The 288358-nt window shown below is 40.0% G+C and overlaps 2 protein-coding genes across 4 annotated transcripts; one reads left to right on the top strand and one right to left on the bottom strand.

Annotated features, from left to right (window-relative positions):
* The first annotated feature begins 26586 nt into the window (after positions 1-26586).
* Positions 26587-58974, top strand: psmb7 (proteasome (prosome, macropain) subunit, beta type, 7). The gene is made up of 8 exons (XM_002938748.4): positions 26587-26728; positions 28854-28947; positions 30431-30528; positions 31313-31453; positions 39702-39817; positions 47664-47722; positions 57954-58105; positions 58750-58974. The coding sequence occupies exons 1-8, from the start codon at positions 26667-26669 to the stop codon at positions 58859-58861; spliced, it is 834 nt and encodes a 277-aa protein (XP_002938794.1). The 5' UTR covers positions 26587-26666; the 3' UTR covers positions 58862-58974.
* A 1271-nt stretch (positions 58975-60245) lies between these two features.
* On the bottom strand, positions 60246-195944 carry nek6 (NIMA-related kinase 6). Of its 3 annotated transcripts, XM_012953020.3 has the most exons (12): positions 195834-195944; positions 162870-163006; positions 151685-151934; positions 110483-110599; positions 98073-98213; positions 90437-90499; positions 83551-83661; positions 82361-82469; positions 77571-77678; positions 71405-71499; positions 66398-66511; positions 60252-61361 (listed from the first exon to the last, which is right to left on the bottom strand). In XM_012953020.3, exons 4-12 carry the CDS (start codon positions 110561-110563, stop codon positions 61251-61253), a joined length of 933 nt encoding a protein of 310 aa, XP_012808474.1. In that variant the 5' UTR covers positions 110564-110599; positions 151685-151934; positions 162870-163006; positions 195834-195944; the 3' UTR covers positions 60252-61250. The 3 variants fall into 3 exon arrangements, with proteins under 3 accessions (NP_001006700.1, XP_012808474.1, XP_012808475.1); NM_001006699.1 differs by lacking the exon at positions 162870-163006 and having other exon boundaries at positions 60246-61361; positions 195834-195883; XM_012953021.3 differs by lacking the exons at positions 151685-151934; positions 162870-163006; positions 195834-195944 and adding an exon at positions 117836-118079.
* Positions 195945-288358: the final 92414 nt, after the last annotated feature.

Consider the following 288358-nt stretch of genomic DNA (forward strand, 5'->3'; position numbering starts at 1 on the left):
AAAAGTAGATTTACTGTTATAGCACATAATATATGATACACAGCTTATTGACATTATATTTAATTGATGGTATACATTGACTCATTGACTCAAGGGATGAAAACATAATTTTGCCTCTTTATAGGTCCCTGGTAAGGCCTCACCTTGAGTATGCAGTGCAGTTTTGGGCTCCAGTCCTTAAGAAGGATATTAATGAGCTGGAGAGAGTGCAGAGACTGCAACTAAACTGGTAAAGGGGATGGGAGATTTAAGCTATGAGGTTAGACTGTCAGGGTTGGGGTTGTTTTCTCTGGAAAAGAGGCGCTTGCGAAGGGACATGATTACTCTGTACAAGTACATTAGAGGGGATTATAGGCAGTTGGGGGATGTTCTTTTTTCCCATAAAAACAATCAACGCACCAGAGGCCCCCCCCTTTAGATTAGAGGAACGGAACTTCCATTTGAAGCAGCGTAGGTGGTTTTTCACGGTGAGGGCAGTGAGGTTGGGGAATGCCCTTCCTAGTGATGTGGTAATGGCTGATTCTGTTAATGCCTATAAGAGGGGCCTGGATGAGTTCTTGAACAAGCAGAATATCCAAGGCTATTGTGATACTAATATCTACAGTTAGTATTAGTGGTTGTATTTATAGTTTATGTATGTGAGTGTATAGATTGGTAGGTGTGGGTTGTGTGTGCTGGGTTTACTTGGATGGGTTGAACTTGATGGTCTTTTTTCAACCCTATGTAACTATGTGTGTGTGATCAGTTAACAGGAAACCCTTTATCTACAGAGTTCAGAATTACGGGAAGGCCATATCCTACAGACTCCATTTTAATCAAATAATTCAAAAAATTTTCCCTGTAATAATAAAACAGTACCTTTTATTTGATCCCAACTAAGATATAATTAATCCTGTTGGAGACAAAGCAATCCTACTGAGTTTATTTAATGTTTAAATTACTTTTGAGGAGATTTTCATCAGTTTTTGTGGGTTAGAATTTTTCTGATCTTGTCATGCAACACCATGAGATTTTGTAGGATCCCACAAAATCTGATCCGCACAGCTGTAATGTAAAGACAGATCAGATAAAGTCAGACGGTGTTTTGTTCCAAATTATGGAAAGACCACTTATCCGGAAAACCCCAGGTCCCGAGCATTCTGAATTACAGGCCTACTATACCTGTAGCAAGTTCAGGAGATGGTTATTTAGATTCAGAGTGGAATTACAGAAAATGCAAAAGCAAGAAGCACTCTGGATTCTGCTGGCAATCAGAAATTCAATCCCTGACAGAGGACAAAGTCATAATGTAACTTTGACACATTGCTGCATTTCAGAGAGGCAAAGACAATTTAGAACAGGGCAACTTGGGCAGACGTGTAAGGGCTCTTATACATGGGTATATTTGTAATGAATTAAAAATGCATGCTGAGAATGTAAAAATGAATATATTGCCTTTATATACAGGTATGGGACCTGTTATCCAGAATATTTGGGACCTGCGGTTTTCCGGATAAGGGATCTTTCCGTAATTTGGATCTCCATAACTTAAGTCTGTTAAAAATCATTTCAACATTGAATAAACCCAATAGGCTTGTTTTGCCTCCAATAAGGATTAATTATATCTTAGTTGGGATCAATTACAAGGTACTGTTTTATTACTACAGAGAAAAAGGAAATACTTTTAAAAAAATTAGAGTTATTTGCTTATAATGGAGTCTATGGGAGATGGCCTTTCTGTATTTCGGAACTTTCTGGATAACAGGTTTCCGGATAAGGGATCTCATACCCGTATAAACATTTTTAAACCCAATTAAGTACACTTTTGTCTGTTCCAAAAACAACCCTCTTTTATTATCTTCTGAACTTGCATTAGAAGCAAAAAAGTATAGCATCTTGTGTTGATAACAGAACTCGGTGAAACTTGACTGCAATAAAACTCAATTCTGAACCAACAGGAGTAGTGATGGGCGAAAAGTTTCGGCAGGCATGGATTCGTCCAAAAATTGTCAACAAAATAATAGCCGCGGGCGACAAAATAATAGCCGCGGACGACAAAACAATAGCTGCGTGACAAAATAATAGCGCGGGCGACGAAACAATAGCCGCGCGACAAAATAATAGCGCGGGCGACGAAACAATTGGCGTGCGACAAAATAATAGCCGCAGGCGATGAAACAATAGCCGCGCGACAAAATAATAGCCGCGGGCGATGAAACAATAGCCGCGTGACAAAATAATAGCCGCGGGCGACGAAACAATAGCCGCCCGACAAAATAATAACCGCGGGCGACGAAACAATAGCCGCACGACATAATAATAGCCGCAGGCGACGAAACAATAGCCGCGCGACAAAATAATAGCCGCGGGCGACATTTTTTTTGTCGCACGGCATTTTCGCCGTTTCGCGGATCTTTTGAAAGATTCGCGAATTTTTCGCCGAAGCGAAACGGAACAGATTCGCTCATCACTAAACAGGAGTTCAAAAAGGAAGAATATAATATCAATTAATTAGCTGTTGCATTTACATGTGCTTAAATCTGTGTCTCAAAGGCCCATCATGTGTAAGATCCAAAGGATCCTGGGCCCAGGATGTAGAAAGGATTGACTGAAGCACTGACTGTTAAGCAATTTCATGAAAAATTTCTTATAGGGGACCAAAAAATATTTGCTGTGAATCTTTTGTAACTTCTATTTACTCCAGTGCCCTGGGGTAAAAACACTTTGATCAAGTGAAGGGCTCTAAACAGGGGCTCATTTACAACTGCAAGTGCAATTTTGTGGATGCAAATCACCATTTTTTTACCCATACTGCAACGTTTCCCCACCATAATTCCAGCATAATTGCTGTCTACTGCACTTGGAACCAATGCATCAAAGGAATGCAATTGCATGGTAGCAAATTGGATGCAGCCCCTTACACATGATTGTATCTGCAGGCAAACAGGACACAGTTAACCCTGCCTGAGATATTAGTGTGTGATTGTTTTGTGTATAAAATATGGTGGGCAGAACAAAGGATTTTGGTTGAACTATTTGATGCAGTGTTTTATTATTGTCAGGTAAGTGGGTCCTTTCCAAAGACTTTAATCTAGGAACCCTAAAAGTTGGAAAACCCCTCCCAAAAAATAGCACTGAATGGACTATATAAGTGCAAAAATATTCAGGGAGTACAAAAGAACTGTGTGTGGGGTTCAGCTGGAAAATCTGATCTAGGCACAAGGCAGCCCTGTCCTTACCAATTGCCATGGGGCAGGTTACCATCTTACCCCTTTTAAGGAGGACACTTATTGAATACGTATGCTGCAAGTTAGATGTGTGGAACACAGACAGTTCTGTACTTATGGGTTGAATGGAGAACAGAAACCTGCGGTAAAAAGTGCAAAAAATGTGTTGCACCCGCTTTTTGCACTTTGCATCATGCCTTGTAGTAGTAAATGACCCCTATAATGTGTTTGTGGCTTTTGCTGCTGAATGAAATTAGGGTATCTCCATGTCTATAATAATTATTTCAAAACTATTGTTGGGTAGAGGCAAGCAAACATTCTATCTATTCTTTTCTTAATTATATTTATTCCGCATAACAAGAGGAAGCAGTATGATAGCACTTATTGTAATAAAGTGCATATATGTAGCTAAACAAGCCTGTTTGCGTGAGTATCCCATGCTGAAATATTTAACTAATAACTTTAGAGTCAGAGATTATATAAACAATTAATGGCATATGGGTACATTGTTTAATTAGGAATCCATGCAGTCTCGAAACTGTAGCTAAAATGATATATTAACAATTATGAAAAAAGACAGATAACCGTATTTAGATTCCGACTGAAAAACGAACAATGTCTTTTTTTTTTGTCAAGTGTCTGTTTTTAATCTACAAGGAATTAATTTTTATAAGGTGGTGGGTGTTGACCTGGTCACTTTTATATAGCAATGTGATTAAGTCCCTCACAATGTAACTTTAAGCTGAATACAGAGGAAGGTGGAAAAAAAAATATAATGTCATAATATGGCATTTGTAGACATAGAAAATGAGGGAGCTTGTAGCTAGTGTTTTCTTGCTAAAGGCAATAGTTTAGTAGAGACCATTAAAGGCCTCTCATGGGATCTACCTAGTGGAATAATAGAATCTTTCTGACAATTCCTGTAAGAGCAAAGCTTGGCTGCTGACAGTTTAAACTACCAATGGAAAGCACAAGTTAGCAACACTGCAGTAGAAAGCTTCAGATCGGGCCACAGAAAGATGCGTTTTCAAAAGTATTCCTTTAACCAAAAATGCAGTTTTATGAAATAAAACATCTGTTCGGTATAAAAGGGCAATTATATAAAAGCAAACACAAGTGCTCATTGCAATATACAATATATGTTAGAAGACAGATAATTTGTAACTATTGACCTGCTGAAGCACACAGGTTTCGGGTAATGGTTTTTACACTAGGAATATGGCATCGGCCGACTTAAAATGGCTAATTGTCAGCTGAAACACACTGCCAACTCAACCCCCCCACCAGACAAATTCACCAGCTTATTACCCATGTGATTGCCCTGCCCCTTACACAACTATGAATTATGTAACATTATTTCTCTTCACAACTACAGTACAAATATATTAGACTGAGAGATATAGTCAGAGAGTAGAGGATCTTTTTTCATAGAAAAGAACAATAAAACTAGAGGCCACCTCTTTAGAGTAACTGAACTTTCATTAGAAGCAGCAAAGATGTTTCAAGGGCTGTGGAAAGTTGTGGAATGCCCTGCTGGGTGATGCTGTAATGGCTTGGATGATTTCTTGGACAAGCATAATATCTAATGCTATTGTGATATTAATATGTACAAGTCAGATCTTAAATCAACTTAAAGCAGTCCCTCTGGCATTTGCCAGAATCCACAGATTGCTAGTCTCAGGCCTGGTACAGGTATATTAATACAGGTATGGGATCCATTATCCGGAAACCCATTATCCAGAAAACTCCGAATTACAGGAAGGCAATCTCCTGTACATTCAATTTTAAGAAAATAATACAGAATTTTAAAAAATGTTCCCTTTTTTTCTCTTAAATAATAAAACAGTACCTTGTACATGATCCAAACAAGAATATAGCTAATTGGTGTTGGAGGCAATCTTATTGGGTTTATTTGCTGCTTATGTGAATTTAAACAGACATAAGGTATGGATGCCCAAATTACAGAAAGATCCCTTACCTGGAAAACCCCTGACCCCAAGCATTTTCAATAACATGTCCCATACCTGTATAGGTATGTGTATATATAATATTATCAGGTTTGTATATATACAGTATATATATAATATAGAAGTTAGGAACCACTGGCACTCACGTATAAATCACTAAAATTGCCTGGGTGCAGTCATCAAAACAGAAAACAGAAGTTGAACATTATTTTGTACATAAGACCTGTGAGAGCGGCTTCTTCATGTTCAACCTCTATATATATATATATATAAATATAAAGGCAGATTGAGGATTAATAAGTGAAAAAATGTCGGCACTCACAGGATTTTATTTGTTATTTTGACTCTACTTTAGAAATTCTGTGAGTGCCGACATTTTTTCACTTATATATAAATATATACTATATATATATATATATATATATATATATATATATATATATATATATATATATATATATATATATATATCTCACATGTGAATAAAGAGAAGTTGTTGATTGAATTGGTGTTTGAATTGCTGATCCCTTTTATACTGACTGTATTAGAGTGTGGATACATAGATTGATTGATATTGATTGAGATATATATCTTGATTAACTTTTGTTTTTTTTTTGCCAACCAAATTATAAACGTGACAGCTTCTCCAAAAGAGCAGATCTTTACATGTATACTTCTGTTGGCTCATTTAAACCATAGATTGTCTTAATATAAATAAAATATGACTAGCAACTTTACTGGCTAAGGCCAACACCACTACTCTCATATAGCTGTGAGTCTGTAAGAATATTGTAAACCTGCTGCACAGAATAAAGGTGACATCACCTAGTTAGGATCCGTAAAAATAAATGTTAGACAAGATAGCAAAACCCCTATAACCTGAAAAATATATCCTTGTAAATGGTGCTTAGTGATCATTTGAAACCTTTTTATTGCAGTAATATACTCCCTACATTTAGAAGTAACCTCAATAACTGTTTTACCTATTGAAAGAAATATATATTTTTTATAGTAGTTTTTTTAATACACGCTTCTATACGAGTTGCCAAAGCATTCTGTTTGCACTGCAATGATGACTGCATGTTAAGGGGTACTACAATTGTGTTTCTGTTACTGTTACATGTGTGGAGGGCAACTTAAGTACAATGGCAAAAGAATTAATATTCTGACATACAGCAATTAATGTAGTGATGTAAGGTATAAGTAGGATATAGTTTCTCCATTACATGCTACTAATTTAAAAGAAGGATACCTGGATATTTCATAATTTTATATATTTCTATGGCAAATAAACTGCAGTGTAAATACCTGAAAAACACATTTTGTGAAGCATGTCAAACAGAGTAATAGCTCATGAGAATTTGAGACATTTGAGGACTTATAATGAGTTAATAAATCTGTCAGTACATTAGACAGGCAGTGTCATGTCAGTTAATAATTGATGGCTTGCATTTCTTGTCCCTGTGTACATTTTCTTAGCTTCTCTTCTCCACATCATCTTATTTTCTCTGTCCCTCAGTCCTGTCTTGTTTGTTGTATGCTATTCTCTTTTTTTCCCCTTATTCTGTTTTAGTCACTCATAATCTTTGTTTTCCCCAAACGGCTCATTGTCACTTTGTTATTCTGCTAGCCAGAATGTAGCGTCTGCAAGGCTACGAGGCCAATCTGTCACTCAAATCCAAGGTTGCTGCACTGGGTATTTATAAAAGCTGTTATTTTCAGACTAATTCTTGCCATTGGGGGATGTGCTTCTCTGCTATTCTTAAATAATCTAGTTTACCCCTGTTAAGGGACATAAATGCTGCAAAAAGTAAATTACTTATAACAAGGCCAAAATGGGTATTTTCCTCACTTCCTTGATATAGAAGGGCCCTTGTTCAGAAAATATGCACAGTAAAAGGTACAGGATACATAATCCTGAAAGTTCCAAAATACAGGAATTCCATTCTCCTGTCTTGTTTAAACAAAAAGTCTTCAGGATTTAGACAATAATTCTGGACACTGAAGAGCCGTAGGCCATGCTCCAAATCTAATTTTCTAAGCTCTTGTTACATAGTTACATACGGTTTAAAAAAGTTCAACCCTTCCAAGTAAACCCAGCACACACAAACCATTACTGACCAATCTATCCACTCACATACAGACCCATACTGACCTATCTATCCACTCACATACAGACCCATACTGACCTATCTATCCACTCACATACAGACCCATACTGACCTATCTATCCACTCACATACAGACCCATACTGACCTATCTATCCACTCACATACAGACCCATACTGACCTATCTATCCACTCACATACAGACCCACACTGACCTATCTATCCACTCACATACAGACCCATACTGACCTATCTATCCACTCACATACAGACCCATACTGACCTATCTATCCACTCACATACAGACCCACACTGACCTATATATACACTCACATACAGACCCATACTGACCTATCTATCCACTCACATACAGACCCACACTGACCTATCTATCCACTCACATACAGACCCATACTGACCTATCTATGCACTCACATACAGACCCATACTGACCTATCGATACACTCACATACAGACCCATACTGACCTATCGATACACTCACATACAGACCCATACTGACCTATCTATGCACTCACATACAGACCCATACTGACCTATCTATGCACTCACATACAGACCCATACTGACCTATCTATCCACTCACATACAGACCCACACTGACCCATCTATCCACTCACATACAGACCCATACTGACCTATCTATCCACTCCCATACAGACCCATACTGACCTATCTATACACTCACATACAGACCCATACTGACCTATCTATACACTCGCATACAGACTCATACTGACCTATCTATACACTCACATACAGGCCCATACTGACCTTTCTATCTATGTTTCATTGATATATAAATCTCTGATTCAGGAAGCTTTGGTAAAAGATAGAGTGATAGAAGATAAATGGCAGAAATATTTGAATATAACCTTAAGGAAATGGAAGCAGATTTATATCTCTGTGCTCAATTGCTTCTAGATTGCAGGAAGCAAATTCTAAGTCATTGATACAATGGCATTATACACCTAAGTCACATGTTAAAAACAGTTAAGGATATTTGCTGGAGATAAGGGTTCATATACTGTAAGCACATATGGTTTTCATGCCCAAAAATTAAAATGTTTTGGAGTGAGGTATTCCATAAAATGAATAGGTTAAATCTACTATATTCACAAGTCGATCTGTACTTATAACTCTTCATAATTATACTATTACCCATAACTCGATAAGCAAACAGAAGGCTAAAGTTTTGATACCAAGAAGATGGAAATGAAAAATGGGACAGGTACCAAAGCCACCAAAGCACTTGGGAGCTCTGGATCAATATCTTATATTTCTTTGTTTTTTTGTGTCCTATTTTTATCTGAAAATGTAATAAAATAAAATATGTTCACAAAATATTATCAGCATAAAATATTTTTGCAGAAAGAACCTCAGTTTGAGGGAATTTCCATAGGGCTTCAGATGTTCTTATAGAATCCAATTTTCATACTTATTAAGTCTAAACAGTGTATTTTATTTCCATTACAAGGGCTCAGCTGATACATAGTGGTGCTTAAAAGCGAGGATTTGGTGAAATTCAGTGCACTATCCTCTGCACCTTTCCAAAATTCCCAGCCACAAAAAGGTTAAGACCCTGCATGAGAATTTTACGGTAGAAGAAGTGTATATCAGTCAAAGTGAGTAAGCCCAAGTGTGAATTTCACAGAAAAAATGTGTGACCATCTCACATCACTATAAACTGTATATGGAAGCGAGAGTTTTAGATTCCCAGTTCCACAGACTAAGAGGGTGTTATACATGTATCCATGTTATCCATGTAATCCATATATGAAGGGGAAATGCTTCTTGACTAAGTCCAAAAAATAACAGCTGAGTTAAGGGGTACATTTATAAGGTGGACATTTATAAATGCAGATATGATTGTAATACTATTTTAGTAGCTTAATATATACAATCAGCAGTTTTCATGCGAGGAGCCCCAACCCAAAGCCAATGTGGGGTCCAGATGGAACATCCATGATCAGGTCTGGACTGGAAGCCAAAACAGGACATAAATAAGTACACAGCAGCCCAAACAGCCCCCCACCAGCCCATAAATAATGACTGTCTATGGCATTTTCAGAATCCACAGATTACCAGTTCAGGTCTGCCCAAAAAACATCATTACCATATCTGATTTCTGCTGAACCACATCCCCATGTCTGTACTAGTACACAAATAATATTACCCCTAACAACAAAAAATAGTCACAATAAAAAAGTTCAAGTTAAATTTGTGTTCTCTGATATGTTACTACAATCACTGAATTAGAAGCACCCTAGACAATGGGTGTCATGTATTGGCTTCCATAGACAACCACCAAAAATATGAAAAAGAACCGGTCAAGTGGGGGCAAGCAACAGATTTGTTGGGTAAGGGTCCTAGCTAACGGAAGTGTGCCACTGTTTGCTTGAAGGACACGTAACCCTAAATTTTCCTCCCATGCAGGGGCGTATTTAGGTCTGGTGCTGTCCTAGGTACTGGACCTAAATACGCCCCTACATCAGTGCATTGCACGCACCAACATCACGAGCACACTGCGTGTGATGTCACTTCCCCCAAAGCCCACAACTCCCTACCCCCCAGCTTCGTCTGCGGATTTCCGGAGGCCGGGCATTTTTATTTTTTACATTAAAAAATGATTAAAAAAAAGATATGTGTCATAAAAGACACACGTTTAAATGTGTGGAGTGCGGAAAAAGACATATACATCATTTTATCCTTCCCTTTCACATCAACCAATGAGATCTGAAATCTCCCACATATATAAGGAGGTGCAGAGGCGGCCATCATAGTTGATAGTTTGAGTCAGTGCAAGTGGAAGTTGTGGATTTCAGTTCTACTGCTTTCCCTATTCTGCTTGCCTGCTCACCTTGAGACCCAAGGGCCCTTCTCAGGGCTACATGTGTCTGTCTGTATGTGCATCCCCTGTGGGTACGTTACTGCTGATTTTTTTCTTGCTGATTTTGATTTATTTTCTATTTTTTCATTTTTTGGGGTTTAGTTCCCCCAAATTTCAACCCCCCCTAATTTTAGGTAGGTGTGGGAGTATGAGGGGCCATGAGAGAGGGAGAAGGGGTGCAAAATGTTGCACAGCAACAGCTGCAACCACAGCAAGAGCAGTAGTATTTGGCTCCCCATTATTGTTTGATCCTGAAGTGGACATGGGTCTAGACATCCAGGAGGCAGACACGGATGGGGGTGCATTCCTGTTGGAGGAGAAGAAGGAGGAAATTGTGGCACAGCCAGTTGCAATAGGGGATGTTTTACAGGGTCCCCTAATGGCAAGGGCAGCAGGCTTCTGGTGTTGAGGCACAGGGCAGCATTCTGGATGAGGGTGCCACATATGATGTAGGGTCTGATTCAGGGGAGGATTTTAAAGATGACAGGGACAGACCCTGGGTGCCGGCTCAGGATTACAACAGCAGTTAAGAGGGGGAATTGTGTGGCGTTGATGATGATGAAGAGCCGGCCCCAGGGGTGTATTTACAGTTTGTGCTGCCCTAGGCACTGTTGACTGATGACGCCCCCCCCTACACCCTCTGTAGATATATAAATGAACGCAGTGGCAATTTCATGTGTAATACCCCCAAAACTCATAGCAGGCTGATGCAGTGGCAATATCACATATAATACCCTTCCCAGAATGTACACCATTAACCCTTACCATGTCTAATTAGCAACAACTGCCACTGTATTATCCTGAGTTCTGGAGGGTATTATACATGAAATTGTCACTATGTCAGCATGCTATCAGTTCAGCGGGAGAAACAGAGGAGAACCAGCCTAAACCCTAGTGGAGAAAGTGAACATACACGTCTGTCATCATTTTCAATTATGAAGCCAGGGGAAATCCACACACACACACTAAAAAAAAAAAAACCCTAGGCACTGGCCCTCAGGTGCCTTACAGTAGATACGACCCTGCCCAGCCCGCAGAGGCAGCAGACCTCTTCTTCTAGGGGGGACAGGCAGAGTGGCAACACTGCACCCTCATCCAGCGGTTGGAAATACAGCCTTTGGCTCCCCAGTCCACCAAGCCAGGCAAGGTGGTGGCCCGCACTTCACCAGTGTTGGCATTTTTTACATGCCAGTCTGAGGACAAGTCAATTGTGGTGTGCGAACTCTACTGGTACAAAATTCATAGGGGGCAGCCAGGGTCACAAATGGGAACTACAGCTTTAATTTCCCATATGAAACGTCATCTCAGGATAGCATGGGAGCAGCACCAAAATGCACCAAGGGCAAAGAGCAGTAGTGCTTCCTGTCCACCTCCTCCACCTATTCCTTAGGGAAGTGGTGCTAGCTTCCCATCTCCTTGTGCAATTGAAGAGGATTCACAGTAAATTCAGATCTGTATTGTTAGCATTGTTCAGGCCGACCATCTGAACATTTGGAACAGCAGTGAAGATCCTCTCCGCTTCCTATAGGCCAACCTATGGAAATTTTCCATCAGGACAAACAATTCTTGATCTACCAAATACCAGCATCTGTCTGTCACGATTTCCCATAAAGAACTACGGGAACTGAGGCGCCTAAAGCAAAGTTGTTTCAGGTGCAGTATGTGGTTTAAGTAGTGTGGAGCAGTGACAGGCAGTCACGGGGGAATCTGGCTGTTTAATCAGGATTTCAGCAGCAGTAAAAGCACCTCATGTTTCATCAGCCTCAGACTGCAAAATGCAGTGACAAAATGTGACACAAAGGCAACATGTTAAACACTAACAAAGCAGGAAGTATGCGAATTACTAAAAGCTCTCATGATGCAGATCTCTTACATTTAGGGGCAGATTTATTAACATTCTCAATTTTATGGTTTTAGAGTTTTTTGAAACCATGATTAAACTCATTTCCACAAAACCCACACATTTCTATCCATTTATTAAAAGATCTGATTCAAAAAGCAGGAATGAAAAAAGATGCAGAAAAAACTTGACTTTTTTTATTTAATTGCAAGTGTCAAAAAACACAAAAACCTCTAAAACCACGAAGCAAAGAAAGATCTTCCATTTGTAAAAAGGACATAGGCCGTTGACTTCTCCATGATATCGACAGCATTTAGATGGTGTATTTTTTGCCGCAGTTTTGTAGCGTGAAAAATTGCAAATAAAATTGTGTATATTTTCACAACAAAATTGTATTTTGGCGGGGGAAAAAAATTAATTGTGAAAAAGAAAAAAATAGAACGTTAGTAAATGCCCCCAGGTGTCTGAGCAGCAGAGTATTCTACATTAAAGATATTTTGATTGTTTTTCTTTCAGACTGTATAGACTGAGGCCCAAAATAAATCACCACCTTCCCCCCCTTCTATATGTTGAACAATTGAAGCAGTGACAAACCCTCCCTTACTTGCAAGGCAGCTCAGCAGTCATATGAACCAATGCTACTTGCCATATCTTTTATTAACAGATTAACATCCCCACCAAGTCCTATGATCATGATCATTGCTAGCAGTTGCAGTTTTGTTCAGCAAAGATGCACTTTACAGAAAAAGGGACAAGTATCAGCAATGAAGCAAACAACTGAACATATTTATGTGGTCTGCCAGATTTTGCCTAGCTTCTGTTAGCTCTGTAAGGACATTTTTAGTCTTTCTGTTTTGGACCTGGTAATATCAAATAATACTGAACTCATCTCTGTCATTTGTGTGGGTGAGCATTTAGGGAACAGTAATCCTAACATGGTCTCCTTTGAGATAATGCTGCAAAGACAGCTCTTTAAGGGATTAACTAAAACACAAAATTTTAGTGCAGACTTTGCCAGTATAAGGGCATCTTTGCAATATTCAACTGGGAAAGACTTTTCACATGGTTAAACACTGAAGGAAATCGTATGTATGTATGTATATCTTTATTTATAAAGTGCTACTTATGTACACAGCACTGTACAGTAGAACAATAAATGAATATAACATTTATAATATTATTAAAATATTAGGTAAATACGAAGTATGATAATAAATACAATTAAATACAAGGTACAGTTGCAATCAAGGAGACAACAGTATGGATGCCCTGTAGAGCTTACAATCTAAATGGGGGAATATTTTTAAAATGTTTCTTAACAAGTGTACAGGTCATTATATTCCCCTTGTAAGCCAGGAAAAACATCACAAAGCCAAACCTTTATGGCTGGATAAAAGTGTTGAGGTTGGGAAAAAACAAAAATGCGGGTTTAACCCTTTAAGTGCCAGCAGAATTTCACATTTCAGTTCCACTCAGTGCCAGACATTTTTTGAACATTTTGTGCTCTCTCATTTTAGGGGCATTTACTGGGGTTGGGGGTTGGTTTAGGTAGGTAAACTATATATCCATTGTGTATATGATTACTAAAGAATCTGGCATTTAGAGACCCCAAAAGGAAGTTAATGCATACAAACTTCTCCAACGATCACTTCAGCTGCTGAAGTGGTAAAGTCATAAAAAGCAAGTTCTCTGTTTAAACTCAAATTAAAGGAGAACTATACCCCCAGGCACAAAAAGCAGCCTTAACTATCATTGCCTAGACCCCCCTCACCTCTCCCAGTTATTAGCCAGATGTTGGCCAGGTATGCTGCTGCGCTACTCTGCATTTTTAGCTAAGATAGGGACAGAGTTTAAACTTAAAAACTATGCGAAAAGGGAGAGATGGGGGGGCGGTCTAGGCAATGATAGTTAAGGGTGCTTTTTGTGCCTGGGAGAATAGTTCTCCTTTAAGCAGAGAAATCCCTGTGCTGTATAATTGAGGTGCTTTCTTTGCAAGGAGTTGGGACACATTTGCCAAAAGGCAAATTAAGACTGCGGAAAATACTTGCACCCCTAGCACCTGATGTGCAACAGCTTGCCCTACTATGACCATCTCAGCAGGCCCCTTGAAGAACTCTTCATTGGAGAACTCCAAGGTGGTTGTTATACAACCCACCATCGCGACTTCCAAACCTCCCCTTTCTTCACTGAAGTTATCTAAGTCTGCACCCTGCCTTACAACTGCAGCAAAGGAGAAGAGGGGAAAGAATTTCACCACATCCCCCAGTGGCACAGCTGTTCCTACCACACACCAACCTACCCCTGTGGGTGTGGGGGCTCAAGTTTGTAACACCTTTTGGGATACCTGGTACCTGAGGAATGGGTACCAGTAGTCAATGACGAAGAACCCCCATCCAAGGGCAAAAAGAACAGCGAAACATCATGTAGTTCTCATGTAGTGACATTGTCTAGCCCAACTTTTATACTCAACCAGTGCCCGACCATATACTCTCAACTCCAGATTCAGGGAAAAATAATGAGGTTATGCAGCACCTGCCTCCAACACATTTGGAGGTTCTGCACATTGAGTATAAAGGGAAGCTGGAGGTGGAGAATATTGGAATAATCCCCATACTGGAATCTGCAGCTAAGACTGCATTGGAGAATGCTGGGACTAGTGTAGTGGATATGAAGGATAGCATGGCAGACCCTGTGAGGTCTGCTGTCCATGTGGAGGTCTCTCCTCCCTTACCTCCCACTGACCCCAATATTATTGCCATCCAGGATGCCCAGGAGGCAGTACAAAGGGCAGAGGCTGGCTATCGAGCCTTTAAAGCTCCTCCTGTTGTTGAGAGCTGATTCCATCTGCTGCCCCAGACACCTCTGAAGATGTTGCGGGTGAAACGGAAAGAGTACCTGAACCATTGCAGGGTCTCCAAATGAAGGGTGCTTCTGACCCACTCCTGCAACATCATGTGCAGCACATACAATCTTATTAATAGGCAAGCCCCAACTACTGGACCAGAGAGAACGCGGTTCTTTAAAAGTTTGTCAACATACATGGAGACAATTGATGCTGGTCAGTCAGCACTGCAGGAACTCATTGCCCACTTCTCCTTGGTTAAAAACTGGAGAGAGCAGCACCGAGACACAAATACCTTCCCTATGTTGGGGTGAGAGATAGGATAGGATATATATATATTGACCCATCTCATGTCACGAGCCAGGTGCAGTGCCATTAGGTTGGCTCCATTCTCAGAACACAACTGTGCCTCTGTGATAGTGGAAGATGCACCATCTTTTCCCAAAGCTGCTTATTGGAACTTTAATAACAGCTTATTGGAGGATGAGGGGTTTGCAAAATTGGTCCGGGAAACATGAATGGACTGGAGGGGTTTTCAGGATGAATTTGCCACATTGAGTCACTGGTGGTCACAAGGTTCACTTAAAACTTGTGTCAAGAGTATACCAAGGGTGTGAGCAGGCAGCGCAATGTGGAAACCGAGGCATTGAATGAGGAGGTGCTTGATCTTGACCAAAGCTGTTGGGCTCTGAAGACCAAACCATGCAGCGTGAATACTTAGAAAAGAAGGAACATTGAACATCAACAGGTTCGTGAACATTCTAAATATGAACATTATGGGCCTACTGATGCCTTATATGCATAGATTTACTAAACTATGGGCCCGATTCACTAAAGTCCGAAATAAGGAGTGCTATTTATAGCATGCGTTAAAAATCTTATCACTTCTTATTTTTCGCTCGATACACTAAAAGGACACTTGTCATAATTAAGAAGCGATGTTCTTGGCGTTATTTATCTTGCAACGACATATTTTCAAGCAATATATTATGCAGCGCACAACATATTACGCAGCACACGATATTTTACACAGAACGCAAAATTTTCAGAAGTCTTCAGAAAGTAATGGTTACGTGGGTAATATATTGCGCTCTGCGTAAAATATCGCACGCTGCGTAATATGTTGTGCGCTGCGTAATATATTGCTTGAAAATATGTTGTCTCAAGATAAATAACGCCAAGAACATCGCTTCTTAATTATGACAAGTGTCCTTTTAGTGAATCGAGCGAAAAATAAGAAGTGATAAGATTTTATCTTTATTTCGGACTTTAGTGAATCGGGCCCTATGTGGTGTACAGAGGCACCCAAATGAAAAAACGCATATGAATTTTAACGCCTGATGCTCTGGCCTCTGCAATATAAGCACCCGGTATGTGTATTATGTGCCATAAGACCCCCTAACAGTACAGAGACCCAAGAAAACCATATACTGTATTTTATGAAAGTACACATTCTGACGAAACAAAAATGGGTAAATACATTAGAAATCCAGGAGTCTGCCTTTTTCAGCAGGGCCGAATCCATGGTCCTGGCAGAACTGAATCCTTAAAATCACTTAATTTTTTGTCACTTAAACACGGAAGTTAAACTTTTTTCATAGCATGCACAGTGCGCGGCATTCTTTAAAAGAGAACTAAACCCAAAAAATGAATATGGCTAGACATGCCATATTTTATATTATAAACTGACTGCACTGCCTTAAAGTTTCAGCATCTCTATAGTAGTAATGATATAGGTCATTACAGTTGTCACAGGAGCTCCCCATCTTGGATTCTGTCCCCCTCATCCCCCGGAACTTTCCATGACAGTGCTCAGTGTGGAAGCTTAGGGGTTGTTGCAAATTATCAAGCAGAAAATGAATGTTGTCTGTCAATTAAGCTGATACTACAGGGCAAATTATTCAATTCTGTTGCAAATGCACTGGTTTTAGAGCTATCATGTAACGTGAATCTGAATGAATTACAGGAAAAGGTGATGTACCGTACTAGCCAGTCAAAATGTTTCAGGGTAACCCTTTTGAAAAAAAAAAATAACAAAAGTGGTATAAAAGTGATACCTTTATTGGCTAACTTAGATAACCATAGCAAGCTTGCAGAACATTATAGTTACTTTTTCAAGCTGATTACAATGAAGCTGTGGTGCTCTCTGATATATATACAACATTCAGCTCATAGATCAAATAACCAGAAAAAAGGAATATCTATCTGCGTGGAAGGTATTAACAAAGTCATATAAAAGGGAGCCTGCAAGGGACAAACAGATAAGGTACAGGATAACGTGGATAAAAGTGGCTTGAAATAAATTAGGGTAGAGCTGGCCATATACGCACCGATAATATCGTACGAAACCTCGTAAGTCGGCGAGTCAACCAATATCGCAGGAGGCTGCTGATATCGGTCGACTTGCCGATCGGGCGGGTTAAAAGATTTTGATCGGGCGCCATAGAAGGCGCCTGAGCAAAATCTGCCTTCAGGGCTGAATCGGCAGAAGGAGGTAGAAATCCTATTGTTTCTACCTCCTTATCTGCCGTTTCAGCCCTGAATGGTGTGTGGCGGATCTGACGATGTTTCGCGGATTGAACGATCTTTCGTGCGACCATCGGTCGAAAATAGCCATGTGTGTGGCCACCTTAAGTTACTGAAGTGTAAAGTAAAACGAGTTCCATGTGATTAACTGGCCCAGTGTCTCTACAGATGTTGGTATTTCTGGCTTGGTGTAGGCAGTTCTTAATCTATATAATTTGCCATAAATCCAAGGCCCAACTCTCTGGAGCCCCTTCTCCAGAGAGTTGAAAGTTTTCATTAATTTGTACTCCCATACCTTCCTTTCATTGTCTGTTTTAAAGTTTCCCTTAAGGACCAAGAGGGCTGTTAAAATGGTATCCTACTGGTGTGTGTCCATTTTTTTTATTTGTTATAGTAAAGCGGTGCTGTGTATTTCTTTTTCTCAGACTTTGACCAGTCTCTCCTATATACAGTCCTCCTGTTGGGCATCTAGTGCTGTATTCCTCTAATGTGTCTGGAATCTGTATTTTGTCCGAATTACAGATGTGTGGGCAGGTTTTGCTTTGCTTTCTGCCACAGGGATAAGTTCCATTTTTGTTGGGTTGCATTAAAGCACTTCTTGTTATTAGTCTTTTTAGGTTTGGGAGCTGCCTGAATGCCAGAAGTGGTGGGTCTGGGAATATGTTTTGGAGCCTCTCATCCTTATCAAGTGTACACTGTAGATCCTTGGCTATTTTTCTCAGGAGTTCGATTTGTTTCTGTCACGAAGCGCTCCCTACCTGGTGTGCGGCGGCGTCCTCCTTCTCAGCGCGGCGGATCCAAGATGGCGGCGCCCAGGACTCCACGTGGGCGCAAGGACGCCGGCGCGATGACGTCACGCGCTATGGCGCCAAATTCAAACTTAAAAGGACGCCAGAGACCCAGGTTCAATGCCCGAGTATAGCTCAATATACCTATTGTGTTCCTGGGTCTCTATTTGTCTCATCTGCTTTCCTGTTGCTGTTTAATTGCCTGTTCCTGACCTTGAACCTTGCTGCCTGCCTTAAGTGACCTTTGCCTGAACCTGACCTCGCTATTGGATTACCCTGCATCTGTACTTCGCTCGGACTTGCTGGAAGCGGCCTTCCTCCTTGATCCTGACTTCACCCTTCCCGTGGGTGCCGGAGGCCCCCGCTGACATTATACTCGGGCCATGGATCCCGAGGAAGCGGTACCGGACGTCGGAAGAGCCCTTCGCGGGCTGGCGTCCCGTATGGAGGCGTATGAATCCCAGCAAGTCTGAATTGGGCAAGTACTTGATTCCATTTTGTCCCGTTTGCCCACTACTCCCGCTGTCGCGGAAATTCCTCCTGCTGTGGTGGTTCCTCTGCCAGCGATGTCGCCAGCTCGTGAGCCACGAATACCTCCTCCGCGCTACAGTGGCAATCCGCAGGCCTGCAGGGGATTCGTGACTCAATGCCAGATTCAGTTTGAGTTCCAACCTTCCCAATTCTCCTGTGAGCGAGTGAATGTGGGCTACGTTATGTCTCGTCTGGAGGGCAAACCACTGGAATGGGCAACTTCTCTCTGGGAGAGTCAGTCACCCCTGACATTTGATGTGAAGGAATTTCTACAGATGTTCAGAACCATCTTTGATGCCCCTGGTCGGGTCGCTACTGCCTCTTCACTCCTGCTGCAAATCCGCCAGGGCAGTCTCGGTGCCAGTGAGTATGCCATAGACTTTAGAACCCTCATGGCGGAAACTTCCTGGAATGAGGAGGCTTATAAGGCAGTCTTCTACCAAGGCCTATCGTCCCGTCTGAAGGATGACCTGGTATCCAGAGATCTACCTGACTCCCTTGAAGATTTGATTGCTCTCGCTATTAAGGTGGACACTCGCCTTAAAGAACATCAGGCTGATAAAGAGCGGAGTAAAAAGTCTCATCCAGTCCTGGCTCCACGCTTCCAGAACCCTATGATACCCCCGTCTTCTCCGCAGTTTACCACTTCCCCTTCGGAGGAACCCATGCAACTTGGGAAGGCTCGACTATCTGAAGAGAAGCTTCGGAGACACCTTTCCGGCCTATGTCTGTACTGCGGCGGACAATCCCACTTAGCGGTTTCCTGCCCTGTCAAGCTGGGGAATACTCCTGCTTCAAGTAAGACTGTTGTTTCTTTTGCTGGTAGTATTGTTCCTAAGTCAGCGGAACAATCTCACCAATTTCATGTTCCTGTGCAGATCCGGTTGTCCTCCCAGGCAATTCCAGTCTCAGCCTTCCTTGATTCCGGAGCTGCAGGAAACTTTATGGACTTGGCATTCGCAAAAAAGGTTGGCATTTCCCTCTTTCCAATGACTCCTCCTATTCGGGTCTTCGCCATCGATGACAGACCTCTCTCCACGGACACCATCACTTTAACCACCGGTGAACTATCTGTCCAGATTGGAGCACTACATCTGGAAAAGATGTCATTCCTGATCATTCCATGTCCTTCGTCTTCTGTTGTGCTGGGGTTGCCATGGCTACGACTCCATAACCCCTCCATTGACTGGTCATCGGGTCAAATCTCCCATTGGAGTCAGTACTGCCAAAGACATTGTTTAATTCCTCAGCCACTCCAGCGGGTTACAGTCTCCTCTGCGAGTCTTTCAGCTCTGCCCTCCGTCTACAGGGACTTCTCTGATGTTTTTTGTAAAAAGTCAGCAGAGTTTCTTCCCCCGCATCGGCGGTATGACTGCCCTATTGATCTCCTTCCTGGAACCATGCCACCCCGTGGGCGGACCTATCCATTATCCCCTGCAGAGATGGCTGCCATGAAGGAGTATATCTCTGAGAATCTCCAGCGTGAATTTATCTGTCCTTCTACCTCCCCAGCAGGAGCTGGCTTCTTTTTTGTCGAAAAGAAGGACGGTGGACTCCGCCCCTGTATTGACTACCGGGGTCTCAATAAAATAACTTATTTCTGAACTTTTTGACCAACTTAAAGGGGCCAAGATTTTCTCTAAGTTGGATCTCCGCGGGGCCTATAATCTCATCAGGATCCGAGAGGGCGATGAGTGGAAGACGGCTTTCAATACCCATGATGGGCATTACGAGTACCTCGTGATGCCCTTCGGCCTCTGAAACGCTCCAGCCGTCTTCCAAGAGTTCGTTAACGATATTTTTCGGGACCTCCTGGGGAAGTCTGTTGTCGTGTACCTGGATGACATCCTTATCTTCTCTCAAGATTTGGAGACCCATCGCTCCCAAGTCAAAGAAGCCCTTTCTCGCCTTAGAGAAAATTCTCTTTTCGCCAAGTTGGAGAAATGCACTTTTGAAGTACCAAAGATCTCCTTCTTGGGCTACATTATCTCGTCTAGGGGCTTCGAAATGGATCCTGCCAAGGTATCTGCTATCCAGAAGTGGCCACTTCCCCAGAGTACTAAAGCAATCCAGAGGTTTATAGGATTTGCGAACTATTACCGCCAATTCATTAAAGGCTTTTCTTCCCGCATTTCTCCTATCCTTTCCCTCATCCGCAAAGGAGGGAGACCCAATTGTTGGCCTCCTGTGGCCCTTGAAGCCTTCCAGTCCCTGAAGGATGCCTTCATTTCGGCCTCTGTTCTTCGACACCCAGAGCCTCACCTACCCTACTTTATTGAAGTCGACGCTTCTGATGTAGGAGCAGGTGCTATCCTTTCCCAGAGACATTCTGCAGATGGTAAGCTCCATCCATGTGCATACTTCTCCAAGAAGTTTTCCTCCGCCGAGCAGAATTACGACATTGGGAATCGTGAACTCCTGGCTGTCAAACTCGCTCTCGAGGAATGGCGACACCAGCATCTCATCCGGTCACGATCTACACTGATCATAAGAACCTAGAATTTCTACAGTCTCTCAAGAGACAGAATCCCCGTCAGGCGAGGTGGTCGCTTTTCTTCTCCCGTTTCAATTTTGTCCTGACGTATCGTCCTGGGACCAAGAATCGAAAGGCAGACGCCCTGTCTCGAAGTTTCTCCCCAGAAGATCGTCTACCTATAGAGCAAGAGCCTATCATTCCTCCTTCCAGGATCATTGCCTCTGTATTGCCCCAATTCGCTGAACAAATTTTGCTAAGCCAGTCTGCCGCTCCTCCGGATACTCCCATAGGAATGGCATTTGTACCTCCCGAGTTACGCCTTCCCATTCTCCAGCAGACTCATAGCTCCAAACAAGCTGGCCACCCTGGTTCGGAAAAGACTCTTGAGCTTCTTCGACGTCTAGTTTGGTGGCCGACCATCCGCAAGGATGTCCGAGACTTTGTCGCAGCTTGTACAGTATGTGCCACCACTAAAGCCAGCCACTCTCGACCCTGCGGTCTTCTGCATCCATTGCCAATACCCTCTCGCCCATGGACGCATTTGGGTATGGACTTTATTGTGGAGTTGCCGCCCTCCTGTGGTAACACTGTCATTTGGGTAGTGATAGACCGCTTCAGCAAGATGGCACACTTCATACCCTTGAGGAAGCTCCCCTCGGCTGTAGAACTGGCTCATCTCTTCGTACAGCATATCTTTCGTTTACATGGTTTCCCTGTGGAAATTGTCTCCGATAGAGGGTCTCAGTTTGTTTCCAGATTTTGACGCTCCTTGTGCAAGTCTCTGGGAGTATCTCTTCAGTTCTCCTCGGCCTATCACCCTCAGACCAATGGGGCAGCAGAGCGTGTAAACCAAGCTCTTGAACAATGCCTGCGAAACCATGTTTCCCTTTGCCAAGACGACTGGTTGGATTTACTCCCGTGGGCGGAATTCGCTCACAACAATGCCAGTCACTCCTCCACTGGAAGATCTCCTTTCTTGTCGGTGTATGGTCAACATCCTTTGGCCTTCCCTCAAGATTTTCTCCTCTCCGAAGTCCCCGCTGCAGATGATCTGGTGGCTCACATGTCTGTTATCTGGGCTGCCACCAAGTCTAATTTGGAGAAAAGTTCCCTGGTACACAAGACCTTCACTGATCGTCGGAGAAAGCCTTCCCCTCCATACAAGGTTGGTGAAAGAGTCTGGCTTTCTTCCAGGAACATCCGCTTGAAGGTACCATCTCCGAAACTGGGTCCAAAGTTCCTGGGTCCCTTCTCCATCTCTGAGGTAATCAATCCCGTGGCAGTCCGGCTACAACTTCCCCCAGAGATGCGGATTCCTAACGTGTTCCACGTTTCCTTGTTGAAACCAGTAGTGCTCAATCACTTCTCCTCTGCTCAGTCCCCTCCTTCTGCCGTCCTCGTGGATGGTCAGCAAGAGTACGAAGTTGAGAAAATTCTAGATTCTAGGCTCTCCAGGGGATCACTCCAGTACCTCGTCCAATGGAAGGGATTCGGCCCTGAGGAATGCTCCTGGGAGAAAGATTCTGATGTACATGCTCCTCGTCTTGTGAAGGCGTTCCATGGTCAATTCCCTCAGAAGCCTAGGCCTGGTGGTCCAGTGGCCCCCCGTGGGGGGGGGGGGTACTGTCACGAAGCGCTCCCTACCTGGTGTGCGGCGGCGTCCTCCTTCTCAGCGCGGCGGATCCAAGATGGCGGCGCCCAGGACTCCACGTGGGCGCAAGGACGCCGGCGCGATGACGTCACGCGCTATGGCGCCTAATTCAAACTTAAAAGGACGCCAGAGACCCAGGTTCAATGCCCGAGTATAGCTCAATATACCTATTGTGTTCCTGGGTCTCTATTTGTCTCATCTGCTTTCCTGTTGCTGTTTAATTGCCTGTTCCTGACCTTGAACCTTGCTGCCTGCCTTAAGTGACCTTTGCCTGAACCTGACCTCGCTATTGGATTACCCTGCATCTGTACTTCGCTCGGACTCGCTGGAAGCGGCCTTCCTCCTTGATCCTGACTTCACCCTTCCCGTGGGTGCTGGAGGCCCCCGCTGACAGTTTCTGTCTTTTGTTTGTATTGTAGAAGTCGACTTCTGGGAATCCTGGTGGCTGTATGGATGTATTGATCCAAAATCCTTGGGTTGTAGCCCCTGTTAATGAAGTCTGCTTTCAGTGTTTTTAGGTGGTGGTCCCTTTCAGTAGCGTCAGAACATATTATTATTATTAACATTTATTTATAAAGCACCAACATATTCCGCCCTGCCGACAAGAAGAAAGGGTTTAGACACAAGGTGTGGGAATGGGCAAGAGTTGTGAGAGGTGTGGCACAGGGTATTGCTTTTAGCAGCACACTGAGGTTATGTTAAACTAGATTAGGGTAAGCTTCTCTAAATAAATGCATTTTTAGAGATCGCTTGAAGGCAGAGAGATTGGGAGAAAGTCTGATAGATTGTGGGAGTGAATTCCAGAGAAGGGGGGCAGCCCTTGCAAAGTCTTGAATGTGAGTGTGTGAGGAGGGAATGATAGAGGAGTTGAGGAGCAGGTCAGTAGAGGAGCGTAACAAGCGGGGTGGACGTTATCTAGAGATAAGTTCAGAGATGTAGGGTGGGGCAGCAGTATTTATTATGGGCTGAAGAGGGGACAGTCTTTGGAGGGGAAGGCCAATTAATAGGGAGTTACAGTGGTCTAGGCGAGATATTATAAGAGAGTGAATAAGAATTTTGGCAGCATCTTGGGTGATAAATGATTGCATTTTGGAAATATTTCTTAGGTGAAAGTGACATGATTTGATAAGTCACTGGATATGAGGAGTGAAGGACAGGGCAGAATCAAGGATAACCCCAAGGTTACCTTTATACATACCTCGGGAACAATGTGGGTGTTGGATGGGGGAAAGAGAACCAATTCAGTCTTAGAGAGGTTTAATTTAAGGTAACGTTTGGACATCCAAGTGGAGATAGCGGACAGGCAGGAAGAGACACGAGTTAGAAGCTTTGGGTTGAGATTAGGAGAGGAAAGATAGATCTGAGTATCATCAGCATAGAGGTGGTACTGATTAATTTGCCAAGTGTGGAGGTATAGAAAATAGTAAGGGGCCCAGGACAGAGCCTTGAGGAACCCCGACAGAAAGTTAAGGGAGAAGACTATGCTCCATTGTAAGAGACACTGAAGGATTGATCTGAGAGATAAGATGAAAACCAGGATAAGGCAGTGTCACAAATGCCAAGAGAGCGGAGAGACTGGAGGAGAAGAGGGTGATCCACAGTGTCAAAAGCAGCCGAGAGATCGAGAAGTACTAGTAGCGAGTAGTGTGTTTTGGCTGTAGCCGATAGGAGGTCATTTCTTAGTCAGGTTAGAGCAGTTTCTGAGGAGTGTTGTTGTCTAAAACCAGATTGTAGGGTATCCAGGAGGTTATTGTCAGAGAGGAATAGCGTCACTCGGTTATAAACTAGGCGCTTGAGTAATTTGGAGATGAATAGGAGCAGAAAAAAAAGTTTTGAGACTTCCTCTTCAGTCACTGTGGAGAAGGACCCAAGAAGAGACTGGGTAGCGGATTAGGTTGTGCAATGTCCCTTCGGATGGTGACAATTTTATTTTTAAAGTGCTCTGCAATAACTTGAGCAGTGACTGAAGCACATGGAGGTGGTGGAGAAGGGGACAACAGAGAGTTAAAGGCAGAGAAGAGTTGTGCAGGTTTTTTAGAGAGGGAGTTAATGAGTACAGTGAAGTAGGTTTGTTTAGCTTGGTGGAGGGTGGTATTATAGGAGAGCAGAGCAGATTTGTAGCTGCACAAATCTGATTCCGACTTCGATTTGCGCTAGCGGCGCTCAAGTGTATGTGACGTGTACGTTTTGGAGGGATTTTATATAAGCCTGGCTGTAGATGATGGAGTGTTTGGTGTGGTCAGGGTGAAAGCTATCATACATTAGATATGATGGTTTATCCGTTGGCTTTTGATATATGGTGGTTTGTAAACTATTTTCCCTGATATGAATGGTTGTATCTAGAAAGTGAATGTAAGTAGAGGAGTAGTTCAGTTTTAAATTGATAGTTGGGCGAAAGTCATGAAATTGCTTGTGAAACTGAATGAGTTCTTGTTCAGTACCTGTCCAGATTATAAATATGTCATCTATGTAACAGAGGTACGGCAGAGGCTTGGTGTTACAGGTGGAGAGAAAGTCCTCTTCTAGTTTAGCCATGAAAAGATTGGCATATTGGGGTGCAAAGTGTGTGGCTGAATGAATAACCAATCAGCTTTTTGCTGTTACATTTATACTCTATTTATGCAGTATATTTTGAGTTGGTCCCTAAGCTCAGTAACTGACAGCAGCACAGAATATGTGTAGGGAAGCAGCAGAAAAGAAGATGGGGGGCTACTGGGGCATCTTTGGAGGCACAGATCTTCCCTACTAAAGGGTTGTGGTAGCCTTGGGCTGGTACAGAAACCCAAAACATAATGTACAACATTTCTGCCCTACTTCTTTAGTTAGGCTTTAGTTCTCCTTTAACCCTTCCGTATCCTAATTTACATATGTAAGTTCCCCACCTCTGCTCACTGCCTAGGGGCTGGAGGCAGGCCCGGATTTGTGGCAAGGCCACAAAGGCCCGGGCCTAGGGTGGCACAATTTTAGGGGCAGCGTGCCGCCCCACAGCACGAAAATTTTTCTCCCATACGGAGCAATGGGGTGAGTTTAAAATTGCACCTGCGTGAATGCGCGCAGGGTGGGGGGGGGGTCTGTCGCAAACGCACATGCACAGGGAGAGGGGGGACGGCGGTGAATGGGGGCGCACTGATAAGAAATCTGGCGCTGGCTGGAGGGAGCACTTTAAAACTAAACTGGTAAACTTAGAGGCAGGAACTCACAAAAGTACAGTTATGGCAGACAGTGGGTATGCTTCCCACAGACACAGGGCCTACATCTTTTATATGCATATAAAACAGTTACATGTTTTTCTAGCAATCCCACTTTTTTTCTGGATTTTAAATTAATAAATGGACCAATTTGGTGTCAATAACACCAAAAACACAGATACTGTCATCTTATTTATCATAAAATATCTGTAATCCAAATTCATGAAAAAGGCAGCTCTTGGCAATTTTATGTTCTTTTTACACCCCATTCTACTTTCTTTCTCTAGTTTTTAACTTTATTCCATTTTTGTGTAGGGGCCCACCAAGTCTACCAGTTAGAACTTTACGTTGCCTCATAAACACAGCAATTCTACAAACTAGTTTTCTTCCAGGGTTCGTTCTACTTGGGAAAAACTATAATTTGTATAATGTGTACTCTTTTATTATGTTTATGTGAAATTGACTCCACTAAACAAGGGAGAGCCCCAACCAGCCCTACAACAACACATTTGTGGCGATTCACAAAACTTTTTTTTGACAGTACGACGTAGTTAAGAAACCGGAAGTTGTCATTGCCGAGGCTCCTGCTCAGACTCCGGCGCCGGAAGCGGCATTTTTCTGAACTGGGAAATATGGCGACAGTGACTGTGCGTTCTGCTCCGCTCGGAGGTTTTGATTTCAGCAACTGCAGGAGGTGAGCTTGGAAGCGGGGAAGAAGAATTACGGGAGTAAATATAGTGATGCAGTTGTAGGGTATTGACGTGGCGATATAAGAATGGAAGTGCGGTGTTAGAGGGAGAGGGATTTAGCAATGGCTGCGGGAACGAGTTACTTAATAGGCGCATAAAGAGAATAGCGTTGTAGGGTAAAGCCTTAATAATGTCAGTAACTTGTATCTGTCATTCTAACTTCCTGGAATGTGTAGAATTAGTGAGTTGTATTCAGGGTAACAATGCCTGCCATAGGGGGAAAGGGTCAGTGTTACTGTCTGGCCATCATGGATGCTGGTACCTTTACTTCTTTCCAACTAAGGTAAAAAAAAAAAATTGCCATCAGACTATATGCAGGGACCATGCATAGCTCTAAGAGACACTAAGGGGCATATTTATTATGCTGTGCAAAATGAATTCGCTGAAAAAACGGAGTAAAAAGCCGATTTTACGCCATTTTTACATGGCGAAGCATGGCGAATTTTCTCGCCGTTTTTTAAACAGCATAATAAATATGCCCCTAAATAAATGTTTGGTGGTGTTGGACTGGCCTGCCTGGGTACTGGCTGTTTTCCCGGGGGGTGCTGGCCTTTGTGGGCCATTTGCATTTTTTTGGAACACAGAGAATTAACTCTTTTCTACCTTTTCCAGGTTCTGCTTATGTTTTCATTTATTCGTGAGGTGGCCATAGACGTAGCGATTTTCGATCTTCATGCAACAAAGATCGTTCTCACCCTCCACTGACGTTCAGAGCTGAATCGTCCCATATGGATGTAGAAACAATAGGAATTCTACCTTCCCCTGCTGATTCAGCCCTGAAGGTAGATTTTGATCAGGCGCCTTCAATGGCGCCCGAGCAAAATCTTTTAAAGGAAAGGCTAAGTCACTTGGGGGTGTTAGGCAGGTTGCACAGTAGAGTGAAAAGCCGACTTCTCTGTTAAAGTTCGGCTTTTTCACTCTACTGCGCATGCGCGCGCAAGCGAACAGGAAGGAGGAAGCGCTACAGGTACCCCGGGCTTGTGCTGTTCTCTCTGAGCAGGGGCACCAGTCCAGGGTAAAAGGTTGGCGATTTAAGTCACTTGGGGGTGCCTAACATTTTGGCACCTCCAAGTGACTTTGCCTTTCCTTCTCCTTTAACCCGGCCGATCGTCGAGTCGACCGTTATCCGCAGCCTTTTGCAATATCGACCGCCATACGCGCACCGAATATTTTACGAAACCTCATCGGTTCATGCCAGCTTTAGGAGTCAGAAAGATAGGAAAGAGTTTGTTTAGGAGTTTATGATGAGGTCAGGGAATTGAATAAGACCAAATGTATTGCCACTGATGAACAGGAGAATCCAGTGAGCCAGTTAATTATACAGAGCTGGCAGGGGGAGTTTTTCTAAATAATTTGCACAGTGTAAATTGGAGAGCGAGAGTTAATAGATTCCTCAAACAATGAAATAGACTGAGTGGTAAACAGCATAGGGATGTCTGTCTCTTTGTCTGTGCTATCCTCTACAGTCTATCTCCACTGTATTGCTATGCGCCCTTACACAGATCTTACTAGCGGTAATGCAAGAGTACAGCTGCCACATCGAATTCGTTTTGAATGTCTTCTTGAAAGCAGCCACTCTGCTTTCTTTGATATCGCTATTTATAAAATATTTCCCATAGTCTTAAGTAAACTGGCATCTAGTAGGCAAAACAGTGCCTTCAGCGTGAAATTAATGTTAATTTTCAACTATGTATTTCTTAAAGAAAAAGGAAAGGCTAAGTCACTTGGGGGTGCCAAAATGTTAGGCCCCCCCCAGTTACTTTAATTGCTTACCTTTTACCCCGGGCTGGTGCCCCTGTTAAGAGAAAACCGCACCAGCTCGGGGTACCTGCAGTGAGCGTCCCCTCTTCGCGTGCTTGCACATGTGTAGTAGAGGGGCATGCTGAACTTTAACAAAGAAGTCGGCTTTTCTTGTTAAATTGGTAAAATCGTTATTGTAGTCGAGTTTGCTGCATGCAGTGTATATGTCTGTAAAGGTTTTCATTCATCCAAGCCCAGTTTCTTTAGACTTATCACTGTAGCATATGTAAAACTAAGTATTAAAGGGTTCAACATTTCTTCTTTTTACAGAAATACCCTCTTGACCAATGAATTTACTCAGAAAGGGCACAAGCTACCCGCAGCTCGCAAAACAGGGACCACAATTGCTGGAATAGTGTTTAAGGTATAATTTTGATTTTTGGGTCTCTGGATAATACAACTATACCTACAATATCACAACGGTGATTAACTGCTTGCACCATTGGCCAGTGTTATGTTTAAAGGCATACATATAATGTATTTTATATTCCTGGAATTGTATGTGCTTAGTGTTGGTGACCATAGATTCATTTTGCTTGTTGACTGTGTAGTGTATATCTGCTTGTAGGCTAGCTAACAATGGGGGCTTTATAAAGTGTATGTAGGGTTGGATATAACTGAGAAGAGCTTTTTTTAGCCAGCTTGCAGAGAGCCTGATTTGCCCATTAATGAGATGAGGTTTCTAGTTTATAAAACTCAAGATTAAAGGTATGGTGCCATTTCCCTAATTAAAAACAACTAAAAGCAGAAAAGGAGCAGGTTGCTACACTAATATATGATGCTCCATAAATTAAAGTACAATCCAAAGTGCAATGCTTTATTTAATAGCACAGGCTTTAAGTATGTGTGCAAATATTAAAGGAGAAGGAAAGGCTAAGTCACTTGGGGGTGCCAAAATGTTAAGCACCCCCAAGTGACTTAGATCGCTTCCCTTGTACCCTGGGCTGGTGCCCCTGTTAGGAGAAAAAAGCACCAGCCCAGGGTACCTGTAGAAAGCGCTTCCTCCTTCCTCTCTCTTCTCCGGGCGAAATCCGTCGGCCGGCACATGCGCAGTAGAGTAAAAAGCCGACTTTGTTTTTTAAGTTCGTCTTTTCACTCTACTGCGCATGCGCGCGGCGCTACAGGAAGGAGGAAGCGATCGCTGCTACCCCGGGCTGGTGCTGTTCTCTCCGTACAGGGGCACCAGCCCGGGGTATGAGGTGAGCGATCTAAGTCACTTGGGGTTGCCTAACATTTTGGCACCCCCAAGTGACTTAGCCTTTCCTTCTCCTTTAATGTACACATAGATTATAGAATACAGGTATAGGACCCATTATCCAGAATGCTCGGGGCCAAAGGTATTCCGGATAAGGGGTCTTTTCGTAATTTGGATCTCCATACCTTAAGTCTACTAAAGAATCAATAAAACGTTAATTAAACCCAATAGGATTGTTTCGCATCCAATAAGGATTATTTATATCTTAGTTGGGATCAATTTCAAGGTACTGTTTTATTACTACAGAGAAACAGGAAAAAAAGTTTTAAAATTCTGAATTATTTGATTAAAATGGAGCCTATGGGAGACGGGCATTCCTTAATTTGGAGCTTTCTGGATAAGGGATCCCATACCTGTACCAAAAATAATGTACAAGCTTTAAGTAAACTGGTGTCATAGTGCTGAAACAGAAAATAGAAAAGTCAAGCAATTTTGCAATAAAGGTGGAATAAGTTCTGACAGGATTTCTCGTTTATTTATTTTTATTCACTGATCCTTAATGCTTGCTTGTGATTTTTTTTCTAATCTGTCCTACATAATTGAAGGCTAGAGGTAAAGTATGTCTTTGTTTATTTTTCTGTTATATTGCTAGGATGGAGTTATACTTGGAGCTGACACAAGAGCAACAGAAGGAATGATTGTTGCTGATAAGAACTGCTCAAAGATCCACTATATAGCTCCAAATGTCTAGTAAGTAAATCCCTGTGGTATCATACTTCTTAGCTTGTAAAGCTACACCGGCTGAGAGAGGCTGCTGACTTCAGTCTGTACCTTATTGGCCCATGTTCCAGAATGCAAAATGACAACTGGACTAACCAATATAATTGAAAAATGGACAGATATACCTCGAACATGTGAAATAAGAGGTAATTGTTCCACATTGTCTTAAAATTTGAACAGTACCGAGTTACACTACAGTTGACTACAAAATAACAAACCCAACAAAAAATTGTCACCAACAATGAATATGCAAATTAGGGTTCATTGTTTTGTGGAGGGTGTGTTATGCACAAAATCCAAAAATTACTGATTTATTGCATCTCAAATTTTGAATGTATTATGAAAGTGGCATCCATTGGTTCTTAAAAACCTCCAATCTTACTGTTTGTGCCTAATCACACATTGAGGAGTTATTTTGGCATTATATGAGTTATAATTACTTATTTGTCATTGCCTAAATTACATACATGTTTGTAGTGTCCAGAGAGATTTTTAATATAATTTATGATTTGGCCTTGTTTTAGTCATCCTCCCACAAAGCTTTATTCAGTAGTCGCTGGTCAGTTGGCGCATCTATGTAGATTTGTTGTCCTACAAGTGGATCGTTTTGAAACCATTTCTAAATGGCTAACATGGTAATTTAATATATCATTTTAGTTAAAGAATGACTGAATGATGGAAAGTGGTTTGAAGTTGAAAAAAAAAATAAGCATGTTAATGCTTAATTACATATTGTATGTTTTACTTTTTACAGTTGCTGTGGTGCTGGGACTGCAGCTGATACAGAAATGACAACGCAGATGATCTCTTCCAACATGGAGCTACATTCTCTGTCCACGGGACGTTTATCCAGGGTAGCAACTGCCAACCGAATGCTGAAGCAGATGCTATTTAGGTATTGCAGGGTAGAAAGCATTTTATGGAAATACTAATTAAATGGATAATGTCATATATATTTTTGCATAACCCTTTATGCAGGCTTAAAGGTGAAGCCAGTGGTTGGTACAGTATATTGTCGGCTGTTAAGAGTAATGCCTGTTGTTAAGAAAACCACTTTAAATTAACTTTTTCTCTTTTTCGGGACCCAGAGTCCAATATACATGCACATATTAAGCACCTCCCCTTGATCCACTGCTTGATAGTCAATATGTTTGTAAACATTAAAGCACGGGTAGAAGCAGGGAGCTGTGCCCTTGGGAATATACCACTGGCTGCTTGCCAGAGACTGAGAAGTGCTATCATTTACATGCATCAAATCAACTTTGTAGAATCATATGGTGTAGTTCATTTTAAACAGACAAGCACAACAGGCAGTTTCCTGGGTCACTGATGATGTGTAGGACTCCCATGAGACCAAGGTGTCATTGTTGAGATTGAAATCAAACAGATTGTGCTACCCTTATGCAAGTCTTTCTGCATTAAGTTCTCCTCTTGCCACACATAGAATGAAGGGGGGGGGGGTTGTTGAGCTAGAGTTTAATGGAAAACCTAGTAACAGTAGACAGAGCAGTGGGGTCATGGTGGAGGAGTGAGGGGCAACCATACAGTTTACCAGCTAAGGAGCTTTCACTGTTACAAAGGAAACAGCCTAATGTTAACCTTAGATCTAACTCTCTGTTACCTCATGTAGATATTAGAAGGAGAAGTAGTAATCTCCACTGCATGCTGGCTAATGCGCGGAGCTTGTCAGGTAAATTAGGGGAGCTGGAGGCAATTGCATGTAATGAAAATTAGGATTTAATTGGTATCACTGAGACCTGGTGGGATGAAACATGACTGGGCTGTGAATTTAAATGATTACACCCTTTTTAGGTGCGACAGAGGGATTAAAAAGGGTGGAGGGGTTTGCCTTTATGTAAAGTCAGATTTAAAGCCACATGCTAAAGAAATTACCAGGGACAGCAAAAGGGAGGGTATGGAATCCCGTTTGATAGAGATTTCAGCAGGGCTAAAGGTTACAAAGAAAATTATCATTGGTGTATGCTATAACCCAACCTGTATAGGTGAGGAGGATGTGGCCCAGCTACTATGGTCAAGTTGTTATTATGGGGGACTTTAATTATCCATACATTGAGTGGACTAAGGGGATGAGAAATGGTATCAGGAAAAGCTAGTAGGTTTGTAAATATGCTAAATGATAATGTTTTATTTGAGGCATGATTCTCTTTTGGATCTGGTGATATCTAATAATACTGAACTCCTCTATAACATTTGTGTGGGTGAGCAATTAGGGAACAGTGATCATAACATGGTCTCCTTTGAGATAATGCTGCAGAGACAGCTCTATAAGGAAGTAACTAAAACGCTGAATTTTAAGTGTGCAGACTTTGCCAGTATAAGGGCATCTCTGCAATGTGTCAACTGAAGGTTTTTCACAGGGTTAAACACAGGGAAAATGGGATATCTTTAAAACATTGCTTTGCAAGTATACAGGTCCGTATATTCCCTTTGTAAACAAGGGGAAAGGCATCGCAAAGCAAAACCTATATAGTTGAATAAAAGTGTTGTGTCAAGGTTAACTAGGATGGCAGAAACTTTCACCAGGTACAAGGAAGCAAATAAAGCATCAAAAAAGCTATCAGGCAAGCTAAAATAGAGATGGAAGGGTTATTGAAGCTAGGAGTAAAAGAAATCCAAAATTAATCAAGAACAGCTGGGGCCCTTATTATCACAGGGGGGGTCAGTTGGTTGATGAGAACAGGGAAAAAAACGAAATTGTGAACGTATTTTTCATCTGTTTGTGCAAAATTGAATAACCGGCATCACATCTGAAAGGTTTTAATGCCAGTATTTAAAACATTAACTATTGGCATTTGGCGACTGTGGATTGCTTACACATTTCTCTTTCCCTAAGGGCTTATAGTCATGAGTATTTCTTTCTGCGTTTCCATGTGGTGTATTCCTCTGCGTTCCACTGAAGGAAAGCACAGGAAGGAACGCATCCTGTTCCTCATAATGTAAGCAGCATGCTCATGTTATTTTTACAGGTATGGGACCTGTTATCCAGAATTCTTAGGACCTGGAGTTTTCCGGATAATGGACATTTCCATAATTTGGGCCTTCATACCTTAAGTCTACTAAAAAATCATTTTACATTAATTAAACCCAATAGGATAGTTTTACCTCCAATATGGATTAATTAATCATTTTTTAACATTAGAATGATTTAGTTATAATGGAGTCTATGGGAGATGGCTTTCCTTTAATTTGGAACTTTCTGGAAAACGGGTTTTCACGTATAGTGGATCCCATACCTGTAGTAAGATTGGAAGCAGTCTAATAAACCAGGTATATTAAGGCTATTTTTGACAACTATTAGGCATTCACTACCTTTGTATATTCTTATCAGTGTGGTTTTTGAGTTATTTAGATCATCAGTTCTCCAGTTTGAAAATATAAAAATTTAAGACTAGCTGAAAAGTTGGTAAGCATGAGACCTATAAAGCAGTAAAGGTGTAGTTCATCTTTAGAAAATTAATTAGTCTATTATATAATGTCCTGTTCTTTGCAATTCTTCAGCTGACCATTCTATTAATTTCTATGCATGCTGCAGGCTGTGTTGGTAATTTTTTGGTGGTACTGGTATAGGATCCATTATCTAGAATGCTCGGGACCAAGGGTTTTCCAGATAAGGGGTCTTTCTGTAATTTAGATCTTCATACCTTAAGTCTACAAAAAAATCAATAACAAATTAAACCCAACAGGATTGTTTTGCATCCAGTAAGGATCAAATACAAGAAACTGTTTTATTTTTATAGAGAAAAAGGAAATCAATTTTAAAAATCTGAATTATTTGATTAAAATGAAGTCTATGGGAGACGGGCTTTCCGTAATTCAGAGCTTTCTGGATAATGGATCCCATACCCGTATAGGAACTGCTGATTTATTATGGTCTGGTTTTAATAGAACTGTATGGTGCAGATCTTAGGGGCATTTATGGTTTGGAAGACAGTCTGCCTTTTTTTTCATTTTGTACACTTCCTTCCTTATCTAAGGAACCGCTGCAGATCTAGGTGTTTTAGAGCAGGGAGATCTGTGGCTAATTCCATGTATACAGCGCTGCCAGCTTTTGACTGTGCCGTGTTCATGAGGGGAGTGCAGAGGGGCAAATAAATGCTCCTGCTTGCCCCCTAATTTGCACATCATTGGAACCTTGTACTTATGCTTTCCCTATTGCAGTTTGTAAGGACACTTGTGCTGCACTGGAGTGCAACCAGTTCTGGAAAAGAAGTGCTCCCTAAATAAGCACTAAGGGGCGCTCCTGCACTTCTTTCTCAGAGCTAAGTAAATGATCCCTTTTGTCTTAGGTTAATGCCACACGTAGATTACTAAGCGTATTCTCTGCAAGCCGAAAAACACTTGCAGAGAATACGCTCCTACCTGTGCCTGCACCCAGAAGCATTGTATGTGCTCGGTTCCAGACACATGTTTGTGATATCCTCCGAAAGTGTTACAGTTTTTGGCAGATATCTGGTACAGCTGCCTGCACCCAAGCGTATTCAATGCTATCGGGGGCAGGCACATGTAGGAGGATTTCCAAGTGTACGTAGCGTATTCTCTGCAAACATTTTTTGCCTTGCTGAGAATTCGCTACTTGTGTTATTAACCTTAAGCTCCCTTTGCATTTCTTCAGTATTTTGTTTATACTATAATTGCATACTGCATGCTATAGGTTACTTACCATCTGGCCATGCATCTAAATTGGTCACTAATAGAACAATGTAGCATAAGGCCTGGTCAAACTAGATCAGAACAGCATTGATTAGAATAGCACTTGTTGTTGCCTCCTCATCCAAGGATCACAGCAATTCTGTCCAGCTTTTGTAGATGTAGTATAGGCACAACAGCAGCCATAAACGTTCCTATATTGGGTGCCAAATTGGCAATTTATTGGCACTCGTTTAAAGTGAGATCAGTGGCCTTTCGAAAATGTTTATCTGATTGGAGCTCTGTCTCACATGGCCCATAAACTATTATTATTATTGATATATCAGGAAGGTTAAAAAAAAAATCACCACCGTGATGGCTATATTGGGCAAAGTTCTACTCGTTTATAGACCCTAGTGATCTTTTAGGGCAGTGCTGTCCAACTTCTGTGGTGCAGAGGGCCGTAATTTCTCTAGCATACATAGTGGAGGGCCACTAATGGAAGCCAGTTTTGACCACTCACTTTTTAAACTGCACCCATTTCAAACCACACCCATGTTATCACAAGAGCTTTTGAGACCATGCTAACATTAATAATGGTAGCGCAGCAAAAAACCTAATGGTTGGTGCTCACTGCAGGGATATCAACAATCATTCATATGTGAAAGAATTATATTATGTCATATTAAGATACACCCTTAAATCCAAATGCCGCCGCCTCCTCCTCTGTGGATAGCACAGCAACCCCTAGCACATACATACATGCCTTAGGGACCATATAATGACTTTTTCCAAATGCTAACAAACTCCCAGAACAAACCCCTGCCAGGTTCACTTCCCACAGGTAGCATAGTGCAGGCTGAGTATGGCACACACAGGCAGTACTCTGCCTGCCCTATGCTGCCTGTGTGTGCTATATTCTGCCTGCACTTAGCTGCCTATGTGTGCCATGCTCTGTCTGCCCTATGCTGCCTGTGTGTCCCATACGCACAGGCAGCATAGGGCAGGCAGTACATACATACAGTATGCACATGCGTGTGATTGTAAAATTGGGGGAAGTTCCACTGCTGCAAAGTTACACGAACACGCGTGAGTAGATTGAAAAGCCGAAGTTTAACAAAAAAGTTGGCTTTTCATTCTGCTGCGCATGCACCGGCCCAGAGATTTTGCCGACAGAAGGAAACACTCGCTGCAGCTACCCCAGGCTGGTGCGGTTTTCTCCTATCAGGGGCACCAGCCCGGGGTAAAAGGTAAGAGATTAAATTCATTGAGGGTTGCCTAACATTTTGGCACCCCCAGGTGACTTAGCCTTTTCTTCTCCTTTAAATTAACTTTTATTATGATGTAGGCATATTCTGAGAAAATTTTCAATTGGTCTAAATTGTTTGATTTGTATAGTTTGTGCATTATTTAGCTGTTTGTTCAGCATTTCTCCAGTTTGAAATTTTAGCAGCTATCTGGTTGCCTTGTCTTATGCACCCTAGCAACCACGCAGTGGATTCAACGAGAGATGGGAATATGAGTAGGAGAGCGCCTGCATAAAAAATATATGTAATAGGAAGTTACAATAACAATAAAACTGTAGCCTCACAAAGAAATAGTTTTTGGCTGCTGGGGTTAGTGAACCCTGTTTGAAAGCTGGCAAGAGGCAGAACAGGAAAGCAAAGGGAATTCAAAATCTATAACATATACACATTGAAGACCAATTGCAACGTTGCTAGGAATTGGGTATTGTATTCTATAATAAAAGTGAAGGTAAAAGTAAATAATCCCTTTAAAGGGGAAAGAAAGGTAAGCTTTATCAAAAAAGGTCTATGTAAATACAGCCATAAGCACTCGCAGAAAAGCTGCACTGAGTTCTCTATCAAAAGAAACACAGGATTTCTTGTCTTTTGTATATACATAGACCTTTCTGATAAAGCTTACTTAGTTTTTATTTTTCTCCTTTACAATATCCCATGGTGTGGGTGATATGATCTGGGAGAGTCATTCATTAGCAGGGAGGTAATAGTGGTTAACAAAAAACGCACGTCCTTAAAGTTCAGTCGTTCCTATCTAGTTTGCATCTGTTACATACACTCTTGATTGAAAGCTTGTATTAAAGAAAACCAATGGCTAGCTTACCTCTTCTAATAGTTTTCAAACCAGATAAAAAAAAAAACTTTGGGGGCAGTTGATTTTAACACTTGAAACCAAATGTTGCATCACACATTACCTAAGTACAGGTATAGGACCTGTTATCCTGAAACTTGTTATGCAGAAAGCTCCAAATAACGGGAAGGCCATCTCCCATAGACTCCATTTGAATCAAATATTTCCAATTTTTTAATATGAAGTCTCTGTAAAACAAGTACATTGGTAATTGATCCCAAATAAGATATAATTTAATCCTTATTTGAAACAAAACAATACTTTTTTAGCAGGCTTAAGCCATGTTGACCAAATAAAGACCTCTTATTCAAGCATTCTGGATAACAGGTCCCACACCTGTACAATTTTTATATAAGCATTTTTCATAGTACCAAGCATATTTACTCAGTGTATTAAAGGTGTAGAAGATGGAAGCCCTGATTATGATTTCCTTAGTCCCCATACTAAGCGTACATTGGATAAAAATGTAGCTCTATGATATTAACGCAGCAAGCCACACATACCATGATGCTTTCATATACATGCTCTTTTCAAAGAGAGGTAACAAATCTTTAATAAACCAGTGCTTAGTGTTCTCTACTTCAACAATATTTGTTTCTGTTACTGTAAATGTGAATGGTGAGCCTTTAAGATTATACTAAAAAAAAAAAATGACAGAGAAATGTAAAAAGGGCACGTATATAACATTCCATAGCACCAAGGTATATTGACCATGGTCTGGGAACCTGTTTTTCCCATCCATAAGGTATATAAACCACAGCCAGGGAGTGTGGTTCTAGACTCCACAGTGGTATACATTCCAGTGTCATGTGTTTCTATAACCCTTGGGCAGATATGTGACAACATTTGGGAGGCGTGGCTTAACACAGACATATATAAACTATAGTCTTGAAAACTTTCTTTAGCAGCAATTGTATTAAAGTACTATGCATAATTTTCTGGGAATCCTATATTTTCCCTAAAAATCGTATGATTCTCTGCTGTCTAAGGAGCCAATAAGAGTAAAAAAAAAAAAAAAAAAAAGTATCATACCCTCGGAATTGGGTCTTAGTACAGGTATGGGACCTGTTATCCAGAATGCTTGGGGCCTGGGGTTTTCCGGATAAAGGGATCTTTCTGTGATTTGGATCTCCATTACTTAAATTGCTAAAAATCATTTAAATATTGAATAAACCCAATAGGATTGTTTTGCCTCCAATAAGGATTAATTACATCTTAGTTGCGATCTAGTACAAGGTACTGTTTAATCATCACAGAGAAAAAGGAAATAATATTTTAAAATTAGAATTATTTGCTTATAATGGAATTCGGAACTTTCTGGATAACTGGTTTCCGGATAAGGGGTCCTATACCTGTGTTGTCATTCTGTATATAAGATACTTGTGCATAGGGTTTAATTACATTACATTAATAGTGTTCAGCTTTTCTCCTACACTAGCTACTAAGGATGATGGGAGTTATAGTTTGATAATAGCTAAAAGACTGCAAGCTGAGCTTGCCACCCCCTTCGCAGTTACATGCGGCAGTAGCTTCCGAAGTGTTCAAAGGGAGCTGAAATGCAAGCCATGCGTATTCTTTTTAGTGACAACCCCTAACATTTCTATTTTCCTGGCGTCTGTCTTATCATCAGCTGTTGTTCCAAAGCTCCACTTTGCTGGAATTTAGTAGCATTGTCTGTATTTGAGATTGAATTGCTTCTCATTGTGTTCATTTGTCTGACAAGGCAAAGTAAGCAGGGGGAAAGGCTCTGCATGGCAGCTCCAGCATGAAATATTTATATGCAGTGTAACAGAGGAGCAGTTTAATTCTGCAAGGAATGTTCAGCCGCTCTAGGCAGGCACCACACATCTCCGCTTGAAACAGATGAGTGTACATCATTTTAAAGATATAAGGAAGGGAGATCAGGGGATTTGCCTCTGGCTTAGTGTCAAATATCCAACTTTCGCAATTCACTTCCTTTGGATACTTTGTTTTTAGTGAGTTTGAAAGAGTGTCAAGCAGAAAAGTGCTTTGTACTATTTAAATTATGAGATTAAGACAAAGCTGCTATCTCGTTTAGTTGAATCCGCTGTTGGGAGATCAACCCTTTTGCTGCCACAAGTGCAAGCTGCACTATACTAAGACATATTCATGTAAGTTTTACAGTGTATAAGGTGTCCACAGTTGGAATAGTTTACAGATGCAAAATATGTAGGTCATAACTGAGGTTGTTTGGGGTTTAAGATTCGTTTTATTCTATTTAGAATATTTCATAGGAAGCGAGCCCACTTTAAAGTCAACAGTAGAATTCAACATAAGAAATGTCTGTTGTTGCAGCATCTGAAAATATTGTATTTTGCTTGTAGGTATCAAGGTTATATTGGTGCTGCGCTGGTACTGGGTGGAGTGGACTGTACTGGGCCCCATCTGTACAGCATTTACCCTCATGGATCCACTGACAAGCTTCCCTACGTTACTATGGGTGAGTAACATTCTTCCCCGCTTTAAAGACAATTCTTTTTATACATATTATATTGCTGGCTTCTATTAGGCATAGGCATAATTGCAAAATTATTGAATTTTTTTTTTTAGACCTTCTTTAGTAGAGAAGGTACACTGATGCCCCCACAACGCTACTTATAAGTTAAATAAGCAAGACAGGCAGCCGATATTTATTATAATGTGACTACTAGGGTCCAAAGATAGTAATCCCGCCAGTCCAATGTTTTACTGAGTGAATTATATTTACTTGATAAATAATCACCCTTTTCACTCTTTCATACATTTTTCTGTTGCAGTATTTTAACAAAGATCAATCCATGTCTTTATATTTGATATCAAAGTATGTGCTTACCAGTTTGCCAGTCATTGATTGACAGTGGGTACAATAACTTTGGATTTTGCAAAAGGTGTACACCCCCTTTAATTTTGTAAGTTAGTTAGCCTGTTCTATTTTGGCTCTTACACCTTAGTTTGTTAATCATGTAATTAAGGGAATCAAAAAGTTCTCTTGCCTGCCTAGTTCTTCTGATGGTAATGAGTTGACGATTCATTAAACTGCAGTTTTAATTTTGTATCAATTATTATTTCTATGTTATCTGTATATTTTATTTATGCATCTTTCTACTGTACACTTTTTAATAACTTTATTATTAAAATGTGGAGCATTATTATTTTAACTTTTTACATTTGCCTCGCATGTGCTGTTTTTTATGTCCACTAGATGGCACCACTACATAATAAATAGTTACCATTCTGTTTACAACATGTAATATGTTAAATACATTAGAGATCTACACATTTGTACCTGCCTACCCACAACCTGTACTGTAACCGCCATAAAACACAATTGATTTCATCATAAACATGGGAAATACATGGTCTGAGAATACATTTTTACCATTTTCATGTGACCAATGTGAGACATGTTCATCAAAAACACACTAATTCGGTATATTATGCTGCAGAATCTACAATAAGTTCTATTGGTATTCTATCTGGTATTATTATTTGTATTATATCATTAAGTCTGTGGATGAATAGCAAGCAATATCTAATAGTAGTTTGGTGCTTGATTACTGACAATACTGAAGTATTGCAGCTTGGTATTAGGCTTTTTGGTTGCCGACTGAATTTTAGTAAGTGACGTGTACGCTATGGGTCTTTTAATATAGGACACCTGCTACTTTAAAGTACAGGTATGGGATCTATTATCTAGAATGTTTGGGACCTGGGATTTTTCAGATAAGGTATCTTTCTGTGCTTTGAATCTACATTCCTTAAGTCTACTAAAAAATTATTTCAACATGAAATAAACCCAATATTTTCCACCAATAATGATCATTTAGATCTTAGCTGGTATCAAATACAAGGTACTGTTTTATTATTACAGGGAAAAAAATAATTTTTAAAAATTTGAGTATATGCTTATAATGGAGTCTATAGAGGATGGCCTTCCCATCATTTGGAGCTTTCTGTAACTGGTTTGCACATAACAGATCCCATACCTGTATATGTCTGCCAGTAGGTAATTTGACATAGGGAGATGTAAGAATAAATTTTTAGTAATTTTTATAGTAATTTACTGGTTATTCTTATGCAAAGAGACTAATAGATTATATTGACAGTACATGTACTAAACTTTTATATTTATAAATGTAACGCTTCCTTTTGAAAAACATAAACAGAGGTCTCTCTTTACTCCTACATATATTTTCTGTAACACGGTGTTGTTTAAACAGATAATTAGGCTGTTTGGGTATAGTGAAATTGCAGTGTAAGGCTCTGAAATGATGGAATGATGTGTGGCATTGTATAATATGCTGAAGTCTGCAAGGTGTCTTGTCATTAATGAGCAAGATTTCCTAATTAGTTTTCTGGGCTTTATTTATTTATTTATTTTTACCCACAGTGGTTTTCTAAAATGCATATTTTTTATATTGAAAGTATTTATAGTAGTTTCTACCATATCTGAAGAAGATTTGTTTTAGCAACACAGGTGTGTCTAGAGTCACTTTAAAGATAAATTTACAGGTAGGGGACCTGTTACCCAAAATGCTCAGGACTTTGGGTTTTCCAGATAAGGGGTCTTTCGGTGATTTTGATCTCCATACTTTGTCTACTAAAAAATCATTTAAATCTCAAATAAATCCAATAGAATTGTTTTGCCCGCAATAAGGATTAATTATATCTTAGTTGGGATCAGTTATAAGGTGCTGTTTTATTACTGCAGAGAAAAAGGTTTGAAGTTGGTTTAACTGAACGAGGAAGAGACAAATGATGCATTTGGCTGAGACAAAGCAGGTTCTGCAGCCAGGATTTAACGGAGACTCTGTAGAAGCTAGGGAAACCCAAGGAGGCATTAAAACATCCATTTCTTAACATTATACAAGTAGAAAACATGTCAAGGTTTTTTTTAGCTCTTTTAGGCATTTAATCTAAGAGAAATAAGTAACCATTGAAGAGACAGAGTCAGAGAAGAGGTAGAATAGTGGGATGGACAGATGTGTAGGGGCATCTCTAAAGGACTGCAATTAAGAGACTGCAATTAACTCAAGGTGTGTGTTCCCACACACATTAGTGTTTCTAAGGTGCAGTTTAAGTTTCTGGTTTGCAGCTATGTTGAAAACACCACCAATAGGTGCATCAAAATTCAACATACCAACAGTACTTCATTCAAATTGTGGAATATACCTCTAGGCCATACACATATTAATGGGCCATTCTTGCATTATGTACTGCCATATTAAGCTTAGGGTGTTCGGATCTAAAAACTTTTTAAGATGATTTTGAAATAAGACAAGTGTCTACAAAGGTAAACCTTTATTCTAATGTCCAGGTGACACAAGGAAAGGCATTAGTTTTGTGACATTAATCATCGTTAACTGATGATATGCTACAAAGGTCAGTACCAGCAATGTTGCCTCTGTGTTTCTTGGTTCTCTTCACATTAATGGAAAAGATGCATGGTCTCAGAGCAGCCATGGCCACTGGCCTTGTTCCCATTGGCAGTGGGTCTGGGTCTGCACGTGTACTAATCTAAAGAATATGCCTCCATACATGGCATGCTATGATGACCTACCCTGTATTGAACCATAATCTATACCTTGTCGAAATCCATTTTCCTTATATTCCTAATGCCCTTCTGTTTCCTCTTGCCAAAAAGACCATAATTGCTTTGTAAATAGTTAGTGGGCTCTGCAAAATATGCAATAATAAACTGTGATACAAATGAAACTTTATTTTATTGAAGTTCTTGTCCCTTAAAAAGGTAGCCAATGTAGATCTTATTTTCATCACAACGGATTCCAGCCGAAGCCAGACTGCCGCTGTAAGCCCTGTACATAAATTGTACATAATTGATGGTTAGGCTTGCCATATTTCAAAGGGATGTGCCCCTTCAGAGTCACCCAGGAAATGAATAGTGAGTGAGCGGGTCTCGCAAAAACAGTTTTGTACGTTATTATGAAATAATAACTGACACCGGAGTCCATTTGCTGATAGAAAGCTTTCTTATTTCTCACAAGGGGTTTAAGAGATACTCCATGCTTACTCAGGAGTGAAAGCATCAAATTAAACTGTTTGTGCTGACAAAGAGGAAATTTGGATTTCCGCAAACGAGGCAAGATTGTGTGATTGCTCTGCCTGTCTGTGTGCACTCACTGCCCAGGCCTCGTAATGAAATGCATGCATATAATTAAAGACACTTGAAGTGTGCAGCTTGGCGAGATGTGTGCCGTCAGTCTCCAGCGGCCGCTGGCTTTCCCTGGACACGGCGTGTGTTTTTATATTCATAAATCAGCTCCTCATGCATTGGCAGCACAGGTCCCATAGAGGAGAAGAGGTGCACCGGGAGAACAGGCCTCACGGCCAAGAACAGGATTGAAAAATGATCCTAACTGATGGGGGCTCCCCAGATTTACTGCTGGAAGGAGCAGCAAATTAAATAGCAATGAGAGTGCGTGAAAAAGCACCCCTCTCTGCAGATCTGACACAGACAGATGAGAAGGTTCATGGAGAGTGACTCCACCTTGTACTGCGACTAAGAGGTCCCGCTGCTGCTACAGAGAGGCTACTATCTGCCCTGGTCTTTTGTCAGAATTACAAGAATCCATCCTTTGTTTAACCCCAGTGAGTCAGAAGGTTAAAGCTCCAGCGAAAAGATCATACTAGTCTGGCCAATGTGACCCTTATGGCACTGTTATTTAAAAAATGTGCCTTTCTTATAATTGCATTGCTTTACAGCAACAGTCCCCTGACTGGAGCCCTTTACTGCACATAAATCTATCTATCAATCTCTTGCTGTAATCTGGCTAGTAGTTCTGCCATGGCGCTTAGTTAAAGCTCACTGTGGGCCAACTTGGTGTCCAAATAAGACTGCACCATCAGAGAAACACTTTCATACCACAGGCAGCTTTCAGAGAGGTTGCTCTTCATACAGTTTCCTAATTATTGTACATTTTATTCAGACTAAATGTAACTTCATAAGGATTTAATGCAGACCAAACACAGGCAGGTGTTATGGATGGATCAACCCTTGTGGCAGTAATCTGAATATAATCTGCCTGGTATAGAGTGTCTGCTTCCCCTCGGTATGAAAGTAGCACATCTACCAGGACAACAAGGGCAATTCACCATGGGTAGACTGGAGAGACAATACACTCGCCAAATGGAGTTATATGGAGTGTGACTATGAATTTAAAGTTAGAATGATATTATGACTTACATTAACATTGCATAATGGTATTTTGCCCTTAGCTCAAGTAGAAGTAAAGGAAAAGTGAATGGTAGTAATATATTTAAAAATATGACACTGCTGTAAAGTGAATAGCAGGTGAAATAGTGGAAAATGCACAAGTCATAAAGTGCCAGTGATGGCTGCCTTTATTTGGGGGGCCTGGGGGCAGGGGTTTGCAGAGCTTCATTATTTTTATCCCGTGGCCCTTCAGCTGTTGGTGAACTTGCGTGGCTGAAAGATGAGCAACCTTGTCAACATACTTGGCTTCCCTTCCTGAAGCAAGTAAGAGCCTTCTGCTGGATGAACTAAAAATTAGGCAGGACTTATTTGGACAAAAGGAGGAATTTAAAGACATTGGTATGAAAACACTGTAAGGAGCAATACAACATTGCCAGGTGCTATCAGAAAATAACCTCTACTTCGTTAGATACTGCTGGAATTGGGTGTTGGGGTGGGAGAACTTTGTATTGTTCAGTGCTATGTACCTGTACTACTCTTTCAGAACCAAGCTAAATCTACTGTATGAGAGTTCCAGCCAATTCCATATTTGTGTGTCGTAGAGCTGAGCAATTGATTTGTGAGTCAAAAATCTTTCACCCACACCAACCCTTATCAGTCCTCACGCAACAAAAGACTGTCCTGGCCCTCAGTGCTTCAGGAATATTCATCCCTTTGCCCAACCTGCCTATGTCTGATATAGCCAAAGGGGGTGAGAAGGGAGCACATATATAATTAAAGTGACACACATAAAAGATTGGGAAAGGGCAGGGAAGTTTGGAGAGGGCTAGTCCACTGCAGAGGCAATCAGTTGGCCAGTCCTCGGCTGACCCTCACACCACTAGTGTGCAATTTCCATAGTAAATATATTGCATTCAGTTGTCCAGACATGTGGCTTTGTGTCTAGCCAAACAAAATCTGATCCCTTATTAGAATCTGAATCCTGCAAAAAGTGCTAGTGTTTAAATCCTGAACCAAATCCTTATTATCTACACAAACCATATTTTGCACAGCAATCCTTATACAGGAGACCTGCTATAGACAGACCTCACCAGCTAAGGAGGCTTATTGCTTCTGACTTGGTCATCTTTTTGAGGCACTTCATATTCTGAAATCATCTCTCCTTATAAAATAAAATCTAGGGTTGTGCTTTATAGCTTCCCCACACATAAACAAATTGTCATCATAGTCCAGATGGCAAACAAAGAGTTAACGGTGAGATTTTTTTTTTTATTTTATTTTATTACTTTCTATGTAAAAATAAATTCTGAAGCAAAATACATTTAAATCCCAAAGGTCTCCCTCACTCGGCCCAGAATAACTAACACTCCCTATAATGGACTCTCATTGCCCAGTGCCTGTAAGACAAGCCATCGCCTGGTACCCAGTTAAAACCTGCCCCGGCCTTATCAGTGATGTATGAGCTTCTGTAAGGGTAACCGCTGCGATATCCTGTAACAGCAGTATCTGTCATTCATTGGGATTACCACGCTCATTGATTTGTGTCTGTAAATCCGCAGTTCCTACCCTTTAAATTTGATCTCTAATTGGGCCTCCTTAAATGGTTCAGACCCGGCTAGTGTGTATATCCTCACAGCGCTGTCACCGGCAGCATCTCTCCTTCCATTATACATTCCGCAGATTTGATGGAATCAGCAGGACTCCTCATTTGAAACAGTTTAATCGCCTCCTCTATCCTCCCGTTAAACCATTGAGGTGGTCAAGCGATGTACACAAATCATATTTAATGGAAAATATAGCTCTCTCTGTGACCCAGCTAAATAGATAGAGCTATGCAAAACAAGTTAAAAAGTAATAAATGCCAAAGGGATCTTTTAATTGGAATAAAAAATTAGACCCAACTTTATTTTCTGGCGCGTGCAGCTGCATTCCGGTTCATTGTCAAGGGTGTCTACACATGATTCCTTTTTATTATCCTCCCTTTTTTTCCTAAAGGATTAACATGACAAGCTGGAAATTTTTGATTGTCTCCAGCACAAAAGTAGTTCAGCACAAGCTGCTTTAAATGCACTGCTCTAATCCAGCATGGAAAAGTAGTGCCGATTTTTGAATAATCCTGTATATTAGTGGCTCTCAATCTGTTGGGTTGGCACGTAGTGGGCACAAAGTAGGGGCTAGTGGGCGCTAACCTGTCACTTTGGGTGAAATTTGAAGGTACTTATTTGTTCTCAAATACTGATCTGATGGAAACCCAGCTTGAGAGGCAATTAGGGACTTATTTACTGCCCTGTATATATGTAGATATCTTTAACCTTGTTAGGAGCCACAGCAGGCCCTGGCCAAATATTTGAATCCCAGAAAGGGGGCCTTGAACCAAAAAGCATTGCTGTAGATAGAATTTGGTGGATTTTGTTCTAATTACAGTGGCAGTTCCTTTTTAAGATGGATGACTCTTAGTAAGCGGTGCATTATAGGTCACCCACTAAATATCTGTGAGCATGTCATGGCGAGTTCTGAAGGGTAACACAACTGTGAATCAGAGTTTCATTGCTCCTGACTTATGGTCAGAAGCCTGTGCTGAAATAAGGCTTTCGCTGAGTAAAAGACTTATATTACAGGCATGGTAACCTTTAAACTCGGAACCCATTATCCAGAATGCTCCAAATTACTCCATATGCTCCGTTATAAGCAAATAAATCTAATTTTTAAAAATGATTTCCTTTTTCTCAGTAATAATAAAGCAGCACCTTGTACTTGATAGTAACTAAGCTGCATGAATCCATATTGGGGGCAAAACAATCCAGTTGGGTTTGTTTCATGTTTAAATGGTTTGTAGCAAATGTTAAGGTATGGTGATCTGAATTACGGAAAGATTCCCCAGGTCCTAAGCATCCCGGATAATAGATCCTATGCATGTATTAGAAAATTAGTTGCCTGTATCTCTGAGGTCCAATATATATATATTTTTTTTGTTTTTTTTAACATAAAATGACAGAACAAATCTGAGTACTGGTAGTCAACTCTTATTAAACAAAACATTAAAAAATGTTGGATAAGGGTTTCTGGTATAAAATGTTACCCAACGATTACTGTGAGTGGAAACTGTTAGTAATGGGTGTATGTTTGTTTGCAGGCTCTGGTTCGCTGGCTGCCATGGCTGTTTTTGAGGATCGCTACAAACCTGACATGGAGGTACGTAGATTGTTGAACCAGTTTAGCTCTTTGGGGATAGATGTCTTGCTGTTCTGTGGTAGCAATGTTGTTAAACTATGCCTTTTAAGGGACAGTATACACCTAATTACACCTTTACTAAAAATTAGCACAAACAAACCTCTCCCTTCTCTAAAGCTGGCCATACACGTGGCGATCTGACGATGTTTCGTGCGACCATCGGTCGCACGAAACATCGTCAGATCCGCCACACACCATTCAGGGCTGAATCGGCAGGTAAGGAGGTAGAAACAATAGGATTTCTACCTCCTTCTGCCGATTCAGCGCTGAAGGGAGATTTTGGTCAGGCGCCTTCTATGGCGCCCGATCAAAATTTTCAAACTGGTCCGTTCGGCGAGTCGGCCGATATCAGCAGCTTCCTGCGATATCGGTCAACTCGCCGACGTACCATACACGCACCGAATATCGTACGAAACAAGGTTTCGTACGATATTATCGGTGCATGTATGGCCACCTTAAGCAAAGCCTTTGAGCAGATCATTATCAGGGGTTTCTCAGTGGCCTGGTAATTACTTTTATCAGCTCATTTGAAGTTGTTTGGGTCCAGAGGTGCCAGGAGGTACTAAAGGGAAACTGCTTTCCTATTCTTTTTAGTACCAGAAATAACAGAGATTGTAGATATTTCCTTATTAAAACAACAGACATAATGTGTGTTCAGCACAAGCCCAATTCATTCAGCTCATTTTTAAAAGCAATTTATGCTGTCCCTTTAAAAAAGAGTGTTGTTGACTAATGAATAGTACAGAGGAACTTGTATTATCTGGCTGTAAGACGGGCGGTGGTAAAAGTGACATTGTGCATCTGCCTTACAGAGACCCAGTTTATATCGACAACATAAATTAGCAGTCGTATGAGCAATAGCTACTGCTCAGCTTCCCATCATGAAGACAAGCTGTCATGCATACTATTTGCAATCAATACGGCTCAATACTTGAATTCATCCTCCTGAAAAGGTTGCAGTGGGACAGGCTACTAATGGTTGGTGGTAGCTGGAAGAAGTTTTCCGGACACGCATTTTTGGGCTATTTACCTATTGTAGCTGCCATTGAGCCGTGCTTCAATGAGCCTCTTGTATAAGTCATTCGGCGCGCTGCTGTGGGCAATCCGTTACAATTTGCTTTTGCATTGACAGCCAGATGGGGAAACCCAGAGCAATGGGAGCTCACTGACTGAGCTCCAGGTTGATAATGTGGTTGGTTTACAAATCTGTTTTATAAATAGGGGGAGGGAAAGCCAACAATCCCATGCGATGCCCTGCAGAACAGTAGGCATGGGGCCTTGACTGCTTGCTATTTATACAGCACAATTTTAAAGAAACACTATCTTCCCATGTTCTCATTGCTCTTTTAAAGGATCCAATGTTTTAAAAACCACAGATATTTCTGACTAACGTCTTAATCTTGATGGAACTTTAAAGACTTAATATTAAATGTGCAGATTTTTGGAATTTGAGGAAAACAGGTAATTTGTTGTACACTTCACCATTCGCCTTTTAGGTGGTTTACTCCTGTTAAACAGTAGTTTGAGAACAGCGTTCTTCTGGGGGAAAAAATAGATTTTCCTTCCTAAAACAAAAATCTAAAGCAAAGGTGTCTTCTTTTTCTGGCTAAATAATGCCAATTTGTGTATCTAAAGGGCTAGAGGTTTGTTCAGAGTGCATGCCTGATCAATGGTGCTCCGTATAGAAAGAGTGCAGGGGGAATTCTTCTCCACCCACCGTGCAACAGTACCCAGCAATATTACCTTGCTTTATATTATATGTGAACATTTACCTATGTATTGCACTGACCACAATACAATCATAATTAAGGGACTGTTCACCTTGAAATTAACTTTATTCTACATGGACCCAGCAGCCAGGCAGTAGTTTGTATGACAAACTGGAAGACAGACAGTACGATATACATAGCGACATACTTTACACAGGCTAACTTTAAAGCCTACATTATGCTTAACGTATATTAAAATGGCAGTTTACCATATTATTGTGTGTGTAATTATTTCAAGTACAGGTATGGGCAGGCAGGCACTCTTGTGTTTTAGCTTTTCTCAAGCCTATGAGTCCTTGTGTATCTTGATCCCTTAGTTATGATGGCTGGCTTCTAATGTTACTTCAATGTGTTCTGTTGGATAAGACTGTACTTACTTTTCTTAATGGGGGATTTGGTGGGGTGTATTTTGACAATGAGCAGGGTAATGAATAATGAGTAAGTAGACAACAGAATGTATAAGTATACATTATTCTGTTGTATCTATACATATATGTGGATGGATTGTTTTTTTTTCCCCCTTAGCCTTTCAGAGAAAATAGATTTGAGTATATCTGTAGCCCAAGGGTTAATTCCTATTTTACTTGAGTAGGCTGCTTCCTCTGACTGATTACATGGTAGCTGCGCTAGTTGTCTATCTATTATTGACCCTTTAGCCAGTTGTTTTCCATCTTTCCTGTTGGTACTATTGGATAATTGTAGGATTGATTGGGTAGTTGATGACCCAATATCTCTACATGGGGCCTCTGGCAATAATACAGTGCTATGCTAAGTTGTAGGGAGATGTTCCTTTCTTGACTAGCCTAGCACAGTGATTTGGTCAGCAGACAGACACAGCCTATGCAGGAAGTCTTTTGATTGGATAGGGATTTAAGCCCTAGGCCAGCACTCTTGCCGAAGTTTTTGAACTGTGCAGCAGCTGACAGAGAAAGAAAAGCTTTAAAATCCTTATTTTCTCCTACATTACTGTGCTTTGTGCACATTTAATTTTTTTTACATCTTGGACAAATATGGTTGATTAGATCCTGTCTCCAAAAGAGTAGGGTTTGGCTTCACATCTTGTAACCAATGTGGTTGTAAGTCGAGATATCAATGGGGGCTTGATATGCATTCAACTTTTAGTGCACCTTGAACCCAAAACCCAAGAAATGTAAACCTAATACACGTGTACATTGCAAGATGGATTGAGATACATTGAGAGCAGTGTTATTGTATTTCCCATGCTCCCAGACCACCTACCCCCTATTAATTAACCTTCCCTGGGACCCACTGTCCCATTAAACAGGCACAGACCAGTGGTTGTCTTTATATACACTATAAGCTGGGAAGTCATTAAAGCCACAATAATTATAAGAAAAGGAATGAACTCTGCTGTGTAGCTTTGTTTGCATCCAGCCAATACTTGCCCCTTGTTTTGTCTCTATGATGCCTTCTTCTGGCCTCAGCATTAAAGGCAACTGACAGGCTCGTTCTGATGGAACCCACCACAAAACTCAAGCTTGCATGCCAGACATGGCTGTCACGCATCAGCATTGGCTAGAATATTAATATGGATTGCCTTAATTAAACGTCGCTTCTCTGACACCCTTGAAATTGATTGAGGCTAATTAAAGTGCAGCAAATCTGATTCATGTGCAGTTTGATATGTTTGGAAAGACGTGTATAGTGGAATCCTTCCCAGTTCCTGCTTCCCACCATGTAACTTGGTACAGGTTTGCTTGCCTCCATGAACTTGGTACCTGAGCAAACAGATGCAGGCTTATTTGCATTTAGTTGTTATGCGCAGGGTGACCAAGGAGGCACATCGGCGCCGCCGCATGCAGGAGAATAAACCCCCTTGAAGATTATGGTTCATTAAAACGGGGAGAAGATTAATATTTTCCCTGTCAAGATCAATACGGCTTCTCCTGCACTAATTGTCACAAAAGCGCACGGCGGCGAGTGAAGGATGGCAGCGTGTGCGGGACTAGATCACAAGGACGCTATTCAAAGGAAGCCCGTCCTGCACCCCCTGGTATCGACTTGCAAATTAGCAGCTGGATTCTAATTAAACAAGCCTAATGAAAGCAGGATTTGAATACTGCAGAAGAATAAAGAAAGACAATTCTTTCTCTTGCCCTCAGTTATGCTATATTCAGGGGCCGGGCAGCACCGCTTGCATTACATATGTGCTATTAGCATTTCAGCCTATTTGGCAGCATCCAAGGCAAAGCACAAGGCTCGCATAGGCACTTGGGCTGCATTACATTTCAGCTTATCTCGCTGGCTCCGGATCAGATCACTTTAGATTTCCAGTCCTTGGGCCCGAACAGTTTAGTGCAGATGTCTTAATAGAACCCTGAGAGTGCTTCCTTCTGCCAATCCACCGGGCAAACAATGAATATTTTATATTGCTTGCGTTATAAATATTTAGGAAGGGATGCTGTCTAGTGCCCAGGTCTGTGGCTAAAATGCTGCTGGCCGGGTTCCATGTTGCCTACTATTGGCAAGTTGTATACAACTGACTATTCTATTCATTCTAAGGTGCTCTGGCCAAAGAGTTAGGTTTGTTTCCAACATGGCAGGGCATCTTTTGGAACAGGTCCACTAATTTCTACCCTGTTTCCCCCATTGCCATCCCTCTCTCCTGCCTTGGATTTGGAGCCGAGAGCTGCCAAACACAGAGAGGAGGAAATCTGGGGTGGCAGCTGCTGTGCCCTACAGTTACATCGCAATACTTTGAAGACGTTTCAACTTAAAGGAGCTACGTGGCTGATGGCTTAGCCAATTTCTGCCGTTGTGGCAGCTCTGGATTTATTCCTTTTGAAGATGAGCTGCTTTAGCCTCTGCACTGTGTGTGTGTGTGTGTGTGTGTGTATATACACACATATATATTATATATATGTATGTATGTATATAGATAGAGAGCTGTGGGGAGAAAATATATATTCAATCCTTTTATTTTATACATATATATAATTTTCTCCCCATAGCTTTAGCCCATCTCGTATGTAAGTAGCACATACTTTGTCAATGCCAAGTGTGACAAGCCTTCCTCCAGATAGGCCCAGCCCAGTAGTCTTCGCTGCAATGATAGATGGCGAAGAGCACAAGTGCCACTTTCCCAGACTGATTTATGGAGTCGTATTTCCCCGAGAAGCGAGTGGTGGGCCTCTGGAGGAACACTTATAGATTGCCAAAGACCGGAGCTGCTTCACTTCTGAAGGCCCCGTAGTCGTTTAAAAGCTCTGATGCTGCGCAGCTGACATCCGCTGCCGAGCTGGAATCATTTGTCTTGTGGGCAGCTATAGATCTAACCCCAGCAAAGTCTCCCAGGCCGGCCTGTGCGCTGATTTACATGCTCAAATCCACACGCTTTTTTTTTGGCTTTCTTTAAAATTGTCACCGGAGGCCCCCGCTGCCTTCCTTTAACTCGGAGTAACCGTTTCATCCCTGGAACCGGTTCCGCGCATCACGCTGTGTAGCTTTAGCCTTTTGGGAACTTTCTCGTTTATTTATGTTGGCCGCGGCACGCTGGTTGGCATAAATGAATGGTTAATGTCTGCACCGCTAACCTGAATTTACATCCCTTTTTAATAAGAAAGATAAAGTGCTGATTAATTCAGTATAGAACTCAATTGCAAAGTGAGCGCCTCTCTGTAGGGATCCGCCACCCTGCAGACAACAGATGCTGAATTTATACTACAGCCTCTTCCTCTCGTCTATGAAATATTAACATCTTTTATTGCACGTGTGAGGTGCAATCAGTGAATAGGAGATCTGCCACTGTGTGGCATGTGATATTCATTCTCCGTGCTTACACAGTGGTATAGCCATCGGGTATACCCATCAAATAGCACTGCTTTCTCTCACCGTCCAACTCCGCCTCTCCAAATGCCATTAAACTACAACTCTCAACATCCAGCCAGCCTTAAAAGCTGCAGGAAGAATGCTAGGAGTTATAGATGTGATGGCCAGAGGGTTGCCATACATAGGGATATGTGCGTATAAAGGGTTGGTGTTTATATGCAGAAGGACATTGAACCCTGAATTGGCACTGCTGGTTGTGAAATAAAGAAAAGATCCTGTGATCCTGTGATGCAATGCGACTGTAACACCCAATGAGAGTGAGCAGGGCAGTGCTGACAGCAGATCATTATACAGATAAATATATCCCCATTTCTGTGTCATTCTTAGCAATTCCTCTGCTGCTTACCTTAAGCTAAATACCCCCTATGCACTGCAGCTGTCTGCATTATGTAGCATTAAAAGCCCACTCCTATATCTGTGTGTGTTTGTATGTGTGTGTGTGTGTATACACCAACACACCCAGACAGTGTAATAGCGTGCTATCATTTACTGCAGTGCAGTACAATACATTGGGAGAAAGATGGTCCAGTGCTCTAAAATGAATCAAGACAAGGGGTGGTAGAGCCCTGCGTATGATTGGATAAGCAGTTCAGGGAGGGAATTCCACAACTTCACAGCCTTGTTTCATGTTAAAGGACAAGTCAACTTAAATGACGGTATTGTATCTAGTAACCCTTTCCTACTTGGAATCAACTGCCAGCAGCAATGTGCTGGTGCCTCTCAAGGTCTCAACCTCCATCTTGGATTTGGTTCTTTTACATCCTTTGCCACAGTGATCAGTAAAGTGGGTGTGCTTCATGTAGGCAGGCTTATCCTAGTCAGTGGTGACTAGTGGGCCAGTCACATGACCAGCATCTTCCTCCATTGTTTCCTCCATTCCCAGAGTTGCTGTCAACATATGAAGTCTGATGGTGCTGAGGGGTCCATTCACCCAGGGTCGGACTGGCCCCCTCCCGAACGCTCCTCCCCTGATGCGTCAAATTTACACGCTCGAAGGAGGACGTCAGGTGGGGGGCCTTGGGGGGGGGCGGGTTATGGGACGCCCCTGGCTGGGGGCACCTGCAGGGCCCCTGGGACAGGAGCCCCGGTGGCCCCTTCACCCGCCAGTCCGACCCTGCGTTCACCCATGTATTTTTATACTTTCAGCTTCACTGGATTAATAAAGTGCAGTACTGGCATTGAGTAGTGGCATTTTGCTTAAGGATTTTTGGCCTGTTGTATAGAATATGCTTCATTATGGTCCCCTTATTAATTTACACAGTGACCATACTACCCCTTCTGCCTCTTCTTCTATATAAATAATCCTAACTAAAAGTGGCCACGCACAGGCAGATTTGGGCCCTTCAGACCAATTTGGCAGCTTAATCTGTCCATGTGTGGGGACCTACCTGACCGATATGTGGCCGAAAATTGGACAGATGTCGATTGGGCAGTTTAATTTTCCAGTCAGATTGAGGACTGCAGCCTTGCTCTGTTTTAGGCCCAAACGATCAGATCAGTCTAATATATCCCACCATAGGGGATGTTTTCTCCTATATGCCCACCTGCTTTAGAAACCTCGCCAAACAAACAGATCTTACAGTGTATGGGCAGCTTTACAGTAAGAAAAGAGGTATCTGAATAAGCGAGGGGGTGGCAACAAGTCCGTCATAGGCACAGTTGTGCCCAGCAATGCCTAAGCACACTTGGCCAGCCTTTCTTTATAACTGTGATCCTCATTTCTCTTTTATTAACTTAGTGGCTCTTCGCTTGACTCTTCCTGTATGTATATTGTTTTTTGGCACTGGGGACCAAATTGGCACTGCATATTCTATATGGGGGCTGAAGGCAACAGCACACAGGCTATTGATAGCTCAAGGGGCAGGGGCAAAACCCTCAAAATAGCCCTTCCTTTATACATTTGTATGGTGCTTGTCATGCTAGCTGCCACTGTTCTGGTGCAAGCGAGGGCACCCACACAAGGCAATTACCTTACACGTCAAAAGGGGCATATATGGGTTTTTTGTGCACTGCCTGAATTGCCCCATGTCATTGCCCATACTATTGCTTTTTAAAATGAAAGAATTACCCTCCATATGCAAAAATCAGTAGTACTTTAAATCTTGTTGGCTTGTCCTTCTGCTGCCCCTGGCATTGCTTGCTGCATGTGTATATATATCTTATTTATATATATATATATATATATATACCTGCAGGGATGCTTTTAATGTTCCTAACTCTGGTCAGTAGAAAGGTGTATTTGGCGAGGCTTATACATGCAACATATCATGGAAAGCCCTGGTGTATAACGATCTGTATGAAAGTATCCAAAAAAGCCAGTGTGAAATGAATCACAGCCCCTTTGTATTGTAATGGCCGTAGCCTCTGACTCTGTGCATCCCCTTGTGGAAAGGTAATTGTCCTTGGATAGTATGCAAGCTGATGCACAGCTGAAAGTGGTCATTTGGCAAACAGGAGCCATTTATTATCTGCCTGAAAGAGAGCGAGTGACAAGCACAGGGCGCGCTTATAATTACCAGTCTTCAGGCAGCTAAAAGCAGCTTGATTTTCTTATTGCACAAAGCCCGAGTGAAACCTTGGCTTTCTTAGCGGCTGGAATAATAATACATTACAATGTGTGCAGGCTGGTAGGGAAACAAGGGGTGCACTGTCACCCTGGGAGCTAATTGCTTAGGAAACATTGGACTCTTGTTATTAAATCTGGTTAAACAGCACCCAAATAGTCCCAAGCAGGATACCTCTAGTTCCCACATATTTTAAATTCTGGATACAGAACAAAACCACCGTATCTCCCTTTTCTGCAGGCAAAATGACAAAAGCCCCATGCAAGCAATGCATCAGCGCTGAACCAAATTGCTACTCTCCCGACAGCAGACTTAAAGCTAAGATTTAATGCCGCATCCCCCCCCCCCACCCGCCATCAAGCAGGCCTCGACAGTTTAAAGCTCATTCTCTAAATCTCTGCAGACTTTATGGCCAGCCGAGGGCCCATATAAAGTTTAATAGCATTACGGCACATAAATCATCTTTTAAAGATGCGGCTAGCAGCTCGGATATTAAATGCAGACAATTGTGCGCGTTATAAATAATTTATCAAACGCCGTTCCAGATTGCCCATCCGAGCTGACTTGTTTATTCTCGCCCCTTCCTGGTGTATTCCTCAGACAGTTCTAGAGAGAACCATTACTGGTCAGTTTAATGAACTCTGGGGCTCCGTCGGGCCACCGTGCTCCTCGCGCTGCAGCTGCGGTGACCGATCTGGACCCCTCGCCTGCCTTTTCCAAGTGCTGGCTATTTGTCATCTGCTGGTAAATGGCTGTGCACATTGGCACCAAGGGACGCATTGTGTGATACAGCGATAGAAGCAAACAGATAGCTCTATAAAGGGCTGCTTGTCATAGCCGACTCGTCTTACCGTACATCACTCTTATTGTAATCTCATTTAAGAAGCAGCACGGGCCCAAGGGTAACATATTCCCAGGTACTTTGGACTTTGCAGCTGTAAACTACTCGCAGGCCCAGTTATTGGCTCCAAAACTTTTTTCCTTTAATTACACACGCGGTGCCTGCCAGCAGAATGCAAGTAATGGCTCTGTGCTGGGAAATGATTATGGTACTGATATCTGAGCGGCTATATATAAAGTATATGCATGTGGAACCGTGTGGCAGCAGCTATGAATCCCTGCTAGCAAACACATTGCCATGATCCTTATTCCGCTAATTGAGTATTCATGTCCTATGCCACACTGATAAGCTGGATTAAAGATAAAAAAAAAGGTTGTGCAGTTGGCTAAATATAAGTTTAATCAAGAGAAAAAAAGGCATTTTTAGGCAAGCCAAAATGGCTCCTAAAATCTTAACACCATGAGCATGTGTAGAAAGGCTGTTCCAGAAAGCTCTCCTAAGTACACCGGATCTCCAGAGTTGGGACATAAGTCAGTCTTTCTCCATAATGTGGCTCCTTTTTGCTTCTAATGTAGTACAGTCAGATGGCTGTGCCCCAGGCACACACCAATAGAATGGCAGGAATGTCAGTGTTGGTGCTTCTCTATTGCCTGATAAATGGCAGGAAGTCAGGTGCCTACTTCAACTTGGCATGGATGGACCTCCCTCGTATAAACACACATAGTATCTAGTCCTGGGTATCTAGATTATAGGAACATAAATTGTGTAGTCTTTGGATCAGTTTAAACTGCCTGGTTTTGGCTGCCTTGTGCCTTCGCCATGGAGCCAGCTTTATCGGGATGCAGGACATGCTTAGGCATTTACTTCCTGCCATTGCTGACTGGGGGCACCTGTGTCTGGGGTTGTAGCACAAGTAAAACTCACTCTGCCGCCAAGCTCTGATCGTGTCCTGAAGTTGGACAAACTCTTTGGCTATCATTGGAAAATGTGACTTAAAGCAAGTAAAATGGCCCACAAGTATTCCAGGTGCGCCTTCTTTCCCAGAGAAACCAACCCCAACCCTGACAGTCTGAATTACAAGCCCCATTACAGACCAAAGGGTAAACCCGCTTGTCAACCCACACATCATTAATCCCCTTATTAACCTCCTTTTTGTTTTGTGATTACAGGAAGAAGAAGCCAAGCAGCTGGTACGCGATGCCATCGCCGCTGGGATCTTTAATGACCTGGGCTCCGGCAGCAACATTGATCTATGCGTAATAACAAAAAATAAGGTGGATTATATCCGTCCCCACGAGTTGGCCAACAAGAAAGGCGTGAGGTAAGGGATTGTCAGATTCAGTGAATGGCCCAACACCTTCTTGGGGATTTCTGAAGATTTTTAGTTTATCATCTGTGGCCTCGGTGCACTGAATATGGGGCTTAGGTATTCGTTATTATTATTGATCCTTCTGATTTAGGCCCTTTATAGAGCTGCCACCTTTAGTTTATTGGCAGTCTGGACAAGGGGCCGGGTGGAGACATCAGGGGACGGGAGTTGTTGTGGCGATTGGTCGATGGCCACGTCATTCAAGGAGAGTCCTGTCCAGATTTCCTTATTTGGAAAACCCGGCAGACCGTTTTGACCTGAACAGCCTGGCCGGAAACCATGCTCTGGTTCTTATTCCTGCTATCAGGAATTCTCTCACTTTATTACATCTGAGACAAAGGGCAATTATATAGTACTGGAGTTTTCTTCTGCCCCGCAATCCCTGAATAAGTCCTACAGATATCTCCGTTCTAGTCATTGCTATATATTGTAGCTATGGACATTAACTAAAAGAGCCATATTATACACAGGGCCAGCAGGTCCTATGTAAGTGCCCCTTTCTTAGAGCAAGCAGAGACAGCAGCAGGGCCACTGGATAGACAACTGGGGTAGAACTAATACCTTCACTAAAGCAAATGCATTTGATCTTTTAATAGGACAGGAAATTATAAATACAAGAAAGGTACCACGGGGATTCTGTCGGAGAAGATTACCAACTTCAACTTGGATGTGATGGAAGAATCCGTGCAAACTATGGATATTTCCTAAGTCTCTTAAGTAAATGTATTGGCATCTTTTTGCATCCCGTGTTAGCCCACATTATCATGTTAAGCATTTTCTGCGTTATCTTATGATCCATTAAAAAAAACAAAACTTAAAAATGGCTCCTGGTTTCTTTCTGTATTTTTCCCTTCAGTTTTCAGAGCACCCATTCATCTGTGAACCTGATACAGCTCCAGTGCCTATAAAACATGTCTATGTTCAACTCAACACATTCAGAGAAACGTGCGCCGCTTCCACTGCAGCCTCCTTTATAGAGCATAGACATGTTGGTTCCACTTAGTGTTGTAACGTGCACTCCCACCTTCCTCCTCCCAATATTGGATACAACTCTTTCAACCATACGTGTCACTGGGATTTGTTGTACTAATCCAGCACATAAGTGGGACAAGCAAATGCAGAACCTGGGGAAGAACCCGCAGCCTGTGATCCTTCCTGATGCTATTTGCCATCCTTCCCAATAAATATGTTAGAGGTGGTTCACCTTCAGGTTAACTTTTGGTATGTTATAGAATGGCCTATTTTTAGCAATGTCTAAATTGGTCTTCATTTTTTTGTAGTTTTTTAATTTTTTGCCCTTCCACATTTGCAACTTTCAAATGGAAGTCCCTGACCCCAGAAGCCAAACAACTATTGCTCTGTCAGCCAACACTTTTGTTATTGTTTCTTTTTATTACTCATCTCCCTCTTTAGTCCCTCTTCTATTCTTATTCGTTTTTTTTTCTTCAAACCACTGCCTGGTTGCTATGTTAAGCTGGACCCTAGCAACCAGATAGTTGCTGAAATTCCAAACTTAAAAGCTACTGAACAGAAAGCTACATTTTCAAAAAGCCGCAAATAAGAATTAAATGAAGACCAGTTGCAAATTCTCAGAATAGCACTCTGAAAGTTAATCTAAAGGCGAACGACCCTTTTATATATCGGGATCAATATGGGTGAACTAACCCTTTAAAGACTGAGTGAGCGACATGAGTATCTGGTAAGGAAGTGATTAGCCCAGTGGTGGGCAAGTTAACAAGTCACAGCCTGGCATTTATACTGCAGCAAGTTCTCCATGTTCTTAACTTATCCCTGAGCCCAGTGTTGGTATGGAAACCCCATGTTTAAGGGCAACATGTGCAAAAAATACCCCCCCCCCCTCCCATATAAACCATTATACAGGAACATGTGCTATGTTTATAGTAAAAGGTCAGTTTTTTTTGCTTTAAAATCTCCATGAGTAAGTAATATGCGCCGATGAACTGATGGCTTGTCACTTGTCCCTGTAGAAATCCGTGACATGTATATAGCTGTCACATCGGCTCGCTGTCGTAAAAATAGCTCATCCTCAGTCTACAAGTTACTTGAAACTTCCATCAAAGGAAACTAAACGTTAAAATATGGAGAAATCATTTATTTGCAAAGAATTTTTTTTTTTTTCAAAAGCAACCACAAAGAACACTTTATTTTTTTTCCGAGACAGCTGCGTTAAAAACATACGAAGCAGATACTGTAACAGCAAGTCTGAATATAATGTTAGAGCGACTCTCCAGCGCTCCCAATGGCGCCGCAGCCTCCTGTACTAGAAACAGTTCTGTTCATCCTTCACATTTGCTAAGTATTCACAGTTCGAATGAAAAGGTAGGGTATTCACGCTGCACAGAAGATAACGCTGCATTTGCTTTATTGCAGTCAGACACAATCCATTCTGAAAGTATTCCTTTGCTTGCAGCTAGAAGCGAGTCTCTCCTAAATACAGCCGGTGCCATTGTGACTTTGCCACGGTACGGCCAGAATTTCCTTATATAAAAGAATCTCCCTCCCTAGTGAGGTGAGCACTGTTCTCTTCGCTGTTCATCTTCCCTTTTAAACAAACAAAAAAATATAAAAATTTCCAAAGTTCAACTTATTTTTTTTTTCTTAAACATTGACAAACACATTGAACAATAATAAACATGTTATTCCATAAATGATTGGCACATCGAGAGAGAAAGGAAAGCAATTGATCCGATGCGTTTCCTTTGCGCTATTATAACACAGTAAACTAAGGACATACAAACACAAGTTCACCAGAGGAATTATTTCAATATTCACATTAGAATTCTATTTCGGATGCTGTAAGGCACCGTGTTTCATTCTGCTCTAGTCTACATTACACACAGCTTGTTTCAGAGAATCTACAACTTGTAACATGACATCTAAAATCAGTTTTAAATGCGTTGCCTCCTGGAGTTGTGGCCTTGGCGCCTGGACCACGAGCCTGGTTTACACAATACTAGGCGCGGTTATCAAATGACTTGGGCTCTTCCCAAAGCTCCATTGGCCTCTACTTCTCGGAAGAGACGTAATCAAGTGAGGCGGGGCTGCCTGGGCTTCATCAGGGTCCGTCCTCGCATCTTCATGTGCTGGAGGTCCACACGTGCATCTGTTTTGCTATCTGGTGAACGTAGCCAATGTCTGGCCTTTGGTCTGGGTCTGGGTAAATACACATGCTGACCAACTCTCGTAGCTGCAAGAAATAGAGATGCATTCTGTTTAGCTGTTTGGGAAAGGCTTTCATACAATATATGTGAGCAAGGCCTCACACGTACCAGGAGAGGAAGAGAAAAGTCACCCACATACCCTACCCTAGAAATGACTGCAAAAAATGATTATTACTGCCAACATAAAGCTTAGGCCTTCTTATACTGAGGGATCTCGGGAGGCCTATTGTTGGGGTTGTCCAACAGTCTCTCTATGCTTTGGCTCGTCACCAATTTAGCATGGCACAACAAGATTTCCTCTTAGCTGTGTGCTTGGGGGACATGTGGTACCAACAAACACGATGCACATTACTGCAGTGGCCTCAAGTCTGATACAACTGTCACTGAGTTCTTCTATACAAGTATGGCTAGTAGTTCTCATTCTCTTTAATAGAAATGATCTGTTGCCAAATCCTACCGGGACACTGGTGTCCCATATATTTTGGGGTATGGGTGAAATCTTGATCACTAACCCGTACCAACTGTTGTTCTTCGCTAGTATAATTTCCCGGCAGTATGCGGTTATGTTCCATTTAGTACAGAAAGAAAGGATACATTACATTTACTATATAGTGTGTCACTACTTGGGATAAAAGGCTTTGGGACAAGTGGTGGTGCGTTATGGCTACAAGGGATAGTACCAAAGCCAAAATATGCAGAATCTGCAGAGTTACAAACATCCTTCTAGAAACAGAGAGAATAAGTGGGATTGATGCCCTTTCATATCTTCCATTTAATTGGTACAGAGAGTAATGAGGAGTGGGTGATGAATCTTGATAGTGTATTTGACTTTTTTAGACACAAAGTATTAAACTCTACTAAAACTTTATGAAAGGCTTGGCTTCAGTGTGCTGGTGCTGTAATGGCTCAGTCTAACTATTCAGTGTGAGGCCTAATGTAAGTTTCCCCCACAGATGTATGCTTAATATAAGTATATACTAGGGAATTCCTTGTGTCCTATCTCCCCCTATTATAGCCATGGGCAGCAATATGGAAGCACCAACACATTAGCAGAGGATAATCCCACCCATGTACTCTTGCCATAGAGAAGCCATTGCTTTTACCTCCACCAAATCTTTCTGGCACAGTGGCTAGCCCGGGAATAGGCCGTATGGACTGCTTCCAGGGAATAAAAGAGCCTACATTTGTACCAGGTCTAGTCACCTAAAGCAACTAATGAACTGTTTGCAGAAATCGTTTTGCAGAAAATTTAGCAAAACGCTCTAAAGTCAGCGAGGCAACATTTTTTACACCAGGGATCCCCAACCTTTTATACCAGTGAGCCACATTTAAATGGAAAAAGTGTTGGGGAGCAACACAAGCATGAAAAAACTTCCAGGGTGCCAATAAGAGCTATAATTGGCTAAATAATAGCCCCTATGGGCACTGGCAGCCTACAGAAGGCTGTTTGGCATTATACCTGTTTTTTATCCAACTAAAACTTGCCCCCAACCCAGAAATTTCAAAATAAGCACCTGCTTTGGGGCCACTGAGAGCAACATCCAAGGGGTTGGGGAGCAACATGTTGCCCCTGAGCCACTGGTTGGGGATCACTGCTTTACGTCATAAAATTGAGGCAAAAAAATTTGCTCATCGCTATTTATTATTTTTTATGAATAATAAACTAATTTTCTATATTAAAAAGGTTGTTCCCAATCTGGTTGCTAGGGTCCAATTTAACCGAGCAACCAGGCAGTGGGTTGAAAAAAAGACAGAAGCATAAATAAGAGGAGAGCCTCACTGAGCAATTGTTTTTTGGCTGCAGGGGTCAGTGGCTCCCATTAGAAAGCTGGAGAAGGAGGCAAATAATTAAAAAATAATATCTAAAAAATGAAGTTCAATTGAAAAGTTGCTGAGAATAGGCCATTCTATAACACTAAAAGTTGGACCTGAAGATGAACCGCCACTTTCATTTTATCCCGCAGCGACACTTGCCATTCCTGGGTTATATATCCTATAATCTAACTCCATACCACCCAGGTTATTTATCATTCAATCATTTACTGCCCTAAAATACACTTCCCAAAAAGCCGCTGGAAAAGCTGTTCTGATCCTTCTCCCCCAACCCCCCAGAATCACTGGAATCCTTATGATTTAATTGCTCGGCTGCAGATAGAAGCCCAATAATAGGGAATTGATTGTTTTGCAGCTAGAAAAGCAATTTTCAAGTTGCTACACTGGTTTAAAACAGGGGAAGCATTTAATATTTTATCACACATAATGAAGCCGATCAGCGCCCGTGAAACAGAATTAGCGGTGCAGTGAGCGAGGAGTGAAAGAGCAATGTTAGTCTGGATCTTTATTGGGTTACACAAGATCAAGGCCCGGGGGAATTACCGAGCTGATCAGTAAGACACCGAGCTTCAGCTCTGCACTCCCAGGGGGACATTCAGCAGGGAGAAAAGAAGAACACAACAAGCAAACATGATCAATGGCGAGGCATTTGTGGTGCGCGGGAGGAAGGGAAAGAATAGGCGCATAATGTGTCCCCGTATCCCTCGAGTCCCTTACAAAACCTGCCTTGGCTGCTGAGCTGACACTGCCAGTAACTTGATAATTGATTCCAATATTGATTCATCTTTTGACAGAAACAGAAACCTTGGCTGGCCAAAGGCCACGCAGGCAGTTGTTAGTCTGTGCTGGATGGGCTAAGGGCTGAGCTGGATGGGCTGAGTGGCTCCAAGCCATTACTGGAACCTGCATGGGCCAGCATAGGGATAATGTTGCTATGAACATGGTGTCTAACTAATCGCACAACTGGCTGGTTTATTAACTGTCGTGCAATTACTGGTGTGTTGTATGTGGGGGAAAATGCTGGGTTGATGGAGTGGCCCCAATACCAAAGCCAGTAATGGAGGGTCTAACAACATAATTAACATTAATAATATCTTTAAAAAATACATGCTTGTACCTTAAAGCAGCCATTCCTGTGTCAAATGCTGCATAGCCACCTTTCTATTGTTCCCATTCATACCCATCTCATCTGGCCATGCATCATACACTGGCAGATATGGCACACTGGCAGCTACTGGCAATTGGGACTGGCAGGCTGGTACACAGGGTCAAACTGGCCTATTCATATACCAGGAAAAACTGCAGTGCCCTGCTAGCTTCCCCTAGCCAATACCACTGCCTGCTCCACTACTTTATTTGCTGTAAAAATTAAAGATGGCTGTGCATTCCACAGTGGAATGCACGCCCATCTTTCATTTTTATCAGCAAAATAGTGCAGTGGAGCAAGAACAGTGGTTACTGGGGGCATGTGGGGAATGGCGGTGACTGGGTGGTGGGCCCTTGAGCCGGGTACCCACACGTATCAATATTATCAGTATTGTATGGCCAGCTTTATATTTGGGACACTTCCTATCCCCTTACCAAGTCTTACCATGAAGCACAAGCAGCACAAATTGGCTTAAAAGAACAACCTGGAGGATGGTCTATTTCTGTCTCATGTAACAGTTAAGGTGGGCACTCATGGCAAGATCCGATTGTCTGCCAAGTTCAGCAAGCGAGTGGATTTTGCTTGATTTAACCACCGTTGTGCCACTAAAGAGACTGTCCTTATTTGTTTTCTAACCTGTATAATAGATATTTAAAAAGAATTGGTCAGGTAGACCATCATAAGGGGCCCATAGATAGGCTAATACGCTGCTGACTTGGTCTGCATAGTGCCCCAGCAACTGCCTACCTGAACAGGTTGTGATTCAAATTAAGCCCTGGTATTGCAAGTACACAGAGGCCCAAAGAGGCCCCCCAGCAGCCCAATAAACAGTGACTGTCTGTGGCTTCTTACAGCAGCCCCTCTGGCATTTGTCAGAACCCACAGATTGCCAGTCTGGGCCTGCTGCTGAATGAAAGGAGTTCATGCAGTGTTGGACTGGCCCACAGGGATACCAGGGAAACTCCTGGTGGGCCCAGGTGTCAGTAGGCCCTCTTGCCTCTTACCATTTGGTCTAATTTATGGTCATTCAATATTTCTCTATGGGAACAAAGAGACTAAAAATAAAGAAAAATAGATTATTGTATGTAAAGATAAAAGACTAGGAAAATATAAATGTTGAGTGAGGAGTGGATGAAAATTAGTTTGGAGAGTGGGCCCACAGTCTAAGGTTTCTGGTGGGCCCCTGGCATCCCAGTCCGACACTGAGTATCTGTATTAGGCTCCACCTTGTATAAAGCAGAGATGATGGTACTCTGCAGCCAGTGTCTAAGAACAGACAATGTACTATTTGAGCTGGCAGAAGCAGCCTGTACAGACAGATACACCAGAGCCAAAGGGCTTGCCCCGCGCGCTCCCATTCTAGCACTCGGCTAATAGTGTATGCACACCATCTGGCGCCTGGCTCTGCCCGAGCTGGTGCTTTGGAGCCTTAAACTCTCCTTCGCACCCTGAATTGTATCACTGTACGTACATGTGCTCTTTAGCACTGCCAGAGGGAGGTGGACAGACACTAATTGTACCGACAGGAAACACATCTGTCAGCTTACACTAATTCCTCCCACCAGCAGGCAAACGCCGAGCCGTGTGCTACAGGAGCGTGAAATACACAAACGGCAGCGGCAGCTTCCTATTGGCAGGATTATGCCCAGAGTCTGTGTGCCGGCCCGCGGAATACTGCAGCCGCTGTATGGGGACATTCCACATCTGGGCCGCAAATCACTGCTGCTAATCTAAATGCTGCATCAATAGGGTTACTAGAGATTCTGGAATAAGTATAAAGTAAATAAGTGTTTGCTATATATATATATATATATATATATATATATATATATATATATATATATATATATATAGCCATATAGATCTAGATTGTAAGTTCTACGGGGCAGGGACCTCCATCCTTATTGTGTCTTTTTGACTCAACTTATTGCAACTGTACCTTGTATTTATTGTTATACTTTGTATTTATCTATTATTATCTTAATAACCCCCTGTTTGTATTAATGTATTCTACTGTACAGCACTGCGTACATAAGTAGCGCTTTATAAATAAAGATATACATACATATACTGAGCGCTTACCTTCTCCGAGTAGTGTTCTTTGGGCAGAGGGGGGTAGTCGCACTGCTCAATCTTCTGACACAGGGAAAACAAGCTCATTTTGTCTCCATAGAAAGGACTCTGTAAAGCTGCCATCTGCAAAGAATGCAAATATATCAATGTTCTTAGCATCAGTTAAATATAATGGGTAGGGATACTGACTTGTCCCCTTGAACCAAACACAAACACTCTATGGTCTGGGATTCAAGAGGAGCATATCATATGAGCAAACCTACAAGAGAACTGGGGTGTTCAAATATGAAGTGGTTTTACTGGGCAAGGATATTGACATCAGTGGATCACTTGCCAAATGAACCACAGCCAATGCTTCCCGAATGTTGATTGTGAGCTCCTAGCCAATAAAGCAGACTGAAAAGACTTTGTGCCAAAGGCTAAGGAGGTATGATTGCTCCTGGTGTAGTAACCTATGGCAACAAATCTGTTGGTCGCCATGGGTTACTAGACCTGGGCAAACACTGCACCTTTTCATCCATTACCCTGAAATACTACCCTTGCAGCCCATAAGCAAGGATACTTAGAAAGCAACCCCTGCGCTTGCAGCAGGCTGATGGGTGCCAAATGGGATACTCAGTGTCAGGGCACTATTCCCAGCACTGATGGGTGAAGATTAAAATACATTTTTAAAAAAAATATATAAATAATCTCCTTGGGTTCCCTGACACTAAACATTCAGATGAGAAATAACAAGCACATTCTATGCACTACTGCTAAACAGAAAGACAGGCACACAAGGCCTGAATATTTATTTGCCCGCGAGCGCTCCACTGACGTTTCTATTAGCGGTGAATAGCTGAAGGAGTTAATATCGCCTTCAGGTTTAGTAAGCAAGAGGCAGCATTTTTTCCCCCCTCTGCGTTCGACCCCTCATTGTGTTGCCAGCTGCTTATTAAACCATTATGTGATTGGAGAGCTCCTTGTCACTGTCCTTCACTGTCACCCCACCCCAGCGCTGAGCCGCTCTCCGGCCCCCGTCCTAATGAGCTTATACTGGGTAATTGTTGGTATTATCCTGTTTTGCTGCAAGGAGCGTGTGCTGCTTGGCTTCTTCTGGGGGCCCCTTTCCTTGGCTGATGTTTAATGCTGCTTGTTAGGATTTTAATAAGGGATTATTTGATAATTAATCTGCCCTTACGTCCTCAGGTTAGAGATTCTGCTCATTACTATGCGCTGTGACAGGGATCCAATGCGGAGCGGCCGTCCTTTCATGACAGACATTAAACCCCCATTGTGAGGGAAGGCAAGAGAAACAAGTAGGATTTCTTTATAGCTACTGCCATAACAAACTCACTGTTAACCCCTACATGGCTGCTGCCTGTTACTGCAATGTTATATATATAGTTACAGCTCCTGGCACCACCTGAGTGCAGGCCCAGACGGGCAATCTGTGGGTTCTGGCAAATGCCATAGGTGCTGCTGTAAGATGCCATAGACAGTCACTATTTATTGGGCCAGTGGGGGCTGTTTGGGCCTCTGTGTACTGCCAGGGCCTATTTTGAACCCAGCCCAGACTTGCCTGAGCCCCTGTACCAATAGTAGGGGCACCCCAGAAAGCTCTTGCTCTCAGTATAAGTTTCTGAATTCTTCATAAGCTTTTGGGGGTGTCAGTAAAACTAGGGAGGCACCAAATCCAAGATTCGGTTCGGGATTTGGCCAAGATTCAGGCTTTTTTTCGGATTCGGCCAAATCAGAATCCAAAAAATTATGTGACTTTTTGTCACGTAAACATGGAAGTTGAAAATGTAACCCTTCTAAAATCTAACTAGCACATGCTAATTTGGATTTGGTTCCGTATTCGGCTGAATCCTTTACAAAGGATTTGGGGGTTCGGGCAAATCCAAAAAAGTGGATTCAGTGCATCCATAAGTGAAAAAGATGCAAAACTAGAGAAATGCATCATGGGAAAATGGCTCTCTGCTATTCCATAGTAACATAGTAGGAGAGGCTGAAAAAAAAAACATGCTTCCACTAAGTAATGGATTCCCATGGCTGCGTGTAGAATGAGCAATATCTCCTGATGCGCTTCAGTTGGGGGAGAATCACACAAGTCACAAATGCTCCTTATACCATTGCCATTGATACAACTGAACACGGTGACCTGAACCTCAACGGGAGGGGGAAGACTCACCAATTCTTTGTGAAATAAGTGACAATTTGGAGCATGGCGAGGAGACTGCAGGCGCTGGTGTGCGTCCCTAATAAGTGCGGTGCTGGGTTTTGACATTATGATTAGAACAATTACTGCTGCTCGGGCAGATACCTTTATGTGAATGCGTCCGGCACAGACACGGCAGGTTTAGGGCAACTGCAAATTGCTGTAGATTTGTGCAGAAATTGCCAAGGAACGGCATTGCTTGTAGGGAAAGGTAAAAAACCGGAGGGGGAACGCTTATTTTTATCTACTTCTAATTTATCCAGATGACAGAGTCCCCCAAACAGGGGAGAGAACAATAAGTACTCGGGGAGATTTACAATCATTTCCTGCTATTGAAGGGAGAATATAGAATGATGGGCAGTGGGGTGAATTCACTTATACACTTTCTCTGGTTGGCAGTGCAGCGATAGCCCAAAGGCCCATGGCATCTAAGGGGTTAATCCTGTTACTGCCAGAGGGGTCAGCAGAACTGCATGCTTATGTACAAACACAGGGCTAAGCGTTACTCTTGTATCGGCTGTATTTTTGTTTATGTTATGTACATCCATTTATTATACAGCACTGCACAATAGGTTGGCGCTTTATAAATATGTGATCATAATAATCAGGTCTTTCGTTTTCTGACTTGTAAAAGACCGTTCTAAGCTAATTGCTAATTGGTTGTTATTGGCAACGGCCCTTCGTCCAAGTGCATCATACCAGCAGGTTCGTGTGGCAAATCCACATTACTACATATACTACTGGCTACTGACGTATGAATCTCATTTCAATATAGCAATTAATCCAGTCCTGGGATCCTGTTTGAGCATATTCTAAGGGACCATGGCAGTCTAAAGAACCAATGTGCCAGCACCCTAAACATTTAAGGGCCGTAATGGCAGATGGGGAGACAAATCTCCCTTGTCGCGGGCGACTAATCTCCCCGAAATGCCATCCCACTGGCGAGAATGTAAATCGCCGGTGGGATGGCATATGTGGTGCTGCAACGCGGGCGACTAATCTCCCTGTCTGCCACGGCCCTAAGGGGTTGTTCACCTTTGAATTAACTTTAAGAATGCTGTTAAGATAATATGCAATTGGTCTTCATTTTTATTATCTGTAGTTTTTTTAATTAATAAGCTTTTTGTTCAGCATCTCTCCAGTTTGGAATTTCAGCAGATATATGGTTGCTAGGGTCTTGTTTACCTTATTAAAGTTTGCAGAAAGACAAACCCTGGACTGTAGGGAAGCTGCCCAAAATTTCATTCCAAGCTGCCTAGGTGATTCTAATTGTGTGTTACTGCATTTCTCTTCCAAATGTTACACTCTAACCAACACACAACTTGTTTCACTGTGTGTCTCACAACTTAGGGTACAGCTTCTTACACTCCCCCAAAGCAGAGCATAGCGTATCCCAGTCTGGAGGTCACTGACCTTGACATTAGGAACTGGTAAAAGCAAATAAAGCCACTAACAAGGAGATCATATACTATATAGTATATGCTATAAACTCAAGTCATATGGCTTAAGGGAGCCAGCATACCTAGAGGTCAAAGATGGTTCTGCTGCCATGGATTGACTTGCAAAGACATTGGCTGGGAACCAATCATGAAATTCATTTATGCCACTATTATTATGTTATCATCAGACTGACTGTACACAAATTATTGTGTGAGCCAACCCAACCAACAGTTTCAAACCAGCAAACAACCAGAATTCTTGGTACAAGGATGTCTATTCTGATAATTTCATGGACACATCATGAAAATTGTAAGAAAACCTCACATCTGACAATTTCTGTATATGACCACACACAGAACTCCTATCCTATCCCAGAACTATTGTGTCTAGTATTGTTATCAAAATGATGCCATACCGTAGCACAGAGTGAGTGTGGAAACTGGAACAAAAGGTGCAAACTGAGCACACTAACAATGGGTCATTTACAACCTGAAGGTGCAATGTGCAAGTGCAATTGTGGACGCAGTCAGGGTCAGACTGGGCCGGCGGGAGACCAGAAAAAACATGGTGGGCCCTGCCGACCCAGGCCCGACTAGCTTCAAGTTTTACAAAAGTCTATGCGTTAAAGGCTGGGGTGGGGGGCCCCTAAGGTGGCAGCTCCAGTGGGCTCTGGACACTCCAGTCTAACACTGGATGCAGTTGCCATGTTTTTTTAACTGCAATGCCACGTTGCCGGGGGGGTTATGCTTAATGCACCAAATTCACACAGTTGCACTTTGACGCGCATCGAACACAAAGTCCGGTTGCCATTAAAATAACATATGCATCAGACTCTCACAAGTGCGCTGTGTCTTTTTAACCCTGGAGCAACTGCAATTTCCAGAGCAAGTGGTCGCACTAGGGTTCCGCTGCATCAATAAGCACACTGCGCTTAATTTAAAAAAGAGAGCGCAGCAGTGAATAAACCAGCTTACCTTTTAACAAAGGCACTACATTCATTTTTTGAAGCCAAGGTAAAAATAAAGCAGAGCAGCTGGCTGACATGGCAGCACAGTTCCTGATACTGGGAGAATTTCTTGTGGAGGTCAAAGGGCACACCCTGGCCTCACTAAGTGCTTATCATGGGATGCCGGGGCCAGCAGGGGAACAGGGGTCGCACTGCACAGTTGCTGTTTGGGGTTCACACGGGGGCAGCACAATGCAGCTCAGAGCAGATCCCCAGTGTCTCAAATAGTTACTATTTTCAGTCAGAAATGTACAAGTTTTATATGCTGAATGTAACACAAGGGTTGCGGTGTTCTGCCAGGACTGACTTGCAATACCCGACTTACTAGAGGGAAGTTACAGCACAACCAAAGAAGAGCAACAATACTCACTTCATACAGCAGACACCCTAAGGACCAGATATCGGACTTGAAGTTGTAGCCATTTTCATGGATTCTTTCTGGGGACATGTAATATGGTGTTCCCACTGCAAAATGAAAAGGAACAGTATTCAGTTAATATTTCCCCCTTTTTGACAAGAGGTCATTCAGTTAGGCTTATGTGGTAAAGATAGTAAATAGATTCACAGACACTATCAGAACTTCCAGATATAAATATACATTTATTTACACAGATACAGATTGAAAGGAAACCATTTAAATCTATCCCCGACTCGTACAAACCATTTCTCAACTGAGTCGCGCAACTCCTCCCTCATCTGTTTCCATTGTAAAGTGATGGATTCTGGGACATGAAGTCTTTCTGCTTTCTATAGTGTGGTGTACAGATTTCATGAAAAGCAGCAGGATCGTTTTTATATAAAGGCACCTAAGGGCCCGGCCTAGTTGGGGGGGGGGGGGGGGGGGGGGGGGGGCTTGTACCTATATGATAAATTACATTTTTTTTAAGACCTTAACACAGCACTATAAACCAGCCAGAGGTAATAACAGAACAATAACAGATGACTTTGGCACACAGCCTGTGATTTAACCAAGCCACCCTGATTAAAATTCAACCCAGTAACCCATAGCAACCCATCATATTTTTTATTTCATTACTTGTAGCTGGCTGAACAATGTTGATCACTGATTGGTAGCCAAGAGCTACTGCTCAAGTTCAAATGTGCTTATTGTTAGTAAATGAGCCCCTATGTGACCTAAAACACAGCTGGCCATACACAATAGGAGATACATGAAGAGCACAGACAACATCCATAGCCCAATATAGTCCTTGGTTGAACTGACTGATCTACCCAATCCACCTCTAATCCAGTGAGCCTAAAAATGGATCATTATCCCAATTTCCTCCTACAGCAGCAGCCAATAAAGCAATGTGTATAACCCATTTTTTGGATCACAAAGCTAAATCTCCAACTCAATCAGAGAAAAACATTTTAAAAATTATCTAAATGAGTCTCAATCAGATATGAATCAGGGAGGGCACTAATTGTCTACCAACTTCGTAAACAGTGACCAGTGTCTGGTGGGCACCATCATTACCCACCACTAGATATACCACCAATAGTAACATCTGGTTATTTTATACAACTGTGCTACACCGGGGGTAAAAAGACTGATATACATTTTCTCATGTTTTCTCATAAGGAAAATATATGTAAAACATGGCAAAAAAATAAAATGTCACTGCTTTGATGTCAAATCTAATGAATGCAGGGTCCAGTGTTTTGTTTATTTATTTTTTTTTAAACAACCTTTCTAGCACAGAGTGTTTTCTTGCCCTTTAATCAGCACAAAGTTCAGCTAAGGGCAGAGCCAGAAAAAAAACATGAAAAAGAAGATGGGTTATGAGGCCGACTGATAATCTAATGGTGAGGTCTTTGTGTATATTAGGAACCCTGGTGCATGTGTGCCTGTCTGTGCCGGCTACTGTATAAAGCAGGTGGATTTCTCATCTGCTAAAGGAATTCCACTCAGACAGACAGCGCACAGAAACAGATGCACTGTCTCAGCAGCTACAAAGCACTTTGACCAGGGTAAAAAACAAATCATATTTTCCCTATCGACTGCAGAGCGAATAATGGAAAAGGGACATGGGGAAGAACAAAAATACAATGTGAGGATATGAGGAGACAGTCTGAAACAGTCTGAGTCAATGCCCTTTTTTATACAAGACAGCACTTTACTACAGCAAATAAAGTGCTGTCTTGTATAAAAAAGGGCATTGACTCAAGGGATGAAATCATAATTTTGCCTCTTTATAGGTCCCTGGTAAGGCCTCACCTTGAGTATGCAGTGCAGTTTTGGGCTCCAGTCCTTAAGAAGGATATTAATGAGCGGGAGAGAGTGCAGAGACTGCAACTAAACTGGTAAAGGGGATGGAAGATTTAAACTATGAGGTGAGACTGTCAGGGTTGGGGTTGTTTTCTCTGGAAAAGAGGCGCTTGCGAGGGGACATGATTACTCTGTACAAGTACATTAGAGGGGATTATAGGCAGTTGGGGGATGTTCTTTTTTCCCATAAAAACAATCAGCGCACCACAGGTCACCCCTTTAGATTAGAGGAACGGAGCTTCCATTTGAAGCAGCGTAGGTGGTTTTTCACGGTGAGGGCAGTGAGGTTGTGGAATGCCCTTCCTAGTGATGGGGTAATGGCAGATTCTGTTAATGCCTTTAAGAGGGGCCTGGATGAGTTCTTGATCAATCAGAATATCCAAGGCTATTGTGATACTAATATCTACAGTTAGTACTAGTGGTTGTATTTATAGTTTATGTATGCGAGTGTATAGATTGGTAGGTGTGGGTTGTGGGTGCTGGGTTTACTTGGATGGGTTGAACTTGATGGACACTGGTCTTTTTTCAACCCTATGTAACTATGTAACTATGTAAGGAAGGTTTTGGTGAGCTTTGAGCTAAAATGGACGCACTGGGGTGCAAGTATTGACAAAAGTAGTGGGGCTTTGTCGGTGTACTGAGCACTATTGTGTGTGCCCTGCTGCTACAGACAAACTGTGTGCAAGTGTTCCTAGTGACGCTGGGGGCTCTGCAGGGCCAAACATCGTGTTTGGACACATTGCACCCAGCTGCAGAGGCCACGGTGGGGTTTATGGCATAACTAGACCCTGTGACTGCTAGTGGGCTCAGGAGATATAGGGGGGCTAGTGGGGCACTGATAAAAGAGTCTTCTTTACGAAGCTTAGGGGAAACTCAAATGATTTTACTGTAGGGCCCAGTACATTTTAGTTTTGCCATTGCCCCAGGGGGAAGCTGTAGAGTAGCTCACAATAGCCACATCCCCAGCACTGACATAGCTACTTAATTAAGACAGATATCATGATGCTTTGGATCAAGTCCTTATGGCAATTTACAGGTGAACCCAATGTCCACCTTTAAAGAAAAGCACTTTTCCCCAAGGTAACTAATGGCATGTATGAGATCCATGTCCGACCATGAACAACCAAAAAGCTCAATAACTTGCTTAAAGTGCTTGGCTCAGAGAAGCATTCTGAGAATATTTACTTTAATTTCTCCTGAGGATTTGTCTCCTTTAATCATCTCAACCTAAGATACATTTTCATTACAGGAAAGATGCCCATCTTTCATATACTGCTTGCACTTGGTACCTCCTGCCTCAACATAATCCATCATCTTTGGCCTTGGGTTAAAGGCCACAAAGGGTCACTAACATGATAAATCGAAACAGTTATGCCCTGCCATTTGTGGGTAAAAAGTGAAAATACAAGAGTGATTGGGGGGTAAAGCTTTGGGAAGAGTATTATGAAAGACCTCAAGTTGCAGCTGGCGCTACACAGCAAGTGCTAAATGCAAAGAACAGCATAAAGTCATGCTGTGTGTTAGTGGTATAGTGTGTGTGTGTTAGTGGTATAGTATTGTGTTCATTTAAACACTGAATGGGCTGCTTGTTCAGTATGTATGTGATGCACCTATGGGGGCTACACATAAAGCCAAATCAATGTAAGCCAGCATTGCCCTGGATTCTAGCTCCGGTGCATATAAACCTATATGGAGCTGACACTACATGGCCCCACAACACCATATTCTGTAGAGTTGCCATGGAAACCAGAAAGCAGGTTTTCCCATTCGGGGTGCATAGAGACAATACAGGGTAAGCGCATGCCTTCACACAACAACATTAACAGCAACAACACAATTTACATGCAACTAATTAGCAACTTGTTTCTTTTTTTTGTTGTTTTTTTTTTTTAAAGATCTTATTTTGAACATGTTGCTGTTATCCAGAAAGTTACGAATTACGGAAAGGCCATCTCCCATGGACTCCATTCTAATAAAATAATTCACATTTTTAAAAATGATTCCCTTTTCTCTGTAATAATAAAACAGTACCTGTACTTGATCCCAACTAAGATATAATTACCCCTTATTGGGGGCAGAACAGCCCTATTGGGTTTATTTAATGGTTAAATGATTCCCTTTTCTCTGTAATAATAAAACAGTACCTGTACTTGATCCCAACTAAGATATAATTACCCCTTATTGGGGCAGAACAGCCCTATTGGGTTTATTTAATGGTTAAATGATTCCCTTTTCTCTGTAATAATAAAACAGTACCTGTACTTGATCCCAACTAAGATATAATTACCCCTTATTGGGGCAGAACAATCCTATTGGGTTTATTTCACGTTTAAACGATTTCCTTTTTCTCTGTAATAATAAAACAGTACCTGTACTTGATCCCAACTAAGATATAATTAATCCTTATTGGGGCCAAAGCAATCTGATTGGGTTTAATTACTGTTTATATAATTTTTTAAGTAGACTTAAGGTAGAAGATCCCTATACGGAAAACCCCAGGTCCCAAGCATTCTGGATAATGGGTCCCATACCTGTATCTAAATATAAAGAGATAAGGGAAGGGGGGGTCCTAAACAAATGCACTCTGTAAGAAGGACATGAAATCAGTCTAATTATCTCTGTATCGCTAAGAGGATAAATGCAGAAAGTAAAAGACAATCCTTGCCCATAAATAGCAATTTCCTTCATTAATTTCAAGGTATGGGTCACAAGAGATTAATTGATACACATTACAGCATCTTTACTCCCATGGATCGTAGTTAGCCTCTTCTGCGCCCTTCAGTCTCTGCTTGTGGTGCCTGCATTGCCTTGTGTAATCTGCATACGAGCACAGCGCCTCGTGGAACCCCAATGCTTGTTCATTAATATAATAAGTGAAGCTGTCACACTGCATCTCCTCACTAAGTGGACACAATCAGATTTTGGGCTCATTCCAGCCGACGTGATGTTAATAGGGAATGAAGTGCCTTACTTTTTCAAAATAGCCGTTCAAGCCTGTGCTGGCATGCATATACTATATATGTATTACGTATAGCCAGCTGGAATTGCACAATGCAGGGGTCATGTGTGTATTGTTAGATGTACTATTTATGGAGATCAAAAAAGTTATTTAACAAAGCCGATGTTTCATTGGGATTCACAATTATACAAAAAAAAAGGTTAAACAACCATGTAACAAATCGGCAAAAAAACATTTTTCCGTAATAATTGCACAGGCGGCAGAATAATGAAGTATATTTCCCTAAGCAATAAATGTTGGGGTGCTACAGCTGGATGATGAAGACTGAACCCCATTTCTGATGGAAATGCCACAGCAGGAAGAGTCAGCTTTGTAATATGAACAGAGAGGTAATGGCAAGCACACGTAAAAGTTTTTTGAAAGGGGACCTGTCACCCTAAAGAATAATTCCAAATCCTTTTGTATCATGCTAGTAGAGCCAAATAAACTTTATTTACACTATATAAAATATTGATTTTCTTTTTTCTTCAGTCTTGAAATTACACAATCACAGCAAGCAGGCATTTTGTGTACACTGTTATAAAGAAAGCTTAGTTTTACCCCAATATCTTGTACATTTGCTATCAAGGTTATATCTAGGAAGTGCTGAATGGAAAATGAAAGCAATTGCAATTGAAAAATCTGAGCTGTCAATCCTATATTGCCAGCCCCGCCTCTATGCCTTCGGCATAGAGGCGGGGCAGGCAATATAGGATTGATAGCTCAGATTTTTAAATACATTTACATAGTTACATAGTTACATAGGGTTGAAAAAAGACCAGTGTCCATCAAGTTCAACCCATCCAAGTAAACCCAGCACACACAACCCACACCTACCAATCTATACACTCACATACATAAACTATAAATACAACCACTAGTACTAACTGTAGATATTAGTATCACAATAGCCTTGGATATTCTGATTGATTTATAACAGGTATGGATGATTCAATTGATAATGTGGGTTTCATGTTTACTTTCCAAAGGACTTTTATTTTACAGCTTTTTATGTGTGGGTGACAGGTCCTCTTTAGGCGTATGGCATCAGTTTAAAGATGTTTCTAGACTGAAAATGCAACGGTTTAATAACACTAGTGGTATTGTTGCTATGCTGCCTAGAGATAATAAAGCATATGGATATGTTGATCTATATGCTGGAAATCTGGAACAATATATTCATATTATATCAGGTGTTCTCCTCTGTTGTAGAGAAAAACATTTGTTCTGACTTTCTAGGACGCTTGGTAGTAACAGAAAGATACTTACCCAAGGAATGTGCCGCGGTGGTTTTGGAGCTGAAGAATCGCCCTAGCCCAAGGTCTCCCAGTTTCACCACCCCTGTGGCTGTTATAAACACGTTAGCAGGCTTAATGTCTGTGAATAAAATAAAGGAGAAAAATTATTGACACTCAATTAAACGACTTTTAATGTTTGCTGGTACAAATCCCCTTAGAAATACAATGCCCGGTGTATGGCACGATGACTGAGGAATTCTGGGAGTTGTAGCCAGGGCCGCCATCACAAACTTCGGGATCTCGCACAAATTATTTAAACAGGGCCCCCCATGAAGCACACAGTACCAAACACAGCTGATGTTATTCTATAATAAGCAGTATATATATATATATATATATATATATATATATATATATATATAAAGAGTTCCACTGATTAATGTGCGAATAAGTCTTTCAGTTTATAGGGGGTCAGTGGAGTTTGCCCTCAGTTTAACCCCTTCCCACCTACCTGCCCCCTAACGCTGTCATTACCCAATATAAAAGTTACATACGTTTTTGCATAAGTTACATGAACTGCGTACGTTTAGGGGCCCAATAACTAGTGAATAGTAGTTCATAAAAATAATGAAATAATGAAAAAAGTCAGTACTGGGGGGGGTCAGTGGAGTAAGTTTCTTTGAAAGTAACGTATGTTTTTGTATAAGTTACATAATGTGAGGCCCAATAACCAGTCATTACCCTGCTGCAAAGTTCATGTAGAAGACGCTGATTCAGTAAACAGATCCCGATATAAACGGCTGATGTTACTCCATAATAAGCAGTTCATAGAAATAGTTAAAATGAATAATAAGTCAGTCAGTTCATTGGGGGCAGTGAAATTTACCTTACGTTTTTTTTAATTCATTGGGGGTCAGTGGAGTTTGTCCCTGCAAAGCTTCTCTGCATTGTCTTTTGCTTGATACGCAAGTTTTTAGGCAAGTTACATCGTTTTCTAAACAGTTTTTCTGGAAGTTATGTAAATTGAGTAAGTTTTGGAGTAATTGTATACGTAATTTTGTGATTTGCAGAACTTTCACAATGTGACCATTTGAATTTTTGGGATTTCTAACAATTATTAACTCTAGGAAACTCAAGTCCAAAAAATTTTTTATTTTTTAATGATTTTGCCCCTTAGGGGCCCATTTACTTACTCACGAACGGGCCGAATGCGTCCGATTGCGTTTTTTTCGTAATGATCGGTATTTTGCGATTTTTTCGGAAAATTATCGCGACTTTTTCATTACCAATACGATTTTTGCGGAAAAACGCAAGTTTTTCGTAGCCATTCCGAAAGTTGTGATTTTTTCGTAGCGTTAAAACTTGCGCAAAAAGTTGTGATTTTTTCGTAGTGTTAAAACTTGCGCAAAACGTCGCACCTTTTAAGTTTTAACGCTACGAAAAAAGCGCAACTTTTCACGCAAGTTTTAACGCTACGAAAAAATCGCAACTTTCGGAATGGCTACGAAAAACTCGCGTTTTTTCGCGCAAATCGTATTGGTAACGAAAAAGTCGCGATAATTTCCGAAAAGTCGTAAAGGCGCCAAAAAAATCGCAAAAAATACGAAAAAGTCGCAAAATGTTCGTTTTCCAATCGGAATTTTTCCAATTCGGTCGGAATTCGTGTCTTAGTAAATCAGCCCCTTAGTGTTTAGGCAAACCCTTTAAGTCAGTGCTGTGGTGCCGAGGGCCGGACCTCTAGCATACAGAGTGGAGGGCTGCTAATGGAAGCCAATTTTGACCACTCCCCTTTTTTTTTTAAAGCGCACTCAAACCACACCCATGTTATCACAAGAGCTTTTAAGACCATGCCCACATTTATGGTGGTAGTGCAGGCAGCATAGGGCAGGCAGAGTAAGACATATAGGCAACATAGGGCAAGAAGGGTATGGCACACACAGGCAGCATAAGGCAGGCAGAGTAAGGCACACACTGGCAGTACTCTGCCTACACTATGCTGCCTGTGTGTGCCATAATCTACCTGCCCTACCCTGCCTGTGTGTGCCATACTCTGCCTGCCCTATGCTGCTGTGTGTGCCATACTCAGCCTGCCATACCCTGCCTGTGTGTGCCATATTCTGCCTGCCCTATACTGCCTGTGTGTGCCATACTCAGCCTGCCCTATGCTGCCCGTGTGTGCCATACTCTGCCTGCCCTATGCTGCCTGTGTGTGCCATACTCTGCCTGCCCTATGCTGCCTGTGTGTGCCATAGTCAGCCTGCCCTATGCTGCCTGTGTGTGCCATGCTCTGTCTGCTCTATGTTGCCTGTGTGTGCCATACACACAGGCAGCATAGGGCAGGCAGTACATACAGTGACACAATGCTGGCACTGATCTTACAGTCTGTCTGAGGTGTGAACAGGAGAACAATGTGGGGCTTACAGTCTGAGCCTGAGGGGTGAACAATGCAGAAACTAAAAGGTGTGAACAACACAGGGGTTTCCTTGTTTAAACAGTACCTTCCTATGTCTACCCCTAGCTCCAGCCCTACATTTAATGAATATGCAAATTAGGGTTCACATTAAGTCAAATGTTTTGTGGAGAATTTAACAATTAGTCAAATCTAAAAATGTTGTATTCCATGCATCTCTGGTTATGTGTATAAATGTTCCCACATAATGCATGTCTGCAAGGGCAATAACATGGCAAACAAATCCTACATAAGAGAATATTTTGTGCCTGAAGCTCTGTATTTCCACAGCTTAGTGAGTAAGCAGGTAAATCAGGTTATCACGGTAGATATCCCAGTGAGAAGCAAACATAACAGTAAATATCTGCAAATGGATATTACTTTTCAGGAAATCTGCAGGATGGCAAAACTGATTCAAAATAGATGGAGGTCTGCAAATCTGAACATTGCATATCTGAGGTCCATTGACATTCAGATGTCCTAATCTTTCCCTCTCACACAGCGCTGGACTTATATGAAGAGCTTGTAGTTTAACCAAAACAGAGCATATTCCCAGGAAGTTCCATGTCCCAGCGCCCCAAACGCTACATGCATCCCAACTCTGATCGATGTCTTTGTATTTCACCCTTCATTTCTGTGATGTGCAAAGACTTTAGAAAAGAATCAAAACACATCATCCTCTGACAGTTTCATCAGGCGCAATCATCAGAGGCATCAAAGGCCGGATAAAACAAGAAAAAAAAAATGTTCAGAGGTAACAGGATGAGCAGCAAGGAAAAAAGCTGCAGGGGAAAGAAAATATACGGAAAACAGGAGTTTGTTAACCCACTGAGGTGAGACAAGTAATGTCCTGAAGACTTTGGCTTCTACGGAGAATGCACAAACAGAAACAATCGCTGTGATTTCCCCCCATCACGCTATCATTCATTATTCTTGCAACTGAAATATAGTATCCGATATATAAAGATACTAACATTAAGGCATCTAAGTTGCCATAAATAACCAGATAAATGTTACATTGTCATACTTTAGGGTTAATGCCAGTCACAGACTAGCAATCTGTGCAGGGCCGTTTTAATAAATGGACCTTCTAGGATAACTCTTGCCAGAAGCATCCTACAGAGATGGCAGACACCTCATTTTATTCAACTGAAAAAGCTCTGTAGTATGGTTATTTAATTTCATTGTCTCTTTTGAGGCATCACCATTCTGTCATTTGTCTGCCCCCATGGTTGTTGGTCCCTAGTGGCACACCATGGGACCATGTCTACTTCAGTAAGCGCAGAGCATTTTTTTACTTCCTGCCTTATTATATTGAACTTTACAAGTTTAAGGGGTTATTCTATTACAAATTTATTGGTGCAGTGGGGGCCCACCAATGAAATTTTGCCCTGAGAAAACCGGTACCTTAAAGCAGCCCTGAATCTGCGGGTCCTGGCAAATGCAAGAGAGGCTGCTGAAAGATGCCTTAGACAGTCACTATTTGTTGGATTGGTGGGGGTTGTTTGGGCCTCTGTGTACTTGTAGTGCCAGGGCCTATTCTGAATCTTAGTTCCCAAAGGAAATGTTGAAAATGTCATGCCAGGGGCGTTCCTGCCATGACACAAGGTGAGAACCTTGCCTCAGGTGGCAGCGCCCCTGAGGTTTAAAAAAGGGAAAAAGCTGTACTTTCCCGTAATTTCCAGTTATTGAACCAGCTCTTCTAGTGCAGAGAGCGCAATTGCACTGTCTGTACTAGCAATGCTGCCCCACCCCAGACCCACTTTGTAGCCAGTAAGGTAAGCACTGTGGCGTGGGGGGGGACAGATTTGAAAGAGCTGCCTCAGGGTGGCTTAGGGGCTAGAATCGTCCCTGGGTCTTCCTACTTTCGGGTCAATGCCAGGCCTAGACTGGCAATCTGTAGGTTCTTGCAAATGCCAGAGAGGCTGCTAAAAGATGCCTTAGTCAACCAGTGGCTTGTGAGCAACATGTGGCTCATCAACCCCTTGGATGTTGTTCCCAGTGGCCTCAAAGCAAGTGCTTATTTTTGAATTTCTGGTAAGGAGGCAAATTTTGGTTCCATAAAAACCCAGTATAATTCCATATAGAGCCTTCTGTAGGCTGCCAGTCCACATAGGGGCTATTAAATAGCCAATTGTAGCTCTTATTGGCACCCCCAGGAACTTTATTCACGCTTGTGTTGCTCCCCAACACTTTTTACATTTAATTGTGGCTCACGTGTATAAAAGGTTGGGGATCCCTGCCTTAGACAGTCACTATTTGACAGCTGTCTGGCTGTCTGTGTACGGTGCCGGGACCTATTTTGGATCTCAGTCTGGGCCTGGTTAATGCTCCTTTAACTTTAGGTAAATGTTTACATGAGCTTGGCTTACCTCTGTGCATGATTCTACGGGAATGCATGTGTTCCACAGCGCTGCATAACTGCACAAAGTATTTCCACACTGTCCTCTCTGGAATTAACCTCTTCTGCTTTTTAAAGTACTGGAACAGAGACACAAAATGATATTTGGGTTGAGAAACAGAAAGCAAGAATAATGAAAGGATCCAGACAGGCACAAGTTAAGGTTAACAGCAAGATTACAGACAAAGCATGCGATTAAAGGTGGCCAACACATGCATGTATATCTGGCAGAAAATAGGCCAGATGTTGATCGGACAGGTTTAAAAATCCCATCAGGGTGAGAAGTGCATCAACGTGTTCATGTGGTTCTCATCCTGACCCCCTGCATCCCATCAATGTGATTCAAACGCCTGTCTCTCAACTCAAGGGGGAAATATTGGTGAAAGATTTGCACATTTGACAACCTCGTCAAAAATACGGACACCCCCATTTAATAGACTACAAACTCTTTGCTGCTCAAATGCAGGCTGGGTATTTTGCACACTATTTTGGAGTGAGTTTCTCCTTCAGATGTGAGTAACAAAACTAGGTCTGACATGTGGATTCTAATGAGCATCTAGTCTTAATTACCTTGCACAACATATTTAGCCCTCAGACCCACAAACTGGAACAAATGGAGCTTTAGCCTCAAGCAGATCCTCCTGTTCATTATTTTTATTTTAATAAAATAGTTGAGCAAAACTATCGTTAACTGCTTGCAGTATGTTCTATAATGTAATGATAGAAACAATTATGATTTTTGTTATTTATGCAAAAAAGTAAGGAGGTTAAAAATATGATCTGATCACTGGCTTGATGGCCAATAAGATAAGCCCAATTTGGCCTAGCACACGGGTAGCTAAATGGGGCAAAGATCCATTTGTTTGGCGAAGCTTTTTTATTTTTTCTAATATTTCTGAATTTATCAAAGTTTAGCTTTTCAATTGTTCATGCCTATTATCTATTAGCTTAGCCAAAAGGAACCATCTGAAGCTATGACCAATTTCTGCACAGCCAAAGACAGTTGTTTCCCAACTACAGTTATTTTATCCACAGCACTTTCCAAAATAAGTTAGCATATGATCTCCCACCTCCATAGATACACAAGGAATATTTGCACTTTGCTTCTTAAGTAGCTGTGTTTTTAGGTAACTTTGTCTGTAATGTGGTGACACTTCTTACTTTAATCATCTGGGAGAGGTCTCCGGCATCTGCAAGCTCCAGAACAATGTTCAACTCATTGTCTTCAATAAAGGAATCCAAATACTTGATCACATTTGGATGGTTCAGTTGCTGTCAACAAAAGATTATAAAAAAAAAAATTAATAAACAACACATTATTCTGTTAATAGACTTCAAGGGCTATGGCAAATAGAAACTACTGTCTGCCAGTGTTCGTAGAGAAACGGCCCATATTTTCCCACAATGTCCCATTCGTTTCAGTAAAACACATTGGCACCTATATTTATCACATTTCAATTTTTTTAAGAAAGAAAGAAGAAAACTTACTAAACTTACATGTGCGCTAATATTTTTAGTAAAAAACTTAAATCTAAAAAAAAACTTGATCGATTAAAACTTAAATAAAACTTGAATGTGCTGAATTCATATGCTGCTCATCATTATCAATTGGTCTACCACCTCCTAGACAAATTTTAAAAACCTGAATTGAAAAGAAATCGCTTACATTTTGAATTTAAGTTTTGGAAACTGTAATTCGAATTCAGGAGTTTAAGCACAAAGAAATTGAAATTTCAAAACAATTTTGAATGTTGATAAATCAGCATAATAAATAGCCACCACTTAGCTCATACCAATGCCACAGATATATAAAATATAACTAAAATAACAAACCTTCAGGGTTTCCTTAAAACAGGGGTCCCCAACACTCAGATGTAAAAAGACTTGGAGAGCAACAGAAGCGTCATGAAAGTTCATGGAGGTGCCAAATAAGGGCTGTGATTGGCTATTAGGTAGCCTCTATGCACACTATCAGCTTACAAGGGGCTTTATTTGGTAGTAAATCTTGTTTTTATTCAACGAAAACTTGCCCCCAAGTCAGGGATTCAAAAATAACTACCAGGTTTGGGGGTTCTGAGAGCAACATCCAAGGGGTTGGTGAGCAACATGTTGCCCCTGAGCCACTGGTTGGGGATCACTGCCTTAATAAATAACCACAAAAGCATTTGCAATTGTGACTAGGGGGGTCTCATCACACCCTTAAACAACATCAACTGAATTAAGCATTCCCCAGAAATTGGAAACCCCCAGCTAGGAACCTTTGTATCAGATATACTTGTTTTTTGGTTAACACAGAGGAGAAAACCATTAGGTATTTATATATAACCACACCATGGCAGGCCCCTAGTACTGACCAGTTATGGCCATGGGTACAGTCCTATCTGGACTTGGCTATGGTCAGCAATCATCTGGAAGAGCATATCAAGTGGAGAAAGATGGCACCCACCAACCCTGCTACACTATTCTGATTTTTTCTCAATAGTTTCTCAAATCGTGTCTTTGTGGAACAAAAAGAAAAAGAAAGTGCTGCTTTTGCCAAGTACACATAAAAACTATTGAATAAAGGGAAAAATAACATTTATAGGTATGGGACCCGTTATCCAGAATGCTTGGGACCTGGGGTTTTCCAGATAAGGGATCTTTCCATAATTTGGATCTCCATAACTTAAGTATGCTAAAAATCATTTAAATATTGAATAAACCCAATAGGATTGTTTTGCTTCCAATAAGGATTAATTATATCTTAGCTGGGATCAAGTACAGGTACTGTTTTATTATTACAGAGAAAAGGGAATCATTTAACCATTAAATAAACCCAATAGGGCTGTTCTGCCCCCAATAAGGGGTAATTATATCTTAGTTGGGATCAAGTACAGGTACTGTTTTATTATTATAGAGAAAAGGGAATCATTTAACCATTAAATAAACCCAATAGGGCTGTTCTGCCCCAATAAGGGGTAATTATATCTTAGTTGGGATCAAGTACAGGTACTGTTTTATTATTACAGAGAAAAGGGAATCATTTAACCATTAAATAAACCCAATAGGGCTGTTCTGCCCCCAATAAGGGGTAATTATATCTTAGTTGGGATCGAGTACAAGGTACTGTTTTATTATTACAGAGAAAAGGGAATCATTTAACCATTAAATAAACCCAATAGGGCTGTTCTGCCCCCAATAAGGGGTAATTATATCTTAGTTGGGATCGAGTACAGGTACTGTTTTATTATTACAGAGAAAAAGGAAATCATTTTTAAAAAATAGAATTATTTGCTTTAAATGGAGTCTATGGGAGATGGGCTTTCTGTAATTCAGAACTTTCTGGGTAATGGGTTTCCGGATAAGGGATCCCATACCTGTACAACATTCTTTCACAAAATAAGGTAAATAAATGCTAAGTCTAAGGCTAAGTAAATGCTATTATATTTATAAACAGCTACTGTAACAAACTCTTTTAAGCACTGCCTTTTCTACGGTGTTTGCAGGGACTTCTCTGGGAAAGCAAAAAAAAAAAAAACCATGATTAAAGGCAACTTTGTACATCAGGAAAAAAAAGAAAACTGCCTTTGTACGAACAAAAGGGAACCAGCATGGGACCTATCAATTACCAGGAGCTGGGCTGAGAGTATTGATTCGGCAAGTTATTACCTTTCCGGCATTAAGAGGAGATGCTGACAGACCCACCAAAGCTGCTTTCGCTCCCTCAAACGCATGCAGATTGTGTATGAAAAACATCAGACCTTAAACTATTGTGAGGCAAAGCCACAGAGAGGGCACTTTCCACCTGCACGGTTACAGCAAACTGCTGACCCCGTATCAAGGTAAATACTTTCTCGGGATCGCACTCAGAACTTTCATTAATGTTCCATTTGATTTGTTGAGCTGCTTGGAAGCTGACTCCTGTGTGCTCAGGGTTTGTATCAGACATAATTTATAAACGCGTACACATTAGAAAGGAATGCCCTACAGGCAGTGGAACGGATGCACTGGCTGCTCATTCACAACGCAATGTGACTGCTCAGACTGACTCACCAGATTTCAAGCTCTTTGATGCTGTGATTTGAGTGTTTAACCGGCATTTTTTCTCTCCGCAGGGAGCCGGGCTTTGAGCATACTTGCAAATTTCAAGTGCGAAATGTTTCAAAAATATATATATTCAGCAAAGCAATGCCCACAGGCCACAAAACGTCTTTCTGCAAGATCATTACCCAGGAAATATTAGGAAGATTTAGAGAAGTCTATTCTGTTATGTCAAATATGTTTGCAGCCAGACAGATTGGAGAAGTGTGCATGCTGGTAGGCACATCTCCTTTGGCGCTATTAGGGTTAAAAAAACACAGATTCGGGATAAAATGTTCTTATCCATTAGGGTACTGAGAACAATACAATCACAGAAATGTTCTATAAAGAAGGGAAAAATATCTTTCATTAAAACACCAAAAGGGACATTGCTGCCATTTGTGCACAACTGTATGTGGGAACTGATATCTAGACTTTTGTTGGTGCCAGCTGTTGACCAGAAAAAAACAAAATGCAATTTTCAGCAAGGGCACATAAAATTATTTATCAATTGAAAATGATCTATTAGAGCTAACTGCACCCACAACATGGTAAAATGTGACTGCAATCATTTGGCCACCCAGGCTAGTAATCTAATCACAAGGGAAGCCAAACAGACTTCTCTTGTAAGAAAGGAATATATTTGCTGCAATATTAAGTTGGCCTTTAGCCTGCTAAAGGGGAGATGGGTTGGTGGTTCAGCTTGTAGAGCTTTAGAAAGACTGACCTTGTTGGGCCCGTACATGTTAGCTACCTAACTTACTATGTTACCATTTAGGTTCATCCATTAACTGCAGGTTATGTAAAGAGTTCATGGGGTGGGAGTAAGGGAAGAGGAGACTCCATTTATATGCAGGGGTACTGAACAGCTTCACAACCTCATAAGGTTTTTAAGACTCTTAAATACCAGTGTTTTACTGCCACTAGGCATTTCATGTCCTTAGAGGGGTATTTAACCAGGAGGTGCCTCCATCATTTCCCTAGTGTGTGTCTCTACCAATCAGCCAGCAGCACAATTACAGCCATAGGTGGCTCTGCAAGGCACACAAAAGTACCAGTGCTAGATGATCTCCTATAAGATACAGACTGGAATAGCTAGATTTAGGGAGTTAGATGTAGCCAGTCTTGTTCTTCTAGTCCATCAGACCAATGTTATATGAACTGGAACTGAACATTGGTGCAAAATAAACTTAATAAACTATCTGATAAATTCAACACATAGAAAAACGAAGAATAAAAATTTGGTTCGGCTTTTTTCCATCAGACCTAAAAAAGATTTCTCATGTGTCACTTACATCTATTCTTCTACTACTCCTTAAACTATACTATTTCTGAAGCTCACTTCCGAACCAACCCCCCCCCCCCCCCCCCATCTCCTTGCCCAATGTGCTTTTCTTTCTGAACGCCATGTAAAGTTTTTATCTGAAGCTACCAGCAGGGAGAGCCTTCTGAGTGTCTCAGCGCTCACATATCACTCAACAGGTAAGATGGCATGAAGGGCGCTTTCTTGTGCCACAGATCTGTAGGGGAGCACTTTGAAGATCTCTTATAGGCAATTGAAAGAGGATGAAGCAGCAGGAAGCAATGGTAGGAAGCCTCCAGCGAGAAGTATTCATCTTCCAACTAGTACCTTCTCAAACAGCTTGAAATCTGCAGGATATATCTCAGGTTCTCTACACATGGGCCAGTCTATATCAGCTTAGGCATTTACTCAATCTGTTATGTGTGCATATATCCAATAAAGAATGTTTCTCTATTTTTATATGAAATACACACATTTTTCTTTCAGTTTAAAGAATAAGTAAACCTTTAAAATAAGTGAATATAAAATGAATGAAATTGCTGCTCTAAGCACTTCCACTTTTGCAATTTATAATCATTATTTTTTTTTCAAAGATATTAAGGGGAATGCATACTGTTAATATGAACAGCACCACCTGCTGGTCAGTGTCTGACTGTGACGTAGTCGAGGAAGTTGTCAGGTGAAGGAAATAGGGCTGCTCTGAAGTTCTTCTGATTAGGAAAAATGTACAAAAAGTCATATGAGGTTTCTTATGTTTTTTCTAACTAGAAGAACATCAGAGCAGACCTCTTTCTTTTGCCTGACAGATTTCCTCAACTACATCAAGGTCAGAAACTGATCAGCAGGTGGCGCTATTGTAACAAAATTCATTCATATTAACAATACATATTCCCCTTAAAAGCTTTGAATCTTGAAAAAAAAACAATGAATTAAAATTGCAAAAGTGATTAGAATAGCACTTTCATTGATTTTACAGCCATTAAAGGTTTACTTATCCTATAATGATTATTTTAAACAGCCTACATCCCTTTGAGAATCTGTCAGGGAAATTCAGTTACTGGAGGATTTCCCCAGGTTAAAAGATAAAAGTTTATTTGACACAAGCTGAATTTCCACTTAAGGGGGGAACAATTCTGAGGGTGAGCTCTGCCTATACAGATTTTTTTTTTATTACACCTATATAACAAGCTTCCATGTCACTAGGCCCTCTGCACTTCCAGGTCCTCTTCTACAGTAATACCCATGTATGAACGGATGAATACAGTTTGTCTTTCATGAAAAATAAATAGAAGATTAACCCTACAGAACTTATACAACCCTGCAGTGATTTCAAAGAGTATATAGCATAAGGCAATGATCCCAACCAGTGGCTCGTGAGTAACATGTTGCTCCCCAACCCCTTGGATGTTGCTCCCAGTGGCCTCAAAGCAGGTGCTTATTTTTTAATTCCTGGCTTGGGGCAAGTTTTGGTTGCATAAAAAACAGATGTATTGCCAATCAGAGCCTCCTGTAGGCTGCCAGTCAATATAGGGCTAAGAAATAGCCAATTACAGCCCTTATTTGATACCCCAGGAACATGTTTTATGCTTGTGTTGCCCCCCAAGTCGTTTTACATTTGAATGTGGCTCACGGGGAAAAAAGGTTGGGGATCCCTGGCATAAGGTCTCATGCATGCTGGGTATTTTGGTGCAAGACTGATTTTGTTTGGTCATAATTAACCCAAAACCACCAATTTCTTTGGGGCAGTGCTCATTATTGCAGGAGAATTGGCTTACTGTCTGAATGAGCTTCAAAGATAACACTTGCCTGCCATGTTATCTGACCTAGCTGGGTCCCTTATATAACATAAAATACAATGTAAAAATGTAGCAGCCAGTGATTTTCTGCCCATCTAAATATTTATGCGAGTGTCACAGCGTGCTCTTTCTCAAGCATGCATGCCCCAGGATATTAAGGATAACAAAGTAAGCGGATTTGAAATACGAAACATACAAGGCAATGATACATGTGTTTTGGGGGAAAAAAAAGATGTACAGCTATGCTAAAAACAAAAGGCACCGGTTTCTGGAATACTGGTATATCTGAATTATGGACTCATTTTGGCTTGGTGGAATGCAAAAATTCATGATTAATTAGGGAACTGTTTGTGAGCAGGGATATGATATGCAGACAGCAATAATATGATGGTTTTCACTATCTGCTCTGTAATGCAAAACTCAAGACTTGCAGCACCATAAAGGGTCAGTGTTTGAGTGAAAACTCCTAATGTAGAGTATAGGAAGCATGACATGGACGTCAATGCAGATAGAGGCTAATCGACAGATCTGCTTTGGTTTGAAGGACACCAGTAATTAACTCAACAATGACAGTGCTCCTTTAGTTTGGAAACCCAAAGTAGTCTATAAATGCATAGGAACGATGCTAATCTATTAGCTGTACAAATAGATAGCTGGAGACAAGGGCTTAGTATCTCTGTCAGAATTTATTCTACATATTCTATCCAAATGTAAATGTGTTTATTTTGGCTCTTCACACACATCAAGGTCAGGCCACTTTGGCTGAAAATATTACCACATTGGCTAGCTAAATTTACCAGTGTGCTGCTGATAATACAATTTATATATTTATCTTTGACTCAAAAGCTGTTGTTCTACCAAACATACAGTTTTTATTTGGATACCTTACCTTTAAGAGATCAATTTCTTTAATACAGTCTTGTCTAGCTTTGGCATCCATCATTTCAAATATCTGTGTGAGGAAAAAAATAAAATTACAAACACACACAAAAAATAGTTATTATACTCGAACAGATTTTAATCTCAAACTGAATAAGAAAAAGAAGAAATGAAAAAAATGCTGTAAGAAAGGGTTTGAGACCAAAAAATGGGTCCCCCATGCTGTTTATGGCGGGTCTCCATAATCACAATGCATACAGTGATGTTTCTTCATACTATAAAAAACCATCATCCAGGTCAATATATACAGTCTAAATTAAGTTAGATCAACTTAGTGGCTTTAGATTTATCTCCATTAGATACTTTAGATTCTCTGGGCCAGAACCAGGGGTAGACAGAAGAAGCAAATCTTTGGGGGGTCTGGTAAGTAAGCAAGTGGATAAAGTATAAAGAACTGGACGAGTGTGGTGTTTAGTCATGGTTCTGCATAAAGTAGCTTTGGGCAATATTACTTGCAATAAATGAACACCAAATTAAGTTCAATCGTTTTTTTACTAACAATGTAAAATTGCTTCCCGGAATTCTAACATATAGCACAAAGATCGGCACTGGTTAGTAGACTACACACAAACTTGTACCTGCCAGAGAGGGGACCCTGTTTAATACACAGCATTACAGCTGGGAGCTAGCATGTATGGTATTTTTATTAGTTCAATTCTGTGCCCACTTAGGGCCGTGGCAGACAGGGAGATTAGTCGCCGCACAACAAATCTCCCTTGTCACAGGCGACTAATCTCCCCAAAATGCCATCCCACCGGCTAGAATGTAAATCGCCGGTGGGATGGCATACGTGGCGCCGAAATCGCTGAAGTTTCCTCTCAATGCAACTTCGTCGATTTTGGCAAATCGATGTGCCGCTTATGCCATCCCACCGCCGTTTTACATTCTAGCTGGTGGGATGGCATTTCGGCAACTAATCTCACGGCCCTTAAGTGCCTAAAAATGATAAGTATGATTAGTCTTTTCCAGCCATGAGAACCGCTTTTTTGATAAGCAAGTGGTTGTCTACTTTCTTCCCTATATGCAATTCTCACTCAGTGATCTGAAATGCCTTTGTTCTCACAAAGCCTAGTAATCTGTATACACAAGAAAAGTGGGAGGAGATAAGAGAAAAACATAAAAGCAGAAAAGAAAAGCACACATCTACACATCGCTAATTTATTGTGCATACATTAGGAAAATAGATTAAATGGAAATGTATATGATACTTTTACCTTTTCTTATCTTTACAGACTTCAGGAATTTAAACCAATAATTAGTGATTTTGATAATGAACACAGAAATCAACTCATTAACAGGCATGGGATTCGTTATCCAGAATGCTCCAAATTATGGGACAGCCATCTCCATAAAATCCATTTTAATCAATTCGTTTTACAAATGATTTCCTTTTTCTCTGTACGAAAAAAATCCCTTATTTGGAAGGCCGCAGGTCTCATACCTGTACTGACAGGAAGCCAAATTATTTAGGCCAGTGTAAAAAAAATGGCTCCTGATACCATCCAAGTGATGGCAGTCAGTGACCTCTATAGTATCCAACTCGTGTGTGCCGCAACAGGTGATTGCCAAGCCAGTGGCATACAGGAGTGGGTGATCAGAGGTGGTGTTGTTCTCGCTGTTGTAGAAAAGGACAAGTAGGACATAAGCCTTATAATCTGTTATGCAATTAGAAAAGGTGCCAATTTATTTATTTTTCTTTGCATTGACTCATTTTAATGTAAGTACAATTAGCATTACTTCTGCGGTGATGTATTAAGATACTTATGGGGGAATGTAATGTCTCTAACAGAAAAACTGGTCGCAATGGGACAAAATTTTAGCTTTTAGCTAATTTTCGGAACCCTTTGTATGTCTTGCGACAGTAGGTTTGCGATTGCAAACTTTTTAGTTTGCACAAGTGTGTAGTGTATGTAATAAAGCGTCTTAACCTATTTTTGCCTTACAATTCAAGGAGGTGTGAAATATTCTCATTGTTAAATATGTGTCAAATATTCTCAATGTAATAAATGTTTAGTAAACAGTATTACATTGTGAACAGCACTAAACATTCGCAAAAACACCGTTTTACACAGTGCTTACGATGTTTATTACAGTTCCCCACAGATACAAGAGATGCAAGTCACCAAGAACTACACATAGTACATTGTTTTGTTCTCCCAGCCTTGGGGTCACCCATGTTCTATGGCAATCTCATAATTAGTATTCATGAGCTGTCTACAGTTGGGTTGCTATCTAATGAGGTTGACCAGATTTTATGAAATTTCTCGGGGCAACCCCTGGATTCATAGGTTAGCTTGATTAAAGACACAGATGTGTTAGCCAGGGTGAGCCAGGCTTCAACTGCTGGGAGTCAGGAGCTCATCCATCTCATTATAACCAACTTTTTTGCATATAAAAAGAATAGTACTGATCAGTATTCTGATTCTATTTCATCAAGTAAACCTAGGAAAAAAATCCTGGAATGCATCAGTTAAGGCAAAAGCGCTCTAGGATTTGTAGTACTTAGCATCTGGCAGATATTCCCTTGTGAATTTTCTGTAGCTGTTACCCTATCTAGGGCAGTTTGGTGACGGAGATCGTGGATTTACATAGTTCAATTGCAGGTATGCAAACTGCATCTGGAAGACATTGGGCAGTTGGAAATATCTAAACTGTCATCATTTTCCCCAATTTTCTTAGTTTTGCACTTGGGTAAATGTTGAAAATTTGTTAATGAATCTTATGCCCTTTAATGTCCAGTAGTTTTGCAAATAGGATAACTGTGGATGGTTTAAGTTCTTCCATAACAGTAGATAATAAGGAAGAGAAGATAATCTGCTCCCCTGATACAGGTATGGGGACCCATTATCCAGAATGTTTGGGACCTGGGGTTTTCCGGATAAGGGGTCTTTCCGTAATTCGGATCTCCTACCTTAAGTCTGCAAATAAAATTATTTAAACAGTGATTAAACCCAATAGGACTGTTTTGGCTCCAATAAGGATTAATTATATCTTAGTTGGGATCAAGTACAAGGTACTGTTTTATTATTACAGAGAAAAGGGAATCATTTAACCATGAAATAAACCCAATAGGGCTGTTCTGCCCCCAATAAGGGGTAATTATATCTTAGTTGGGATCAAGTACAGGTACTGTTTTATTATTACAGAGAAAAAGGGAATCATTTTTAAAAATGTGAATTGTTTGATTTAAATGGAGTCTATGGGAGATGGCCTTTCCGTAATTCGGAACTTTCTGGATAATGGCTTTCCGGATAAGGGGTCCGATACCTGTAATTTGCAGAATGCTCTTCATTCATGAATGGATTTTGTTGCTGGGCAGCTTCTATAATTATCTATAATCTTAAGATTTACCTATAACTTATATTTTTCATTTCAGCAGTTTCATTTTTAGAGCCTTCTGGAAAATTTTCTGGCACTGGCGCTTTATAAAAAAATCATATCAGTGTTTCCATATATGTTTGACTGCTTTAGGGCCCCGGGAGCAGAGATTTCCAGGCGGGCAAAAAAGTGCCCTGTGTGACATCACCTTTAAATTAACTTTCTGAGACAATTTGCAATTGGTTTTTATTTTTTATTCTGTGTATGTTTGTTTGTTTTTTAATTATTTAACTTTTTGTATAGCAGCTCTCCAGTTTGGAATTGCAGCTCCTATCTGGTTACTAGGGTCTTGTTTACCTTGGCAATCTGGCAGTGGGTTTAATTAGAGACTGGAATATGAATAGAAATGGGAATGAATAGAAAGATAAATAATAAAATGGTAAGCTCAGTAGCAATATTTTTACCACGGTAAATGAGGTGTAGCAGAGGAAATGAGCAAATAATTGAAAAACTATAAAAAATTAAGACCAATTGCAAAGATGCTATGAATAGGATATTCCATTACATACTAAACATTAATGTAAACGCAAACCACCCCTATAAGCACCCCTCCATATAACTGGTAGTCTTTTCAATGCTTTATATTAATCACCTTTGTCCAGTCAAATATTTTGTACAGGTATGGGACCTGTTATCCATAATGCCTGGGACCTGGGGTATTCCGGATAAGGGATCTTTCTGTAATTTATTTATTATTTCCATAACTTAAGTCTGCTAAAAATCATTGAAATAAACCCTATAGGCTTGTTTTGCCCCCAATAAGGATCAACTATATGTTAGTTGGGATCAATTAAAAGGTACTATAACTACAGAGAAAAAGGAAATCATTTTTAAAAATTAGACTTATTTCCTTATAATGGAGTCTATGGGAGATGTCCTTTCCGCAATTCGGAACATTATGGATAACTGGCTTCCAGATAAGGGATCCCATACCTGTACTACTGGGTGCAGAGTTCTGTTCTGCAGCGCTTAACCATAGGGGGCTAACGATTTTGAAACACTGATAAATTGGAAACGTACTGAATTTTTTTGTATTTTTTACCGAGTAGTAAATGTTTAATGGCTCAGCATTAACATTAATAAACAGTAGTTCCAATCTCTTACTAAATTTAGTTAAAATTTCCTTTTAAATCATCCTTTCCTCTCCATTACACCACAGAATTTGCTTTCCCTAGTAATCTATTAATTTATATTATTTCTTCAATAAAGAAAAGTGCATAGACAGACAGCATTAAGCATAAGAATTGGCTCTTATTGACCAGACCCTCCCATACGGCAGCAGGAGCCATACACAATGTGGCCTTCTGTAAAACTGCCCTCACTATATAAAACGGATACGGTTTCCATTTAAATCATCCTTACACTTTGAAAAGCCACTTTATAAAAAGCTGATGGGAGTTCTGGTTTAAAAGCTGTCTGCAGGCTCCTGGTAAATGTGATCAGATTTTTACATGCATTACAGAGAGGTGAAAACAGCTTGTAAACTACTCATATGGGATTAGCAGATGGACTGTGGTCATCAAGAAGTACTTGGTAACAGCTCCATTTATTTGAAATGTTCGGTACAACTTATGGGGAAGAGGAAAAGAGGACTGACAGTCACATGTTTGTATCTTGTATTATTGTAATTATTTGCTTGCAAACAAGGCACCCTTTCCTTGCTTTTTTCTTTCCATGACCTTTCTTTGTCATTGTAATCTTTCTGTTTTAAAGCCAGAAATAATTTTTAGAAAAAATTTGGATTAAAATGGGAGTCTGTGAGAGATGACCTTCTCTTAGTTCAGATCATTTTGGATAACGGGTTTCTGGATAATGAATCCCATGCCTGGACTTTAAAATAATTCTGCACCATATCTAGAGAGCAAGTTTGGATTTGTTAATACATGTCATTTTTCTGGCAGTTCTTTAGGGATTACTTATATATACATAAAAAAATGTATATATATATATATTTAGTCAAATTGTGTGTCAGTACTGTATGCTAGGTCAAAACATGTAAATACATATATAATAAGGATCAGCACATCAGGTTGCATATCTTCTCTTTATTCACCGTGCAGTCCAACAATCTTGTGTGTATTATAATTAATTATGCACCACCTGTTGTAAAATATGAGGATATAATATAATATAATATATTAGAAGTCACCTTGGAGTTCCATGACCTGTATAAAAGCACCAAGCCTTCAACTGGTTCTTGTATGTGGTCATGAAACTCCTTGGTAACCTATAATATCCCTATTTTTTACAACAGGGGGTACATTATTCACTATATACATTTGTTTAGCTGTTCCCCATTCCCCCATTTTTACAAATATAAATAAGTGCAATTTTCAGTGTATGCTCCTCACTTCAGATACCTTGTGCCCCAGGTCAAATTAAGTTCAATAAATTACTCCACTTTGGAGTAATTTATTGAACCCCATAATTTAATGTCTCTATAAGAGAACACTGCCATAATATAAAGTGCTATAAGAAAAATGAGTAGCGGAGCACCACCAAGATAAAAAACAACCTTTTATTCCATATTGAGTAAAAGGCACAAGTACATCCCCAGAGGACCTAGCGCTTAACGCGTTTCGTGGCCTCCCGCCATTTCCTCAGAAGCACTTTTAAAATTTTGAATTATTTGATAAAAATGCAGTCTATGGGAGATGGCCTTCCTTAATTTGGAGCAGTCTGGATAACGGATTCCCTACCTGTAATACCAGGTACCTGGAACCTTGGCAGATTAAACTGATTTAAAAGCAATGCGCTTTTTTAGAATTTTAGGTTATGTATTCAAATTTTTTGGTACTAGGAATATTTGCACTACATCTTCTACATTTAGCACATTTCTAAATGACCGGCAACATATGCAAAAGTTGTGTATGAAGTGTAACTACCAAGATCCTACCATATCTAACAAAAGATGATTTGAAACCCCCTATTAAAACTGTTTAAAAATTGAACTCATCCATTGCAGGGATAAACTGCAAACATCCATAGATAATGTAAAGATCATTTCTAATGCAATACACATGCACTGATTCAGGAGGAGAATTACTATTAGGCAAAAGGAAAAATTACCCCAAAGTTATCCTGCCGGTTGAAGTTATGTTTAATGACCCGACTGGTTTAGGGACATGGCCACAGGGTGGATTAACAATGGGGCAGATGGAGCCTCTGCAGCTACAGGCCTCTGCAAAAGACCTCAACAGACCTTATTATGAAAATATTGTGCTTTTGTAATAAATGGTGTGGTTCTTGCAGCATTGTGTACAGAAAGTGTGCCTGTGCTAAAGTATGTAAATGTAGAAGCATTATGCATGACCCTATCCCTGCAGTGCAGATGGTGGTGTCCTCATATAATGTATTTTTGTTTTATCTTTTACATTTTCTACAAGAGAGGCCCATTATAATTCATAAATTCAGGCATAATGTGGCCATGAACAGAGCAAAGAGCAAGAAAACTAAAAACAAGCAAATTCCATTAAATTTGCTTGTATCATAAACAAAAAAAAGAATAATTGTATGTGACTTCAAAATAGTAAAGAATAAAGCCATTTATGAATAATAAGGCCTTGTTTAAAAGGTATTGCCTCATAAAGCCATGCAAGTATTGTATCATTTCTCATATATATATAAATATATACATGAATATTAAAACATACCCTTCATTTAGGAACAGGTTGAAGTTTATCCATGGATTCCTTGGAAAGCATGAATTGAAAATAAAGCAATAAGCATGGCCTGTGTTATTTGTATTGAATATTTGTGTCTCACATACACACATATATCTCACTATTAAACCTTATCTCTCTGTATATTTCCCTGCACAGTTGATTAGTCGCCACTGCCTGCATAATTCTTGCCAAGTTTATAGGGTCCACCACCCAAAACTAATTTTGCCTCTGACTAGAGGAGACCTGACTCCTGTAACATTATGTTTCAACTGCAATTTACAAACTTTAAACTATTATTTTTTGTTTTCAATTAGAAAGTTGCTTAAAATTACAGTTTCTTCCACTATTTTAGACTGTGTGCAGACACACGGAGCTAAATTTTGTTGCGGAAAATGCATTTTTCTGCCAAAATCCACTCTGTATATCTGAAGCCAGGCCAATGCAGTGCCTGTAAGTGCAGGCACAGGAGCAGACAGAGGTCAGTGGGATTGCGCGGCCTTGTGTGAGGATGGAAAAGGCCCAGTGTTTCCAAGCTTTAAGTACCTGAACTTTTTTCAGGGCCACAGGCTTTCTGTCCAAGTGGCAGGTGGCTCTGTAGACCTCACTGAATTGCCCCCGTCCGATCTTCTTCTCTATCTTGAAGTCTGCCAAATTGCACCGGTAGGGATAGGAAGTCATGTGTCTCTGTAAAAAAGAGAAATAAAACAATAAGTCCTGTATGTGAACTATGAATAGTTCCATGGACTTTTTAACCTGTTGCTAAATTATTACTCCCAGCTCTCTTCCAAAAGTCTGTCAGTGATAAGGCATGGCACTTATACTTGATACAGGGCAGCTGGTTTGGCACCCCTATTTCAGGCATATCCAAATGAAATATTTTGAAATGACATTTACACTGTGTATGCAAAGGTTTCCCCAGAATTCCAGCATAATAGCAGCCACGCACAAAACAGGTATGTACAGGTATTGGATCCATTATCCAGAATGCTCGGGACCAAGAGTATTCCGGATAAGGGGTCTTTTCGTAATTTGGATCTCCATAACTTAAGTCTAATTTAATTAAACCCAATATATATGTTTTGCCTCCAATAAGAATTATTTATATCTTAGTTGGGATCAAGTACAAGGTACTGTTTTATTATTACAGAGAAAAAGGAAATCAGTTTTAAAATTCTGAATTGTTTGATTAAAATGGAGTCTATGGGAGACAGGCTTTCTGTAATTCGGAGCTTTCTGGATAATGGGTTTCTGGATAAGGGATCCCATACCTGTGTTTGTATACAGTATCTATTAGTGAAGTGCGGGTTAACATAAAGTCAATTCGCACCCAACCCACCAGCTCCCAACCCACACCCAAACCTGACTGGCAATCCAGCTGTATTTATAGACCCGTGCCCACACGGTTTGGGGCAGTCATGTGCCTATAAATAGAGGCTACTGATGCAGAATCTGGGCACAGTAAGGTCATGGGCAGTAAGGGTGAAGGGAAGAGCTCAGCCCGAACCCGTCCGTGATCTGCAGATATTGTGTCAGTCAGCCTGAAACCGCCCCGACTCGTAGGTAAACCCACACATCACTAGTATTTATTTCTTTCAGTGCTTAGAACCAGCAGTACACAGAATAGCAAGGGGCAGACAGATAGTGCTTAAAGTAGCAATAATATTAAAAATTATTTTAAATTAAAAAAATATATATTTTATTTCATTACATTTTTGGGCTTATTAATACAGCTTTATCTAACAGAAAGAAACGTCAAAATAATAAAGATTGATGCCAGAGGAGCAGATGAACTGAAATAGAGGTGGTAATCATGAATAAGATTTAAAGCTGTAGAACCTTATCAGGCAGTGGGAAGAAGCATGAAGCAGACAGACATGATCAAGGCATGTAATGCCCTGTTATGGCAGCCTCTGTATGGAAGCATCGAATGCCTAAGACTCTTTAAGACCCACTGTTTCTTCCTAGTCATAGCAAGTACAACCCAAATCATGTTGCGATCATCATGACACATGTAAAGGACACAATCCTAACTGCATTTCTCATCTCCTATCAGTCATTCACACTTCCCAGCATTATTCTGCATGGAGGCTCTTCCATTCCAGCGTCATTGTTCGGCTGTTGTTTTTTTATCGAAGGTGCAACTATTTGCCATCCATCAGTGCAGAGTGAAGCTGACTAAAGCATCACCCTGGTCTACATCTATTCCCCTAATTGGTAGCGCAACCTACAGATTCTATCTTACTGTAAACCATATCTAAACTTGGTTCTAGCAATCAAAAGTCAGTAAGGTCTGCCTGACATGTCTGGAGGTCACATATAACTGACATGGTGATAAAGATCCTTATGACCAGTGACAATGCCCTGCTTCACCCGCAGGTCTGAAACAACACTGTTATCGCTCTTGGGTGAGGCACATCTGCTGGATGAAAATGTCTCTTCATAAATGAGCTTTCCACCTTAAGTGGTTTCTATTTGTACATGCCGTTTTTTCTTCTTGATTAGAAAGTTTAATGATAGCCAGTGTGTATGCTAAATAGAAACTGGTATTTATTCTTGCTGCTAATTAAATGTCCAGGATTGGCTAACCAAGATGGGCTCAAAGAACAATTCATATACACTTTAACACGTTTATTTTCGATGACATTTGCCAAAGCGATGGGTTGGAAATGTGTAGCGGTAGAGAACGACCGGTTTATGTGAGTTGTGTTAACCCTGTCGTGGACAGAGTGTGATGCAGCCCACGCTACCCACAGGTTAAGTCGTTGTTCGGATTGGGATCTTTAAGAACCTGGCTCATGCAATTAGAAATGTGGGTAATTAGCAGCTCTGGCCAAGAATAAAATGTCACAGTGTCACCGAGATCTTTCACTGCCCTCTAATGAGTGTAGTCATATATCTGCAGGGCTCTTTTCTTCTTCACAAGCCTGTTGCTAGTGACCTTCCATGGCAAACGAAGAGGGAAAAAATCCTCTTGCTGCTGAGGAATACACTGTGCAATCTAGCAGCCTTGCCAAGACCCCCATAAACTCAAAACTAGACCCTGCACTCAAACAACTAGCTAGAATTGGGCCTTTCAGATGCAAAGAATGCCCTCCTAATCACTGCAGCTTCATAATCTTATTTACTACAGTAACTAAGTAACAATGGCCATATCTGTGATAGGGGAGTGGGAGTGGTCTTCATTTTTTATTATTTGAAATTTTTGAATAATTTAGCTTTCTGTTCAGCTGCAATACAGGTTGCAATTTCAGCAGCTCTGTGGTTTCTAGGGCCCAATTAAACCTAGTAACCAGGCAGTGGCTTGTAAAAGGAACAGGAATATGAATAGAGGAGGGCCTTCAAAGAAAGATTTATAATTATTTATATAATAATGTAAATAGTAATAAAATGTCCACATATTTTCTATTGCCATGTCTGCTCCATGCACGTGCACAAATGGGACTTAATAATGGGCCACCCTCTGAGTGGAGAAACTAGAAAACCAATGAGTGTAATTACATAATCACTGTTTGCTGATGACACAAAACTCTGCAAACCAGTCAGTTCTATCCAGGATATGGCATCCTTGCAGCAGGACTTTGACAAACTGGCAATCTGGGCAGCTAAGTGGCAGATGAGATTTAATGTGGATAAATGTAAGGTCATGCACCTGGGATATAAAAATATGCAGCCACTTATACCCTTAATGGGACTGCACTAGGCAAATCCATAATGGAGAAGGACCTTGGAGTCCTTGTAGATAATAAACTTGGCTGTAGCAAGCAATGCCAGGCAGCAGCTGCAAGGGCAAACAAGGTTTTGAGCTGTATAAAAAGGGGTATAGATTCACGGGAGGAGGGGGTTATTCTTCCCCTTTACAGAGCGCTGGTAAGGCCCCATCTAGAATATGCTGTTCAGTTTTGGTCTCCAGTGCTCAAACGGGACATTATTGAGTTAGAGAGGGTCCAGAGAAGGGCAACTAAGCTGGTAAAGGGTATGGAAAGTCTCAGTTATGAAGAAAGACTGGCGAAGTTGGGGTTGTTTACACTGGAGAGGAGGTGCTTAAGAGGTGATATGATAACTATGTATAAATATATAAGGGGAACATATAATAATCTCTCTAATGTTTTATTTACCAGTAGGTCCAATTGACACAAAGCCACCCATTCCAATTAGAAAAAAGGGGATTCTGGTTTAAATATTTGTAAAGGATTTTTTACTGTGAGAGCTGTGAAGTTGTGGAATTCCCTCCCCGAATCAGTTGTACTGGCTGATACATTATATAGTTTCAAGAAGGGGTTGGATGGCTTTTTAGCAAGTGAGGGAATACAGGGGTAGGGGAGATAGCTCTCAGTACAAGTGAGGGGATACAGGGGTAGGGGAGATAGCTCTCAGTACAAGTGAGGGAATACAGGGGTAGGGGGGATAGCTCTCAGTACAAGTGAGGGAATACAGGGGTATGGGGGATAGCTCTCAGTACAAGTGAGGGAATACAGGGGTATGGGAGATAGCTCTCAGTACAAGTGAGGGAATACAGGAATATGGGAGATAGCTCTCAGAACAAGTTGATCCAGGGACTGGTCCGATTGCCATCTTCTGCAAATTAGAGAGGCTTTAAATGGGGTTTTTTGCCTTCCTCTGGGTCAACTAGCAGTTAGGCAGGTTATATATAAGCATTAAGGTTGAACTTGACTGACGTATGTCTTTTTTAAACCTAACTTACTATGTTACTATGTATATATAATGATGCAAATACAGAATTGCCCTACTAGTTGCTACAATCTACAGCAACAAGTGACAGATGCAATGGTTTCCATACATACAGTACATGTATTTAAATGAAATCTATTTACAGCCTATATAGAAGGGTTTAGCCTATTTTCCTTTCTTTCCCATGATTGTGGCTGTCTAGAAAATAAAATTTTTTACACTGAGCTCTTAAAGTTATAGCATGCACTGTCCTATTGGTTGCCTGAAAGAGGCAAATAAAACCTCACCCCTGCAGTATAAGGAAACACTTCCCTCCAATGGGCAAATAACTGTAAAATTTGCGTTAATTAAGCATTATACTTTTAAGAATCGTCATTGAAATAGGGAAGGACCCTAGCAAGACATTTAGTTCTGGTTTCAAAAGACAAGATTATCAAGTAAAATATCCCTAAAGTTGTTCTATAAAAGTCATAGTGTAATAGCTCAGATGCTGGGTTTATGTTATACAAATCACCAAGACCATAATGGGATCTTGTTGACATGGTGTACTCCTTTGTAGCTCAGGACTTCCTTTGGCCCTGGCCACTGATGTATACATTATAAAACTGGGTGTCACACAGACAGGCTGCTCAGTGCAGTTATCCCCGCTATGTTGGGTTTTGATGCTTGGTGATGACTGGACACCTCAGCTGATAAGCCTTGGCATGCTCCAAGTGTACAGCTGCACATTTACATATGCAATGACCTAGATTAGCATTCGCTATCACAACCCATCAGACCTAATTAAAGTAATGGAGCCTTCATACCCAGAGCTTCAAGTAGGAAAGGGGATGAGGAGCCGCACACAGGGCCAAGCATGCTCATGGCTTGTCAAGATATAACAAGCATCATTCTACTTGATTAAAACAAAAGAGTTTGCACATATTATTCTTGGCACAATGAGCCTTTTATGCAGAGGAGAAAAAAAAAACCCCAAGGGACAATGAAGAGCAGGAAGTAATTAGAACTAAGATATGAATGTATTTAGTAATTTTTAAGAATATATGCTAGTCTCCCTTCTTTAGGTAAGCATAAATAAAATCAACTGTAAAAGTGGACGGACTTGGTGGCACAGAAACATTTCCCTTTATTAATATATCTGATCTCTAATGGAGAACATCAATATGTTTGGATACTTAGCAAGCCTTTTTGTTCTGGAATCTTCATCTGAGAAAGTTTAAAACAGATTTAGTTAGAATTTGTTACCCAAATAATAACATTCTCAAGGCAATTTCAGTAAATCAGATACAGGATGAACATTTTGACTGGCTTTTTCTTTCTTCTTCCATAGCTCTGTAAGGAGTGCAGAATGTGGGTTTCCAAAGGCACAGAGTTGCGCTCTCTTCTATGGGATGCTACTTTATTTGCGGAGTTTAGAAACAAACCCAATTTGGATCTAAAGGTGGCATTAAATGCGAAATAACCACTACCTACTTGTAAATAACTTTATCTAATAGATAAATGGTCAGATATTGCCCAATGTTGCCATCCATATAAACAGCAGATATTAATCTGCTTATTTGCCCAATGACTAAAACAAGAGGGAGAGGAAGTTGTGTCCCCTTTCACTTACAAATCTGTCTTACATGCTCAGGGAGAAGGCATCTGCAGATCAGAGTTTTAGTCCTATGAAATGGTATTGGTATGTTAATGGATTAATGAGCCACCAAAATACAGAACTATAAGATCCGAGTTTGCATTTGCCTCTTCTGATTCCTGCATGCTTAGGCAAAGTGACCAATGACCTTGTTACTTGCAATCATGTGAACTCTTACCACTAGGGGGTGCTGCAGTTTAAGTAGTATATCCTGTTCATGGAGGGGAGTGAGCAGAGGGCAAATAAATGATTGTTTCCAATTGTACAACATTTAATCCCGACAAGGTGATAAATGAAACAGGGATTTATATTCCCTTTCAGAATGACAGAGTTGGAAGCCATCATGAAGCAAAACAAATTCAGGTACTGAGTTTATCTAGAAAATTGTATTTATTAGGGGAAAGCCATACAAATAAAACAGTCCTATTTTGGTATATTCTATAACACAGGTATTGCAAATAATCCACTAATCAATCAAGCAGCCTGTGCCTACATGAGAAATAAAAAAAAAGTAAATTTGTATTTTTTTCAATTAAAAAAGCCAGCCCTTTCCTGAAGCTATCTAATGTGTCTGCCAGTACAGCAGCTTCAGCTAGCCATTTCCACAATTTCACATTTGTTCCTATAAAAAATCCTTTTTGCACAGAAAAAGGCAAGAAGGCATGTGTTGCAATCAACACCCCTCTCAAGAATGGGAGTATTTATTATATATATATATATATATATGTATTTATTATATATATATATATATATATATATACACACACACACACACACACACACACACACACATACAATAACAATCATTTTTAAACAATTCTGGGTCAAAAAGTTCTTCATATTTTTCAACACTCCTACTGATTTCTTTGAAATGTTCTCTAATGATAATACATTGAGCCACCCCTGTCATTGTGACTGGAAATTAGTCAGATGTCAAGGTCTGGGCATATGAAACACTGTCATTGTCAGCTTTGCAAATGACTGAACTATGCCAATGTGTAGCACGGGGGAATTCATTTTCCCCTGAGCCTGCATGGGAGGGTTGCTGGCAGCGCATGAGTTAATGCTGTGGGGACAGTAGGAGAGCGGTCAGTTTTCCTTACTATAGAAAACAGCTGTTGCTAGGGTTGCTAGTGCTCTCTGCACTGGCGATGCGGCCCCTTCTGAACCCTCTCCGATGCTTACGTTGTAAGCACAGAGAGGGGGCGGCAGCAGCCCCAGCATACAGATTCAGTTATGTGGTCATATCCATTTATTTGTCATTAATGAATTAGCTGGTATAACATTATTGCGTTATAATAAATGCTGTGGCCTTCCTCCACTCGAGCTATATTGTCTTTATTGCATTTACAGCATACTGCTACCATGTGTGTAAGGAGCAAAAGGCATTTAAAGACTATTGGCAACCTGTACCACTCCAGGTTTTGCAGAACTACAACTCACACTACTGAGTTGTATAGAGGATGTTGTTTGGAAAGTTGCCTATCCCTGGAGTAGTATTATGCAATCCTGCCCTTCTCACCTGTTATTTGTGATATCCTACATTAAAACTCCAGCACAACCGGTCTTTTCACTGGCTTACATATTTACAATTTGCATCATAGCCCTCTGGCCACCTGTACGTGTTACAGCTTGAGAGTAACAGCTCTGCAAAGTCGTGCCTCCATTGTAAAGCTGTTCACATAAACAGTATCTGTACCCAGGAACATATATATGTAGATATGACCTGGTGTGGCATGGGGGTGTCAGCTGCTAGTATAACAGATCACTGGAAGCCGACAGTACTCTACGGATATCATCAAGAATGATATGGAGAAGAACAGAGCAAACTGGTTGATAGGGGGGGGTCATCTGACCTAAGCCCTCATTTGGATCACACTGGTCTATGCCATCACAGACTAATGGGAAATATATAGATGATAAGCACTATTTATAGTACAGGTATCGGACCCCTTTTCTGGAAACCCATTATCCAGAATGTTCCAAAATACAGAAAGGCCATCTCCCATAGATCCCATTGTAATCAAATAATTCACATTTTTAAATATTATTTCCTTTTTCTCTGTAATAATAAAACAGTACCTTGTACTTGATCCCAACTAAGATGAAATTAATCCTTATTGGAGCCTAAACAATCCTGATAAAGAAACATACACGGTGTATCTATGTATCAATCTATCTATCTATATATATATATATATATATATATATATATATATATATATATATATATATATATATATATACACACACACACACACGTCATGCTAACATTTACCTTTTTATACAAAGATTACATTAGTATACAAAGATTATTTTTACAGATCAAAATCACCAGTGGTGCATATAAAATAAAAGCACTCAGCCAATTAATGTGCTGAAATCTCATTAAAAAAATGTACTTGACAAAGTCATATACTTATGACCTAAAATCATAATTACCTTCACATTGCGCCTAGGTTTTTTCATTGTATGTTTTTATTTGAGAAACGCATGGCTACACTTTTGAGACAAACTGCCTCGTATGTCAATACTGGTGGGTGACATTTTTAGTCAAAATCCACCTTTTAGAAATGCCTGTCCCAATTGTGCACTGGACTGAGAAATATGTAGAAAGGAAACAACGGAATGCAAATTTCTACATGTAAATGTAAAAAACAAATGCCCAAATTTTACAGATCGCCAGCATGCAGTGGAATCTGTTGGCTGTTTGCAGTTTTATCCAATCTAGGCAATAGGGATCAGTAGAGACAAAGCTATAAACATGCTTTTTGTGGTGTCTGATCATTTGTGGTGTCTGATCACACGTGTGCTTTAGAGACAAAAATTGTCTTTTATATACATAAACAGATATGATGTCTGTTATCCAGAAACCCGTTATATAATACCTTGTACTTGATTCCAACTAAGATATAATTAATCCTTATTCGTGGGAAAACAATCCTATACAAATAATGCATATTTTTAAAAATGATTTCCTTTTTCTCTGGATCTAAGGTGGCCATAAACTGAAAGCTTAAAAAATTTGGCAAGGTCGACAAACAAGTGGCTCTTTCTCCAATATGATCACCTCGATATGGGCGATATCAGGTTGATCTAATTGTTCAGCCATTGGGCCAAACAATCGGGTAACATTTCTGGGATACAGGCCATTGGGACGAGGACCACTATCATCAATGTGCCAATGCATTCCTCATCCCAACAAGATTTTTAACCTGCCTATCATCTCGCAGATTATCGGGCAGATATCAGTTAAGTAGGCCTATCTGAGGGCCTCGTACACAGGTTGATAAACTGCCCAATCAGACCATCAGCAACTTTTATCAGCCCATATATGGCCACCTTTAGTACCTTAGAGCCCCAAGAGAACAGTTGATCTGAGGTATTGTACCCTCATAGTAGACGATGAGCCATGACATAGGTCAATATTAATATGATATGACAGATACATTTTGGTCCAAACAGATCTGACTCCTTATTGACTGATCAATGAATCCAAAAGATCACTATGAATCAATAAGTATTACAAATCATTACACATGATCATTAGTAAATCAGCTTTGGTGCTCCTTTATTCCATATTTTTGTCACAAGTTATAGCCTTATTGGGAAAAAGTCTGTACAAACACCAATGTGAACCATGGAGGTCTAGGAAAAAATCATATATCAATATTCCTCAGTCCAATGCACTAAAACCCTGCTTGTAAGTGGTGCCAAAGTACCCTAGACAGCCCAAACAATGGCATTTAGGTAAATGCTTATTCAGTATCCTAGATATTCCTTGGAGATCCAGCTTAAGGGCAGTTTAAAACATTTTTTCAAATTCATGCCAGTAAATCACTATTTGCTATGCTGTAAATCAGCACTACGTTCAGTGTACAGATAACATGGCTGGCCATGCAGCAAATTTGTAAATAGGGTGATCAAGCAGCAAGACGCAGTTAAGATCACTATTAACCCTTTTCAAACCTGTGACAAGATTTTTTCATTCATATTTAAGGAAGGTAATATGTAAAGGAGAGGAATAAGCAGTGCCCTCTGCCTGCTGTGTGTTAGAAGGTATATTCCTAGCTCTTTACTGAATGCAGCCCAGGAGACAGATACCTTCCGTGCAGAAAGTGTGTGCCTGGGCTAGAAAATCATTCTTAACACTAAATGCTTTTCTGAAGCAGAGTCTTCAATCTCAATTTTCTCCCTGCTTGAATGATCGATGGTGAATGCTAGGGGTCTCGGGGAAAGGTAAGGATCACAAGATTCATGCATCAGAAACTTTACTCTAAATTAGATGTAATCCCAGGCCAGCTTTCTGTGCTGCCCTTTCAACTACAAATGGGCAACTTAAAATCATTCCCTCTATTCAGTGTTTTATTTAAACCTTTCTCTACTTCAAATAGAAAAATACTTTCCCCTTGGCAAGCCAATGCATTTCACTACAAGGCACTGAGAGCTGAGATAGCCAGTCTGTTTCTCTCCTGCAACATCCTTAGCCAGTTATAGTTTATTGTCAGGTGAAGATGTAGGAGATTTTATTATACAGGTATGGGATCAGTTATCTGGAAAGCTGTTATCCAGAAAGCTCTGAATTGCAGGAAGGCCCTCTCCCATAGACCCTTATCTGGAAAACCCTAGGTCCTATACATCAGGAAGTCACTAATGCGTGTACATAGGTATGGGACCTGTTATACAGAATGCTCGGGACCTGGGGTTTTCCGGATAAAGGGTCTTTCCATAATTTAGATCTCCATACCTTATGTCTACTAAAAAATAATTTAAACATTAAATAAACCCAATAGGATTGTATTGCATCCAATAAGGATTAATTATATCTTAGTTGGGGTCAAGTACAAGCTACTGTTTCATTATTATAGAGAAAAAGCAAACCATTCTTAAAAATCTGAATTATCTGATTAAAATTGGGTCTATGGGAGATGACCTTCCAGTAATTCGGAACTTTCTGGATAATGAGTTTCCGGATAAGGGATCCCATACCTGTATTATACATAATAACACATCAAAAAAGATTCATAGCACTGATTTCGAACTGAAGCAAAAGATGACTCGGGATCCACCGTAGTTTTAGGATTAGCCACAAACCTTGCTTATAATATAAAACAGAAGCACAGTTGTCATTCAAAATCAAATGTATACTGTAAGTGAACATCAAAACACCAAATCATAGAAGAAAAGTTATAATTTACTATAAATCAAACAAAACTAAGGATTTTAATACAATTTGGCTGAAGCCAAAATGTCCACCAAACAAGCAGAATGCAGCAGATTCCGTGCCTCTGCTTTTAACCGAGCATTGACCACCTGTATAGAGCTCCAATTTTGCAGTTCATCATAGGCAACATTTCCTTAACATCCAATAAATGTGTAGGATTAGGATAAGGGGTAGTTCACCTCCAAATTAACTTATGTTATATAATGGGCTTTTTAGCAACTTTTCAATTGGTCTTCATTTTTTTAGTTTGAATTATATGCCCTTTTCTTTCAACTCTTTCCAGCTTTCAAATGGGGGTCACTGACCCCAGAAGCCAAAAAAACTATTGTTCTGTGAGGCTACAATTTTATTGTCTCACTCATACTTTTGCTTGGTTGCAAGGGTAATCTGAAACTAGCAACCAGATAGCTGCTAAAATTCCAAACAGGACAGCTGCTGAACAAAAAGCGAAATAATTAAAAAACTACCCATAATAAATGAAGACCAATTGAAAATTGTTTTCAGAATATCACTTTCTACGTCAGGGGTGGGCAAACTTTTTGGCTCAGGGGCCAACAGACGGGCCAGGGGTATGACAGATGGGCCGGGCCAGCGTTACGCCGTCTCTGCATGTCAGTCCAAGGGGCTGATTTACTAACCCACGAATCCGACCCGAATTGGAAAAGTTCCGACTTGAAAACGAACATTTTGCGACTTTTTCGTATGTTTTGCGATTTTTTCGGATTCTGTACGAATTTTTCGTTACCAATACGATTTTTGCGTAAAAACGCGAGTTTTTCGTATCCATTACGAAAGTTGCGTAAAAAGTTGCGCATTTTGCGTAGCGTTAAAACTTACGCGAAAAATGCGCAACTTTTCGCGTAAGTTTTAACGCTACGCAAAATGCGCAACTTTTTACGCAACTTTCGTAATGGATAGGAAAACTCGCGTTTTTACGCAAAAATCGTATTGGATCCGAAAAATTCGTAAAGAATCCGAAAAAATCGCAAAACATACGAAAAAATCGCAAAGTACTGATCATTACGAAAAAAACGCAATCGGACTCCATTCGACCCGTTCGTGGGTAAGTAAATCAGCCCCCAAGTCTCAAGTGATGAGACTTGTGGAGTCGGCAGGCCAGATTAAAAAGCCGAACGTGTCGGACGTGGCCCGTAGTGCTCTACATCATACTAAAAGTTAATTTAAAGGTGAACAACCCCTTTTTCCATGCATGTTCATTTGCTGTCCTAAATAGGTAGAAATAAATTGTGCCCAGTCAGTTAAATGGGGAAAGATGCTGTACTGAGTGTAAGATATAAGGGGAGGGATAAGGCCCAGGATCTACTTATTGTAGAAAACTCTCTTCCACCAAACTCCTCTCTTTAATTAAAAACTTTATTGCCATCAGGCTAACTTGGATCTTACTTGGCCGTCGTGCTGGTATTCCTGCCCCTGGACTTTGCACATAGGGCTGTTTTGGTCTTCTAGTCGATGCTGTCCTTCCATGGTAACATTCCAGTTTATATGTGCACTCTGATGCAGCTGGAAGACAATACAAATGTAATGGTTATCATCACAGGAATTCTGGTGTTCATTTTATTGTACATTACATTAGTACACTGTATTTCACTGTGTTTCATGATTTTCTTATAACTCAATATTTTATATTTCTATTATATTCTATTTTTATTTTATTATAATTTCTTTATTGTTCCAAACTTGCACCAAGTGTTCATTTTTAATCATATGGCTGCTACGTGTGCAGTCATTTACAATATTCCCGCCATAATTGGGGTGTGATAACTTCTTTACTTGATTCTGCTATATAAAACGATGATACCTTATCACATGTATAACACATCTTAAAATACTGTATGAATGCTGTCACATTTCTTTTCACTTATTACACATTACCCACGGTGCAAAAACTGTGTCACAAGCAAGTTCTATACTTTGACATCCGTCCATCCTTCTTTCTTCACTCTCCTACTCTGTTTATTCAATTCAGCACCCACCTTGCTATTTTGGTGTGATCAATAAGTTCCATAGGGGTGTGTTTGTGCGCGGGTGTTTTTATGCTTTAAAAACTTACAGGTTTCACCAGCAGCCAAATAATACAGATATGGAACAGCATGGATATCTGTCATGCCACAGTTATTTTATATTACAGGTATGGGATCTGTTACCCAGAAACCTGTTATCCAGAAAGCTCTGTATTATGGGAAGGCCATTTTTAGCAAATAATTCTGATTTTAGCAGACATTTAAGTGCTTTACAGACATTATGTATAATTCAAAAATGTGATGAAATAATCAGTAATGAATGAGGTGTCTTTAGACTTGATGAAATAAACTTTCTTTTGGAGCACTGCAAGTGGTTCTTCACAGTTAGGCCACCTTGCCGGGTGATCTTGTCGCTTTGTGATGACAGATTCTATTGGGTGGCTGGGATGACTTCTTGGACAAGCATAATATCAAAGGCTATTGTAATATTAAAATCTACAGTGTAAAATATGTACATGCGTGTAACATCTAGATGAACCAGGTATTATTTCAAGAGGTTGCTCTTGATAGATTATTAACTATGTAAACCACATGACTGTGCCTGAACATGCAGCACCTATAGCCTGATAGCGCCTCTCCAGTCCCAGTGTGTTTTAGATTTCATCCCCTTTATGTAATTGAGTTTGATTATAAACAAATTCATTTTCCACAAACTTTACTAAACTTTATACCCACAAAAAACTTTATCCATATAGCTTTTGTTGTTTAAGGGTCACAGAAAAAACAGTATATTACATGCCAACATCACTACCTTTCTAGAAAAAGTCTTGCGCATACATCTGATCTTATCTGACAATAAACAGCACTGTGTTATGTGGTGCATATGTTATAATGGCTTTCTAAGAAATTGGGCTGTACAGTTATCTTCATAAATCAGCAAACATTCCACTCAAGTGAATCCAGCCAGAAGGAAATTCTGTAAGCAAAACATTCCAGTCCATAAAAGCATTACCTACTGCCCAAAAGGTGCATAGTTACATGTAGTTGATTTGGGTTGAAAAAAAAAGACAAATCAGGAGGCCATTAAGTTTAAACCTTCCAAATGAACCCCAGTGCATACATATATATATACTGTCCTACTTAATGGTTCAAATCTGATCCATTTGTTGATAGAAATGCCAACAGCTAATGTAGCCATTGTTACAGACTTTAATAAAACTTTTGGAGCATGCCGAATGATGCTCCTGCTACTGAAAAGACGCATCCCCACAAGATGCTACCACCACTGGTTCACTGTGGGGATGTTCTAAAGCTGGCCATACAAGTGGCGATCTGGCGATGTTTCGTCATCGTCAGATGTGCCACACACCATTCAGGGCTGAATCGGCAGGTAAGGAGGTAGAAACAATAGGATTTCTACCTCCTTCTGCCGATTCAGCGCTGAAGGGAGATTTTGATCAGGCGCCTTCTATGGCGCCCGATCAAAATTTTCCAACTGGTCCGATCGGCGAGTCGGCCGATATCAGCAGCTTCCTGCGATATCGGTCGACTCGCCGACATACCATACACGCACCGAATATCGTACGAAACGAGGTTTCGTGCGATATTATCGGTGCGTGTATGGCCACCTTTAGGGTGTTTAGCAGAACAAGTTTTTTGCTACACATAGCTTTTTGCACGGAGACCAAAGAGTTCTTTAAATTTATTAGTACAATAAGCAAATTTAAAACAGGATTTTTTTTTTAACAATGGCTTCTGTCTAGTCAATTTTCCATAATGTATATTTTTGTAGAGTGTCCAGCTTACATTACCATGTGGGTGGTTCTCCATTGGCCTCTCAATTATTTCATTGAATATTATGCTTCTTTCCCATTCCTTGAACTGGGACTTAGTTCTCTAGGCAGATGTTGTGGTTGTGACATACAGTGTTTCTAAATGAGGGGTTTAATGGTGCGCCATGCCTATGATTAAGTGTGCTTGCACATGAAACGCGTCAGGCATCTGGATCTTAAGAAAATGAATGTGCTAGGTTTTATTGATATCTGGTGGCTGTCCGGTGCGCTTTTGAAGCTAATTTTTTGGTTGGATTTGGATTGCTCCCTTAGGCTATGGGTTCAGGGCTTATGACCATTCATCGACGGCGGTAAGTTTTTACTGCGTAATAATTTTTTGTGAATTGGCTGCGAACGCACAAGTGGCAGGCCCGGGGTTATTACACTCGGGCCACTACACGCTTTAGGTACCATTGGGGTTTCACTTAGTTCATTATCCTTATGTATTTACTTTAATATTATTCTTTATGTCAATTTAGAATTTAACTAATTATATAATTTGACTATTTGTTGGTCTTAGTTTGTATCAAATTTGAATAATGGTGCTCCAGGAGATGTTTAAAGTTTAAAATATTTTTTAGATAACCCAACCCAGATACTAGCCAAGAACAAAACTTCAATAGCCCTAAATCCTTAACTCAGCCAGCCCCAGAAGTGTTTTGAAGCATAGTTGAAGCATGCATAAGTAGGATAATAAAGTAAGGTGTTTTATTGCTTATCTAGCCTGAGCAAGACAACATTCTGTCTTCAGCAGTGAAGAATCACTCTTTTGGTGACATTTATGTAAGAATAATATCACTTTACAATCACAAAAAGCAGACTGTGTGCCAGCTTTCACACTCTGGAAGTAAAAATAAATGACTGTGTCATCCAAAGCAATTTCTTTCCTTATGATGAGCATTTTTTTTTTCTTAATTTTAGTCAATTGATTCTCTTGTAAAATGAGAACCTCCATTAGGGCTATAGTAAAACATGGGACTACAGTTGGGGATTAGAAAGGATTAAGCTTGTTTAGTTAGAGGCAGAAGCTTTCACACTTCCTGTCATTAATGTGAATTGGTTTAAACATTACTGGACAGACATGAAAAATTAGGTATTTTATTTATAATTGTCTATAGAGGTTTAGGTTTGGATTAGATGATAAGGGTAACTGTACTATACAGCTTCAGAGGTTCTGTGGGTTATTTGGGTGTTAACCAAAGATGGTCAAAAGTCATATGTTCTTCTGCAGATCTAAAGGTAGAGCCAAGAAAACTGATGAGCAACTGGGGGCTTAAATCTGGTTGGCTAAGTGATACCTTTACTAGTGATAAATGTTATAAATGCTGTTAAAATGTTCTGTAATAAATAATCAGCAGTCATATTTTCCACCCAGCTTGTCTCTATGTTAAATTCATCCAGTTTTTAGCCTCGTGAATTTTACACATAGGGGCACATTTACTAATCCACGAACGTCTGAAAGCGTTTTTTTCGTAATGACGTTGCTCTGTAAGTTCAGAATTTTTTTTATTTTCAAAAAATGCTCAGGCTTTTGTGGTCCTAAATCAATATTTAGGTATATTTATTTATATTCCCCTACAGCCCCTAGCACTTGCAGTCTAGGTTATAGAGTAGTACAACAGGAAAATAATAACGCCAGTTGCAAAGTTGCATTAGACTCATTGTTTAAGAAGATGCAACTAAGGTGTCCTTTTGGCCAGGTCTGATCAGGCACAATGTGATTTCCAAGGCCTTTGATCTATACAGTTGGGGAGAAGAGATGGGAATCCATTTTTATGGGATCTGATCACGCTGCATGACAACTAAATGAGATTTGATGATGCAGCTAACAGCTGCATACTTGCAATACAACCCCACACACACACATAGGCTGTTATTTTTTAACATTTCAGACTTTCTTGGCTCTTGTGGCACGAACAGAAAGCAGATGTAATTCCAGCATTTAAAGAGGAAATATGCTGTCAGCCTGGAAACCTTTACGTTTGGCCTCTACAAAGAGGAAGATATTAGATGGTTTGCTGATAGATCATATCCAGCATAGGCCTGAGTGAGCATCCAAAATTTGTCAAACAAATTGGAATTTTTTCTGTTAAGGTATAAAGTTAAAAAGTGGCATTGCTTAAGATAATTAGATCTAGTAAACTTTGCTTGTACAATGCCACCGCAATGACTGGTCTTTAGTGAGGTCTATTGATCTTGGGCATTTTCCATTTGAAATTGCTAGAACCACTGTTGAACAGGTTTACATAGATAATATGAAAAAGTATTGCTATAATTTAAAAAAATGGTGAGAGCTGGTGTAAGTATCTTTCAAGAACCTAAGAAAGCTGGTATATGATTGCTTCCTCAATACTAGTATTCAGTCCACAGCTGGAGGGTGCCAACAGCACACACATTATGCCTGCTGATGTGAACAGACAGCAGTCGGCACCCTCCAGGTAACAGAGGCTTGGATAGGGAGATAGATAGCTTTGCAGAGTTAAATAGGGTTATGAAATAAAAAGTTTTCTACTTATCACCTGCAGCAACCAGTTAGTTTACTGGACACTTTGACAAACATAGTACCGTTTACTAGACATAAGGGTATGAGAGGTAAGATTGCAAGCATGAACATCAAGCTTTAACCTTAGAACCAAATTTGCCTTTACAATACATTTGAACAACGAAGACAAAAACCAGAAAAGTTATGGTTTAATCTCTAGTATTATCAGTTTCGGTGTTAAAAAACACCTTGACAATTAAGTTTGACATTTTTATAAACTAAGGATGAGCTGGTTGAAAAAGAAGAACCCACAAGCAGCCATGCAATGTATATTTTGGACGAATGCACCCCAGCCATCATTTCCTTTAAATTCTTTTTGGCTTTGTTTGCAAAAATGTTCTTTTTGCACGCACAATACAGCATAGAGGAAACATGGTCAGCCAAGTCTGCTTTATTTATCTACAGAGGTCTTAAAATTGCCATACACACCCAGATTTAAATTTGTAATGTAGTGAATTTTCACAACCGAACCATCTAGGCATGTATGACAATATTTAGGGATAGGGAGATAGGAGGCACTTTTGACAGACATCCTGCAATCTGAAAAGTTAATCTACTAATGTCCCCTCTCAGTCGGAGGAATGAACATCAACAGACTATAAGGGGCCCAAACAAATGGACCAGTGCTAATTGGCCCTCCTCATGGACTAGCTTCAACTATGGCAAGATTGCAGTCAACTCTGCCAGTTTATGGCTACTTACCATCAAAACTAAAAGATCTTATTGTTGCGTGAATTTTTAACATAAATTCCTAAACTGAATAAAATAATGTTTGCATATATTTATATTTTATAGCAATTGTATGAATGCACCACAAATTTTAGTTAGCTTGTCAAAATGTAAACACATATTTAAACAGATTTGCAATGTATCTCTGGAAACAATGTTTTCCTAAATGTTTCAGATACTGAGTTGCTATGCATGTTTCTTTTGACATAACAACAAACCAAGCTAATCATGATATGTTAAACAAAGGCTTTCTGCTCTGAATTATTCCAAGATTTGGATACCTATACCAACTGAGAGTTCCTGGATCCGTTTCCTACAGGGAGTCCACTGGGTTTACCGAACAGTAATACATCATAAGGGAGATGGCCTTTCCGTAATTCGGAACTTTCTGGATAAGGGGTTTGCAGATAAGGGATCCCATACCTGTACTTTGATTTCCACTTGCAGAAGAATAGCATTTTGGTGTCTACAGATCCACCCCATGACTTGTTGAACTGCAGCTTCCACCTTTAGCGGGTGGATGTTGTATGATGATTGTAGGCCAGGTCCATAAAATCTCAAATAGCCCTCCTCTTAAAGCATGCAGTACTAAGTCAAGGCATTCAGAGGGAGCACAGCCTGCAAGCAATAAGCCTGGTCCATTGCTGAAAGATATCTCCTTCATGTGACATCGAGTAACATCCGGCTGACACCTTAGGGACAGCATGTCCGGCTCGGATGTGTCAGACACTCTAGTCTGAATTTTTTTGGCTAAATGCCCGCCCCCCCGTCTTAGAAGCCAAAAGTACAGAGGAGTCATTACACCGGCGGAGCAGATTATCACATCAATGTCTTTTGGTATGAATTCAGCAGTAGAATACACAATTCCCCAACCACTGATACTCCAGCTGTTGCTAAACTCCCAGGATCTTCAGGCAACTGCCTAAGTTCGACGATCTGCGTTAAAATAATATGTCTCCGATAAAGACATTGGATCATACCTGAATTACACAAACTTTAGGCTTTTGTTGTTTTTCTTAACAGCCAACATAATCAAATATTTCGCAATCCAAGACACACTGGAGTTCATATACCAAGGAGGTATAGTGCTTAAGTTGTAGAGGTTCTATATTTTCAAACAACCCATCATAATTATTACTTATTGTGCAGCATATCTGCACAAGCAATGCAATGCTATTTAGTATTTAACAGATTCATTATGAGCACTTAACCTAAAGAGGAGCAAAACAGCAGGTAATTAAATGGGAGCAAATGAGGAAAGCTGCACAGTGACACATTTTGTGCAGAGGATTCAGCACCCCCACTAACTTAGTTTTGTCATTGATTATTTTGTTGCAAACCTGTAACGTGCACCAAGCTGTAAGCAGAATGTCGCACCTTGTACCTTTCTGTGCAATTGTTCTAGTGTCATTACTTGAGCCGGAAGAAATCAAATATCTGATAAGATGTTGCAGGACCCCGTGCAAACACTATTTACATCACCAAATAACTACATAAGCCATAGCCTGCATGTTTGTGTCTTTTTTTATTTTTCATCTACTCTAAAAGCTCAGGCTCGATTTGGCCATTTTGATCAGTGTTTAGCTTCACTGCCCAAATCTGCTACACATTCCAAGCTATGACTCAGTTTTTCTTATTAGAAAAAGAATCAGACTTTAGTAAATTGCGGTACCTGCGTCCTTGCTGGCTGTCCGTATTAACAGAGTGCTGCTGCTGCTGCTGCTGCCTATCCCTCAGCCGTCTCAGACAGACACATGACTTGGAATTGCTTAAATGTAATTCATTCCCAAAGTAAACATGACACACGGCAAGCAATATCACCTTCCTTTATGAGCTGGAACTGGAACATGCAGACACAAGCAGCAGGATTCTGGACAGTGTGGGAACCAGCCATAGACCTCACTAGTTCACAACGAGGAGCCAAAGTGCCTGCACAGCATGTTATGCTCTCCTTACTTAAGATGCAACAATGCTGTTGTGATACCTGATACAGCTTACTAAATAATGCTCTGGAACCTGAAATTTTAACCCTGTGCTCACAAGATGTACTTTTGCTTTTGTAATAAAAATGTATGTAAGATGAGTGCTATAACCACTGGAATAAAGTTATTAATACATACATATTTACAACAATTAACTGTTTGGGGCAATCAACAGGCCCTAACACTTTTTTGTTGTTATTTGGCTGTTATTGTAACTTAACGTATTAGCGCTGACAGTGCATCTTTTGATCTCTTATATTATGTTTACAGATGCCTGGTGGGCATTTAAGAGGGATGGGATTTCCCAAATCATTTTAGCAGTACCTCCACCAATGGTATCAACACAAACCCTATTAAAAATCTTTTTAAAGGGACATTATACTGTATTTAGATCACAAGATTTTAAACAGTGCTGTAAAGGGGTCACAGCTACAGTGAAACCTCAATTTTACATACCATTATTCTAAGTTTTCCTTCACTTAACACAATTATTTTTATGGTCCTAGCAATATATAATGCATATGCATTTTTCCAGATTTTACACCATTTTTCCCCTGCTTCCCCATGCTACAGCAGATAGTCTGGACTCTAGTTTTGACCTAGAAACTGCATGTAAAAATTGAAAGACTGCCATCCCCCACCCCCAATAATAAGACAGCTTCTACATTTTTATATATAATTGTAAGTTCTCCAATGGAACACTTTCTCTTGGTAGCCTTACCTAACAAAAAGTTTACACTCCACCCCTTCCAAAAAGCCCATATTTTTCAACCTCTGAATATCCAGTTGTATTCAAACTACCTGTCAGCAGCAGGCATAGGGTGCATGAAGTTCAAGTTCAAAAACCAATGGAAACTGTAGAACAATCACACAAGCCACTGGTATAAGCAAAAAGAACAAACATCACCTCCTACTTTTGATTCCATTAATACAGGGTGTTGACATCCCTTGTTAAAAATGAGTCACAAAGTCTCCGAATCGGTCCAATACAAGAAAAAAATAAGACCATAGAATCCCTCCCAGCAAATAAAGTGTGCTGCCGGCATTTTGAGATCACTGTTTAGAAAAGGTCAGTTGCCACATCTATTACCCAAGAATGATTAGTCATAATGACTAATTTATGATTGCAGTGTGGAACACCAATGATACTCTGTAGGTTGGGGGAGAATGCAACCTATGAATTTAACCGTCTATGCAAAGAAAGCTTTTTCTACCCAAACTTTAAAGAAAGAAAAGCACACCTGAATTTTGTGTATAATTATATTTTATTAAAGGGGAACTATCGTGATTTGAAATCTGCTTAACTTGGCTCAGTATTGACAGGCAGCTTGTGTTCTGAGCAGAGAGGAGTAGGAGTGGTCCAGCCATTCTTGACTGACATCTAAACTTCACCCCCCACCTGGAGAAGAAGAAGGTCTAAAAAAAAAAATCACCCTAAGGCTTGTGCCACACAATGAGTATGGCGCATATTTTCAGCCAAACGCTTGCTGAGAATACGCACCATACGCTTGAAACTCCCCCTACCTGTGCCTTCACCCGAATGAATTGAATACGCTCGGGTGCAGGCACATGTAGACCAAACCCGCATAAAAGCGCAAGACTGAATTTTCTCGCGTTTTTATGTGGATATCGGCTACATGTGCCTGCACCCGAGCGTATTCAATTCATTCGGGTGCAGGCACAGGTAGGAGCGTATAGAGAGTATTTTTGCCAAGCACTTTTCGGCTTGTTGAAAATATGTGCCGTACACTACGTGTGGCATAAGCCTTACATTGTCTGAAACTTTCCGTCTCACTCACCTAAATCACTAACAAACATTATTTCTTGGTTACTGAGAAAAATATATAAGAAGCTATATATCACTTGCTTTTTCTTTGCAGGGCAGCAGCAATTGAGTTATTTAGCACAAAGGCTCAGCAATGTGAAACATACATGCCAAGTGATGTGGGAGTTAAACAATAACTTTAGGGCATTCACTTGCACATAAAACTACAATTTGCCTTTTGTATTACTTATAGATTAACTTTCTATAGCAAAAAGGTTACCCTCCGCCCCTTTCAAAAAGCCCATATTTCTCAACCTCTGAATATCCAGTTGCAATCCAACTACCTATCAGCAGCAGGCATAGGGTGCATGAAGTTCAAGTTCAAAAAACAATGGAAACCATAGAACAATCACACAAGCCACTGGTATAAGCAAAAAGTACATCATGCAATGGGTTGTAAACCATTATAATTTACTAGAAATTTTCTCTTGTTTTTTTGTTTCCAAGCTGGCAAATACCAAAGCTTAACCTGCCTCCCTGGCTGTAGACAGATGCACGTGCAAGTGAGTGCGCCTATGCTAGCACCGACGCACAAGCTTTCAGTGGCTATTGAGAAAGCAGAACTCCTGTTCCCCAAGTCATACCTTTCATCAGGTATGGTACCTAGGGATTGGAAGAAGGCGAATGTCATTCCCATATTTAAAAAGGGAGTAAGATCTCAGCCTGGCAATTATAGGCCTGTAAGTTTGACATCCGTGGTGGGCAAGTTATTTGAAGGCTTGTTAAGGGATCACATTCAAAATTATGTAGTGGAGAATGGCATTATGAGCAGTAATCAGCATGGCTTTATGAAGGACAGGTCATGTCAGACCAATTTAATTGCTTTTTATGATGAGGTAAGTAAGAAGCTGGACAGTGGGGATGCAGTAGATATAATCTATTTGGATTTTGCCAAAGCATTTGATACCGTTCCCCACAAACGACTGCTTTCTAAGCTAAGGTCTATTGGTCTTAGTGAAGTCGTTTGCACATGGATAGAAAACTGGCTACAGGATCGGGTACAGAGGGTGGTTGTTAATGGCACATTCTCTACTTGGAGTAAGGTTCTCAGTGGGGTCCCTCAGGGTCTGTACTGGGTCCACTTTTGTTTAATTTGTTCATAAATGACTTAGGGGAGGGTATTATGAGTAATGTATCAGTGTTTGCAGATGACACAAAACTCTGCAGACCAGTCAATTCTATCCAGGATGTGACATCCCTGCAGCAGGATCTTAACCAACTGGCAATCTGGGCAGCTAAGTGGCAGATGAGATTTAATGTGGTTAAATGTAAGGTCATGCACCAGGGATGTAAAAATATGCAAGCCCCGTATTCCCTTAATGGGACTGCACTAGGCAAATCCATAATGGAGAAGGACCTTGGAGTCCTTGTAGATAATAAACTTGGCTGTAGCAAGCAATGCCAGGCAGCAGCTGCAAGGGCAAACAAGGTTTTGAGCTGTATTAAAAGGGGTATAGATTCACGGGAGGAGGGGGTTATTCTTCCCCTTTACAGAGCGCTGGTAAGGCCCCATCTAGAATATGCTGTTCAGTTTTGGTCTCCAGTGCTCAAACGGGACATTATTGAGTTAGAGAGGGTCCAGAGAAGGGCAACTAAGCTGGTAAAGGGTATGGAAAGTCTCAGTTATGAAGAAAGACTGGCCAAGTTGGGTCTGTTTACACTGGAGAAGAGGCGCTTAAGAGGTGACATGATAACTATGTATAAATATATAAAGGGATCATATAATAACCTTTTTAATGTTTTATTTACCAGTAGGTCCTTCCAACGGACACGAGGGCACCCACTTCGTTTAGAAGAAGGGAGGTTCCATTTAAACATTCGGAAAGGATTTTTTACAGTGAGAGCTGTGAAGTTCTGGAATTCCCTCCCCGAATCAGTTGTGCTGGCTGATACATTATATAACTTTAAGAAGGGGCTGGATGGATTCTTAGCAAGTGAGGGAATACAGGGTTATGGGAGATAGCTCTTAGTACTAGTTGATCCAGGGACTGGTCCGATTGCCATCTTGGAGTCAGGAAGGAATTTTTTCCCCTCTGCGGCAAATTATAGAGGCTTCAGATGGGGTTTTTTGCCTTCCTCTGGATCAACTAGTAGTTAGGCAGGTTATATATAGGCATTATGGTTGAACTTGATGGACGTATGTCTTTTTTCAACCCAACTTACTATGTTACTATGTTACCTCCCTCCTCCGCCACCACGACCACAGGGTCTGCATCTTCTATAGTTATGCCACTGAATTATAGTGTTTGTGCAAAGGTGTCTCTTGTTTTGCCTATACACTGTCTGGCACAGTTCAGCCACTCCCCATGGCACATGGGCTGGGCACAAATCCCTGTAGCAGAGTAAGGGTGAAGACACACTGAGCTACTAGCAGCAGCTACTTGTCACGGCTACTAAACTCCAGAAAATAACTTGCCATACACAATACAGAGAATTGCTTGTGCTAAAACACACGTAAAGACAGTTATCAGTAAATGATTAGCATTGTCTATTTTAGTAGCCATGCCAAGTAGGTGCTACTTGTAGCTCTGTGTGTCTTCACCCTAAATGCTACGGACTGACTAGGTGGGACTGACGCAGCTGGCTAATAAAGAAGCCTAAAAGCCTGGCTAGTCTGTTTCTCAGTCAGAGCTCTCCTGTAGACTGAGAGGCATCTGTGAATCCAACATGTAAAATCACTGCAATTGATGTGTCACTGGTATGGAGGAAGTCTCTGTTATACACTCAGTTACACCTGTATGTGGCTACTGCAGTAGGATTTGTATCTGCGTGTGTAAATTGCAGGAGGGTGACTGGCAGCTGATTTAAGTCTGCTGGTGAGCAGCACAAACCCAAATGCTGAGTCTGAAGTGTATATAAAGGATATAAGTAATAAGCTGCTTTACTGTTATATGTACAAATGCAGCTTTATCAGCACCCAGCCCAGCCCGACTCCATTTCAGTATTTCCCTTTACACATGTTTGCTGCTGAGGGGTGTGGCCTCATGACATGCCACAGCAAATCAGCTTTCACTCTGCTCCGACACTCTTCGGCGTCACTGACACCGACCAGGAAGCCAGAGATTCTGGAGGGTAGGGAATAGGAGGCTGCTTTCATAATTAGCCATAACGTTGTAGTGGTGATTTTTTTTTTAAAGCTATTAATAATCAAAATGTGTGTCTCAATTTTATATTTTCCATATTATAAAAACATTTTTCATGACTGTTCCCCTTTAACCCATCTACGAAATTAGCATTTGGCAGGAAGTAACATTCATAGACAAGCAGATTTCCTTTGTAAATTTCACATCCTGTTCTATGAAGCAGGTGGCAGAGCCTAGGCTCTGGTTTTAAAGGAAAAGTAAATGTAGCCTGTGTCAAAGGGCCGTGTGTGGTCCCTTCTCTGGAGAGCATCCAGTAAACATGAGCGAGTATCAATTTAGTAGATTTCTAGAATTATGGCACACATCCAGTTTCAATTAGTGCTGACTAAACATGTGAGGATTGATGGAAAGTGAAAATGATGAAAACAGCAGCACTCCAGTTGTTTTGAAAAATGTGAATCTTTACTCAAGTGCCAATGGCATGGAAAGCGGGCACCCCTCACCCATGATTGTCAACCAGATTTAGATTCTGACCCGGACAGTCCAGTTTTTGGTAGGGCTTTCCATGTCAAAACTGCCTTCCCAGTTTTTCCTATTTGGATTATCGAAGATAATTTGGATTATCGAAGATTGATGTGGCCATTGGCCAATCGCCTTGTCATACCCCTGTTGATCCGATTGCATATATGATACAATGGGAGCAAATCAGGTGGAATTGTATAGGGACAAAAAAAGAAGGGTGCAGGTTGGGCGCAGGTCTAAAAAAAAGCAGACCCATGCAGGTCTCTAGCTTGAGACCTGTGATTACCGAAGCCAAAGGGTGTCTGCTCACTGTTCATTTGTACAGCAGGGAAAATAAGTATTAAACACGTCAACATTTTTCTTAGTAAATATATTTTTAATGGGGATACTGACATGAAATTTACACCAGATATCGGTAACAACCAAATAATCCACCCATACTAAGAAATCAAAACAATGAAGTCTTTAAATTAAGTGTAATGTGGAATGACACAGGGAGTATTGAACACATGGAAAAAAGAAGGTAAACAGGAGAGGCATGGAAAACCAAGAAACCTGCTGAAATCTGTCAGTATTTAGAAAGCAATCCTGACCCCTATCAGTGCAAATTAATATCAACTGATTTAGTCCTAATTGATGTCCTATAAAAAAGTTTTTTCAAGTTTTTTCATTCTCACAAAAGAAGCATCTTATGATGTGTAAAAGCAAAGAGCTCTCTCAAGACCTTTGCAACCTTTTTTTGCAAAACATACTGATGGCATTGGTTACAGATATATTTCTAAGCTGCTGAATGTTCCAGTGAATACTGTTGAATGGGACATAATCCAGAAGTGGAAAGAACATCATTTCACCCTAAACCGGCCACAATGTGCCTGGATTTGAACCAAGAACCCACTGCTTGCTGTGCTGTTTCCTTGCCTTTCATCTATTTGAGCGGACTGTGGGGTTCCTGGTTCACTTCAATAATATCCTTAGTTTTCCAGACAGGAATGATGGCTATAGGTGCTCTCTATTTACCCACACCTTTTCTAAATCTCCAATTATCCAGCCTATAAATCCCTACCTCCCAGTTCCTTCTACACCCATTATAGGTCTATCTAGCACAGTAGTTCCTGGATGTGCTTTCTGTTCTGTGTATTTGGTTCTGACCTATGCCTGTATCCTGACTTCGACCGAACTCTGCCTGGACTGACCCCTTTGCCTGTTTGACTTCTCTTCTGGATGCTGATTTTGAACAGCACTGCTGTTCTGGTTTTGACCCAGTCTGCCTGATTCTTCTAAGCTGTTCGGCCCTCATCCTGTGATCTGGTTCCCTTGGTTGCTCAGACATTTGCCTTGATCCTCTCACTTTAAGACCTGCCGGCACCCAAGTAGCGGAGGGCTTCACCCGAAGCTAAAGGTGGCTGTTATAGGCAGAATGTGAGCTGTGACCTTGGCAATTGTTCTGGGTTTTGGGTTACCTATCATGACACACAACCAGGTGCTCCTCGCAAGATTTCTGACAGAGGAGTCAAAAAATAATCAGGAGAGTTGTCCAAGAGCCAAGGATTACCCACGGACAGCTTCAAAAAGACCTTGAATTAGCAGGTACAGTTGTTGAGTAATGCATTCAACCGACATGGCCTCTATGCATGCTCAGCATGCAAGACTCCACTGCTGAAGAAAAGAATGTTGATGCTTGTTTAAAGTTGGCTGCACAACATTTGGACAAGCCAATAAAATTCTTGGAGAATATAGTCTGTTCCTCCATGTTTGGAGGAGAAATGGCACTGCACATCACCCCAAAACACCATACCAACAGTGAAATTTGAAGGCGGGAACCTCATGGTGTGGTGCTCTTTTTCAGCATATGGTACTAGCAGACTTCATATAACTGAAGGAAGGATGAATGGAGAAATGTACCAGGACATACTTGATAAGAATCTGCTGCCATCTACCAGGATGTTGAATATGAAACAAGGGTGGGCATTTCAGCAAGACAATGATCCCAAACACACAGCCAAGGAAAATCTCAGTTGGTTTTAGAAAGAAAATAAAGCTGCTAGAATGGCCCAAACACCTGACTTGAATCCAACTAAAAATCTATGGAAAGAACTGAAAATCATGGAAACTTCAAGTTTTGAAGAATGGGCCAAAATCACACCTGAGCAATGCATGCGACTAATTTCTCTATTCAGGAGGCACCTTGAAGCTGTTATTACCAACAGTGGCTTTTCTACAATGTATTAAATACATTTTATAAGTGTGTTCAATACTTATTCTCTGTGTCATTCCACTTTACTACTCATAACATAATTTAAAGATTTATTTGTTTGGATTTTTTGTATGTGTTGATTGCTTGGTTGTTACCGAGATCTGGCGTAAATTTATGTCAATAGCCCAGTTGCTGATGCTGTTGATGCAATAATGTATCTGTCTACAGCAACCAGTCAGATCTCTGCTTTCCTTTATGTATATCTTTATTTATAAAGCGCTACTTATGTACGCAGCGCTGTACAGTAGAATACATTAATACAAACAGAGGGTTAATAAGATAATAGATAAATACAAAGTATAATAATAAATTCAGATAAATACAGCAGCAATAAGTTAAGAGTCGAGGACACAAGAGGAAGGAGGTCCCTGCCCCGTAGAGCTTACAATCTATTCCTTTATTAGCTGATCAATAGACAATTGGCCCTATGCTAGTAAATCTGCCCCCATGGATGTTGGTGTGCAGACAGATTGTTTCTGGTAGAATTAAATCTAAGATTTATTTTGCCTTAAGTATTCTGTGCCTCAACAATGACTTAAAGACTCATGGAAAATGTAATATGTGTTCTCTGTAATGTTCAATTTTTTGATTTGGATGAAAGTCCTGTGTCAAAATCTTTCCCCCGAGACTGAAAGCTTCTAATCCAACTTCTTACGTTTTGAACTAGACAGACCTGTTTTTAGAGTACCATCTGGGTTTCCAGCTGATCTAGCATGCAGACCGAAGTGTAAAGGCAGTGCAGTTAGAGTGCTTGTGAAGCTAGTTTCCTTACTGCTGTGAAGTCCTCATTAAATAACTACTTACTATAAGACCATTCATGGTCTCTATCAACATACAAGGGGCCTCATTTATGAACCCTGACTCTTCAAAGGGGCCCCAAAACTTATGAGCATGATACTTTATCAGATTGTTTCAAATTATGGTAAGGCCATCTAAATGTATTTTAATTAAATCTTTAATAATAATTTCCTTTTTCTTTGTAATAATAAAACAGTAGCTTGTTGATGAAAATCGACTTCCTTCACCACACCCCTGCAGTTTGCCTTTAGGGGTGTGGTGAAGGAAGTCGATTTTCATCAACAATTCACAAATCTGTGATGTATGCTTCTCCCTCTGGAAAGGTGTAATAAATCTATTATGCAAAAAGCTGGAACACTGCATGCCACACAGTGCCACAGAACACCATATACACTCCAGGCATCACCGCATAAAATAATTTTCTTAAACGGTGTATTGATTTAAAGCAATTGCAAAGCCCAGTGTAATATTCTGGCATAAAAAGCTGTGTAAAAAAACAAACAAACCATATTTGCAATAACTGCTTTTTGCAACGTTTTTTTAACCCAGCTTCTTCCACCAGAATTTGCTTGGAACCTGTTTATTTCCAATTGACTGAATGAGTTACAAAGTTTGAGATGGCATAAAAAAATATAGTACAGGTATAGGACGCGTTATCCGGAATGCTCAGGACCAAGTGTATTCTGGGTAAGGAGTCTTTTTGTAATTTCGATCTCCACTCCATAAGTCTACTAAAAAATCAATAAACCATTAATTAAACCCAATAGGATTGTTTTGCATCCAATAAGGATTATTTATATCTTAGTTGGGATCAAATATAAGGTACTGTGTTTTATTACTACAGAGAAAAAGGAAATCAGTTTTAAAATTCTGAATTAGTTTATTAAAATGGAGTCTATGGGAGACAAGCTTTCCGTAATTTGGAGCTTTCTGGATAATGGGTTTCCGGATAAGGGATCTCATACCTGTATAATAAATACTGCAACAAATTATTTTTAACAGATGATTATAGGGACCAGGATCAGGGGTGCAACTTTGCCAAGGCAGCTAAAGTCACCCCTAGTAATTAGAAGAGCAGAATTTGTGCTGTTTTGGTTTAACTGAATGCCTGGGTCAGACTAGACTAGCAGGACACCCAACAAAAATCCTGGTGGGCCTCACCAACCCAGACCCACTCCCTGTGGATGCTGCAGATGCTCCCCCATCCATTCACAAGCAAAGTTAAGGAGGAGGTAAAATGTATGTAGTGTGGTGCAGCAGGGACAGATGCCAGCAGGGGGGGCCTTGAGGTTACAGCACCAGTGGGCTGCCCCAGTCTGATGCTGCTCTGCGCAACATAACATGATACACTAGTGATCCTGGCCCCGGCCAGGCTATGATGCTTAAGAAAGGATGTGAGGGAGAGCACTGTGTTTGCCCGTAGGACCCCTGATGCACGGCATAAAATTACACTTAACAAGACCCTTTTTCCACCTGCATAAATAATTTTACACAGCCCTAGGAATAGGCCCCTAAACGTCAGAATATAGCTGCAGCATGCCAAAAATTTGATCAAAGTGCACAAGTCCAATCAAATTGCACACTGAATTCTCAGTGAAAAAAAATATTTTTTTTTTCCAGGCAGGGCACACGTGAATGGATCTAATCTGATAAGTTGCCTTGAAGTGTGAAAGGAGCTAAACTGGGATATGATTAAGGAGAACATACGAGGAAATGGACCTGTATCTACTGGTGTAGCTCTCCTGACTCACTGCAATAATCCTACAAGTAGATTAGGTGTGTAAGCCAATCTTATAGTTCAACAGAGTTCAATCAATAGATAGGGCTGCTAGACAGGTGTGCCAATAAAAGGTTTCCTGTAAGAGGGAAAAAGAATTGTGCTCTGCACAACTCCACCCACTTTCATCATTACTCTGGCCACTTGCAGCATAAATCCACCCACCTACATCATAACTCTGCCTGCTTACATCACAACCCACTTCCCACCGTAGCCAGTATCTTTTCAATCAAAATGTAGCTAACTAATTTAGAAGCAAGGTAAAAGGGGCAATGTAGCTTAGGAGTAATGTTATGATTTATGTTCATACTAATTATTAATACTAATAAAGGTTCACCCCCATTATTGACAACAAAGTTCAGCAAAGCCACTCAGGGTGGGGGTGACTTCCCACACTCCACTGATATTTAAAAGCTGCAAAGTGGCACTAGGAGTTGTAGCTCAACATCAACTAAAGAGATGCAGATTGGAACTAATAAATGTATTAAAAGGCCCCAGCTTTCAAGTACTGCATTTTTTTTCTAACTTTCTCCCTAGTGAGACAGTAAGGTTCACCAGTAAACTCTCCTGCCTTGTGTAATAACAAGCAATATATGCCTCCTTAAAAGAGCAATGGGTGACTTTTTTTTTTAAGTCTACTGATATAACTTGGAAAACACAGCCTTAAGAAACAGTTACATTTGATTATGGTATCTCCCTGAATTCAAGATATTTCCGCTTTTGGGATTGTTCCTTAACACAATAGATGTTTTTGTCACATAGTCATTTCCTATTGCTTTTTCCTGCACCTACAGATCTTATCTCGCAAAATGATCGGCCCGTTATTTCAACACTTAACACACATCAGAACTGCAGATGTACTGCTATGGAGTCACAGGACTGGCAGAAGGCCTGCTGTAAGGTGCCATAGACAGTCACTGTTTATTGGGCCAGTGGGGGGCTGTTTGGGGCCTCTGTGTACTTGAAATGCCATGGGCTATTTTGAATCCCAGTCTGGGCCTGAATGATCATACAGAAATGAGAATCTGTATTTTAGCTTCCTTGATTCCACAATGAGCAAGCTCACATGCAAGCAATAAAAAAAGGAAGAGCATCCAAACTATCACAATATTCTATTTTATAAGCAAACATGTTAAAAGCATGCTGCTTATGGGGTTTCCACATTTTAATAATAATTTTACCGCCAAGGGCTGGGGGCAGGTTCACAAGGGGGCATGTCATGACATCAATCGGCAAAGCTGTGATGTCACAAGCAGTGGACACCCAGAGGCACAGTCCTGCTAAATAAATAAATAATAAATAATGGATTGGCTGCGAATTTGGTAAGTATAGGAGGTACCGAGGGGAGACAGGGGTGGATTTAAGATGGGCCTGGGGCAGATTGAGTAGTTATTACAAATTTACCAGCAAATATAGCGTTGGTAAATTTTTACAACCAACCCTGGCCCCTGGGATTTTATCGGCTAGGTAAATATAGTACACACAAAAAATCCATATTAAAACATATTAAGCCTATGCTTAGTGCTGAGGAACTAGATTAACCGGTAACCTGGGAAGGTGGCATGCTGGCCGCTGGCATACTCGTACTTCCAGGTCAGCATCATAGATTCTACAATTTATGGGAAGTCGAGTGTTAAGCTATTTTGTGTTTCAACAGCCCATATCCAAACTAATTCAGATCAGTGGTATGTACAGCTGGTGCCTTGGCACACTGAATTGGGCCCTGCTGTGGAGTCCTGTACTAGGAAACCACATGAATAACATTGCAGTTTATTAGAAAAGCTCCTTGTGATACCTGTCCTTTAAATATTATTACTGCTATAACTTACAATAGACAAATGGCCAAAGCCTGAAAATAATTAAAGCGCTAACAAGTTAAAAAGCAGACCATGCAAAACATGTCAATGCTATTTTTTACCAAATTGCTTTTATGATTGAATTTAGGAGAGCTGACGAAAAGCAGATGAATGCCCGACATTTTATTTTGCCAGACAGCTTTTCTGACAGCGCTTTTTTTTTCTGCTTGGCAGGAGGCTCCCTGTGAGATTTCTTTTTTACTTTGGGATGTAATGAGTCAGCAGGTCGACCTTCCTCTCTGCTGCAATTTAAGATGTGTGGCATTTCAGAGTGGCAAGGCTGTGGGGGCATTCAGGAAGCACACTTAAACTTAGCTTTTCCTAAAGTGCTTTAGAAAGCCAAGGCCCATCCTGTCGGAGAGGGACATTTGTTTACCACAAGGATATTAAACCTGTGGCCCCCAGTGGGGTTGTTGAACTACAACTCACAGACACTTCCTACAGCCAAAAGTAAGAACAGCTAGAATGTAAAATGCAGCCTTGGTTTTAGTTTGCAATTTCAAGGGGAGAAGGGAGTGACAGACTCAACAGACTTAAGGAATGGAGAGACTCCTTATATGGAAAATCTCAGGTCTCAGGCATTCTGGAAAATTCCATACCTGTGCAGGTATCGGACCCCTTATCTGGAAACCCATTATCCAGAAAGTTCTGAATTATGGAAAGGTCATCTCCCATAAATGATTTCCTTTTTCTCTGTAATAATAAAACAGTACCTGAACTTGATCCCAACTAAGATATAATTACCCCTTATTGGGGGCAGAACAGCCCTATTGGGTTTATTTAATGGTTAAATGATTCCCTTTTCTCTGTAATAATAAAACAGTACCTGTACTTGATCCCAACTAAGATATAATTACCCCTTATTGGGGGCAGAATAGTCCTATTGGGTTTATTTAATGGTTAAATGATTCCCTTTTCTCTGTAATAATAAAACAGTACCTGTACTTGATCCCAACTAAGATATAATTACCCCTTATTGGGGGCAGAATAGTCCTATTGGGTTTATTTAATGGTTAAATGATTCCCTTTTCTCTATAATAATAAAACAGTACCTGTACTTGATCCCAACTAAGATATAATTACCCCTTATTGGGGGCAGAACAGCCCTTTTGGGTTTATTTAATGGTTAAATGATTCCCTTTTCTCTGTAATAATAAAACAGTACCTGTACTTGATCCCAACTAAGATATAATTACCCCTTATTGGGGGCAGAATAGTCCTATTGGGTTTATTTAATGGTTAAATGATTCCCTTTTCTCTGTAATAATAAAACAGCATGGGCGTCCACAGAAGGGGGCAAGAGGGGGCACTTGCCCCCCCCTGGAAAAGTAGCAAAAAAAACCTTACTTTCTGCACTGTCTCCTCAAGCCCGTTTTTGCTGTGCTCCGATTGGATCTTTCTTCTTGTGGATTCTCCAATCAGAGCACAGCTTCCTTGACAGACAGTAAAATTGACCAATCAGAGCACAGATGCACACAGGGATGGGAGATTTTGCAAACTGGAAACAAATGAAGACTGAAAAGAAGAATCTGCAGCTGTAACTTTACCTGAGAACCAACTCTCAACTTTTGCTGCAGATTTCATCCCACAGGTACTATACACAGGCACTATACACAGGTACTATACACAGGCGCTATACACAGGTACTATACCCAGGTACTATACCCAGGCACTATACCCAGGCACTATACCCAGGTACTATACCCAGGCACTATACCCAGGCACTATACGCAGGCACTATACCCAGGCACTATACCCAGGCACTATACCCAGGCACTATACGCAGGCACTATACCCAGGCACTATACCCAGGCACTATACGCAGGCACTATACGCAGGCACTATACGCAGGCACTATACCCAGGCACTATACACAGGCACTATACACAGGCACTATACCCAGGTACTATACCCAGGTACTATACCCAGGTACTATACACAGGCACTATACCCAGGCACTATACGCAGGCACTATACGCAGGTACTATACGCAGGTACTATACGCAGGTACTATACCCAGGCACTATACACAGGTACTATACACAGGTACTATACCCAGGTACTATACCCAGGCACTATACCCAGGTACTATACCCAGGTACTATACCCAGGTACTATACCCAGGCACTATACCCAGGCACTATACGCAGGCACTATACCCAGGCACTATACCCAGGCACTATACGCAGGCACTATACCCAGGCACTATACCCAGGCACTATACCCAGGTACTATACACAGGCACTATACACAGGCACTATACCCAGGTACTATACCCAGGTACTATACCCAGGTACTATACACAGGTACTATACCCAGGCACTATACCCAGGCACTATACGCAGGCACTATAAACAGGTACTATACCCAGGTACTATACACAGGCACTATACACAGGTACTATAAACAGGTACTATACCCAGGTACTATACACAGGCACTATACACAGGTACTATACCCAGGTACTATACACAGGTACTATACCCAGGTACTATACACAGGCCTCTGTTCTGCCTCTATACAGATTTCAAATGGGGGCCAAAAATATTGCTCTGTGAGGCTACAATTTTATTATTATTATAATTTTGTATTACTTATTTTTCCAAGTAGGCCCCTTAACTATTCATATTCCCATCTCTTGTTTAAACCACTACCTGGTTGCTAGGGTAAATAAGACCCTAGCAACCAGATAGCTGCTGAAATACCAAATGGAGAGCTGCTGAACAAAAAGCTAAATAACTGAAAAACCATTAAAAATAAAAGTGAATTTGAATGCGAACTAGCCCTGATCACAAACACAAATGTTTGCAGATCCCCTCACAGAAATGCGCGTATAAATACTTTAACATACTAAACATTTTAGGGTAAAAAAAAAAAAGCCCCCCCCGCACTTTTGTACAGTATCCCTGGGAGTCAGTGGGAACGGCAAGAGGTAGTTGGGAGGTTAACTTTTTACGCCAGCAGCGAATCCACTAAGTGTCACATTAGCTGTAGGTCAGTCTGTGTATGGGCCATCTTTAGCCTCCCCTAGTATCATCCTGCAAAAAAAATATATATATTTATATATATATATATATATATATATATATATATATATATATATATATATATATATTTGTCTGTTGCAGGATGATACTAGCTTACTTGCCCCCCCTTGGAAAATTTTCTGCGGACGCCCATGTAAAACAGTACCTTGTACTTGATCCCAACTAAGATATAATTACCCCTTATTGGGGGCAGAATAGTCCTATTGGGTTTATTTAATGGTTAAATGATTCCCTTTTCTCTATAATAATAAAACAGTACCTGTACTTGATCCCAACTAAGATATAATTACCCCTTAGTGGGGGCAGAACAGTCCTATTGGGTTTATTTCATGTTTAAATGATTCCCTTTTCTCTGTAATAATAAAACAGTACCTGTACTTGATCCCAACTAAGATATAATTACCCCTTAGTGGGGGCAGAACAGTCCTATTGGGTTTATTCATGATTAAATGATTCCCTTTTCTCTGTAATAATAAAACAGTTCCTGTACTTGATCCCAACTAAGATTTAATTAATCCTCATTGGAGCCAAAACAATCCTTTTGGGTTTAATTACTGTTTAAATAATTTTTTTAGCAGACTTAAGGTAGGAGATCCAAATTACGGAAAGACCCCTTATCCAGAAAACCCCAGGCCCCGAGCATTCTGGATAACAGGTCCTATACCTGTAATATAATATTGGGTTTACAGGATTCATGCAAGTCCATATCTTGTCTAAGGGAACCATAGACTTATTTCACAATATAATAATAAAAGATTTGGTATGTCAAATACTTATAAACAAATAGATTGCAGTGTTACAACTTCGTAATTTACATTTAAAGGGGAAGTTCAAAAAACTGTATTGGGTGTAACTGCACAACATGGAGCGCAGCACATACTGGACTGGAATTATGAGGCTGACCCTGCATTGGGGCAAAAAAAAAAACAGGCAATTTGTGTCCAAAATTTTTATACTGCATTTGTATTCGTAAATGAACTCTTTATTCAATGTTTGCTCTATACCCCTTGTCGAGATACATCCTTAAAAGGCAGCCCCTCAGCAATTCCTAAAGGTTAAATGGTTCCTGAGAAACAGCCCCACACTTCCAGGGAAATCTGTTTATCACTTAGTATCAAGATCAAGATCATGTTCATACAAAGTACAAGTCAATGTAGGCGGTGTCTCACTAGAACCGTTTACACAGCTTTTACTGTAGTTCCATGATAAGTTAAAGGAAAACTATATCCCCAAAATGAATAATTAACCAACAGATAGTTTTTATTATGTTAAGTGACCTATTAAAGAAGCTCGCCAAACTGGAATATATATATCGATAAATATTGCCCTTTTACATCCTTTCCCTTGATCCACCATTTAGTAATGGGCTCCAATACCTGCAGCTCAAAAATTCAGCTCTATGAGGCAAGTATATTACATACAGTTTATACATATGGTTGACCTTACCCCTCTTGTTGTTGAATCTACAATAACTTAGTCATTAGTCAACATTACTATTACGGGGCAGACTTATTAACATACTTTTTACTGCAGTTTTCTGCCTCAAAAATTGGGAATTTAAGTTTTCGAGATTTATTAAAGGAGAAGGAAAGGATAGTAAAGAGTTAATCTCAAGCTGCAGTCATACCTTCTGTTGCCGCAATAGAGTCTCCCCATATTTCACCTGTTCAGATGATCAGAAGCCAAACAGGAAGAAAAAACGCTGAGCCATGTAAAGAAGATTCCCAGAATGCATCGCTCCTGCACAGACACTACGACCAGCTACTCAGGAAGTGCATGTGCATTTACCTTGTGCTGTGAGCACGCTTTCCCATCTCACAAGCAGGAGAGGCTGAGTAGGTCACGCTCACGTCTAGGGGAGGGAGTAGGTTCGCAAATGCACATTAACTTCCGCGGCGCCATGTTGGACTAAGTTAAATATCCAACATGGCAACCGCAATAGAGGCAAACGACCGCTCAAAACAAACAGCGAGTGTTCCAATCAGGTTCCAATCATTCCAGATAACAGATCCTATATCTGTATAAGTAATTTTATGCAAACACAAACCTGGGACATCATTTTACAAATTAAAGTTGAGTGCATTTATTTGCTATGCTATAGTTGGCCTTTCTAATCATTGCCACTTTGCTACAGAAAGTTTTATGTGATCCAGAGGAATTTGTCAGCCTTAGGGCAATGGCAGAGGGATTAATTAGCTAGATTTTCTCATATTTAGTAGCCAAGAAGAAAAGAAGGAGAGACAAAACATCAGCAATCACTTCCACTGGCTGGTAAAATAAGCCCTAATATGTCATAATCATTAAGCAAAGACTGTTGTATTTTCGTCAGAAAGTACAGGCTGTTTCGGAGTGTCAGGAATGTTCTTTTTTTAATAGTATCATCTATTAAAATAATTTTAATAGATAATAAAATCTCTTCTTCTGAAAGAACTAAGAAAATACAGGTATGACAGGTCAGCAATTATTCTTATTTACACACTTATTCTTATAATCAGCAAAAGAAAGAAATTAACTATGCAAGTGTGACAAATCATTTTTTCTTTAATAAACATTTATTAGCTTGACATTTTTCTATTGAACTAATGGATTAGACTTTGTTCCAAAAAATAAGCAGGGGGTAGGCCCTTTTTTTCCTGTTCATGAGACAGATGACAAGCCTCAGTATGATTACATATAAATACAAATGATTTGCCCTTGTTGGAAAAAGCCTCACCTCAGAAAGGATGGCTATGTAACTACAATTCAGTCAATCCCAGAAGAGGATTATTAACCAATTTGTGGACACACACACCAGCTAAAATAACATTCTTTTTATACAATGGAAATAGAAGAAATACAAAATCAACATATTCTGCAGAGGTCGCATGAAAATTCATCCATTTTCCTATTAGATGTAGCTACTGTTCTAGCTGACAGCTAAATAAATAAAAGTTTACACTACAGAGGACTTCTAATCAGAGTCTGAGCTTTCAGAAGGAGCCAGCGCTACAAATTAGAACTGCCTTTAGGTAACCTACTGTTTCTCCTGCTCCCATGTAACTGGAGGGGTCCCGAACCAGACTTGGATTTGTTACTACTGAGTGCTATTCTGATATCTACTGCTATTTTGCTACCTTCCCATTGTTCTGCTAATCACTTGCTGGGATGGGTGATATCACTCCAACTTGCAGCTCAGCAGTAAAGTGTGACTGACATTTATCAGGTCACTTGGTTGTGGCACCCTGGAAAATGAAGAATGTCTATGTAAAATTTAAAAATTAAATATAAGAAAATCTGTTAGTGTTTTTGAAAAACAGATTACAATGCAGGATTCTGCTGGAGAAGTTCTATTAACTGATGGGTTTTGAAAAAAACATGTTTTCCCATGACAGTATTAGGGGAAGACTAAAAAAGCTCAGAACAAAAGCTGGCCATAAACTGGCTAATAAAAGCTCTAGACTGAGTTGTCAATTTATTGATCTGTATATGGGGGCCATCAACGGGCCTGTCTGGCAGATATCTGGTTGAAAATTGGGCAGATATCAATCAGGCAGGTTTGAATAGCCTGTCTGATGGGAAGCACTTATTGATGCGATGGAGTGGATTATGCCATTGTTGCCTCCTTTCCTCAAACCACCAGAGATGCCCTCATGTTCAGTAAAGAGACCTACTTAACTGTATGGGCACCTCAAAAAATGTATACATAATGATCATATGCAGAGTCACACATTTCACAAGCCAGACCCAGAATTGCTGCGTCATGTGGCAGTAGCAAACCATGACAGTGAAAGGGTTATTGTATGCAGAGTGGAACCCCAGGGTTCATCCGACCTCTGTGTTGCTAACGAGGTGGAGTGTGAATCCTTTAATAGTGATGATATGAAGCCAGTATTAAGTGCTCCTAGGACAAGGGCCAAGAAAATGAGGATGATTTATATTTATGACTTGTGTAATCAACGTGGTTGTAAAATAAATGTACTCTTTCAAGTTAAATATACTAGTAATTTTTATTGCACTTCCACATTGGAAAAGGAGGCTTCTGGATAAAGGGCCTGATAAACACAGTAGTAATACAACCATTAAGATACAGATGCACCAAAGATACTCTAGTTATTCTTTAACCAGTGAACTCCACATAGCAGTGGTTACGGAAGGCCTGATGTGTACAGGTCCTTATCCGCACAGATTGTTAACCTGCACTTATCTGCAGGCTGACAATCCACCCAGTGTGACCTTGCCCTAAGTATTAAGAGAAAAGAATGGACAACATACAACTTTTTGTACTTAGATTTAAAAAGGGAAAGGCATACCCCCTATACTGCAAGGGTAAGACCCCACAAGGTGGGTTATGCGCAGGCTGACAATCAGCCGTACACTTGAAAAATCTTCTTGTTGTGCCTACAAACAAAAGCATTAAATCCGCACGGGTGCAAGCACACATAGCCCATATCCACCAACTAAACACAACTTTGCAGGTATCGGCTATGTGTACCTGCACCAAGGCGGATTAAGTGCTTTCGGGTGCAGGTATATTTAGAAGATATTTCAAGCATACGAGCAGCTTGTACATATACAAAGTATCAGAGTGCACACCTTACCAAAACATCAATAATGATAGACGTGCAGAACACTGGAGAAAACCCATTCAGCAACTCCAAAAATAATCATAAAAACAAGAAAGTGTCTGCACACTCAAAAAGTACAAAAGAAAAATCTTTTATTAAATATGTTTTGTATTTAATAAAAGATTTTTCTTTTGTACTTTTGAGTGTGCAGGCACTTTTTTGTTTTTGCGCTTATACATAGACTGACAATCTCCCACATGGGGCCTTACCCTTAAGCATTGTTCCAAATATAGAAACTGCAAGCAAACCATTTAGCCTATTATGTTAGGCCTTACCTCAAGATAGGTTCCTACTGTCAGATTAGAGAACTTGGGAAAATGTAATAAAGGTGCAAAGTTTGCCCAAGTGACAAAGTTGCATCAGTTGACCTAGTTCACCTCTGTTACTTTTGACTGGAGGCACATGGGGAGATTAGTTGGCCATGATTAATCTTCATTACCACAGGCAACTAATCTCCCCAAAATGCCTTCCCACAAGCAAGAATGTGATCGCCCAAAGTTTCCTCGTGATGCATTTTTGGAAAACCGAAGTGACGTGCATGCCATCCCACCGGCGATTCACATTTCTGCAAGTGGTAAGGCATTTCGGGAGATAAAATCTTCGCTACTGAGGGCGAATAATCTCCCCATGTGCCACCAGCCTTAAGGTGCCCATACACCTTCAGCTTCCCATTCGGGTCCTTCAGACCAATTCGGCAGCTTATCTGACCATGTATGGGAACCCCCGAGGGGCCAACCTAAATGCTTGTATGAGCTGACCGCACCATATGAGCAGATCTTACCATGTATGGCCACCTTTAGACTTGGTGGGCTCCATGGGCTGATGCCTGGAGCACAAGCTTCGTAAAGAAATATTAGCTATAACTTGGTGAAGATATCTGTGTTGGGAAGAAGAGATCTTACCACCTGTCTTCTGCCACAAAAAAAACGACTTTTTTTTTTTGTTCATTTCTGGACCTCATTATTATGAGCTCTGTAGCCATGGTTTAGAAAAACATTCAACAATCTTGTCGTGTAACTGATTAAGACTGCTGAGAGAAGAGGATTATCTAGTTGCAGACTTATGAGTTGTGATGAATATACACTTTTGAAGGCCACTACCACCCAAATTTTATCTCCCATCAGAAGAAAATTAATTTTTCAACTGTCAACAATAATGGCTTTATCAGTCTTATCTTTTAGTAGACTGATGCTTATCGTTTTGGCCATACAGGGACACGACACTCACTATAGCCAGATACCGTATCATGGGCTTGATTTATCTATGGCATTGATTTATTCGTTTGGGCCTCTTAAACTAAGCAGCAGGATGCGAGGACTTAATTACGATTTATTACCAATTTTTGTACATCAGCCAATAGCTATAGGGGTTGCATTTAACTTATGTGACTTTGAAAAGAAATGGTGGCACCAGTGATAATCTTTGTGTGTCATCAAATTAGGTGTATACTAATGCAATCTGTTATTTTGCGTTTTTAATAGCAATTATTCATTACGCATCAAGTTGTGTTCTACCTGTGTCAGGGCTTCCCTGTGGCGTAGTGTGTACAAATTGATAGAAAAGACTGGGCTGTGTTAACTCATGCATTTCCTTGTGTTAGAACACATGAAAAAGCCACCTCAAGGGAATGCACAAAGAAACACTCTTGTATAAAGAGGTCCTAGAAGTACAGTCTATAGATCGCTTGCGACAATAAGGTGAGGCCTGCTCAGTGTTCACAGGCTAAGGAGCTTGAAGATAAACAAGTGCTTTTATTGCCCTTTCAAAATGCTCAGTGCAACTACATTTTCTTTTCCCTAGGGCTCCTGTGGGACTAGGAAATGCAGAGATTGTGCACAGCCAGGAAACTCTCCCCTTTTCTGGGCTCAGTGCCTGAATTCCTCCACAATTCACAAGCCAGAATAACTGATCAAGGCTCTATATATAATATTTTTTTCCCTCTCTCTCTTTCTTTTGCCAAGATAATCGAGGACTGCTAACATGTAGAAGCAGCCTAGCTTTGTCTTATATATATATATATATATATTTAATCGTAGAGAGGAAACAAGTTTTAAACTTATTATATAGGCTGGTGGCCATCCATTTACAGTAATTAAACATCTGCTCTAAACACAACTAATTGCACAGCTACTCCTAGAATGTTTCAGATGACCCAGCACAGTCATGAAAACGTTCTTTTTTAGTTCAAGCCCCCTAGTAAAGTCCTATATTTGGTCAAGTACAAAGGCGCCCAAACATCCCCCCACCAGCTCACTATATAGTGACAGTTGCATCTTACAGCAGCCCCTCTGGCATTTGCAATAATCCACAGATTGTCAGTCCGGGCCTGACGAAACATCGTCAGATCGCCACATGTATGGCCAGCTTAAAACATTAGATTAGGTATCCAATATTTAGAGAGTTGCAAAAAAATGAAAATAATAGAATGCAATTTACAATAAATCTGGCCAGGCTTCCTCAGTCAGAAGGTATTCTTTATCGTTGCTTCCTTGTGCAGAGTGAAGCCCCGTCCCCACTTCCTGTTCAGGTCTCTCATTAAAAAAAATGGCTAATGCACAGACTGGCTCCTGCTGCCTCCAGTCATGCGCAAGAAGGCTCTCCACTCCGACAACCTTGTCGAATTGAAGAGAGAACTGAACAGGAAGTGGGGGCAGGGCTTCACTCTGCACAAGGAAGCAACCAAAAAGAATACCTTCTGACTGAGGAAACAGGTCAGAGAGAATGCTGGGACAAAGGTAAGTAATTCTGGAGGCTGTTTACAATAATTTTACTCATAGAAAAAAAAAAGGTTTACTTATTCTTTAAGGGAAAACAATGCAAATAAATTCCCATATAAGGCCAGAACCAGTATAGTTGTTACAATAGAATGCATACCTGCACTATTAACCTATTTGTCTGGTTACAAAATACCATATTTTCTTTATGTAAGGCAGCCCAGTCAGAATCCTGTCTGCTACCAAAGGCTAATTCATGAATGCTCATTGTGTCAGGGGCTTACAAGTTTTGTATGTTATTGTAATACAAGTCCCTTCAATGAAGTCAGCTTAGGTAAACTTAGCTGTGGCTTATGTTTATACAAGCAAATGTGACAAGGTAACAGATTAGCATGACGCCTGATGGGGCAGTTTAAAAATGTGGAATTGTTAGTATTTGCACAAAGAAGAGATTTTAAGCAGTTTTCTTTTTCCTTTTTATTACAGGTTATTTATTAACCAACCATACCAGTAGCATACATTGCTTCTCTTGCACGGACATCTCACATCCTTTATCTGACAAAGGTCACAGTTTCTTGAGGAAGCAATCAGATGCTGCACTAGGTGTGGATAAGCCATCGTAAAGTCAGGGGAATAGCTAGAGCTCCAAGGGCCCAGGGGCAAAATATAGTCCAAAACTTTTATGTAATCCCAACCTCAACATTTATATAGGCTTGAGTGAATTCATGTGGCCCCTATAAATTATTTATTTTTTTGAGAGAGAAAAGCTGTTATTTAATGTCCATGGAACCCTCATTTGGAACTGGGCCCAGTTGCAGTTACCACCCCTACAGTTGCAAGCAGTATATCAGCCACCTTTCCCACAACAAAAATGTATTCTGGCTGGTTTTCCAAGCAGATATCTCAAATTGACATCAGATGAATATTTATACAAATACATATTAGAATAAATAATATTTAATGCCACAAGACTAAGAAATATACTTAACAGAGCATTTGTTTAATCACTACACTTCAAATCGCTAATGATGCAGGTCACACAGATGTAAACTTCTTTTTTAGAGGGTCACATGTAAGAGAAAAGACTAGCATAAAATAATACATTTATAGCTTATCTTGCTCTGTATCTCCACAAATAATATGTTTGGAAACTGACAGTTTTGCACTTCTTATTCCACAAAACATTCTTGCTCCCGGATGTGAACTTTGAACAGCCTACAGAGACTAATAACCAATTAGTCAGCCCTAAAGACATTTGCGTGCATCTTTTAAAAACTGTTGCCTTCAGCATTCCTTATAATACATAGGGGCATATATTCTAATCCACGAATGCTCTTGAACAGTCCAAGCGTATTTTCGGTGACTTTTTCGTACCTTGCGTATTTTCACTGATTTTTTCGTTATTTTTCGCGACTTTTTCGTACTGTATATAAAAAATACGTGACAAAATCGTATTGTCGCAACGAGTACGAAAGTTTCGGATTCATTCAAGCTTCGGTATCGTGACTTTCCTTGGGCCAGGTTGGAGCTGCAGAGTGCCATTGAGTCCTATGGGAGACTTTCCTTGGGCCAGGTTGGAGCTGCAGAGTGCCATTGAGCCCTATGGGAGACTTTCCTTGGGCCAGGTTGGAGCTGCAGAGTGCCATTGAGCCCTATGGGAGACTTTCCTTGGGCCAGGTTGGAGCTGCAGAGTGCCATTGCGTCCTATGGGAGACTTTCCTTGGGCCGGGTTGGAGCTGCAGAGTGCCATTGAGTCCTATGGGAGACTTTCCTTGGGCCGGGTTGGAGCTGCAGAGTGCCATTGAGCCCTATGGGAGACTTTCCTTGGGCCAGGTTGGAGCTGCAGAGTGCCATTGAGTCCTATGCGAGGCTTCCTAAATCATGCACAGAAGGATCAAAGTTGGAAAGGTTTTCCTGCATTTTACGATCGTTTGGTACGAAAATTTTGTGACTGTCAGATCACCAATACGGCATTATCGTGACTAATACGATTTTTTTGTAAGCATATTTGTGATATTTGCGATCTTAAGAAATTATCGTATCCAATCCAATTTATCCCATTCGAGATTCGAACTCGCGTTTTAATGAATCGGCCCCATAGTATTGGTCAGTCATAATGCTCCCTACTGATATAAGATTTGTGGTACATGGCAATCTACACCTCTACATCATCCCAACACCTACAATCACCCCTACATATAACCTCTGCTCTGCCAGGCCCTATCATAAATGTGTTAACTGCAATTCCCAACCCAATCACTCCCCAAAAACAGATTTGAATGTCTGTTATTCTTAAGTTTTTACCAACAAGTGCTCTGTGATAAAGTTTACTGACAAAATTCCTATCTACAGATTTAGGATCTGTAATGCTTGGCACAGCAGATTTTTTGGATAAGGTGCACCATTCCTTAAGTGTAATGCATATAGGGCTACTCTCTAGTGGAAAACAGTAGCAGTCTACATGCCCCTGTCCTCCCGTGACTACCCCAAATACTGGTGAATGCAACTTGTTGGATGCACGCTAGTAGTGACAGGCAGAACTAGGTTGCAAAGGTTCGCCTCTCACTACATTGTGTGTCTAGGACAAGGTTTTTTATTAGGAGGAGTGAGACGGACAAGGACATTTTGACCATACCCCTAAGCCTGTGCTACATGGGGCTTGATTCTCAGCCTGCGAATAATACAGGCTGGATTAGAGCCATCCATCGCTGCCGATACTGATGTAGATGTAAAAAATAATATATTAAATACATAAATAAAGGAATCTAATAATAATAATGGGTTTTCAGATAATAGATTCCATACCTGTACCATGGGCACACATCACTGTTACTTTGAAAATAACATCCATGCATGATCCTAATTTGTATGTTTGATAAGGTGCGAGTCAAATGACTCAAAAGGCAGTCCATACTGTACTTTACAAAAGTTGTGACCTGGCAGCGATCTGTTACGCTTCCGCATTAAAGGAATGTCCCTTGGTATTGATTCAGACTTTGCGGTGCCTTGGTAATGCCTTAAATGTAATTGTTTTAGTGCCAGAGTGCAATCCTTACCCACTCCTTGTAAAATATAAGACAAAGAATATTTGTATTGAAACAAAGATTGCTGGGAAACACAAGAGCCAGAGCAGAAAGACACCATGCTCTCAAATTCCTGCCTGGCAAGTACAACTGCACAGGGGGACTAAGCTGGGAATGGAAATAAACACCTCAAACTGACTAATACAGGTAAAGAAATTAAATGAATTATTAAAAAAAAAAACCTATGAAAAACCCAAGAATATTTGTTTATTTCCCTTAATAATACAGTAATAAAGTAAGTACAAGACATTCTGCACATTTGCATTAATACAACATGTGAATAACATTAATATAGCTAATGGCACACTGTCCCTTTTGTTCACCATTGCCCTCTGATGAAAGAAAGAGGAGGTCAAAGTTGCCCTTGTCCGACTGTCACTGCTAACAATCAGGGCCAGATTTGAGAACAGGGCACCCCAAGGCCACCCCCTTTCGCCATCTCCCACAAAATCCATTTTAAACAAATAATTATTGTTTTTAAAACGGATTACCTTTACTAAGCTGGATGAAATCATATTGGAGGCAAATCAATCCTACTGGGTCTATTTAATATTTTGATTGAATGATTTTTAGCAGACTTTTGAAATGGAGATCCAAATTACAGAAAGATCCCTTATCCGGAAAACCCCAGGTCCCGAGCATTCTGGATAACTAGTCCCATACCTGTGCTTGGATATGCAACACTGAACAATTTTACAGTGTAGAAAAGTACACACAGGGAGGTCAAGCTTTATAATTAATACATAAGTACAGGTGTGGGACCTATTATCCAAAATGATCAGGACCTGGGGTTTTCTGAATAAGGGGTCTTTCTGTAATGGATCTCCATAGTTTAGGTCTACTAAAATAAAATATTAAATGAACTCAATATTATTGTCCTGCCTCCAATAATACTTAGGGCTCTGGCACACGGGGAGATAAGTCGCCCGCGACAAATCTACCTTGTCACGTGCGACTAATCTCCCCGGACTACCATCCCACTGGCGAAAATGTAAGTCGCCGGTGGGATGGCACACGCTGATCAGGCGATTTTGGCAAACTGCCGAAGTTGCCTCGCGAGGCATTTTTGGCGATATTTTCGCCCGGTGGGCAATCCGGGGAGATTATCGATTTAGAGATTAGATTAGCGACTAATCTCCCCGTGTGCCAGAGCCCTTAATGTTATATTAGTTAGGATCAAGTACAGGCATAGGACCTGTTATTTAGAATGCTTGAGGGTTTTCCAGATAAGGTATCTTTCCGTAATTTGGATCTCCATTCCTCAAGTCTACTAGAAAATAGTTTAATAATAATGTAATTAAACCCCACAGAATTGTATTGTTCCCAGTAAGGGATAATACAATACAATACAATTTATATCTAAGTTTGTATCAAGTTCAAGGCACTTGAGAAAAAGGAAATAATTTTTAAAAAAAATTTGGATAATTTAATAAAAAATGGAATCTATGGGAGATGGCCTTCCTTTAATTCAGAGCTTTCTGGATATATATATATACTGTATATACTCGAGTATAAGCCTAGTTTTTCAGCCCCCAAAATGTGATGAAAAAGTCACCCTCGGCTTATACTCGAGTCGGGTGCCATGGGTCCCTCCAGACTAGCACCCTCTGTCCTTTGTGTGCAACCAGACCCTCCAGTGCCCTGGCCCACTCCCAGTCACAATACTTATTCCCCCTTACCTGTCCTCCGGGACTGGGTCTGCTGCCAGTTTGCCAATGCGCAATGAGCATGGGGTAGTACTCATATTGTTTTTGTTGACCCTCTTCTCCACTTACAGAGCTAGTTTACGGTTTTTCTTTTAAATAAATATTTTAAAAATATACCCCTGATGCCTCAATTTATGTAATTTACTGGTTTTTATTTTGATTATTGAAACTTAGCAGTAGCTGCTACATTTCCCACCCTAGGCTTATACTCAAGTTAATAAGTTTTTCCAGTTTTCTTAGGTAAAATTAGGTACCTGGGCTTATATTCGGATCGGCTTATACTCGAGTATATACGGTGTATATATATATATAAGATATACAGAACAAACATGCAGAAAGGTTTGGGCATTGTCTCTTAAGTGTCAGAACTAGACTAGACTAGAAGATGTTCTAGTGCTCCAAAAGGTAGTACAGGTATGGGACCCATTATCCAGAATGCTCGGGACCTGGGGTTTTCCGGATAAGGGATCTTTCCATAATTTGGATCTCCTACCTTAAGTCTACTAAAAAAAAATATTTATTAATTGTATCTTAGTATGCAAACCCATATGCATAAAACACCACCATATTCAGCAGTGCTGTACAATAAGCACATATAAATACGTTTTTTTTTGAGAGACATTCATGTTGCAACATGGGCAGTGCCTCTGAGGACTGCCAACCTTACTTTACCACATACAATTTCCAGCCAGACAGCTACAAGCCATAAAACAACCCCTGGAAAGACAAGTATTAGTTAAAGTTTGTTAAAGGAGTTAGAGTTTGGCATCTGCTGGAATGAGGCTGGCTTTGACAAAATCTGTTTTGACGATGTTAATGCCATTTAGGGATTTTAGTGAGCTGTGCATTAGTGCTTTTGTGTAGAAGAAGTGCTTGCATCGAAATCAGCCTTTTACTACTTAATGCTTTTCCAGATGGAAAGCGACAGCTCGAAGGGCTTTAGCTACTTTCCTGAACGCCATTCAAGAGCTGCTAGACTACTTGTTGCATATTACACATGGTAATGAAGGAATGAAATCCAAAGACAGGACCTTTTTATGAATTTTATAATCTACTGTAATGCTTTTTTTTTTTTGTAACATCCTCTGCTGCCAGAAATTGCCTTTCTTTTAATACATGGGAGACCATCTACCCTTCGTTTGTTTTTGCAGTGTACAAAATCATTCTTTAGGGAATCTAATGTTTGTGTAGCACTCCAGGGTTGTGGCATCTGAGCGGGTGTTTTAAGGTGGCCATACACGCACCGATATTATCGTACGAAACGAGGTTTCGTACGATAATCGGTGCGTGTATGGCATGTCGGCGAGTCGACCGATATCGCAGGAAGCTGCTGATATCGGACGACTCGCCGATCGGACCAGTTTGAAAATTTTGATCGGGCGCCATAGAAGGCGCCTGACCAAAATTCTCCCTTCAGAGCTGAATCGGCAGAAGGAGGTAGAAATCCTATTGTTTCTACCTCCTTACCTGCCGATTCAGCCCTGAATGGTGTGTGGCGGATCTTACGATGTTTCGTGCGACCGATGGTCGTACGAAACATCGTCAGATCGCCACGTGTATGGCCACCTTTAGGCATCTAGAATATAATCAGCAGGGTCTGCAGAGAAGATGCAATACCCTTATCTAGGCCTTGGTAACAAGCAAAGGGATAGTTTACATTTGGACTTTCACTCTGATGAAGGCAGTGATAATCTGAGACTATTTGTAACTGGTTCTATTTTACATTTTTTGTGTTTTTTTAATTATTTTTGTTTAGCAACTCTCCTGCTATGTATTGACTATTAGTGTGAGGTCACTAGATGGCAGTTACATGTAAACTTGTGAGTGTCATCCTGCTCTGTTGAAAATTGCTCTCTGTGTCAATTGTCTGTCCATCCTCTCCTTCCTCTCAACTTGTTGGCAGTTCAGCCATGTTCTTCTCATGTTCAGCTGCTGTGAACCTCTTCTGTCCTAATACAGGGTCCAAAATATAACACTGGCAATGCGGATATTGGGTATATGCATAAAAACCTACAACTACATCAGTGAGTAAAGGAAACTACAATAAGTAAAGGAAAACTTAAGAGGCTTTATGGTTTCCCAATGGTTCCCTGGGATACATAGAGGCGTTTGACAAGGTTCAGGCCATCCTCCTGGGAGTCCTATGTAGAAAGATTGCATTTCTTTCTAGACTTGGTTTCTGACATGAAATAAGCAGGAAGATCAATTTCATAAAAACACCCAAGCCTCAAACGTGTGGATCTTTGAAACAGACAATAATGTGTATGCAAAAATGGATACCAGTAGTCCTTGTTGACGTCACAGACCCTGCCTCTTACAAAGAGTGGATTGATTGAAAGACTGTATAGAGAATAGGAGAGGGCCTGAATTGAAAGACAAATAATACAAAGTAACAATAACCCAGTCCGACCCTGCATGCTGCATATACCTGATATTCTTGCTAAGTCAGCCAGAGTTATTTTCTTAGGAATCATTTTCTTCTAATTTCTGAATGTATGGTTAATGCATTTTTTCATAGCCTACAGATTTTATGTATAGGCTACCATTACCTTAGCAAGAGTCTCACGTCAGGAGTCCCATGTTTGAATGTAAATCACCTTAAGGAGGCCATACACAAAGATCCACTTGTTTGGCGGGCTGGCAGATAAGCAGATATTGCTGACCAAATCCAGATGATCCAATCATTTGGCCAAGGATTTTATTTTTACAGAGGCCTAAGCAGGTCAGTTGAAAGAGAACCACATCACCGTGCTGATGCAATGTTTGGCCAGGTATCAGAGAGGCTGTTGGGAAGGGCCCATACCAGTACCGAGCCTAGGGTTGGGGGCACCAAAGGAAGCGCTTCCCTCACCCCCCACTCCTCTTTTCACACAAGTTGATGTACTCACGAGTGCACTGAATCATGGATGGAATCTGCACTTCAGACTGGCTAAAACTAGGGACCCCAGTGCTCCCCCCACAGTTCTCTTCTACCTACCCCTAGTTCAAGCTCTGGCCCATATACAGGCAGAAAAGCTGCTAGGTCTGAAAAGGATGAACCAGCAGCTTGAAAAGCTCATGTATAACCAGTTTTAGTCATTATTAGTGATGAGCAACCCATAAACAATGGGCACAAAAAAAAAGTTGAGTGATCAGCACGCATAACTATAGTTATAGGGTTGCGCTGGGACCCCACTCACCCCCACAAAAGCACACCTCTTTATTCTCTATAGTTACACCACTGTGTGCAGTATGAAAAAAGTTGCAGCGAAAACAGCCATTAACTTCAATGCAATTTGTGAATTTTTAAAGTTTTGCAAATTTGTCGACAAAGTGACACTGGACAGATTCACTCAATCACTAATCATAAAGTATGGCAGCTCTGTGGTTGGCACTGCCATGCAGCAGTACGCCCTGAATTCAATTCAGAAATTCAGACAAAAGCAGGTGTCAGCATTATCACAAGGATTTGTTTGTTCTCCTGGTGTCAGCATGAACTTCTATCCACACTATAATAACATACGGACAGGTTAATTGACCATAGTGTGTGCTATTTGATAGCAGTTTTGCGCTCCACTGGGGCATGGTCTGATGTTAACTATGAACCATCTGTGAAAAAATAATTCATACCACAAGCATGATGAGAAAATTGTTACCAGAAGATTTAAGATACAAGGAAAGTGCTAATTTGAAGTATGTTTCTGTTTTCATTCCAGATAACTGCTGCTCCAGGGCACTGCGCCTTCTAAGTAAATATTCTGTTGGAGAATTTGACTCTCCTCAGATTAAATAAGCAAAAAGACTTTGGAATAATGGCAATTTATGCTCACAGGGTACACACCAATCACACCTTAGTAACTACTTTTGAGAAAAGAAAAAACACAAAGTTGGGCTCTACTAAGAGATCAAACAATGCAGTTTTCACAGAAGCAAACTGCATCTAAAATGCTTTCAGATGAAATGCAAACTAGGCTATCCCGATCAGCATGAAAAATGGTCTGTGGCTGAGTGGAGTATTCACACACAGGCAACTCACTGCCTGCAATATTCTACCAGACTGTGGTTTTAGTAGTTGGGCAATAAGACCAATCAGGGTCAGAATGGGCCAGCAATGTACCTGGAAAAAACCCAGCGGGCCCCGCTGGCCCAGACCCGATCCCCACCAAAGCTCCCTGGGCTGCAGATCTTCCACCCTCAGCATGCTGAAAGTAAGTTTCATTTATGTGCACTCGAAAGGGAGTCGAGCGGGTAGGGGGGGTGCAGCCCCAGTCCAACCCTCAGAGCAATAAATTGGTAAAATTTACCTTCTTCTCCAACAGCTGCTTGCAAGATTCATTGGTGGTAACCGAAACCCGTTAGATATCTGACACGTGATTGCATCCAAGCCGACACAATGGTTCCGAGTGCAGGCAAAAAAAGAAAGCGGATACTAGGATGTGGCAGCCCTATGTGGCATTAGCCTAACGGGCAAAAAGTAGGTTCAACTCAAGCCCTTTTCATTGAACTCATGTTAAATAAGTGGGCCTTACATTGACCCTTTAAAACAATAAGCATATAAGCGTTTCACCGATGCATGTAGGTAACTGTAACTGGCTAAAATTTGTTCAAAGCCAATTAATATCACTTTTTTAGTACTTTCCTCATGGACCGAACTATATACATTGCTTTCAAGCAATATGTTTTTTGACGATACAGGTATAGAACCCACTAGGGACCAGAGGTTTTCTGGATGAGGGGTCAATAAAAATCAATAAAACATTAATTAAACGCAATAGGACTGTTTTGCATCCAATAAGGATTATTTATATCTTGGTTGGGATCAAGTATAAGGTACTGTTTTATTATTACAGAGAAAAAGGAAATCAGTTTAAAAATTTGGAATTATTTGATTAAAATGGAGTCTATGGGAGAGGGGCATTCCATAATTCGGAGCTTTCTGGGTAACAGGTTTCCGGATAAGAGATCCCATACCTGTATTTAAATGATTTTTAGCAGACTTAAGTTATGGAGATCCAAATTACTGAAAGATCCCTTATCCGGAAAACGCCAGGTCCCAAGCATTCTGGATAACAGGTCCCATAACTGTACTGTATATGCAAACCTGTTATCCAGAGATCTACAAAATATGCAAAGTCCTTTGCCTTGGTGTCTTATTAAAAAAACAAACCTGTTGGGGTTTTCAATATTTAAAGGTTTTTATCTTTAAGGCATCCCATCCCAGTGTGCCTTATGTTATAAATCCCATTACTTGAAATAAGTTAAGGATAGTGTAGAATAGGCCAAATAAAAGTTTACTTATACATTTACTTCATAGAGCTTCTATACATGATCTCCCTTTCCCTTTAGCGTATGTTGAATTTGTTGAAAACAGGGGAAAAGTATAAGCAGTTCCAGTGGTGCTGTACACATGAGCCTGGTGCTGTTTATGCAGTTCTGCATTCCACTGTATTTTTATTGGCGCTGCATGCACTATTTCTGTACGCAAAGGCAACTTTTTAACTCCTTCATAAACAGGGCACTCTATACAAAGGCCCTACTATTGCACTTCTGCATTGCCAATATAAATATGTATATTCTACACAGTCACAAATAGTTTCATTAATAAACTATTACAGGTTTAAAAAAAGAAAAAATGCACACAAGAAAACCCCCAGACCAAAGCATGCAAGGACAGTAAAATATGCAGCACTTACACTGTGTCTGTATATTTGGACAACACAAACAGCTGCAAATGCACCCGCAGGGACCAAATAATAATGAGTTATTAATATTTCAGGATTAAGTTTTGTTCTTACAAGCATTTTTCCTGTGTTTCCCTTTTCCACAAAGCATGACATTCGGAAATGGGAACTGCGCAAGCAAGGCCTTCAGCAGCTTGTTTTAATTAATGGGTGTAATCTTGTTTTCAACATATAGATATCAACAATATGCTGAAGTGTTCATTTTGGTGGGTATTGTAGTTTAATATCAAGTAAAGCTAAAGCACATGATGAAAGATGCGGTTTTATATACAGATTAAGGTTATACTTTAGATTGTAAGCTCCAGTGGGGCAGGGACTGATGTGTATTATGTATAATCTCAGTAAATCACTGATGAATAAATCAGCGATTCATAAATAAAGAATAATAATGACAAGTAGAATACAGCTATAAATCAAGCATTAATAATCAAAGCAGATTTTTCCAAGTTTTGGTAGTCACAAGTAATGTGTCAGTGCATAGTGAGCAATACAAGTTTTCCATATGAATGAATTTAAGAATATAAAAAAACCCACAACTTAGCAGTCTTACCTCCTTTCTCAGGTTACGTCCGAGGCTGTGTCTTCCAGGCTGTGGAAGAACTTAACCCAGTGCCCACATTCTCTATCCGTTGATTGTGTTCCAGATGTCAAAATTCTGGTAAGAATTCTTCAGCTCCTAGAGGGTCCTTCTAAATTCAGAAGCAGAATCCTCTGGGAATCAGTCAAGTGTTTTGCAATGAAGAGAATATTTCAGCCTTTTTTTTTTCTTCTTCTGACAAATCTCTTCTGAAAATGATGGTCTAAAGGTGAAGGGAAAAAAACAGAGGTGAATTCCTGGCAACACACCGCTTTCTTTATAGCTAGTTAGAGAGTTGTCCTCGCTAGGTCCATGCAACACATGGGAGAGCATATGTTTGCTGATATGTTTTCTTTGACTCTCGGCTTGGGTAGTAATATGAGCTGGACAGCTCCAGTGGGGAAGGGGATATGACGTCTGAGCTCTTGAAATGTGACACTGTCTCTCTGCTAACGCAGACTGTTAACCCATCAATCAGGGATATTGTGGCGCAATTCCAAGAGACCTCATAAAAAGTGGACACTTTTGGTGTGAAACAGATTTCGCGGAACTAATTTGGGTGGTACAACAGCAGGGGGCAAGGGAAACCCTACTGGCCCTCCTATAGCCAATACTGCCCTCAGAACACTCTTTGCCACCCCTAATCTCCTGGTAGGACTATGTATCCAAATTCATAACCAAAAATTTCTAGGACACTTGAAAAGTTTATAAAATCTTTACTTGGTAATGATTTTAAGTTATTTTAACTTAATCCCAAATTTTAACCCTACAGAATGCAACTTATGCCCTTTTTCTATAGAGAGACAATGAAAACTCCGAATTAGGAACATACTATAGTACATTTGATCCTGCTGCATTCTCAGCTGTTTAATATTTTTTCTGTTAATCTAAACTTTTCCTGACAGTCAGGAAAGCTATAAACAAACTGACACATTTATTAAAACCGATACCTGTGTCAATTTATCAGAATGTTTTCATTCTGTTTTATAGAGTAATAATGATCTGGGCTGGTCAGCAAAATCCTAGCATTTCAAAAGCAGGGAGAAAGGATTCAGATAATTATCTGCCCTTGTGGAATCAATTGCAATTTCAGTCTACAATGGTGCATTATGTGCAAAACACACTGGTTGGGTAGGCACCTGTTATTACTCTGCAATACTAAAAAAAAACACTGTTTTCTGGGTTGCAATGTGACAAAATTGAAAATCTGAATTTTGCACTTTGCAGTGCGTTCATAAATAAGTCCTTGGACCTGCATTGAAGAAGACATATAGCATAAGTAACCCCCCCCCCCTACAATCTTGTAGGCAATAATGAGCAAAATAATGTGCATTTTGTCAATTTACTATGATTATTATTGTATACTATTCCCCTCCCCCAAAAAAAGTTTTTTTAAAACTTCCACTGTAAGCAAATGTATCTTTCTGCAAAACATTTTTCCCAACTTTTCAACCAAATGCTTTAAGAAAAACTTGGTTACAAAATTCCTGTATGTTATATAGTTACATATGGTATATATCACATTTTACAAGAAATGTAAACAATTACTGGATTCCTGTAAAATGCAACAAACAGAGGCACAGTAGTCCTTTTTTTCCTCATTTAAGTGACAAGGCAGGTGGCACTTTAGTGTGACCTTTAGTGGCACTAGTTTATATTGACCCACACAAGCAGGAGCAACTGTTTAATGAAGGAACAGATGTAAAATACAAACAGAGGTTGGTTGAACCCAGCTAGAAGGGAAAATTAAATGTTATGAGGATAAGTTTGTGAGATTTTGTACCTGGGTTTTCTAAAAAATTTACCAAGCTGTGATGTTGCATTTAATACATTTTACAGAACTGTTCTACTCTTTATCTTAAATTAGCAAATGCACTGCCCTCCTGAAGTCACGCAGCTTAGGTACAAGTAAGTCCTTAAAGGTTCACTAGATCATTAATCTCTAAGAACCCATACCCAAATGTAGATTAATGTAGTATTTTTCCTGTACATAGGGTGCTTATAAGGATCAGTGACCTAAGGCCCTTGGAAAACCACAAAAAAATACACACGAATGCTGTAGTTTTATAATTGTTCTTTAAAATATCTGCATTTCAATATTCTGCAGCATGTCTGACCTGGGCAGCGCTGTTATTTAACAAAAAACCTTTATCATGAAATGACGCTGTTCAGGAGCAGTTTCTTTGTACAAAATGCTTTTCTGTCATCTGCTTCATCCTCACAAACTCAAATCAGAGTGAATTACTAAACCTCAAAGCAGAGCGGCTATCAAGCATGGATTAAGATCAAGTACTGCTTTTATTTGTACCTGTGCACTAAAAGCTTCCTTATAAGAGAAGGAATTCACATGCCTCATGCTATACACCCTTAAAACCAAAAATGGTTTCAACTCATGTATCCCAAACTGCTGGTGTACTAACATAGATGCAGATTTAAGAGCCTTCAATCCAACTTGCAGGCAACATATTTCAATTTCAATGATATTAAGTAGAGGTATGGGATCCCTTATCCGGAAACCCGTTATCCAGAAAGTTCCGAATTACGGAAAGGCCATCTCCCATAGGCTCTATTATAAGTAAATAATTCATATTTTTAAAAATGATTTCCTTTTTCTCTGTAATAATAAAACAGTACCTTGTACTTGATCCCAACTGAGATATAATTACTCCTTATTGGAGGCAAACCAAGCCTATTGGGTTTATTCAATATTTAAATTATTTTTAGCAGACTTATATTATGGAGATCCAAATAACAGAAAGATCCCTTATCCAGAAAACCCCAGGTCCCAAGCATTCTGGATAACAGGTCCCATACCTGTACCATCAGTGCAAGATAATCAAAAATGACTTCTGAGTGGTAGGATCTTAAGAGATACTAAAACAACCAGGCTAATTAAGGTGAGGAGGACTAGAAAATAGCCAAAAAGTCTTCAACACTAAAGGTCCCCATACACGGGCCAATTCTAGCTGCCTATATTGGTCCCTAAGACCGATTCGGCAGCTAATCGGCCCGTGTATGGGCACTACTGATGTGCCTGCCCGACCAATATCGGGCAAGATATCGATCGGGCAGGTTAAAAAATCTAGTCGGATCGGGGACGCATTGGCTCGTTGATGCAGTCCCCGGACCGACTTTGCCTATACCTGTCGTCAGGGCCAAACAATCGAATTAGCCTGGACTCTTACGATATCGCCCACCTGAAGGTGTATGGGTGTAAGGTGTAGGGGCTCATTCATTAAAGCACAAATTTTCGCCAATTTCGCCAACTAAGTCTCCCATAGGACTCAATGGCACTCTGCAGCTCCAACCCGGCCCAAGGAAAGTCTCCCATAGGGCTCAATGGCACTCTGCAGCTCCAACCTGGCCCAAGGAAAGTCTCCCATAGGGCTCAATGGCACTCTGCAGCTCCAACCTGGCCCAAGGAAAGTCTCCCATAGGGCTCAATGGCACTCTGCAGCTCCAACCCGGCCCAAGGAAAGTCTCCCATAGGGCTCAATGGCACTCTGCAGCTCCAACCCGGCCCAAGGAAAGTCTCCCATAGGGCTCAATGGCACTCTGCAGCTCCAACCCGGCCCAAGGAAAGTCTCCCATAGGGCTCAATGGCACTCTGCAGCTCCAACCCGGCCCAAGGAAAGTCTCCCATAGGGCTCAATGGCACTCTGCAGCTCCAACCTGACCAAAAGATAGTCACAATACCGAAGCTTGAATGAATTCTGAAAAAGTCTATTACTTTTAGTAATTCTTCATTTAATTTTTGGGGCCTATTTATTTTGCTAAGTAAAATTAAATTCACCGGAAAAACGTTGTAAAATTAATGGAGAAGTTCGCTGTCGGAACACCAGATTTTACACCGTTGTTCCATGCAAGTACCGGCCAAAGAAAAAACACATAATGATTACCAAACAAGTCCAGTTGCTTTAAATTTATTTATACTAGATATACCATGACCTGGATGAACGAAAATCTTCATAGACAACACATAAAAAGTATGCCGATTTTACTGCAAAGCCTGGCAATGTGTGGCAAAGTTTGTCACCGTTTTTTACACAAATCTGCCCCTTAGTATTGAGTACTCTGTTACTCTACGATGGTTTGCAATGTTTTTAAATGTTATACATTTGGTTTCTCTTATTACCAATATCTAGCTTGGAAATTCAATGCTATTTGTTTTTAATGGTACCTCTTACCCTATTACAGGGCAACAATTTGGAATTCAGGGTGGACAATGAATAGAACCGGACCTCTACAGAACGATAAGCAATGATAAAAAAAAAAAATTAAAAAAAATCTCAACTGAAATGTTGCTATGAAAAGGGCAATCTTTAATACACTAAAAAGTTACTTTAAAGGTGATCCTTCGCTAGTAGTCTGTCAGACTTTGTTACAAATTATATATGGATCAGCAATTAAAAATAAGAAATAAATCAAATTAACATTCTTTTTTTTACCCCAACAGCTATACAACATTTTCAGATGAATGCTGGAAACAGGCAGAATGGGAATTCTAATAACATCTATGGGAGAATTAGGAAAATGGCAAAATTTGTGCAAACTTTTGCTAAATGCACATGGCGTCACCATGCATTTTTTCACCACATATTTTCTTGCGAAAAATGCACTGGAGTCAAAGGACATTTTTCTTGCATATTTTTCTCAAGCCAAATGCATTGAAGTTATTTTTTCCCACCAAATGCACTGGCGTCAAAGGGCATTTTTGCTCTACGTTTTTTCAAAACATTTTTTGCGACTTGCAAAACCACTGATTTTGCCACAAATTTGTAGGACAACCAACCAAAAGGTTGCTTAGAATAGATCTCAAAAAGGTATTAAAAAGGTAAACATCATAAAAAAGTAAACATATTTCCATTTTGTAGTGAAATGCAGCGTTGTCAACTGATGAGCAAGCATATGTATCATACATTTCAGAGCTAACATACAGAAAGCAGGATAACAAGAGATTTGATTTGCACAGCACTAAAATACAGAAAATATCTCATTCTCTGTATGAAGACTTATTATTTACATTCTTTTTATCTCTGTGGGATTTCAAAATATATTTTAAGGCTTTAGGACAGAATGAGAGGATATGGAAAGAATGAAAAAAAAAAATCAAATATTTTAGCATGACTAGTTTTTTACAAGTTTTGTATTGTTATTATGTTATGGCACTCACAGGCAGCATAGGGCAGGCAGAGTATGGCACACACAGGCAGTATAGGGCAGGCAGAGTATGGCACACACAGGCAGTATAGGGCAGGCAGAGCATGGCACACACAGGCAGCACAGGGCAGGCAGAGCATGGCACACACAGGCAGCACAGGGCAGGCAGAGCATGGCACACACAGGCAGCACAGGGCAGGCAGAGCATGGCACACACAGGCAGCAAAGGGCAGGCAGAGCATGGCACACACAGGCAGCACAGGGCAGGCAGAGCATGGCACACACAGGCAGCAAAGGGCAGGCAGAGCATGGCACACACAGGCAGCAAAGGGCAGGCAGAGTATCACACACAGGCAGCATAGGGCAGGCAGAGTATGGCACACACAGGTCACATAGGGCAGGCAGAGTATGACACACACAGGCAGCATAGGGCAGGCAGAGTATGGCACACACAAGCAGCATAGGGCAGGCAGAGTATGGCACACACAGGCAGCATAGGACAGGCAGAGTATGGTACACACAGGCAGCATAGGGCAGGCAGAGTATGGCACACACAGGCAGCATAGGGCAGGCAGATATGACACACACAGGCAAGGTAGGGCAGACAGAGCATGACACACACAGCTAATGTAAGGCAGGCATAGTATGGCACACACAGGCAGGGTAGGGATAGTCCCTAAGGTGTGTAATTATGTGCTGGAAGTTGCTGTGCTACCCACAGGGAAGGAGGAGCCATAAGGGTATGATGTTATTCTTTAACATATGAATGAAGGATGATATCCCTATTGTGAGCACAAACCATTTTTGCAGCGCTAACACCATTAATGTGGGTATGGTCCTAAAAGCTCTTGTGATAACATGGGTGTGGATTGAAGTGGGTGCAGTTTATAAAGGGGGAATGGTAATAACTGGCTTCCATTATCGACCTTCCACCATGTAGGTCAGGAAAATTCCACCCCTCGGTACCTCAGAAGTTGGACAGCACTGCCATAGGGGTTTTTCTGTGATGAGCTTTAATGTCACATTTAATAAAAAAATCCCCCCCTAATTGATTTTGTTTGCTTTTCTGAAGTCAATCTTTCTTCCTCCAACACAGGCCTCTGTATATAACAGCACAGTAAGTACCAAAGCATAACTTAATCACAACTGATCTGATCCTGAGAGTATAATAGGAGAGTATATTATTAACAGTATCCCTTTAACAAAATTGTAGTATTATGCCCATGGCAATTTAGTTCTGTGTTCTCCTCCTTCCAAGACTCAAGGGTGAGTCTGTGAAAGGGCAGATCTGTCTGCATGTTCCAATTCACTATTTTGTTATCCGAGAAATACTCTTGGAAAGTAAGATGGGCTGCAGGAATTATCACACCCCCCATCTGTGACAGGCAGCTGTTCTGGGACAGGAGCCTGATGACACCAGACACACTGTGAGCTCCAAACTCCACTAAATGTCTTGTATATAATTAACATAACATCTGTCCTACTTAATAAAACAATCTGAGTTACACTCTTGTAACCGCTAAAGTAATTCGAGATTGTCTGACTTGGGAGGGAAATGCTTATACCAGTCTAACCACGGGGCCTGAGAGAACCTTATTTGCGTATGGCAGGTAGGTGTTGTAGAATTCCCCTCGATCACACTGAGATTTCACTTAGACTTTAAGAACCATTTAACCTATTAAGAAACAGAACTACCAGCAATAAAAAGCACTCATGGAGTGGCAAAGCCCATTCAGTCAACATGCTAAACATCATTCAATTTAACTGCTTGGCTTCGCTTTAAATGCATATAACCAACCCTGATCATTAGCAGTTACTATACAAAGTAAAAATAGTAATGGGATTGTAGAAAAACTAGGCCCCTTAAACAATACAACCAGTAGGATGTAAACCCCCAAAATACAAAATTTTAAAATAAAAAATATATTTTTAAATGTAATACAGGTATCGGACCCCTTATCCGGAAAACCCGAAAAAAAAATCAGCGCACCAGAGGTCACCCCTTTAGATTAGAGGAAAGGAGCTTCCATTTGAAGCAGCGTAGGTGGTTTTTCACGGTGAGGGCAGTGAGGTTATGGAATGCCCTTCCTAGTGATGTGGTAATGGCAGATTCTGTTAATGCCTTTAAGAGGGGCCTGGATGAGTTCTTGATCAATCAGAATATCCAAGGCTATTGTGATACTAATATCTACAGTTAGTACTAGTGGTTGTATATATAGTGTATGTATGTGAGTGTATAGATTGGTAGGTGTGGGTTGGGTTGAACTTGATGGACACTGGTCTTTTTTCAACCCTATGTAACTATGTAACTATGTAAATTATCCAGAAGGTTCCAAATTACGGAAAGGCCATCTCCCATAAATTCTATTGTAATCAAATAATTCACATTTTTAAAAATTATTTAATTTTCTATCTAATAATAAAAAAGTAGCTTGTACTTGTTTCCAATTAAGATATAATTAATCCTTATTGGAGCCTAAACAGTCCTGTTTGGTTTAATTACTGTTTAAATAATTTTATTAGCAAACTTTAGGTAGGAGATCTGAATTACAGATCCCCAGGTCCCGAGCATTCTGGATAACGGGTCCAATACCTGTACTTAATATAGTAGATAAACGTGATATAACAAGTTGATATATCACGTTTATCTAGTAGATATAAACTTGATATATCAAACATCTATTGTTCAGGTATGGGATATGTTATCCAAAAACCGGTTATCCAGAATATGATATATACTGTATATACTGTATATAGATATATAATAAGGAAACAGTGCCTTGTACAGGTATGGGACCTGTTATCCAAATGTTTGGGACCTGGGGTTTTCCGGATAAGGGATCGTTCTGTAATTTGGATCTCCATTACTTAAGTTTGTTAAAAATCATTTAATATTGAGTAAACCCAATAGGATTGTTTTGCCCCCAATAAGGATTAATTAAAGGAGACATATCCTATAAAAATTAAGAATGTACCAGTGAATTATACTCTCCTCTCCTCTAGATATAGAAGGAATGTGCTTAAGAAAGATTTTTTTCAGACTGATTTATTGAGAAATTCCACCAAAACCCCTCTAGTCCCGCCCACCCGTTCCACTTCCTGCTGGCTGAATTCTCTGTATGCGCAGGGGAGCCGGCGGCCCTCCGTACACTGCACTGTAGGATAGGAACCAATCAGCAGCTAGGCTGACCTGATAGGGAACTGAAGCCTGTCTTTGCTTGTGTGAGTGCAGGGCTGTGATTGGCTCTCCCCCTCCTGCTGTGCTTCTGGCAGGGACCGTTAGGGCACGCGCACTCTTCATTTCAAACTCGGACAGAGAACTGATAGGATCTATAGGGAGCTCCAATATTTGGGCCATTTTTACAGATAGGATTCATTTTTAGCACAAAGTGAAACCAGCACTGTATATTATTCATAATTGCCTACAAAATTAGTTTTTTTTCCCAGTACAAGGTACTGTTTATTATTACAGAGAAAAAGGAAATCATTTTTAAACATTAGAATTATTTGCTTATAATGGAGTCTATGGGAGATGGCCTTTCCGTAATTTGGAACTTTCTGGATAACGGGTTTCTAAATAAGGGATCCCATACTTGTACTTGATCCCAACTAACATAATTAATCCTTCTTGGAGGCAAAACAATCCTATTGTGTTTATTTCATGTTTAAATAATTTTTAGCAGACTTAAGGTATGGAGATATAAATTATTGGAAAACCCCAGGTCCCAAGCACCCAAGCATTCTGGATAATAGTTTCCATACCTGTAGCACAATCATAAAGTGGCTGCTAGTGACACTATAATGTGACTTTATAGCAGGCTGATCAATCACTGTGTGATTGTGATACAATACATTTGATTGATGCTTGATATATACAGTCTCAGATAATATATGAATGTATGTAGCTTGAACCAATTTATTTGTTTTTTTCTTTTTGGTCAAAATCAATTCAGTGGCTAAGCACTAGAAAACTGTAAAAACAGAAATGCAAAAAACAGCTCAATCAGTGTTTTATATCTCAGAGAAACTCTTGCAATCTTAAGAAAATTAGTGGTAGCAATGTGTTACTGGACGATTGTGCAAATTTACGCAGTGTCATTAAATGAGCCCTAGAGTTTTTAACGTGGTTAAAGTTTTTTTTGCTGTAGAAACTGTGAATTCAAATATGTGTTGAGATTTATTAAACACAAAAAACTAAATGATAAAAGCTATCAAATCACTGTAGAAGTCAGTGGGAGGTATATTTTCCAAATTCAGGTTATTTTAAAATATGAGTTTTTCTAAACAAGTTCCAACTTTGCAGACTCTTTGAAAATTATGAATGAAAGGTGTTTTTAATATAATCAACCTTTGTACATAATTTCGAGGGATTGAGTTTTTGAGATTTGTGGTTTTTCATTAAAAAATTTACATTTTCGAGTTTTTGAATTCAGAAAGAACTTTAAAGTTCCATTTTTGGGTAGGCAAATCTGCCTCCTATCTTTCAAAAAACTAATTTTTCATCAGCAACAATAAGACAAAGTGAGACAAACAATAAATGCCAAATCAATTGCCATTTCTGATTCCACAATTAATGTATACCAAAAGCTTTTGAAAATACAGGTATGGGATCCCTTATCAGGAAACCCATTATCCAGAAAGCTCCAAATTGTGGAAAGCCTGTCTCCCATAGACTCCATTTTAATCAAATAATTCAGAATTTTAAAACTGATTTCCTTTTTCTCTGTAGTAACAAAAAACGTCCAGTAATATAAAAAAGTTCTGAAATTATTTATTTTTGTCTCATTTTTGTACAGCACAGGAACCGGACATTTTATCAGGGGTGTGTAGACTTTTTATATCCACTGTAAATAATCCTTATTGGATGCAAAACAATCCTATTGGGTTTAATTAATGGTTTATTGATTTTTTAGTAGATTTAAGGCGGGGGTCCCCAACCTTTCTTACACATGTCAAATGTAAAAAGACTTGGAGAGTAACACAAGCTTCATAAAAGTTCATGGAGGTGCCAAAATTGGGCTAAGATTGGCTATTAGGCAGCCCCTATGCACACTGTCAGCTTACAGGCGGCTTTATTTGGTAATAAATCTTGTTTTTATTGAACCAAAACTTGCCATCAAGCCGGGAATACAAAAATAACTACCTCATTTGGGTGCACTGAGAGCAACATCCAAGGGGTTGGGGAGCCACATGTTGCTCACGAGCCACTTGTTGGGGATCACTGACTTAAGGTATGGAGATCCAAATTACGGAAAGACCCCTTATCCAGAATACCATTGGTCCCAAGCATTCTGGATAACGGGTCCTATACCTGTACTGCCTATTTTAAACAGGGATTTGATTTTTATTGGAGATTATTTGTTCACTTCAGATGCATGTAGTATCTTTATTAAATTATTTTTATATAATTTACTGTTTGCCATTTGGTAAGAAAAAAGTAAACAATTCCACTGGATTTACAAAGATCTATTTCTGAGTCTGAATATCCCCATTAAACTTGCATTGTTTTAATGTTCATGCAATACTCCTTAATTTTCATGGATTAACAATTTAGTAGGGCGTTAGAGCTCTGCACTGCCACTGAACTCTAATATCCCCCCCAAAACTGTAATGTTTAGCTGCTCAAAGCAGTCTAACACATTCTGACAAATTAACACATTGATTTGAACAAACACTTTCCTGAATGTCTACACTACAAATTAGTGTTTTGTATTTGTGAAAGAAATAGACCTGCTGGGAATCATTTCCGATTCCCCAGTTTGAATTTTAGTAAATCTGCTAATATGTATCACATGTCAATGAATAGAAATATATAGGGTATAGGAATTAATCCCTAAAATGGCTAACAATATCAACAATAATAATGACAACAGCAAAAATAATGCTATAATAATAATAATTCTATTAACTATTAACCTTAAACCACCTCGGGAAGTCAATGTTATATTATCCAAAGAAGGGTTGTTGTGGATTCTGATGGAATAAAAGGCCACAATACCTGAAACTCAATGCTGATACAAAAGTTGTTGTTGTTGTTGTGATCTTTCTGCCAATGTCACTTCCTGACACAATCTGAAACTGTACTGGCTCAGTCAGATCCTTGACTACAGCTTAAACATATTTCCTGTCTGCCCACTGAAAGAGATATGCAGGAAATTATGGATCAGTTATCATTCTCCACATGATGCAAACTTGGCTCAGTGTGGCAATAAGCTTAGTGCAACTTCTATGAAAACATGCCAGGCTAAAATCTTCACATAACTATTAGCTGCCCTCCATGTTAACTCTTTTGAGGTGTCATTACTCTAGTTTATACCACAGGAACATTCCCTAGCATTGGTATTCTTCCCTTTTATTTTTATAGACCATGAAAATGTATCCTCCAATGGAATATTGAATCTAGCTCCACAACTGGTTATATAACTTTTAGGCATACACAAGAACATATGGTTTAGTGGGAACATTATTTTTTATTGATATAGCACTGGCACATTTATGCAGCCCTGCAGAACAGAGTTCAAACCATGGAGCCAAGAAGCCACCCATTGCTCCAGTGTCCCCTTGTCCAATTTGTAGCATGAACCACTGGTGTCCTACATTACGTACTCTCATTTCACACAGAACACCTATTACAGATATAGCACCTATTATACAGAGTGCCTGGTACCTGGGGTTATCCAGATAAAGGGTTTCTTTGTAGTTTGGATAAACAAGTAAAACATTGATTAAACAAAAAGTGAAGAATCGTAGTCAAAATCAGAAAGTCAATCAATAGGTACGCTTACGCTTAGCAAGGATCTAGAAAACACAGAACCAGCTTGGGCAACTTGAAATGAACAGAGTAGTGCCTTTTAAGTTTCAATTTGGTGCAAGTGGTGATGTCAACGCGTCTGTTGACGTCATGACATGGCGCCTGCGTTACTGTGCACCGGACGCGTCTATGAAGCCTGCGCGCAGGAGCCCGGGGGCAGGTAGGGACTTATGCTGGTCACCTTGGGGCTCCTTACAGCTGCTTGACAGCATTGGCCCCCACCTTAAGCTGTGTCACTTCTGTTCCCAGCAGCCATCTTGGTGATTAGCAAACAGTACATGCATACTGGCACCTAAACTGGGATATTGGGGTAGCCTGGCCCAACATGGCACTGTAGTGCAGAGGATGGGCCCTTTATTCATTTTTTCCCCATGAATAAGGTATTTAGCTCCTTAAATCTTGCTAAAGAAGTGTATAGTTTTCCTAGGCAATCTAAAATTACCCTTCATGAAATGCCCCTAAAGTGAAATGACGGCAAATTAAATGCAAGATCCTTCTGGCAAAATCATTCTCCCAAGGCTCAAGTAGCCATGGGACTTGGTTTGATGGCACACAGACATATTTAATAAGAGCTAAAAGACAAATTCATAAAAAAAGTGTTGGTAAAAAGACATCTAAAAGACAAAATCTGAAAACTGACAAATTGAAAAAGACAAATTCAACTTGTGTTCTAATCATCATTTTAATGGTTCTACAAACTCTTGAAAAATTCAAACAACTTGAAATGATAAAAATTGCTTACATTTTTCCTAGGACAACTCCCATTGACTGCTATAAGCTAAAAGGGTTGAGGAGACCGCCTCATACGTATGCAAATAAGTCATAACAGGATTCTGGGAAGAAATTCTTTAAGGCTCTTAGAAAAGTCCCATTTACCTGGGCTTGTCCCATTTACATGGGTTTATCCTATAGACTAATGCTTACCCACTGGGTTTTCAATGCAATAGCTGATCAGATTCCCAACTACAGAGCGGTTTCGCCCTTCTTGGGGCTCATCAGTGTAGTGCAGGGTTTTCTGATCAGCTTAGGTAGAGCCAGGAGTGGGGATTCACAAACAAGTCAAAAGGGTTGAGGAGACCGCCTCATATGTATGCAAATAACTCATAACAGGATTCTGGGAAGAAATTCCTTAAAGGAACAGTAACACCAAAAAATGAAAGAGCTTTAAAGTAATGAAAATATAATGCACTGTTGCCCTGCACTGGTAAAACTGGTGTGTTTGCTACAGTAACACTACTATAATTTATATAATAAGCTGCCGTGTAGCCACGGGGGCAGCCATTCAAGCTGGAAAAAAGGAGAAAAGGCGCAGGTTACATAGCAGATAACAGATAAGTTCTGTAGAATACAATAGTGTTTTATCTGTTATCTGCTATGTGCCTTTTCTCCTTTGAATGGCTGCCTCCATGGCTACACAGCAGCTTATTTATATAAATTATAGTAGACTTTCTGAAGTAAACACACAACTTTTACCAGTGCAGGGCAGCAGCACATTATATTTTAGTTACTTTTATACACTTTCATTTTTTGGTATTACTGTTCCTTTAAGGCTCTTAGAAAAGTCCCATTTACATGGGTTAATCCTATAGACTAATGCTAACCCACTGGGTCCAGGATCCAGGATAACAGCTGATCAGATTCCCAAATACCCTTTTAGATTGTTCGTGAATCCCCACTCCTGGCTCTACCTAAGCTGATCAGAAAACCCTGCACTACACTGATGAGCCCCAAGAAGGGCGAAACCGGTCTGTAGTTGGGAATCTGATCAGCTATTATCCTGGTTTTTGCATTGAAAACCCAGTGGGTGAGCATTAGTCTATAGGATAAACCCATGTAAATGGGACTTTTCTAAGAGCCTTAAGGAATTTCTTCCCAGAATCCTGTTATGACTTATTGACTGCTATACAAACTCGTAAGATTTAAATGCCAAAGTTTTACACTGGAGTGATTTTTTGCACTTAATAAATATTGAACATTCAAGTTTTGGAAACCCTTATTTGAAATCATGAGTATGAGCACAAACAAGTGAAAAAATTAAATTGCGGCAAAAATTCAAACATAAATAAATCAGCCCCTATAGGTACAGCTGGAACAGCACTATTGTTTATGATAACCATCAACTAAAAGCTGTAGTAGTCTAACTTCCGGATGTCCGACCAAATGCCTGCAGACTATTATTTATCTGTTTTGGAGTTTGTGAATTCGAGATCGTTTTTCTAATTCAAATAAACTTGCATTTCTAAAGCTTGCTTATTTATTAATAAGGAAAACTAAAAAAAAAAAAAAAAAGTCTCAAATTTCCAAGTCTACAAACTCAAAAAAACCTTTAAAAACTAAAAAATCAAATTGAATATTTGACTTGACTTTGCCTAGGACAAATCCCATTGACTTAACATAAACTCAAAAGCTTTTACATGCCAGTTGAGTTGAGTTTTAATTTTTTTTGCACTTAATAAATATCCGACATTCAAGTTTTTGAACCATATTTCAAATTTAAGTTTTTCTAGCGCAAAAGAATCTTGAAAAAATTCAAATTTGAACGTTGATAAATCAGAATTATAAATAATTATTGCAAGCAGTAGGCATTTTTCTGTTTGCGTTGATTTGCACTTTGGCTTGCTATTTAGGAGAGATCATCCTAAATGCAAAAAGGTAAACTTCCAATTGCCTCCATAACTCCAAAGATGCCCCCGGAAATTCATTACATAAATGGAGTACAATATGAATTCAGAACTCCACAAGACTGATATGGCACTGGCAAATACACCTGCAGAATGCACAAGATTAGGAAAATGTCTATTTATGTCTGTTTGCTACTATGTTTGCTACTACTTTGTTGTAAATCTTACTTCAATGCAACTTAAGCTTTGCCCTTACTGACCGAGTTCTATTTATAAAGAATTTCATCCACTTCTACCAAAACATAACAATGAAATTAATTTACCAGGTCATTCTAGGTAAAACCCCATTATTTCCAGTAGAAAAGTAAATGACTTCAATGAGAAAAGGAGTAATTGATATTTTACCAACCAGAAGCCATTAAAGTATCATTAGAATAATGGAATTTCAACTGCATCTTACTACATTGACCATATTTCCATTACCACTCTAACTACTTCAGCAGATATTTTAAAGCTATTTAAGTATGCATTAAACACTGGTGGAACACAGTGGGCGCAAATAGTTTCACCTCTTTGTGAAACAGCCTTACATGTCCTGATAAATGTCTTTTCTTCAGAAAGCTACAAGCATCACAATGGTAAATACCAACCAACAGCAAAAATAATTAGATGCAATTTACTCAAGTAACAAAGAAGCACTGAGGATTACACAAAACATTTCTGCCAAAAAAAAAGATTCCTCACTGCATTACGTGGCCATTTACAGAGAAAGAGGAAATGATGACTAATAGGAGATATGAATCAAGAGTTTTCTGATGTACAAATGCAACACACTTGCAAACTACTTTGTCTGTCATGCTTATAGATACATGCCTTATAAATATATGCCAGAAATTCTTATCCATTTGAACACTATCCAGCGACAAGCTAATACAATGAAAAGTGGAAAAAAATGCACCATATCAAAATAAACCTGCAATGTAATGTCCATACAAAACCAGCTCAGAATATCGGGTCAGACTCAGATCTGTAATTTACCAATAAATGTGGATAAGATTCAGTAAGTTCTCAATTTACGGACCCTAAGAGCAATATAAGTCAGTGGCTGCATGTAATTCTTATGTGATCAAGACAGTTCCAACCCTAGTGAGTCTAGCTACCGTCAGTAATATCCAGTAAGTCAAGAGGGTATAGACAGAATTTAAACCAGAATTTACCTAGTCCTCTCCACAATGTTGGTCTGGTGCACATAACTTCAACGGAGCAGCACCTACTAAATGTACAGCATTTAAAGGGGTAGTAATGATGCATGATATAGACAGTGTTGAACTGGGGTGTCCGGAGCCCACTGGGGCAGCCAGCTAGAAGGCCCCCAACTCAGCCATGGAGGGACCTGAATCCCCACGGCTACACACGTACCTCCTAGCCACATCATTCCCCTCTCCCCCCGCACAATGTGTGCAACTGAGTCGCACCAACTTCTTTGCCGCTGCCTGCAGTCCAAGCAGCGGTTCTGAGGTGGCGGGGCACATGACAGCCTATTGGGTTTTCTTCAGTGTCCTGCAAGCCCAGTTCAATGTTGGATGGAGGCACTGATATTATGAGACACTTTGTAGTGGTCTTCATTTTTTATCTTTGATAGTTTTTGAATTATATGGCTTCTTCTTTAGCAGCTAGCTCGTAGCTATGGTCAAATTTAATCTTGCAAATAGCGAGCGGTTTAAATACAAGACAGGATGAATAGGAGAGGCCTGAATAGAAAGATAAGGAAGAAATGGTAACAGTAACAACAAAATGGAATGTTGTAGAATCACAGACCAATAGCAACATTTTTTTTGATTCAATAACTCCATTTGAAAACTGGAACAAGGCATCAGATAATAGCAAATAATGTAAAAACTGTGATTATGATTATTTGATATTACATAGTTACATAGGGTTACATAGTAAACCCTGCATATGCAAACCTATACTGACCTATCTATACACTCACATACATAAACTATATACAGGTATTGGACCCCTTATCCGGAAACCCGTTATCCAGAAAGCTCTGAAATACGGAAAGCCCATCTCCCATAGACTCCATTTTAATCAAATAATGCAGAATTTTAAAACTGATTACCTTTATCTCTGTAATAATAAAACAGTACCTTGTAATTGATCCCAACTAAGATATAAATAATCCTTATTGGATGCAAAACAATCCTATTGGGTTTAATTAATGGTTTATTGATTTTTTAGTAGACTTAAGGTATGGAGATCCAAATTATGGAAAGACCCCTTATCCCGAATACCCTTGGTCCCGAGCATTCTGGATAATGGGTCCTATACCTGTATACCAAAATCAATTTTAAGTGTAGATTTTAGTATCACAATAGCCTTGGATACTATGCTTGCTTAAAGGAACAGTAACATCAAAAAATTTAAAGTAAATTAAAGTAATTCAAATATTATGTGCTGTTGCTCTGCAAAAAACTGGTGTTTTTTGCTACAGAAAAGTTACTATATAAATAAGCTGCTGTGTAGCCATGGGGGCAGCCATTCAAGCTGGAAAAAAGGAGAAAAGGGACAGGTTACATAGCAGATAATTAGTAGATAAGCCCCATATAATGTGGGTTTGTCTGTTATCTGCTAAGTAACCTGTGCCTTTTCTCCTCTGAATGGCTGCCCCCATGGCTACACAGCAGCTAACTTATATAAACTATAGTAGTCTTTATGAGGCAAACACACCAGTTGTAGCAATGCAGGGCAACAGTGCATTATATTGTAATTACTTTTATACACTTTCATTTTTTGGTGTTACTGTTCCTTTAAGAAATCATCCAATAATTATTTGGCTTCTTCTTTAGCAGCTAGCTGGTAGCTATGGTCAAATTTAATCTTGCAAGTAGGGGGTGGATTAAATACAAGACTACAGGATGAATACAGGAGGCAAAGTGGCAGCATCCTGCATAGTTTTGCACATTTTAGTATTTTCAGCAAAAATAGAAATAGTACTGTCTATGCCCACCTCCAGGTCATTAATAAACAAGTTAAAAAGCAAAGGACCAAGGACTGACCCCTGCGGTACTCCACTAACCACACTGGTCCAATTAGAAAATGTTCCATGTACCATCACTCTTTGTAATCTATCCCTCAGCCAGTTTTCTATCCAGTAACAAATATTATGTTCCAGGCCAATATTTTTCAATTTTGTGCGGTACTGTATCAAATGCTTTAACAAAGTCCAAGTAGATGACATCCACTGCCATTCCAGCGTCAAGGTTCCTGCTCACCTCCTCAAAAGGGCAATTCAATTAGACTGGCAAGATCTGTTACGCATAAAACCATGCTGGCACAAACTTATTTTTGTATTTTTATATTTTATATTATTTAGTATTATGATTTGCAATGTATTTAAGTATCCTATCTCTTATTAAGCTTTCCTACCACTGATGTCAGACTAACAGGCCTATAGTTTTAAGGCTGAGAACGGGATCCCTTTTTGAATAACGGCACCACGTTAGCAATTCACCAGTCTCTAGGCACCATGCCAGACTTCAATGAATCCTGAAAAATTAAGTGAAAAGGTTTGGCAATTTCAGCGCTTAGCTCGTTTAATACCCTGGGATGAATACCATCTGGTCCTAGACCTTTACATTTACATGTTCAAGTCTCTTTTGAATTTCCTCTTAAGTGACCCTAGCATCAGTAGTTATATTACTAGAACTGGATCTATTAAAAGGCAAGCTGTGATTAGCTGGCGCCTCAGTTGTATAGACAGATGGAAAATAAGAGTTCATAACTTCTGCTTTTTCCCTGTTCTCGTCAACCAAATGACCTCCCTGCGATATAAAGGTTCCACCCCTTCTTGCTTCATTTTTTTTACTATTTACATATTTAAAAAATAAAATTTGTTTTTTTTTTATGGCACTAACAGGTTTGAGCAACTTAAGTACTATTTACAAAAACTCTCTAAATGAGATTGTTTTGTTTACTCATGCTGATTCTTTCTTTGCGGGTTACTTTCTCTCACCCTCCAGTTAAAGGTGGTCATACAAGGGGACCCCCAAATGGCCTTTCCAACCGAAATCTTGCCTGAAATTCGGCAGATGATGACCAGACAGGTTTGATTTTCCCATTGGATCAGGAATTGCAACTCGATCGAAATGTAATTTGATCGTTTGGCCCTTGGGGAGAGACTTAAAATAAATCACTGGTTAACAAAATGTTCTGTTTACTGTAGAAACATTGCTGTGGTCCAAAATCACCTGGGGCAGGACCTAAACCAATTTAATAATCTGTTAACCTTATTCTGCTAAAGGTGCACAAGAAATATAATAACATAATAGGTTTAAAAATACATTAAAGGAGAAGGAAAGTTTTGATTACTAGGGGGTACCAAAATGTTAGGAACTCCCCAGTGATTGTAACTTTGCTTCTTGTTAATCAAGCAACTACTTTGCACTTAACCAAGAAATCTGACCATATTTCCTCCAGTCTTTTGAAATCTGCAACCAAAATAAGTTGTCAAGTTGCTCTTTTGTGTATTTTATCATCAAGGCAAGCTTTGCATTGTCCCTCGATCTCATGTTTGGACCAGAAGGGAAACCAAAGTAGGCACCAAAATTCAGATGTGTGATTATGTATAGAAAGAGATTGCTTACCGATTGGCATAGATGGGGCAAGAAATACCAGTGGAAGTTGTTGGTACACCATGCTTTGCTCTGGATTTAATCATCCCCCCAGTAGAAGACTGGAACGTGATTTACCTTCAAGAACCATTTATTAAGGAAATGGAATTGGCACTTTCTGTAACAATGTAACTTTCACATATCCACTTCCACGCAGATGGCTGCGGATCCCAATGTTTGCACATGTGCTTACTAAGTGAAATAAGACCATGTTCTATTACGTGAAAATGTAACAAAGCCTTTATTTAGAAACAGCCAACTTCCTTTTATGGCAGGTTATGTTGCAACAAGTTTAACATTCTGTTAATTCCACCGATACTGATCAGGATCAGGCACAAAAATAACAATTTTTTTTGTGGACAATTTCAAACACAACACTTTTACCATACCAAGTTAATATCAGGTTAAAACTTTCCATCACATTTTCACACAACTGTATATTGTCTTTAGGATCAATTTAAAGGTGTAGTTTACTTTTTCAATAATATATGCTCTCCTTTTTTGCACATGGTTGGTCAGTGGCCTTACAGTCAACTAACTAGAGCAGGGGCCAATGAGAAACAAGAAGGCATTTAACATCTACAAGTCAGAGGAGACATTTTTTTTTTATTATTTCATATTCATTATCCTTTTAGAAACCACAGTACAATCAATTTAAAGGAGAATGAAAGGTAAAAACTAAGTAAGCTTTATCAGAAAGGTAATGTAAACACAGCCATAAGCACTCACAGAAAAACAGAAAGTTCCCCTCGAAAAGATACAGGACTTCTTGTCTGTTTGTTTTCCTGTTTCAGAGACACGCAGCTCTCTCCTCTCTCCTGCTCCCCTCCCTCAAGAATGCTAATAACTCATTACCCCCTCCCCTTAGGAATATGGATCTGAGCCAATCAGCAGGAAGCTTCCTCATAGTCTTACAAACTGAGCATGTACACGGGTCTTGGTCTTGGTGCAGGAGTGAGGCATTATGGGAACTTTCTTTACAGAGCTCAGCATTTTTTTTCCTATGAGGCTTCTGATCATCTAAACGGGAGAAATATGGGGAGACTTACGGGCACTATTGAGAGAACTAAAGGTATGCCTGTAGCTTAACTTATTAGCCTTTCCTTCTCCTTTAATCAAGAAAGCAAATACATGACACTGACTGCTTACACAAACCAAAGATGAGGGTGAGAATGTGCATCCATTAAAAATGTCAACTCATTGCTTTTGTGTAATATGTAATTAAGGATAACAAAAATTCTAAAGCGATATGCTATACAATTTTCTAAGGTGACTTATTATATCTTTTTATTTTAAATCGCTTTTATAATCTGTTCTACTCCAATCTCAAGGGTGACTAGAACAGCTTGATATTTACAGTCTGCTGGCATTCAGTATAAAAGTCACACCATTGATTAAACAGCAAGATGCAGCGATAGGTGAAATGTGAAATATACAACCAACTAGACTCTATTATGAAGAGACATACAAATTATTTCTATTTTTGCTTGAAAACTATGTGTAATATTTGAAATAAGGGAACACTAAGCAAGTTTGTTGATACCTAAAATCAGTTGGGTGCAAAATAAAGCAAGAATTAATTACTGTGATTTTAGAAAATAAATGTCTGACTGTTTTAGCCTTGCCAATTTCTCACTCTACCAGGCTGGCTACAAGCTGCTTTATCACTTCCCATAGACCATCTACTTTAGTTACAAGAAGTCAGAAAGCCATAGATACAGACCTGGGGGCCAGGCCTGCCAAACAGGGCCATACATGGCATAAAAGGGTCAACTCCAAGTTTGAAGGTAATGAGAAATCATTTATAGAAAATGTCATATAAACTGATGCTGCCGGGCTGATAAATGATGAATAATGTATTCATCTAATTCAACAGAAAAAAAACCTTTTAAATAATGTAGACATTGCCAATAGCCTGCTATAGGATTCAATACCTCAGAACTGTTGATCTTTTCAGATTTTGAGGTATTAAATCCCTAAATGCTCAAAACCAGGTTAAATTTCAATGGTACCGACCTATCATGTTGACAAAGGAAAAGTTTGGATGTCCGATCTTCACAACAAGGCAACCATTTGTCACACTGAATCATGGTAACATGCTCCTACAGCAGTACCCTGGACCAGTGCAGTTTTCAAGGAGACAGGAGCACTGCCCCTCCATACCTTGATACCGGTGATTATGCCTATCCCTCTCCTTTAAGTCAATAGAAGGAATAAAGGATGACAGCAATGGAGACTGGCTCCCCAACTTTAATTTGCTGGCAATAGAGAAGAAGATGGTTTAATCACAGTTAAGTTTGATGATTAAAGGGTAACAGTGACATGGTCAAGAACAACTTAAAGAATGAATATTAGTGCCAATAAAGAATGGAAGTCAAAGAGTGGGCCACAAATAGGCCTGGCTGGTAAATCACCTACTAGGCTGGGGACGGTATTATAAATTTGTAATTATCCCCGTTTCCTAAATTATTCCCTCTGCATGCAAATTCTCAGCCTCAGGGACACACATTCCTTGCCACTGACAAGCTCATTCTCCACCCCCAAAACGTACCACTCCCCAGTAAATTTTGTATTAAAAGTATTTTATCAATAAAAAACTACCTATAAAAGCATAAAGAGTTTAGCAGGCTGACAAAGCCAAACTATAGCCTAGTTATCTCTACCTCACAGCATGTAGGATGCACACAATATCTAAATTTTCAGTTGACAGAATGTTATTTCAGCAAAATAAGAAGAACTTTGTTTTTGGTTAAAAGCGGAAGTGGTCAGCATATTACCAAAGATAGATTTAAAGATAAAAAAAAGTCTGATGTGCAGCAGTTATGTAGTGTCCTACTTGGAAAAAGTGGTGTTTCAGCTTGCATTAAATGAATTCTACAGTCATTTCTGTCACCATAAGCTCATGCTCCATATATCAGTCATAAATGTGATACAGCTATTAGATTTAGGATTCTTATTATTAAGAAAGTGAAATACGAATATACAAATGCTTCATGTGGTATCATTTGCATGCCACACGTTTGTAGTCTCTTAATAAAAGTCAGACTGAGCGTCACAAATTACTATCATGCAAAACTGTAACCCTATTTCCTGGGTTTAACATGAAATAGTGGCTAAAACCATATAAGTAACAGAATGACGACATTAAATGAAAGGGGCATATTAATAAGCATGGCATTTACAAAGTGGAGAATCAGCTTAACTGTGTGCTTTGTAGAAAAACATATGATACAATTTCAAATCACAAGGTTCATCAGTTAACCTGTTAGGCTTTATTACCTTCACTGTTTTAATGTAGATAAAAAAGGATCAACATGTACATTTGCTTACATTTGATTTGCTTTGTGCATGTGCACTTAACGGAAAAGGAAAGGTAAAAACTAAGTAAGCTTTATCAGAAAGGTCTATGTAAATACAGCCATAAGCACTCACAGAAACACTGCACTGAGTTCCCTGCCAAAAGATTAGTTGTGTCTGTTTTCCTCTGCCAGAGACACGCAGCGCTTTGCTTTCTGCTCTTTCCTGCTCCCCCCTCCCTCAAGAATGCTAAGAACTCCCTCCTCCCCCTTAGGAATGAGGATCTGAGCCAATCAGCAGGAAGCTGACGCATTGTCTTACACACTGAGCATGTTCAGTTTGGTCTGCATGTCTGTGCAGGAGTGAGGCATTATGGGAATTTTCTTTACACAGCTCAGCATTTTTTCTTCCTGTTTGGCTTCTGATCATCTGAACAGGAGAAATATGGGCAGACTTAGGGGCACTATTGAGAGAATTGAAGGTATGCCTGCAGCTTGAGACTAACTCTTTATTAGCCTTTCCTTCTCCTTTAAAGGGAACCCCCATATTTCATTAAATGGACACAGTAACATGCTTACATATGTACCACCACTTTTGTATTGTTACATTTGTTTATATCAACCACCTGAATGAGAAGAATACCAGAAAGCCAGGAACCCTGCTGCACTATAGGAAATTTTCCATCAGGATTGATAATCATAAATCCTTCAGGATTATCAGTCTAAATGACCCCCCCCCTCCCCCAACTGGCTGCACAAGCCCCCATCATCAGGGCAGTATGGGAAAAACTGGTCAAACTGCACAACCAAATTTGGGCATAGATGGCCAAGGTAAGGTGTTAGATTCCATTAGCATAAAAAAGTATAACATAGTCTTATAGACAGAAAAAAACCCAGAAAGGATTATAGAACACTGTGAAATGACTGAGCTTTAGGCTGATGCCACACCAGGCGTAGGGCTGATTTTTTCGGCAAGCAGAAAAACGCTTGCCGAAATTTCAGCCCTACGCCTGCTACTTGTGCCTGCACCCGAATGAATGGAATACGCTCGGGTGCAGGCACATGTAGCTGATATACGCATGAAAACGCGAGAGAATGCAAAGTCTCGCGTTTTCATGCGTATATCGGCTACATGTGCCTGCACCCGAGCGTATTCCATTCATTCGGGTGCAGGCACAAGTAGCAGGCGTAGGGCTGAATTTTCGGCAAGCGTTTTTCCGCTTGCCGAAAAAATCAGCCCTACGCCTGGTGTGGCATCAGCCTAAATTTGTCTTGAGAAAGTCATTAAAATTAACATAAACAATAGTAAATAGAACAAGGGACACATATTCAAAAGAAAGAAATGGGAGTGAGATAAGGCAGTACAAACCACATTTTTTTACAGGATTTGTTCCCCTTTAAACATGCATTTTAGCAATGCCTGCACCAATTTTGAATGTCTATTGCTGTGTAAAACAGAACAGTATAAAAAGTGTATCTAAGAATTCAAGGAATTTACAGCCACTTATGTCAACTTGGGAACTCCGATGTGCATAAAACAGGGTTTTGATTTACAATAAACTCGTACGAGATTTCACTAAATGGTATTTTCCAGACACATATGGTGCACAGATGAGTCACAGCAAGCAAAGGTGTCTGTGGTATGTGTACAGCAGATGGAATCTCAGATTCCATATAATAGCAATACTAGGACTTCACTCTCTGGAATTCTGTGCACAAACCCATCTGAATTCAAATGTGCAGGCTAATATAAACTCTCTTCCTGTGCTAACTCTGGCACCAACTAATGTACTAATGGGCAAGTGAAACAATTCCAGCAATATGAATCCCATACTTAGGCCCCAAGAGACACTGCTATATATTAAGCTAGAATTATAAGTTCTTCAGTGAAAAACCTTTGGTAGCCTCCCAAAAATCAACCCCATTACAAACAAACATTCATATATGTGCACAGTCATTGGCATACACCCCAACAATTTACATATTTACAAAATTGCAACCTTCCGTTATGCTCAAAACAAATTGATTCAAAGGAATATGCTACATAACAGTGTTAGCTACAACCATAAGTGAGGGCAGTTTAATAAATATGTTTCCAGGGGTTACAGCCATTCAATACAAAGAATTGTTTATTAGAAGAAAGACGGTTTATCAAGCTTGTATCTCAGCTGTAAGATCCAGGAAATCTAATATGTCTGGGCACAACCTTATGGATCTGAGCCCCCCATATTAAAAAAAGCTGAGGCCCCAGTGAGTGGAAGAGGTTGGAACCCTTCTTTTGCTCAGGTCCATGAAGTTGCAACCTTGCATATTGCATTTTCTAGATCTGCAGCCTACATGTGTCACCCAGCATGCCACCAACCACAAGGAGACTATTGTCCTGTCCTGGGTCCACCTACGGTCAGGGTTCTGCTCCTACATATTGCTCTGACAAAATGGTTTGCAGCGCGTTAAAAATTTAGCAGTAGACACGAGGCCACCCAATCCAATTAGAAGGAACTAGAACCGAGAGATTTAGCAAGTAAGGAAATACAGGGTTATTGAAGATATCTCACAGTACAAGTACTTGTCAGATTGCCATCTTGGCGTCAAGAAGGAATTTACCCAGCCTTGAGGCAAATTAGAGAGGCTTCAGAAGGGTTTTTGCCTTCCTCTGGATCAACTAGCAGCTAGGAAGGTTTCATTAAGATATAGACATAAAAGGTTAAAGAAGACATATCATATAAAACTTTAAGAATGTACCAGTGAATACTTCTCTAAATATAGAAGGATTGTGCTTAAAAAAGTTGTGTTTCAGCTTGATTTATTGAGAAATTCCACTAAAACCCCACTAGTCCCGCCCACCTGTGCCACTTCCTGCTGGCGGCTCTCAGTACACTGCACTGTAGGATAGGAACCAATCAGCAGCTAGACTGACCTGATAGGGAACTGAAGCCTGTATTTGTTTTTGTGAGTGCAGGGCTGTGACTGGCTGTCCCCCTCCTACTGTGCTTCTGGCAGGGACTGTTAGGACAAGCCCACCCTTTATTTGAAAAAGGAATAGAGAACTGATAGGATCTATAGGAAGCTCCAATAAAGGGGCCATTTTTACAGATAGGATTAATGTGTTGCCCAAAGTGAAACCAGCACCGTATATTATTCATAATTGCCTACAAAATTAGGGTGTTTTCCATTTATCCAATTTGTCTCCTTTAAGCATGATGGACATTTTGTGTCTTTTCTCAACATAAGTTATTATGTTACTATGTAAGTATACAGCCCAAAGCGGCGCAGGCCAGTAGATGCAGTGCAAGGAAGGAGAACCAGGAGGGGGAGCAGCACAGCGGGCCCCCTCTGAAGATTCGGGGGGGGGGGAAGGTGTGCCCAAGTTACGCTAATGAACCAGAGATAAACAAGCAACTAAGTCATCGAGTGTGGCCCTAAATATTGAAGTTTACTGTTCTAACTTCAATAGGTTTTACCACAAAGAACTATATTACAGTGCTACATTGCAGTCATTATTCAGCTGGTTGATGTCCAGGGCTTACCATATGGACATTAAACAATAAACAAAGTTTCCAGTCTCACAACAACTGCTTTCAGCGCCAGTTGCAATCAAGAAGGTGAAGGCCTATTGGCACAGCTCTAATCCATGGGTTATGGTGATACCTTACAGCCCCATTATCAGCATAGCTAGTGATATATTTTTAAAGCAGCGCCCCTTTAAAATGATCTTTCATTTAATATATATGTTGTTACACTCACGCATAAATGTAATTTTCTGCAACTGATGAATTTCAAGTCAAGGACACTTCATCAGCATTATTTCACATGTCCCACTGCAAGCTCACCTGCCAGATGGTCCAGCTCGTTGCTTCCTGCATCTGCAAATTAACCACCCCTCTCTGGTCTGCTTTTTATAGATATTTTTCTTACACCAGTAAAAATATAACCATTGAAATGCACGTTCCCACCATATGGCCACAACAGCACCTCAAAGAAAACTTTCCTTGCCAAGCCAACTGATGTTTTGCAGAAGATTCTCACACTGCACTGAATGATGTTAAACACAGCACTAGGTAAATCAGAATTCAGCTATCTATAGCAAGTTGCAAGGACAGGGATCTCAGAGCTTGTTAAATGTGTAAACATACTGAAATTGAAATATTGCATCAACCCCAAGGAATCCTTACCCTGACCTTGTGTTAATCGGGGATTGCCATGTGTTGACAAACTGTTAATGATTTCTTTAATCACGCTAAACATGCAAAGTCCTCGAAGATGTAAACCAGGCAAGCCAAAGAAAAGATTTGCTATTTCTCTAGTTAAAATGATTGGGGTTTACTGGGGACTCATTATGTAACCACATGCTACATATTTGAACCCCAAATGAAATACTATTGGTTTCAAAGTAACTTTGAAACAAACACGTGACCAAAATAATATGTATAATAGGAATCCACAAGTTGCAAACCTTAGGGGCTAAAGTTCCCCCTGGGGTGTATCAAGTCATAGAAGCCTTCTGTAAACTCATAAAGGCAGAGAGCCACAAGCCAGGTACTTCTCTTAAGTTTAAAGAACTTGGCAATTCAAATATGCATATATTTTTATTGACAGTGTTCAAAGAGAGTGCCAAAAATTGCAACAATGTACTCTGCCCCTTGGCATTCACCTTGCCTAGCTATAGGTGTCTCCGCTCCGTTTCATTCTAAGTTATAATAATTATTATCATTATTAATTATGTATTAGTCAGCGCTGTATTAGTAAAGGGTGGACGAGGGGGAGGCATCTAGGCGATGCACTCTTGCAATGACCCCTTTTGCACAAGCACTTTATTTGGCAATCAAAGGGTGGCATCTATGCAGCCCTTAGCACTCCAGCACTTGTGCCTATCCCCTAGTGCTTGTGCCTATCCCCTAGTAAATGAGTTATTTTATTTCTTAAGGTTACTGGCTGGCCTACAGAAGGTGCACAGACTTCAGCACTAGAGAAATCGATGCATATACAAGACAAACATACAATTATTACAGCATTTCAGAGCAGCCTGTATATGGAAGATTGGATATATATGTGAAATGGGGTGTATCATATACAGTAGGCAAAATAAATGCTTATGTTTGCCACTTTCTGACATCAGAGTTGCAAATATTGTAAAATATAAGAAGGATATATTTATAAATCGCAGCTTATTCATGTCTGTATATTATATAGTAGATAATATACCCCCTATTGCAAAATATAAGGATATAAGTCACCAAGGAGTTCCATGACCTTAGAAAAAGCATAAGGCAAAAGGTTATTCAGATCAAGGAACTCTGAGCTGACTTGTGATATCCTCATATTTTACAATAGGGAGTAAATTATCTATTCACAATACACAAGTTTGGGGGAAAATCTGACAGAAATTACACCACTTAACACAAATTATAACTGATGACATCACTAAGCACCATTTATAAGGATATCTTTTACAGGATATTCATGGCTCTTGTGTATTATAAGCATATATTTTACTCTATACGCCGAAGATTGCAATTGAGTTAGAAATGGTGACCAGTGACATTAGGAAGAAAAAATGGTCAGTGGCAAGACAATTTCAGAAATTTAAAAAAAATGTAAAAAATAAGGATAATTGAAATGTTGCTAAAAAACAGCCATTCTAAAACATACTAAAAGTTAACTTCAAGTGACCCACCCTTTTAATTGGTTTAGTTGCCCTAACGAAGTTGCAGCTTTTCTAGGTATTTTTTAAGATAGTAGCCTTCTGCCTTCCCCCATATTCAAGATATGGTGTAATAAAATACTTGTTCACTGGCAGAATTATACTTGCATCCCTTAAATTCAATGTTGATACTCTATTCCTCTTTTCATGCGTTTTCCAGAGCTTATTGTTACAAACCTCTACACAATTATTTCTATAAATTTTTAACATTACTGATTTCCTTATAGTCATATATACAAGTGTAATAAGCAAGCACCACCCAGGAGGCAACAGCATATTCCCATGGTAAGCAAGAAAAGGTACCGCAAAGCCAACCCCTTATGGTGAATAAAAGTGTTAGTGTCGAGGTTGTAAAGAAATAACGTTTTCTCTGGAAAAAAGGCGCTTGCGAGGGGACATGATAACTCTGTACAATTACATTAGAGGGGATTATAGGCAGATAGGGGATGTTCTTTTTTCCCATAAAAACGATCAACGCACCAGAGGTCCCCCCTTTAGATTAGAGGAATGGAGCTTCCATTTGAAGCAGCGTAGGTGGTTTTTCACGGTGAGGGCAGTGAGGTTGGGGAATGCCCTTCCTAGTGATGTTGTGATGGCAGATTCTGTTAATGCCTATAACAGGGGCTTGAATGATTTCTTGAACAAGCATAGTATCCAAGGCTATTGTGATACCGAAATCTACAGTTAGTATTGATGTGGGAATTCATGGTTTATGTATGTGAGTGTATAGATAGGTCAGTACAGGTATGGGATGCCTTATGCAGAAACCCGTTATTCAGAAAGCTCCGAATTATGGAAAGCCTGTCTCTCATAGACTCATTTTAATCAAATAATTCACATTTTTAAAACTGATTTCCTTTTTCTCTGTAGTAATAAAACAGTACCTTGTAATTTGATCCCAACTAAGATATAATTAATCCTTATTGGATGCAAAATAATCCTATTGGGCTTGATTAATGTTTTATTGATTTTTTAGTAGACTTAAGGTATGGAGATCCAAATTACGGAAAGAGCCCTTATCTGGAATACCCTTGGTCCTGAGCATTCTGGATAATGGGTCCTATACCTGTATAGGTTTGTGTGTGCTGGGTTTACTTGAAAGGGTTGAACCTGATGGACTCTGGTCTTTTTTCAACCCTATGTAACAGGACAGTATTGAACCAATTCCTATAGTGTACTCAGTCTCAATTCACTTTATAACTTTGTTGCCTTCCTCCTCTTTGTCTGCTGACTCATTTCTACCCACTTCACACAAACATTAAATATGAAGTCCAAGAACAACTCAAGGAAAAAAATGTCAGAAGGAAATCCTTCAAGGGATTTATACAGCTGTAAGTGTAATAAACCATTAAAATGCAAGAAGTTAAACATTTATCTACTCGCAAAAACATAAAATGACTCAGCATATCAGCAGTGACCCCTTCATGCCCATCCCAAGTTCTCACCATCAGCTATATTCTTCTCAGAATTATCTGTAGCTTCTTAAGAATAAATCAATACTCCTGTCCTGTATGCATCTTGCTTATCTACCTGCTTCAGGGCTAATCAGGGATCATACATTTTAAAATAGCAATAGTTATGCTTCTGACTACTACATGTAACTTCACATTTATCAGTACTGGACCTCATCTGCAGTTCTGTGTAAATGCCACCTTAATGCCTTTGTTAATTCTGTAGAGAAGAAATTGCAAAGTTGGATTTCACAAATTTGCAATATTTAGTAAGAATATGTTGACTTCCTAAATATTAAATTAGCTTCCCTTAGCTAAAGAACCCTAAGGGGGGGGGGGGGGGATTCACAAAAGTGGATATAACCCTTTTTTGTAGTAGAAGTGGTGGTAAACCTGGTGTAAAACACTTTCTCAATATTCACAAACAGTGAATTCAAACTGGGATATTAGGGTGCAAGGTTGGTCTGGCCCCTACAGGGCACTGGATAAGAACCTCATTCTGTTGGGCCCCTTTTTACCATTCATGTTGGTGGGTGAGCCAGATTGCACTCAACCAGTAATCAGTGTGGGCTAGAGAAGTAGTGTGGTGGCAGAGTAGTTCAGGGTGGCATGTTTCAAAAACATTATAAAGCCCGGCTAGTCCTGAAAAAATGATTTATAGTTTTCCTAGGTAAACTAGAATTCCCATTCAGGAAATGCCCCTAAAGTTAAATGACAGCAAATGAAATGCAATATACTTCTGGCAAAATAATTATCACAGGTGTCATGTAGATGTGGGGCTTGGTTTGATGACACACCGACAGATTTACTAAGAGCTTAAGACAAAACCATAAAAAAAATGTTCGTAAAAGTCATTTAAAAGCCAAAAGTGGAGATAGAGGATTGTGAATTTCCACTTTTTTTGCCTCCATATCCAGGGCTGTGGAGTCGGTAGATAAATTCTCCGACTCCGACTCCTCAGTTTCTGATACTTCCGACTCCGACTCCTCTGTTTTTAATATGCTAATGTATTTTATACATTCATACAGTCAATGAAAAGCATGCTTCATGGTCACTCAACGTGTTCGTTTATGCACTGCGTGCATTGGGCTTTATTCTTATAGCAGAGAAGTAATTAATTATGACTGTTTGTGAATTGGGACATTTAAACTTGCTTTATTTTTTTTTTTATTCCCATTTAAATTTAGTAGGAGTCGGAGTCGGTTCATTTTTTGCCGACTCCGACTCCAGGTACCCAAAATTGCCTCCGACTCCTCGACTCCGACTCCACAGCCCTGTCCATATCACCACTTGCAATATGTAGAATTTGGCAAATGCCATAGGAGCTGCTATAAGATGCCATAGACACTCGCTACATATTGGGTCCACGGGCTGCTGTTTAAGCCTCTGTGTACTTGAAATGCCAGGGCCTAATTTGAAGCCCAGTCCAGACATAGTGTCACTTAGAGGGCATGGTCACCAATATGCATAGTGATGGACACGTACTAAGCTGTACCAGATGGGAAACGGAGGAGAGGTTGGCCTAGAGTGGCATGGCAACGTACAACTGAGGAAGATCTTGCAACAAACATGGTGCTATGTGTAGCTTAAAATAACTATACCCTGTTTGTGTTTACACCTTGTAAAGCACCGTGCACTACTGTGGTGATATGTAAATAAAACAATTTATACATACCAGTCTGTGCCTGAAAACATTATTAAATGTTCTAGAAAGAAATATATTACATCAACAGTGTTATATTCAGTAGGCTATTTAACTACTCACATAATCAACTTATTTTTATTAAATTCAAAGAAAAAAAAGATAATTTTAAAGGAACAGTAACACCAAAAAATGAAAGTGTATAAAAGTAACTAAAATATAATGTGCTGCTGCCCTGCACTGGTAAAAGTTGTGTGTTTATTTCAGAAAGTCTACTATAATTTATATAAATAAGCTGCTATGTAGCCATGGAGGCAGCCATTCAAAGGAGAAAAGGCACAGGCACATAGCAGATAACAGATAAAACATTGTATTCTACAGAACTTATCTGTTATCTGCTATGTAACCTGTGCCTTTTCTCCCTTTTTCCAGCTTGAATGGCTGCCCCCGTGGCTACACAGCAGCTTATCATATAAATTATAGTAGTGTTACTGTAGCAAACACACCAGTTTTACCAGTGCAGGGCAACAGTGCATTATATTTTTATTACTTTAAAGCTCTTTCATTTTTTAGTGTTACTGTTCCTTTAATGTGCCTCCAGTGAGTAAATGAGAGTCTTCTCCGTTCAAATAAAGACCAGAGTGGTTTCCATAAAAAGTGTTACTCCAGCAGCGGGGAATTCACAATGTGGGGACAAAATAAATGTGGAGATATATATGTCAGATTTTCCCCCTTATTCACAAAGCTTTATCTCCATTTCTGTGAATTTGTCTTTTAAACACAGTTTTCAGATTTTGTCTTTAAGATGACATTTTATCAACATTGTTTAATGAATTTGTTTTAGCTCTTATCTGTCGGTGTACAGGTATGGGATCCCTTATCCGGAAACTCATTATCAAGAAAGTTCCAAATTACGGGAAGGCCATCTCCCATAGACTCCATTATAAGAAAATACTGTAATTCTAATTTTTAAAAATGATTTTCTTTTTCTCTGTAATAATAAAACAGTGTCTTGTACTTGATCCCAACTAAGATATAATTAATGCTTATTGGAGGTAAAACAATTCTGTTGGGTTTATTCAATACTTAAATGATTTTTAACAGATCCCTTATCTGGAAAACCCTAGGTCCTGAGCATTCTGGATAACAGGTCCCATACCTTTTCCATCAAACCAAGTTTTTTCACTTTAGAGGCATTTCCTGAAAGGTAATATTAGTTTGCCCAGGAAAACTATACATCATTTTTTTTTCAGAACAAGCTGGGCTACTATTTTTTTCTTTATTTGGGGTCTTGAGATGCCAGTATGGATTTCAACTAGCAACATTCACACAGTGTCAGACTGGTGTATTTGAGGGCTCATGGGAAGAAGTGAATCAAGGGCCCTCCCCCTGCGCAACTCTGCCACCTCACTTAATCTCTACCGCCACTAATTACTGGTCAACAGCAATCAGGCCCACCCAAAAATGTGTCCCGTGAGGCAGGCCCAGCAGGTTTTTTCCCAGTGCCCTGTTGGACTAGTCCAACCTTAAATTGACAGTACCCCATGGTCCCAGTTGGGTACCAGTGTGCATATGCTGTTTGCTGATCAAGATGGCTTGGTGGAAACAGAAGTGACACAGCTAAAGGTGGTGGGTGGTGCTGTCAAGCCGCTCTGTAGTTCTAGGCATGCTATGGGAGCACAGATAAGTTTTGGCAAGTGTCAGTGAAGTGATTAAAGATGGGGCACTGCTGCTAAAACTAAAAAAACTTGGGGGGCTTTACTTTTCTTTTAATAAAAGATTTATTCAAAATATTCACTCATACTACTATTAGTTTGAGGTAAAAACTTTTTATATACACTGTATAAATTAAAAATTTTTGTTTAATTAGTGTTTTACTTGTTGTTGTGTTCTAGTGGAAATTTGTCCCCTGACAATAGACTGCTAATCTCCATTAATATGATAATGACCCCCCAATGGTGCTACTACATGAGGTGTGAAGTGAAGATTGGGGGAAACAAAGCAAAAACAGAAGAGTTTACAACTGATTTAACACTGAGCTTTCCTCTATATTTAAAATATCAGGAAAAATGTAATTTAAATGGCGTCTAAATAATAAATTCACAAAAGTGTCAGTAAAAAGTCTTTCTGTCATCAAAAACTGAAAAGTGGTGTTTGAGTCAGAATTTAGGCAGATTTCTGTTTGTGAATACGGAGAGTGTTTTACACCAGTTTTACCACTACTTTTATGCCAAAAAAGGGCTACTTCCCCCCTTTGTGTTTTATTCATTATTTCTGTGCAGTGCGGTTATCACCATTATTTTTATAGCCATAGGTATCTAAACTGAACAAAGGAATTAAATAACTTTTCTATTCTAATAATAATAAGGCCCAGAAAGGAGCAGTTCTATAAGGAAGAAAACTCTGCTTTTAGCTTAAGTGAAGAAATTCTGGGAAAGCAAAAGAAAAATATAATAATTACAATTTCAAGGGAATTCCAGCTATTTCCAAAACCAGAAACCTATGAACACTTGCCACATTTCTCAGCTGAAAATACCAGAAAGTCTAAAGGCCAACAAAATCATTGATTTAACCGTATCAGTGGCAGAAAAGAAGTTCATTGAAAGATATAAAAAATAAGGTTCATTCACATTCTCCCTTTAAAAGGCAGCTTTTAACAGGAGTGCTGCAGCTATGGAGTCAAATGAGAAACTCACCTCAGGAGGCATCACCCAGCAAGTTACTAGAGGTAGCAAAAAGCCATTCCTGGTAATTTTAACAGCAAAAATTCAGATTTTTCATGTGTGTAATTGCGCTCTCTGCACAATCAGACCTCAATAAGACCTCAACCAATAACTCCTTGATGCACCAAAATTTCAAAGGGCAGGCAGAGAGGGCAAGGGGGGATGACACCGGAAAGACCACCTCAGGGTGCCCAGGGGCGCAAAAACAAGAAATGAAAAAATTGGCTCCAAGTGCAACCAAAGGTGGCCATACACAGAAAGATTTGCTTGTTTGGCAAGGTCACCAAGCAAGCGGATCTTCTCCCGATATGCGCACATAAAGGTGGGCAATAGCAGGCCAATTTGATTGTTTGGCCCTGATTGAATAACAACAGTGGGCATAGGCGAGGTCAGATTGGGGACCACATCAACAAGCTGATGTGGTCCCTAATCCAACAGAAAATCAAACCTGCCCGATTTAGATCTGCCCAATTTTAGGCCACATCACGACTGAGTAAGTCCGTCGGGGGTGCCCATACAGGGGCAAATAAGCTGCCGAATTGGTCTGAAACTACTGATGCAAACCGCTGTGGGTACCCTAGAATTAACACCATATTCAGGGTGATGGTAGTGTCACCACAAGGCGCCCATTTGCACAGCTGCAGTGACAGTTGGCACAACTTTATGGAGTGGCAAGGAAAGTGTTTGGACACAAATATTGTTAATGATGTCAATACATGCAATATTTGCATGCATTTTAGAGCAATCACCTTGCACTTATACACTACACAATATAGTTGTACAACTTTCTTGACAATACACTTCTTGTGTTACTTCTTGGGCAGCAGTTCTGAGCAACAGGCATGTGATTACATCAGATCATTAACAATTGGCCAAGCTGAGGAACTTCAATCCATGACACCCACACAGAATTGAACAACTGCATCAACAACATTTAGTCACATTTTTAAAACACAAATGAGTTTTCTGCTGAATTAGCCAAACATCGATCTTTGCGTGAGGGGGCATTTTTGATGTTCTCATGTCTATCTTGTATATGCAGCACTGTTATTTTTTACCATAAATTTCTAATACAAACAAGGGGAAAAAAACACCTACTAATAAGAATATAAGTGTCATGTGTCATGGAAAATGTGGATCTTTCACAATTAGAAATCATTCCATCAATCACTAAGCTGGCACGTGTGAAAAATCATCAGCATCATCCATATGACTGTAACCATACTGCACACAATCTGGCCAGGGGTAAAAGATCAGAAAACAGAGGAATTGGCCTCAGCTGTTCTCACTGCACTGTGATTCCTCTAGGTTGAAACATCCTACTGTATATTAATGTACCACAGATTTATTTCAGATTTTCCTGTATAATACAAGCCTATGTCATAAAGTGAAGATTTCTTGCATTTTAGGTCATCATAAGTAGGCAGATATTTCCAGTAAATGATTAACTCTTTTACTGGCAGAGTGTGAAATAAACAGCATTTAGTATTCAGAGGCTTGTTGACACAGTGGATCATGTCACAGATAAAGCACTGGCAAATGTGAATCTAATGTGTTACAACTTGAATGTTTGGGGGCGGAAGAGCGACACACATATGAATGCTCACTACCTGGGAATGCACAGCACAACTGGACCACCTTATACTGAAAGGACCCTTCATGTAAAGTAAAAATCCACTTTGCATTATTTAAAATAAAAAATACCCCTAATAAGTGGTGTAAAAAAAAAAACCCCAATGTATTCTTTTCTTACACTTAAATAAGCAGAATGTTGGTCTATTAAATGGAATACTACCCTTTGGATAGCCAGTAAGTTGAATTGTGTACTTCTGTGGGCCAGCTGGAGGGCAGTATAGTACTTCTCCTGGGACTAATTAACAAAGGATTGCCTAGGTCCAAATTGATCCTGTGTTAGGCTGATGCCACACCAGGCGTAGGGCTGATTTTTTCGGCAAGCGGAAAAACGCTTGCCGAAAATTGAGCCCTACGCCTGCTACTTGTGCCTGCACCCGAATGAATGGGATACGCTTGAGTGCAGGCACATGTAGCCGATATATGCACGAAAACGCGAGAGAATGCAAAGAAAAAATCAGCCCTACACCAGGTGTGGCATCAGCCTTAGAGTCTTGACTGAACCCGCACACAGCCCCCTGACCTACATTTGTTACCTACTCAGACCTACTACTAGATCCATCCTACTAGCAATAACAACAAAAACATTACAAAATCAGAAGACAGGAAAGAAGACAAAGAAAGACCTGTGGAATAATGACCCTGGCCATACTTCATCCTGTCTTACACACACATACACACACAGCCACACACACACAAACAATAGCTTTTATCTTACTAAAGCAGCATTGAGTTTAGCTATAATTTAGCTTTAACAAAATAAAAATTGCCTTGAGATCTGCTATGCATATGACTGACCAGCTGAATGCCCACAATCAAACCTACAAACAAAATGCTACTTCTCTTCTGAAAAGTAATATCTAAAAAAAGACTTTTGATCTCATAAAAACATTATGAAAGTAGCTTGTGTGTGGGGGTATACAGCACATGGTTTATTTCAGTAAGATAATGAGTGTGGCCATAAGAAAGCTGAGAAGAAATTTCACAAATCTGCAACATTTAGTAAAATTATGACCCCCGACTTTCTAAATATTAAATAAGCTTTACAATATCTTAAATAATTTGTGCACTGGGGATCCCTGTAATTATGTCTATATAACAATGTCAAAACTAATAGTTAATGGGCCCCCACTGAAAAATACGTCTCTTCTTATTTCCCTAACCTTGATGAAAATGATCAGGTTTGTACACATTAGTTGCAATTTAACATCACTAACAGCTGCCTTGCTGAACCTTTTATACCCCTAGACCCACAACAGTCCTTCCATCTTCATCTCTATTTTTAGTCTCTCCAGAATTTGGATCTCCATATCTAGCTTCAAGTTTACTAAAAAAAAAAAATAATTTAACCCAGTTAGGATTGTTTTACTTCCATTAAGGATTAATTATGTCTCATTTGGGGTCAAGTACATTGCACAGTTTTGTTATTACAGAAAAAGAAAGAAAAAAAGCAAATCTTTTTTAAAAATATGAATTATTTCATATTATTGAATTCTACAGGAGATGACTTTTCCGTAATATGGAGTTTTCTGGATAAAGGATCCCAAATTGCCAAAGCCAAAGTTCAACATTGTATGCATTTATTTGCACAAAGGGGCGGACAAATTCTTAGTAAATTTTTAGTAAAGTCTTGCAATAGTCTTTTATAGAGCCACAACTTTATCTTAGCACTCAAAGTTGCCACAGTAAGAATGTGAACAGTGATGTGAAATGAATAGTGGGTATTATATTTATGAGGTTGTCATCCTCTGTTACACAAGCACCCTTCTGGTTGTATTTAATTGTAATCCTGGAAGTGACTTCAGTAAAAATCGCTTGACAATGGACTGTTTATAGGAATTTACCGAAAATACTAGCTTGTGCTGACAATGTTCTGCCAAATCACAAGGTTTTATTTGCATGTGTTAAACTAAAAATAAATTATTGCGTCTCTTTATGACAGAGGTTGTTAGGCAGCAATCGTTACCTTAGGCTAAACTGGCATTAGTTGTTTAGAAGAACTTAGACCATATGTATAAATAGTGCTTATGTGTCATTAATCATATCTTAATGCTTAATTGAATACCTGTTGCAGCACTTTCTACATGTGCATCCCTTTAAAAATGTGGTTAAACCTGAGCAAAATAGTAGGGAGCAATTACTATTGAACCAGAAGCCACTACAGCATTAGCCTCTTTGCTTTCACTTTTTAAGAGTGCTGATCGGTTTTCTATTGCCATTTGCACAATTTAGCACCTATATTCATATATGATGCAGTAGGAATGCAACTTATGAAATGTATCTTGTGTAAGTTTTTACTGGCAACATGTGAAAACAAGGGCAAGGAATATAGCAATGCATGATAGCACCACTAGCTTGGGAAGGCAATGAACAACAATTAGATTTACAAGCCATGAAATACAGCTGGTGATAACACCGCAGGTGTACAGCGGGATCATGAGCCAAGTTTGTCAGATAGACACAAGGGTCAACTCTGTCTCTTAGGGTAAGGTCCAACGAGATGGATTGTCTCCTGCGTATAAGCGCAGGCTGACAATCCACCCGTACACTTGAAATATCTACTAATTGTGCCTGTGACCGGAAGCACTGAATCTGCCCGGGTGAAGACATTCGCAGCGGATTTCCGCTAAAAAACGGCGAGTCTTGCATTAGTTGGCAGATATTGGCTGCGTGTGCCTGCACCTGGGTGGATTCAATGCTTCCAAGTGCAGGCAAAATTAGACTTGTAAGCAGGCTGACAATACGTTTCGTGTGGATTGACTCTCAAACTACACAATAAATTTGACAAATTACCGTGTTGATCTTCAGTTTATTTTGGTCTTTCAGAAGATTTTTATCTATTGAACTCTACATTACCCTGGCCTAATGATCATTACATGTCTTTGTATTCTGCACTTACCTAATATTTACAAACATTACTGACATCCTGGCTATTCATGAACCAATGCTGGCTTATTTTTATAAAACGTCCTCTCAGGGAGAAAAGGGGCAGCCAAAGCACCCTTCAAAGGCACTTTTTGTGAATTATAATATAAAATGTGCTGTCCATTGCACACACTAGTAAAAGCAGCAACGCTTACAGTTATGTTTCTATGCAATACCAGCTGTCAGTAAAGAGTTTAAGTCAAGGTAGGTTCCATTCCACAATGTGATCAAGACACACATCCCTGCCAGCAGCTACTTCTTGGTCACCCAAATGGGAAGCAGCTGCTGGCAGGGAAGTGTGTCATGATTGCTCCCTGGGAGAGAACCTCGACTTAAACTCTTTAATATCTTGCAGGACAAAAAATTCTGGTGCCATATGAATGGTAGCCCACTGAATCAGAGAGTAAGGAAATCTCCACATTACGAAGCAGAAAAGATTTTATCTACAAATTTAGATTTTGCTTTTCCTCTGAACATGATGTCAAAAAAGGCAAATAAATACAAAAATGGTCTCAATTCTTTTAAAAGGAAATTACAACAATTACAAATGAAAAAGGTAAACACATGTTTTATGTAGTTTAGAACAGTTTTTTTATGTTATAGAAATAGATAGTTTTAACTGCAGTATAAAGTTTTGGCTTTTAAATATAATAGCATGCAATTTCAGCTACAACATCATATTAACCTAAACAACATGTAAATATAAATAAGTGTTCTAAATGATATTGCAGGGCTGCTGTACATGCCTGCAGATATAGCAGTACTATTATCATTATCAATCATAATCATGTTTTTCCCTTCTGTGTTCAGACCCCGATTTAAAGTTTTCCCTCCTTTTACACTATTTTCTGGGGTTCCACTAATATACAATATATAAAGTATAATTCCACAATTTTACATTTTCCTGGAATTGACACAATGTTTTTCTGGTCCCCTGAAAAACATATAATGGGGGTTCTACTGTATATTTTTGTATATACAGATTAGGACAATGTATGCATAACTGCAGTGTTTTTTTCCGTTTCATATAAGATTTGTAAAACAGGTTGCTGACCTTTTAAAACTGTTGATACATTTGTTGATACATTTCTCAACAGCTAATGTATCAACTAATGTATCAATGTAACAGTTTAGAAAGCCAGCGTTCGGGCTTATAGAGCTGCTACTGGGAAATCTGAGCAGAGAAACCTAAACAAATTCATTTTTAAAGCTTACATTTTAGAAACTCAGTAACAAATAAAAAGAAGTTGAAAAAAAATGTTGTTATACGAGTTGAAGACACTCCATTTTATTTTGTCGCTTAAAACTGATTGGGCCTCACTCATGAACCTACTTTCTAAATCTGGTGAAGTGTATGTGGACTATATGTGGCAATAGCTCCAGAGAAGCAACCATCTTAACTTCAGTCAACTGCATTCCAGTTATTCTGCTAACTTTTTTTTGTAAACATGTTGCCTCAGGAACCCCCAATTATAAGTCCTCTTGGGTTGAGTAAATCCTGATCCATACCGGCCTGCATATGTGGAAAGGCCACAAAGGCCCGGGCCTAGGGTGCCATGTTTTCAGGGCGTTCCGGCTGGGGGGCCTTGAGGGGTGGGAGAAGTGGCTGGCCTAGGGACACACAATTTGTAAATCTGCCACTGATCCCGGCCACTTCCCAAATATTTTAAAACTTCACCCACAATCTACCATAGTATCCAGAATGGCAAACTGTGGATTCTGGTAAATGCCAGAGGTGCTGCTGTAGGATGCCATAGACAGTCACTATTTATTGGACTGGTGGGGGACTGTCTGGGCCTCTGTGTACTTGAAATGCCAGGTCTATTTTGAATCCCAGTCTAGGCCTCGTTCCAATACATGATGATTCATATTGCATTATACAAAGTTGTTATGTGCCACACGTCTTCTAAAATCATGTGTTCTGCCACAGGCTATGGCTAACATGTCAGTGATGGTATTATTATAGACTACACTACAGTGCCCTCAGCAAAAGGCCTAAAGTACAAAAATCTGTGCAGCGTAAATGTGTAACAAGGATACATATGAGAAGTGCATTGAAACTATATACACAAAGTAGCGTTCGCATACTATAGTACTATGTGTCACCACACTAAGGGGCCTATTTAATATCCTGTGTAAAATGAAATTAGCCCAGAAAACGGTTTCAAAGGCCGTGTAAAATAAATGGCAAAAACATGTAACAAATTATGACTTTTTTTTACTCAGTGAAGCCTGGCAAACAGTGGTGATTTTTGTCGCTGTTTTTTTACACAGGATAATAAAAAGGCCACAAAGGGTACAAGCTATCAGTCTGGAAAGTGAAGTAAAGACCCAAAAGAACCTGTGCCCTTTACACTGTATCAACACATAGCGTTGCTGTATGATTACCTATAAAATGTATGCCCCCTCTAAATTCCTACAATAACCTTCCAGGTGCTGTACAGTTCCGTCAGCTTTTACTCTATGGTGCCAGCACCTGCAAAGTTTTATACCCAGAAGTAACACTGGACTTAGCATGACTTGTACTTCATTTGGCAACACCAATAAAAGATCACCAATTAATTTGCAAAATGCAATTTATATAAAAATCAAAGTATAATCCAGTATTTATGATTGTTTTATAAATTCAGTAGACCACTGTCAATGGCCCAGCGATCCTCTTGTAATGGACACAGCGCAATAGAGTAAAGAATGGTCTTAAACTTTAAAGTTGCAGATCTTACTTTACTGCACATGAGCACTATCGTAATAGGGCAGAGGATCTCTAGGGCAGAGGATCATGAAAGAAACTGCACCACTTTTCACCAGACAGAAGCACCAGCCTAGGGTCTAAGGCAGTGGTTCTCAACCTGTGGGTCAGGGGTCACCTAAGACCATCGTAAAACACATATTTCCAATGGTCTTGGGAATAATTTTTTGGTTGGAGGTCACAACAACATGAGGAACTGTATTAAAGGGTCGCGGAATTAGGAAGGTTGAGAACCACTGGTCTAAGGTAAATGAAAATATTCACTTGAAATTTGCAACTTTTTGATACATGAGTCAAGTTTTCCACTTCCCCTTATGACAAAAACAGCACTATAGACAGAAATCAAAGTAATAGTTGCAGGCAGTATAGACCCAGAACACTGTGGCCTAGTCAGCAATAGACATTAAGTACACCTAAAAATTGTCAGCCACTCAGTGCCAGGCAGTACAGAATGCAGCACAAAACTCATTACCCAGCTGTATGTACAGAGAAAATTGTGCAAACACTTTGTATGGGCACAGAAAGCTGTGCCCAATTGAGTGCCAAACAGCAAAGACACCAATACAATTGCACAGATACTCAGTGCCAAGTAGGACACAGGACCAGCCAGAAAAAGAAATGCCCAACTCTTTGCAAGACAGTAATTTGGGCACATATTTAGCGTTAGGTAAATATGCATAAAAAGTTGTGCACATACTCAGTGCAGACAGTATGCACTCTGTCCAACTCATTGTAAAGCAGTGTATACTCATGAATAAATGCGCACACACAGTCTCAGTGCCGGGTTGTATATGCATAAAAAGCTGTGTACATTTAACATAAATAAAGCTATAAAATAGGAATATACACAAAAAGGTGGCTAACTTAGTCCTTGTCAAGTATACTGTATACACAGAAATTGGTGCAATCACTTTTAAACATTATTATTTATTATTATTAACATTTATTTATAAAGTGCCAACATATTCTGCAGCACTGTACAATAAGACATAAATTTTTCTACCTGGTGAAAAATGCCAACATGGTGCAATACTGAGCGTAGTTTCTATTGCAACATAGGGGTACAATTCCCTTGAATACACATTGGCCTCAGGACCACACTGGCCACAACAGGGTACAGGTATTGGACCCCTTATCTGGAAACCCATTATGCAGAAAGTTCCGAATTACGGATAGGCCGTCCATTTTAATCACATAATTCACATTTTTAAAAATGGTTTCCTTTTTCTCTCTAATAATAAAACAGTACCTTGTATTTGATCCCAACTAAGATATAATTACCCCTTATTGGGGGCAGAACAGCCCTAGTGGGTTTATTTCATGGTTAAATGATTCCCTTTTCTCTGTAATAATAAAACAGTACCTGTACTTGATCCTAACTAAGATATAATTACCCCTTATTGGGGGCAGAACAGCCCTATTGGGTTTATTTAATGGTTAAATAATTCCCTTTTCTCTGTAATAATAAAACAGTACCTGTACTTGATCCCAACTAAGATATAATTACCCCTTATTGGGGGCAGAACAGCCCTATTGGGTTTATTTAATGGTTAAATGATTCCTTTTTCTCTGTAATAATAAAACAGTACCTGTACTTGATCCCAACTAAGATATAATTACCCCTTATTGGGGGCAGAACAGCCCTATTGGGTTTATTTCATGGTTAAATGATTCCCTTTTCTCTGTAATAATAAAACAGTACCTGTACTTGATCCCAACTAAGATATAATTACCCCTTATTGGGGGCAGAACAGCCCTATTGGGTTTATTTCATGGTTAAATGATTCCCTTTTCTCTGTAATAATAAAACAGTACCTGTACTTGATCCCAACTAAGTTATAATTACCCCTTATTGGGGGCAGAACAGCCCTATTGGGTTTATTTAATGGTTAAATGATTCCCTTTTCTCTGTAATAATAAAACAGTACCTGTACTTGATCCCAACTAAGATATAATTACCCCTTATTGGGGGCAGAACAGCCCTATTGGGTTTATTTAATGGTTAAATGATTCCCTTTTCTCTATAATAATAAAACAGTACCTGTACTTGATCCCAACTAAGATATAATTACCCCTTATTGGGGGCAGAACAGCCCTATTGGGTTTATTTAATGGTTAAATGATTCCTTTTTCTCTGTAATAATAAAACAGTACCTGTACTTGATCCCAACTAAGATATAATTACCCCTTATTGGGGGCAGAACAATCCTGTTAGGTTTAATTACTGTTTAAATAATTTTATTAGCAGATTTAAGGTAGGAGATCCGAATTACGGAAAGAACCCTTATCTGGAAAACCCCAGGTCCTGAGCATTCTGGATAACAAGTCCCATACTTGTACCAGTACCAAAACATCAACTGAAAAGTGTCAGTAATCCCCTAACTTTCTGCAGAAAATGACCCCCCTGCCCAGCACATCTGTTGCCCAAGCTGATAGCCAGAGCAGCGCACACACATCGCATTTTAACATCACACTTAAAGGCGCAAAGTACAGTAGGAAATGCTTTTACTTGATTTACTATTAGGGACCCTTCAGCTTTGCAAGCAGATAAGAGTTCCGCTTCTTGTATGATGAAAGTAGGGAAAAGGAAACAGGGAGAGATAACTTACTATACACAGAATTGCACACAGCTGCTCTCTGTCAGGGAGGACAGTGGGATAAAAGACATTCCAGAATCCCCACTGTTCCACCTGTTGCTAAAGTAACTTTATGAAAGTAGCGTCGGTCTGACATACCTTCAACTCTGCCCCAAAGCTCCCGCTTCCTGTTAGCGCTGCCCGCTCAGTGTCATCTCTGCAGCAATGACAGGCTTAAGCCTCCCTGAGAAGCGGACTGACTGGAGTAAGCGCAGGATGCAATGCGCACTTCTATTGGCCTAGAGTTAGGGCTCCTGATTGGCTGTCTGTCATGCACAAAAGACGCCATTGGCTGTGTATAAAAAGTAGCCAATTAGAATCCATTTTAAAACAACTACCAATTCATTGTTTGGAAGTAACTTTCTCACATAGTAGGAACTCCTGCAGTTTGTTGTTGGGCTGACTTGCGGATGTGCAGCCGGTACTTATACAAATAAAAGCTCCTACTGCATGAGAAATGTGACAGTGCTGAAGTAGGAGTCCTTGTGGAAATGTCTGAATTTCCCTTTTGGCTGTGGTTGCCACCTGGCCACAGGAAATGACTCTTAAAGTAAAATTGTTACTGAAAGCTGGAATTTATTATGCATTTCAGTTCTCTGGTTATAAGGGTCATTTATTACTAGAGTTGCTATCTGGATATCGTTTGCTGCAAATGTTTACAGGGAAGACGGTTTAAAATATAAGAAGACCAGTATTATTTCCAGAAAAGGTGGCAACCATATTTACAACGTAGGGCGCAAAGCATACCTACATTTGAAAAAACGTGAGGTGACGGTGGAAATTTTGCCTGTTTTCGCTTTGTATCCATTCCCTCAAAATATCACTCCTAAATAAAAACAACACTTTTTTTTCTACACAGTGCAGTTTTAAAGGGGACCTGTCACTCAGTCATAAAAATTGTATAATAAAAGTTTTTTTTCACAGTAAACATGAAACCCTAATTCCTTTATTCGTTAAACACATACATACCCATTATAAAGGCATTTAGAAATCTCAGCTGTCAATCATATATTGCCTTCCCCGCCCTTATGCCTTAGGCATAGAAGCAGGGCAGACAATTACCTTCACTCAGGGGCGGGCCGAGCTGACCGGGCCCCCTAGGCAACCCGGTCGGCTACCTCGCCCCTGCACCTACATCACGCACCCCCCCATGTGTTTTGATGCGCATGCGCAGTTCACGCCTGGGGGGGGGCCCGGCGCAGTGTGCGATGCAAAGCAGCACGGCGCACAACAGCTGACCGGGTACTAGGGGTAGGCAGGCGAGGCTTCTGCCTGGCACCCCCCAATCGTTGCGCCCTAGGCAGCTGCCTCATCTGCCTACCCCTAGTTCCGGCCCTGCCTTCACTTTCTATTTGACACTCACATTCCCCCTTCCTCTTCACCATCTCACTATGTAGCCAGTACATGAGCATGGGCATTAGGTCCCCATTCTGGCACATAAACTAGAATTTGCTTGCCTTAATAACTGCCCACAAAATGGCAGCTGCCTGCTTGCTGTGATTGTGTAATTCCTAGACTGAAGGAAACATAATTTATATTATTTATATAGTGTCAGTGAAGATTATTTTGCTTGTCAAACACAATAGAAAATTATTTTGAATTATTTCTTAGGGCGACAGGTCCCCTTTAAGACACTGTGGTCCCAAAGCATTTCCTGACAATATATATAAACCTTTATACCCTTTGTATAAATGTGGAGAGTAAAGTCAAAGTCTCATCTGGCAGGAGACTGGGCAATCAGAGACTGTGCAATACCCAAGTTGCACATGTCTTTTCTGCCTACCCCTAGTTATGACCCTGGTTGGGAGGTATGGCAAAGTGCAAAGAAACAAACAAGCCTCCCATTTTTTTTACATAATGCCTTGCCATGAGCACCCAAAGCACTGACCATGCACCTTCCTGATGAATAAAATGCTGCTTTTGTTTAGAATGCAGCCCTCCCCTCTGCTGCCCCCTAAGTTGTGCTCCATTCAGATACACAGGTTAGAGAGCCTCACTCCTAAAGACGTGCCTATGGCAGGGCTGCTTAGCACCCACCAGTGCTGTGTGTAAGTTGTCAGTGGCAGTGATGTGATTCCATTCCAGCCAGTACAATTCCAGCATCTGTAAGGAGTCTGTATTTTCTTCCATTTTTGTGAGTATGCTCCCAGCTACACCAGTTTCCTCCCACTCTGGCAGGTTATTATTATTATATTTCTATACTAAGATTTTTGTATAAAATTAATATTTTCTTTCTGATCACGCATCACAAGGGTTCTCTCAGCAGAAGTCAAAAGTTTTGTTTAGGAACTTCTGCCCCAGTGTGAGAGCTTAAATATTAGGAGGTCCTGTTTCTATTAGGACTGACTGAGAAACTGGTATTTGTCTCAGCTAAACAGCAAGTAGGGATAAAAGAGAACTATTACAGCGCTAGGGTGGGAGTTCACCAAGAAAATTTTTGACAACTTGTGCTGTTCACCATTATATCACCCCTTGCAGGTTAGCATATTACTGGTTCAGGCAGGGAAGCCATAGGAATTCATGAGGCCCTATACCACATAGATGGTGGGTAATAGCCTACTTTCTTCATAGGTTCAACGCAGGATGCTGCCACTTTGCAGAGCGATTTGACAAAACTTTCAATGTTTAAAAGTGCAAAGTTATGCAAGAAGATGGTCGGTAATAGCCTACTACTACTAGGTTACTTGGCCCTAACTATATTACTTAGTGGATGGGTCCCTCCCAGGGTCCCACGTTAGTGAACTAATTCCTGCCTTGGCCCCTTGGCTTGACCAACTAAGTACAAAGGGGCCCCAATTAAAAACACATTCTTGCCTAATTAGACCAAACCCTGACCATTGTATCTGGCCTAGCCACTCATTGACAAGGAGCCCCTGACAAAACGCTCACCTTTCCCCACTGTTGGCAGCCCCGCCATAAATTTCTCCCTCACCTTGATCAATGCCACCGACACCTAATGTTATCCTTTACCCAGAGTCCAAACAATCAAATCAACCAGAGCTGGAACTAGGGAGAACTAGGGAGAAGAGGCAGTCTTCTAGGGTGCAACCTTGGGGGGGGGGGGGGATGGAAACATGCTCTCATTGGAAATGAGAAGTGGGGGGTCCCAGGGGGGGTAGGCTAACAATTGAGGGCTTGTCTTGGGTGCTGGCCTGGCACTCAAATTAGCCCAATTAGACCCACACCTTAGTGGCATTTTTGGCAACCTCATCACATTTCACTCTGTGAATGTATATGGACAGCTTTAGAGATTGGGACTGCTCAGCAAAAGCGAGACTCTTGCAGTGCAGTGCCCTTGCAGTAATAAATCAATTAAGTCAGTCAAAAGTAAGCTCTACTGGGGCAGGTAAAGACGTGCAATACAGCACTTTATTCACTGAAATCGCGCAAGTTTCCTCTCGAGGCAACTTGTGCGATTTCACTGAAATCGCGCCGCCGCGTATGCCATCCCACCAGCGATTTACATTTTCGCCGGTGGGATGGCAATCCAGGGAGATTAGTCGCCCGCGAACAGGGAGTTTTGTCGCGGGCGATTAATCCGTGTGCCAGAGCCCTTAAGGTCCTCCAGATACTGTTGCTTTTGTCATTAGTACCAATATATACCAAGACAGTTGTGACTTGCCTAGACCCAATAATTTGTCAACCTGATCAACCACATGACGAACCCTGGAAGCAGGAAGTCAGCAAACTGTTTAGTTGTAGCGATCTGGACAATAGATTATCTTGTACACTTTCCTAATAATTGAATCCCCTGTTTAGGCCTAGCTATGCTCTTCTCCCCACCACTACTAGAGAAACTGGTTTCCTGGCTGTTAGAGAGATCTGCCCCATCTAGATCCACCAGTCCAGAGTTCATGCTTCCTTCTGCTTCACACAATCTGGCAAATCTAGCTTACTGCCTCAAAGCAAAAGGAGTCCTTCTCAGGACTGTGATGATACTGCAACATTGGTGGGGGTTCATCAGCAGTTCAAAGATCAAAAAAGCAAGTTACAAATGTCCTGCAAATCAACCCTTCCTCAGAACTATGTTTGTTGATCAGATTTGTCCACAGGAAGGGGCATTGCAACACAGTCTGTCTTGACCCTGAATGGAGGCACGCCATTTTATAGTTGTACCCGCTCTCTCATGTAACAGAGACATGGGACTGCTGAATTTTCTTCAGCAGCAAAAGAGGGCTATATCTCTTATAAAAAAGAAAAACAGTATGTGTGTACATTGTCTCAATGCTAAAAATGGAAAAACGGAAAATATAACAAAAATAATAAATAAAGACTTTCTCACATGTCAAACCTCAGTCCAGGTCACAGGCAAAAAACCTTTTAAATAACAATTGAAGTGAGAAAAGTCCAAAAGAATAAAAAAAACAAAATCAGGGCAGCAGTGAAATAAGAATAAATTTTTTTAATTTTATTAGGACATGTAAAACCTAACGCGTTTCGTGCCGAAAGGGCACTTACTCATAAGAAAAAATGTCCTTTAGGCACTATTTAAGTCCTGATAAAATTTACATTTTTAATTCTTATTTCACTGCTGCCGTGATTTTTGTTTTTTTGATTCTTTTGGACTCTTCTCAATTCTCACTTAATATTTAAAAGGTTTTCTATACCTCTTATAACTGAAAAAAAATAATGTGGTTATTGTCAACTAACTCTCTAAGACCCCAGGACCATACAGCATTATTTTACCATGTGGGATGACATTTTTTATAGCTTTGTGTCAGCTACAGGACATCACAACTTACCCCAGCAGGTGTTCCACATTCTCTGTAGGGTTGGCAATTAAATTAATGGAAAACAGAGTACAGGGCCAGTAAACCACCTATCTCTGTGGTGCTGAAACCCTACTTAAAATTGTAGTACAGGTATAGAACCTCTTATCCAGAATGCTTGGGACCAAGGGTATTTGTATTTTCTATTTTCTATACCTCTTATAACTGAAAAAAAAATAATGTGGTTATTGTCAACTAACTCTCTAAGACCCCAGGACCATACAGCATTATTTTACCATGTGGGATGACATTTTTTATAGCTTTGTGTCAGCTACAGGACATCACAACTTACCCCAGCAGGTGTTCCACATTCTCTGTAGGGTTGGCAATTAAATTAATGGAAAACAGAGTACAGGGCCAGTAAACCACCTATCTCTGTGGTGCTGAAACCCTACTTAAAATTGTAGTACAGGTATAGAACCCGTTATCCAGAATGCTTGGGACCAAGGGTATTTGTATTTATATAATACTAATTGTATATGTATATCTGTACAAAATAAAATAGGAGTTGGGAAACAAAACATTAATACAATAGAAATAAAAACATAAATACTATTACAAATCACTGTTAAGTACTTTAATAAATGTAATTAAATTCGGTTGGACACAGGGCAAATTTGCACCTGGGTGGTAACCCAAAGCAACCAATCAGAGATTGCATTTTTCAGGCAGAACAATGTAGACAAATATTTGATTGGTAACCATGGATTACTGGCCAGGTGCAAATTTGCCCATTGTTCATAAATAAGTCCTGGTAAGGGGAAAAATATTCTCAATGGTGAAATGCCTCTGCACAAACAAATTTTCTTTTGCGCAAATTTATTAAAGCTTTTGAAAAACCTGGATACTGTTTAGTGACCACTCTGACAGTGAAAGAACATTTGCGAATTATATCGTTTGCACTAGTGTGCACTGTATATATAATAAAATAATTTGTTTGTATAAGTCCTGTGAGTGCTGACCCTCTCTCAAGCACCTTCAACATTATTTAGACCTGCACCCAGGCAACAGCAACTTTTCTATACGTGAGTGCCGGCATTTACTTGGAAGCTTATACAGTGGAGGAAATAATTATTTGACCCCTCACTGATTTTGTAAGTTTGTCCAATGACAAAGAAATGAAAAGTCTCAGAACAGTATCATTTCAATGGTAGGTTTATTTTAACAGTGGCAGATAGCACATCAAAAGGAAAATCGAAAAAATAACTTTAAATAAAAGATAGCAACTGATTTGCCTTTCATTGATGAAATAAGTTTTTGAACCCCTACCAACCATTAAGAGTTCTGGCTCCCACAGAGTGGTTAGACACTTCTACTCAATTAGTCAACCTCATTAAGGACACCTGTCTTAACTAGTCACCTGTATAAAAGACACCTGTCCACAGAATCAATCAATCAAGCAGACTCCAAACTCTCCAACATGGGAAAGACCAAAGAGCTGTCCAAGGATGTCAGAGACAAAATTGTAGACCTGCACAAGGCTGGAATGGGCTACAAAACCATTAGCAAGAAGCTGGGAGAGAAGGTGACAACTGTTGGTGCGATTGTTCGAAAATGGAAGGAGCACAAAATGACCATCAATCGACCTCGCTCTGGGGCTCCACGCAAGAGCTCACCTCGTGGGGTGTCAATGATTCTGAGAAAGGTGAAAAAGCATCCTAGAACTACACGGGAGGAGTTAGTTAATGACCTCAAATTAGCAGGGACCACAGTCACCAAGAAAACCATTGGAAACACATTACACCGCAATGGATTAAAATCCTGCAGGGCTCGCAAGGTCCCCCTGCTCAAGAAGGCACATGTGCAGGCCCGTCTGAAGTTTGCCAATGAACACCTGAATGATTCTGTGAGTGACTGGGAGAAGGTGCTGTGGTCTGATGAGACCAAAATAGAGCTCTTTGGCATTAACTCGCTGTGTTTGGAGGAAGAAAAATGCTGCCTATGACCCCCAAAAACACCGTCCCCACCGTCAAGCATGGGGGTGGAAACATTTTGCTTTGGGGGTGTTTTTCTGCTAAGGGCACAGGACAACTTATTCGCATTAACGGGAAAATGGACGGAGCCATGTATCGTGAAATCCTGAACGACAACCTCCTTCCCTCTGCCAGGAAACTGAAAATGGGTCGTGGATGGGTGTTCCAGCACGACAATGACCCAAAACATACAGCAAAGGCAACAAAGGAGTGGCTCAAGAAGAAGCACATTAAGGTCATGGAGTGGCCTAGTCAGTCTCCGGACCTTAATCCAATAGAAAACCTATGGAGGGAGCTCAAGCTCAGAGTTGCACAGAGACAGCCTCGAAACCTTAGGGATTTAGAGATGATCTGCAAAGAGGAGTGGACCAACATTCCTCCTAAAATGTGCGCAAACTTGGTCATCAATTACAAGAAACGTTTGACCTCTGTGCTTGCAAACAAGGGTTTTTCCACTAAGTATTAAGTCTTTTTTTGTTAGAGGGTTCAAAAACTTATTTCACTCAATGAAATGCAAATCAGTTGCTATCTTTTATTTAAAGTTATTTTTTCGATTTTCCTTTTGATGTGCTATCTGCCACTGTTAAAATAAACCTACCATTGAAATGATACTGTTCTGAGACTTTTCATTTCTTTGTCATTGGACAAACTTACAAAATCAGTGAGGGGTCAAATAATTATTTCCTCCACTGTATATATATATATATATATATGTGTATATATATATATATATACACACACACACAAATATTTTTTATTTTTTATTTGCATGTGTAGTAAGAAATACAGATTCTGTATGTATTTAGATCTACAAGTTTCGCTGGTATGGTGTATATGCACCCGTGGTCAGAGGGAGATCAGATAGCAGCTTGCTGACAAAAGTGTAGTATAAAATAGAGTCAGGAGAAGTTCATATAGTCTGAAAAAGGATTATTATTATAAGGTATAGGATCTATTATCCAGAATGCATGGAACCTGGCGTTTCCAAATAAGGGATCTTTCTGTAAAGATTTCTAAAAATCATGCAACATTAAATACACCTATTCTGATTGTTTTGCTTCCAGTATGCTCCCTCAGGGTCTGGTTGCAGTCAGTAGTTTTGCACCTGCAGTAGTTATGCCCTTGGGCACTAGGGACTATGTTGAATTAAAACCAAAAAAAAAAAAATCTAAATTGACTAGAATAGTATTCTCATGAGACAGCTGCGCCTCCTTGCATCCAACTGGTTGGGGCCTGTCTATTAATGCAGTATTGTTGGCTGATATCACTTGAAAGAGAACTAAACCCTAAAATCTGACATGGGTAGGGTGGGTGGGTAGGTATTTTCAATACTAAACTCATTGCATCAGCCTAAAGTTTTTAGCATCTCTATAACAGTGATGATTCAGTCTTTTACAGTTTTGGGCAGGGGCTCCCCATCTTGGATTTTGTTAGGAATGTCACTGACATTGCGCATGCTTAGGGTGTCGCTGGCAGCTGTTGAGAAGTTAAGTTAAGTTTTGTCTCTTTATAGGTCCCTGGTAAGGCCTCATCTTAGTATGCAGTGCAGTTTTGGGCTCCTGTCCTTAAAAAGGATATTAATGAGCTGGAGAGAGTATGGAGATGTTCAACTAAACTGGTAAAGGGGAGACTGTCAAGGTTGGAATTGTTTTCTCTGGACATGACTTGAACTTGGACATGATTACTCTGTACAAGTACATTAGAGGGAATTATAGGCAGATAGGTGGTGTTCATTTTTTCCCATAAAAACGATCAGCCCACCAAAGGCCACAAAGGGACATGATTACTCTGTACAAGTACATTAGAGGGGATTATAGGCAGATAGGGGGTGTTCATTTTTTCCCATAAAAACGATCAGCCCACCAAAGGCCACCTCTTTAGATTAGAGGAACAGAGGTTCCATTTGAAGCAGCGTAGGGGGTTTTTCACGATGAGGGCAGTGAGGTTGGGGAATGCCCTTCCTAGTGATGTTGTAATGGCAGATTCTGTTGCCATTTAAGAGGGGCTTGGATGAGTTCTTGAACAAGTATAGTATCCAAGACTATTGTGATACTAAAATCTACAGTTAGTACTGATGTTGGTATATATAGTTTATGTATGTGAGTGTATAGATAGGTCAGTATGGGTCTGTATGTGAGTGTATAGATAGGTCAGTATGGGTCTGTATGTGAGTGTATAGATAGGTTAGTATGGGTCTGTATGTGAGTGTATAGATAGGTCAGTATGAATCTGTATGGGAGTATAGATAGGTCAGTATGGGTCTGTATGTGAGTGTATAGATAGATCAGTATGGGTTTATGTATGTGAGTGTATAGATAGGTCAGTATGGGTCTGTATGTGAGTGTATAGATAGGTCAGTATGGGTCTGTATGTGAGTGCATAGATAGGTCAGTATGGGTCTGTATGTGAGTGTATAGATAGGTCAGTATGGGTCTGTATGTGAGTGGATAGATAGGTCAGTATGGGTCGGTATGTGAGTGTATAGATAGGTCAGTATGGGTCTGTATGTGAGTGTATAGATAGGTCAGTATGGGTCTGTATGTGAGTGTATAGATAGGTCAGTATGGGTCTGTATGTAAGTGGATAGATAGGTCAGTATGGGTCTGTATGTGAGTGTATAGATAGGTCAGTATGTGTCTGTATGTGAGTGGATAGATAGGTCAGTATGGGTCTGTATGTGAGTGTATAGATAGGTCAGTATGGGTCTGTATGTGAGTGTATAGATAGGTCAGTATGGGTCTGTATGTGAGTGTATAGATAGGTCAGTATGGGTCTGTATGTGAGTGTATAGATAGGTCAGTATGGGTCTGTATGTGAGTGTATAGATAGGTCAGTATGGGTCTGTATGTGAGTGTATAGATGGGTCAGTATGGGTCTGTATGTGAGTGTATAGATAGGTCAGTATGGATCTGTATGTGAGTGTATATATAGGTCAGTATGGGTCTGTATGTGAGTGGATAGATAGGTCAGTATGGGTCTGTATGTGAGTGTATAGATAGGTCAGTATGGGTTTATGTATGTGAGTGTATATATAGGTCAGTATGGGTCTGTATGTGAGTATATAGATAGGTCAGTATGGGTCTGTATGTGAGTGTATAGATAGGAAAGTATGGGTCTGTGTGTAAGTGTATAGATAGGTCAGTATGGGTCTGTATGTGAGTGTATAGATAGGAAAGTATGGGTCTGTGTGTAAGTGTATAGATAGGTCAGTATGGGTCTGTATGTGAGTGTATAGATAGGTCAGTATGGGTCTGTATGTGAGTGTATAGATAGGTCAGTATGGGTTTATGTATGTGAGTGTATATATAGGTCAGTATATAGGTCAGTATGGGTCTGTATGTGAGTGTATAGATAGGTCAGTATGGGTCTGTATGTGAGTATATAGATAGGTAAGTATAAGTTGTTTATAAGTGTGTGCTGGGTTTACTTGGAAGGGTTGAACTTGATGGACTCTTGTCTTTTTTCAACCCTATGTAACTATGTAAGTATGAACATTTTGCCCTGTTACAGGTAAGCAACAGGATCATTACAGATTTATTTTTTTTACATAACTAAATAACCAAATACCTTTTCTACTGAGGTTACAGGATTGTCTGGCGTCTTATGTTTTGCCCCACAATATACTACATTACATTTCAAACAAAATTACATTTTCTGGCATGCCTTTCATGTCGGATGTAGCATTGCCTGCATCGGTATCACAGTGTGAGTGATGTTAAAAGAAATAAATATAATGGTGTTAAGTACAAGGGGTGACAATATGGCAACAGGAAGCAGCACAGGCTATATTTATAGAGCAACAGTGGGAGTTCTGTGGATGGGTCATTTGCAGTCACAGAGGATTCTGTGTATTTTTTGCAGGACACAGAACTATACAAGCAAAGATAAGCTTTTAATATCCACAAAGCAAGAGAAAAGTTAGTGTAACATGCTGATAGGAACAGATGTTTCGCAGCATCGCACATGCTGCTCGCTACTGCTCACTTCTAAGGTCTGCTACCGGCACAGACGTAGGAATAACAGATGGAAATTAGGAGGCCACCTGGTTTCAAATGAAATTGTGTTATCCGCCTGCAATAAATAAAACAGGATCCTAAACATAACACACAGACTGATTTCAGACAGAAGAGTCAGTCTGCCGTGCAAAGTGAGACTGCGGCTGGAATATGACAAACAAATTGATTTGCAAAAATAATTTCATTAGGTTCACTACCATGTATGTTTGTTTACTAGGCATATTGGCTATTACTTCTTTATTGTTGGGGGGGAGGGATGATATTCATAAACCAGATACTGTTATCAGGATTGTTGATAGAATGTTTGAATTGCTTATTTACTTATTTGTGTGTTTTCATTGTGAATTGTGTGTATATGTACACACTTCACCTACTTTTTTCATGAGCTTTTATCGTGTCCCCCCTACCTGCTTACCAGTGGGTGATTTGCAGTCGAAAATTCTCGTTACTGATATTTAAATGAGTCCCATTAATATTAATGTTAGTACTGTGTGCTTGGAATCCATCCAAAACAGATGTCTCCCCATCTACAGTCTGTTTCTTTATCTCCTACCTATGGTATAAAAATAAAGAATTGCCCAAGGTTCATCACTGAAGCTTTAAAAATACATCAAAAACATGTGAGGAATGCAGATCCTTGATTTTTATTGCTGAAATGCATATTCATAGGTTCCCAGTGGATATCCAGGTCCTTTCACTTGGTGAGCAGCTTATATCATGCAGAGATGATTAGGTAAGGAACATAAACTTTTGATCCTAAATAGGATGTTAATAATATGTTAAAAAACAATATTATTCATGTCAGCAAATGTGTAACAACAACAGAGGTATGAACTGCAGCGCATTTGTGTTTCACATGGTTGCACTTACTGCAGGCCTGGCACTAACATTGGAGCTAACTAAAGATGGGTTACCTTATTTTTTTTTTTAAATGTATGTCTTTGTACATAAATGGTGAAAGACTTGAAATCCCTCAGCACGTATGCTATCGGCTAGGGCATGGCCTGTCACTGCGTTGGAAGTAGGAATGCACCAGGATTCGGTTCGGTATTCAGCCTTTTTCAGCAGGGTTCGGTTTCTGCTGAATCTACGGTCCTGGCCGAACCGAATCTGAATCCTAATTAGCTTATGCTTATTAGGATTTGGAAGGGTTAATGTAGCCAAGTAATACAGAAGTGTAAGATGTTTTTGCCCTGTGCTATGCTCACGGCATCACTTAACCCTTCCAAATCCTAATTAACATATACTAATTAGGATTCAGATTCAGTTCGGTATTCAACCGAATCCCTTAACATGGATTCGGGGGTTTGGCCAAACCCAAAAAAACTGGGTTTGGTGCATCCCTAGCTGGAAGATTAGAAACTTCACTTAGTGCATTTTACCTGTAGAGGTGACTTTTGACTTGATTAAATTTGCCAGAATCAGAGAGCATCTTGCCAGGATTAAAGGAGAAGGAAAGGCTAATAAAGAGTTAATCTCAAGCTGCAGGCATACCTTCAGTTCTCTCAATAGTGCCCTTAAGTCTCCCCATATTTTCTGACATGAGTTCTTAGCATTCTTGAGGGAGCAGAAGAGGGGAGAGAGCTGCATGTCTCTGGCACAGGAAAACAAAGAGACAACAAATCCTGTTTCTTTTGAAAGAGAACTCAGTGCAGAGTTTCTGTGCTTATGGCTGTATATACATAGACCTTTCTGATAAAGCTTACTTAGTTTTTACCTTTCCTTCTCCTTTAATGAAGCAAAGGGGTGGGTTAAAGGGGTGGTTCACCTTTAAGTACACTTTTAGTATGTTCTAGAATGGCCAGTTATTAGGAACTTTTATATTGGTCACTTTAAGTTATTCTATTTCCTCTTCTGCCTCTTTCCAGTTTTCTAATGGGGGTCACTGACCCCAGCAGGCAAACGACTATTGCTCTGTTATGCAGCAATTTCATTGTTATTGTTACTTTTAATCCTTATCTTTCTATTCAGACCCTCTCCTTTTAGTATTCCAGTATCTCGTTTAAACCACTGCCTGGTTGCTACGGTAATTTAGACCCCAGCAACCATGTAGCTGCTAAAATGCCAAAGTGGGGAGAATAATTAAAAACACAAATAAAAGACCAATTGCAAATTGTATCAGAATAGCACTCTCTACAACATTCTAAAAGTTAATTTAAAGGTGACCAACCCCTTTAAAAATAAAGTCTCCAGATTCCTGATTATTTCTTATGGGACTGATGTCCAAAAAATGACGACAGCAATCTTGGAAAGCTTGGGAGAAAAACCAGGAATGTGGCACTGAAGAAAGAATGTAGAGGGTGACATTCACGATTTCAATATCCCGGGAAAGTTACACAGTGACGTCAGATCTAGAACAAACCTTCTACTGTGCTGTCATCTTGGTGCGAAACACACAATGACCTTCCAATGTGATTACACATTCTCAAGCACACAAAGGGCCTTTATAAGCGCAAAGAGGTGGCTCGCCACATGTCACACATCACAGAACTTGCAAAAATAGTTTTCCCATCACTGAGGTCAACCTTTCACTTTTTAGGGTTTCCTTTTACAGAATGCTGTGTTTGTTTCCATATTGTTGTGTGTATAATCGTTTAATCCTATATCACTGCAGTTAGATTACATGTTGCAACTGGACAAATGATGATTTTGTCAAAATCCTATGTTATGAAGGCTCTGCCCTTAAAAAGCACGTACTATTTAAACCCATATTTCAAAATGCTTACATATTAAGGATATCCCAACATAGAGGCAAATGCATCAATCCAAGTAGCTGCAACTTAGTTGATCCATAGAATTAAATGTTGATATGGTTAAATCCTAAGCTATAAGTAGCAGTAGGGGAACATAACTGCCTAACTGCCTACCATCTGTCTCAGATGTATTAGGTTCATGTGACACAAGTACATGAAAATGCTTATTGTGGTTTCTGGATTAAAGCTGCTCCACAGCAACTTTCTAGGAATGAATGTCCAAGGAATGGGTCATTGCAAAAGAAAGCTGAATATTACATCCAGTGTCATCCTGAAATGTGACCTACATAACCATCTTTATCTATTTCAACTGCCGCATTATACAGAATTATGAATTGTGACTTTTTTTTTAACTTTTATAGGAATGTATGAGAACAGCTGATTTGCACTGTCCCAGTATTTTGGTTCTTACCCATCAGTTGATTGTGTTATTTGTGTAACCAAGAACAAGCTAAATATATTGACTTTGTAAATTATGGAGTTTACAAAGTCAATATATTTAACTTGTTCTTTGAGAAGGATATTGGCACCATCAATGCCTATAACAGCCTAATAATGAATCTATTACAAAGACATCAATATACATACTCATCCTCACCCCCACTTGTCTTACCAAATGAGCAGAAGAGCTAGTCAAATTACCCCAAATGGGAAATGTATGTTGATCTTATGATTATTAACCTATTTATTAGCCACAGAGTATTATGGTTAATATGGTGATGGTCACCCTCTAATAATTTGGTTAAGCACAATAGAAATTGCGCTGCAGCAATCCAAAATAGCGCAAAAGGAGTTCCAAAGACTGAGCAACATTTCGGGCACCTGCCCTTTATGAAGCTCCCAAATAGGCAGATGTTATGGACATGTATATTCTATACCCTATCCTATGTATATATCTTGTTATCCTATCAAGTTATTCAATATAAAACTGCCCAGTACTAAAACTATAAACATTATATATTTATCACTGGTTATATACAAATATTCAAAATCTGTTTCTTACATGATCTTGTATGTTCATCTTTTTACCATGCTATCTACTAGCATCTGTAGATGTTACACAAATCAAAACTATTTTCTATTAGGAGGCTGCACACAGGGGTGGTAAATACACATTCTTCTACACACTCTGTGCTACATTGGCTGCAATGTAAAACAACAGTGTGAACAAAGGGACTCGTCAATGAGCCTTCCAGCCCAATCACTGTAATACATGCAAAGGGCCTATTTTATGAATGGCAATTTGCACATGATTTTCACTATACCAATATAACAGCAAATATGAAACCCTGAAGCCATTAACCATATCAATTTGCCAAGGTTAAAACTTGGTGTGTTCAAACGCTGTTTGGTAAGCATTTAAAAAGCAGTTCCTTTATTTTCATAGTTCTTTAGGTTTTAGAAATTCTATTGAGTCTAGGGAGCAAAGGACTTACTAGGGATTAAACAATACTACTGTTACTATTCATTGAGGCACCAGGCGACTGAATTGCCCTAACTGCTCAGGGCCCCTGAGGCCCCAGTGGTTTTCAGGTGATAAAATGTTTTGGTAAATTGCTTATGGTTGTGAGGTCTAAAACACTAAGGACACATAGAATTTAACATTTTTTTACTGGTTACAACTACAAGAAGGCACAGGTGTTTCCTCAAAGTTATATCCTGACACAAGCACGCACAACAAATTGGCACACAATCCAATGATTCAATCACATGGGGGCTAGTGATGAGTGGGCCTGCCTGAGACCCACTGGACGGTTTCAGGCCAGCAAAACACATTTTAGTGAGTTGCAGACAGGTGGTGGGCCAAACTCTGCCTGCAGTCCACCCTGCCCACAATGTTAGTGTGACCCTAATTTCTTTCTTGCATGCCTACCAACAGCCTATTTATATACTTGTAGCTCCCTGCTGCCTTCTGGTGACCTCAGTGATGGGTCAGCATTATATAAATAATGACGGTTCAGAGGCTCAAGTTAGCTCTGGTTTGGAAGACAGCACTTTGGGTCAGCACAGGCAGACATAATGTGAGAGGATCACATGTATGGTCTGTTGCAGTCAGGGACACATTAATAAACATGCAAAAGGATAACTAACCCAAGGCCCACCAGAGCTTGGTAGCCTAGAACGTTTGTAGCTACAGTACATGAGATCTTCCATATATCAAACTGATTTTTCACATTTTACATATTTTTCCTTACATTTTTTCCATTCTGGTGATATATCTTATTGACAGCTGGAGACATGGGGAGGCTATAGAAATTTTTTTCTTATGGTGTCAAATGTAGAATTGGCTTGAGAGTGTCTGTTTGCTTATTCTTATTTTTATACCCATAAAAACAATTTTCTGAGGTGGTAGGGTTACCAGTTGCCCATTACTTTACTGTCTTGGCCAATACCACTTAGATTATAAACTCTAAGGGGCAGGGACCTCCTTCCTACTGTGTCATACCACATGGCACTTAATCTCTGTGTATTTATACTTATTTATTGCATTTATTATAACACTTGTCCTCCCTGTCTGTAATTGTGTATATTGTAAGATTGTACAGAGCTGCATATCCTTGTAGCACTTTATAAATAAAGTTATACATACAAACAATACAGCTGATACATTTTTGCAAGCGAGATTGCAAGATTGATGCAATGGTGTTTAGCAAAACCATAGGGAAATACATGGCATGTGTTTGGATGCAAGTACCTTTAATGAATGGCATTTATACAAGATTTGTGTCCATTTTAGTGTGATTCCACCTGTGGCATGATGGTTAGGGTTCTGGGACAGAAATATAAGAGATTTAAGGGGACCTGTCACCCTAAAAAATAATTCCAAATTCTTTTCTTTCAAGTAGTTGAGCAAAATTAACTTTACTTACACTATATAAACTATTTATTTTTTTCCCCCTCAGTCCTGGAATTTACAGTGACCATTTTGTGAACACTGTTATTACAGCAAGCTTTGTATCACCCCCATGCATTTGCCACCTAGGCAGTGCTAGAAGTGCTAGGAAGTGCTGAATGGAAAGTTAAAGTAAAGTAATAATTGCCTGCCCCACATGGATTTTCGGACTGTATGACAAAAATGTAAGTGACTCCAGTGACCTAGAATGCTGAAAGTGATTATCAGCACAATAAGGCAGGAAATTTTGTAGTTTTTTTACAAAATGAGAGCTGTTCTAAAGGATGGTTCTTTTTCATACCACCTCAGAGGGATATTCAAAGTAACCTTCTCTCCTGGAAACATAAACTTGAGAAATGCTGATTACAGCCCTCAAATGTTTAGCCATAATGTACAGCTGTCTCCTTGTTACAGCTGATTTCTGTATTTTCCTAGTGTCCAATGACATGTAATCACTTCCAGACGTTTGGGGATGTTCTCACAGAGCTCTGGTGCTTTTAATTGCTTCTCAGCCCCCCAAACCACAGTTGTAAGTGAGCCTGGGAAAACATGTCAGCAGCTGTTCTGTTTGGCTTTCTACTAACTACTACAAGGGATGCTTCAACAGCCACACCAGTATTGTGTGGACCCTCTATGTAAGCCATGTCTAACTGTCAGCCTCCAGCTGTTGGAATCTGTAACTCTCAGCATCCACAGCAAAGACCAAATAAACATTATACAGCACCACAATGCACTTTGCCATCCTCAAGTGGCGCCTGTTGACCTTAACCACAACACCTTGTACTCCCAGAATACAGTGCAAAGAGTTGCTTTCTCTCTACGTGGCACTATTGCCCACTTGTGCCCTGTCTACAGTACATCCTGAGGGCATATTTACAAACACAAACATATTTAAACACTATTAGCAAAGGTCTTTACATGCACCATAACACCCTGCAGCTGTTCAGCCTCCTCTGGGAAATTGTGATGGCCGTACAAGCACTTGGGAAGCCTGGATTAAAGGGGTTATTATTGACATTGCCTGCATTATGGTGCTGGAAGCAACACCATTCCACTAGAAAACACTGCAACATAGGACAATATGCATATATATACTGGACATTTGGGTTTGTAAATAAGCCTTCTTGCGTTACTGTTTCTGCCAATCCTGCCTTGCATGTCCCGAGGCCCAAAACTGTATACTAAACCACATATATTAAGCCTGTAGGCACAAGTTATCCAGTAGCTATGCCTAGACTTACATTATACTACTTAAGTACTGTCACAGTGATATATATATTACTATTATAACATGAGACAGTTGCTTTATAATAGCAGTTTGTACAGTATGCCAGTGGTATATTCTCAGCCATCTTGTATGCTATACCCAGTCAGCCTCTACTTTGGCAAATAGGTGGAATGCAGCTGATTTAAGTGGAACTTTTATAAATGGCAACTGTATCTAATCAAAATTCATTTGTTCATTCCACATGTACGTTATTGCAATTTATTGACCCTTATGCATGCTTATTAAATTCATTCTCTGTTGGCAACTGAGCAAAGCTTTTATGTCTAGTGTTTTTCACTGAATATGAATTAGAATACTTTATTGTATTTATTTATTTTTGCTATTCTTAAACAAAGCTCCAATTTCAATTTAAGAGATGCTCTTTTACCTGTCAGCCATGCTCATGCCCTTTATGCCGAGTCAAATCTACTAGGAAAGAAAGAGAGAAGGTTGGAGAATGGAAAGTTGCCCCAAATGGCTGACACATTGGGTTTAAATGCTTTCCAACCTTACAGGTTGCTGGGCAAGAGAACTTATATAAGATAAACTTAGTAGTAATTCGAGGAAGAGCAATAGATTTGTACCTAGAGGGAAAAAAAAACTTTATTTCTAGAAAAAAAACAGGATTGTTGATTTTATTAGAAAGTTAAATGTATTCATGTGTATATTAAATAAATAAAGTGACGTTGTATATTATTGTTTCCATCCCAGGCAGGAAACCATGAGGCTAGCACAGATGGCTTGCTCAATAGGGGGAAAAATTGCTAACAAAATGTACAATTCCAAATAAACATGTTTTCTTACATTTTAAGTCCCATACTGTCATTTATTTACTATATTTGCATTCACATTTTATGCACAGTATATTTCACTATTTCACAGTCAACTAATTCCAGCCATTGGTAAGGCAAATTTCCCATGAATAGGTAATTTCCCTGTTTTGCTGTTAGGCCTGCCCTTGACTATTATTTTACCAATGACATGCAGTAAGGCCACCAATACACAAATAAAGATCCATTAGTTTTGCCAGTTGGCCAAAAAGGCAAATCTTTGTCCAGTCCAACCACCCATGTAATTGGATACATCAGGCTGATCCAAGTGGATAAAGTTTGGGGATTGGTCAGATCAAAATAGGGGCAGAGATGTAATAGAGTCTACATATACAGAATGGTTCAATACAATTTTCATCAGGTTTTCTACTTGGCCCAGCTGAAATTAGATATCAGCCGGGAAAGAAGATCATTTTGGTTTGATACACAGACTACTTGTCTGGACATAAATGCCAAATCAGCAACCAAAATATGTCAGCTTATGGATTACCCTTTGTTACTGCTTTGCAAATGCATGCAATAAACTGTCAGTGGGAAGGTGAGCAGCATAAGGGGGCTTTGGCAGATGGTAATGCAGGTGGGGCGAAAAAACTGGGACAGTATGATGTATATGTCTATATGGAACTCCTACACACTGTGTGGCTGTAAATAAAAAGAAAAGATGTATATTAAGGCACCAGTGATATAGATCCTACCATTAATAGCAGCAGCAAAGTCCAGCATGATAAGTTCCTCAGTGTCGGACTGGCCCACCAGGATGCCAGGAAAACTCCCGGTGGGCCCAGGAGTCAGTGGGCCCTCCTGCTCCTGACCATTTGGCCTGTTTCATGGCCATTCCCTATTTCTGAATGGGAACAAAGAAGAGAAATGGATGTAAGAATAGATGCTAGCATGTAAATAAAAGAGACTAGGAGAATAAATAGGTTGGGTGAGGAAAGGAGGAAAAATAGTTTGGAGAGTGGGCCTAGGGTCTAAGGTTTTCTGTTGGGCCCCTGGGGTCCCAGACCAACACTGACTGCCCTGTACTTAAAGTTATATTGATTTAAGGGAAAATATTCTTCCTCCTTATAAAGCACTGTTAAGCTCTTATCTGTAATATGCTGCCCAGTTCCAGTTAGTAAGGACTTTAATTAAAAAAGAAAGGTCAAAGAACAGCAACAAATGAAATAATGGTTAAAAAGTTGGCCCAACAGAGGAGAATTAAATGGCAATAGCACAAATGGTGCCCTGTTGCCTGTGGGAAATTGATCATGGGTGAGAACATGTCTCAAAATACTTTTGTATTGAAAAGCCTTAAAATTACTTGTTCCTTATTCGAGGCTGGAATTGCTAGGATAACCAACAGAACCCCCAGCTTCCTCAAAATCTGGACCCCTTGGGAATTGTTTGCCCTTAATCCGTATCCCATTGTTTATTTTATTTGTTATTAAACTTTGATACTGTTGAAAACTTTAATACTACTGCTATTTGACTCTGATACAACATATGAATATATACTTTTTTAACATCATATGCTGTAAAATCAACACTGTTAAACTTAATAAAATACAAGTTACAAAAAAAAAAAAAATCACTTGTTCCTCACAAGCTAAATGGGGGGCTGGCACAAACAGCCGTAGCAACCTGCCCATCCCACTCTTGTAACCTGCTCCCTACCAGCTTGCTATGCACACTCACTTTTTGGTAGAGTGGCAGGCTGCCAGTTACTAAAGTTCATTTTTATAGAGGAAGCAGAACCCTTGGTCTGGGCCCACTTGTCCCCTGGGTCTATAGTTACTGTATCATTAACACTCTGGTGCTTCATTTAGCCATAAATTCATCCACACACAATTGTATCCATTGAAAGAAGTATCTGTCTGTTTATTTACTGACTCCTAAACCAAATTAGCAGAGGCAGCAGATTCACAGACCTAGAGGAGCATGGTCTTCTACAACATTCTTTTAACGGTCAAATGATAAAAAGGGATAAACAATAATTTGTTTCAGTTCTAAATATAAAAATAACTTTGATTTTATTTGGTGTATTTTGGGTAGTTGCTTAGAAATAATTATTAGTATTTATTTACTATTACTATTTATCCCTGAATCCCTCTGTAGGGAACACTCACCCACTCTCTTTAAAGGAGAAGGAAAAGCTAAGTCACTTGGAGGTGCCAAAATGTTAGGCACCCCCAAGTGACTTGAATCGCTTACCTTTTACCCCGGGCTGGTGCCCTTGTATGGAGAAAACAGCACCAACCCAGGGTACCTGCAGCGCTTCCTTCTTCACCGTGCGTGCATGCGCAGTAGAGTGAAAAGCCGAAAAGCTTTTTCACTCTACTGCGCATGCGCCGGACTCACAGTCAAGGCTAAACGGAGCCGGAAGGAGGAAGCGCATCGCCCCAGGTGCCCCGGGCTGGTGCTATTTTCTCCTAATAGGGGCACCAGCACGGGGTACGAGGTAAGCGATTAAAGTCACTTGGGGGTGCCTAACATTTTAGCACGCCCAAGTGACTTAACCTTTCCTTCCCCTTTAAGAAAAAGCTCAGCTGTTACCTTCTGAAGCACTAAAACATTATTTTGCCTAGTCCTGCGCTTAAGGGCAAATGCCCATACCTGGTGCACTCTTACATTCCAATTTGTGCCTGTATGTTACCCAACCACTTAGATTGTAAGCTCTACGGGGCAGGGACCTCCTTCCTACTGTGTCTCATACCACATGGCACTTATTCCCTGTGCATTTATATATATTTATTGTATTTATTTATTTATTATAACACTTGTCCTCCCTGTGTGTAATTTTGTATATTGTAAGATTGTACAGCGCTGCGTAGCCTTGTGGCGCTTTATAAATAAAGTTATACATACATACATACTATTCATTAATTTAATTATTAATTTATGGACATGCTGCACCATCTATATATATAGTGTTTCCACATGCACAAGCTTTCCTGCACCTAGCAGTTTAACCAGCAACAGTAAATGGGGCCCAGTGTTAACATAAAGGAGAACAAAATCCTTCTGACAACACCAAGCCCCTTCAAATGCCTTCTTGCTCCTACTGGAGAGTCTCACAATGACACCTATGTCTGTACAAAATCAATGCAAAAATTGGTTTTCCTTTACATAAAATAAATAGGTAATACACTACTATGACCTACTTTTAAAAGAGGGTTTCTTTTTCTCCTTAATATGCAGCTGTCCCCAGACTATATACATATGATTAACTTTAGTGACTGAAGGAGCCAACAAACTGGAAACAAAATAATAAACTCAGCAGAAAAAAAAATAATTTCTATATGCTGATGCTTTCCAAAATTCTTCTGTTGTGGTGCTTATTTTATATTAGCTCCTCTAACTGGAGCTGCAGTTACATTCCCCTTTAAGACAAGCTAAGCTTTTTCTCAAAGCTCCACATCCCAGCGGGACCCAAGCTGTGAAACAGAAGCAGATTGTACTGTGAATTTCTCTTCCCCATATGGCTGTGTAAGATTAAAAAAAGGGGGTGCACATTCCCTAGATATTTTGCTACACGAATAAAAATATTGATGGAAGGAGCATAAATACATTCACACAGAGTTCATTCTCTCAACAGGACCAGATATTCTGAGATTTGCTAAATTTTTAGGCCCACAATATACACAGAAAACCTGCCAACTGATATAAATCTAGACATGGTGTTGGAAAACTGAGCAATTTATGAAAGGTAGCATTGTGAACTTCACATAGCGGCATCAAATGGCTGTAGATTTCACCTACATATGGAGATTGAGAAGTACAAAATAAACTTCAGTGAAATACTATTTATAGGTTACAGAATTACTGATATAATGTTTACAGGATGAGAACTGTGCAGAAATTATATCCCCATTTTGTATATCAGTTTCACCATAGTTAATACTTACCTTAATGCTGTCCTCCATCACGCTTTATAGCATCTGTTTAAATAAACAGAAATGGCTTACTAGTACCCTTATGTATACGCACTTGACACACGTTTTTGCTAAGCAAGATTGGTTGCCGAAGGCCAAAACCTTGGTGGCCTTCACACAAAGGCACCAAAATGGGGAAAAGAAAAATTCTTTGACACGCCACTCACGTATCTCCACAGGGTGCTTCAATTCCTCGGCTGCTCCCAAGCCATTCCATATACTTTACAAAGGAAAGAATCACACCAATTTGTTGGCCATGCCTTTCAACACATTTATTGCAGAAAATAAGTGGCACAAGCTTTTGGGGGTTACCCCCTTCTTTGGGTGCAATGAAGAAGGGGGTAACCCCCGAAAGCTTGTGCCACTTATTTTCTGCAATAAATTTGTTGAAAGGCATGGCTGACAAATTGGTGAGCTTCTTCCCTTTGTAAAGTGCCAAAATGGGGAAAACTGACAGTCTCTTAAGGGATCTGGCAGACGGGGAGATTAGTGGCCCACGATAAATCTCCCCAAAATGCCATTTCGTCTCAAGGAAATGATTATGGCATCCCACCGGCGATTTACATTTTCGCCGATGGGATGGCATTTTGGGGAGATTAGTCACCCACGACAAGGGAGATTTGTCGCGGGCGACTAATCTCCCCGTGTGCCAGAGCCCTAAAGAGTAATATGGAATAGTCTGTGAGACTTTGACATCTTCAGCCAGCAAAACTAAATGAAACACTTTCTCTTAAGCGTTGGAAAGCAATGGAAAAGTTGGAATGGAAAAAATGTGAAGCCAGAAGGATGACTTGCTGATACACTAATTAGAAAACCTAAACAATGGCCTAAAAAGTATTTGTCAACACCAGTTAAAAAGGATCTACATTGTCTTCTGCTTGTGAGAGAAGAGAAGAAAACATATCCATTTGATTATATTTAATGTTTTGCACTTGTGCTTTTTGTCATTTCACAAGAAAGGATCCAAGGACTCACTCATTACATGGAACACCCTTTGCCTGCCCATATCCCCTAAGAAGCTTTTGGATAATTTAATATGTTTCAATTATCAGAGTTATCTATAGAATTGCTCCTCAGACTTGTCTTAATTGCCTCCCCAACATAGAATGTTTTCTGAATAAGCACCAAGCACAGGGGAACCTTTCAGACCTAATCAGCCAGCTCTGTGCACATATAAACACAGGCAGAGGGTTGACTATACCTGTAAGTCTAGGATCCTATGATGTATAATATAGACCAAAAAAAAAAAAAGAGTAAAAGCCCTCTGCTTATTCAGTTCATGTGAAGCAACAGTTTCCAAAGTTTTGATCCAGGATATTTCATGTTGCAATAAGATAAACAATAATTTTCTTCCTCTGTGTGTGGTTCTGGCACCATATCAGTGTTCACGAATATAGAGATGGGTAATGACAAATTTCCTTTTGAATACTTGCCACCATGTGATTTACAGTTTGGCATGTGGTAAAAGACTCTGAATTGCCCCTCCATTTACTTAAATGGCAATTGCCTCAGTCCACACAGTATACTTGTGGGTCAAGCGATTAGCTCTCAGAAGGTCTGAAGTAAGAGTTTCCAAGCAATCACCTGACCCTTGGATGTACTATGTGGGTCCAGGCAATTACCAGTGAAGTGAATGGAGGGGAAGTTGGAACCTTTTGCCCCTGCCAAGCTGGAAATCGCAGGGGCTTTAAAATGCTCTGAATTGCCCTCTGTGCTTTTCCTGTGCACTAATAGTATATTACACTCATCTCCTTAAATCCTGGGCAATATACTGTATAACAAGACTGAACATTTATTTCAATCCCTTTTTTTTATTGTACTCAGGTTGAATGCAGTTGCATATTACAGTTTCATGTTTTGAAGCTCAAGTATCATCAAACGCACTATTCAAATGATATACCTGACAGTTTTTTTTTAACTTTTTCTATATTAATTCTGCCTGTCAGGTTGGTAACGCTCAAATTTTATGTAACTTGTTGGAAGATATTTTACTCTATTAAAATAAACCATGGAGACCCAACCCTGAACAGCATGGAGTCTCTGTATGTATGTATGTATGTATGTATGTATGTATGTATAACTTTATTTATAAAGCGCCACAAGGGTACGCAGTGCTGTACAATCTTTCAATATACAAAATTACACACAGGGAGAACAAGTGTTACAAGCTTTCGGGGGTTACCCCCTTCTTAGGGTGCAATGAAGAAGGGGGTAACCCTCGAAAGCTTGTGCCACTTATTTTCTGCAATAAATTTGTTGAAAGGCATGGCTGACAAATTGGTGTGCTTCTTCCCTTTGTAAAGTATATGGAGTGTCTTGGGAGCAGCCGAGGAATTGAAGCACCTTGTGGAGATACGTAAGTGGCGTGTCGAAGAATTTTTCTTTTCCCCATTTTGGTGCCTTTGTGTGAAGGCCACCAAGGTTTTGGCCTTCAGCAACCAAATGGAGACCCAACCCTGAACAGCATGGAGTCTCTGTATGTATGTATGTATGTATGTATGTATGTATGTATGTATGTATGTATAACTTTATTTATAAAGCGCCACAAGGGTACGCAGCGCTGTACAATCTTTCAATATACAAAATTACACACAGGGAGGACAAGTGTTATAATAAATAAATAAATAAATATAATAAATTATATATATATATATATATATATTCTTTGATTTTCAAGACTCAATAAATTATCTAGAGTTTGTTTGGGAAGGGGCAAGCCTTTATAAGTGAATAATGCAAATTATGAGGATTTGATTCTTTGTTTGCAGTTTTGGGTATTTATATACCAGAGTATAACCAATGTTCTATCGATGGAAGAGGCAGCAGTTTCTATTGTAGTTCTTCCCTTTATCATAATATCCAGTGACTATTACAATGTGAAAGGTGTGTTAACCTGTGAGCAGGTGTGTTTTAGCAGAGGCAATTCTCAGTATTTTCTATGGCAGGGTATTTTCTGGCATTTAGTAGCCGTGACAAATAGCTGCTACTAAGTAGCTCTGCGTGTCTTTACCCTAATTTACTTCTGGTAACAGACCAGGGGTAGGCCAATAATGACATTGGTTTAATTAAGATTCAGATATGTGGCCTAGACAGTATGGGGTTGATTCACTAAAGGGCAATAAAACGAGCGCTATTTATAGCATGCGTTACAGGAAAAGGTGATGCACCATGTTAGCCAGTCAAAAATGTTTACAGGGTAACCCTTTTGAAATAGAAAATAACAAAAGTGGTATAAAGGTGATACCTTTATTGGTAATCAGCTTGAAAAAGTAACTATAATGTTCTGCAAGCTTGCTATGATTATCTTAGTTAGCCAATAAAGGTATCATCTTTATCCCACTTTTGTTATTTTTATTTCATAAGGGTTACCCTGTTAGCATGTGTTAAAAAATCGCTTCTTATTTTTTGTGATTCACTAAAAGGACAGGCGTCATAATTAAGACGCGATGTTCTTTGCGTTATTTAACTCGCGATGAGCGTTTTTCTTGCATTACATCCCGCCGCGTGCGTTATTCCCTACTGCGTGCAATATATTTTTCCACTTGCTATATTAGCGCAGAGCGCTAGATTTTACGCACGGAACCATTACTTTTGGAAAGCTACTGTTCTGAAAATTACCATTCCTAAAAACTGGAGGATGCATCAATTTAGGACAGTGATCCCCAACCAGTGGCTCGTGAGCAACATGTTGCTTTCCAACCCCTTGGACGTTGCTCAAAAGCCTCAAAGCAGGTAGTTAATTTTTAATTCCTGGCTTTTGGGCAAGTGTTGGTTTCATAAAAACCCGGTGTACTGTCAAACAGAGCCTTATGTAGGCTGCCAGTCCATATAGGGGCTGCCAAATAGCCAATAACAATTATTTGGTACCCCCCAGGATCGTGTTTTATGGTTGTGTTGCTCCCTAAGTTTTTTTACATATGAATGTTGCTTGCGGGTAAAAAAGGTTGGAGATTCCATTTGTTTGCATTTTGCAATGTAAGTGAAACCCAGGAGGTAATTTCTGCTGGAATTGGGGCTGTAAATTAACAAACTTTGAGATACTGACGTTGAAAGGTGCCCTATGATATATGAACATCTTCATAGTTGTGGATTAGTTCTGTAGAGTGCAAGTTTGACAGCATGTTTAAAAGTGCAAGATGATCTCTGCAGCTAACTCTTTAGTTAAACTAAAATATTTTCTCAGGTGTGGAACTGAAACTTAATGTAGCAGTACATAGCAGCAGCAATGTACCAAAATGTGGCCCAAATTGATCACAGTTTTCATTGTTTGCTCTCTTTTGCTCATACTGGTAATTACACTTTCAGAAAAGGCAACATTTGAATGGCTAGAATTTCTTTGAGTTTCTCCTTAATTTAAGTGTGCCACAAACAACGTGTAAAGGGATGAACTTTGGAAACCAACGTCAAATACCACACAGAATTTAATTAGCATGTTTTTGGGATAGATTGTTCTAGGAACACGCTAAATTAATTTCTTAAGCACCAGTGCTAAAATCCAGACTGTGATCTAGTTTAAAAACATCTGCTGCCCTGTTCGCAGACTCAAAGAAGGCTACTTTGTGTGGCTATTTCCCAGTAGACTGAAGACTTTTGACTGAGAAGTGAAGCATATAAAAGTAAATTGCTTTCCCTTGTATGTGCTCTAAGTCCAGAAGGAACAGCGGACCTCACAACAGCAGAGACATAATATAGCCACACTATATATATATATATATATATATATATATTATATATATACAGGTCCTTTTCAAAAAATTAGCATATTGTGATAAAGTTCATTATTTTCTGTAATGTACTGATAAACATTAGACTTTCATATATTTTAGATTCATTACACACAACTGAAGTAGTTCAAGCCTTTTCTTGTTTTAATATTGATGATTGTGGCATACAGCTCATGAAAACCCAAAATTCCTATCTCAAAAAATTAGCATATTTCATCCGCCCAATAAAAGAAAAGTGTTTTTAATACAAAAAAAGTCAACCTTCAAATAATTATGTTCAGTTATGCACTCAATACTTGGTCGGGAATCCTTTTGCAGAAATGACTGCTTCAATGTGGCGTGGCATGGAGGCAATCAGCCTGTGGCACTGCTCAGGTGTTATGGAGGCCCAGGATGCTTCAATAGCGGCCTTAAGCTCATCCAGAGTGTTGGGTCTTGTGTCTCTCAACTTTCTCTTCACAATATCCCACAGATTCTCTATGGGGTTCAGGTCAGGAGAGTTGGCAGGCCAATTGAGCACAGTAATACCATGGTCAGTAAACCATTTACCAGTGGTTTTGGCACTGTGAGCAGGTGCCAGGTCGTGCTGAAAAATGAAATCTTCATCTCCATAAAGCTTTTCAGCAGATGGAAGCATGAAGTGCTCCAAAATCTCCTGATAGCTAGCTGCATTGACCCTGCCCTTGATAAAACACAGTGGACCAACACCAGCAGCTGACATGGCACCCCAGACCATCACTGACTGTGGGTACTTGACACTGGACTTCAGGCATTTTGGCATTTCCCTCTCCCCAGTCTTCCTCCAGACTCTGGCACCTTGATTTCCGAATGACATACTTTGGACCACTGAGCAACAGTCCAGTGCTGCTTCTCTGTAGCCCAGGTCAGGCGCTTCTGCCGCTGTTTCTGGTTCAAAAGTGGCTTGACCTGGGGAATGCAGCACCTGTAGCCCATTTCCTGCACCGCCTGTACACGGTGGCTCTGGATGTTTCTACTCCAGACTCAGTCCACTGCTTCCGCAGGTCCCCCAAGGTCAGGAATCGGTCCTTCTCCACAATCTTCCTCAGGGCCCAGTCACCTCTTCTCGTTGTGCAGCGTTTTCTGCCACACTTTTTCCTTCCCACAGACTTCCCACTGAGGTGCCTTGATACAGCACTCTGGGAACAGCCTATTTGTTCAGAAATTTCTTTTTGTGTCTTACCCTCTTGCTTGAGGGTGTCAATGATGGCCTTCTGGACAGCAGTCAGGTCGGCAGTCTTACCCATGATTGCGGTTTTGAGTAATGAACCAGGCTGGGAGTTTTTAAAAGCCTCAGGAACCTTTTGCAGGTTTTTAGAGTTAATTTGTTGATTCAGATGATTAGGTTAATAGCTCGTTTAGAGAACCTTTTCATGATATGTTAATTTTTTGAGATAGGAATTTTGGGTTTTCATGAGCTGTATGCCACAATCATCAATATTAAAACAAGAAAAGGCTTGAACTACTTCAGTTGTGTGTAATGAATCTAAAATATATGAAAGTCTAATGTTTATCAGTACATTACAGAAAATAATGAACTTTATCACAATATGCTAATTTTTTGAAAAGGACCTGTATATATACATAGCAAAAAAAGGGAAAGTTGTGCTCAACCACTAAATTTTAAACCATTAGGCAGGGGTGCAATGAGGTTGACCACAAAATACATAGAAACAACAACAAGAGATCCTCTGCACTCACCCATTATCAATATATAGGACATTAAGACATTCGGTGCATTTAAAGGAACAGTAACATTGAAAAATAAAAATGTTTTAAAATAATTAAAATATAATGTACTGTTGCCCTGCACTGGTAAAAGTTGTGTGTTTGCTTCAGAAAGACTACTGTAGTTAATAGAAATAGCTGTTGTGTAGCCATGGGGGCAGCCATTTAAATTGAAAAAAGGAGAAAAGGCACAGGTTACATAAGAAGATAACAGATAACTGTGTAGAATACAATGGGAATCTATGCTACTTATCTGTTATCTGCTTAGTAACCTGTGCCTTTTCTCCTTTTTTCAATTTAAATGGCTGCCCCCATGGCTACACAGCAGGGTATTTATATAAGCTGTAGTAGTGTTTATGAAGCAAACACACAACTTTTACCAGTGCAGGGCAATACTACATAATATATTAATTATTTTTATACACTTTCATTTTTTGGTGTTACTGTTCCTTTAAGCTAATAAGAAATGCCCTTCCCTTTAAGCAAAACAGGGATTGTTTGTCCATATATTGCAATATACTTCAAGCTGGCCAACTGCGTCAAAGTCATCCCTTCTGACCAGTTCCTACACTGACTTATGCGATTCATTAAGAATTCTACTGCTTCAATATACATTTAGCCAAGGGAATAAGTTTTACCTGCAACTTTCTTGCTTTCAAGGTTAAAACCCCCATATGGCTGCCCTTTTATTGGCTCCACTGGGATCACCTGACTGCAGCTGGGAAGGGTGGGAGCTACAACAAGGAGCTGGCCACTGCTCCTGTATAAGCTATAGCAAAAAAAGGGAAAGTTGTGCTCAACCACTAAATTTTAAACCATTAGGCGGGGGTGCAATGAGGTTGTGACCACAAAATACATAGAAACAACAACAAGAGATCCTCTGCACTCACCCATTATCAATATATAGGACATTAAGACATTCGGTGCATTTAAGCTACTAAGAAATGCCCTTCCCTTTAAGCAAAACAGGGATTGTTTGTCACCCTTCCCAGCTGCAGTCAGGTGATCCCAGTGGAGCCAATAAAAGGGCAACCATATGGGGGTTTTAACCTTGAAAGCAAGAAAGTTGCAGGTAAAACTTATTCCCTTGGCTAAATGTATATTGAAGCAGTAGAATTCTTAATGAATCGTATAAGTCCAAGTCAGTGTAGGAACTGGTCAGAAGGGATGACTTTGACGCAGTTGGCCAGCTTGAAGTATATTGCAATATATGGACAAACAATCCCTGTTTTGCTTAAAGGGAAGGGCATTTCTTAGTAGCTTAAATGCACCGAATGTCTTAATGTCCTATATATATTGATAATGGGTGAGTGCAGAGGATCTCTTGTTGTTGTTTATATATATATATATATATACACATAAATCCTTTTACATTAGTAAGGTCATCTGCTTTGTCTAGTGTGGCAGAACAACAGAGTTTAGTGACTCTCTGCATATGGTATGGGATCCGGAAACCTGTTATCCGGAAAGCTCTGAATTATGGAAATCCCATCTCCCATAGACTCCATTTTAATCAAAAGATTCAGAATTTTAAAACTGATTTCCTTTTTGTCTGTAGTAATAAAACAGTACCTTGTAATTGATCCTAACTATGATATAATTAATCCTTATTGGATGAAAACAATCCTTTTGGGTTTAATTCATGTTTTATTGATTGTTTAGTAGGCCAATGGTATAAAGATCCAAATTAGGGAAAGACCCCTTATCCGGAATACCCTTGGTCCCGAGCATTCTGGATAATGGGTCCTATACCTGTAATACAGTAATATAAGGGTATTTTGTTCTTGATGTTAAGTAAGCTGCAGGAATCCATATTGGCAGCAAAAAACTCTAGTTCTCTGGCTTTCTGGATTAAATCCCTTACCTATAAACAGAAATAATTGCCATTAAAGATCTCCATTACTTTGTGAATCATTTTGTATGCTACTTTAGGATATTGAAAATTGTATGAAAGAAAACACAACTATATCATGTTTTGCTATAATGTATACCCTACATGGGCAATATAATTCTAGCTTCACCTTGAACCAAATAAACACAGCTTAATTGTGTTAATGTTGGCAATCAAACACACGTCGGCTTTTATAAACTAATAAAAGCTCAACCTCAGCCATGAAAACATGATTAACCTCAACAACTTTCCATTCTTTCAGTGAATAAGCTATATATACTAAGCAAAGAGAAACCATTATCAATGCTATAATGATCAGAAGAGAGCAGAGGCCTTGAACTTCTATAGAAACCAGCAAAATTATATAGGCTCATTCAGCACTATTGCCAATACTTATCATTCAAAATCTTTGACATACTTCATTGAAAGTGTAGATATATAATTTAATAGAAATTCAAACTCCATATCAAGAGGCCTACTCAGTGATAAAGCTTTTGGAAAGCTGCACATAAATATTTTAGATTTTTAGCACCAATAATGTCATAGGCCTAAGGGGGCAATACAATATAACTTGTGAAGTCTGTAGTAGTCTGGAACCCACAGCAACCAATACTAGAGAAATAGAAAAACGTTTGCTCAGCACATGAAAAGTCTTTATCAATACGCAACTAAAAATAATCAAAAAGAATAAATTCAGCCATGGACATTTGAAAAATACTTATCAAATCTCCAAAAATGTTAGTCGAGGAATTATTTCAGTCCACAGTGCCCCATATGTAATAAAAAGCACATGGTGTTTGTGGAGTAAAAAACTTTTTCCCCTAATTTAGTTTCCCCGTTGGCTAAGCTTTCATGTGTTAAACCGTGAGATAAGTTTTTCTCATTGAGGGCAGGATTCAGTTAAATGAGAAAAAGGTTTATTAAGTGAAAACTCATGGACAAGTTTCAATTTGAGATGCAATTCAGTTCAGCAAAAAAAACCCTAACCCATTTTTCACATGAAAACTCTATTAAGTCTATGGGAAAAAAACAGAACTGAATTAGGAGAAAGGTTTTCTCTGCATCTTGCCCATACATTTTCAGGTGATAAACCATAAAATGTTAGTGGTATTAGGGTACAAAATACCCGTTATTCAGAGAAACCAGGTTCCAAGAATTCCAGATAATACACTTTACATCTATATACAGTATAATCATTGTTTTTACTTTATATAGATAAGTTTGCTCTGTTTAAAAATGAATACGAGTAAAGGTTTGAACACATATTATAACCGGTATTTCCCTGACCAATCAAATATGTTTTGTAGAAACCTGAACTAAAAATAGTGATAGGAGATATTTTTAACCCAAGGTATTAGTATCTTGACTTTCCCTTCTGTTCGTCTCTATAGCATTTCCCTGTTTTTCTATATTAGCAGTTTACTACACCGCAGTGATTGTTAACCCGTGGTGCTCCAGTGATTTCTGAGCAACAATTCCATGTTTCACATCTATAGTTTGGCAGAAGTCTGCATTATAAGTGTCCTATTTTTCCTCATTTAAGAATGTAGCTGAATAAGCTTACATTTTCACAACCAAGTCTTAGGAGCCATACACATGAGCACTTTGGTGTGCTTTTGGCACATTCCGGAGGGATCCAGGGTCACACCCTTGTACATAGGGCTAGTGAAGTGCAAAGTAGCTGGCAAGACCAGAGCCAGAAGTGAAGTATCTAAGAAATAGGTGAAGTAGGTCCAGGTAGGGTTGCAGGGGGAGGACCGTGACATCACAGGGACAGGGAAGAGGTGGGGCCGTGACATCACTGGGCGGGGCTATGACTTGGTGATTGGCTGATTGCTGCTTCAGTCCCAGTGAGTCCTGCCCAATTTTTCCTAGTTCTTGAAAACCATGCAGGAGGTTTTGACCCAGATAGGTGTAGTACAACGTTAGATATAAAGTGTGTTTATATAAATTTAAAGGGGAACAATCATGAAAAATGTTTATATAATTTTGAAAATATAACGTTTAGACAAATATTTTGACAATTTATAGCTTTTAAAAATGTTGCACCAATACAAAGTTACTGCTAATTATTGAAGCAGCCCCCCACCCTCCAGAATCTCTGGTCTGTGTCTTGTTAATGACCTGGAGGTGGGCATACAGAGTGATTTGACAAAATTGGAAAACTGGGCAGCAAAATGGAAAATCGGGTTCAGTGTTGAAAAGTGCAAAGTTATGCACTTTGGTAGAAATAATATAGGGAGTTATACACTAAATGGTAGTGTGTTGGGGTATCCTTAATTTAGAAGAATTTGGGGATTTTTGTAGATAATAAGTTGTCTAATTCCAGGCAGTGTCATTCTGTGGCTACTAAAGCAAATAAAGTGCTGTCTTGTATAAAAAAGGGCATTGACTCAAGGGATGAGAACATAATTTTGCCGCTTTATAGGTCCCTGGTAAGGCCTCACCTTGAGTATGCAGTGCAGTTTTGGGCTCCAGTCCTTAAGAAGGATATTAATGAGCTGGAGAGAGTGCAGAGACTGCAACTAGACTGGTAAAGGGGATGGAAGATTTAAACTATGAGGTGAGACTGTCAGGGTTGGGGTTGTTTTCTCTGGAAAAGAGGCGCTTGCGAGGGGACATGATTACTCTGTACAAGTACATTAGAGTGGATTATAGGCAGATAGGGGAGAGAATAGTAGACCATGTGAAGATTCCAGTAGACGCTAGATGCTTCCCAGATTCCACAAATTTAGAGCCATCTGGTTCATTCGATGAGGAATATTCAAAGAATTCCAGGTTACACAACTTAGCATTTTGTCACCTCTTACAGTGTCAGAACTGCAGTGAGATGGAAAGGAAGTTTCTCTAAAACGTACCACTTGAGCAAATCTATATGCAAAACCATCCTATGCAACTCTTCCTTTATTCAGGACTAAAGCTTACAACTACTCCTTGCCTACTATATACAGTATATATATCAGCAATAAAGTTCAGGAGCACAGTGAAGGCTGATTCAAGTAAAGAAACTCTGCAGAGCAGCCTTTTATTTTTCGAAACATGCAAAAACAACCAGCCTTGATGATTGCTAGCTGTAGTAAACAGCTGCTGTTTCTATTCTTGTTACCCAAAGACCAAAAGGATGGTCAATGAATTATTAGTATTAACTTTAAATATAGAGTAATAACATTTTCTGCAGCACATACAGAGAACCTCATACAGAAGGTAATGAGAGCCCTACCTGCAAGGGCTAGTAATCAATAAGGGTAGAGATAAATGAGATACAAGATTAAAAATATTTAGCTATATGGGGCAGTTTATGTTTGTAAGATAATGAATCATTACAATAGGATGTGTCAAGGCTTGAGGTGTGTTATTTTGGGAATTAATAACTTGTGTAAAGGAGCTGCTAATGGTTAATGTACAATGCATTCATGAGTAATGACTGTTCACAAACCTGTGGAACCAGGTTCCACTTGCACATAGAATAATCTATAAACAAAGGAGGAAGCTGTACATAGTACAGACAAAAATAGATAATGAAGTAGAAGTGAGGTTAAACCTATAATACAATGACTCAGAAATTTGGGCAGGGTCATTGAATTTATTTAGCACTGAGTAAACAGGAAGAGCAGTAGGGAGTCAATAGAATTGCATAATATTAATAATAGGACTAACTAATGGTATATGTAATTTAGCAATGAAGCCTGCCTAAGGCTTGATACACATTTTGGTTGGCACTCTGCAGTGCTACAGAAAATTGAATGAAAGTGATCAAGAGAGGCTTGATTATTCTGTATTTCTCGTGCAACGTGAACGGGAAAATTCATATGCAAATATGATATTGGCTTTACTAGTGCAAATACTAATGTTACTAGTTCCATACAGATAATCCTTTTGTCATGTGTAGCGCTAGTGATTTAGTTGGTCCTGGAAGGAATATTGAATTGGGTGTTTAACTGGCAGATAAATTGGGGAATTAGGATCAATTAAACTTAGTAGTCCAGCAACCACTTTACCGTACACTGTTGTTGTTGAGGGAGTGGGTAAAAAAAGTGATCCCTCTGTTCAGCAGCATAAAGACAAAGGGGGAGATTAATTAAGACATGAATGCTCATTCATTTGAATGCTTTCGCCCATTTTTTCGCGCTTGTGTGACTTTTTCGTACGCCAGCGCGACTTTTTCCTACGCTTGCACGAAAAATTCGGAAAGGTTATGCCACTGTTTACAATTGTTCGGTATGAAAATTTTGTGACTTTCGGATCGCCAATACAATATTATCATGACTAATACGATTTTTTCGTAAGCATTTTAGTGATATTTGCGATCTTCAGAAATTATCGTATCCAATCCGAACTCGTGTTTTAATTAATCGGCCCCATAGAGTGCATTTTTTTGGAATTCAAAAAAATCATTTTGAAGGATAACCCTTAATTTTAAATATATACAAGAGTGTGATAATAAAAGGTTTGAGAAGCACTAAAATAGGTGTGCATTTCATACAGTTGTATGATAATTGCTGTTTCTGCTCACCAGGTATCAGCCAGAAGCCCTAACTAACAATATCCTGCTGAACCAGACTAGGGCTGGTAACTCATCACTGGTGCCTATATAATGACAAGAACTCTAACCTCTCTACCTCCACTTCTGTTACTAACACTAACTAACTAAAAAACACAAAAAACTAACTCATATCGGTAGATATTTTACCTTTTTCTAGGTCTGTTTTTCATAGTCTTTGTTTTCAGAGAGATCAAGATCACATACTATAAACTACTGTATATGTTTTAAAATGATGGATGTTTTGTTGCCTCTTTATATAACCATTCTCATATCTTTAGGTTAGGGAGTCTGTCAACAGGTGACTTCCAATAGGAGCAGTTTTAATCACATGCTTATATATGGTGGTTGGTTATCCTTAAACCTTTTTTTATTCTACGCGTAGATCTTAAATGTTTCTGATTCATTTGTTTAAGGCCTTTTCTTACTATAGGGAAAAATAGGGCTATGGAATCTTTGTATGATCCCGATGAAAACATCTCCCCGTGTGTCACAGCCCTTAGATGTTAAAAGAGACTTGACACGTAAACAAAGCTATTTTTTCGAATAAGTGGTGCTTTTAGAAAGAAGTGACATTTCCTGTTACAGCCTTTATTTGGAAATACATAATTACAGCAATATAAACCCCTGCAACCTGGGGAAAGGAATGAAAGTGAGTGTGGATACATAAATTAAAACAGCCTGAATAAGTTATGTAACCCCTTTTTGGCTGTAAAAGGCAAAGTCCAGCTAGTGATAGAGCATGGGATACATTGGACTCTTTCTCTCTAGGATGGGCCTTCGCTATGTGGAAGGATATATGTCTACGAAGATTCTCATACAGCCAGGTGATGATATACAGTATCTAGTAGAATTAAGTCTAAAACAACTGGACTTTTCTGAGTTTTTCTTGAAAACTTTTCACCACTCATTTGAGTGGCTTCTTCAGTTTAAATGACTGGTAGGGAATTCCCCGACATTTAAACCTACGTCATTGGGCTGAAACTGTGGCATCCAATGCAGAGGCTAAGGAGAAGGAATATAAACATCTAAAAGGAGCTTTGAAAACGTGTGGGTACCCAGACTGGGCCTTCATCAAAACCAAATCAAAGACAAGCAAAAAGACCAGACCTACAAACAGAAGGGAGGAACACAGCAGGCAAAGCAACATAGTCATTTGAACTGAAGAAGCCACTCGGATGAGTGGTGAAACGTTTTCAAGAAAAACTCAGAAAAGTCCAATTGTTTTAGACTTAATTCTACTAGATAGTGGAAGGATATAGATTAGGAATTTTGTGGCTGAACTACTCCTCTCTACTGCCAGATGTAATAAAGATAATAAGGACACCGGAAGCTCTTTGCAGCAAAACTGAAGTAACATTTAATTTGTTCAAGACAAATGATCCAATCGCAGGGTTGATAATACTCACAATTTGATAGAGGTATAGCACAATTAGCAGGGATGTGTGGATCAGGGATAAAATAGCCCCATACCCTTATCACTACTGCAGTTCCTTCACTAAGGCAGCAGAGCCTTTAGGAGGCGACTCCTTAACTATCCTCTCTTGGTTGGAGCCAAGAACCTGGTCTTTATAGCTAAGTACCGAGTTACTCACTTTCCTAGAAAGTGCTATTAAAGAGATAAACTGCTCTAGATAACCTCGTTTATGGTGTCCCAGCTCCCCGAATTCTCAAAGGGCGATGACTTACCTTAGGGCTGAACACATTTGTGTGCATCCCAGGCTTCCTGGAGCACATCCACACAGGTCAACTGCTGTAGGATAAAAATTAAGATCCACCTCTTCTCAAAAAATATGTTATAGTTTGGTAGGGGGTGGTCTAACCTATGGGCCAATAAGGTATAACATGTTAACAGGAAAAATAGATCAATGGGTTTTGCCTGGTAACAGGGAAGTAAGGAAGTGTAGGGTTTGAAGCTATAAGGATTGTTAATCCTATAGGTCCCTACAGTTATAAATTATGTGTCATGAGTGTCATATAGTAAGGTAGTTTTCATAATGAATATAGGGTGAAATAAGAAAAAAAAATAGGATTTATTGTTATTCAACTCTAATGTTATGTTGGCAGATTTCCTAGAGTGAGGTCAGTATAGCCACACTCTTGTATGAAGGAGGATGTGGTTGTAGCCCTCACTAGGCTTTCTCTCTTAACTTCCTGTATTCATTGTTTCTGTTTAATCTAAAAATGATATGAAAATACTAAGAATCCCCCATGCTCTGGCTTGAGTTTCTTTAGAAAAATGCTGAAATCATGCCAAAAGTTGTATTTATTTTTTATATGCCTTTTGTATTTTAAACCCTGGAGGCAAAGAAAGAAGCAACAAAAGGTGAGGCACTGGAGACAGGGCTCATGTTGGTGAGGGGTGTGAATGGAGGGATGCCCCTAGGCTGGATTCGCCCGTGCATGCAATTTACCACAGTGGATGTTGCTGTTTTACAGGTACTAAGTTCTTGGAAAATGCTGCATTGTGGGTAAAAGCAAATACGCCCTTTTTTGCACTTTGCACGGTGTTGCATTGCTGCAGCAGGCCTCATATAAATGAGCCCTTTAATGTTAATGTAGTTGTCCTTAGAATTATTTGTCCTTTATATAAATGAACTGCAGAGAGACACATTCAGATTGTGAATTTACACTCATTATTTAACTGGAACTGTCTTTCATGATGTAGGTGAGCCCCTTCTTTTATTTATAGTGAGGTTTTTTTTATACTTTAACTGAAGGAAGGATGTATCAGTGACGAAGTGTTAGTTTTCACACTAGGTCAGATGAAAGATGTACATAGCCTTTGTCAGTTTCTGGGGATGGTGTGAAGATGAAATATATACGTTTTGCTATTAACAGTACCTTTGACTCAAGCTGTTTGTAGGAGGCAAAGGAAACGGTGTTATCTCTTTGATGCAGAAAGAATTACTATAGTAGAGAGATTGCTCTTGCTTATGCATGGGCTGGAGGTTACGGTTTAAAACTACAGTTAATTAACCGAGGGAAAATATTCATTATATTTATAAGAAGATTTAATAATTTTGATGAATTTGACATCATGAAGCCAAGTCATGAACCTGCAATATAATTTTTCACCATGTCTCTCACTTATTCCTACCCCTTTAGACTGCAGCATATTCAGTGGCATAACAATAAAGGGGGGACAGGGGAGCCTGGATTGTGGGGTCTGTTTTCTCTATAGCTGTAGCTCTATAGCTTGAGAGTAAGCAGCTGGGATTGGGGGAATCAACTAGGAAGGGGGACACAATCAGGTGGGTAGGGGGATGAGACCAGGAGGACGGGTGGTGGGAAGGGTTGCAGTACACACTGGGCCCCATTTTGCTAGGGGTCCCATTGCCATATAGTTACATCTTTCCATTGGATGTTGGCGCTTTATAAACAAATGCAAAAATAGGAATAATAATAAACCATAAAACAATGCTTTTCAGCATGTGTACAGGCCCATTTGCCCTCTTGGAGTAAAAAAAGAATGTATTTCCCCCTCTGAGGCAAACTGGAGAGGCTTCAGATGTTTTTTTTTATCACATTCCTCAGATTCAACTAAAAATTAAGCAGGTTTTATTTATACAAATGTTTTTATTTGTACAACGTGATGGATGTATCTATGTTTCCGTCCTAAATTACTATGTAGCATGAAAAACAGGCCCCTGATCACTAGAGCTTATTATTAATAATATGTATTTATAAAGCGCCAACATATTCCGCAGCACTGTACAATAACAATAATATTACAGAATTATACAGAATTACATACAAAGCAACCAATACAAGAGGTGAAAAGGGCCCTGACCAGAAGAGTTTACATCTATAAAGCTTACAATCTAAAGAGGATTTTGCTCAGATTTCTGAAATTAATCCATGCATATTTTTCTCTCATTTGGTTTCTCCTCTCTTGGTGACAAGATAAAGATCAAGTCAAAACACAATGATTATGACTAGTTGCAAAGCCAATGATGAAAAGAAGCAGCAGCGATGGCTCAGAGATATGTCACACTGAGATGAAAAGATACAGATCTGAAAGTCTTTGCCACATTATGTAATTGTGTTTGGTAGGATACAAAGCCCAGTACGCTCATATTAACCCATAGTTTGATTTTTATATTTTCCCAGACATTCCCTAGGTATGTGTTCATACATGTATCATGTTTATAACAATAACAAGTGCCTTTCCTGCACGAGAGCAAATTAGATCAAGAAAGCTATTTATTATTATATTATTATTATACAGTATATATATTATAATATTATATATTATTATAATGCAGTTCTAAGTTCTGTTGGTCTTTTCTGTATTTCTTTTGATACTGTTTATTATTTTGCTCCTTCTTTATTATGTTTGTTATGTAATGGTCTGGTTTCTTTAGGTAACTGCACCTTGTTATCTTTTAGTATGTTATAGAATCAGGCTCGGATTTGTGGCGAGGCGAGGCCACAAAGGCCCGGGCACAAACTTAGGTGCGGCCCCCCGCAACAAAATTGTAAAATTGCTCTGTAAGGCTACAATTGTATCATTATTGCTACTTTTTATTTCTTATCTACCTATTCAATTGAAATGCCATACTGGAGAGCTGCTGTAAATAACTAAACAACCATAACAAATAAAACATTAAGACCAATTGCAAACTGTCTCAGAATATCAGTGTCTACGTCATACTAAAATTTTATTTAAAGGTGAATAACCCCTTTAGGCACCCTTATTCACAGTTCCGCAAAACTGTTGCAAAAATTCCCTGCTAGGAACATTCATCGATAGAGAATTTTTCAGCAAAGCAAAATGGGACAAATTCACTCATCTCTACCTGCTCTGCCTGCACTGGTGAACAGTGACCAAGTGCACTGTCTGACCCTTGGAAACCCTAGACTCACTGCCAGCCTGGACATGGAGGTAGTCCCACCCAGAGTACTAGTAGGTTGTTTCAATACTAACTTCAAACTAGACTGGATGTCATTCTAAGTCGAATTATGTGGAAATTGCAACTATTGCACACAACTGTGACAGAGCAACTTAGCAAACAGCGATTTTACACTATATAAATATATCAATAGGTTTGTAAATGTAGGTATATGTATTGTGAGAGATTCAAGCAGTAAGAACACTGGTGTGTTTTCCACCATTGTTAGAGGTGTGAACTGTGTAGCACCAGGGAAAATGTCTGCTTTAGCAGCAGCTAATGCTGTTTTCATGCAAATGAATTAGGAAAAGCCGTATAAGGGAATCCTGGAGTAAATAGAGGGTTAATAGGATAGGTCCTCCATTCCGTACTCCAGTTTAGTATGTTGATTTGGCCAGCTGTAAGTAGCTGCCTGATTAGGCTGCAGGTGAGCAGCACATAACAGAGTTGTGGGATTACACAGAGAAGTGATTGGCATTTAAGGTTGAGGTTCACTCTCAGAGCGGGGCACAGGGCAGGGCGGCTGCCTGCCATTGTTAGGAACTCCCAGAGGAGTTGGGGGTGCTGCCTGCCACTGCAAGGAGCAGAGGGAGCCGTGACCACGTGTTTGAGTGCCGGAACGTTGAGGCTTGGTGAGAAGCCTAAGTGTGACAGAAGCTGGTGAGCTGGTATCCCAGGAGAGGAGAGACAGCAGGGCTGAGTGAGTGTTCACGAGTGTGAGAGTCACCGTGGATGTGTGAAAGCCATTGGGGATGGTGAGAAGCCCCGGGAAAAAGTTTCCAGTGCGAAAAGTTACCCTGGAAGGTGAGAACCCTGAAGCAGGGACAAATCATAACCATGTTTGATGAACTGTTTATGAACTGTGTTCCTTTTATGTTTATGTTGGGAGGAGTTTACCTATGTTTTTGAGTAAGAAACATGATGTCACGTGTTGTGTCGCTGTCTCTTATGCTCCAGATCCTCTGCATGCCTGCCTACCATTGCTAATTCCCCCAAAATTACGTGTACAGGCAGTCAGCATGTCACAATATGTAATATTTATTTATAGACTTATTGCAATTTACCCTTCTGATCATAAATCTGCAATTTAGAGTCTTACAGCTATGTTAATTAATCAGTCATGAATGTTTGTCTGATAAAGTTCTTTTGTATAACAATTAGAAAAATTAGAAAACACTAACGTATACTTTTTATTGCATGAGCAACTATACAACATGGTTAAATGTAGAGTTATAAGTAAAAATTGTATCAACTGGTCCCAAAATGTAGGATTTATTCATTCTCTCTCATACTTTTTAGTTAGTTTTCAGCTGTGAAATGTAAACTTCAGTGTTTTAGTGTTTCACCACAGGTCACTTAATCATACTCAATATTTATGTCACAGAATGGTGACCTAGGCAGAACTGGGTCAGCAAAGCAGAGGAGAGCTGACAGAACAATGTAAAATACCAGAATGCTCATAAGAGTATTGGAGATCTGAGGTTAGCTTGAAAACCTCAGTTTGTTTGACCTAGATTGTATATAACGGTGCAAACTGTTTTTATTTATAAATTGTTACCTGTAGTTAAAAGGCATTGTAAAGGCTTGTTAAGGGAATGTAATGAGTGCATCTCTATATTTGCAGTTTTAGATTGATAATAGGAGGCTTTCAGTTCAACTGAGAGCTAGCAACCTGAATACAGGAAGTGCATAGAATACATAGACTGGGTTGCTAATGCTGTGGGCCTTTAAAAATGGGTGCAAACCTGGTAATATCAATATAAATCTAACTGCCTAAAACTCAGAAACAGCAAAATTAATGTAAATTGCAAGAGTGCTCAGAAGCCCAAGCCGGATAGGTTTATACTAATTTATTTTATTGGGTTAAGATCCCTTTAATTGCATGAACAGTGTACCACCTTTTTTTTCCATATGGAGTGTTCTGCTGTACATTTTCAAGACCTTCTTACTCTCCTGGACACAAGTAAAATATTTTAGGGGAAAGCTTTAATCTGGTATTTTCCCTATAACTGTTTGCTTGGGATGCCATACCTACCAAAACAATCTAAGGTACCTAGGAATCAGGGCATCCATCAGTCCTCGTCGGGTCTCACACTACTAAGTTAGTTGAACCCTCTGCCACAGGGCCCTAATAATTAGCCTACTGGTGGTGGGCCCTGCCAACAAAAATGGGGCCCCCAATAGAAAAAAGGCCAATCCACAATGGCAACTTCCCAATGTTGTTAAAGCTAAACCCATGATCTATACAACACCACCTATCCATTCCCCGCAAGCCCTGTCCCTTTTGCTACCCACAAATCACACTTATCCTTCTCTGGGCCCCTCTCTGCAACAAACAAACCCCCTGTGCCCTACTGATTGTGCTAGCAATACATGCACACTATAGTCAGTTTATTATGAGTAACTGTGTTTTTGGAGTATGGGATGAAACCAAAGTAACCAAAAGAAAGCCTCGCCAGGTCACACCAATGATTCAACCACTATTATTAGATTGTCCCCTCACATCACAATTTTAATTTTAAAAAAGTGGCGCAACCCATATGTTGGTGCGAGTGTATGGAAGTGTGGTGAGAACAGAGGGGGGGGGGGTCCAGGTGCAAATTAGGTATCTGAGCCTTTGTGTCGTTAGTTAAGCCACTGGCAACCCTAACTGAGGTCAATTATTACGAATTCAAAATTGTTGGCAAAAAACAAATAGACAGAGAGAGAGAGACAGACTGTTTGTTTATGATTATGTCAATATATTTCGCACAACTTTTTTATTCTAGGTTAGTTCTGAACTTACTAGTAAATAACTAATAATGTGTTTATGGCGATGGTATGACTTTGATATAGTACATTTATGTTTATATTATACCTTGGGAACATATATGGTGGGATATAGAGACCCAGTGTCCAAAGACAAAACTGTTTTATCATTCAACACATTTTATAAGAACTGAAATATTATGTATTCATTTGTTATCTTATGATGATCATGTTCCTTACATAGTTAGATCAAAATCACATTACAACTGTACTTCTGTTTCTATCCTCTGTTCAGTTACTGGAGGTCACAATTCAGTTTCGTGCCCCACATACCCATTACATAAGCACATAAGCATACATAAGCATTACATAAGCATATTAATGAGTATGGTAAACCATGACTAGTAAAGGACTTCAGAAATTAGATTTTTCACAAGCTATTAGCTATATATGTACAGTATTGTTCCTGCTCTATTTATGCCTAGAGTTTGTTACTGGCCACCCAACTTAATATCACAACCCTTGTGCACTAGGCTATCCCTCTACTGGCTTCTTGTAAGGTCTGTAGCGTGTGATGAAGAATGCTATAACAAGCTACTGCCATTGTGAAGCTGCAGGCTGAACCAGTATGTCCTACCTAGAAGCTTGGGAAAAGAAAAACATAAATATTTATATACACATTAACTAAAAATACTTTACAAATACAAAGGAAACTATGTGTTTTTAAATCTTTACTTATGGAAATCCTCCCCTAAGAGTTTGGCCCAGCATTGGGTTGGGTCTGTTAACAGTTGGGAATGGCTTATGGCTATGGGTGTTCCCTAGTATTTAAAACTGGTACAGGTATAGGACCCATTATCCAGAATGCTCGGGACCAAGGGTATTCCGGATAAGGGGTCTTTCCATAATTTGGATCTCAATATCTTAAGTCTACTAAAAAATCAATAAAACATTAATTAAACCCAATAGAATTGTTTTGCATCCAATAAGGATTAATTATATCTTAGTTGGAATCAATTACAAGGTTCTGTTTTATTTCTACATAGAAAAAGGAAATCAGTTTTAAAATTCTGAATTATTTGATTAAAATGGAGTCTATGGGAGACGGGCATTCCGTAATTCGGAGCTTTCTGGATAACGGGTTTCCGGATAAGGGGTCCGATACCTGTAATTTGTCTTTTAGTACCCCACTTGCTGGAGAGGGTGGATGCTTTTAAGGTCCTGAGGTAAGAGACCTCTTTGGGACAATTAATAAGGTCTAGTTAGTGTAGGGTTGCTTCCAATCATAGTTCATCATAGGAGTTAAGTTAAGGTGGCCATACATGGGCAGATCTGCTCTCTTGGCGATGTCGCCAAGTGAGCGGATCTTTCCCGATATCCCCACCTACGGGTGGGCAATATCGGGGAGGCATGTAGGCGAATTTGCTCGTTTGGCCCTGGGGCCAAACGTTCGAATTCTACACGCGGCAATGGGGCAGTCGGTTCTGGGACCGCATCAATGAGCCAATGCAGCCCCCGATCCGACTGGATTTTCTAATTTCAGGCCAGATATCGGTCGGCCAGGCCCCTTGGTTCTGCCCCTACACAGCCGATAAGCTGCCAAATCGGCCCAAGGGACCGATATTGGCAGCTATAATTGGCCCGTGTATGGGGACCTTAAGGCTGAGAGTAGTTAGCGAAGCAGCCAGAATCTCGACTGAGAACAGAAAGGTATCAGGTGAGAGGTGACAGGTGATATACCTCAGGGGTAAGGAGATCTCAAGAGAGTCACCACTGTAAAAGCCTTGTACCCTGTGCGTACTATCTGTAATTAATACTGAGATTATGCCTAATACCCTCAAAGAAGTAAATATTCTGATTACTGAGCAGTGAATGTATTGTGTATCATTATCAAGAGAAAGTGTGAAATTACAGCAAATAAACAGCTGTATTTAAAGAACCACTGGTGCCCAAATTTTGACAAATCTGTAAAGTGTATCAGACATCAGTGTGGGAAACCCATCTCCCATTCCAACTGCAATGGCCAACCTGTGTGAGTCCTGTATAATGCAGGGAGTTATAATCTAGCAGGCCTGTTTGTACTAAGAAGTAATAACCACCCTAATTCCCAAAAAGCATTAATTAAAAAAAGATGCTTTAAAGGGAAAATATACCATGTTTATAAATAAGGCTGGATTTACTTATTTTTCTGAAAATCTGTAGTAAAATTATTGGCATTATTCCACTAAAATGTATTTCCCAGAGGGAGACGGGCCATGCATAAAGATGACTGCATGTCTTAACCAAGCAATACCAGTACGAATAAAAACATCAAAAACAATTGCTGTAATGCTATTTTAATACAGTATAACTATATTATTTTCAATATGCTTTGCTCTTCATGTAATAGAGCCATAAGAAAAGGTTGGACCTCAATTCTAAGCTCTTAAGGCAGATACAGACCCATAGACTTCACATCAAAGGAAACACCTTGGATACTAGTATAAGATGCACAAAGAGTAACCTTGGGGCATATTTATTATAGCATGTAAGCCAACATCACCAGTGATGTTGCCATAGCAACCAATCAGATCTTTGACTTTGGTTTCTAACTTGTAGGTGACCATTAAATTCATGCTTATGGCTTGCTAAAGGCAACATCACCAGTGATATTGGCCTACGCACTGTAATAAATATGCCCTCTAATGTCATGGAGCCCCCTCCTGACTGAAAGCATCTATCTGCAGCTAAGCACCCGAGTAAGATAACAGGATTCCCCTGCCAGCAGTGCTGTGCAGAAAGGGAGGTAGACAGATGTTCTGAGATATTTCCTGTAAAGGAGGAAGCTTGAGTGAACTGTATGACGCAGTTTGGCCACCATGGGATTGTTTAGACCTCAGCACATTTACTGGTAGAAAAATATTACTTTATGATGGTATAATTTGAAACAACAGGGTCACATTCTCTGCTGGGCCCCGTGCAAAATTGCCTCTCCCTCTATTTTTACATTTACCCAAATCAATGAACCTTGTTGTTCACCTTTGAGTTATGATGTGGAGAGTAATATCCTGACAATTTGCAACTGGTCTTCATTTTTATTATTTGTGCTTGTTATTGTATTTGAATTATGTTTTATTACAATTTCACTTTTTGTACAGAAACTCTCCAGTTTGGAATTTCAGCAGTTATATGGTTGCCAGGGTTCAAATGGTTTGAATGAGAGACTGATATATTTATAGGTGAGTACCTAAATAGAAAAAAAAAGTTATAAAAAGTAACAATAATTAAATAGTAGCCTCACAGAGCAATATTTTGTGTCTGCTCGGGCCGCAAAATGTCAGAAGAAAAAGGCACATAATTAAAAAATTATAAAAAAAATAAATAACGAAGACCAATTGAAAAGTTGCATAGTCTGCACAGCTCTCTCCCCTCTCCTGCTCCCCCCTCCCTCAAGAATGCTAAGAACTCCCACCCCCTCTTGGGAATGTGTGATCTGAGCCAATCAGCAGGAAGCTTCCTCATAGTCTTACACACTGAGCATGTACACCAGTCTTGGTCTTGGTGCAGGAGCGAGGCATTATGGGAATTTTCTTTGCAGAGCTCAGCGTTTTTTTTCCCTATGAGGCTTCTGATCATCTGAACGGGAGAAATATCGGGAGACGTTAGGGCACTATTGAGAGAACTGAAGGTATGCCTGCAGCTTGAGATTAACTCTTTATTAGCCTTTCCTTCTCCTTTAAAACATAGGATAATATTAATACCTAAATTCACCTTATAAAAATTAAGAATCAAAAAGATTACCTTTTATTATTATTTATTAGCTCACCTTCAAATTAACTTTTAGTATGAAATATACAATTTTCTAAGACAATCTGCAATTTTTCATATTTTACATTTTTGGTTATTTAGCTTCTTGCTCAGCAGTTCTCCAGTTTGGTATTTTAGCAGCTATCTGGTTGCTAGGGTGCAATTTGTTTGAACAAAAGCTGGGAATATGAGTAGACGTATATCTTAAGATAAGTAATAAAAATAAAACAAAAACATTGTTTTAACTTAAAATATTGTAGATTGTTAGCTCTTTTGGGCAGGGCTCGCTTCACCTCTTGTATCGGCTATTGATTGCTTTATATGTTACTCTGTATGTCCAATGTATGTAACCCACTTATTGTACAGCGCTGCGGAATATGTTGTCGCTTTATAAATAAATGCCAATAATAATAAAAATGAACAATAACAATAAAATTGTAGCAATCATTTTTAGCTGTTGGGGTCAGTATTTAGAAATAGGAATGAGCCAAAAGTGGAAGACTACCCCTTTAAGTGTTTCATTCAGAAGCAATAGCCTGGGCATTCTATCACTGGGACAAGGCAATTAGACTTCATTCTCTGCTTTCAGCAACTTCTCAATTACTTGACAATCCCTTTCCTAAAGATCCAATCTATTTTTGCTTTGACCTGTTACATAGCTGACCCCCTTTTAGTTACATAGTAGATGTAGGCCTATTATTCCTTCATTCAACCAAGGCCTGCTCTGTATTATGTGTAAATTGAATCAGGAAAGCCACTCATTTTAGGAATACCAGAAAAATATATATTTTTTTAATCTGTTCTGGTGCCGCTATATGGTCTTTTCTGTGGAGCTGATATAAAGGATCATTTAGGGCCACATGTTCAGCGTGCAAAGGTCAACTTTGGACTCAAGATGCCATATTTTTTTTGTAACCATAATGTATGGTTCCAGTGTAATTGTGGCCACACAGGGAGTTGCACCAGCTGCAATTGTTTACAATGTGTCAAAACAAACACAATTGTGGGCACGTGTGTAGCAAACCAGATGCAAGTAGCGGCTTCCTCCGTTTTGGCATTAAACAGACGCATTATTTCTCAGGTTCAATTCTTTGATTCTATGTGCTGTCGGAACCCTGGACTTGTAGCCACATTCAGTTAGGTGGTAGCTTCATGGTTCCCTTATATCAAAAAGTACACTTGCACATGGTGCTTGGTGCAACTATGCTGAAATGCACCATTTTGTAATACAGGTATCGGACCCCTTATCCGGAAACCCGTTATCCAGAAAGCTCCGAATTACGGAATGCCCGTCTCCCATAGAGTCCATTTTAATCAAATAATTCAGAATTTTAAAATTGATTTCCTTTTTCTATGTAGAAATAAAACAGAACCTTGTAATTGATTCCAACTAAGATATAAATAATCCTTATTGGATGCAAAACAATCCTATTGGGTTTAATTAATGTTTTATTGATTTTTTAGTAGACTTAAGGTATGGAGATCCAAATTACGGAAAGACCCCTTATCCAGAATACCCTTGGTCCCAAGCATTCTGGATAATGGGTCCTATACCTGTACACAGTTCACTCCACATTGTTGCTGACTTGCAGTGGGAATGAGCTTGGCTACCAGGTAATGTAATAATCATTGTTTAAATTTCTTGTGTTGACTAATTTGGTCTTGTTGGGTCACATTGTTCTGGCCTTATGTTAATCTTGCTTTGTTTCAACATCCAATCTGCCTTATCCTGTCATGCCCTGTTCTCTTCCCATTATGCCTTTTTTTTCCAGTCAGCCTGCATTGATGTCCATGGGTCCCTGACACCAGGTCTGACCTGGCCATAAATCTGCTGTTTCACCACTAGCCGCCTGCTGTTAACTGTGACAACGTTCAGGATAATTGAAATGTTTTTCCCTGCCTAGGGACGTCGGATAATTGTAAGGAGAAAGTAGCCAACATGAAAAGTGAACTCTGATCCTTTGCTGAGATCTTCCCCAACCCACAGAGTCTCATTTAAATGGTCTCCATTTTTATATTTAGTGAATTCAGGGAGATGACAGAAAGGCTTTTGCATAATTTCTCTCCTGCTGCTGTGACTCTTTCTGCCATCCTGAGCAATTGCTGGGGGAGGCAAAATGGATGGCAAACTGCAAGACTGCATGGTAAAGCATAGGATGGAAAATAAGACTTACTAGCAGAATCATCCGGCCAAACCTCAGGGTATAGCTTTATAAATGATTCTATTTCCGCACGTGTGTTAATGAGCAGGTGAGACCTCCTCAGTTGAATTGGTATAGAGATGCTATTCTAAAATCAATTTATTCCTTCTATAGATAATTGCATATTTTCCCTTGTGATAACACTTCTACTGCCTCAGTCATTTGTAATAAGAGAGATTAAATCAGGAACTAATAATGTACAACAAAGCGCGTTAATTAACTTTCATTTTCATAGTCAGTTAACCCCTTTAAAGATTATGGGGGGGGGGGGGGGGGGGAGATAGCCAGGCATAGAAATTAAGTGTTCATTCAGCAACTAAATCCTACTTCACTATTGTTAATAACTGCATGATCATTTGTCAGTTGGCTCCAGGTCACTTCTTGAATAAAGATCAAATCCAGGGCTGAAGAAGCCATATTGTGGTCTTTATTTTTATACATTAATACAAACAGGGGGTTATTAAGATAATAATAGATAAATACAAAGTATAACAATAAATACAAATAAATACAAGGTACAGTTGCAATAAGTTAAGAGTCAAAGACACAAGGGGATGGCGGTCCCTTCCCCGTAGAGCTTACAATCCTTATATGATGTCATACATTGTACTGGCAGAAGATTTATTTTCTATTGGCTGTGTCTCATGTCAGTCTGACACTGCTTCCTTCACCTGTGACTGCAAACCTAACATAACATTATGTTGTGATATTTGTGAGATTTGTGATATGTGAGTCTGTTTGCCTATTTTTTAAATATTATTTGGTTGATGAAGAAATTAACCAATGCAACTGGTTGATGAATGCACAAGCAACCAATGAATTGGTCCAATAGGAAAAAAGTGAGGGCAAAGCCTGGACTTGATGATGTAAACATGTAGGAAGTTCTCAGTGTGTCAGGTTCAAAAAAGGCCACTCCTATCCCTTTAGAAAACTGATTGGACTGATTTAACAGGTATAAAAAGTAGCTTTTACAGTAGCCTTAGTATTTTTTTATGGAAAATTGATTTTCTAACCCACAGAGAGCATTGTTGGTTGTTTAAAGATTTGGACATTGAAGCCGAACAACCGATTTCAAAGTGAACCTCTGCCTCAGCTACAGGCATATAAAGGCACCTATAAGCAGCTAGATGTAGCAGTTGAGCTGAGGGTGTACCCCTATCTTCAGCAATATGCACATACATACATATGCCAATGTTATTAATAAGGAAGAAAGGCAAAAATATAGGAAGGCCGGTATTTTTTTCCAGAAAAGGTGGCAACCTTACCCTACGTATAGATCAAATGTGGAGGGAAAGAGGTGGGTTAAGATATAATTCCTAGGGCAGCTCCAGACTAAAATACAACCCCCTGCACCATAAGTTCCCACCATCCTAATAATGCTCCTTATTATAAGGAGCTTGGTAAATGAATATTTTTGGTAAAGAAATAAAATATGACTGGAAAAAAGACTTCAGATATACAGTAGAGGCAGTCATGCACTTGGCATCCCTCTCCCTCTTTATTTCATGCCACACAGTTGCACATACCATTGTTGCTCCATCTCCAAAAAAATAATCTCTGGTTGTTTTGCACTCATGTGGAGCTACTCTTAATAGAAGTACAGGTATGGGATCTGTTTTCTGGAAACCTATTATCCAGAAAGCTCCAGATTACAGAATATTAGCCTCAGATGCAGTCTACTGACTGACAGGTGGACTGGGAGCCACCACTGACTACCACTATAGTCGATCTAGACAACCCATTACATGCTCAGTTATGGTTTTGTCCACATCATTAAAATTGCTCTACATTGCGCTTACATTCTTTACAGTATTAGTCTTAACTACGTGTTTTGGGAGGCTACAGCATGGAACTTTCACCCTTTCTCTATGAAGAATTTCCCTGATAAATATTCAAAGAAAGAGAACTGTTTGGAGGCAAAATGTGAGACAGAACATCTTAGTGTAGTTTTAAGAGTTCATCTTGTCCCTATTGAGTCATTACCTAGTGTTAGAAAATGCTTATGTGAGAGAATTATAGGTACTCTTTAGGTTTCCAAAGTGAGGGAATCCCTGGCTTTACCCCTTTTGCACTCTTCTCTGTAAAGCAGGTTGCACGGTCCTGGTCAGCATAAAGTAGAAGACCTCAGTAAGGAAAGCATCACAGAAGAAGGTGAGGATTAGGACCCATGAATGAGTAAAAAGGTATATGTGAGCCTAACCCCTGGTTCAACACACTGAGTGGTGTTAGGTCACATTGGGAACTAACCCCAGGCTACTGGTAGAGCTCTTACTAGCTGACATACACCTGCCTAAGTCAGGATTTAAGTTAGTCCCACCCTAATATATTTTTTTTATCTATGCAACTATGGTTGGTATTCCACTTTCTTATCATGTAAAATACAATTAAATATAGGTTCCATATTCAAAATGTATGGGCAAATACATTACTGGTAACTTCCGCCACACCATCTGCACCATCTGGCGCGCCCAGTAATACCCCAATGTAATACCCAATCCAGCTCCCACACAATCCATTAAATGCCATTCTTTAAACCTTGCCCCATGTGTGCTGTTAAACACCACCTCTTTGTAAAAACCCACCTTTGTCGCTACTGGATGTTTTCAACCACAATCAACAAAATGAGAGCAGGTATGGTGGGGTTGGCCACCTGGTATGTAAGTACTTACCTATGTAGTAAAGCCTGCTGGGGACAATGAATGCTGCTAACTGAAATACTTTTCCTCAAGACCATGTTGCTGAGTTTGGATTTAGACTGGAGACCCTTTCCTCCAATACTACTGGGAAATAAAATGTATTACACAAGACATTCATTTTGCCATTTCAAATTGTCCATGGTTGTTCATGGTTGTTACTTGAAGAGGAAAGGGTCTTGCAGAGGCTACAGATTGCTGCTTGGCTAAGCCCTGCAAAACAAATTCCTAATTCCAAATGAGCTGTAATGTGTTCTGTTATCAAGCAGAAACTCTTTTGCCAGATATCTGTGGTTTGTATTATGCTAATCTGAGACTTTAATACACAGTTGCAGAAGAAATATTAGTGCGTGCTTAGCTGCAGCTGTTGTACCCTGTCTTTTATTGCATCCAAATTGGACACAAAAATGGGTCTGAGATGCTCTCTGGGAATACGTTTTGTTAAAGGTCACACTGGAAATGAAATTTTTAGGAAAAGTTATTGTTGAGTCAAGTTTCACACAAACTTGAACATTCTTACTGCCACCTAGTGGCACTGCCTCACATCAAGCGTTGTGCTTTAAAATGAGCCTGTGCCTAGTGTAAAAGGCTGATTTTAAAAACAATTACCTAAATAAAAACTACTTTTGTATTCAGTTTTTTTTATTTTAGGGAATATTCTTTGTATAGCTGAAGCCAAAAACTGAATGTATAATTTTAAATATGCAGCTCTTGGATGCAATGAGGGCTTCCCTGATTTCACTGAGAGAAAATGTATGTATGTATGTACAGTATGTATGTATATCTTTATTTATAAAGCGCTACTTATATACGCAGCGCTGTACAGTAGAATTCATTAATACAAACAGGGTGTTAAAGATAATGGATAAATACAAAAGATAATGGATAAATACAAAGTACAACAATAAATACAATAAATACAAGGTGCAGTTGCAATAAGAGTCAGAAACACAAGATGAAGGAGGTCCCTGCCCCGTAGAGCTTACAATCTATATGGGAGGGGTAACTAACAGACACAAATGGGCAAATATAAGTGCTATAGGTCACAGTGGGTGACATTACAGTATAAGTGCCAGTTTCCGGATCAGGTGCTGGGCGAGTGCTCCAAGAGGAAGTCTTAAAGTTTAGTTTTAAAAAGACTGAGGGAGGATTCTCTCTGGAGGAAATCAGGGAGGGAATTCCAAATGTAAGGGGCAGCAAGGCAGAAAGGTTTAAGGCGGGAAACAGCAGTAGTAGTGAGGGGTGCAACCAAGCGGTTGCTCTGCGAGGAACGAAGGAGTCGGCCAGGAACGTACGGAGACACCAGGGAAGAGATGTATTGAGGAGCAGAGGAATGGAGGGCTTTGAAGGTTAAGAGAAGGAGTTTGTAAACTATTCTTTGTTTGATAGGAAGCCACGATAAGGACTTTAGCAGGGGAAGGGCCTGAACTCTCCTGGATGAGAGGAGAAGAATTCTGGCAGCAGTATTTAATATAGACTGTAGGGGGGAAAGATGGGAGTTAGGGAGGCCGGTTAGCAGCAGGTTACAGTAGCCAAGTCGGGATAGGATGAGCGCGTGCATGAGCAGCCTAGCTGTTACAGTAGAAAGAAAGGGCCGGATTAGAAGCTTCAGAGCATGTTAGGCATCTACTGTCAACCATTACAGTACATGCTGGGTATTTTGGAGGTATATCAGGTCCGCTTTTGTAAACACACAGTAAGGGTTGTAAGTCATTTTAATTCTCAGCATCAGGATGGCTGTGTAAGGAGACCGAATGCTCAGAAGGCAAGCATTGTTGCTAAGAATTGTTGCCACCGAGGTAATGGCCTAAATGCTCTGCAAGTTATGTGGCTCTATGTAATGACATACATTGGTACTAACCGCTATAAATGTGTTCCTGCGCAGGTTCTCTTTGTTTTGATCTCTTAGCTTTATTTCTGATTATGTATTGATTGCCACCATACCAGTGCCTGTTTTCTGATTGATAGACCAAAGTGACCTTGCACTTTGCTCTATTGGACTGTATCTGACTGTGTTACAGACCTTCTTAGAGCTTTCTCCTATTTTCTGTCAAATGTCAATGAACCTCTAGGAACCCTTTTGGAGGCATATAACCCCATGCTTGGTGATGGACTTCCTGGTTTCTGGATATTGGGTTTTTGGATAATAGAATCTATACATGCATTTGTTTTAATAGCACATTGAAAAAAGAAAAAATACTGTTTAAATATGATTTGCATTTCCTAGGCCCAAAATACCAATCACAGTGAAACTGGCTCCATTGCAATTGATAGTTCTAACATGTTGTGCCTTATTAATCATATCTGTTTCTATTCAGTATCTTTTTGTCCTGAGCTCATAAACCGTTCATACCTCAGAAAGACAGTTTGGACATGCTTTTTCATTTATAATGAACTGAAAGCATAACTGGTAGAACTTTAGCAAATCCACAAACAGTACATTCTGTTCGGGAACACAGCCTGAAACTCACAAAGTTATAACCAGATATCTATATGGCTGTTATGGAAATCTGGCAGAGAAGTAACAGCATGATCCCAGTGGTTAGCCATTAATGCAAGTTGCTAATCATGCTGGCTCTGTATTACTGGAACAAATGAATACTAGAATACAAAAATCCTACTTATCTTTTAAAAAATCAAAAAATGTGATATAAGCCTCCTCCAACTGCTCACTGGCCCTCCTGGTCCACAACCTCCTGTTCCTGCTCATTTCCCTTCACCACGTAAACTGGTCCTACCAGCAGTGCTCGGCCTCCAGGGAGGATGCCCAAGGTAAGCCCCACCCACCACATGACATAGCCTCCGCCCACCTACCGTTGAGCCCTAGATACACGCCTTTTCTACCCATGGTTCTGGCCCTGCCTATCAGACAGTCACTCGCCATCTTTGTTCCCCCTTGGGCCTGTTGTTTGCAAATGCAGTAGCGGTCAGTCCCTGCACTTTCCCGCAGTCAGTTGTGCGTAAAGCCACTTTCACTAAAGGCTCTATCTTTGTCTAATTGTGCTCCTCCTTCTGTGTAGTTGAGATCTGTGCCACTCACTCCTTCTTGGCTTCTGTTCCTACTTGAGTGCCGATGTGCCTATTGATGCGGGGGAACCCTAGAGCTACTGCCGCCTTCTGACAAGATGGTAGCTCTATGGCTACCTCAGCACCTTGTGCCAATCACTGTAGTTCAGCCAAAAGAATAGGATACACATTCACTCCCACAGTGAACACTGGAACTGACACCAGACAGATGTAAATAGTTTTGGAGCAGTTGTGCCAAATAATATTTGGCCCAACTGCACCCAATTTACGACAAAGCAAGTGCAGAGTTCCATTAACTTTTGTGAATCAGACACAATTGAGACAGGCACATCACAATTGCTTTAAGAGCATTGCCCCTTTGCAAGTACAATGACATTGAAGTTCTGGGGAAAAAATGCTGCATTGTGGAAAAAAAAACATGTAAATCTCGGTTAAATTTTCAATTTGTTCTCTGCACTTTCGGACATACGTGTGCCATTTTCTCTTTTAGAACATTTGTACCCTAGACAACTATCTCTGCTGCATCCCTCTAGTTTTCCTCTGGCATCTCATGGAAAGAAGGAACATGCTAAATAAAATAATTAAAACAAGCTTTTTCTGATAATCAAGATACACTTCAGTATCCTACGCTCAGTAATGTGTCTCTCTTCATGAAGCAGTCAGAGCCAGAATTTGATTGACAGTTAGGTAACATACAATGCTGCCTAGACAATGGCAAAGCTGACACAAAGCTGCACGTAGAAAGACAGATTGCTGAGAGGGCTTTACCAGGTAGGAAAAGATGCAGATGTAACATACACAATTATTCAGTGTTTTCACGCAGGGTTATATGGGATACATTCCAAGTTAATTTCAGTGCACACATCTTTTGCTGAGAGTAAACAGATTTTAGAGGCAACTAAGAGACAGGATAGTACGAGGAATGATATCTGTACATTACCAGGGTCGGACTGGGCCGGCAGACACCGGGAAAAAACCTGGTGAGCCCTGGCAACCCAGACCCAGTCCCCACCAGGAAGCATTGGCGCTCTGCTGATCTTCCACCCCAATCTTGGCAAGGTTAGTATAAGGTATGTGCACTGGGCGGGGGGGGGGGGTTTGGTAAAATCAAAGTTAGATAGTTGTATATTGATGTCATTCATTAAAAATAAGCTCAGTGTCTAAGTGGGTAGCACTTCTGCCTCACTGCACTGGGGTCCTGATTCAATCCCAGCCAGGGCACTATCTGCAAGGAGCTTGTGGGTTTCCTCAAAAAAAGTTAAAATCAAAAAAGTTAATGGTGCTTGTGCCCAAAGCCACTTGCTTGTGCTTCCATATAGATCTGTTCTGCGCTGTAGGTATGTGTATTCAGGGGCAATTGTGCACCTAGTACCACCCTGAGACTGTTAAACTGATGGCTCCTGCCCTTCACTGAAGGAACAGTTCAGGGTAAAAATGAAACTGGGTAAAATGGATAGCGCAAAATAAAAAAATATTTATAATATAGTTATACAAAAATGTAATCTATAAAGGCTGGAGTGACCAGATGTCTAACATAATAGCCAGAACTCTACTTCCTGCTTTCAGCTCTCTAACCTCTTAGTTAGTCAGTGACTTTAGGGGGGGCCACATGGGGCATAACTGTTCAGTTAGTTTGTGAGCACGCAGGTCAGATTCAAGTGCCAACTAACTAAACAGTTATGTCCCATATGGCCCCCCTCAAGTCATTGATTGGCTACTGACTGCTAACAGCTTAGAGAGCTGTAAAGGAGGAAGTAGTGTTCTGGTTGTTATGTTAGACATCTGCTTACTCCAGCCTTTACATATTACATTTTTGCCTAACTAACTTTATTTTGCGCAGTCTATTTTCATTTTTAAACTGAACTGCTCCATTAAGTGCTAAAACATGTTGAGGGAGGGGAAGAGCCAAAATTCTGATTCATCATAATGTGCATCCCATTGGTTGAGGTGGAAGTAGCAGGTAGTAATGATATCTGCATTCTTTTTTGGTGCAACAGACCATGGTGAAATTCTAAAGCAGGTTTGCTAATAATTTTAAGAGCTGGTAAAACTGCAAATTTCATGGGAAATTATTTGCTCATCCCTATACTCATACACAATAAATTAGTCCTCATGTCTATTTTCGTTGAGGCACAAGCCATAAGTTAACCTGTCTTGTTTTATGGCTGGGGTTCAGGATTTGGGTAATAATATCACAAAACTCCTTTTATAGTCCGGTTTATGCTGCTGTGTCCAGAGGTCTGTGTGTGATTTAGATACTAGTGAAAAAGATAAGAAAGCTTAGCTGAGCCAGAGCAAACAAATTCAGTTAACTTTTCAAACTTATAAATAGATAAAATATGAAGCTTCAATGTGACATAAAATAATATAGATCTAATAAAAGGGTTTACTGTGCTTTGGGGGTAACAACATGTATACCAACATTTTATCATTTCCACATTTTATACTCTTCAAACAAAGCTGGCCAGCTGCTTCTAAATAAATTCCAATAGGTCTAAAGGCAAATATGTCCTTAGTAAAGGGGAACTTTAATGTCAGAATCAGGCATTTGCAGATAACTATCTGGTCATGCTGGCAGCAAGGCATTGAAACACCTAAGCACTCTCACCCAGCATGAAGTCCCCTCTGCAGCTCGTTGCCGTGTAGGTATAATATCTCAGCATACGCTGCATAAAATATTAACTTAGGCCGCTCCATATGTTACTTAGAAGGTGTTGCTGGGAGCTTGAAAGCAGATTTCTTCATGGCACACACATGCTCCGGCTTCTTTAAAGAGACTTAAAAGTTGCAAACAGCAGGACAAATCTAATTTTATGAGACAAATATTGTCGTGCAATTATAACAGCTGCTAAAAAAATTACATATGCCGTTTTGCTGCTTCTGATCTTTTCTCGTTGGCTTGGAGCATAATTATTTTGTAGCTTCATACTTTATTTATAGGTATGGGTTATTGTAACAAACAAAACAACAACAGAAATAAATTCATATTGCTGCTCCCATTGTTTGGGCATTTAAGCAGCAGAATTCAGAAAAAAAGCAAATCAGCTACATGGTTTAGGGCAGTAATGTCTAATTGGAGGTCCAAAGTCTAGATATGGCCCTCAGACTACATACATACAGGTGTGTGTATATATATATAAACAGAGAACCGCACACACAGGGACTTTGCAAAAAGATAAAGCATTCATTAAAAAAGATCCAACGTTTCGAGCACTAACTGTGCTCTTCTTCAGGGATTGTCCATGAAGAAGAGCACAGTTAGTGCTCGAAACGTCAGATCTTTTTCAAGAAATGCTTTATCTTTTTGCAAAGTCCCTGTGTGTGCGGTTCTCTGCTTCTTTATTATTGTTTTTTGCAAGCACCCATCTTTTGGATGGTGTGCTCCTGTTTGTTCTTTATAAGCTCCATTGACCTCTAGTGGAAATAAGGGGTGAATAACTTAACATTAACTAATAGGGTCTATGGCACAATAATAAGTATTGATGCTTTGCAGCAATGAGGTTATAGGTTCTGCCATGGTGCTCTCTTCAGTAAGTATGTATATTGTCGGGGTAGGTAGACAAAGCACATGCCAATAGAGATGTAGCGAACTGTTCGCCGGTGAACTAATTCGCGCGAACATCGGATGTTCGCGAACGCGGAAATTCGCGAACTTTTGGCGATGTTCGCCATTTTGGGTTCGCCGCGGTTTTTTTTGCGCCACGTTTTTTCGCCTTGGTTTTTTCCGCCGCGTTTTTTCACTTCGGTTTTTCGCCTTTGCGTATACATAGGAATAGCTTGCGGTTTTTTTTGGAGTTATTTTTTGGCGTTATTTTTTGGCGTTTTTTTTTTTTTCGTTTTTTTTGGCGTTTTTTTTACAAAGTATTTTTCAAAGAAATTTTTGCTTGATCCCCCTCCTGCATGCCACTGTCCAGGTCGTGGCACCCTTTAAACAACTTTAAAATCAGTTTTCTGGCCAGAAATGGCTTTTCTAGGTTTTAAAGTTCGCCTTCCCATTGAAGTCTATGGGGTTTGCAAAGTTCGCGAATATTCGCGAGTTTTGCCGAAAGTCCGCGAACGGGTCCGCGAACATTTTTGGCGATGTTCGCTACATCCCTACATGCCAAGGGCAAAACAGAGGGGAGGTGCTAGGCATGTACCCAATATACCAGCCCCTACTTATATCATATCAGCCCTTGCCCAGCTGCAGGAGCTGCAATGTGATGCACTTTACCAGCATTATTTGCTTTCCCACCCCGACCACTGTTCATCAAACTTACTGCACGCTCGGCTATCACTATCCCCCTGCTGATGGCCGGGCTTTCCTTGCGTGCCTCTACGATGCTAAGATGATAAGACTAACCACAGTGTATGTGATATGGTTAGTTTATAAGCTTCACTGTAAATAAAGTATAATAATATAGAGAGCGTAAAATGTTTTTATGGCAAAATGGCATGGCTTTGTTGTTGTCCTAACGCATGAAGTAATACCCTATGTTGCAATCATGCTTGCAAAGAGCTGTTCTCTGCATTTTTACACCAGATTAAAAACAACATTAATTTATGCCAATTTATTTTATACCTATGAATCTAGAATAGCTGGGACCCATTAAAGTCAATGGAACAAATTTTGGCAAGAAATGTAGTATAAAATGCAAAGTGAAGTTGTAGCAGCAGCTTTTCTGCAGCTATAGGGTGAATAATATCATTAACTTGATAATATAAATTGTATTCTAATAAATTTTTAGTACTTAGATGTATAAATATACTCCTTAATGTATTGGCAGTATTTTCAGCGTAATTTTTTCTGCTCCTCTATAGTCTGTGCAGACACAGATGCAACCACATTGAGCTTCGAATGCTGGAGAGTTGGAACTCAGAAGGATGTGTAATTAAACTGCAGCAATGACATTAAGCTTTATCATGATGATAGAAGCAAAATTGGATTCCTTTAATTAAACTAACCCAAGACTATGCTGGCAGTCTTATGAAAAAAAGCAGGATATGTTTAGATATCCATAAACTTGACAATTTTTGTACAGATCTATCCAGATTGGGACATTATCTTCCTCTCTCAGAGTGGCACATTATCTTCTGCTTTGCCTGTGGTACTCAAGTTTGTTAAAAACACCACTTATAAGCAAGTCCGCTAATTAAGAGGCAGCAGAGAGAGAGGAGCTGCCTGGAGAGGTAAAAAGGTGTGTGCTCCCAAACCTGGGGGTCACTCATTGTGAATAAGCACTGAGAGTGAGGGGTCACTCAGAATGGTGTCCACTCTCAGAGCAGGGCACAGGGCAGGAATGTTGCCTACCTGTGTAAAGAACTCCCAGAGGGATTGGGGGTGCCTCCTGCCACTGTGAGGAGCAGAGGGAGCCATGAGCAGGTGTGTGAGAGCTGAGAAGAGTCAGCAGGGCTTAAAGGAAAAGGAAAGGCTAAGTCACTAGGGGGTGCCAAAATGTTAGGCACCCCCAAGTGACTTAGATCGCCTACCTTGTACCCCGGGCTGGTGCCCCCGTACGGAGAGAACAGCACCAGCCCGGGGCAGCTGCCGGCGCTCCCTGCTTCCTCCTCGCTTGCGCGCGCATGCGCAGTAGAGTGAAAAGCCGAACTTAAACATTAAAGTCGGCTTTTCACTCTACTGCGCATGCGCCGGCCCACGGATTTCGCCAGCAGCGCGCAAAGGAAGGAGGAAGCGGTGTCTACAGGTGCCCCGGGCTGGTGCTGTTTTCTCCTAACAGGGGCACCAGCCCGGGGTACAAGGTAGGTCATGTAAGTCACTTGGGGGTGCCTAACATTTTGGCACCCCCAAGTGACTTAGCCTTTCCTTCTCCTTTAAGTCTGATGCCGCACTGAGCGGATGGCGTATATTTTCGGCAAGAGGAAAACTGCTTACCGAAAATACCGCCATACACTCCTATCTGTGCCTGCAGCTAAATGAATGGAATACGCTCGGGTGCAGGCACATGTAGCCGATATCCACCGAAGATACTAAGTCTCGCGCTTTTTGCCAGATATCGGCTACATGTGCCTGCACCCAAGCATATTTCATTCATTCGGGTGCAGGCACAAGGTACTGGAAATCTAGCGGGGTGTATTCTCGAAAAGCGTTTTTCGGCTTGCCGAGAATACGCCTGTGTGGCATCAGCCTATGATGAAGCCAGAGTGTTCATGGGTGTGAGAGTCACCGTGGATGTGTGAAACTGGGGATGGTGAGAAACCCTGAAGTGTGGAAGTTATCTTGGAAGGTGAGAGTCCCAGAAAGGGGACAGCTTTTGACCAAGTTTGATGAACTGTTTGCTAATGAACTGTGTTTCTGTGAGCTTTATATTGGGAAGAATTTGCCCTAAATAAACTGTTTTGCCTGAAGAAGTGGTGTCCTTGTCTCTATGCACAAGATCCTCTGCTTACCTGCCTACCATTGCTAATTCCCCCCCAAACATTACGTGTACAGGCAGTCAGCATGTCACACACATTTTAGCAGCTTTCCTAATCAGGTGATGTATTTGGGCATTCACATAATGCTAAACTCTTTTTAAACCTCATCTTGGATCCTTTGTTACAATTCTAGTGACATAAATAAATTGCTTGTGGTTACTCCCACTGGCGCCTAAAGCTCCCCATACACTATAAGATCCGCTTGCTTGGCGATGTTGCCAAGCGAGCGGATCTTCACCCGATATCCCCACCTACGGGTGGGCGATATCGGGTAGCATGTGGCTTAAAAAATAATCCGATCATTTGCAGCCATGGGGCAGTCGGTTCGGGGACCGCATCAACGAGCCGATGCGGTCACCAATCCAACTGGATTTTTTAACCTGGCCGATTGAGATCTGTGCAATTTCAGGCCAGATATCGGTCGGCCAGGCCGCTCGTTTCTGCCCATACACGGGCCGATTAGCTGCCGAATCGGTCCGAGGGACCGATATCGGCAGCTACTATCGGCCCGTGTATGGCGACCTTAAGGATCTTAAATCATATAACTGGATAACTACTAATAGCTTGTAATGTTGTTACATTCTTAGCAGGATATTTGGAACAGAACAAAGATTTTAAAGGAACAGTAACGCCAAAAATGAAAGTGTATAAAAGTATTTTAAAATATAATGTACTGTTACCCTGCACAGGTAAAGTTGTGTATTTGCTATAGTAACAGTACTATAGTTTATATAAATAAGCTGCTGTGTAGCCCCGGGGGCAGCCATTCAACCTGGAAAAAAGGAGAAAAGGCACAGGTTACATAGCAGATAACAGATAAGCTCTGTAGAATATAATAGGGCTTTATCTATTATCTGCTATGTGCCTGTGCCTTTTCTCCTTTGAATGGCTGCCCCCGGGGCTACACAGCATCTTTGTTTATATAAACTATAGTAGTCTTTCTGAGGCAAACACACCAGCTATACCAGCACAGGGCAACAGTACATAATATCGTTATTATTTTTATACACTTTCATTTTTTGGTGTTACTGTTCCTTTAAGAGAGCACTTGGATTATCTGAGTTTATATCACTAGCAATTTACAGATAATCTGCTGAATATGATATATGGGGTAAAGATATGGTAAGTATATGCACATTTAGGAGTCAAGCTATTATATGACTTAATTCCAAATGCTTAGAATATTTAATTATTAGATCCCAGTTAGGTACAGTAACCCTATACAGATACATAAGTTTACACTAAAAATAGTTGCATTTCCTGTTTATAGACAAACACCAATGTAGGACTATTGGTTACTGGTGAAAGGCAGACCGTAATAGGCTCTGTTTCCCTTGTCTTACCCAACTACTGATATAGAAAGAATGATTAATCTACATGTGATACAGAAACCGTATTTACCTAGAGATCAGGTATTCATGGGTACCTAAGGATTACCAGTAATCAGTATAAAGTCAGAAATGACCAAAACGTAAATTAAACCAACATGTGACTTTAAAGCTCATGGAAGATGATGCAAATTTTTGTAACTGTAATCATATTTGGATATACACATTGGCTTCCATAATAGCTTCCATTTAGAAAAGCCAAAGAACTATATAAACTGGGCTTAGGTTTGGTTATTTGTGTGAATGTCTTGCAAGAAGCATTGCAAGAAAGAAAATATGTAATTGTATTGTTGCTTAAAATCATTTATTTGTTAAACATCTGATATAGAGTTATTTTGCCCAACATTTCTACAAACATGCTTTTGAAGAAAATGGAGATAAAAAATAATTTTCTCTTACATCCTTCTTAATGAGTTAAAAGACCTTTGGCTTTACTTGATGGATCAGCAAAAAGACAAAGTGGATGTGTAATGATATTAAATAAATAAAATGTAAGCGGAGGTGATATAAGTGTAGTTTTTTATGGAGAGGAATGTTAAAGATAAACCAGCTCTTGCATGATTGGCAGGCAGATGTCCTCCTTAGTCTGTGGGGGGTACAGTTCTTTTGCTTGTTCCCATCTACCACATTTGACCTATGCTTTGCTTCCGCTTATTTAGTGTGGATAACAAATAATGTCATCATTGCATAGGTGTGTATTTCAGGAAAAAGAAGCAGTGGGAAGAAAGGATATCACAGTGGGTTCATCTCACAAATGCTGTTACCTGTGATCATCCTACCACAATATTTTATATGCTTTCAAATCCACTGGTTTAATATTGACTTTTAAAATCATGTAAATATATCTTAAGTTGGATGCACACTGTTGCTAATGGAAGCAACTGATTGAAGGTAATTTGTTTGTACTGTGTTATGTTTATAGCAGAGAGTAAGTTACTATTACTTGCTTCAAAAATATAGACCTTAATGGTTGTTTCATCAGAAAAAAATGCTTCAAGTGGTCACAATTCTGGTCTTGATGTTAAGTTGCACTCTTGTTCTGGCCTATTTGTTAGACTCAGCATGCATTGCTTGGTTATTGTGTGCACTAGAGAATGTCATGCTGCACCTTGACTCTTTAAGCAATTATTGTTTCTTGTTCCAATGTTCTGACCTTGCCCTAGTTCTTCTTGGCACTACTTCTGATTGCTGCTTAGTTCCAGTTTGACCTTCCTCTCTGTCCCAGGTTCTCAGATATCTTCATAATTCTACTCCTGGTTTGCTCCTAAAACTTCCAGGCAACTTCCAAACTCCAGTGGTGGTCCTTCTGCAGTTCTGACATCATGGAGATGTAACATTAGTTGCCTTGATGGATTAACTTCTTGAAATACTTACATACTGCTTGCCTGCATTCACTATTCCTGTAGCTGTCCCTTGAGTTTCTGGCTTCATCTTCTGTGTAGAAGAAAAGAGACTTTGATTATAAAGCGCTGGCAATTGCCCATTAAGACAGTGCTTATATTCTTCAGACAAGTGTTTGCTGGTCCCTCAGACACTGTCCCTTCAGTCATTTGTTCCTCCTGTTGTTTCCCTGCTAAAAGTGAATGAGGAATAATTACTCAACTCTTAGATCAGTGATCCCCAACCAGTGGCTCGTGAGCAACATGTTGCTTACCAAGCCCTTCAATGTTGCTATCTGTGCCCCCAAACCAGGTAGTTAATTTTGAATTCCTGACTTGGGGGCAAGTTTTGGTTGAATAAAAACAAGATTTACTACCAAATAAAACCTCCTGTAAGCTGATAGTGTGCATAGAGGCTGCCTAATAGCCAATCTTAGCTCTTATTTGGCTCCTCCATGAACTTTTATGATGCCTACAAGTCTTATTACATTTGACTGTGGCTCATAAGTAAGAAAGGTTGGGTATCCCTGCCTTAGATTCATCAGTGCAGACATTTTTGCACTTTGTATTTATCTTAATAACCAAGTCCTATAGTTAGAACTCATAAACAAGACCAGGAATATCATTTTATGTCCATATCCAAACACAGGGGCAACAGTTTCTCAGGAATGAATTAGAAGTTCAGGCTTGAGCAGTGAATAATAAACTTTTTTGCCTTCTCATGATTTTGACTGCTGTGCATTACAAATAGCTCCCTTTGAAGCAAGAGTATAGCGCATCCCAGTATCTGCATTTTGCCCTATAGTGCAGCCAGTACTATAACCATTCAAATTATTAAATGGTGCTATCAGCTTGCAGTTTGTTTAGAACATGTAATATTCAGAATGGTGAAGTTTGGTAACTACTGGTTTGTCATAGATTACAGATCTTTGTCTATTCCATGCAGTTTGTTCTAGAAACAAACAAGCTATATACACGTGGGTTGTAGGGAGTCATGAATAAGTCAAAAGGGATTCTGTGAACAAATTCTTTAAAGGAACAGTAACACCAAAAAATGAAAGTGTATAAAAGTAACTAAAATATAATGTGCTGCTGCCCTGCACTGGTAAAAGTTGTGTGTTTACTTTAGAAAGTCTACTATAATTTATATAAATAAGCTGCTATGTAGCCATGGAGGCAGCCATTCAAAGGAGAAAAGGCACAGGCACTTAGCAGATAACAGATAAAACACTAATTTATTCTACAGAACTTATCTGTTATCTACTATGTAACCTGTGCCTTTTCTCCTTTTTTCCAGCTTGAATGGCTGCCCCCATGGCTACACAGCAGTTTATTATATAAATTATAGTAGTGTTACTGTAGCAACACACCAGTTTTACCAGTGCAGGGCAACAGTGCATTATATTTTTATTACTTTAAAGCTCTTTCATTTCTTGTTACTGTTCCTTTAAGGCTCTTAGAAAGATCCCATTTACATGGGTTTATCCTATAGGCTTAAGCTTACCCCCTGGGTTTAAAGCAGAAACCAGGATAATAGCTGATCAGATTCCCAACTACAGACAGGTTTTGCCCTTCTTGGGGCTCATCAGTGTAGTGCAGGGTTTTCTGATGTCATGAACAAACATCAGTGATTGACAAGATAGTGTAGCTGGTGCTCTACCCCCTGTTTCAGTGATGGCTATGTCCTGCTGGGGAGCTGCTGTCAGCTCAGGTCTTGGTTTCACCCTGTTTCAGTGATGGCTATGTCCTGTTGGGAAGCTGCTGTCAGCCCAGGTCTTTGTTTCATAGTGGCTAACTTTTCTTCAGTAATTCGCTCCACACTCCAAAAACATGCAGGAAAGTTATTTGGCACCTGATAAAAATGTTACGTGAGGACTTCAGTGTCCAAGCACTTTTTGGAAAGAACTGATGTGAATTTTGTATAATATCTTAGTGCTGCAGAAACGTTGGTATTATATTAAAATAAAGCATAAAGAGTAGCCTGAAAAGGCACAGTGAACAAGGCTATGGAGCCAGCACAGTAAGTCTGACTTATGTAGGTAGAAATCCAACCTAATGTAGCCTGTTGAGAACCACTCAATTGTAAGAGAAATTGCATCCTGATGCCAAAAACATGTTGTGTATAAGCTGAAGAGTTCCAGCCAAGCCTAACACTGTTTTGAAGAAGATAATATCATTTATCATTTTTCCTTTGATGAGATCCACCCACCGTATGTGCCAATAATTCTGCATACTGTACCGTGTTCAGATGGTGCTGCGCTACACCGTAAAATTGAGAAAATTGGTCCCCGAGGCCAGAAATAACTATGTCAAATTCTGCTGTTTATATTTTATTGAGTGTCTAGCTTCTGGATATTTTGTAATTTAATATCTCTAAATGTCAGTGGAAAATTCTTTCAACCACAGCATGATGTTCTGTGACAGAAAATCATTCAAACAGAGACAGGAGAAGGCTCGTTAATATGAAAAATTTTTTTCCTCTCCATTTCTCTAAAATGTGCAGCGATATAGCAGGTTCTTGTTCATCTTTAAAATAGGTTTTTAAATGAGGGTGAAGGACTTTCTGTTAATCAAATATACCCAATATCCTTCGCTTGTTCCATGTACTTGGAAAGAAACAGGTTCAGATCTGATCAATAAAATATATTAGAGAGTGGAAAAGAAGAGTTCAGCTTGGTTTAGATGGAGAGAAAAATGAACACTGTGTTTTTTTGAATGAGGGACTTTCATAAAAGAGCAAAGTAGTAATTTAGCTAATGTCTTTGTTCTTTACATTTATGTTTGGTGTTCATTGCTACGAATGCGTCCGAATGCGTTTTTTTCGCAATGATCGGTATTTTTGCAACTTTTTCGTCGCCGTCACAACTTTTTTTGTATCTTGCACACATTTTCCGCTACTTTTTCGTCGTCGTCCCGAAAATATCGTATTGTTGCGCCGAGTATGAAAGTTTCTGATTCATTCAAGCTTCGGTATCATAACTTTCCTTGGGCCAGGTTGGAGCTGCAGAGTGCCATTGAGCCCTATGGGAGACTTTCCTTGGGCCGGGTTGGAGCTGCAGAGTGCCATTGAGCCCTATGGGAGACTTTCCTTGGGCCGGGTTGGAGCTGCAGAGTGCCATTGAGCCCTATGGGAGACTTTCCTTGGGCCAGGTTGGAGCTGCAGAGTGCCATTGAGCCCTATGGGAGACTTTCCTTGGGCCGGGTTGGAGCTGCAGAGTGCCATTGGGCCCTATGGGAGACTTTCCTTGGGCCAGGTTGGAGCTGCAGAGTGCCATTTATTCCTATGGGAGGCTTCCAAAATCATGCAAAGTCGGAAAAGTTTTCCCGCGGTTTACGATCGCTCAATACGAAAAAGTCGGGACGTTGACTAAATAGCTGCGCAAAATACGATAAAGTCACGACAGCTCTGAAAAAGTTGCGATATTCAGAAATTTTGTTTCCAATCCGAATTTTTACAATACGGGATTCAAATTCGTGTTTTGGTAAATCTGCCCCTAAGTGTTGGTGACTTTGAGTTCCATTTCTTTACCTTCAGCCTCATGCTTTTATATGGTCATGGGAGGAACGGTTGGGCAGGGGAAGCGCAGCAAAAGTTGGGATAGGGCCGGGGACCACCAGTATTTTTCCTGGTGTCCCGAAGGCCCAGTCCGACCCTGTTTATGTTTAGATATTCTCTGGTGGCCTTAAAGCATGGCGCTATTACAGAAAGACCTCTTATCTGGAAAGTCTCATGTCTCAAACATTCAGAATAAAACAACATTAAACACAGAGCAATATTTCTGACTATCAGGCATAGTGAAAGACATTTTTAGAACTAAGAAGCACCAAAGCTAAATACATTGTGCTCCTTTTATATCCATAATATGTGAGAAAGGAACATCCCCAATGGGAAACCCTTTCTTAGATTCTAGTAGAGTAGAATGAAATACCACTAAAGCACAGTCAAACTATATAAGAAAAGAGCCCTTCCAGAAAGGCTCCCTTCAGAGAAGCAAATTGTACATCATATCCCCTGAAACAGGCACATTGTGGGAAACAAACAAGATTAACACAGGTAGAAATCCTGACACTCAGCCAGAGAACAACAAATCTGACAGTGTTAGCACTAGAAAAGCCAAGATGAACTGGAAAAACCAAACATTCATCCTTAGGACGGAGCACCCCTCATGACCTTGTCCCCAAATGGTGAAGCACTGCTGCAGTGAAGCAAGTACTTAGGATAGACCTACATTAGAAATGCCTAGACTTTGGTAGAAATAATATAAACGCGAGCTCTCAACTAAATAGTAGTGTGTTGGGGGGATCCTTAATGGAGAAGGATCTGGAGGGGTTTGTAGATAACAAGTTGTCTAATTCCAGGCAGTGCCATTCTGTGGTTACTAAAGCAAATAAAGTGCTGTCTTGTATAAAAAAGGGCATTGACTCAAGGGATGAGAACATAATTTTGCCCCTTTATAGGTCCCTGGTAAGGCCTCACCTTGAGTATGCAGTGCAGTTTTGGGCTCCAGTCCTTAAGAAGGATATTAATGAGCTGGAGAGAGTGCAGAGACTGCAACTAAACTGGTAAAGGGGATGGAAGATTTAAGCTATGAGGTGAGACTGTCAGGGTTGGGGTTGTTTTCTCTGGAAAAAATGCGCTTGCGAGGGGACATGATTACTCTGTACAAGTACATTAGAGGGGATTATAGGCAGTTGGGGGGTGTTCTTTTTTCCCATAAAAACAATCAACGCACCAGAGGCCCCCACTTTAGATTAGAGCAGGGGTGGGCAAACTACGGCCCGCAGGCCACATCCGGCCCGTTAGCCTTTTTAATCCGGCCTGCCGACTCCGGGTCCCTTTAAATAATTTCTGGGCCCTGATTGGTTGCGCTTCGTGCGTGCTCGTGCGCAGGGGGCCCAACCATAAAACAGGATGCAGCGGGGAGCTGGGGAACAGACGCAGCGGAACGATTGAGGGAGCTGCAGGTCGGAGAGATGGAGGATGCTGGTGGGGGGGGGAGCTGGTGGGAGGACGTTGGCCCGGCCTGGCCCGCCTGTGAGTAAATGTGGCCCCCGAGCCAAAAACTTTGCCCACCCCTGGATTAGAGGAACGGAGCTTCCATTTGAAGCAGCGTAGGTGGTTTTTCACGGTGAGGGCAGTGAGGTTGTATTTACTGTGTAAAAAGGCTGTATCGGAGCTGTGTCTTAACTTTTTTTAGTGACGCTTATATGGGCCTATTTATCACTACAGACCAATCAAGTGTGCTTTGTGTTTTTACTTGGATAAATATTGTTTTCTTTTGACTATAACAACATTCTATAATTTAGAGCTTTGACTTCACAACAGTAACACAGAAAAAATACTATTTAACAGATCATTAAGCAGTTTTAACCAATGAAGCAATAAAAATAAAGTGATAACAAAAACAGAGCTCAGAGTAGATGTGTTTGCTCTCCGAGGGACCACATTTTACCAAAGGGTTTCTATGAACTAAAAATGAATAAAAGTTTAGGAAACAATACATGTTGTTTTTTTTTTGTTTATATTATTAATTAGAGCAGATGTATTATATATTAAATGACAAATTCTTTATCCATATTTTTGTTCCTGCACATATACACACGCTGGATTTGTTTAAACAAATGTGCATTTGTTGAGTTGTATCCAGCTGTTGAGTCACACACAGGACTGATGTCTAACCCATAACGCTAATTATAGCACCCTATGCAGGATGGAGGCAGCTCTTACTGTTGGACCGATAAGCCGGAATTACATTGCATCATTATGGTAACTACATGCTGTGTACATGGAAGTCATGTTGTCTCATAAGAGAAATATGAGATGCATCTGTCCACCCTGTGTTCAAATTATTTCTACAAATTGTGTGTGAAGCTGCTGCTTCCTTGACATAAAGGGGCAGTATATATGAACATTTTACAATTCAGTAAAACAAACATTATAATAAATGTAATTATTGGACTGGCCTACTGGGACACCAGGAGAAAACCTGTGGGCCCCAGTTCTGTTGGGCCCCACCTTTCCAGGCACACCAGCAGAAGGTGCAGTGGATTGCGGCTGCTGCTAATTGGTGGAAGTCGCCACAGTACGGCATTGACACTAGATGCCTGACCCATCGAACTTAAAGTAACAGTATACACTGCTATACACCATTTTTAACCAAGCAAGGAATGGAGATCGAAATTACGTGAAATCCCAGGTCCCAAGCATTCAGGAAAACAGGTCCCATACAGCGCCAGATTTCGGATACAGGCGCCCCAAGGCTGCCCCCATTCTGCGCCCCTTTGCTGTGCATGTGCATTTGTGATAACAGCCCCCCCCCCCCACCCCGCGAGTGTGCACATTTAAACTCGTACGGAGCAGTGGGGAAAAGTCCCCCATTGCTCCATATGGGAGTAAAATTTCGGCCTCGCCACAAATCCGGGTCTGGTCCAATTCCTGTATTACATAACACCCTGAATTCTCACACAGCAAGTTGGAGGACTGGATTCAATTTAAATTGTAGTGAAGTCTATGGAGCCTCTGAGCAGACTGGGGGCCATAAAAACTCTTTGGAGGGTCATATCCAGCCCCAGATAGACAGCCCTGCTTCCTTTTACAACCTGTGCTGAATTGAAATGCTCTGTGGTCCCTAAGGACTGGATCTGTTATTTATCAAATAGCGGCACGTTTCACCATCTCCGCACTGTGTGGCTCTAGCAAAAGCACTGTTGAGCAAACATGGCCCACAATTCCCTGCAAGATACTGCAGGCTCCCGTGACTGCCTTAATTAACTGCATTTTTCAGTGAAGCGACGCCTGTTGTCGTTTCTCTAGCTGGTTATTCCTACAGATTTACAGTATTAGGTATTCCCTTTGTGCTTTTCCTGCGTAAGACTTCAAATATATGGCGACGTCTCAGTGACATTTCAGACTTTCTCCCCATGAACAATGCTGCGTAATATAATTACAATTTGTAAAGCTAAGTAGACTTATATTGGAGGTAATAATGTGGATGTTTAAGAATAGAATTTTTATCAAGTCCTAAAATACAAAAAAGCATTGAGTGCAAGTACTCTCTCTGGGGATGTATCTGCAACCCATGCAAGGGTTTATGGGTGCTCCAGCTGGCCTACAGCCTCTGTGTTGCTTGTGCAGATATGAGACACAGTTCCAGTAAAAAGGGTTTCAAGGGTTGTGGTTTCCCATGCTGTCAGTTGTGTAAAAAATCCCATTGCATTTCCAGTTGTGTTCAGCGCCATTCAGTCCTTCCTGCTACCTGTTCTGAATTGAGCTGCACCTATTGACGCAAGGCAGCCCTGGTATTACCACCACCTCAAAGCCAGGTGGTATCTCCAGACTTTGCCACAGCTCAGCTGTACCAAAAAAAATATTGATACACTAATTGCCAGAAATTAAACCGACTCCATATGATTTACATCCCCATGCAAGCGCAACAGTGTCAATTTTTCCAGCACTTCTGCCTGGTGGCCGATATGACTCTGGAATTCTGGGGAAAAGCATGGTAATTGCCCTCAAAATTACACTGTGCTCACTGCACATGTGGTTGTAAATGACCCATAATGTTTCTTATAGCATTCTGCTATGCAGGATTCTCTAGACAGAAATAAAAGTTCGATGCAGCATGTCTAATTGGACCAAATGTTATTTTGCAACTCTGTTCATTAATAATGTGCTTCTAATGGAGCTTTTGTCATAGAATTCTCCTTTTGTTCATTTAGAGAAAAATACTTACATAGTTACACAATTAATTTGGGTTTAAAAAAGACCAAAATCCATCAAATTACACCCATTTAAACAAAACCCAGTACACATATTTACACACATACTTTACACACATTTCAATTACACAGAGGCCCAAACGACCTTACTCATTCATGAATGTCTAAGATACTTACAGCAGCCCCTCTGGCATTTGCCTGAATCCACAGATTGCCACTCTGGATCACAGCATTCTTGGATATTATGCTTGTTCAAGAAATCATCCAATATTCTTTGTTGCTCAATTGGCAATGCCCAAGGTTCTGCTGTCTTAATGTCCTAATCTGCCATAACCTGTGCCTTGTTTTGTGGACCTTGCTGGTTGCCGTACCTTTAGGCTAATGCCCCACGGAGAGACTAGTCACCTGCGAAAAATGTCTCCAAAATGCATTTCCACTGGCAACAAAAATTAGTCGCCAACAGTAGCAGAGATAAGTGTGCAAATAACCTCTGTGAGGGGTATTAGCCTTACAGTACCCCTTACTATACTGACATTTTCTTTTGTTTGATCTCTGGGTATATAAGATCACATTCAGCGCAATATTTACTACTAATTCACTTTCTGCTCCTAATTGTCCTACAGTTCTGTTCACCTTAAGTTGCCATACATAGTGGGATATGGTAAGGCCCACAAACTGGGCCATATTAGGTTATTGTGATCATTGGCCTAGGGGCTTAGTTTACTGGTCAGTGTATGGCCAGCTTAAGGGACACATAACTGAGCATTTAGTATCGGGTTTTAAACCAAAGCTATGCTTGGCTGATACCCAAATACAATTTACCCACTGGTTACTGAAAGAGAACCCTTACTCATAGCTAAATGTTTATCTGGAAATAATATTCTCTATGCAAGCTATACCCCTGATTAACTAAATAAAAGTGATTCACATTTTTACTTGCATGTTTATCCTGAGCTTAAGGGACACATAACTGAGCATTTAGTATCAGGGTTTAAACCAAAGCTAAACTTGATATAGATATAAACTCCAAGAGGAGGGATGATATTGACCCAAATACAATTTAGCGACTAGTTAATGAAAGAGACCCTTACTCATAGCTAAATGTCTATCTGGAAATAATATTCTCTATGCAATTTCCATGATTAAATAAATAAAAGTATTTCACATTCTTACTTGCATTGTTCCCCCAATATTGAAAAAAAAAAGCTTTATTGGCACTTTTTTTTAATAAAATATACAATAGCAGCTCTTGTAGACTTTTGAAGTAGCTGTTCCTAGGTACTGATTTAAATTGTGGTATTTTTTTTATATTTTCTGCTTCCTTGGTTCTAATTTTTTTTTTAATTAATGATATAAAGATGTTAATTTCTATCCACAATGGTGCCAATACTGACCCTGTTTTCCCATCTGTGGTGGTATGGTCCCTATGCTCGCAGTTGCCAAAAAATCACTCAAATAGTGTCAAAGAGGGCCAAACCTCTATGCAGGGTGAAATATCTCCTTCCAATTCCCTGGCTGTAAATGGCAGCGTAAGTGGCAGGGGTGGAACATACCTTATAGCCTCCGAGTATAGAACAAAGAAAACACAGTCTGAAATGTACATACTACAGAAGCAAGAATTCAGCTCCAAGTTAATCTTTGTCTGTCTGTTTCATCTACTCAACTTGTGTAGAATAAAAATAAAGAAACATTAAAGCAGCCTGTGATACTGAGCTACACAGCATGAATCAGGAGCATATGTAACACCTCGCTAGGCCACTGAACGGCCATCCCTCCAGAGTATTGTATTAGTGAAGATGCAGAAAGATGCTAAGGATCTGCAGGATGAGGGGAAATTATCATGACATATCCAGCAGTACACCCAGAGCATGATTAAAACCCATCCACCGTGGATCCAGCCGGTTTGTGCTTCAAATCTGCCGCAGTGTGGATGTGATAATGAAACCGCTGATAGCTCAGCGGCGAGGCTATATTTGTGTACAATATCTGCCTGCTGGCTAAGAGGTGTCAGGGAATGTTCTCTCACTCTCCTTTTCATTCTGTCTTTCTGTCGGTTTCACAAGGATGGTGGGCGAATGCTGACAGTTTCGAATTTTTTTTCCCCCTCAGACTACATGGATGACAAGATCTATATGCTTTGTTTAATTTAACTAGCACCCACAATGAGCTCAGTGCTCTGCCAATGTAACAGGCATGTTTCCTCTCTTAAAGGGGAATTATCACAAAGAAATTGTGTCACAGTGTGCCAGATCTTGTGTGATGATTCAAGAGACAACAAAACTGGCTTTGTTCCAAATGTAAGTGGGGATGTGTTTGTTGCCATAGCCACTTATGTTAATAGGCAGTTGCTCCGGCATCACCAGCTAAGCCTCTCTTTTCAGCCATGTTTGCTGTCAAAGATGGGTTTTTCTTAAAATCATGTTTCTACCAATGTCCTATACTCATCAAAACTTGCCTGCCAAAAGCAGAAGATCAATAAATTCCCCAATGGGCATCTGAAAGTTGCTGCTGTTGTTTTTTTCAAGGGGAAGTTCACCTTGTTGAATCAGTCCTATTATAGTTTGTTGCTGTCTTGCTTACTTTTAATTAAGATTTTGGACCTGAATCTCTGCTATTTGATTTTTAAAAAGGTGACTAAATCCCTGGAAGGGCACATGTTTGGAAAGCAACGTAGCAAGGTGGAGGTGCAATAATAGTGTTAGTTTTTGAGGGTGATTGTATGAAAAAGAGGACTGCTGCTGACGTAATAGGCAAGGGCCTGAGCCAGGGGAAGGGTAATCTACAGATAAAATGGCTATTTTATCCTCTGCCTTTCCTTTGCCTTTATTTTTTAAATTCTTAATCTGCTCTAATTCTACTTATTTAGTTCCAAGTATATCTGGCAGGGCCAGGGTCACATTGATGAGTTTAAAAGTCTATAAACATGTTCATTATCTATAATCTGGGAAATAATATCATAGATCAGGCATTATTTGGCTGGTCCGGGATAACAAACCCTGAAGGCATGGACAATAATAAATATTGCAACATACTGATACTTATCAAATCGATTTCTAAGGTATTGGACCTGTTCAATTCCTGTTCATTCAGAATGCTTAGGACCAAGGGTTTTCCAGAGAAGGGATCTTTCCATAATTCGGATCTCGATACGTCTACTAAAAAATAATTTATACATTAAATAAACCCAGTAGTATAATTTTGTCTCCAATAAGGATTAATTATATCTTAGTTGGGATCAAGTACAGGTACTGATTTATTATTACTGAGAAAATGGAATCATTTAACCATTAAATAAACCCAATAGGGCTGTTCTGCCCCCAATAAGGGGTAATTATATCTTAGTTGGGATCAAGTACAGGTACTGTTTTATTATTACAGAGAAAAGGGAATCATTTAACCATTAAATAAACCCAATAGGGCTGTTCTGCCCCCAATAAGGGGTAATTATATCTTAGTTGGGATCAAGTACAGGTACTGTTTTATTATTACAGAGAAAAGGGAATCATTTAACCATTAAATAAACCCAATAGGGCTGTTCTGCCCCCAATAAGGGGTAATTATATCTTAGTTGGGATCAAGTACAGGTACTGTTTTATTATTACAGAGAAAAGGGAATCATTTAACCATTAAATAAACCCAATAGGGCTGTTCTGCCCCCAATAAGGGGTAATTATATCTTAGTTGGGATCAAGTACAGGTACTGTTTTATTATTACAGAGAAAAGGGAATCATTTAACCATTAAATAAACCCAATAGGGCTGTTCTGCCCCCAATAAGGGGTAATTATATCTTAGTTGGGATCAAGTACAGGTACTGTTTTATTATTACAGAGAAAAGGGAATTATTTAACCATTAAATAAACCCAATAGGGCTGTTCTGCCCCCAATAAGGGGTAATTATACCTTAGTTGGGATCAAGTACAGGTACTGTTTTATTATTACAGAGAAAAGGGAATCATTTAACCATTAAATAAACCCAATAGGGCTGTTCTGCCCCCAATAAGGGGTAATTATATCTTAGTTGGGATCAAGTACAGGTACTGTTTTATTATTACAGAGAAAAGGGAATCATTTAAGCATTAAATAAACCCAATAGGGCTGTTCTGCCCCCAATAAGGGGTAATTATATCTTAGTTGGGATCAAGTACAGGTACTGTTTTATTATTACAGAGAAAAGGGAATCATTTAACCATTAAATAAACCCAATAGGGCTGTTCTGCCCCCAATAAGGGGTAATTATATCTTAGTTGGGATCAAGTACAGGTACTGTTTTATTATTACAGAGAAAAGGGAATCATTTAACCATTAAATAAACCCAATAGGGCTGTTCTGCCCCCAATAAGGGGTAATTATATCTTAGTTGGGATCAAGTACAGGTACTGTTTTATTATTACAGAGAAAAGGGAATCATTTAACCATTAAATAAACCCAATAGGGCTGTTCTGCCCCCAATAAGGGGTAATTATATCTTAGTTGGGATCAAGTACAGGTACTGTTTTATTATTACAGAGAAAAGGGAATCATTTAACCATTAAATAAACCCAATAGGGCTGTTCTGCCCCCAATAAGGGGTAATTATATCTTAGTTGGGATCAAGTACAGGTACTGTTTTATTATTACTGAGAAAATGGGAATGGGAGATGGCCTTCCCCTAATTCAGAGCTTTCTGGATAATGGGTTTCAGGATAACTGATCTTATACTTGTTTTGAAATTCCAGTGTCTGGGATTCCTGTTATATTTATAGAGAGATCATTAAAGGAAAAAATATACCCTCAGAATGAATACTTAACCAACAGATAAAACAGGTAAAAGAATCTTACCAAATCGTTATATACATCAATAAACAGGCCCGGATTTGTGGGGAGGCCACAAAGACCCGGGCCTAGAGCGGCAGAAGTTTAGGGGCGGCATGCCGCCCGGCCGCAACGAAATTTTTAAAGCTAGCTCCTATACGGAGCAATGGGGACCTCTCCCCATTGCTCCGTATGGGAGATGAAATGTATGCGCATGCGCACTTGCGCTCGCTACCACGGGGGGGGGGGTTTGCGCATGCACTCGCTGCGGGGGGGGTTGGCGATTCACGCATGCGCACAAGGGGAGGCGGGGGGGCGGCCTCGGGGTGCCCGGATCACAAATCCGGCGCTGTCAATAAATATTGCCTTTTTACAATGTTTTACAATGTTTACGATGGCCTGTGTGCTCCCTCAGAGATTACATGACCAGCACCCAAGAGATTACCTGAAAGGAAGTAATACAACGGTAACTGTAAAAGGAAGAAGTGCAGATGTAAAAAATAGAACTTTGTCCGTTCATTGGCTGATGTGACCTAACATGTACAGTATGTGTGCCCCTGGTTTGTTTGTGTGCACCATGAATCGTGTGATCCCAGGGGCCAGCCATTAGTACTTAAAATGGCATCTTTCTATCTACCAAATGGCACATACTATTAAAAAAGTAAGTTCTCATGAAAATGGCTCATTTAGATGAAGTAGGCTTCTACATATGAGCTGTTTTATGCAATATATGTTATAGAGAGTTACATTATTATATATATGTTCCTATATGTATGTATATATGTTTCAAATAGGGATGCACTGAATCCAGGATTCGGCCTTTTTCGGCAGGATTCGTAGTTGTGGCCGAACCAAATCCAAATCATAAAAATCATGTGACTTTTTGTCACACACTTCTTTGTCCTATAGCGGAGCAGGTTGCTTGTGCTTTTCTAAGTGATCCTGCCCAAGCTTCCACTCTTACAGCTTTGAAGCTGCACTCACCAAACTTCAGTAACATAATCATGCAGTCACCCTGAATGAAACAGTGACATTTGTTGGATGACCCAAAGTCGGAGAAGCCAACAATAGCCAATCAAATTTCACCTTCTGACTTTAATGGGAAATTTTAGAGCTTTGAGGGTACACTCATCAAACTTAAATCACATAGTCATGGGGTCAACCCAAATAAAAAGGCAATATTTGTTGGATGCCCAAAAGTGGAAAAATTGCAAAAAGGAGCCAACACCAGCAAATCAAATTTCACCATTTGACTTTCAATGTCTTACAGCTTTGAGGCTGCACTCACCAAAGTTAAATCACATAGTGAAGGCGTCAACCTGAATGAAAAGATTATATTTATAGGGTGCCCAAAAGTGGGCTGAGCTACAAACTGCCAATCAGATTTCACCCATTAACTGTACTCCGTACAGTTAGCAACCAACTTAGAAGGCCTGGCATGATTAGGACATTCTTAACTAACCATATTACCTTTAAAGGAGAAGAAAAGGCTAAGTCACTTGTGGATGCCAAAATGTTAGGCACCCCCATGTGACTTTAATCGCTTACCTTTTACCCCGGGCTGGTGCCCCTGTTAGGAGAGAACAGCACCAGCCCGGGGTACCTGTAGTGAGCGCTTCCTCCTTCCGTATGTCTTCTGCTGGCAAAATCCCAGGGCTGGCGCATGTGCAGTAGAGTGAAAAGCTGACTTTATTGTTAAAGTTCAGCTTTTCACTCTATTGCACAAGCGCACGAACGAGGAAGGGGAGACTCTCGCAGATACCCCGGGCTGGTGTGGGTTTCTCTTAACAGGGGCACCAGCCCGGGGTACAGGGTAAGCGATTAAAGTCACTTGGGGGTGCCTAACATTTTGGCACCCCCAAGTGACTTAGCCTTTCCTTCTCCTTTAGCCACAGTTTCACATGTTCTGCTTCTTTCTTTGTTACCATTTGCAGACATTATATCACTACCATTATTAGTATTATTCTGCACTTTAACTGCAGAAACAACAGAATTTCTTGCACCTAGCTGAGCTTTTAACTCTTTAATCTCTGATATACAGTTTAAATAATCAGCCCCTACTTTGCTGGAGGTTGCATCCTTCAGCCTCTGTTTGAGCTGCACATTCTCCTTGCATACCTGCTTCTTTTCTGCCATTGTTTGGCCATTGCAAATAGACATAGCAGCAGCATTTTTAATAGAGAATACTAGAGAATCCACAGCATCATTTAAATGAAGATTCTTTTCCTCCAGATTTTCTTTTTGCACAGCCAGAGTTTCATACTGTTCTGCTATCCAGCAGGCAGCAAAAACCAGTGCACCTGTTCCCTTATCTTTGAACAGACATTTTTCCTGGATTGCCCTGGCCACATACTTTGAGCCCTAGCCCATGGATCTGAAGATCCTTTGGATAAATGTAACAATCTCCCCTGAGCATGTGACCTTGGCAAACTTTTTAACTAAGACATCCATTATTTTAACAAAACAAGAACTAAAACAACACAAAACAATCGACTGATTTGCTACACAATATTATACACTAAGGGGGAGATTTACTAATCCACGAATCCGAATCCTGAAAAGGAAAAAATTGTATTGGAAATGAAAATGGTGTGACTTTTTCGTTGCCGTCGCGATTTTTCGTATTTGTCGCGACTTTATTTTGCGCGGCTATTTCATCGCCGTCGCGATTTTTTCGTATTGAGCAAAAATACCAATCATTACGAAAAAACGCATTCGGACGCTTTCGGTCCGTTCGTGGATTAGTAAATCTCCCCCTTAGAAATATGAATTAAATGCTATGCTATGCATTCCTGCACATTTGGACCGCCATTATGTAAGATTTAGTATAATATTAATAATAATAATATTCACCTCTCTTACTAGGGTCACTGTTCTTTTGAGAAGAAGACAAATAATTCACCCCAATAAGTGTATATAAAGGGAATATACCTGTATTGAATAATACATCAAGCAATTGCTACACATAAATTATTATTTAAACTAAAACAATATTTACACAATTTACAGCTACAAATTAATTATACAGTCTACATTGTTACCACCAGTATAAAAGAATAAAGGTCAGCTTGTCCTCCCATCATGGCTGTCCTCTGTCCTCCAGGTCTGCAGTCCTCACCTGCTGCTCCACTGCGTAGTGCTCACATTTTATGCCAATTTTCCCCACCTGCTACCACAGCTAAATTGCTAACTGATCAGATGGGGAATATAAAAACCACACCTAGCCTTTGTTCAGGAACTGTTGAGAAGGTTTCTTGCAAACAGTAATGAGAATTACGGCTCCTGTAGCAGACGTACTGTCCTACTCCCATTCACAGACAAACCCTTTGATATGTAAGCTTCCAGTACAACACCCCCATACACGGTGTATAACACATAAATATGTATAAGGCCACAAACACACACAAAAATAATGGCACCCAAGATGAGCAAATTCTTACAGCCTGCTCCCCCATGGATTTACAGATAAGGTGGGGGGCAGAAAATGGCCTGAGGTACCACTATTAAATGCTAATCCCTTCTCTTTGACAAAAATTAGTTTGTTTATACACAGTATTCAGTCCAGCATGAGCTAGCATTTCTTTATATGCCACTTCAGAGACCAGCCCTTTGCTTTTACCCCTTATCCCCTACAGCAATTGCAAGGAAGCTTCCTTTCTGCATCAAAGTTGGGGGATCTGTATTCATTTGTCTGATCTGGATAATAATTTGAGAATAGGGATGAAATCCTGATTGTCATTCTGAATGTTTGCAGGCCGATCTCTTTTCGGTTTCCCTTCCACCAGAAACAAACGTAAATAATTTGGTTATTGAAGCCTCCCTGCAGGCTTTATTGAAGCAATTGCAGGTGGAACAGACAGGTAACATAACCAAAGGGAATTGATGTCAAGCCCATAACATATATTTCCAAATTATGTCAGCAATCAGTTGGTAAAATAAAGAGATTTCATGTATATATTTAGTAAACCAACATGACAATGTCATATACAATTGGAGCTAATTAAGCACACACTACCTCCCTATACACAAGCCTTTAGGCTACAATATACCATGATATCCCAGTAGCCAGCACATTTTTGCAAATTTGAATGATGGCTGATTGGTCCCTACTTTTAAGCAAAATTGACGTCAAAATGGCATGTCAACGTGTAGATGTGTTTTGCTGCCTGGTTGTGATTATTATACTTTATGTAACAATGTTTGATTGTTCTGTGACTCTCCTGACAGGAGAAGATAAGCCTTTTCTACTTCTCTTTCTATTGCAGTTTTCCCCATGGCATTAGCAGCGATAACTGCAGGTATCTAAATAGCAATAATATAGATGGTTTTAATCTGGGGTGACAACTCATATTGGTGGATGAAAAAAGTCACTTAATGAGTAAAACTGCACAGCGAACAAAGTAGGGAACTGGTGATGTGAATTTCAGCAGCATTTAATTGAACAAGTATGTTCATCTGAAATTTGAACTGACTGTCAAACAAAGCCATTAAAGTGGTTATATAAACTTATTAGTGAGTATCACATCTTACTTGCTTATTAGTAACTATATTAACCATATATTTCAAACTTCTTTTGGCTAGACACTTCCAGTGTAGCATCTAGCTAAGATTTTCAGACATAATTCTTTTAGGTCAGCTTCTATGTGGGTTTCATTCTTTGATAGATACCATACATCTGTATTTATGATCCCCTCATTTTTACTGTATACTGGAATCCATCAATAGTGTCTGTTTAGAAATGCCTTAGAAGCGCATCCATCAATCACCCTTATTTGATCGCATCAGAACAGAATTTATTTGCACTACATATAATATTTGTCACCCGCACAAACATGTTTCAAGCATATATATTTTATTGTGATTTAGCTGAGCTTAGCAGACTCTCTATGCAAACCTGTGTAAAAGTGACTTATCTAGAGCCCCATGTGGTACAGCTTGGTTAGGAAGAACTCAAAAATGGTTTAGATTAAATTTAGGAACCTTATTTAAGTATTTGTGGGTTAGGTAATGTTTAACAGTGTTTGACTAGCCCACTGGAATACCAGGAAAACTCCCGGTGGGCTCAGGTGTAAGTGGGTTCTCATGCTTCTAACCATTTGGCCTGCTTCATAGTTATTCCTTAATACTGTATGGGAACAAATAGGCAAAAAAAAAAGAACAGATAATAATATGTAAAGGGAGTAGGAGAATAAAGAGGATGAGTGAAGAAACGAGGAAGAGTGGTCTCAGGTTTTTCCTATGGAATTTTTAGAAGTATATTTATCAATAGATGAAAGCTAGAGTTCACAAACTGCTAAATACGCTTCTAAAAATCCCATAGGAATAAAAAGAAAGTGGGTGAATTTTTCTGTGCTGAGCGCTAATCTCACATTTTTATAAATCTGCCCTTTAATCTTGGCAAAAGCAATCCATCATGCTCATCCTTTCCAAAAAAGAACCTTTATTTTTGCCTTGATCTTCGAGAAACCAATATTTCTGAATAAATCAAAGTGCAAGGCTAGTTTTACCCTTAATATCTTTACTAGCATGTCCCATTTAGGGCCAACATATGCACATATAGCACCATAGCACCATCAAAACCTCACGTTGGCTCAGCGAGTAGCACATTGGCTTTGCAGTACTGGTGTCATGAGCTCAGTCCCAGCCAGAGCACTATCTGCAAGGAGTTTGTATGTTCTCCCTGTGTCTGCGTGGGCTTAATTTGGGTTCTCCAGTTTCCTACAACACTCCAAAAACATACAGGCAGGTTAACTAGATTGTAAGCTCTATGGGGCAGGGACCTCCATCCTCATGTGTCTTTGACTCTTATCTTATTGCAACTGTACCTTGTATTTATTTGTATTTATTGTTATACTTTGTATTATCTATTATCTTAATAACCCCCTGTTTGTATTAATGTATTCTACTGTACAGTGCTGCGTATATAAGTAGCGCTTTATAAATAAAGATATACATACAGACATACATAAGACTGGCTTCTGACTAAATTGACCATAGTGTGTGTATGAATGCAATAGGGACCTTAGATTGTAAAATCCTCTGCGTCAGGGACTGATGTAAATGATGAATAATCCCTGTAAAGCACTGGGGAAATATGTCGGCACTATATAAATAATAGGAAATTGTTAAAAACAGGAAAGTGTTGAAAATTCTTCTATTGCATTGGCCTGTTCACTAAACATACACCATAAACCTACAGATATTGGCCTTTACCAGATGAACATTCATGATGCTCATACTGTATATAGAAGGCTGGTATATAGAAGAGTAATCATTAACATGAAGACTGCTGTCTTGCACGTATAATAGTTCCTAGAAAGGATCTGTTGTCATGGGTCACGTATACAAAGACAGCACTATTGTTATTGCAAAACTGGCCGTACACATACAGATATTGTCTAACCTGCCCCCTTGCAGAATTTATTGATATTCCTGGTATAATAAGGACTGGTACAATTGGTACAATAATATCTGTCCATTTGATCAACACTCAAACAAATGGATTATCCTATTCAAATTCATATCTAATGACAGTATCTGTAAATGAATGTCCAGTTTAGCAATCAAGTCGATGTTACTTTTTGTGATGGAATCCTGGTGTAGTAATATTTGTATAACAATGGATTTCCTCTAGACATAGAAGTTCCATTGTTGCACATTTATTGTACAGGTATAGGACCCATTATCCAGAATGCTCGGGACCAAGGGTATTCCGGATAAGGGGTCTTTCTGTAATTTGGATCTCCATTCCTTAAGTCTACTAAAAAATCATTAAAACATGAATTAAACCCAATAGGGTTGTTTTGCATCCAATAAGGATTAATTATATCTCAGTTGGGATCAATTACTAGGTACTGTTTTATTATTGCGGGGGAAAAGGAAATCAGTTATTAAATTCTGAATTATTTGATTAAAATGGAGTCTATGGGAGACGGGCTTTCCGTAATTCGGAGCTTTCTGGATAACGGGTTTCCGGATAAGGGATCCCTTACCTGTACATGTATATAGATAGAAACAAACCAAAAGCAGGTGCTTCTGACTTATTTAGCATCTTGTAATTCTTATATAAAATGGTTGATAGGCCCAATTGCTAGTTATTTTTGTCTACAAAAATTGATAGCAGTAACCTTGAGAGAGAGGTCTGATTGCCTGGGGCTGTAGCAGTGACTTGTTGATGCTTCACGAGAAAGATCTGATATTAGATATGAGAGTGATGGAAAGATATCATTGACAAGGGGCAGCTGTGGATAAGAGTGAATACTGTTCAGCTATTATGTCCATATATACTTTTGAAATTCTAAACTGGATAACTAGAAGCTTCACTCTCCTAACACATTATTGGATGCTTCATCAGAGCCTTGTGCACCATTTCATGTGAGAGACTGCTTACTACTTGTTTTACTATTGTTTATTCAGGGTTTAGGGCAATATTCACATGTATGGCTTACTCGTAAGTAACTTATTATAACTGATTAAAATGATGTGAGCCCTCTTCTTCATGCACGTATGTTCTGGCTACTGGACAAAAAGAAAGGAGCAGAATCATGAAAGTTTCAGAAGGATTGGAGGAATAAAAAATTTGCACAAATACATATAAACATATGAACTTTTGGTATGATTCAATGAAAACTACTTTCTGCACCTTTTAAATGCAATAAAAGTTCTCATATAATACTGCAAATATTTTTTGGAGAAAAATGTTGATAGAAACGGCAACTTTATTCCCTGCAGTTCCACTTTTATTTTCTTTTTAACAACCTGATAGCCCTATGGATACACCACAGCAGCCGCTGCATTGGTAATGGCTAGTAATAGCAACACTACTTTCAGCAAAATGGATGTCTGTACAACTTTGTGAGCAGATTATGGCATTATTATCGTATATAAAACTGACACAACACATAGTGCTTTACAGTTTGTCCCTCCTTATATTGGTTCTCAGTATAGGTATTGGACCCCTTATCCGGAAGCCCATTATCCAGAAAGTTCCAAAATACAGAAAGACCATCTCCCATAGACTCCATTTTAATAATAATAATTTACATTTTTAAAAGTGGTTTCCTTTTTCTCTGTAATAATAAAACAGTACTTGATGCCAACTAAGATATAATTAATCCTTATTGGTATTAAAGCAATCCTATAGGGTTTTATTACTGTTTAAATAATTTTTTTAGCTGACTTAAGGTAGGAGATTCCAATTACAGAAAGACCCCTCATCTGGAAAACCGCAGGTCCCAAGCATTCTGGATAATGGGTCCCATACCTGTACTGAGCAGCAAGCATTGCCATGATTATAATTAGTTATATGCTAGGATACACCCTCAATAATGAAGTATAAGACTTTAATAAGATTTCGCCAAAAGTAATACATAATGTAATAAATAAATACATATATATTAATACCCTGAAAAATAGTGCTAGGAAACAGACTTCCAGAAAATGAACTGGGAAATACCGGTTTGTATATATGGTTATGTCATTTGTTTTGCAATTCAGAAAAATCTCAGTTTCAGGGTTTGTTGCAAGATTCTAGATACACTGAGTAAGAAAGAGTCTGTGGAACCTACAAAGAAAAGTAATTTTTTCTTGTTTAGCAAAGTTTTATTGAAATCAGCAGAAAATAACAAATTAAAGAAATGTAGCCCATATGTAACTGATTTTTTAACACAGGGAGACTTACCTACATGGATGCATTGATTAAGATTATGGAGCTGCCATACTGCGTACTATGGGGGGAAACAAAACTAAATATTTTTCAAAGATTTTAAAAGAAAAGTTTGAGCACTCTCATCTTAGAATATAATAAAAGCTTTTTAATAAAATCATATAAAAAAAGGTTTGGGATACCGATGGGCAGGCTATTGTTGCCCCTTTAATGAGTACAGACTGCTGTATTTCTTGGTTCCCCTTTAATCTTATCCTAGGATAATCTATTCCCTATAGATGGCAATTAATATTAAAAGTGGTTGATGGGTCTAAATAATTTTCTACAGTAAACAGTAAGCTTTAGTTGCATACACAAAATATAACAGCTATAAAAACAACTAGGATTGATGTCTCTGCACCAAGGAGCTAACAATCATGTTACAACTCTGTACAAATCCTTCTATATGGAGCCGAAAAGCAGATGTGTTTCTGAAATGATGAAGAAAAAAAAAGACTCATGAAATATATTTCACAGCCTGCTGAGCAATTTCAAAGAAGCAAACTGCACGATCGTACTGCATAGAAGGGAAAAATAGTCCCCGAAGGCGATCTCATGGCTTGTTTGTTACTCCCAAAAGTAAAGGGAGCCTATTCTCTGCTAACTGATCTGGAGGTGTCATGTCTATCCAGTCTGTTAGGATGCACGCATTCTACAAGACCCAGCTAAGTAGACAGGAGTAAATCAGGTCTGATTTATTGGTGACATGCCATCCTACTGCATCGATGTCTTGTCTTTGGTTTGCTGCAGAGCTCCTATTTAGGAAAGATTAATTTTGAATCTGTGTCACCCATGTGTCTCCACAGGTATAAGATCTGTCATCTAGGCTGTCACTGGTAACATAAAGGAATCTTGCTTGAGAGTGCAGGATGCCACAAAGATTCTACCATAAAAAGAACAGGGAGCGAGAGCGAGGAAAGGGAGGGAGGAAGAACATGTGTTGTGTTTTAAAGCCAAAGCACACATTCAGAACAGGAACCTTCCATCTTGGCTTCAAACCTCACTTTTCCTTGCTCATTGAGAGGTGCCTGCCCCACACCCCACCTTCAAATATTTATTCATTTCATGAACATATGTAGAAAGAGTTAATGAAGGCTCCTTGGCGTAGCAATACAGGGCTTCAATCCTGGCAGGAAATATTATGAACAGGAGCACAACCAACATGTAATGTCAACAATTTCCATAGAGGGACATTTCAATGAGCCACTAAGGCTTGTCTGTCCTACAGGCGTGGAGACAACATATGTCATTGTCTTTAAAACTGAGAGGAAGAAAAGATCTGGGCATGTATTTATAGAAAGTGGAGCCAGGTTTTTACAAAGTCTTAACTCCGTCAGTGCCTAGGGAAAGATTTAAGACTATGCCAAGCTGCCAGTATTCAGGATTGGCTATATCAGCTTCCCCAGAGGTCTTAGAAGGATCTCAAACTGCACTTGATATGTTTCTGTTTATTCATGTATTGCACTACTCCTTTTTTAATACTGGTCTCTTTTCTTGGAAATAGTGGATCTCACTTAGAAGTTGCTTGTTGATACTATTTAGCATTTAGCCATACTGTTAGCTAGGTCTCAAGAGCTAGCTGCCATACCACCAAAGTGCTATGAATGCTGACCAAGAGCAGGAGAGCAGAATGTGACTCAACAAAGAAAGATTTATGTCCATAACAATGGCTTAACCAGTAAGCAGTGTATTTGACCAAAAAAAATTGGTTTAGATAATATATATTAAGGCCTATTTATGTCTGCAAGTGCAGCAAGCAAAGTGCATTTTTGATAGCAATCGCCATTTTCCCCCCAATAATGCAGCATTTTTTGCAAGAATTCCAGCAACATCGTGGTCACATGGGGGCTATCCGCAACAGCATTCAATTCTACCAGAATGAACACAACAGTGCACATATTTTGGCACTGTGGCAGGTGGGTGCTTTTGCTATCTATCTGGTGTCCTTTCTGGTGTTTTCTGTGCCAGTACCAGTTCTTTAAGTGCAACCCTGGAGCTACATCCTGGCGAGGAGGTAACGGTAGCTCCTGGGTTCCCTTGCCTTAAAAGGTGCAGCAGGAAGGACAAAGAAGCACAAAGCACAACTATCCAGAAGTGTAAGGGGTACATTTTGATGCAAGTACCTTAAATAATAAGTGGTTTTACCAAGGGTGGGCCAACCAGACGAGCTAGGCAACCCGGTCGGCCACCTGGCCCCTTCACCTCCCCCCTTGCCCCCACTGTGTAATGACAACCGGCGGGGGCAATGAAAATGGAGCACAGACTAGGGGGGCGATTTACTAATCCACGAACGGACCGAAAGCGTCCAAATGCGATTTTTCGTAATGATCGGTATTTTTGCGACTTTTTCATCGTCGTCGCGACTTTTTTCATGGTTTCGCGATTTTTTCGTCGCCGTTACGACTTTATTGTATATTTTCCGCGACTTTTTTGTTTTTCCGCCGTTTACTATTGCTCAATACGAAAAAATCGCGATGGTGACAAAAAAGTCGCACAAAATATGATAAAGTCGTGACGGCACGAAAACATAGCGAGAAATACGAAAAAAATGCGACAGTGACGAAAAAGTCGCAAAATTTTCGTTTCCAATCCGATTTTTTCCTATTCGGATTCGTGGATTAGTAAATGTGCCCCTAGGGGTAGGCAAGAGAGGCTGCCTGGCGCCCCCCAATCATTGCGCCCTAGGCAGCTGCCTCTTCTGCCTACCCCTAGTTCTGGCCTTGGGTTTTACATTCAACTGACTGTGGGGAAAATGCAGGAATGCAGGGACCCCAACTGCACATAAACAAGTCCCAGTATATTTCACAGAATATAATTATTAAGGTATGTCCTGCGTTCACTGATTCAGTTATAACATATGACAGATGAGCAGAATTATGCCATGTTAGGGGGTGGAACATGTATACTGAGAACATATCAACAGCCAGACCAAATTAGCTGAAATCAGTGGAGGATTTGTGCCTTTGGGAACCCTAACCTTAAAAATAATCTAATACATACATAAAATGATATATAAGACATGTCAGCACTGAAGTGTTTGTTGCGATTGAAACAGTGATTTATTCATTTACATAAGGAATTAATATGATATTTCCAAGTCCACTGCCATCTTTTAAAAAAATAATCTCCGTAGTAATTATGCTAATATTAATGATATCATGTACTAATTTTCAGTTGCAGCATAGCATTAATAGGTTCTGTTGGAAAAAATAGCAAAACAGCCGAGTTTATAATGATATTGCTTTTTTCATGAGGCAGTGGAAAGGGTTTAAGATCAACACCAGGCTTACGCTGTATCCGTTCAAAGTCACATTAAGTATCAATAATAGACCTGCTTACTGATACCCAATACAATTCAACCCTTATGCTTTATTTATAGCTGACAATGCTGGGAGCAAGAGAAATACAATCACACTTTAAATAATGGAAGGCAGTGGCATTAAAAGTATCTGCGCAGTTACAGCAGTTGCAGAAATGTCTCCCAGTGGACCCGATTGTGCACACATACTGCATTTTTAATTTTGAAAACATATTTCTTTCAAAATTATTCAGTGTTTCAGAAGAGGCTCTTTTATTCCTGTGATAAATTACTGTAATAAAAATGCCTTTTGTCCCAAAAATATAAGAAGCCGCTTCTGCAGTCATATCGCGAAGAATCAGCCTCCGGAGGCTTAACATAGGGACTGGAGAGCAGGCTGATTTATAACTTTTAAGTTTAATTATTTTTAAGACACAGCTTCCATTTTTATATGGAAGCTGTAAAGAAATGATTTTCTTTGGGTTTAGTGTTATTTTAAAGAGACAAAAACCCAGAAAAAAAGGTATGGCTTTACAGAACAGGAATCTGGAGAAGCTATATAAGGATTCATCGAAAAATAGAATCTGATGATAGCTTTAAAAAGAAAAATAGATTGCAATGAATGCTATTAGGCGAATAGAATTGCCTTAAAGAATGAGAAAGTAGCTGAGGAAATGGTGTGGTAATTTAGTATTACAATTATCCATTACAAATCATTAAAACAGGAATTAAGAAATACTAACCACAATGATGTTTCCTATGGAAGGCGTAAGACCTAATCAGGTAATAGTAATGATAATAATGTTCTATCAACAAGAATGAACTGTTAAACTTATCTAAGTAACAATTAACACAATTATATTTTCCATGGATGAGTATAAAGTGTTAGTCTCAGCGCAACAAATCTCCCTTGTCGCGGGCAACTAATTTCCCCGAAATGCCATCCCACCGACTAGAATGTAAATCGCCAGTGGGATGGCATACGCGGCACCGCGATTTGCCGAAGTCGCGGAAGTTGCCTTAAAAGGAAACTTTTGCGACTTTGGCAAATTGCGGCGCTGCATATGCCATCCCACTGGCGATTTACATTCTAGCCAGTGGGATGGCATTTCAGGGAAATAAGTTGCCCCCGACAAGGTAGATTTGTCACGCTGAGACTAATCTCCCGTGTGTCACAGTTCTTCAGCAAAACAGGCATTGTTTGTCTATATATCTTGCAATATACTTCAAGCTGGCCAACTATGTCAAAGTCATCCCAGTCTGGCCAGTCCTACACTCAGTTTTATCTGATTCTACTTCAATATACATTTAACAAAGGGACTGAGTTTTACCTGTAGAAATTATTTCAGCCGGCACAACAAGTAAAGGGCACTTTACTTGTTGTGCCGGCTGAAATAATTTCTACTGGACTTTGCGGAGAGTGCCGACTCTCTGGGTCGTGCACCAAGTAGTTAACCTGTTGGAGGAGGTATGGGTGTGCTGGTGTAATATTTTTTCTACTGAGTTTTACCTGCAATTTTCTTGCTTTCAAGGCTAAAACCCCCAACTGGCTGCCATTTTATTGGCTCCAATGGGATCACCTGACTGTAGCTGGGAAGGGTGGGAGCTACAACATGGAGCTGGACACTGCTCTTGTATAAACTATAGAAAATAAGGGAAAGTTATGCTCATCACTAAATTTCTGGACCCTTTCTAACTCAATAATATCCCATTTGAGCACAGGAGACCAAAACTGAAGAGCATATTCTAGATGGGGCCTTACCAGTGCTCTGTAAAGGGGAAGAATAACCCCCTCCTCCCGTGAATCTATACCCCTTTTAATACAGCTCAAAACCCTGTTTGCCCTTGCATCTGCTGCCTGGCATTGCTTGCTACAGCCAAGTTTATTATCTACAAGGACTCCAAGGTCCTTCTCCATTATGGATTTGCCTAGTGCAGTCCCATTAAGGGTATAAGTGGTTGCATATTTTTACATCTCAGGTGCATGACCTTACGTTTATCTACATTAAATCTCATCTGCCACTTAGCCGCCCAGATTGCCAGTTTGTCAAGATCCTGCTGCAAGGATGTGGCATGTCTGGATTTAATTAATTGGGCTGCAGAGTGCAGATTTATGGATATATATATATATATATATATATACAAAAAAATAATAAACTATCTAGTTGGACAAAGTTATTCATTTGACTGGCAAATAATATAACCTGGGCATTAATTAACCAATTTGTCTACATGGGCACCAGCACTACATGTTTCCTTCAGACTTACAGCGGCCATATCTGATTCAAAAGTAATAAAACTACAAGGAACATCACATAAATGCCCCAGTGATGTGAAAATACTCCAGGGTTCCACAGGTTGGCCATAGCATCCAATATAGGTATAGCACATAGACAAATAGATGGATTTAATTCAGTCCAACACATTTCACATGGTTCTATGCCACACTTCCTCAACGGCCATATACTTGTACAGAAAGAACCTGTAATAGGATAATGTGTATGTATATTCTGGTCTGCCAGTCCCAATCCATGTACTATGTATATTGGCTGGTTCTGGAATCTGGTTAGGTTTACCATTGCGCCATGTCAGCCAGTGCACAGTGCATTGGCAGAACAAGAAGTGGAGAGGAGCTCAATCAACAACATCCAAGTTGACCAAAACCACTTCTACATCCAAAAAAGTGTAAGAAAGGGAACCATATGTTCTTTAATTCAGCTTCAACATCAAATGAAAATTCTCTTGTTCAGAACAGAACTTTCTTTGTACAGAACTTTTCATATGTTTTTATCCTAAACTGTACTGCATTGCAAATGCAACGGGCAGTTTACTGTTTTGATAATTACTTTTGCATACATTCACTAGGCACAATGCTCAACTCAGTTCAGCAAACTATATACAGAGTGTCAAAGTGCCAACTTTAATCAATGACTAAAAATATTTAAATTATCTCAGTTTGTGATCATGGGAAACATGACAGGAAAGAGTAAGATAAATATGAGCTAGGCCAAATGAAACAAAGCAGAATATGGCACTATGTGAAGAAGAAAAATGTGTGGCAAACAGAATATCAATCTTTTTCTTCATTGCAGAGTTGCCAGTTTTCTATAACAATTGACAGTTTTCAATACGAAGCTATTAATAAATGCTAGGGTACTTACCCAGCAGAAGATATGCAGTGGTCCTATGCATGTGAATACACAGCATCCAAAATTAATTTATTGCTTGCGTGTCTCTAATCACAGGGACATAGACAAATGATGAAAACAGGAGACAAAAATAGATTAAGGACTATTTTTCAATGTTCAGCAATAGTCTCCAAGATGGTAAACACAGGACCACAATGCATAACAAGTTCATGAAGAAATACTTGTGGGCATATACTACAGTTCCTGCATGTATCCTATCTTTTTTTCTACACTAGACTAGATTTACTGAATCATGTGGAATTTCAATATATCTATGACTAATTTTAGACTGCAAAACAGCAGAATTTGACTTCGTCCCATCACATCAGCTCTTGTTGGAGTTTTGAGGAGTATGCACATTGACTTTATGGCAGCTGAATACAGCCAAAAGAGCAATTAGAAATAGTTTGGTCAGCAGGAAGACCCTAAATCAGGGCTGTCCAATTAGAGTTCCATGTCCAGATAGGGTCCTCCAAAGGATTCTTTTGGCCCTCACTCTGCTCAAAAGCTTCATATGTCATCATCATGTTAATTTAATCCGGCCCTCCAACATGCTGTATGCCATATAACTGACCCACTACATGTAAGAAGTAAGACAGTAATACTCTAAATCAACCCTTATTTCAGAATCAAAGTTTCCCAGACTTTTGCATTGCTCCCTCTTCGAGGAGCGCTGAAAGCAATGTATGGGGCCTGTCAGGTTTGGACTTGGAATAAATGCTCTACTACAAATCCCTATAAACTGTATTAGGTTGACTATTACTGGTATTGACTTTGTTGTAAAGTAATGCCACTTATATTGTGGTGTCACCCACTGTGACCTACAGCACTTTAATTTACCTATTTGCGTCTGTTATTTACCCTCCCATATAGATTGTAAGCTCTACGGGGCAGGGACCTCCATCCTTTGATTCTTAACTTATTGCAACTGTACCTTGTATTTATTTGTATTTATTGTTATACTTTGTATTTATCTATGATTTTAATAACCCCATTGTATTAATCTATTCTACTATACAGCGCTGCGCTTTATAAATAAAGATATACATACATACAGACATACAAGTAATGTAAA

The sequence above is a fragment of the Xenopus tropicalis genome, chromosome 8 (assembly GCF_000004195.4).
Source record: "Xenopus tropicalis strain Nigerian chromosome 8, UCB_Xtro_10.0, whole genome shotgun sequence".
Lineage (NCBI taxonomy): Eukaryota > Metazoa > Chordata > Amphibia > Anura > Pipidae > Xenopus > Xenopus tropicalis.

Excerpts from the sequence above, each read along its gene's own strand:
- nek6 (NM_001006699.1), bottom strand. The coding sequence starts at position 110,563 with ATGGAAGGACAGCATCGACTAGAAGACCAAAACAGCCCTATGTGCAAA. Across the intron at positions 90,500-98,072 it reads TGGCCCTGAAAAAAGTTCAG|ATATTTGAAATGATGGATGC; the intron begins GTACTTAAAGCT and ends TTCCTCACACAG. Across the intron at positions 83,662-90,436 it reads AAGAAATTGATCTCTTAAAG|CAACTGAACCATCCAAATGT; the intron begins GTAAGGTATCCA and ends TTTTGTTGACAG.
- psmb7 (XM_002938748.4), top strand. The coding sequence starts at position 26,667 with ATGGCGACAGTGACTGTGCGTTCTGCTCCGCTCGGAGGTTTTGATTTC. Across the intron at positions 47,723-57,953 it reads GCTACAAACCTGACATGGAG|GAAGAAGAAGCCAAGCAGCT; the intron begins GTACGTAGATTG and ends TTGTGATTACAG. Across the intron at positions 58,106-58,749 it reads GCCAACAAGAAAGGCGTGAG|GACAGGAAATTATAAATACA; the intron begins GTAAGGGATTGT and ends ATCTTTTAATAG.